The sequence below is a fragment of the Zootoca vivipara genome, chromosome 4 (genome assembly GCF_965207765.1).
Source record: "Zootoca vivipara chromosome 4, rZooViv2.hap1.1, whole genome shotgun sequence".
Lineage (NCBI taxonomy): Eukaryota > Metazoa > Chordata > Lepidosauria > Squamata > Lacertidae > Zootoca > Zootoca vivipara.
In genome coordinates, this window is record NC_142587.1 from 75,587,711 (window position 1) to 75,816,092 (window position 228,382).

The 228,382-nt window shown below is 44.2% G+C and overlaps 2 protein-coding genes and 1 long non-coding RNA gene across 3 annotated transcripts; 2 read left to right on the forward strand and 1 right to left on the reverse strand.

The window, feature by feature from the left end:
- Positions 1-7,566: 7,566 nt before the first annotated feature.
- UPK1B (uroplakin 1B) lies at positions 7,567-34,775 on the forward strand. The gene is made up of 8 exons (XM_035115573.3): positions 7,567-7,792; positions 19,871-19,958; positions 20,375-20,575; positions 22,140-22,214; positions 24,134-24,256; positions 26,955-27,134; positions 30,283-30,366; positions 33,655-34,775. The coding sequence occupies exons 2-8, from the start codon at positions 19,890-19,892 to the stop codon at positions 33,703-33,705; spliced, it is 783 nt and encodes a 260-aa protein (XP_034971464.3). The 5' UTR covers positions 7,567-7,792; positions 19,871-19,889; the 3' UTR covers positions 33,706-34,775.
- Positions 34,776-41,359: 6,584 nt separating this feature from the next.
- Positions 41,360-43,412, forward strand: LOC148686001 (uncharacterized). The gene is made up of 2 exons (XR_015949666.1): positions 41,360-42,888; positions 43,033-43,412. It is a non-coding gene; the product is annotated as an uncharacterized LOC148686001 (long non-coding RNA).
- ARHGAP31 (Rho GTPase activating protein 31) lies at positions 42,603-133,613 on the reverse strand. Its single transcript, XM_035114770.3, has 12 exons — positions 132,884-133,613; positions 73,192-73,294; positions 71,655-71,799; positions 65,481-65,563; positions 63,691-63,798; positions 59,791-59,936; positions 57,916-58,114; positions 56,305-56,429; positions 55,254-55,313; positions 53,220-53,840; positions 51,216-51,505; positions 42,603-47,817 (listed from the first exon to the last, which is right to left on the reverse strand). Exons 1-12 carry the CDS (start codon positions 132,981-132,983, stop codon positions 45,382-45,384), a joined length of 4,416 nt encoding a protein of 1,471 aa, XP_034970661.3. The 5' UTR covers positions 132,984-133,613; the 3' UTR covers positions 42,603-45,381.
- Between the last annotated feature and the right edge of the window lie 94,769 nt (positions 133,614-228,382).

Genomic DNA, 228,382 nt, shown 5'->3' on the forward strand with positions numbered 1-228,382 from the left:
CATCAGCCAGATCCTTAAAAGTTGGTGATTTCACCTGTTTTGCAGGGGAAAGTTTGCATTCAACCAGTTTGTTGAACTGTGGCTATTGAATTCCAAGAGATAAATTCATGGAGAGCTATCAATGGCTACTAGCCATAATAGCTATATTCCTCCTCCACTGTTGAGGCAGCATGCCTCTGAATACCAGTTACTGGGAATTGCAGGTGAGAAAAGTGCTTTTGCGCTCAGGTCCTGCTTTGGGACTTCCTACAGGCATCGAATTGACCACTGTGGGAACTGGATGCTGGGCTAGATGGCCTTTGGCCAGACTCAGCAAGGTCTTTCACTCTCTGCTTCACATAGATGCCAGTAGCTGTACAGCTCAATTTTGCATTAAACAGTATGCGGATGATACCCAGCTCTACCTCTCTTTCAAATCAGAACCAGTGAAGGCAGTGAAGGTCCTGTGTGAGTGCCTGGAGGCGGTTGGAGGATGGATGGCGGCTAACAGATTGAGGTTGAATCCTGACAAGACAGAAGTACTGTTTGTGGGGGACAGGAGGCGGGCAGGAGTGGAGGATTCCCTGGTTCTGAATGGGGTAACTGTGCCCCCTGAAGGACCAGGTGCGCAGCCTGGGAGTCATTTTGGACTCACAGCTGTCCATGGAAGCGCAGGTCAATTCTGTGTCCAGGGCAGCTGTCTATCAGCTCCATCTGGTACGCAGGCTAAGACCCTACCTGTCTGCAGACCGTCTAGCCAGAGTGGTGCATGCTCTAGTTATCTCCCACTTGGACTACTGCAATGCGCTCTACGTGGGGCTACCTTTGAAGGTGACTCAGAAACTACAACTAATCCAGAATGCGGCAGCTAGACTGGTGACTGGGAGCGGCCGCCAAGACCACATAACACCGGTCTTGAAAGATCTACATTGGCTCCCAGTATGTTTCCGAGCACAATTCAAAGTGTTGGTGCTGACCTTTAAAGCCCTAAATGGCCTCAGTCCAGTATACCTGAAGGAACGTCTCCACCCCTATCATTCTGCCCAGACACTGAGGTCCAGCACCGAGGGCTTTCTGGCGGTTCCCTCGTTGTGAGAAGCCAAGTTGCAGGGAACTAGGCAGAGGGCCTTCTCGGTGGTGGCGCCTGCCCTGTGGAACGCCCTCCCAACAGATGTCAAAGAGGAAAACAACTACCAGACTTTTAGAAGACATCTGAAGGCAGCCCTGTTCAGGGAGGCTTTTAATGTTTAATAGATTACTGTGTTTACTTTTCTGTTGGAAGCTGCCCAGAGTGGCTGGGGAAACCCAGCCAGATGGGCGGGGTATAAATAAATTATTATTTATTATTATTATTATTATTATTATTATTATTATTATTATTATTAACCAGGCTTCCTCAACCTTGGCCCTCCAGATGTTTTGAGACTACAATTCCCATCATCCCTGACCACTGGTCCTGCTAACTTGGGATCATGGGAGTTGTAGGCCAAAAACATCTGGAGGGGCAAGGTTGAGGAAGCCTGCATTAAACAAACCAACAAACCTGAAAGGGGAATTGATTAGTTGAAACATTCAACAGGCAGTTATCACTGGTCCCCCACCTATGCTGATCAGAAAGCAATAAAAAGGTTTAACCCGCAAAGAGGATTCTTAACATTTCTGGTAACTTTCTCTGAATGGCATTTAGTATGAGTGAACATTATAAGGGGATCTTAATCTTGTCTGTACTCTGTTTGCTTTAACTTTTATTTCTTAAAGTCAATATTTTAAGCAAACATTATAGGAGGATCTTAGCCATGGGTAAAATGCATTGCTGGTTAATTTAGCACTACATTAAGTGTCAAGACTCTGTTTTAATTCTAGCAGAAAAGAACTCTGATCTGGAAGCAACCTTAGTTTAGCCTCTGGTCTAAAATCATCTTCTTATATGGCTGCCACATGTCACATAGTAGCTGCTTTTAATATTTACTCCTTCATCACAATTTCTCTACAATATATATACACTGGGTGGAGAATCAGAGAAGCATTGCCAACTTTTCCTCCCAGCAGAGGCTGTGAGCCTTTAATTCTTATGCTTCATGGCAAACAGAAATTTAGCAGGTAAAACTTTGCACAGACGACAGTTCCTGCCAGAAAAATGTTGGCAACCCTCCCTTGCCCCATTTACCTTCCTGGCTATCCCTTTCATACAAGGAAAGCATATAGACCAGGCACCCCCAAACTGCGGCCCTCCAGATGTTTTGGCTTGAAACTCCCATGATCCCTAGCTAACAGGACCAGTGGTCAGGGATGATGGGGATTGTAGTCCAAAACATCTGGAGGGCCGAAGTTTGGGGATTGCATCCAACATAGTGTAATGATTTCTGCCTGTACCATCCTCCCCAAATCTGTTCCTTATGGTTCCTCCAACTGTCTGGAGAAAATGGGGGAGCATGGATGTGGGAATAGGGAGAGGAGACCCATGGCATAGATGGAAGTCCTTGCGCCAGCAGGGCAGCTTTGTTAGATATGGGCCTAGATTTTGAGTGTGCAGATGCTCACATAATCTACACAAAGTTTTCTTGCACAGAAATATTAGGGTCACCACTTGTTTTATCAGCCTCTGTATCATGGCTTTTAACAGCCAGTGTGGTAGGAGTCAGTGTGATATAGTGGTTTGACTGTCAGACCTGGGCGTCCGGGGTTCAAATCCCCACATAAAGCTCACCCAATGACCTTGGACCACCATTCACTCACTCTCAGCCTAAACTAACTCACATGTTTTTGCAAGAATGAAATGAGGAAGGAGGAGAACTAGTTACACCATCTCGAACAACTTGGATGAAAGGTGGGATATAAATGTAAGAAGCTAATAAAATAAAATTGATCAGTAGATGTTATTTCTTTTCTTTTTTATTATTTATTAAACTTATTAGTCACTTGTCCCCAAGAAGCTGTCCAAGTGACTTAAAGCAAAATATACAATACATGATACCATGGCAGGGGAAAAGGAGAATCTTATAATACACGAATATTTCATATAACATAGCGTTTATGGAAAAACCAAACCAACGCACCAGCAATATAAATAGCAGCAAACATAATTAACACTACTCAAATAATAAAGCGATACTTCCAACCGCTAACTAGCAAATAAACAAAAACCATTCACATCAAACCAACAATTTCCTCCCTTAACCTCTCCATCCCAGCCAGAAGTGTGGTGCCACAGCCAGCTGTTGCAAATCAGCGGTAGGCAGGTCCAGCGCTGTCCAGGGAAGGTTCAATGTCTCTCTTCTCCTGTCAGCAGGGGAGCAACAGTTAGTAGAATATCCTACTCCCCATGCTGTAAAAAAGCATCATATACCAATTTCTCAGGTGCAGCATCAGACAGCTGGCGCCTCTGTTGTTGTTGTTGTTGTTGTTGTTTATTCGTTTAGTCGTGTCCGACTCTTCGTGACCCCATGGAACATAGCACGCCAGGCACCCCTGTCTTGCACTGCCTCCCGCAGTTTGGTCAAACTCATGTTCGTATTCCCCTTCATTGATCCTCTTCATGGATCAACGCCTTGTCGTGGCGAAGGGGCTTGAATAACTCAGAGAAGCTATGAGCTATGCCATGCAGGGCCACCCAAGATGGACAGGTCGTAGTGGAGAGTTTTGACTAAACGTGATCCACCTGGAGAAGGAACTGGCAAGCCACTCCAGTATCCCTGCCAAGAAAACTCCATGGACAAAGACAACTGGCGCCTCTGAGCAATCGCCAATGGTCTGAGCCTTCAGAAGGGCTTGCCACCAAACTTGCTGCCAATACCAAATGCTACCCAGGTTTCAGTGACCACCCAAGCACCAGAGACCGGGCAGCTGTGAAGAAATTCAGCCTATTAAAACAATCATATGACTCATCTCATAAATAAAGGCATTTGGAGAGAAGGAATTAAGTTCCCCCATTCTCTTGCTGCGTTTTATGGAGAGTCACCATAATGGTTATTTGACATTGGGGGGGGGGCAAGACTCTGTCTCAGGCGCCAACATATCTTGAGCTCCTCCTGAAATTGGATTTGCCCTGTTTTCTCCTCACGCTTCCTAGAACTCCAGCAACACTACTCCATTAAAAAAAAAAAATCATTTCCATTTCTTTTAATTAAAGACAGTTGGACAGGGTTTTTTAAAAATATGTTCCCCCCACCAATAGCACATAGTTGATGTGGAGTCATCGCTGAATTTGCTGTACACTTGTTAGACATATCCAAAGTGTAGGCTGTGTGACCTTTTGCAGAGATTTACTGCAGTACATGTGGAGGAGGTGGCGGGAAAGAAATGTGTTGAGGACATTTTCTGCGCTGGCTTTCAAAGTGCCAGATTCGGCTTCCCTCCTTCCTTCCCCTCATTAATGCATAGCCATGTTAGGAAAGGCTAGACCTGTTGAAGTTCTGCCTGTCGTTTTAAAGATAGTGATATCCGAGGACCTCGTCCACATCCCCCAACCCGCTGCCCCCCCCAAATAGCAACGGATACTCTTCCAGAATGACTAAAGTCCAGAAAACAACTCATTTTAGGAAGTCTTCATTCTGCAGTGCTTCTCCTTTATAAGATGTGAACTGCCCTGCCCTGTGACCCCTCCCCCTTTACCAAAACAGGTAAAGACCTTGCTTGGTCTAAGGCACAGTCCAGGGCCAGCACAGCATCACCTGATCCAGATGTAGCAGAGATAAAAAATGATGCCCCAGACATTTAAAACACCCTTATGCCACTTTGTTGATCCTGGCTTTGATGGTCATAATCTTGGGGAGTATAGTTTGTTAAGGTTGCTGAGAGCTGTTATGAGATCCTCCAGTGAGCTACAAATCCCAGCACCCTTAACAAACTACAATTCCCAGGATTCTTTGGGAGGAGCCACAACAGTTAAAGTGGCACAAGAGTACTTTAAATGTATGGCAAGGATGTGACCATAGAGCTGAGTGCCACTAGTGTACTAATGACATCCCACTCCAAAAACTCACAATGGCTGCTCCCAGTGGCTTCATTGAGATGCTAAGAAGCATCTATATATATAAAAATGTAAATTGGCCATGTCCGTTAGTATCCACGTTTCACCAAAACCGCTTGACCGATTGCGTTCAAATTTTGACACCATGCCGCATGCAAATATGAGACTAACCCCGTACCGTTTTCAGCGGCATCACGGCGCACAACGCAAATGTCACACTACGGAGCGGGTTGCCTCGGATCCAGGCACTGGAGCACCACCGCCAGCAACCCGCTCCGTAGGGCGACGTGTCCTTCTTCCTACTCAGGCGGAGGCGGAGCTGCTCTCTGGCCCGCCCCTTGCCTCCGCCCCACCAGGAAGAAGCGAGGGGCGAGGCCAGGAACACCGGGGCCTCCGCGATGGCGGTCGCGCTGCCACCACAGTAGCGAGGGGGCACTGCGCTGCCCCCTGCAGAGCGGAGCCCGGGGTGCCCCGCCCCCTATTGCGATGCCCCTGACCATTGTCAAAAACAGATGTCACACATGTGCCAGGTAAAACCCCAACCCCCCGTAAACACACCACTCAGACGAAAATGCATGCTGGGAAAAGAACCAGGTTGCAAACCAGCGCCCTCTAGCGGAGGCTACACTGGTACTGCACCTATAAAACCTTCCCTCTCAACAGCACCTCGCCTCTCGTTTACATACTAGGCCAAAGCCTGGGTGGGGGTTGTGGGAAGGAGGGAACAGGATAGGTCAGGACACGGTGGGGCCAGTCACAGGGAAGAGCCGGGGGTGGGGGGAAGAGGGGGCGGGATACGTCATGGGTCGGGACAGGGTGGGGGGGAATCACAGGGATAAGCCAGGGGTGGGGGGGAGGAGGGGGTGGGATACGTTATGGCATAGCTGCCAAGTTTTCCCTTTTCTCACGAGGAAGCCTATTCAGCATAAGGGAAAATCCCTTTAAAAAAGGGATAACTTGGCAGCTATGTCATGGATCGGCACAGGATGAGACACGGATGAGCCAGGGCCAGCTAGTTGGTGATAAAACCATACCATAACATGTGCATCCACTTAATACTGCTTGTTGGACTGGACCTTGGAGGAAGGATCAGAACATCACTGCCACACAGCACAGTCTTTACTAACAAAACTACTATAGGCCTCGTAGGGTTGCTGGTTACTCTGGCCTGTTCCTTTAACAGTTTGGGTATCAAGGAATCAGCAGGTGAAGCTTTTCAAAGCATGGAGAAGAGCATTATGAAAGCTACTGCTTCTTCCTGGATCTGCTGCCTTTTCAGGATAGAAATCTGTAGACCTCTCAGTGCCTTGTATTGCTAGAAAGAGTGAGGCAGATTGACTATTAAACAGGAAGCTTTTCCTACATCTGGAGAACTGGGAATAACATAAGGCTGAGTGGGTAAGGAAACCTTACTCATAATCACATGCTTTCAGACTTGCAATAAAATGTTGCAGTATGTAGCTTTCCTAAAAGGAGTTGTTTTCTGGACTTCAGCCACTCTGGAACTTAAGAAGCCCTTAAGTTCTCTTGGAGATAGGGAGTTTCTACCCCTATCGTTCAGCCCAGACACTGAGGTCCAGCGCCGAGGGCCTTCTGGCAGTTCTCTCAGCCTGAGTTTGCTATTAGACGAAATGATGTTGGAACATACATTATCTCCGTACATTGAGGGGTTAAAGGCAGAAAGGGAAGAAGAGATTGATTGGTGGTGATTGGAAATCCCTGCTCCCTATTCAGGATTCTCTTCACCATAACTTAGTGGTAATTCTTCCTCTTGACCCTGTAGTAAAATAGTAATTGAAAGGTTATCTCCACTATAAAGTATAGTCCTTTTGTGCTGCAAGTGACTTTAAACGCAATTCTTTATATTCTGCATTTATTCCCTACTTCCTTCAACCACCTCTGCTGAATTTCTGACTGACTGCCATTCTCATGGCACATGAGCTTGCCCAGAGGGCCATTTTCAGGCACCCATTTGAATGATTATTAACAAGTTAACAGACTTGTTAACTTGAGAGGTTGTGGACTCTCTTTCCTTGGAAGGTTTTTTTGGCAGAGGTTGGATGGCCACCTGTCATGTACAATCTAGCTGAGATTCCTGCATTGTAGGGGGTTGAACTAGATGACCCTTGGGGTAATTTCCAACTTTACAATTCTATGATTCTGACCTGTTCTTTTGGAACCGCAACAGTCTCACCTCTCCCCAGTTGGACCTTACTGCTCACACTGCAACGACAAATTCAAGGACTTTGTTTATATAAAGCCTCTGAATTGTGTCAGGACACATAGAACTGATTTCAGCTGGAGGGAGAGAGACAGAGAACTTCAGCTGAGATACATGAACATTTTGAAGGAGGTAGGGAGAAGAAATCTTAAACACAATTTTTTAAAATCATCTTGCCTCTAGGCAAAACATATTTTAAAAATTCTGTTTTCTTATCTCTTCCACGAAGATGTGCACTTTTTCCTTCATGTACGCTTAGTAACAATGTTAACATCCCTTTGCGTGTCTTTGTACATTATTTTTATTTGCCTATCCACTTTAAAGATTGCACATGGATGAGTCACCTGGTCACGCTTGACAGAATGCAATAACAGAAACACCACCAGCTTTGGTGAATGGGTTTGTGCGCAACATTTCAGTACAATCGGAGGATCTTGGATCCTCTTGCAATCGAAGAACAGGTCTAGCCAGATCAAGGCCATCTCATGTGATATGTGTGCCCACCAATCATAGGCGATTTTACTTCGCTGCCTTGGGCTCTTTTAAAGAGTGATTGAGAGGGGATTTTCTTCAGTACTGTAGGTGTGTTTGGGGATCCAGCAGTGGAATAAGGAGGGTGCAAGGTGAGTTTTCTGTGTCCATGAATTGCATTCCTTTTATGCCTTTGAATGGTAAGGTCCTTTATTTTAAAAATATTTATTAAGTCAATAGACATTCAGACCTGGTGCTTATTCATCATCTCTTTGCTGCTGTTTTCTGATAAACGCTTACTAAGTTGCAATTCTCTGCATGGTTAGATTGAATTTCATGGGATTTGAGCAGTTTTTGCACAGGGTGGGAGTTTGGAACTTTTCATCTGTTTCCTACAATGATGATATCATTCCGTGTATCGCTGCTTAATGCTGATACCAAGTTAGGCTGCAATCATAACACTACTTACCTGGGAAGAAAACACTGCTGAATTTGATAGGACTGACTTCTGAGTAGAGTTGGTTAGGATTGCACTGTTAAGAGGCAGGAAAGCAGTACAAGTGAAGGATTTGCTATCCCTTCATTTTCTGTGAACAAGCACAAGATAAAAAAAGGATTAGTTTCTCCCGGTTCAGTTCAGTTTATCAAAAATTGGCATACACACACACTGGCTTTCTGCCTAGTTAACTCTCCATAAAGTTCTTGTAAGGATTGTTTCAGTTTTTCCCTTGTAGTATTTTGAAGGGAGCAGCCAACAAAACAGTTTTCAGGAAAGAGTCTTCAGTGCATTGAGAAGCTTTGAGCTATTTAATTAGGTTCATTGCAATCTTCTGACCTGTATGGTGAAACTGTGTTGTCTCGAGATGAGCCTCTTGTTTTGCTTGTGATCTCTGTGTTGATGAATCATAAGGGGAAACCTAGAGTGTAATTTTCCCCCCCAGATACTCATTATCTTTTTTTTTTTTTAAAGTCCCCCTGAATATTATGGGGCTTGCTCCAAGTCAGTGTGTGGCAGGTTAGCAAACTATGCTATGACACAGCTTCGCTCTGATCATACATCCCACCCCAGATGGTTCATTCCTATTTTCTAAAATGTGTTTGAGCACTGTTATTTCTACTATATAATCTGCTTGTCTAGCAAGCCTGTTCTTATTTATCTAATAGCATTGTGTGGATGGATAGCTGTAATTTTATGTTTAAAATAAAATAAAAAAGATGTTCAAAAGCATGGGGGGGGGGGTGTTCAACTAAGTTTCACAAAGAGTAGAACTATTGAAATTAACGGATCTCACTTAGTCATGTTCTTTAATTCCAGTGTGTCTACTCTGTGCAAAACGTGGCTGAATGCCACCCCCACGACTCCACCTATTTAAAAGGGTTGTATTTAAGGGAGTGTTGTTAACTCTTGCAATTACGTTGCAAATGTTCAGGTGTGCTCTCTTAAAATCAAGAAAACCCCACCCTTTTCAAGGCAGTGTCGATGGTCTTTGAAGCACCTCAAAATCTTGTTTGGAGTGTATTTGTGTGTCCCTGTGTTGCTGTGTTGGGGTGTGTGTGTGTATATAAAAAACGAGATAATATGTAATTATAGCACATTGGAGAAGTAGTATAATCACTTCCCCAAAACAGAACTGCCAAACCATCAGGCACAGTGTTTGGGCATCATTTCCAGTTGATGAGGACAGGATAACAACAGGAATGCATTTGACCATGTGCCCTCTGAAACCCCACCCACCCTAGCTGATTGAAGCTGGTCAGAGGAGGGTGGCAAGGTTGCTCCAAGGTGTTGTGAATGCATTTTTGCATTTTTGGTGCCAGCCACCCTCAAGGAGGCAGTGGAGTGCCTGTACCTACTCTTTAAAAAGCGCAACCAGGATCCAACATGGTGCAATGACTACCAACCAGTCTCCAGTAGGGTTGAGGGAGAGACTTGATTCTATTCTCATTTAAACACCAGCCTACCTAAATTTGCATTTTCGGGGGTGGGGAGTGAGAACAGAAACACAGCTATCCTTCCACATTTGCAGTGCTCTGAATTCTGCACACAGTTCTCCAGCCAATAAGCATGCACAAAAATTACATATGCCTATTCTGGTGAAGATAGCATATGAGAATGCATTCTACTGTGGGATATTGCTCTGTAAAAAAAATGCATATAGTAGACAAACTTGCATGCAAATATGCATATTAGGAGAAGTTCATATGGAAATGCTGGTGAATATTCATGACGGTTTTAAAAAAATTATAAACTGCTGTGGAAATGTGAAGAACTGAGCTTAACTGTGGGGGAAAATGAGAAAGCGGGACAACCGAAAATGTACAAAATCACCTACACCTGGTCATACTTCTTTTGGGAAGAAAGTGGTGGTGCAGCAACTGCCTGTGTTCCTGGATAACTCTGATTTCTGGACCCACTTCAATCTGGGTTTTGGCCTGGTTTCAGGACTGAATCAGTCTTGGTTGCCTTGATGTATGACCTTTAGCAAAAGAGGGAGAGGGGGAGTTGTGTTGATCTCTCAGAGGTCATTGACCTCCTAGGTGGGCTGTGTGAAATGAGTTACCAGAGGCACAGTATTACATGCCTACTTGTGCAGTTGAGTCCAGATAGTAACACTGGGGGAGTGCTCCTCATCCTGTGGCACTTGTGCTGTGGTGCTCCATGGGACACCACTTTGTCTCCAGTAAATATTTAACGTATTTATGAAATCATTGGAAGCGGTCGTTGGGAGTTTTGGAGCACGGGGACCTTAGCGTGCTGATGACACACAGCTCTGTTTCTCTGTAACCTCTAAATCAGCTGTGCAAGCCGTGATTAACTGGATGAAGGACAATAAACTGCATCTGAATCCTAGGAAGGTGGAGGCTCTGTGGGTAGGTGGTTTCTGTGTCTGGAAGACAGGCCAGTTGCCTGTTCCGGATGGGGCTGTGTTCCCTCTAAAGGGGCAGGGAATAATGCTTGGGGATACTCTTGGATATGTATTTGTCATTGGAAGCGCAAGAGACCTATGTGGCTAGGAATGCCTTTCGCCAGCTTCCTTGGGAGTACCAGCTACAACCATTTCTGGATCAGGACCATTTGACCACTTTAGTCCATGCACTGGTAACCTCAAGACTGGATTACAGCAATGTACAGTATGTGGTGCTGCTCTTGGGCTCGATATGGAAGCTCCAGTTGGTGCTGAATGCAGTGGCTAGACTGCTGATGTGGACAGGTAGCTGACCACAGGCAACACCTCTGCTAAAATGTCTGCACTGGTTGCCCCTATGCTACCAGGCAGAACCTGCCTGCCTATGAGGCGAGGTGAGGCGTTTGCCTCAGGTGACAGATCCGGCCTCTGAAGAGTATACTACCACTGCTTGTCAGTGCCCGCTTGCCACCACCCACTCCTCCTTAACTTACCTTTATTCCACCACCACCAGCAGCATGGGGGATGGGGGAACAGCGGAGGAGAAACTCATAGTGGGGGTTGTGTTTTGTGTTTTGTCTGAAGCGGCAAAATGTCCTGGGCCAGGTTGGCTAGTGGGCCACATTCAAGGCTCTTGTGATGATATACAAAGCCATGAACAACTTGAGTCCAGGATAAATTAAGTAACGCTTGAGGCCTTAGTCACTAAGATCATCTGGAGGAGAGCTGTTAGTTGTTCCCCATGTCGCAGACTCCTGACAGGATTTGACCAGAAGATAGGCACGTTGTGGAACACACTTTCAGCAGGGAATCAGCAGCCATACTCACTTTTAGCATTTATTGAAAACCTTTTTGCAGCTGCTTAAAACATTACTGTTGAGCCAGTCACTTGGTTGATAATTTTGACACTACTTTTAACAGTATGGTATGTTTTAATGATGCACACTGCCCTGGCACTGCCCTGGTGTTTCATGATGCAGCAATATATAAATACTTTTTTATAAATAAAACCATTGCTGGTATACAGTGCTACTTTTCTAGAAAAAGAGGTACTAGAATTTACCATGAACTCTTAGACTCAAGAACCCTTGTTAGAATGGCAATGGCGCCCACCAGAGAGGTGCCGGAACTGAGTTCCAGCGAGTTTTGGTGGTGGCGGGGGGGCGGGGACGGGGAGCCCTGCTGGTGTATAAGGTCTTAGTGAAGACCTACACCATTGGTACAATTTATGAAGCCATACTTAGAAGCCTATTTTGGCATTAAGATGCATATGTAATCTGAATGATTGACTTTCTCACTGCCACATCCCCACTGCTTTTGTAACAAAAGGTCCACAATGACAAATTCAAAATGACATGTGGAAAGGCTAAATATGACTATGAAATTGATCAATGATGCCATAGATAAAAGTGAAGTGTCTCCCATTTCCCTAGATATAGATATGGCACCTGCGTGTCACGGAGCCTTGGGGCAATGCATTCTCTACCATCAGATTTAAAAATAGCTAGTTAGAAAAATGTATAGGGTTCACTGAAGAAACAGAGGTGTGGTCCTCATGAAATGGCTTGAGGACGTGTTATGGCATGGATGCGTCATGTCTTGGGTGGGTGCTGCTCCTAGAGAGCACTTTGCCAATCTTGAGAAAAATTCTTTTTCTTTTTCTTTTTCTTTTATGCTTCAATTCCACTCAGTATGCATTTTGTATTATCTGGTGTGCCAATGCCCTGCCCTGATAATGGGTTAACAGTGAGGTGAAACGGACAACTTCAGCAAGCACTCTTCTTGAACCAACAATCCTGTGGCAAAAGCTTTGGCAGACTATCTGAGACAGAGTGAAAAGGGAGAAATTCAGCCCCTGACTATGAAACTCCTGTATAGGAACACCAATCGCTGAATACAGTATTATCTCTAAGGCAGCAATACCTACATACTGGGAAGAAAGCATCACTAAATGTAATTGACTTCCTTCTGAGTAAACTTGCACAAGTGTGTGTGCTATAAAAGCGTTTCCAGGACGTGCAAAGGCTATAGAAAAAAGCCTTTTAAAAAATAAAAATAAAAACTTACATTTATTTTGAATGCACTCTTTATGTAAAGCACATAGAATATCCCCAGATGCAACAAAATGTCTCTCTTCCATATTGGTCTCTACAGCCACATTGTAACCTTCAAACACTTTTACTTTACTCCCGAAGGCTCACTCCTCCATTGTCTCCTGAGACAGATGGAATATCTTGGACTCCTGTAGATACCATTACCATATAATAACCTCTTGAAGGGGTGATGTCTGGACCACACATACCATGGCAGCTATTCATTCTTCTAATCTAATATAAACCTGGAACTGTCCTTTAGTGCTATTGCTGTACATAGCAATTAGACTGACATGACACTCAAAAGACAAACCCCTTCCAATAGGAGCTTACAGTCTCTAAATTGTTAATGGAGAATGACACAGGGTGACCTGAGAAAGGGAGAGGCATGAGTAATGAGGACTTGCGTTTTATTTGGATGGCAATGCACCTCTCACCTGCTAGTCTAATATGAGCAAGTATAGCTCTGTGAACTTCCACAAGTGGCGCACATACCGGACACCATTTATTTTTATAAAATTATAAACTGCTGGATCAAAAACTTCTCCATTCTCCAGTCTGCCACCTGGTTCACTTGTTTGCATAGGAATTTTAGACTGTGCACTCCACGAATCCACAGACAAGCAGAAGAGGGTTCAATTTCCCATCTTGCTCATAACAATTCAGGGCAGTTGTCAGTATGGAAGCCGCCTAATGCTGTTTTCTCCTAGATGTGGTTTAATGTGCATCAAGATCATGGCACAGAATTCTCTGTCTCCACACATTATACACACCCACATGCCCAATAAACCCAACTGTTCCTCTTAGAATTTACAAAAATTAAATACAGTGGTACCTCGGATTAAGAACTTAATTCGTTCTGGAGGTCCGTTCTTAACCTGAAACTGTTCTTAACCTGAGGTACCACTTTTGCTAATGGGGCCTCCTGCTCCCACCGCACCGCCACCATGCGATTTCTGTTCTCATCCTGAAGCAAAGTTCTTAACCTGAGGTACTATTTCTGGGTTAGCGGAGTCTGTAACCTGTAGTGTCTGTAACCTGAGGTACCACAATAGATCAGTCTTCCCAGACCTGGTGCCCTCTAAATTTTTCAGACTTTCCTCTCTCGTGATCCATGACCATGACGATGTGAATTGTAATCCAAAATATCTGGATGGTGAGCTTGGTTCGGCAATGCTGGTATAGGCTGTGGTAGGGGATGTCAACCTTCTTGGGCCAGTGGACTCCTTTGGATTTGATATCCCCACTACCCTAAGGAGTCTCAAAGCGGCTCACAATCTCCTTTCCCTTCCTTCCCCATAGCAAACACTCTGTGAGGTGAGTGAGGCTGAGAGACTTCAGAGAAGTGTGGCTAGCTCAAGGTCACCCAGCAGCTTCATGTGGAAGAGTGGGGAATCGAACCCTGTTCACCAGATTACGAGTCCACCGCTCTTAACCACTACACCACACTTTGCGATTCTGAGTAATTTCTGTTGGCGCCAGTCACAAAATGGCTGCCATGGAGGCATGTAAGAGAGACTGAGCAATCCAAACAGCTACTGAGAAGCCAGACAGCTGTCTTTCGTGCTTTGTGGATTTTCAAGGGGATGCGACCTTTCATATGACAGGTGCATTCGGTGCCCATGAGTGCTGTGTAGGTGACACCTGGGCTTTGGCTACCCTTTTCTTCATCATGGCACCCTGTTGTACTTTTACATTCTACCTTTTATTTCATACCATCTGTTTTCTTAATACATGCATGGCTTCATTTCGTCATCTGCACTAGACCTGGGCAAAGAGCTGAGAGCAAGTCAGAACTCTGGTTCTGAAAGCAAGCTTCCTGTGTTTGTTTTTTGAGGACAATAAATACATAAACTAACATGATATTAGTTCTGAGAGAAAGATAAAGAAGCCTGTTCAACTGGCTGAGGAACTGGTCTAAGCAGGGGCATTCCAACCTCTGTGGCACGAAGGAAACTATTATCTGATCTCGAGTTTTAAGGGCAGTGGAGGCGGTGCAGATTTCACTTGTTTAGGGAAGAGTAGGAAGTTAAATATTTTAAAATTAAAGATTACGATCCCATGTATTACTACTACTTGGTAGTAACTGACAGGCCTTTTGTCTATACATTTGTGGATTTGGAGTGAAACCTATGCTAGCCATCATATATAGAAAGCATTCATACATACATAATGGTAAAGCATGGTTTAGCATTTCAAGAAAGAGCCTCAGGTTTGTCTCTCTTCTCTACCCTCTCTTCCTCTAGTATCATAGTGAGGATATTGGAAACTTCCACTTCTGCTTTAGATTCACCACAATGTTGAATTAACTTTAAACTTTAAACCATTGCTGTGTTGAAATAACTTTGAACTATGGTTAATCTTAACTATGGTTTGTGAAAACAAGCTGGCTTCTAAACTATGGTTTGAAGTTGACTTGTTTTCACTAATCATGGTTAAGATTAACCAGTTTATCTGGGTTTAGACAATACATCAAGCTGCTCTTCATCCTGAATGGAACCAAAGCTTCTGGCCACCTCATGGCTAGAAAATAGTTGCTGTGAACAGAAAACTCTAAATATAGTCGAAATATTCAAATCATAGCAATTATTTCTAAATTCACACCTGTAAAATAGCATGTTAAAATTTTGTGCAGATCTCAGTCCTCTTCTACCCTCTTTTCACGTGATGAATTTTCTCTGTTTGGGGGTGGGGGACAGGTGTGAGTGGACACTCTACCTGTAGGTAGAGAACTGGGGACAAATACAATTCACTTCTCATTTAAAGGCAAATCTACCAAATTCAAACTTTCCAAAACAATCTGTGAACCCAGACACAGCCATCTTTCAAAATCTGTACTTCTGCGAATTGTGCAATGGAGTTTTATAGCCATATATTGTGTATAGTCGAGTAATGCATGCATAAATATGTTTGCAAAAGTGAAAATTGTACACAAAACATCATATTGGTGCAAAGGTGTGCATTAGACACAGTTATATACAAATGTGACAATTGGGGGGGGGAATTGTATTAAAATGCTGGTGAACTTTCTTGATAACCTTTTTTAATAAAAAGATTACAAAGTGATGTGGAAATGTGGAGAACTGAACTCAAGACTGGAAACACGAGAAACCGAGAGAAACTGAAATGGACAGATTCTCCCTTCCCTACCTGTGCAGCAACCTTTTAAGGGCATGCCTACTCTTCTTCATTAAAAGTGAGAAGTGAATTGGTAGTGATGAAACAGCCTTTCCCAAATGTCTTCTACACCTTGTCAAAGACTGGCTTGGCTTGGATGCTCTTATGCCAATATCACTTTTTTTGCACTTCCCGTCTTGTTATTCAATGTCTCTGTGGACATTAACCCTACTACAGGGTTTCCCAAACTTGGGTCTCCAGCTGGCCTACTGGACCGTTGAGCCTCTTAGATATATACCCTGCAAAATATTTCATTCACAGTATCCCTACCATTTTAGTAGGCCAGGTGATTAGGATTACAGTGGGAGTTGATGGAACTGGCATTAGGGCTGTTGGTTTTATTTAATGGAAAAAAGGATCTATATCCAACAAAATCAGCGGAAATTTGACAGGGGCAGTCCCCATGCCACCCCTAATTGTGTGTACTGGAATGGCTTCACCTATTGATTACAGCCTGTGGTTCAGTTATTAAAGGTGCAGAGGTTCTGTCCATGAAATAGGTGACTAGCATGATGACACATCATTCTGTCCATAGATGAAGGATGTAAGCCCTATTCAGATGTTTAAACCCATGCATTTCCCATTGCACAAGTGCGGGTGTATGTGTGTGTGATGTGCATCACTGTGCCCATCCTCACAAACCCTCCATGCATGGAAGGGTGAACTTCTAAGGCAGGCAGACTACTGTATCCTGCAGGCTCACAACATGACTTAGAATCCTGATCTGAAAGGGAGCTGACACGAGTGTGCCAGGTTCTTCATTGCAGATGTTCAAACCCTGTACACGAAGGACTGTGGGATCCAGCTGTCCGGAACATGAAGGAGGAGCTTGCCTTGCCCCTGTCTGTAGCGTGTCAGAGTTCCGTGTTGAGGGTATTTGAATTCCGTTAAGAATTCCTGGGGTGCTCAGTCGAGAGGCTCAGAACTTTCAAAAATGCAACTGGAATGTGACTCTCCTGGTCTCTCATGTTCTAGCTACAACTGGCTCTTCACATTACCTTCCTGTGCCTCTTTTGTCACGGATGCTGAAGCATAGTTTTAGTGTCTCACATGGGTGTGACTTTCTCCCTGGGAAGGTTGGGTCAGACTTGCTGCAGACAATCTGCTGTGAAATGGGCAATGACATTTTCAGCTATGCAGCAGAACCCATAGCCCAAGGTAGAAGGCGCCTCCTGGACTTGAAACGGGTGTGACAAGTTTATGGAAACACTTCATGGATGATGCAGCTTTAGACACAGAAGTGGGAGGGTGTATAAGCATTGTATTTTATTTTTATTTTTTAGAAGGTGACTGTAAATTGAAGCAGGGCTATATCGTTCCCTCTTGTTTCTGATGTTTGGGTATGAGTACCAATACTTATTTAGTCAAAATTCCACCATTTATTATTTATTTATTGACTTTATATACCGCCCTCTACCTGGGGGTCTCAGGGCAGTTCACAGAATAATATGCACAAAAGTGCACAATACAGTGGTACCTCGGTTTACAAACACAATTGGTTCCAGAGGTCTGTACTTAACCTGAAGTGTACTTAACCTGAAGCAAACTTTCCCATTGAAAGTAATGAAAAGTGGATTAGTCCATTCCAGACGGTCCGTGGAGTACTTAAACTGAAGCGTACTTAACCTGAAGCGAACTTTCCCATTGAAAGTAATGAAAAGTGAATTAATCCGTTCCAGACAGGTCCACGGAGTACTTAAACTGAAAATACTCAAACCGAGGCATACTTAAACCGAGGTATGACTTTATGCACAAAAGTGGGGTACCGGTTTTGAAGAAGTACAAAAAAGATATTTAGGAAACAAACCTAAACCTACACATGTGGACTTGTTTGGTGGCTACAGAATGCTGACCAGGGTGGGGGAGATGGCAAACCAGATGGAAAGGGTAACAGAATGGAGTATCCCAATGGCCCACTGACTAGAACACTGAACAAGGCTATTCCACAATGCATCCTTTTGTGTATTTGTGATCTTGGATATTTGTGTGTGTGTAATCTTACAAATGTTGTATTGCAGGAAATATAATCAGTCTGAACCTGCATGATCAATAGTATTAGTAAAAAGGCCCACCAGGGGTTGTATTTCTTGCATCAACTAAGAAAATTTAATTTGCCCCAGGAAGTGTTGATCCAATTTTACAGAGGTACCATTGAAACTGTTCTCTGTAATTCTATTACTGCCTAGTATGTCACAGCCTCCAAGATGGACAAGAAAAGGCTCCAACGAGCAGTAAGAATTGCAGAAAGGGTAATTGGTGTCAGTTTGCCTTTCAATAGAGACACTTTATACTATCCGAGCTAGGAAGAGAGCAGAGGGAATTGTTGCAGATCCTTTGCATCCCGGTTATCATCTGTTTGATTTACTTCCATCTGGACTTCACTACAGGACTCTATACACAAAAACGGCTAGGCACAGGAACAGTTTTTCCCCTTGTGCCTTCAAATTGTTAAATTTGTAGTTGTGTAGCGGAAGGAGAGGCCAGTTAGGGGTGGGGTTCCTTTGCTGTGCTATTGTATCGTGAGTGGAACAGTGTTTGTATAAGGTACGTTTACATTGCAATGTAGTCGAAGCAAAATTCCAAGTATGTTGGTACTTGGCCAATAAATTATTCCTCCTCCATTTATAGATCACTACACATTTACATCTGTGCTGCTGACTCTCAAACTTTGGGAATACACCAGGCACCCCCAAACTGCGGCCCTCCAGATGTTTTGGCCTACAACTACCATGATCCCTAGCTAACAGGACCAGTGGTCAGGGATGATGGGAATTGTAGTCCAGAACATCTGGAGGGCCGAAGTTTGGGGATCCCTGAAATACACACACACACAAAAGCAACCAATTTGAGTTGTACAACTCAAATTGGTTGTACTAGACCCAATATTTTAAAGTTGCTTCTGGAGGCCATCTGGGATTAAGGCCTCCAGAAGTTTAAGCTTCATTAGTTCCATAGCAGATCGGCCCCTGACCCCACTGAACAGTTCTACTCAAAGGGCACCTTGTTGATTGCAGCATCAGGTATGTTGTTGTTTAGTCGTTTAGTCGTGTCCGACTCTTTGTGACCCCATGGACCATATCACGCCAGGCACTCCTGTCTTCCACTGCTTCCCGCAGTTTGGTCAAACTCATGTTCGTAGCTTCGAGAACACTGTCCAACCATCTCGTCCTCTGTCATCCCCTTCTCCTAGTGCCCTCAATCTTTCCCAGCATCAGGGTCTTTTCCAAGGATTCTTCTCTTCTCATGAGGTGGCCAAAGTATTGGAGCCTCAGCTTCACAATCTGTTCTTCCAAGGAGCACTCAGGGCTGATTTCCTTAAGAATGGATAGATTTGATCTTCTTGCAGTCCATGGGACTCTCAAGTGTCTCCCCCAGCACCATAATTCAAATTCAGGTATAGCCAGATGCATTTTGTCTATTCTCTTCCTTCTGTGCCTGGCCATTTGGATAATTGAGGATACCTGTGTAATTCATGAAACTTTCTTTTCCTAGGTATAGTTTATACCAGGGATGGGAAAGCTATGGCTCTCCAGGTGTTCTTGGGCTCCAATTCCCATCAGTCCCAGCCAGCATGTCCAATGGTTTTTAATAATCTGGAAGCCCCTCTCATTTCCCATCCCTGGTTTACACTGCGATCAGATTCATGTGTGTTCCGTTTACTCTGCTTGCCCTTCTAGATAACTTTGAACAACCTTTGGTCCAATAAAAGATCTAGCCTCTGTTTGCTCTGTCCTCTACTTTTTTATCAGTTCTCAAATGATCTCTGAGTTACCTTTTAAATTCCACAAATGTATACATATATCATATCTATCTGTGATGAAACTTTCCATTTTCCATGGCTAGGTATTGAAAGAATGTACAAACCTGCTTACAGGTACACCAAATAAAAAGTTATGTGGATAGTTTGTTCTGATGTAATTTCTGAGGCTTCTTTCTCAATATATCATAGTAGTTTGCATGTGCTTGTTCTTGCTGTCAAGGGCAGAGGTGGGAGGGCAGGCGGAATGCTTTTGGGAGAACCTACAGTGCTGATAAATCTGTAATTTGCTTCTAGGTTGCACAGCAAACTGAAAATGGCAAAAGGTGATACTGGTGCACGATGTTTCCAAGGCTTGCTCATCATGGGGAATGTCGTCATGGGGGTAAGTGGACTTGACATCAGGGCCGGCTCTAAAGCAAGGCTGGGTGGCGCAGGGTATATGCCCGGGGGGGGGGATGCTGGCACAAGAGGCATCAAGTAGCATTTAACACAAGCACAAGCAATGGGGAATGCAAGAAAACTATTGCCATGTTAACTATTGCCTAGCTTGTTCGCAAATAAATCTGAAGATGGAGAATTAGCTGCGACAGGTCATGTGGCAGAAGTGTAGATAGCAATGTGTGGTTCTTGCAATCACAAATTTGTACAAGCATTGGACGATGTGGGGTGCCCTTAGTAGCAGGTCAGTGAACCAAACTTTTGAATTGTGTGTTCAATATGGGCTCAAGTTTTTGTCTTCAGGTCAAGCAAACACTCTTGGGTTGACAGTCACATGTCTGTTTGGTTGTGTCTTCTCAGTGTTGTGGCCTTGCACTCATGGCAGAGTGTATATTCTTCGTGTCAGATCAGCAGTCACTTTATCCATTGTTAGAAGCTACTGACAATGATGACATCTATGGTGCTGCCTGGATTGGGATCTTCACTGGCTTCGCTTTCTTTTGTATGGCAGTCCTTGGAATTGTTGGCGTCGTGAAGTCAAATAGGACAATGCTATTGGTGGTAAGTTGGATAGTCACCAAGAGTATTCAGCATTCTCTAAGAGGTTGGTCAGTATATTTCTGACTTTTTGCACACAAAGGAATTTCCTAAACGGTAAAAAGGGTGTTGGAGAGAGTATTTCCCTGGCAACTTAGCCATTACTATGTGTGCAGAGTCCCAGAAAATGGAATAATCATGAGTGCCAGGGACATTGTACACAAAGGAAACTTAATGTTTTGTCTTCCATTCTGTTGCAGTTCTAGCACAGAAGAAGTAGAAACTTATTCAATTATAGATATGTGTGCATAGTTTGCTGTCAATCATTGTGAAAGATATGGCAGAAAAAGTGAGAGGCATATTATTCTGAGTAGATCCCTTGCATTATTATTCCACAAAGCACAACTGCAAAAAAGAAAAGAAAAAAGGATGTCAATGTAGGAATTGTATCCATGAGTCTCTAGTCTGAGAGGAAAAATCTTCCAGTTTACTATGACTGAAATTTTACTGTAGTGTAAAGCAGTTTTCTTCAGCCTTGGCCCCCAGATACTGTCTACCTGCAACACCTGTCCTCCATGCCCATGGCTAAATTGACTTATGATGATGGAGGTTGTCATCAGACAATATCTGGGGACCCCAAGTTGAAGGACACTTGTGTAAGGAAACATCTCTTTTTAAAGGGATGATGTAGCTATTATAATCCATGAATTCATCTTTGTTTAGGAGGAACTGTGTTGTTGTTGTTGTTGTTGTTGTTGTTGTTGTTGTTGTTGTTTGTTTGTTGTTGTTTGTTTGTTGTTGTTGTTGTTGTTGTTGTTGTTAATACCCCAAACAGATCTTCCTATTGGAGATAGAGTGGGCATGAGGTGGAAATTACTTTGCAGTATAGAATCAAGATTTACAACTTTCTGAAGAAAAGAAAGATTTTTCAGAGCAAAGGACCACCTTATATTCCCAAGGGATCACTGGGGTCTTTGTGGGAGTCCCTGTAGGTGATCTCCTATGACTTTGAGGCATGGCTCATTTACACTAGGAATCATGTGTTCAGAATTGGGGGCCCGATTTTATGAAACTTCCTTCCAGCTGAGCTCAAACAGGGTCTCTCCCAGCACCTGCTGAAGTCATATTTATTTCTTTATTTATTCCAGCAGGTGTTTTGGTTTTTACCTTTCCTCTAGTGTATTTTCTGTACACTGCTTGGAAGCAGTTGTAGCTAAGCAGTACTGTATATAAATTGTTTAAGTAAATAAATAATGAGTGTCTCAACTCTTGGAGGCAGTATGCCACTGAATGCCAGTGGGGATTATGCTGGGATATTGGGCTGGTGCTCTTTTGTTCCAGTCCTGCTTTGGGGGTTCCTGTAGTCATTTAGTTGGTTGTTGTGATAAGAGGATGCTGGACTACATGGGTCTCTGGCCTGGTCTGGCAGGCAGCACTTAATCTACCTTTTCAGAAGGAAAAAGTAGAAGCTTAGCAACCTACCCCAAGAACCATGTGCTCCTTTTCATCTCAAGGATCTAAACCTGACGGCTAAGTGTATGTAGCATTCTTTGTTGACATGCTGTTGTGTCTTTGTTTTGCTTTTCAGTATATCATCCTGCTGATGATAGTCTTTGCCTTTGAAGTTGCCTCCAGCATCACAGCAGTTGTGCATCGAGACTTTGTAAGTACTCTGCACCATTGGTTTCTCATTCTCTCAGATGTTCCTAATTTCATCCTTGAAGTGAAAAGGCAAAAATCTTTGGTGGAGGCCCTTCTGATGGTGCTTTCCTTAGCAAAAGTACATCATGAATGTTGGAAGGAGAGGCCATTTTCTGTAGTGGAGCCCCAACTTCGGAAGGACTTCCCCAAAGAGGTTGAACTGGCACCAACATTGCAATCTTTTTTTGCATGAGGACAAGGCATTTTGATCTGCCCAGGCATTTTAAATCAGGCACCCCCAAACTCAGCCCTCCAGATGTTTTGGGATTACAACTCCCATCATCCCTAGCTAACAGCACCAGTGGTCAGGGATGATGGGAATTGTAGTCCCAAAACATTTGGGAGTACTGTTTTAAATGGTTGCGTTTCCTCAGTCTGCCTCACAGATTTTGTTGCTACAGATTTTGCATTTTGTACAAAAGTATTTGGTATGGATGAATTTTATTTATTTATTTCTGTCTGTTTGTACACTGACCCAGAATCTTTCTGGCTGAAGGGTGGTTTAGCAATAAATTAATAAAATTAAAACTGCTTGGGCCTGGGTTGCACAAAGGCATATGGCTCTACATATGGCCAAAGGCATATGGCTCTACAAGAATGAGGCTCTAAGCAGAATGAACATGATGGCTAAGAAGATATATGACGGATGATTTGTTATTTCTTCTCTATGATTTATGCTATACAGTATTTATGATGTTTTATTATGTTCTATCATATTATTTATTGTTTGTAAGCCGCTTTGGGATTCATTTGGGTGAAAAGCAGCATAGAAATATTATCAGTCAATCAGTATGTGGGAGACTTGCAAGTATTTTAAAATGGAAAAGAAAGCTTCCTGCCCACATCTGTGGCCTCAAAGTATTATTAGGTTTTATTAGATTATATAAATTATTAGATTATCAAGTAATTTGGAGATATTTAATTTTAGTATTTTGGCCATTTCCTAACAAAAATTTAGGCAGCAATGAATGGCAAAATTTTCATTATTTATTTCCTTGAACTTTACTCATGAAGTAATTCTCTGTCAAAGTCTGGTCAAGGGTGTCTCTGCATTTACACAGCAGTTTATTCCATTTCCCTACTAATTCATTATATTTGAGCTTTCACAGCATGTAAAAGCCATTCCAGAAATCAGGTGGAAGATAGTGCAAGTTTTGTTCTCATTCCCCTGTTTCTTCTTCTTCTTCTTCTTCTTCTTCTTCTTCTTCTTCTTCTTCTTCTTCTTCTTTCTTCGTCCTCCTCTTCCTCTTCTTTAATAATAAAAAAAACATTTGCAAGCCTGGGAACCTGGAAAATCAGGGGAGTTTTGCAAAGGGCTGTTGACTGGATTCAGCCAAGGCCTTACAGGATCACCCCCTCCCCTCAACAGGTGCTGAAAGGAGGTGGCAATCCCAATTTCTAATGTTCCTTTCACACTGTGGTAACCTACTGGTGTGAATAAGATTTAATGTGACATGGTGTGGTATACAGGTTCTGCAGTGCGAAAGAAATGTTGGAAATTGCGACAAGAAGTGCTACCATTATACTTAGTAAAACAAGCACAATAAATACCATGTTTGGATGATGATGATGATGATGATGATAATTTATTACTTATACCCCGCCCATCTGGGTGGGTTTTCCCAGACACCCTGGGCAGCTTCCAACAGGAGATTAAAAATACGTTAAAACTTCCCTAAACATGGCTGCCTTCAGATGTCTTCTAAACATCAGATACTGTAGTTGTTTATTCCTTTCACATCTGATGGGAGGGCGTTCCACCAGGAATGTAGCCCCTGTTGGTTACTACTGGGGTGGAGGCTTCAGTCCTATTGAGAGTCTTTCTTTCTCCCAAAAGAAATCTGGCTGACATTCAAACGCCCCTCTCTCATTGTCATGCAGCTCACCCCCAATCTCTTCTTGAAGCAAATGTTGGAAAAATACCAGAATCCAGACCCCATCAACAATGACGACAAGTGGAAGAGTGAAGGGGTCACCAGGACATGGGATCGGCTCATGTTGCAGGTAATGATGAGAGGTGCATTTTCGTATGGTAATGCAAATCTTCACTCCAGCCTTAAGAATACAGCTCTAAATGTTGTCAGACTCTCTATTGTGATGCTTCTGCAGGTACATCTTTCCTCTGTCCTGTGAGCAAACAAGCTCTTTCTGGACGGTTCCTATGTTTTGTATGAATATTAATAATGAAATGCTGCTAAATCCCTTCTAAGGCTTCTGTTGGATTTATTAAGTATTTGTTTATTCTTACTTTTATGTTGCTGTGCACACTTCCTTTGGGGAAGGCGAAGGGTTTTTGAGAGTGGTCAGTGTATTAACAATGACTTTCCACATCCTGTTACTGCCCAGTATTAGAAGCACCACCTTTCAACACTTCTTAAACTCATATTATCCAACTTCTGTATGTCAGCCCAACTGTTGTTGTTGTTGTTGTTTAGTCGTTTAGTCGTGTCCGACTCTTCATGACCCCATGGACCATAGCACGCCAGGCACTCCTGTCTTGCCCTGCCTCCCACAGTTTGGTCAAACTCATGTTCGTAGCTTCGAGAACACTGTCCAACCATCTTGTCCTCTGACGTCCCTTTCTCCTAGTGCCCTCAATCTTTCCCAACATCACGGTCTTTTCCAAGGATTCTTCTCTTCTCATGAGGTGGCCAAAGTATTGGAGCCTCAGCTTCACGATCTGTCCTTCCAGGGAGCACTCAGGGCTGATTTCCTTAAGAATTGATAGGTTTGATCTTCTTGCAGTCCATGGGACTCTCAAGAGTCTCCTCCAGCACCACAATTCAAAAGCATCAATTCTTCGGCGATCAGCCTTCTTTATGCTCCAGCTCTCACTTCCATACATCACTACTGGGAAAACCATAGCTTTAACTATACGGACCTTTGTCGGCAAGGTGATGTCTCTGCTTTTTAAGATGCTTGTCTAGGTTTGTCATTGCTTTTCTCCCAAGAAGCAGGCGTCTTTTAATTTCGTGACTGCTGTCACCATCTGCAGTGATCAAGGAGCCCAAGAAGGTGAAATCTCTCACTGCCTCCATTTCTTCCCCTTCTATTTGCCAGGAGGTGATGGGACCAGTGGCCATGATCTTGGTTTTTTTGATGTTGAGCTTCAGACCATATTTTGCGCTCTCCTCTTTCACCCTCATTAAAAGGTTCTTTAATTCCTCCTCGCTTTCTGCCATCAAGGTTGTGTCATCTGCATATCTGAGGTTGTTGATATTTCTTCCGGCAATCTTAATTCCGGCTTGGGATTCATCTAGTCCAGCCTTTCGCATGATGAATTCTGCATATAAGTTAAATAAGCAGGGAGACAATATACAACCTTGTCGTACTCCTTTCCCAATTTTGAACCAATCAGGGTGGTATATAAATTCAATAATAATAATAATAATAAATAATAATAATAATAATAATAATAATAATGCATGTATTGGATTTGAACTGGCCTATATATGGCTTGGAGTAGACACCTCTGTTTAAAACTTTTTTGAGATATTTTACTGCTCTCTCTACTTCTCCTGGATGGATGCACCATCTTTCCACACATGAATGAAATTATCTTAATCCAGATTTAATTATCCTGATCCAGACGGAATAGTTGGGAATAATTTAGGCCAGTTTTATTTTAAGCATGCCTTCCATGTGAATCCCACTCAGACGAATAGAATTATGAAAAGGATTCATCCAAGACCTAAAGGCTTTTGAATGCAATGTATGGTTAGGCTCCTTTTTGTTTGCAACTATGTGATTCCGTTATGTTTTAGGTAAGCCGTTTTAAGATGACATCTGTGCCCTGGAAAGGTGACCTAGAAATAACAAAAATATTTGATATCTACAGGTGAAGTTACAGGATTTACTAGTCAGAGCAAGCTGTAATAAACATAGCCCATTGATGTGGTACTCACACTATGTTCTTATAATTTATATAAATATAATATAATAATATACTACTATACTATACTATTATAATATATTAATAAGTCACATAACATAGGACAGTCTTTAGGTGATGAAGGCTGCAATCCACCCCCCCACTTTTGCGCAATGGCACTGAAGCCAAGGCAGGATCTCAGTGTGGCTCAAGGGATTCCACCAGCGGAAGTCTTGCCCCAACACTCTTGGTAGCCAGCTTAGCTGGGAAAGCTGATGGGAGGGGCATCTCTGTCCACATCAGCTCCACCCACCATCCAACCCAGTGCCATGGGAGGTTGGATTGCTCAGTTACAATCACGTTTTAAAATCGTTAAGAACAACAACCATGGTGGAGGTGGGAAGCAAAATTTCAACAACTTACTATATGAAACATAAAACGCCAGCTTCCACCTGGCTAAGGGGAATGTTCTGGGACTTTTCAGCAGCCTAGTGCAGCACTAACATAAAGCCTTGAATCAGCTGGATGAAATTCCATGAAACACCCAAAGGGAAGGGAAAAGTCTTAAGCTGGTGTTCAGAAGTATGTGTGTGTTGGAGCCAGGCAGGCCTCGCTTGGGAGGGCAGGAGACCACAGCCAAAGATTCCAGCAATATTCTAGTAGTTTCACTATTTGTGGAGCATGGGGTCCCTTACTGAATACCAGCCTATCCTACATTATGTTACATTCCTTTCCTTCTCAGCAAAGTTCTCTCTAGTTTTTGAATGTCGCATTAGGTGCTTTATTGCCTTAACCCTAACGAGCAACTTTCTCTCTCCTTCTTAAACCCAGAATCACTGCTGTGGTGTGGAAGGCCCATCAGACTGGCAAACATATAACTCTGTATTTAGAAAAAGGAATCAAGATGCAGATTTTCCTTGGCCACGCCAGTGTTGCGTAATGGATATTCTAGGAAAATCAACCAACGTGGATGCCTGCAAACTGGGGGTGGATGGCTATTACCATAAAGATGTAAGAATGCCTTCTTTGTCTTACTTTTGGGGTGATTGAAATGCTTATCTCAATTATTTACTTCCCAGAATGCTGGTGAAGGGCTGAAAACCAAAAGTGTTATAAAAGGCTGAAGCCCCGCGGCTGCAAAAAAAATTTTTTAATAAGATTATCTCTTCCTGCTCTCTATTTGGGGTGGGGCAATAGAAAGCACAGGGCCAGGGGGATAGGATGGAGAATCCTGGGAAAGGGACATGGCTGGCCTGATCAGGAGCACTCCACGTGGCAACATTTTGTCCCACTTATACCCTTTTATTACTTGGGAAGTGGCACTTGAACACAAGTTGTTTGCTGAGAGGTGGCAAGATGCCAGGCGAACAAATTGTGATTTTGGAATCAATTTCAATCTGTTACCTCCGAAGGTGAGGACAGGCTGCTTGGACGAATGAAACCAACCGCCTGTCTCCTTGATCCTTGCCCATCCTGGCTCATAAAGCGAGCCGGGAAGGGCTGGGTGATGGGCTCTGTGGGGTGGTGAATACTTCCCTCTGTGAGGGAGCCTTCCCAGACCTGCTGAAAGCGGCAGTCATTAAACCGCTTCTTTTAAAAAAAATCTTTAGACCCGGCCAATATGGCCAACTATCGCCCAGTTTCAAATCTTCCATTCTTGGGCAAGGTGATTGAGCCGGTGGTTGCTGAACAACTCCAAGCACGCCTGGAGGATACAGACCATTTGAATCCCTTCCAATCGGGATTCAGGCCTCATCATGGGACTGAAAATGCCTTGGTCATGCTGGTCGATGATCTCTGGCGGGCTAGGGACAAAAGTGAAAGCTGTTTCCTAATTCTGCTGGATATCTCAGTGGCCTTTGATACCATCGACCATAACATCCTTCTGCAAGGGCGTACCCACCACGGGGCAAGTTAGGGCAGCTGCCCTACTCTAGAAGCAGGGCAGAGGCGGAGCACAGCCCGGCGTAGCGCGAGTTCGCCATTCCCGCCGCGCCGCGCCGCACCCTCCCTCCAGCTCCCCGGCGCGCCCTCTGGCAAGGCCAAGCGCGGCGGGGAACCAGAGAGCGCGGCGCGGCGGTCGGGAACGCTGAACTTGCGCTCCGCTGGGCTGGGCTCCGCCTCCGCCCACCAGCCCTGCTTCTAGGGAGGGGCGGAGGCGCGGAGGAGGCAGCCACAAGCTCGCGCTCCCCACGCGCCTCTGGAGCTTCGTGCCGGGCGGGGGAGCCTGGGGCCGCCTCCTTGAAAGCGCTGGGAGGCGCAGAGGAGGCAGGCACAAGCTCACGCTCCCTGCGCCTCTGGAGCTTCGTGCTGGGCGCGGGATCCTGGGGCCGCCTCCTTGAAACAGCTTGGAGGCGCGGAGGAGGCAGCCACAAGCTTGCGCTTCCCGCACGCCTCTGGAGCTTCGTGCCGGGAGCGGGAGCCTGGGGCCGCCTCCTCGGAAGAACTGGGAGGCGCAGGCCACGTAGCCCCGCCCACATTCCCACTGTGGCCCCTCCCCTCCCGCCCCTTGCCCCCCCTAATTTTGATCCTGGGTACGCCCCTGTCCTTCTGGACTGTCTTGCGGAGCTGGGACCTGGGGACACTGTCATACAGTGGTTCCACTCCTTCCTGCTGGGCCGTGTCCAGAAAGTGGTGTTGGGGGGTGAGTGTTCAGACCCCTGGGCCCTCACTTGTGGGGTGCCTCAGGGCTCTGTCCTCTTCCCCCATGCTTTTTAACATCTACATGAAGCTGCTGGGAGAGATCAGTCAGGGGGGTTGGGCTGGGTGTTCATCAGTATGCGGATGATTCCCAGCTCTACCTCTCTTTTAAATTGGAACCCATGAAGGCGGTGAAGGTCCTTTGTGAGTGCCTGGAGGCGGTTGGAGGATGGATGGTGGCTAATGGATTGAGGTTGAATTCTGATGACAGAAGTACTGTTTTGAGGGGACAGAGGGCGGCCGGGAGCAGGGGACTCCCTGGTCCTCAATGGGGTAACTGTGCCCCTGAAAGAGCAGGTGTGCAGCCTGGGAGTCATTTTGGACTCGCAGCTGTCCATGGAGGTGCAGGTCAATTCTGTATCCAGGGCAACTATTTACCAGCTCCATCTGGTACACAGACTGAGACCCTACCTGCCCGCAGAACCTAAGCAAGAACCTAAGTATTTATTTATTTTTAGGATACATATTCCACTTCTCTGTGTCCAGGGCAGCTGTCTACCAGCTCCATCTGGTATGCTGGCTGAGACCCTACCTGCCCGCGGACTGTCTCACCAGAGTGGTACATGCTCTAGTTATCTCCCACTTGGACTACTGCAACGTGCTCTACATGGGACTACCTTTGAAGGTGACCCGGAAACTACAACTAATCCAGAATGCGGCAACTAGACTGGGACTGGGAGCGGCCACCGAGACCACATAACACTGGTCTTGAAAGACCTACATTGGTTCCCTTTACATTTACGAGCACAATTCAAAGTGTTGGTGCTGACCTTTAAAGCCCTAAACAGCCTCGGCCCAGTATACTTGAAGGAGTGTCTCCACCCCCATTGTTCTGCCCGGACACTGAGGTCCAGCACCAAGGGTCTTCTGGCGGTTCCCTCACCGCGAGAAGCAAAGTTACAGGGAACCAGGCAGAGGGCCTTCTCGGTAGTGGCGCCCGCCCTGTGGAACACCCTCCCATCAGATGTCAAAGAAATAAACTATCTGACATTTAGGAGACATATGAGGGCAGCCCTGTTTAGGGAAGTTTTTAATGACTGATATTTTAATGTATTTTTAATCTCTTGTTGGAAGCCGCCCAGAGTGGCTGGGGAAACCCAGCCAGATGGGCAGGGTATAAGTAATAAATTATTGTTGTTATTATTATTTGTGGCTGGTGCATTCTCATGTGCAGTGATCATTTGTCAACACACTAGTATGTACAGAAGCTGGGAGACATAGCAGCAAAGCTGTGTAAGTGCTCATAAGTTTATTTTTGTGCAAGTGGGGCCTGAAAGCATATTTGGACTTCAGGTTGACGGCTGCAGTCCTTGTTCCAAGGCTTAATACTGGAAACAGTGAGCTAATCTGAGGCTATAGAGTTTCTCGACAACCTCACCAACTCTAAGCCTTTGATGACTGGAATGATGCCTTCGTTGCCTGAAACTGATTCTCTTGTTGGTTTGTTCTGATTACTTAGGGCTGCTATCCAATCATCTCTGGCCCAATGGACAGACATGCTTGGGGTGTTGCCTGGTTTGGTTTCGCCATTCTGTGCTGGACTGTGAGTATCTAATCGTAATGTCTTGCATGTTGGGTAAGATGCCTCTTATTTAGTGAAAGCATGAAACTTGTTCTGTATCTGTTGGGGACTCTCTGAGTTCAGAATGGTACATATTCAGGTGCTATGTCTGAGTTTTCCATTTTTAAAATGTGGTGTCTTAATTGTTTTAACCTGCCCTGGGACCTTGGGGTAAAGGATGCTCAAATCATCATCACTATCATCTTCCTCTCCCCCACCCACTGGCTTTTAAGAATACAGTGGTACCTCGACTTACGAAGACGATCCATTCCACGGCACTCTTCGTAAGTTGAGGTTTTCGGATGTCGAAGCGCTCGTTCTGCACATGCACGAAGCACGATTTTACGCTTCTGCGCAGGCGCAGACCCTGCACGCGTGGCGAAAAGACTTCCGGGGTTGTCGACTTCGTAAGTCGAAACCTTCGGAAGTCGAAGCATTCGTATGTCGAGGTACCACTGTAAATTTCCTGGACTTATTAAAATACACAGTTTTCTTTATTGAAATGACAAAAATTAAGTTATTTTTTTGCTAATTGAGCTTTTGCCTTTGCTTCCAAGTTTCCAATCATACATTCACTTCAGTTTCCTAAGAAAGCTTTAACTGCCATGAATGACATATTTGAACTAATACTGACTTCTGATGGTGTGAGAACCTGATGACTTTTATAATATGTTGAATGTAGCAGTTTATGAAGATGATGATACACAGTTGTTTTAGAATTATAGCTCCTAGTTTTCGCTATTGGTAGAAATCAGTTGGCAGGATTTTTACTTTCAACGACAGTATGTTGGTGATTATTGCCAAAAAGACACAAACACACACCACAAAGCACAGTAAGTCCCTGCTCAAACACAACAGCTAAGAGGAGCATGTTAACTCCTTATCACTCATTCCCCTTTGAAACTAGTTCATCCCTTGTTACTCTTGCTGCTCTTCCACCCTCCTGCCATTTTAGAACTTGATTGTAAGCTACTTGAGGCAGAGACCTGCCTCTTCCTTCATATTATTCTGTACACTAGTGATATATAGCCAATGTCACTTGGTTATCAATGAATTATAGATAAATAATATGGCTTGATTACTTGAAAGACGCTGCTGGAAGAACTCTTAAAAATTTATTCCTGTTTTGGAACCATGCCTATGGGTTGATCAGTACTAAGCTTTTTGAGCCAGCTAAGGTCAAATAAGCCTTTTGCATCCGGGAAAACTTGTTTCAAGTAGCCAGTTTGTTTGCACTATCCTTCCAGGACACTTGCAATACCAACCCATGTTCACATAGTGCCTAAACTGGTGTAACCAGCAGCAGTGTAAATGTGAAATGACCTCTAGGGAGACAGTAAAATGACTGTGAATAAACCCAGGAGACGGGTTATTGCCTAATCACAGGCATGTGGACAGCACAGACTGGTCCGCACGTAATACAAAAACAAGGAGGAGTCACTGCAAACTTTGGGGTGTGTCCCCCCCCTTCTTCTCTCTGCATCCAACACAGCTGAAAGCAAGAGACTGGAAGTTTCTGCTACCAATTTCGAGTAGCTGTTCACTCAAACCGTAAACTGTAGTTCAGCTCAACTATCTTTTGTTAACAGCTCAAAGCGCGCGATCTGATAAGCCCCGGCAGTTTTTGCAATTTGATCTGCTCTACAATTCTCTTTAATTACTAACTCTAACACGGTTGTGTGTGTGGGTTTTTTTCCTTTCTAAACTGCCTTATGGATATTTCTGCTTAAGACATGCTAGACATACAATGAACTCTCTCTCACACACACACATTACACATTCTAGATCATTAGCAGCTAATGACTGCTGTCAAAATCTGGGTGTCCAACTGTTGCTTCTAGAATAGCTATAAATCAGAACACAATCACACCACACTCTCAGCCTAGCATACCAGGTGGGTTTTTTTTGGGGGGGGGGGGACAATGTAAGCAACATTTCTCCTTAAGATCAAAACTGTTGGTTTGTGATTCTGGTTTAAGAAGGAACTTTCATGAAGACGTTTGCCAAATTAAATTGCTGTGGTGTTTTTAAAGATGCAAGAAACAGAGAACATAACCCAGTAATATTGCAGCTACGCTGCCTTTGGAACAGATTCTCCCCTTCTTGTTTTAGCTTAGCTGCAAATCATAAATTGTTCTGCAACATCAGCAGTACAAGGGATTATCTCATAATCCATCCTGATGCTATTCTGCTTCTTTCTTTTTTTAAAAGCAACCTCTTAAAAAAACACCACACACATTCTCAAAAGCAAAGCTTCATTTTCTATAAGGCTGGCTATGCAAATGCTTTCAGATGAGTTTTGCTCTTTTGAGTAACTTCCTTAACAAGTTGAGGTTATTTGCAAAGAGAGAGTGAGTAAGAGTACACAACAGTGGCAGGGTATTGAAATCTTCAGAATGGCACTGTGCCCCAGAGTGACAACTCTATGATGCTGCATGCATACAATGCCTACCGGTAGTTTGCTTTACCATACTTAATTAAAAAATAAGGCATCCCTTGAAAATAAGACATGGTGTGTTTTTTTTGAGAAAAAAATTAATATAAGACATGTCTTATAATATGAGAAACACGGTAGTCTCTCTCTCTCTCTCAAATATTGAAGGATAGGGATCCAGCAGGAATTGGACCAGGGTGTCTGTGTGGTAGAAGGCATCAAGAAAGAAGTACCCTTCCAGCACAATAGCTTCTCTCCCCCGCTCCCCCAAGCTCTAAAAGGAATGGGTCAGTGGGAAGGCACCTCAACCTAATTTCTTCTCCACTTCCAATCTTTTGTTCCCTCCTTTTTGTCTTATCCAATGGGAAATGTCTTGAATGTTCTGGAAATAGATTGTAGCTATGCTGTAGTTTTTCTGCTTTGGATGGAAACAGTACTAAAATGTTAACATTATTAGAAGATGAACAGAATTGTAAAAAAAAGAAAGAAAATAGCCTGGGAGTCTTGGCAGGCCTCCTGTGAAAACCTCTTGTTGCTGCTGCTTTTCAGCATATAGGTCTCCTGCTTTTTAATTCCAGTGCATTGGTTTTCATCTGTATTTCTCCATTGTGGTCAAACATCCCACAGAAACTGGGCCCCAGGGTCAAATATAGCAGATGCAGCCCAGAGCTACTTCCATTCCACATAATTATGTTGTTTGTTCAGACTGACTTCAGGCTGTCCCTCTGGCTGGTGGAGTTTTGGGGTGGGAAATCTGGGCAGGCTGCATAAGTAAGCTGTTGCCATGGCATAAGGTGTGCTCCTTCCTGAGTTGTTCTTTCCTTTTTCCCTTGCAGACTTGGGTCCTTCTTTGTACCATGTTCTACTGGAGCAGAATCGAGTATTAAAGAAGCAGTATCCTACCAACCGGTCCTCCTTGGAGTTGACATTTTTTTTCTTCTTTAAAATGTGATGTCTATGTAATATATTTCTCTCTATGGAAGTTCTGACAATCTTGATCTCTCCTTCTCTTCAGCACAATGCTCCCCACCCACCCCCACCCCCATTTCAAACACAGCAGGTCTAATACCTGCAAGATGAAAAACGGGTAGTTGCCTTTTGATTTGCTCTGTATTCCAAAACTTTGGGTACGTTGAAACATCATTGGATGGGTATGCTACTCCCAGAAAGAGCAAAAGAGGAAGAAATGGCTCCAAATGCGTCAACTAATCTGAAGCCAGTTGTCTGGAACAAGTAGGTTTCAAGATGTAATGCTCCATCAAGTATTATAATTTCCTCTGCTTTGTGTGTCAGATCTCTTTCTTTTGTAATGTTTTGAACTATTTTAATGGACCATTGATCTCCTTACATATATACAGCAAACAACTTTATCCATGAACTGATGTATGTTGAGCTAGTTGGATATCACCCTTTTGCTATAAATATTGAATTGGGTTAGCCTGCTTTGCTGTGGTGATCAGTAAACTACGTGTGCGATGCTCGTTTCATAGCTACCTATTTCAAATGATCACTGATATTCACACCTTTTCCCGTGGTTCTTACATCAACCAGCCCATGTAGTATTTGTTGTCACTTTTGCTTTGGAGAGCTTTATTTTTAAAGCAGCAGAACCTGGCAGTGGAAGAATTTAACATTTTCTTCTCCTCTTGAATGAAATATGTTGTTCATGAAGTTCACTGGAAGGCTAAGCTTACTAACGTGACATGAGGGCAAAACTGGTTTTGCAATGAATATTTGTTAACTGGTCCATTCTGATACTTTGTTCTACATACATCAAGTTTTGCTCCTTTTTGTGATATTTTGTTCCTTGTACAGAATGTTCTAAGATGAAAACTTCCTCTCCCCCCACCACTCCACATGTAAGCTCTAAGAACATACCACCTGCCCTGTTTCATGTATATTTTATTCTTCAAATCTTTAATAATAAAGTGGAGTTAAAATATAAGAAAGACAGAAATGTTTAGGACAAATGGAGCTTTCTTTCACATGTGATCCAAGTATATTGGTTTTGTGTCCAAAAGCTGAAAAATGAGAGCAAATAAAAGTTTATGCTGGAGGAAAACCTTCAAGGACAAAACTGGCTAGTTAATCCCAATGAAACTTCACATTCTTGTGATGAAAATGATAGCATCGTTCCACAGTAGGAGTCTCAAGCAACAGGACCTGACTTTGAATATAATTTTAATGTTGTTATTTCAGCACTCAACACTGCCCACATGAGAAAAGTGAACTGCAGATTTAACAGCTAAATTGGTAACTTACAAATGAAATAGCAGGTCTGTAAGGCAGCCCTGATCTACTACATGAAAACTTAAGCAGCTATCATTACTGGGGACTTATCTAAGATGAGGTTGCTTTAGACCCTCTGTCTACTGCTTGAAAATAATAGGGAAATGTGCCCTTTTTAATAACACACACACACATACAAACTTCCCATCGCTGTGTGAACGCAGATGTTTGCTTCTCAATATCCCACCTTCACAATATCTGATCACCTGATCAACAACACAAGCTGTTTCTCTTCATTGCTGAGTAAAAACAGCTATATTGCATTTTCCCAGCAGCTTATACAAGGTGGTGTGGTATTTAACTAAGCAGCCAAGTATGTGGTTGTCATTCTGCATAACTGGATTTTGTTATAAATCCTCAATGGTCATGTCACTTCTCTGCGAACTTTGTTAAGAACTAAACTGGCAATCTAATGGCATGTTGGCATAATAGAACAAGAATGGGTCAGTGCCCAATCCAGCCTGTATATTGTCACATTCTAATGTGTGCCCCAGTAACGCCTGGACTTTCTAGCTGCAATTAGTTTGGAGTGTTTTTCTTCAGCGTTGCAAGTAGGCAGAGGAGTGCAAGCATTTAGGATCAGATTGCCAATCGTCTTAATCTGAGGCAGGGACCAATGGCTACTTCCTGCCAGAGAATTACTAGGCTTAGTAGTGCTGTTTTTTAACAGTCAAGTTATGTGTACTTTTCCCAAAGAGAGTTGCTGTTTATCACAGAACTGTACTTCCCTTTGATCGCATACCAAAGCACAGTCCATTCTATGGCCGAAGAATGGACTGGTGGCAGAATGCTGCCAGACAGGCTTACCTGGAGTTTGCACTGCTGGTTCTGGTTTTCTGGCCCCTGGAGTTATCACATGTCAGTCTTTATTGTCGTGTAAGCTGCTTCTACTCCTCTGCTGACTGTGGCTGTTGGAGATTCCAACACAGGGTGGGTAAAGGTCAGAGGAACAATTGCAGAAAAAGGAAAGGGAGAAGCAGTAAGGAGATCAACATGCTCATGCGGGATACATGAAGTTTCTCCTGGAAGGCAAATCTGCCATACCTGTGGTGCTTGTTTGGCGACAGAAGCCAGGTCTGAATCAGTCAACGTGACTTCCAGTATGCAGACAGTAATAGTTTTGAAGCAGACTACTACAGTGTCTTTTATGAACACAAGCTTGGCATCAGCTAGCCTTTATTTGGTGATCTGCAGCTCTAGATCTGCTTAGCTTTAGCAAAATTGTGGCATCATGTGCCATTAAACCAGGGTTTCCAAAACTTGAGTGTCCAGTTGTTTTTGGACTACAGTCCCCATCATCCCTGACCACTGGTCCTGCTAGCTAGAAATGATGGGAGTTTTAGTCCAAAAACAAGTTTGGGGAACTCTGTTTTAGCCTAAGGGTGAAGGGAACCTGTAGCTCTCCAGATGTTGTTGGCCTCCAACACCCAACGGCCCCAGCCATCATGGCCAATAGTCAAGGATGATGCAGTCCAGCAACATCTGGAGAGCCATAGGTATGAATGGGGGGAGTTTGATTCAGTTCACATTCAAAACCAAGCCTAATACAAACTTTCTGAAACATCATGCACACTTCTCTGAATTTTGCCGTATGGCTCACCAAACAAAAAATACTTTTTAAAAAATGAATATGCTGAGGGTGTTGGTGAAAATAGCATATAAAATGCATTGTGTTAAAGAAACTTGCTTTGCAAAAATGTGTAGATTGGAAGAAATTTTACACTAAAATGCTGAATGTGCATGATGCTCTTTGAGGGGGGAGCAAACTAATGTGAAAATGTGGAGAACTGAACTTAGTGCTGGGGAAATGATAAGCCGAAAGAAACTGTAACTGACAGGTTCACCCTAGCAACAGGTTCCTGGCATAATCACTCCAACATGCTCACCAAACTGTATTGGTTATAATGCCATGCTTTCCATCACAGAAGCATTTCTGAACAGGTCATCCAGGACATCAGATATTTTCATTAAGTACATGAGATTTGCTGGATTAGACCAAAGGCCCTTCTAGTTCAGCATCCTGTTCTTACAGTGGACTGTCAATATCAGGCGTGAGTCAGCAGGCTCTGACTGTGGAGGAAGAAACAGAGAGTGGGGGGCTGAATTGTTGGAACTGGGGTTGGAGAAGGGGGTTCTCCACTTTCCAACGCAACAGACTCTCTGGAAGGGGTAGCAGGGACCCTGATTCCTTCCCCCAACCTCCCTGTGGAGAGAAGAGCCTCAGTGAAGGCTAGGGAGGGTTTGATCAGCTGGAGGAGGCAGAACCGGAGGCAGAGGCAGCAACTGAATGGGAGCCTGAGCAGAAAGGTGCAGTCTTGTTGCTTAGGATTGGGTGCTACATTTGCAGATGGGAGCAGAACCACCCACCCCAATGGAGCACTTACTTGCAATCATGATACTCCCACAAGGTGAGAGACTCTTGCAGGTGAGCTCGCCATGCCACATCTTTGTTTGGTGAGAAGGGAGGGGAAACTTGTTGGGACATCTTTGGTGCTTCCATCCAGTTTGGAACTTCCTGCCCTGCTCCTGAACTCCTGAACTGTGACCCCTGAACTCTTTGTCTGCTGCTGAGCATACACTGTTACTTGTCTGAATAAAAACAAAATCATTTCTTTCTTTCAAGTACTAGTCTGCGTCTGCATGTGTCCCTTGAAGCTCACTTATTACCTTGACTTGACACTTCATCACTGGGAAATCAGCTGGGACTCCTCTCTTGCTTGTGGATGGAGTCAGAACCTGTAACCTCCCAGATGTTCTGCTCCAACTCCCACCAGCCCTAGCCACCATGGCCAATGGCTAAGGATGATAGGACTCAAAGGCCAGCAACAAGTGGAGAGCACCAGATCCCTAACCTTCCTTTACCCGGAGATTCTGGAGACAGTATGCTTTCTATTCCTGCGTTATGCACTCTCTTCAGAAGCACCATTTCTTCCTTGCCAACTAAGTCTTTCATGGATCAAGCTGCAAACAAGGCCGTGCTTGCTTCAGCCCTGCTCACAAGCATTTGAGCTGGGGCTCTCACAACATCCCCATCTTTGCTCCACCAGCACCTGAGGGTATTAGAAAACCCCAGACTCCTAGTTCACCATAACTTACATCCAGGACATTTCTCAAATGAATTTTGCAGTAGTAGCAGCTGATCCACTGAGGCAAAGCCGAACCCCAAATTTCCCTGTGAGCTCAATCCTACTCAGAAGTCTTATCTTCTGCAACCATTAAGCAAAGCCTTTCTGAAATGTGCAGTATGTGTTCTGTGGAGAAAATCCCTTGCAGAATCTCTGATCTGAAGCATCTTTCTCAACTACCAGAAAGCTGGTTGGAAGATGCTAGGCTAGGTTTCTGAGTGGGGCATGAAGGCTTGTAGAAAGACTGGAAGGGGCTGGGCAGCCTGTAACAGAGGCTCAGGCAGCTGGTTGAAGCTGCGGGCACTCTAGGACACGTTGAAAAACATAAGGGCTCAATTGTGAGCATTTTTCTCATTGCAAAATTCCTAAGAAATGCAGTTGCCTCAGGCAACAGTAATGAGATACATTGAACCTTGAATGCTGTATATGCTTTTAATTCTTTCTTTTTTTAAAGAGCCGCCTTTTCAGGTTCTCTGGATATTTCAGAATGAATTCAGCATCTGCTTTTTGTTTGCTCACTTAAGCTTTGCCTTTCAAAAACGGCTCCTTATTCAGGCAACTTCAGCTACGTTAGTTTATCCCCTCTGCCCCTGCCTTTAATCCCATGGTTTATTCTTAAGAAGCTGCTGTATTTTCTTTGAAGTTCTAAGGTCTTTTCCTATGGACAGAATTAAATATTTCTGGGTCAGAGATTTGCTACAGCCAAGAGAATGTGTTGCAGTCCCTTGGTTTGTCAGCATCACCGCGATTGTATCAGAGAAAATTAGCGTAACTATTGTGGCTAAGCATTAGGGACCTAAAAGCCAAGGCTGAGTTCTGTTTTTCACATTAGTGCTAGTATATATAGGCCCAACTGTTGTTCCCTAGCTGTTGTTTCCATTTTTGCTTTACGAATTCCATACCTGAAACTTTCAACTTAATTTCTTCCTAATCAAATCAGATTGCAACTTAGAATGTGCTGAAGCTTTTGCCCTAAACCATATGACAGCTGATATAATAGCAACGGCAAAGCCAGCACATTTATCTCCTACATCTTGTCATCTTGTCAGGCACTTTCTTTTGCACCTGGAGCTACTGTAAACATGAGATGCTATTTTGAGCAGGAAAATGGTAGACACGCTACAAAACCCTGCATCTGTTTGCCTTTGTGTCTCATGTCAGGATTTCCAAGCACAAGAGAGAGGATTACTTGTGTAAAAAAGGAAGAACATCAGCTGGTATAACCTCTTTCACCAATGCCTTTCTGGCATTTTCCCTTGTATGTACCCAGGAAAGGAGGTGTTGATAGCCTATGCATGACTCTCCATACGTTGTTGGACTACAACTCCCACCAACCCCAGTCAGTACGGGCAAAGGGCAGGGATGATGGGAGTGGGAGTCCAACAACATTTGGAGGGCTACAGGTTTAACACCTCTGATACAGAAGCCCTGGCCCATTTCAAATCTTGGAACTTTAGCAGTGTCCTACATCTGACACCTGGGACTCAGGTGGCGATGTGGTTAAACCACTGAGCCTAGGGCTTGCTGATCAGAAGGTCAGCGGTTCGAATCCCTGTGATGGGGTGAGCTCCCGTTGCTTGGTCCCAGCTCCTGCCAATCAAAATGCAAGTAGATAAATAGGAACCGCTACAGCAGGAAGGTAAACGGCGTTTCCATGTGCTGCTCTGGTTTGCCAGAAGCGGCTTTGTCATGCTGGCCACATGACCTGGAAGCTATACGCCGGCTCCCTCAGCCAATAATGCGAGATGAGCGCGCAACCCCAGAGTTGGTCACGACTGGACCTAATGGTCAGGGGTCCCTTTACCTTTACCTTACATCTGACAAGAGCACAAGAGCAGGCCAGGGGTCCCGTCCCCCCGATCACATGGCAACTCTAAATCCAGTGCTGGCAAGATTTCAGGAAGGAGCTGGAGGTTAAACCAACCCTCCAAGTGTGGTCCCGGAGTTCTGGTGTTTCCCATCCAAACCCCAGGGCAATAGCCTTTGTAGAATTACACTCTCCCCACCCATCCCCACCCCCGTGGCAGCGCTGCATCTCAGCACACAAGCAAGACACCAATGAATGCATTTGTTTTCAGAAAAGTAACAGGCAGCTTCTGAAAGAGAGATTAGAGAGCACTAAATCACTCCTATTCAAAAGCTGGTGTGACAGCAGTCAAGATGGATGCTTTGTATAAAGGTGTGCGGATCAGCTACCACAGAATGTAGCATTCGATTTATTCAGGTTGCTGTGGAAACAGTGACGAATGGCGTGCTGCTAATTTTCCTTCAGGGGACTATACGGAGGGAGCCAGGGTACCACAAGGAGCCTCAGTCCATAAAGGACCGCAGAATTGCCACACAGTGACTTTCCCTTCTCGGACTCCTGCCCACAGGTCCGTCTGAATAAATGAACCGCAATGCATCCCTGTGGCCAAGCATTCTGTTCACTCTTCAGCGCTGATAACTCTGTTCCAAAGTACTCTTCTTCTCACATTCAGAGAGCTCTCTGTTCAGTCCCAAGGAAAATCCCAGCCAATCAGGGGGCATGCAGAGTGATGGCATCACATCAACCAGCATTCTCTTAACTTTGCCTACATGACAATGGCACAAAGCGGAACACAAGTGAGAACAAGAAGCGTTGCCCTCGCTCTGAAAAAGTTTTCTGATGGTGCCACATATATTTGGTTGTGTGAATATAGGAAACGTGAAATGGGGGGGGGGTTGCTTCCTTGCCTTACTTTGCATGACTTTTTCCAAACACCCAAATGAAGCGGAGCTGCATTTCTGGAATGTTACTTTTTCCCAAGATGCAACACACACACACACACACACACACACACACACACACACACACACATTTTAGTTTATTTCTAGGGAGATGATAATTGCTTCAGACTCATTTATTTTATTTACAAATTCCAGGCGCATGCAAACCTTGTCGCCGTCCCCCACCAAAGAAAGCTGGGTTCCTGAACATCTGGAGTCAGTTTTCTTGTATTATATAACTAATGATGGATCAGTTCCAAATCCCATGGTGCTTTGGGCTAGCTAGTCAAATAATAGAGACCACAACAGAAGCAGTTCTTTGCGTTCACCGAGATTGCAACAAATAAGTAATCTTCAAACACCACAAGGACACATTTCATATGTTGTTGTTTTTAATTTAAAAAAAACCCTCCAGTTTAATCTCATGGTTGAGACTTAGCAAAACTCCAAAGCAATAAAAGCGCTGAAACAGCCTACAGGAACAACAATGAACCATGAAAACAATACCCACCAGGGCTACCAATGAAAACACAACACATTCATGCATGTTCCAGGCCTCTTCACACTGTGATGGACTCTCTCTCTCTTTCTTTTCCCCTCCCTACATGGATATAGGAGGAACTATACACTTCTGCTTATTCCTATGCCTAGAAAGCATGGGTCGGACCAGTTTTCCCCTTGCCCTATTCCTTTTCCAGAGAAAACCCACTCTTTAGTGCTAAATCAGAGGAAATGTCAATCCAGATAAACCTAAATTGCCATTTGCTCTGATTGAGCACTAAAGAGCAGGTTTATCCCCCGGGGGAAAACAGTGGGGAAAGAGGAAGTGTGGATAAGCCATAGGTTTGAGCACCCTTTTCCTGGAATAAAGATATATATTTATCTCTTGAGTTTACCCCTCCCCACTCCATTGTGTGTGTGTGTTCAAATATTAGGAAGGCAGTGATGTGAAAGAGCTCTATACCTAGGATCCTAGAAAACTGCTGCCATGCAAGAGTAAACAATACTAAACTGGATGGACATATAGTTTAACATGGTATGAAGCAGCTTCCTGTGTTCCTATAGAGCAAGGAGAACCTTGTGTTCCTATAATGGCAAAGAGAACCCTGAACCATCAAATGTGTTGCAGTGTTGAGCCATCAATAAATATTCATTCTTGAGTACAGAACTTGGCAAGAAATTGCAGCAAAACCTATGCTGCAGGTTTGGGGGGATTGCGACCACTGTCCTGCGATTAAGAAAAAAATATGTTCCCATTTCATTGCAGAGAACCACTGGGAAAGGGAAATGTTGGTGTGCAGACATGTGATAACTTGCACTTCTCCTTCCAGGCTACAGCTCCTGATGATAAACTTCAGTAGATGATAGATGATAGATTCAATAGATGATAAACTTCAATTACTGATCATTTGCTTGGTAGGCTCAAACTGCTATTATGGGCAATGCAGGAGAAAGGACGAGGAGGGGAGGGGATTGAAAGGTTGGTCTTGTGATCCCATTGCTTGCCTTCTTTAGAAAAGTTTTTGAAAACTTGCACATGAGGAGTTTTCAACAAAAAAGTAATTTCTGTACATTGGATCCACCCAAGATTCGCAGGTGTAACGAATGCTGCTCGGAGACAATTTCTTAGTTTTTAATTACACTTTAATATATTTATATACGTTCTGTTTATATATAAATTTAGCACAATATTAATCAATACAGCTATTTCAAAACTCTGAAGAGAGGAAAAGCTAGCTATAACTTTTGGTTGCAACTTTTGTGGGGAAGGGGAGGGGGGATTGGTCAGTGGGAAGCTGCTCAGACCCTTGTGCATTTTCATAACCAAAATACTCAAAAGCATTTTAACATACAGGAACACTGCTTTGGAAAACTTCTCTGCTCTTGGCAAAACAGTCAATGCTCTAGGTCAGGCATCCCCAAACTTTGGCCCTCCAGATGTTTTGGACTACAGTTCCCATCTTCCCCGACCACTGGTCCTGTTACCTAGGGATCATGGGAGTTGTAGGCCAAAACATCTGGAGGGCCGCAGTTTGGGGATGCCTGTTCTAGGTTTTATGCAAGTCCTAGGTTTCGTTTCAACCAAGGGGAAACTAAGGTGGTGCGCTGCAGGTGTTAATGGACTACAACTCCCATCAGCCCCTGTCAGCATGGCCAATAATCAGGAATGATGGGAGTTGATTCCAACAACATAAGGAGGGTACAATGCTGGCTACCTTTGGATTAGCCGAAGGGACGATTCCTTCCAACCAGATGAATTTTGCACTACCTCCCTTCTCATTTAGATAAGTAACTCTTCTGCCACAATTTGAACCAGCGAACTCTTCCCGCTATTCAGATAGTGGAATGATAAATTAACCTACTTCCCTCTGTTCAGACCACCTGTTTCACTCCTACACCGATCCTTCCTTATTTCTAACAAAGAGCACAACCTCATGATACTACTTAAGCTACAAAACCAAGCAATTCCATCTCTTCTTCACCCTCTTTCCCAGATCTTATAAGCAGCATACTGTGGCCCGGCCAAACTGGAGGATACAAAACCCCTAGCAGATGCCCCTCACATTTTTGCTCTATGCACAAACTTGAGTTAACTTGTGGATCGATCTAAAAAGCCATGATACCTAGTATATTGTTTAGCCGAGTTTCTTTATGGCCAAGCCAAGAAGATCATTTTCATTTTAATAAAAATGAGCAAAAAGGAAAGGCAGCACGGACCTTTCCTTCTTTAGAAACAGGCAGACAATGCTCTGGGACTGATGGTGCTCAAATCTACTCTTACCATAATCTTTCAAACGCTCCCACAAAGTTTTTGTTGCAAGGCAAAGTTAGGGTACCCCAAAGGACATCTAGATCTCTGGAGCCTCAGAGAAGAGGTACCCATTGTGTTTCATGAAGCAGCCATCGTGAAATTCAGTTCTTCACCATCAGGGTTGGAAATTCTAGGAAGAAGTACAGGCATCACAGTAGATATTCATGCAGCTCCCTGTCACTACAAAATCTTGGCACAAAGTGCCGCTCTCCAATACAAGCAAGGCTCCTCCATCATGCCGCCCCTTCCATTTTGCATGCCAACACTCACTACAACATAGCTTATCTACATTTTTACTGCCTGTAGCCAAGTCACAGATCCAATCCAAATGCACCCTGAGAAAATGTAACTCGAAAATGCAATGTTGTGACCTGGGCCCTGATCTATGAGAAAACAAAATGTAACGTTTTTAATGTGCCGGGCTTTCGGATGCTTTCAAGGCTCCCAGTTCCAACTTAGTGACTCACAATTGCAAATTAGCACGGGGATTTCTTCGCTAATCAGACCCTACAACTGTTTCTCGCCAGCTACAGTCCTGATCATGCAGACTGAGTGGCAGCTTAAAGAACAAGCTTATTTTGAGCAAGCAGCAGCAACACTTCTTGAAAGAGAGAAGAAAAACCACGCTGTGATGTCTTCAAATAAAGAGCAGCACACTATGAAAATACAAGAAATGCAGTTAGGTTGCAGCTTATTGCGACTGCTCTGTCCACCCCTTGCTTCAGCAGCTACCAAGACCTGCACCTTATACTGAGAAAGACTAGCGGGGGGGGGGGATGCAGTGCTTTTTTGAGAGGGTCATAGAGTCAGCACAGTGGTGGGATCTGTCCCGGCTATTGCATAGCTAACTCTGCCAATCACTGTGTGTCAGCAGGTAGTTTACATGGCTATTTGTACAAATCCTTGTAGACAATTAATATAAGAACTCTGCAGTTAGCTCTACATTATCAAAAATTACGAAGACACGGGTGCTAGGGGAATAGGACTGTAGACACAAGCAGGTGCTTAATAGCAATGGCAGCCTATCGGAAAAAAGCTTTAGCTCGAATTCATCACCATTCCTCTTAAACCACTTAGCTGAGTGCCCATTGAGCACATAACTCTCATCAAAGTAAGTCTGTGCATAAACAAGTACAAAGGGAAGGGAAAGCCTATAAACTTTTAATACAGATGTGGACTGGAACCCCAGGAATACGACAAATCAAGATCAACAAGGAAGCCATTTCAGGAACACGGCGAGGAACGGAACATTAGTTGCTGAGATGATTCTTGTGATTGTTCTCTGTTGAAAGTTGAAAGACAAGGAAGAGTCTGGAAGGGAAAACTTTGGCTAACATAACAAGGATTGATCTCTTATTTTCTTTCCAAATAATATTGCTTTCATTGGCACACCTTTTTGCCAAGGTGGACTCAAGGTCAAATCGACTAAACATTCTATCAATCATCAAAGTGACAATCAGTAAAATAAGGGATTGTTGGAAATGACAAAGGAAGTACTTTTTGAGTAGTATGGGTTTAACAATAATCATAGTTCTCTGTGTGACCACCCCATCTCATCCACCAGGGAAGAGAGGTGAAGGGAATGGGTCTTATTCTATCTGTCTCCCGCTTCTACCATCCAGAATCACAGACCTCCTCTGGGGTTGGTAGAAGCAGCTTGTGGAAGTCTCTAGTCTTTGGCCATTCTTTGGAATGGTCATCTTGTTCCGAAGTGTGACCCCTTCTGAAGCTGTCCCTGACAAATCACTGGAAATGGGGCTTGCAGAAGGGGTCGATAAGGGGCTTCTTATGGGAGAAAGCAACACTCTGGAGTCTGCAGAGGAGGAAGGATGGTCCATGATGGGAAAGGGAGGACTAAATAGTATAAGACTCTGAGGTCTTCCTGGTCTAGATCTGTAAGAAGGCTTTGAAACCCCTGAAGACCTCTCCATTTTTGAGGACTGGGGATTGTCCCCTGTAGATTCCCCTTCAGAGCTGCGTTTCCGACGAAAAACTGGTGCATCCTGGGTGGAATTATGATTGGCAAAGGATGGTTCTGCCTTTCTACTTGCCGTTGAATCTATAAAGGCTGCACTATTATTTTCCTTCCCCTTCCTTTCCACTGGTGGACTCTTTGGAGGTTGCAGCTGACCCTGAGCATTTTCCGTTGACTTGCGTTGACCTACATTGGCTTCCGTTTCTTTATTCTCTGGCGTCCTGCAGTTGGGGTTCTGTGTCTGCAGAGGCTGTGGGACCTGCGTGTATTGAATCTTAGGTGGTATAACCGGCACAGCTCTAGCCTGGCACATCTTAACCATGAAAGAGGTTCTCACTGCCGAGACACTCACCGGAGCAGAGTTGCGGCGACCAGTGGTAGCATGAGCCATCATTATGTAGTCTAGGTCTACATCTTGGGGGTCAAAGTGAGAACCCCAAAGGTCAGCTTTGTTTTTGCTCGGACAGGCCACAGGGAGTGATGGCACAGAGTCACTCGTCTTAACTTCTTTTTGCCCACACAGGAAGTGCCTGGGTGGGGTGGGCACAGAAAGACTCTCAAAATTAAAAAGGTTGGTTGCGGGTAGGACAGAATCCAAATTGAGAGAAGAAGGCCTTGGCCTCCCTTTTCGTGGGATGTCTTCACCTTTACCGGTCTGTGACTCTTTGACAGAACATAGATCTTTTGTGGCAGAAGTTCCAGAACTTTCAGCCTGTTGTATACTGGGTACATCTTTTTCTGGGCTGTTTAAACTCAAGGAACTTTTCTCAGTATTATATTGTGGCAAAGGAGACTCAGGCTTCAAAAATTCTTGGTCTTCTTTGTCCTCGTATGCTTCCTTCTCACCTGACTTTTTGTGAGCAATAGGGTAGACCCTGTCATGACTGGATGACAGTTCTCTGGCTGCAAAGCCTGCTTCGTGGCTCAGAAGTCTCCTGCTTGTCTCATCTGGCTTAGAAAGCTCCTCTGGACGATTCAGCCAGGCTTCTCCTCCGTCACTTTCTCTCCACTCTGTTTGTGAGGGTTGCTTGACTCCTGATCGGATGTCACCACAAAGATGCTCCACATCTGCGCTCTCAAAAGGCAGCTGGATAGCCCGGTGCCTCTTCACAAAGTCTTTACTATCTAAGGAGAAGCTACGATTGAAACATGGCTTCTTGAAAAGGCTCCTGGTCCCTCCTTGGTTCTGTGGCTGAAACTCATGAAGCGCCTTTCCTTGGGTGTCCTTGAAGGTAGGGGAGTGGAGTGGGCTGGTGACCCACTGGTGCTCTTCCCATGGCTCCACCAACTCTAAGCTCTGAACATGGTCCACCCATGTATCTTCCTCTTGGTGGTCAAGAGAGTCTCGAGCTCGATTCTTCAGTTTACATTCCTTGAGCTGGTGGGCTCCAACTCCACTTAAGGTAACTGAACTCTGTAAGCCTCCGCTCCCTAAAAGCACTTGATCCTTTTTTGCTGCCTGGGTCATCACAGCAGCACCTTCCTTCTCTTTGAGAAGAAGCCATTCACTACTTTCCCACTCTGGTTGGTCTAGATGCTTTTCTTCAGGAAACAATGACTCATCTCTCAAAAGAGCCAAGTTTTCTTGTGGATCTGATGGAAGTTTCCAATCATCGGGCTGAGATGGATGGACACACCTGATGTCCTCTGTTTCTAAACAGTCCTTTGGACAAGGTTTCCCACATGGGACATTTTCCAGTTTTAATGAAGCGGAAGAAGCACCATCTTGCTTTGGGGATAGTTCAGAATCACAAACAGGTGAGTCCTTTGATCCTTTGGAGGGAGCACTGAACGGATAAATGTGAGGTGAGACTGGTGGATTTCTCACCGTGCTTTCTTCTTCGGGGGGCGTCACAGGCAGCCCAGAACTGCATGGCAAATTGTTTGATTCCAAGGATGAAATCAGTGAAGCACTGGGTTTAAGGTCTCGCTGTTGCTGGCCTTTCTCCAGGGCAAGTGGCAGCTCCTCTTCAGATTCAACAATTTTCAGCTCTTGTTGAATTTCTGGCCACAGAGGTTCCATTGAGGCACTGGGATGACTGCCATGAACCTGAACAAAAATAAAAATAAAATCAGCATGATCAGAAACTCTCTTTCTTGGCAGTTTGCTCTCCCTTTCTTCACACACAATCACATTCTTCCCTACATGCTGCATCCTGAGTAATAAATAAGTTAATCTACACATATGAGCACATGCACATACAGAAGCACACAAATGTGTGTGTAAGTACACACACACACATACATATACATGTAAACTAGAGAAATCCTTCTTCATGTGCCCCTCAAGATGGGGCTCAGATGAAGTCTGTCTAGTGATAGCGCTGGCTATAGAACTGCCCTCCCTGAGAAACTCACCTGGCTTTCACATTGTTGGCTTTTTGGCACCAACATAAGACTTTTCTGTTTTCCCAGGTCTTTTAAGATCTGGTTTTATGTCCCTGTGACGTGGCTGGTGGTTTTAATGTAAGTATTTGATATAGTTCTGTGCTCCTTAGGGTATTTTCATTCAATGCTGGTTGTCTCTTAAGCTTATTGTGGTTGTCACTGTAGTACAGTTCTGTTGTTTTTAATCATTGTACAAAACCTACCTACCTGACTAAATCACGCATGCAAGACCGGCACAAGGCATTTTGCTGCCTGAGGGGGAAAGCAAGATGGTGCCCATCTTGTGCCTGTTCTATGTACAGAAGCTGACTGGACTGGCAGTTGGATCTTACTTCAACATGCTAGAGCATCTTCTATAGCACCTAATGGAAGCAAGCTAGCTTAAAGAGTGGAGGGTAGGCTGTGTGGCATACACAGCACTGATTTTCAACACCATTCCACATCCCTAGCATCTGTCGCCCTATGGTAGGGCCGGCTCTGAACACACCCCATATTGTTAAAACTAGACGTTCTTTAACATATGGATTTTCAAATGCAATTTACAGCAGCACAGCAGTTAAAGCATGTACCGTACCATGCTGAAAGAAAAACAAATTTCCTTCAGGCTTTACCCTTTTCTATTTTTTAAAAAAATACATGGCACATCAAACATCACATTACGTAAATACAGACAAATTGAAGTTCATCCCCACACTGACGGTAGAAATCTTAATTACTTGCCTATGCTGCTCTATTTGGAACCAAATGTTAAGAACACAAGATGTGTTGAGGAGCTCTGGAGAGGTAGGAATAAGTTTTGCAACCCACACACCCCTGAAATCATTTCCCCCAAAATTATTTCAAAGGGCAGCTGTGACTACCTGCCCCCACAGCCTCCAAAATGCATATATACTGATCCTGGTCTACCTTTTTCTGCAACTTAGGAAAAAAAATTGCACCACAGCCACCTGTTTATGATGTTAAAAACTTTTCACCTGCTTCTTTTCTAAACTAAAAAGTCCCAAACCCTGAAACCTGTCCTCATAAGGGAGTGGCTGGATCATTTTGGTTGCCCATGTTTGAAACTTTTTCAACTCCACAATATCCTTTTTGATGTGAGGCGAACAGAAGTGCACACAGTACCCAAAGCACAGTTGTATTGTAGATGTGTATAATGACATTATGATACTAGCAGTTTTGTTTTCTATTACTTTCCTAATGATCCCTCGGAAGGACAGAAAGCATGCAGTCTGTTATTTCAGGCCATGACTCCAACACAAATCCTGACAGGGCTGACCCTATTATTATTATTATTATTATTATTATTATTATTATTATTCATTATTATTTATTGAATTAATATACCACTCTATACCTGGAGGTCTCAGGGCAGTTCAGAGTCAGACAGTATTGACACATAATTAAACTTTTCAGTGTTAGACTTTCACTGTTAGACTTTCTGGGTTTGAGCTTGCATGGTTTGTCCAATCATATTCAATTTTCCAAACCTGTCCAACTTCAAAATTTAGACAGCAGTTTCCAGACAAACAATAGGCTAGGGCAGTGTGAACCACCTGACAGTTAGCATGCATTGCTAACTAATCTGGATAATTAACTTGCATTGGTTCCCAAATAATAATAAAATGATCAGCTGGAAGCATAAAACCTAAAGACACAATTATTGACAAATGGATTAATTCCATTTATATCCTCCCTTTCTTCCACCATGGAACTCAAAAGTGGCATTCGCAAAATCATAGAATTGTTGAGTTGGAAGGGACGATGAGGGTCATCTAGTCCAACCCGCTGCAATGCAGGAATTTTTTTTTTTACCCAATGTGGGGTTCAAACCCACAACCCTGAGATTAAGAGTTTCATGCTCTACCAAGTGAGCTAGCAGTTTCCAAGCACTGGCCAGACCCATACCTGCTTGGTTCAGCCAGAGGTTTTTCTCAATGGGACTTTAAGCCACATCTGGGGACAATACAGCAATCCAAAGTGGAGGCAGCATCAGATAAGCAAAGTTATTGTAGCAGGGAGCACTGGAGCTAGACTTTAAGTCGAGGAGCCTTATAGAGGCTTTTAACTGAAAGGAGACAAGTCTGGGACTGCTTAGTAAGGGGTACATGCAAAACAATGAACTATAAAGTTGACAGGCGCTTGGTGGAAGGTGGTACAATGCAAAAAAAGAAGGTATTGCCAATGGGAGTTGCAGAGAAAACAAGTTTCTTAGCAAAGTGGTGAAACATTTCCCAACCAGTTCAGATGACCATGCAATCATAGAGTTGGATGGGACCCCGAGGGTCATCTAGTATAAGTCCCTGCAAGGCAGGAATCTCAAACACACAGTCCCTCATCCAATTTGCAACCATACCAGATCCTGCTTAGCTTTGCGAATGTGCAGTCAATTTTATTGCTGCACCACCAGGTGGAGGGGCTGGGGTGGGCTTCAGCAAGGGGAGAGGGAGGGGATTTTGGTTTAGCTTGCAATTTATTGCAAGTCTATCTAATGTACATTTCCCACAAAAATAGATGAGCCAAAACACAGCTATACTTTGAAATTCACAGTTCTCTGAATCTTGCACTGTACAAATTTTGTACATTTTGTTCTCCAACAAAATGTCTATTTAAAATGTGTACAGTGGTACCTCTGGTTACAAACTTAATTCATTCCGGAGGTCCATTCTTTCACTAATGGGGCCTCTCACTGCGCGCCCGCCTCTTGTGCGCGATTTCCACTCACATCCAGGGGCAAAGTTTGCAACCAGGAGCAGCTATTTCTGGGTTAGCTGAGCTCGTAACCCGAAGTGTGTGTAACCAGAAGCGTTCGTAACGACTGTATACTAAGAGGGCACAAAGATGCACATATCAGGGGGAAATGCCTGCAAAAATGTGCATATAACTGGCAAGATGGTATTTAAAATGAGAGAAATGTGCATTAAAATGCTGATGAATTTTGGGGAGGACTTAATCTCCTGCCACAAATGGATGTGAAATGTCAGGAGCTGAATTTAAGAGTGGGAAAATGGGAGACTGAAACTGAAAGCTGCCCCACCCCTAGGTTCAACACCTTCTTCTTACCGGCCCCTTTAAAAATGAGGTGTTCTCTGCTTTATCCCTTGTCTCTTCCTGCGTCCAACAATCTGGCTCTGGCTTGTCCTTCATCCCTGGTTGGTCCTGGCTTGCTTGTCCTGCCTGTGGCTGGCTTGTTGGGATCTTGATTTGCTGCTTTGGTTCCAGTCCCTGTTTATCTTCTGAAACTTGGCTGCAGCTGCTGCCATTGCTCTTTGTCTCCCAAGTTTTCATTGTTGGCTGAGAGGCATTTGTGGACTCCAGCTTGTTGGCTATTGTTGGATCTTCAGTAATAGAATCTGTATCAGAGGCAAAAAGAAGAGCCTTAAAAACTTCATTGGGATGGGGGGGGTGGACCCAGAAATGGTGTAAGTAAAAGGTGAAAATTGTCACAAGGTGGCCGGAGCTTTCAGCATGGGCTTCTCTCAATAGCTCCACATTGACTATCCCCCTCTTTTCTTTATTTTTACTGCAATAAGTTCAAAATAGACAAAAAAAGAAAGAGAGATTTATACAAATTTTGCAATAGCCAAGGCAGCCACATGCCTACATGAGAGCTAACCATGATTTCAATGGGCTTAAGCACACTTATGTCTATTCAGAAATAAATCTCATTAATTTCAATGGGTGAGTGTTCCTAAATAAGTGGGTTAGGTCTATTGCACTTCTTTTAAACTGAATGTTCTGTTCAGTGATGTGTTTCACATGAGACATCTGTACATTTATAGCACGGGGTTCTTCCAGACAGGGGTTTAATTTCCAAGGTGTTTGGGGGGGGGGTGTCACTGCCAATGGCTCAGTTTTCCTTATTGAATTTCTCCTGGAAAGGGTGGATCTGGATTAAATGTGGCAGGGGTGGGAATATGAGCTGACATTTTGATGCCGGCGTTGTGTGGGTGCTGCACAACACTGTAAGCACTAGGGCTGGGCAATGTATCGGTACATCGTCCAAACCCAGTTTGAAGTCCATATTGCGATATCAATTTCATAACTTTTGACCTGGGAATATATCGCTTAATCATGGTGTGTGTGTGTGTGTGTGTGTGTGTGTGTGTGTGCGCGCGTGTGTGTGTGCGTGCTATGCAAAAATCGCAATGTGGGGAAAAGCGTGAAGCCAATCAATGCTTCTCTCAATTCCTGCAGCCCCCGTTAACTCTGCTGGCTAAGCTCTCCCCTGCCTCCTACAGGGGGCAGCAAATCACAAGAACAGGCACCAGCAAAAATCACGGCCCAGGAAAAAACATGAAACCAGTCAATGCCTCTACATACAGTGGTACCTCGACATCTGAATGACTCGACTTCCGGAAGTCTTTTCACCCTGCGCGCGGTCAACGCATGCACAGAAGCGCAAAATCGCGCTTTGCGCATGCGCAAAACAGGCGTTTTGACAACCAAAGACTTTGACTTATGAAGAGCACCGCGGAATGGATCGCCTTCGTAAGTCGAGGTACCACTGTAGCTCCATCCTTATTTCAGAAATTGTGATATATATCAGTCTGTTTAACCATTTCTCTTAGTATGTTCTTGGGAGTGATTCTTTCAGAATCCTTTAATGACTACCGGTATGTGGGAATAATAATAATAATAATAATAATAATAATAATAATAATAATAATAATAATGTATTATTTATACCCTGCACATCTGGCTGGGTTTCCCCAGCCACTCTGGGCAGCTCCCAACAGAATATTAAAAGCATGATAAAACATCAAACATTAAAAACTTCCCTAAACAGGGCTGCCTTCAGATGTCTTCTAAAAGTCAGATAGTTGTTTATTTCCTTGACATCTGATGGGAGGGCGCTCCACAGGGCAGATGCCACTACCGAGAAGGCCCTCTGCCTGGTTCCCTGCAACCTCACTTCTCGCAGGGAGAGAACTGCCAGAAGGCCCTCGGAGCTGGACCTCAGTGGCTGAATGATGGGGGTGGAGACGCTCCTTCAGTCGCATCCAGCCGTTCCTTTCCAGGATCAAGTTCTCTGCTCAATTTGCTTCATCCTTTGTATAAACTTACCTTCTACTGCTTTGGAGTCGGGCTTCTTTTCTTCCTTGACGGTGGTATGCTCTGGCTTGGTGTGGCTGTCTGCTTCTGGGATTGTGGAAGCGGCGCTGTCCAGCCCCAAGAAAGAAGATTCCTGTAGGCTCGAGAAGGCGGGCTTCTCTTTAGCCGGCATGCGGCAAGGGGTGCTGTTGATACTGATAACAGCAGACACCCGAAGGGGCACCGACACAGCAAAGGGCTCTGAAATGTTCAGGGCTTTGCGTTGGTGGCGAGGGGAGGCTTCCAGGGGGAAGAGGGTCCCGTGGAACCCCGATTTAGCCGTCCCATCATTGGAAGTGTAGAACATACGGCACATCTTTGGGGACGTTTGCTCATTCTCCGGGTCTTCTATGGCACGGAACACTTTCAGTTGCTCAGGAAGTGGTCTGACATGAGTAGACCGGGGGGCATCGTTCTGCCCACCATCCTCCAAACCTCCTTCTGCTCCTTTCACAGCACCCTTTGGATCCCATTCGCTCTCCTGTTTGCTGAGGTCCGATGAGCTGCTTGGGCCCCCTGTCCGAGGTTTTATCGCTGGAACGAAGAACCCTCCAGCCATGACGGTGCGCTTGAAGTGGCCCTTCCCATCATCTCCTGCAGAAGGGAGAGAGAGCAAAGCCACAGAGTATTGCCAAAGGTACCCTCTTATTCCAAGCACATCTGGGGAAGACAAGGCAAGAGCCATCAGTCATACAGAGTTCTTCTGCGTGCTTTTTAAAAGGTTTAGTCACTGAAGAAGCCTCTCTTATGAAAAGTTTCCCAAGTTTATAGTGACTGAGAAGATACGGCCCCAGCCAGAACAGATCAAAGGGGTATCAAGGCCAACATTCCCTTTCCTACGATGGCCAATGGCCAGTTGCCCATGGTAGGAAAGGACCTTCCATTATTTGGAAGAGGGAGGACATTTACTTCTGGGTAGTACAGCCCAGAGACCCTGGTTTTGATTGAGGGGATACCTATTTTGAAAGATCTGCATTGACTCTTTATTTCCAAGCCCGAGTTAAGGTGCTGGTAACTACCTTTAAAAGCCCTAAATGGCATATGACCCAGGGAGTGCCTCTTCCCATAGCAGCCTGCCCTGGCCTTAAGACCTTTTGAAGAGGCCTTGCTCATAGTTCCCTTTTTAGTATTATTTAGTATTATTATTATAGTACAGGTACACTACACTTCTATGGGACACGGGTGGCGTTGTGGTCTAAAACCACAAAGCCTAGGGCTTGCCAATCGGAAGGTCGGCGGTTCAAATCCCCGCGACAGGGTGAGCTCCCATTGCTCGGTCCCTGCTCCTGCCAACCTACCAGTAGCAGTTTGAAAGCACATCAAAGTGCAAGTAGATAAATAGGTACTGTTCCGGCGGGAAAGTAAATGGCATTTCCGTGCGCTGCTCTGGTTCGCCATGGTAGGAAAGGACCTTCCACATGACCTGGAAGCTGTACGCTGGCTCCCTCGGCCAGTAAAGCGAGATGAGCGGCGCAACCCCAGAGTCATCAGCGACTGAACCTAATGGTCAGGGGTACCTTTACCTTTACCCTACACTTCTACAGAAGAGAAGGCCTTTTCTGTGTTGGTGCCTTGTTTTTGGAGTACTCTCCCTCTAGGCTCATCTAGCACTGGCATGGCAAACCCTTTAGTGCCTTCCTATTTGCCCAGGCATGTTAGATTGCAGAAGATTTTTTGGAATTGTGTTCTGTCCTGCTTTCTTGTATTTTTATTACACAAATGTGTTGCTTTTTAATTGCTGCAAGCTGGTTGGGTGACGAGCAGGAGGGGAGGCAAGGGGTTGGCCCCACACTGTCCTTGGCTGGGATTGGACTGGCTGTCTTTTGGTGGCCTTCCAAGCCTCTGATTCTGTGAACAGAAACACATTTGCATATACAGGAACATGCAAAACTCTTGGGATATTAAAAAAACAAACCTATTATTGTGAACAAAAACATATACTTTTAAAAAAAATACCCACAAAGGTAGCTGTAACAACCTCTCATGTGCATGCCAACAAAATCTCACCTTCTACTGGAAGTGAACACAAAGAGTCCATGCTTTTAGCTGGCCGAATGGTGACTTTTTCTGTAGAAAAAAAGGTTATAACAGACTTAATTTAGTGCTCTGGGTTTTTGGGAGATTGAAGTGTAACTCCAGAATACAGTGCAATTACATGGAAACTAACTTTCCCAAGTGCAGCAGCAATATAGAAAAGGGTTTATTCTCCAGGGAAAACTCACAGCAGCTTCATCTGTGATTTGAAGCTAAGAATGTCAGACTAGGGAAGTATGAGCTCTTTCCTATTATTTCCACAGTTATTTTCCTACATTGCTGAAAAGGGGCATTACATGTTTGGCGTGTTTATCTGCCCAAATACAAGTGAATTTTTAATAGGGTTTTTCCAAACCACTAAATCACTAACTTGCATAATTGTGCATAGTTCGCCACTCAAAGAGTTTGGCAGCTTCTGTTTGGACACATTTTGTTTATTGAAGACACATATCTGAAACTGCAAACATGCAGATAATATCAGTTGTGTCTCTTTGCTATTTCATCGCAAGGGACAATGTAGGGGACCTAGTATAGCTTGAATGGGATGTTAATTTCCCTGTAAGTAGATCTCTAATCAGGAGCACAAATCAGTACAAAGTGCAGACTCCACCAACCTTTCCCAGTATATTTTGGGACCAATCCTTGCTAAAATGACTGGCAGATACATATTCCTAGTGACAGAGCTCTGGCACAAATATTTGACCTCTCTAGCTGTTTGCATGTAGCTGGTTGAAGAGATGCATGTTCACCCCAGTACTATAATGGGGCGTATTGAGAGCCTTTTGCTATGACTGCTTCTCATTGTCCCACTGAAGTGATACTCCGTATGACGCATGAGGTTAAATATGTGATCTCCCCTCTGCTCCCTTCAAAAGCCTTTCATGCCATCTCTGAAATCCTTCTAGCTTTATTAGCATGAATGCCCCCTTGCAATGTGGTGGAACATTTCTGTACGACACAAAGAAGGCTGAGCTAATGGAGGAAAGACATGTCCCCCCCAGCAAGGCCCACAAACAATCCTTACCAGAGAGCTTCTGTCCTCGGACAAACACACTCCCATTTCGACTCAGTTTGGTCTTGGCTTCCGATCCAGACCTGCCCAGGTTGAATATTGACTTCCACTTCTTGGATTTTGTGGATAACTTTCTCCTGGAAGAGGAATTTAGTATTATTTCTATGAAAAGCAAGTAGGCTCAATGTATTTGTCCTATATAGGGAACAGCAGAGCCCAACTGGCCCCATTGTTTTCAACCACAGTTCAAGAAGGATACTGACAAGCTGGAACGTGTCCAGAAGAGGGCAACCAAAATGGTCAAAGGCCTGGAAACGATGTCTTATGAGGAACGGCTTAGGGAGCTGGGTATGTTTAGCCTGGAGAAGAGAAGGTTAAGGGGTGATATGATAGCCATGTTCAAATATATGAAAGGATGTCATATGGAGGAGGGAGAAAGATTGTTTTCTGCTGCTCCAGAGAAGCGGACACGGAGCAATGGATTCAAACTTCAAGAAAGAAGATTCCACCTAAACATTAGGAAGAACTTCCTGACAGTAAGAGCTGTTCGGCAGTGGAATTTGCTACCAAGGAGTGTGGTGGAGTCTCCTTCTTTGGAGGTCTTTAAGCAGAGGCTTGACAGGCATATGTCAAGAATGCTTTGATGGTGTTTCCTGCTTGGCAGGGGGTTGGACTGGATGGCCCTCGTGGTCTCTTCCAACTCTACGATTCTATGATTCTAGGCATCAACAGCCTTTAAAAATTCAAGCTTTAGTATTACATCAGGGCATCAAGAATGTCTCTCTCACACACATACTGCACATTATTATTATTATTATTATTATTATTATTATTATTATTATTATTATTACCTCAGGCCTCTCAGGACTAAATTCACCACAGCCTCTCATTCAAGCTAATGCTTCTTTGGATTAATAATTTTCCTGCGATGGTCTTACAAAGATGTTGTTATGCAGTGGCTGGTTTGATTGAATACCTTAGGCACAGTAATTTAAGTAACTTGAAAGCAGCGCTGACAACTCCACAGAGGCCAGATGACATAAGACTCATGTTAGCACTTCTGCCATCTTGCAAGAGTCTCCACATTGTGCACCCGGAATGAGAAGTAGGCCTCTCAGCTGCCCTTCACATGCAAGAACAATTGTGAGGTACGGTAAGAAGCGAGCGAGCGAGAGAGAAAAGAGAGAGGCAGAGATGGACGCTGCATGTGTCATGGCGGCAGGTCAACAGCAGGTGGCTCTCTTACGACAGACGTCTCAAGAACCAATTGCCATTCAGCTCACGTTGATCAAAACTTGTAAATGAAGGAAAGTGGGAAAAGCCATTTCTCCAAAACAAGCCTATATTCATCTCTCTCTCTTTCTGACTAGTAAGAGACATTTACACTGGTGGGGAGCCATAGCTCAGTAGTGGCACACATGCTTTGCATCCATAATGTCCCAAGTCTCCACCGATAAGCAACAAAGAATGGAAAACAGCTGGAAGTGCCACGGAGGATCACAGGAAGCAATGCTTGGCTAGAAGAGCCTCTGGTCTCCACTCCCCATGTTCATGTGACAAGGGGAAGCCTAGTCCATCTTTTGAGTCCAGCTTTCAGATAACGAAGAGAATGGAGCCACTTACTTGCTGTCAGGTAGGTCGAGGACGGTGTGGAAGAAGGAGCCTGTGACTGGCATGATTTCTGGCAAACTGTTCTCCCTCCGCTCCTTGCGGGCAGGATGGCAGGCGGACAGGCTCCGGGCCTGTGCTTCTTCCAGACTCACCAGCTTCATCGGCAGAGAGGTGGAGGGCAGTGTCAAGCTCTTCATAATGGGCTTGTTCTCTGGAAAGCGACAGGGATAGGAAATTGCAGAGCCCAGTCTGGTTTGAGGGTTGCAGAGTGGGAGAACAGAAGGTCCTCAGTGGGCCCTCAAGCGTTTTCTGATTGAACCCTTCCAGCGAAAACATCTTTTGGGAGCGCGCTTGTTGGTTGAATTCTCCTCTTACATAGCAATCTAATCCATTGCCCCTTCCTTCCACCCCAGCAGGTCCCTGGTCATGAGCCAGACTCCATAGTGCTTTGGCACGCATCTTCTAAATATGAGGCCTGAAGATCCCTGCTGAGCTGAACTTTAGGATGGCTCAGCTCCAGCTCCGACCTTTGAGATGAATGAACTTTCTCCTCCCCTCCCAATCACTTCAGGAGATTTGTTCTGAAAACTGCTGCCTCTTTTCCTATTTAAGCAATGACAACTCTTGTTAGCAGGAACTGTCAAAGTGCCAGGTCTGGAACCGGGGTGAGGGGTGGGAGGGATCCACACTTCCACTTGTCCTGTGCCTAGAAAGCACTTTCCAAGCATGGTTCCATGTGGTTTTCCCCTTGCCCTACTAATTTTTCAGGGCAAACCTGCTCTTTAGTGCTAAATCAGAGCAAAGGTCAATCCAGAGAAAACCTGAATTGCTGTTTGCTCCGATTAAGGGCTAAAGAACAGTTTTCCTCAGGGAAAAAGCAGTGTGACAAGAGGAAGTGTGAATAAGCCCAAAGTTCTGTGGAGGCCATTTTTCAGAGCTGGTACTTTAGCACTTCTCACTAACAACAATAGTAGTCACTGATAACCAGGAAAAGCAATGGTTAAGCAACCCCCCCCCAACTTTCCTTGCAGAAAAACGGTGTGTGTGTGTGTGTGTGTGTGTGCGCACACACACACACACACACACATTTTTCAGATGCTTATGGGAAGGCTTCTGCGGGTGGTGGCAGGGGCACATGCCAGTGGTTGGTGAGGCCAGAGGCATATGTTGGGGAGGCTTCCCACCCCTGCAGTAAAATAAAGGGTGGAAACAAGCAAAACATAAGGGAACAAAGACCGGTTGGAATTAGGAGGAAAACAGCAGCCTGTACCAGGCCAAGGTTGCGTGAGATGGTCTATAAATTTAGTGATGGGCTAAAAATTGAAAACAACAACTACAGTATACTTAGGGTCTGTTTAGATGCTATTAAGGCCATCACACAAAAGCCATATAAATTGCTACTCAAGGCAACTATTAGTATGGTGGCACCTCGCCTTTGGATGCCACCACACTATGTAATATGTAACATATTAGATGGTGTCATCTCTGTTGTCTTTTTGGTGCCTATCGAACACTTTCCTCTTTCAACAAGTCTTCTAAGTTGAGCTCTTTCTCCTAGTTTGCATCTGCATTGCAACTAAATACAACTCTTTTTATATATAGACTTGCTTTTTAATCACTTTTTACACTTTTCTTATTTCATGACTGTAAAAAACTGTTTCATCTGGTTTTTTAAAAATATTTGTGTATTTTATGGTTCTAACCCACCCTGGGACCAAATGGGAAAGAGGGGGTAAGAAATCTAAATAAAGAAATAAATGCCTGTATTATTTTTTTAATCAAGACTGTTTGCATGCTGCCCCATTAACAAAATGTTCTCTGGGTGGCTTCTTGTGGATGCGGAATTGGTCATTTCTGACATGGAAGGATTAGATCAGAAGGACTCACCTTCATTTTCCTTTGGTTTGGCAGGGACATTGTCACTGAAGATTTCGCCCACATGGTTCAGTATGAACTCAAACACCAGCTGCTGGACTCGCACCTCCAGGAAAGCTGCGTCTCCATTGCAGCCTGCAGCCTCGATCTCCTTGGACCTGTGACACAGTAAAGGAGGAGGTTGGAAAAACAATTCCCAAGCCATTGCTTGTCAGGAACAGAATCGTAGAATCTCAGACTCCTAGAGCTGTAGAGTTGGAAGGGACACCGAGGGTCATCTAGTGAAGTGTCAACCCCATTATGCCTTCTCTGTACCTATTACACACACACACACACACACACATCTCCCACTAACTAGATGTGATGTTAAATACATTCTTTCATTTAACATCCAGGGTTGGTTTTTTTTTAAAAAAAGATGCAAACTCTGTGTGTATGTGAGTGTGTGAGTGAGCGTGCGGCTAATAGTTATCAGGGTGACAATAATTATCACGCTGAGCACCACAGAGGAAAGGTGGGATACAATTACAGTGGTACCTCTACTTACGAATTTAATGCGTTCCAAACGCACATTTGTAAGTAGAAAAAAATTGTAAGTCGAATCCCATAGGAATGCATTGGGAGAAAAAATTCGTAAGTAGAAAAAATCCTATCTAAAAATTTGTAAGTAGAAAAAATCCTATCTAAACCGCATCCAAGATGGCGGACGGAGCTCCATTCGTAAGTAGAAACATTCGTAAGTAGAGTTATTCGTAAGTAGAGGTACCACTGTATATAGTAAATAAATAAAGAAGAGCTGTTCTTTTAAAACATACTAAACAAATAAAATAGTGTAAGATTCCCCCCCCAAAAAAAAACTAATGAAAAAGAACCACCAGCATATCAGCAGAAACAAATGCATAGGCCTAAATCATTTCAGATAACTTCAAAGAGCATTCTGATCAAATGCTTATCTGAACAGCACTCTTTTAACTTGTCGACTGAAGACAGAAATTTATGGCCCAGACTTATCAGCAATGAACCAAAGGAGAGATCTTTAGACTGCAGCACATTTCTTTTATTATTTTATAGATTTTTGTTGTTGTTTGCTTATTTTATCCCACTTTTCTGGAGAATCTCATTGCAAAGCATTGTATATGGGTTTTGGTGGGACAGCAACCCCGGGGGGAAACCAAGAAGGGCAGGGAATGGAAGCCTAGCTGAAAGCATGAGAGATTCTTGCATGGAACACTCTGTCTGGAAACAATACTGCTGCAAGCTGTCTAGGAGGCATTTTACACTCTCAAAAGACCTGATGTTTTCCGAGGCACTGATGCGACATAGGACATTGGGACTAGGGAAGGGCAAATGTGTCCATTTCTTTTTCTAATCTTAGAATCATAGAGTTGGAAGAGACCACAAGGGTCATCCAGTCCAACCCCCTGCCAAGCAGGAAACTAAATTCTGTTCACCACATTTCTGCAACCGTTTGTGCATTTGTTTCGTTTTTTTTAAGTTCATGAATATTCACCAGCATTTTACTGTAACCCCTCTTACTATACATATTTTTGTGTTTAATTTAGCCTGATATTCTGTATTTCTGTATGACAGTTTCACAAATTTATGTGTTTCAATGCATACTTTCTCACAATAAATGCAGTTACGCATGCATTTCTGTCACTGATGAACTGTAACGCAAAATTCAGAGAAGTGCAAATTTCAGAGCATGACTGCATTTCAGTTCATGGATTGATTCATTTGCTTTCTTTAGTTTACTTGTGCCCAACCTTTCCTCCAAGGAACTCAAGGTGGCATGTGTGGTTTTCCCTCTCCCCATTTTATCCTTACAACAACCCTGTGAGGTAGATTAGGCTAAGAGAGAACGACTGGCCCAAACCCACCCTGTGAGCTTCCTAGCAATCCCAGCTCCTAGTCCAGCACTCTAACCACGACACCACACTTAGATATATCTTTGCATTAAAACACAAACTGAACTGCATTCCTCCTCGTCCCTAATTGGCACAAGGGACTTTCAGAGGGGCTGGGTCCACAGGAGCTGCAGATACCCGCTCCCACCATAACTAGCCTACCTTGCCAAGGGATTTCCTGGCAGGCCATTTCACTTTGCAGACCAAGCATGGTGTGATTCAGCTGCAGCAGTGCTAGTTACAGCTGGGGCTGGGGCAGCTTAAGCTAATCCTCAGGATTTAGTTTATCTCTGAGTAGAACCATCATATCAAAACAACATCAAGTGGGGATGGAAGGGAAAGCCTCAACTGTGAGCATCGCAGCTCCTCTTGGCGAATTTTGTGGGCCTTGTGCTTTTCCCAAATGCCTGCTTCTTGTTCTCCATCACCTCGCTGGTATGGACAAACCAATCTCTCCTTCCACCCACATCCCCCCTCCCACCCCCCAAACAGAGTAGCAGACAAACTGTTCCTTATCATGACATGCCAAAGTGTTACTGAAGACATTATCTCTGGGCAGCGAATCCTTTGTAAAGTTAATGGCTGGAGTGTGAGATAAAGCACAGAGGGGGCTTTTGCCAGTGGAATAGCCATGTAAGGAAACTACAGCTGTGCCTCCCACTTCTTTCATGTTCTCCTTGGGACCTATATTTATAAAGGGAATTAGACTCCCATCAAAAAGAAAGAGGACAATAGATAGAATGAAAGATTTTGAGCTGTGGGTGTTCGGTAGATTTAACATCTCTTGCAGTCATCATGGGATCTTTTCTGCCTTGTTTGCAGTTGCAAAGTTTGAGAGAGTTTATCCACCCAGGACCAGCTGTTTTATTTGCTATTTATTTTTATTAACAAAATTTATATACCACTTGATTTTTTAAGAAGCACCTCTAAGCAGTTTACAAAAGCTGTAAACGCTGAGGAAGTTTATCTACGGTTACTCAGCTAGGTGACAATGCTCCTTATTTTTTCTTCTGCTATTCTAGTCGCCAGGCTATCACATAAATGAACCAGGATTCCTCAACTGAGCTGTCTTTAGCAGTAGCTCACAAATATGAAACAAATAGTTGAAACAAATATGACATGTGACTCTCATTTATTGTCTTGGGTTGTTATAAGTAGAAAAACCCATCAGATATTTCTATTTTTCATAAAACATTGCAAAACTTAATTGTGGGAACTGGTTGCGTTCTGATATAATTTCAAACCATAGTTTAGTGCTACCCATCTGGTTCTGTTTTCAACCAATCACACTTTTTCTTCCACCCTAACCAGGACAATCCATGGCCGGTTTAAGCTACAGTTGAATTACAGTTGAACTGCTAACCTAGCAGTTTGAAGGCATGCCAGTGCAAGTAGATAAATAGGTACTGCTGCAGCAGGAAGGTAAATGGCATTTCCATGCGTTCTGACTTCCGTCACGGTGTTCTGTTGCACCACAAGTGGTTTAGTCATGCTGGCCACATGACCTGGAAAGCTGTATGTGGACAAACGCCGGCTCCCTTGGCCTGAAAGTGAGATGAGCACCACATCCCATAGCCTCCTTTGACTGGACTTAACCATCCAGGGGTCCTTTACCTTTTTACCTTACAGTTGAATTAAGCAGTAGCTGAATTAAGCAGAATTAACCAGTAGCCCATGCACAGGGTTGGAGGCAATGGTGTCATCCTGCTGGTGCTGTCTTGTTGGGGTGAGGCGCTGGTGAGGTCAGATGAGTTCTGGGCTGGTGGTAGGTGCCAGCACCTTCATGGCAGATGCCATCAACCCAAGTACCTCTGACCTTCCCCCCTTACTGTCCCAACCAATGCAGCGCTGCTTTCACTGAGAAAACACCACTGCTTCCATACAGCCTTGCAAGCCACCACTGGCTGGATCACTCTAGCCGGTTCTTAAACTTATCGCAAATTCTAATAGACATTCTTAGTGCTCCCCGCTTCGTGATGTGAAAGAATAAGAGTGTCTACCATACCTGAGGAGATTAGGTGCCCACACTAAAGCGAGGTTCCTGGTGTGCATGTTGGTCATGCTGCTGAAGGACGCTAAGTGAGTTAGGTGCTTGCTCAGGTATTCCAGGGTCCTGCAATGATGTGACAAAGATAAAAACAAAACACACCCACATTGAGACTTGCACATGCGGTTATGTCTTGGCCAACTGGTTTTGTTCAGAGAAGATAGGTGCCCAAAATTCCCAAGCACCATATTAAATGTCTGAATTGAGTCAAGAGCTGCAACCCATGACACTCATGCTAGCCCAGTAACCTCTCCCCACTTGCATCCTGATTTCCCCTCTATCATCCCTTGCTTCTCCTCCTACCAACCCACCTGTGCCCCCTTATCTCCCCTCTTCACCCAGTTGCCCAAAGACCATGTTGCTCCTTCTCACAATTCTCGACTCTTTCCATCGTATCACGTTTAAAGGTCAGCATTTCGAATCCCCGCGACGGAATGAGCTCCCGTTGCTCGGTCCCAGCTCCTGCCAACCTAGCAGTTCGAAAGCACGTCAAAGTGCAAGTAGATAAATAGGTACTACTCCGGCGGGAAGGTAAACGGCGTTTCCGTGTGGTGCTCTGGTTCACCAGAAGCAGCATAGTCATGCTGGCCACATGACCCAGAAGCTGTCTGAGGACAAACGCCAGCTCCCTTGGCCTATAGAGCGAGATGAGCGCCGCAACCCCAGAGTCATCCACGACTGAACTTAACGGTCAGGGGTCCCTTTACCTTTTAAGGTCATCTACCCTGAATTGCTTGGGAGTCACGTGGGGCCAGCTGCTAGTACTGCTATCTGCCACAGTGTCTACAGATGTGAAACTTGGAAGCAGGTCTACCAGTGGGGCAAAGCTGCAGCAACAGCCTCCCAGCAGCAGCAGACAGTGAAGGGGTGACAAGGTTGGGGCTGGTGAGAGTGCTGGTCTGGCTCCGCTGATGCACCATGTTCACCACTCCCTCTTCTGGTAAGTGGCAGTGGCATTGCTGTTCAGAGGCTATTGCTGTGGCTCCCCCACCAACACAGCTCCTGATTACAAAGCAGAGTTCTACAATACAAATAAAATAAAAGGGTCCCTGTGACAAAATCCGCAATAGCCTCCCAGCAGGTACAAGGAACTGCTAACACCTGAGTAGCTCTGAAACATAAGATCAGCCTTTATTATACAGGTGAAACCTGGAAAATTAGAATATCGGCGAAAAGTGCATGGATTTCAGTAATGCAACTTTTTATTTTTTTATTTTTGCAAATGCTTTCTTTTGGAAATTCCACAGTAATAAAACAAATAGTTACAATAATACAAAAATAAACATTGCTATTACAGTTCATTAACTCCATTCCATTTATAATTGACCCGCCTAATGGCAAATAATTACAATTACAACAAATAAAGGCTTGACATATCTTGCTTTGCATGTCATGCATCTATCTCATATATTGGTTTCACCTTTTAAGTTGCGATACTGAAGTAAATGCACTTTTCGACGATATTCTAATATTCCGAGTTTCCCCTGTAGGTAAGACCACTGCACATAACTCATTCACAATTTGCCGTATGCATTCTGTGGGTTTCTGGGGAGAAGAAGCTTCAAAGAGAGTCATCTTTCCTTGAACAGGTGAATCAAGTCTGCCTAATGCAAATAATGAAAGGTGAAAATAAAGTGATGGACTCGCCATCTGCATCCCTAGGTAATTCAGGTAACTACCATTAATCATTACTAAGATTGTCCCTAAACCTTAGAAGCCAAGGCTTAGAGGCCAGGTTTCTCTTTTACCTGTAATGAGATGGCGGAAGTTCCTGGATGGCATTTTGAATTTGGGCCAGCTGCTCTTCCCCTGGGAAGCACGATACTGCCTCCTGAATAATATTAATAATAATAAAGTCAAAGACCTGTGGGACTGAAAAAGACTTCAAGGGTTAATTAGAGCATTACTTCCCGAAAGCAAAAACCACAAGTCTAAACCAGGAAATTATGATTAATGCCTTCAGAACACAACAGGATATTAAGCCATCTTCAAACCATGGTTTATTATGCTGGCTTCTAACCATCATTTTGCTGAAATGATAAAATGATAGTTCATGGGAAAACCTCCTAACTTATTTGCTCACTTGTAGCAAGGGAGGAGGGTAGGAATTGGGTACATACCCCAAAGGCCTCTTCAGTTGAGACGTGATTGCCTAAACGTGGCCAACATCAACTTCCCCCACCCACTGCACCTTCCATTTGGAGACCCGCTGAGTACCAAATATTGTTGTTGTTGTTGTTGTTTAGTCGTTTAGTCGTGTCCGACTCTTCGTGACCCCATGGACCATAGCACGCCAGGCACTCCTGTCTTGCACTGCCTCCTGCAGTTTGGTCAAACTCATGTTCGTAGCTTCGAGAACACTGTCCAACCATCTTGTCCTCTGTCGTCCCCTTCTCCTAGTGCCCTCAATCTTTCCCAACATCAGGGTCTTTTCCAAGGAACCAAATATAGGAAACTCAATGGATTATGTGTTCACTTAGCTCACTGTTGTATGCTGCAACTGGCAGAGCTCTCTATAGTCTTAGGCAGAAATCTTTCCAATCAACCTTATGAACTAGAGATGCCATGGACTGCAGCTGAAACCATTTGCTCTACTACTGAGCTATGGCTGTTCTCCAGAGAAGTGGCAAGAACCCCCACCTAGGGTACCAATAGGGGATTTTCATCATCATCATCATCATCATCATCATCATCATCATCATCATCATCATCATTTTCTGCCCTTCACCAATAATTACAACAGGTTACCACAATTTAAAATTAATAACAGTTAAAACAGATTACTCACACGAATGGTGTGGTCCCTGAAAACCCACATCTCAGGTGTCAAAAGCCAGGATAAAGAGGGGCTATGCAAATAGCAGCTCCAGAGGAAGGATTTCCCCCCTTCTCGAGGCATGTTCCCCATACTTACCACTCCCTCCCCTGTGAATGCTGTTTGCATTTAAAGGAATGTGCACGATAAAGTCACAGGTGCCATCTCACACCCTGCCTAGTTTGGTCCTGAATTGCTGTTCTCTGAGCATGTCTCCTGCTAGGAAGAAGGCACACTCAAAGCAGTGACTCATGCAGATCCTCAGGTGGCAGTCGCACCTGAGAGCATGCAATTCTGCTGCTGCTTTGCACCAGTTGTGATTAGAGGTCCATCATATTTGACTCATAGCTGCTCCGCTGTGGGTGGATACTTTGGGTTTCCTAATTAATTTCTCATAGTACATTAGCACGTCCCTTGCAACGCAGTCATGGGAAACGCTGTTTGTGCCAAACCTGACCAATGATTCACCCACCTGGTGCTAATAAGATAATGCTGGTTTCTTAACTGAAGCTCACACTGAACCTTTCACTTTAGTGGGGAAAAAAGAGTTGCCCAGAGATAGTCCCTTATTTGCAAAAATTCAACTCTGTAAATCCTCTCTCTTTTATCAGTTCTTTCTCTCTTTGTTTCCTGTCATTTTCAAAACCAGGTATGTTTGCTAAAATGAGAGGCAGAGAGAAGGGGAAACAACACAAGCAGAGAGCAATGCATCACTTTGTGAGCATTGCAGGAAAGAAAACCCTGCAATGATTTTCTGTATTTTCAATGAGCTCTTTTATAAAGTGTGTCGGGATGAAAGGGAGCAGAAATCTATGCTGCATTAAATATTCACTACCATAATTAGGCAGCTGTATACAGGTAGTGTAATTTGTTTGGCACAAGATTGGAGATACTTGGTGTAATGAGCATCTTAGGAACGTGATTGTATAGTTTGACAGAGGTGGTGATTCTGCTTCCCACACACGTCTTGCAGCATCCCATATTATTCAATATTCCCAGAGTTTAACAAAACTCATAGTTTTCTCTCAAGGCAAGCCCTTAATCCCATTTTATAGAGTGATGGCATAGGATAAACCAGTTGGCCAAGCACAGCAGTGCTGGGAGACTGACAGGAAGATGGGGTCAAAAAAAGAATTACAGTGGTACCTTGGTTTGCAACCGCAATCCGTTCCGCAGAGGCGGTCACTCGCCAAAGCAGTCACTCCCCGAAGGCATGCTTCTGCGCATGCGCGAAGCACCGATAGAGCGCTTCTGCGCACGCGAGAGCTGCGCAGATTGTGTCTGCGCATCCGATGCCACAGAACCCGGATGTAAACACTTCTGGGTCCGCGGCAGTCGCTCGCTGAAGTGAGGTAGACGTAACAGAGGTAGACGTAAACCAAGGTTTGACTGTAGTAGCCTCTGCCTGCCATTGGCTTTGGCTCCGCCCACTGTTGGTTTCCTGCCTCTCATCCTAACAAACTCAATGGGGATCAGCCATCGCTGGTAGAGAGGTAATTCTGCAGACGCAGGTGAACCTGACTGCAACACTGTGAGCCTTAGTTTTCAATCTGCGTTTGACACCTCGTATACATTAGTCACTTTTGCAATGAATAAACAATTATGATAGAAAATCAAGCTACTTAAAGCAGCCTTCACCAACCTGATGCCCTCCACCATGCCCATCACACTCCAGCCTGTTTTTCCTGGGGCTGTTGGGAGTTTTTAACCCAACACATCTGGAGAGCACCAGGTTGGCAAAGGCTGCTCTTATTATGCCTGAAGGTAGGCTGTATGCCTGGGATCCTTCCAAAATCTGGATCCAGCAAGTGTTTAAATCTAAGGAAGGATTCAAGTTGTCGTAACAGCCAGACACGTTTCTTGGTAACAGCCCTCTAAGTATAAGCCATTAAGGAAGTGGCTCTGTTCTAACTGGTGGTTAGAAAGACTAAGTTGGGAGTAGGTGTGTGTAACACAGAAGTTGGAGACAGGCTGCGGCTGAAGCCTGTGAGACAGAGCCATGCCTGATTTCTGCTGGAATGCAAAGCTGTGGCTATGGGAGAAGCAAGACCTTCTTGTGATGTTAATGCTGTGAGTCCCTCCACCATAGGCTCAGGCTGCATATATGTGTAAATAAACCATTCTGAGATTCTGGGACGCCTGGAATTTTGCACCTCTCGGAGATTGAGTTGGTGTGCAACAGCTGCCTTAAGAGTTGGTAGCAGTAAGAAAAGGTGAAGTCCAAAGCGGTATGAGTTTACAGTTCCTTGGTCAATTCAGAAGTGACGAGTGAATGGCAGTGGCGGTTGATCCCCATTAGGAGTGGCAAGGTAGAAAGTGACTAACAGAAGGTGGCAGAGCCAAGTATTTCTAGTTTTGTCCCCATCTTCTACAAGGGCACTACTGAGACTCAGGGGAAGGAAGCAGGTAGGCGGTGCCACTCCCTGGACTGGATGTAAGGAAGAAAGAAAGAAAGAAAGAAAGAAAGAAAGAAAGAAAGAAAGAAAGAAAGAAAGAAAGAAAGAAAGAAAGAAAGAAAGAAAGAAAGAAAGAAAGTAGGAGCTTGCTGAAGGGAAACTAATGTTGCTGGGGTAGTGCCCTATCTGCCCTGTGATGAACCAGCCTCCACTGGGAGAGGGGCCCTTGAAAGGGAAAGGTCACACCAAGGGACTGATGTTATGGCGATGGGCTGCATGCACGGTCAGTCATGACAAGAAGGAATGCTGCTCTCAGGGACAGGATAGTAGAGAATGGAAGGAGGCAGAAGGGTTCAAATCATGTATGCCCTTATCTCTGAGACCTCTTGGAAGGTGGTTATCCAAACTGCATTGGGACTCTACTGAGTGAGTTCCTGGCTGAGAAAACATCTGGTCAAACAACCGTACTGGTGTTAACTATTCAGCTAATTGACATCTTGCCACTGTAATGTTGTTGTTTAGTCGTTTAGTTGTGTCCGACTCTTCGTGACCCCATGGATCATAGCACGCAAGGCACTCCAGTCTTCCACTGCCTCCCGCAGTTTGGTCAAACTCATGTTCGTAGCTTCGAGAACACTGTCCAACCATCTCGTACTCTGTCGTCCCCTTCTCCTAGTGCCCTCAATCTTTCCCAACATCAGGGTCTTTTCCAGGGAGTCTTCTCTTCTCATGAGGTGGCCAAAGTATTGGAGCCTCAGCTTCAGGATCTGTCCTTCCAGTGAGCACTCAGGGCTGATTTCCTTAAGAATAGATAGGTTTGACCTTCTTGCAGTCCATGGGACTCTCAAGAGTCTCCTCCAGCACCATAATTCAAAAGCATCAATTCTTCGGCGATCAGCCTTCTTTATGGTCCAGCTCTCACTTCCATACATCACTACTGGGAAAACCATAGCTTTAACTATACGGACCTTTGTCAGCAAGGTGATGTCTCTGCTTCTGTAATACTTATGATAATTATTACATTTGTTGACCCTATTACAGGACCAAGGAACAGCTGCACAGTGCAGATTTTGACAACAGAACTTCTGGCCTATTGCTATGGCTCCTCCAACCTGCTCACAACTTTGGAGCTAATCTGTACTCATTTCCCCCCTCCTGAATCAAGTCATTACATTTTGCATTAAAGTTGTTTGAAGATTTCTGCTTGGACAGTTTCCACCTACACCCACTCTCTGCATTCATGGCATGACAATTTTGAACCTGATTTTCCACTGCTGTGCACCTTGACTCATTAACTTCAGCCTAAGCAGGGAGGAGAAAGTAGCTCTGGCACCAGAAAATATGCTGCTTTCACCCATTTTGCACTGGATTAAGTGACAGTAAAAGCCCCTGCTGATAAAATTATAATAAGAATCCACTGGTATAAGAATTGTGAAAGAAGGTTTTTTGTTTTTTAAAAAAAGAAAAGTTACCCAAGCCCTGCTTGGAAAATTGTTACGAACAGAAATAGTGTATTATGAATTCCCAGAACTGAAGATGAATCTGGTTGCAAAAAATGTGTGGAGCCCAATTTTTATTTCATTTTTAAATCTTTGATATTGCATCGATCTTGTGACCATTATTGTATGGCCTTTATAAATAACTGAATTTGTTTTTAAAATCTTCCTAAAAACAAATTGCAGGCAGTCTTTTATTATGATTTCAGTGCGCTACTATATTCTAGCAGCCGCCACCTTCTTCACATCCAAGACCCATCGTTAGTCCAAAAACAGCTGGAGACCCAAGTATGGGAAACCTGATCTAGTCCAACCCCCTGCAATGCGGGAATCTTTTGCCCAACGTGGGGCTTGAACCCACGACTTTGAGATTAAGAGTCTTATACTCTGCCAACTGAGCTACTCTTCCTATAGAAGAATCCTGTCCAAAGAATCCTGGGAACTATAGTGTGTTAAAGGTGCCAGGAACTGAGGAATAAACTACAGTTCCCTGGATTCTTTGGAGGAAGTCATGTGCTTTAAATATGCTTTATGTATATGACACGTGTGTAAAGTGATTTAACCATCAATTCCTCTTCCCAAGGAACTCTGGGAATTGTAATTCTGTGAGTGTGGTTGGGGGTCTCCTGACAACTGCCAGCACCTTTAACAAGACCACTTTAACAACCCCTCCACATGCGCAGGGGAGGGGGTAGGGACAGTCCCGTGCGATTGGGGGGTTCCCGGCTGCGTCACTGCCCAGGCGACCAATTGAGTCGCTCAGGAGATGTGGCCTGCTCAGTTTAAGCAGGACGCAGGCGGGACCTCTCCCCTTTTCACGCTTCCAGGACTCCCTGAAGACGGGCAGGAGTCAGATATAGTCGGTTAGGTCCAATGCCTAAGCCAATACCGCTCACAATCTGTAACCAATAAAGTTGTGGCCTTTTTTAGCCCATTAACCTAAAATACTGGTGTCAAGTGTCTTTATTCAACTTCGGGGTGGGACGGGGGGGCGGGACCTTCCCATGCAAACTACAGCGCCCAGAATTCTTTGGGGGAGGCCATGAATGTTTAAAGTGATATCATAGTGTTTTAACTGCATTGCATGAATGTGGCCCTGGACTTCTAAAATGGTAGTACAGGCTATAGGAAAGCCCACAAGTGATAAAAGTGTGGTGTGGGCCAAAGAGTGGAAGAGGCCTCTCAGGAATGGAGACATAGCAGAAAACATCTCACCGTGAATTTCTTGTAGAGCTCATACGTGAGGAGGGGATTCGGTAGCTCCCTGAAGTATAACTTGCAGAGTGAGCCCACACAGTGAATGTCCTGGAGGTAAACTTCCCTGGTCAGGTCTGGGCATTGATCTGATCCAAACTCTTGCCTGAAACAACAGAGATGGAGGAGGTGCAGAGGGTTTAACGAGCTAGAGATGGAATCAATTTGCATCTTGATTTCTGCCCAGACAAAGGCTAAAAAAGGTGTACTGATTGGGCAGCAAAGATCTGATAATGTATTACCTCAGTGACGGGGAACCTGCTCAGCACCGAGGATCACCATGGAAACCTATCATAACCTTGAGGGCTGTATGGATTCTGCATATGCTAGTTAGACATCATTTCCATGTTTTAACTGCCATTTGCATGAAGATTATCTACGATAAGCCACCGCCGAGCTGGTGGCCATCATTCTGCAATGGTTTTAGGGCTGCTTCACAGAAGGCCCAATTACACACGCTGTACAAAAGCGCCTTTGCAGGAACAACCCGTTCAATTTGTGTTCTTTCTCCCCACGCCATTTTTATTTTAAGAGGAATGGAGAGAGACCTAACTGAGTATATTCATAAGCAAGTCATAAGCACCGTCTAGCATCATCCATTCACCCCTTTCCTGCAGCAGGAAACTGACAAGAGTGAGGGTTTGACCTGTAACACACATATATAGGCCTTAGTTATACAGTGGTACCTCGACTTACGAAGACGATTCGTTCCGCAACCGTCTTCATAAGTCAAAGTCTTCGGTTGTCGAGGGGCCCGTTCTGCGCATGTGCAAAGCGCAATCTTGCGCTTGCGCGCGTCGCTTCTGCGCAGGCGCAGAACGTGCGTGCGGGGGGCGCGGGGCGAAAAGACTTCCGGGGTTGTCGACTTCAGAAGTCAAAACCTTTGGAAGTTGAGTCGTTTGGATGTCGAGGTACCACTTTACTATAAGGGGGAAAGGAGTGGGGCAGGGCTTACTCCCATAACCTAATGCAGGCATCCCCAAACTGCGGCCCTCCAGATGTTTTGGCCTACAACTCCCATGATCCCTAGCTAACAGGACCAGTGGTCAGGGATGAAGGGAACTGTAGTCCAAAACATCTGGAGGGCCGAAGTTTGGGGATGCCTGACCTAATGCCTATAGAACACAGAAGCCATGAGGATAAACCTCAGGTAGATCTTAAAAAATAATGAAATGAGCGTTGAAGAAAGGAATGAGTTTTCTCAAAGCCCGTGCTCTATGATCCAGAGTCCATCTGCACAGGAGGGCTTCTCTAAAAGCTGGACACATTGGTAATCTGCATTGCAAATGCCCTGTAAAGTTCAAATGACTTAGCCCTTGTTATGAACTCCTTTATCATGAGCTTTAAGGCTGCTCTGGAGTTGGCTTGCCATCACTGAGTTGCTATCTGTCCACCGAAAGCGAGCCACCCTCGATCCAGGCATGTTCGTATGCTGTTCTAACGCAGTGGATGATTAACACCGGGCCTTTCTTGCATTTGGTTCTCTTATTCACCTCACCTCAGTTTCTGGATGTTGGACGTCACTCCAGAAAGCCGGTAGATTCCGTCCACAATTCCGTGCGTCTCTATGAACTCTGCGCAGCTCCTCAGTACCGGGGGAACTAGAAGGAAAGAAAGAAAGAAAGAAAGAAAGAAAGAAAGAAAGAAAGAAAGAAAGAAAGAAAGGATTAAGCACAAACCTGGGGGTCCTCGTCTTGAATTGCCTTATATGCCATAATATGATCATTTACAGTGGGCAAAAGCTGATGAATAAAGAACATAAAGCTTTATTATTTGTCACATTCGTATGCCACCCAAGAACAGAGCAATCTCTGAGTGGCTTCCAATAAAAGGGGGGGGATTATTTATTTGCAGTATTTATAGCCCACTCTTCATCAAATGTTTTCTTATTGAAGTAATAAAAATAAACCCAGGAAAAAAACCAATATACAAAATAACAAAATCATATAGGCAGGTCCAATAGACAACTAAACAATCATATCATGGGGTAAACAAGCAAAACTATCCTGCAACAAAAATATTGTTTCCTATTTAACCAAATACTGAGGTAAAAATGAAGAAAACGTTCAATTTGAAAAAGATTAACCAACTGAAGGTTCCAACAATATACTTCATTTACAGAAGCCAACTCATTCCCCTGTCAAGAGAATGAGGAATACACTATTCCATACACACATACACATGCATTGAACAACCGTAAAATCTAAGGAGATCTCCACACTTGCACCTGTCCAGCATACATAAATATGAATTAATACCAAAATAAAAACGTGGAAACTTTGCAAAGAGGCTTATGTCTCCAGACACTCATTATGAATTCCCTGTATAATTAACCTGCAGTACAGTGGTACACATGTCCAATCAGAAGTAATTTTGTTTGTGTTTAATAGGGCTTACCACTAGGTGAAGCCACACAGAATGGCAGCCTAGGCTTTGGTTTACGGTTGGCATTTGGGCTTAGCTGCCAAGTATCCCGTTTTTCGCGGGAAACTTCCGGATTTTAATCCGTTTCCCGCTGTTCTCCCGAATGGAGAAAAATCCCGGAAATCCCCCGGATTTCCTACCTGCCACGGAGCCTCCATTTTGGGTGCTGCTCTTCCCATGTGTGGGCACCGGAAATAGGGCAGAGCGGCACCGGAAGTCGCTTCTACGCATGCCTGGCGGCCATCTTGGTGGTGGCTGCATGGCGGCGGCCACCACCAAGATGGCCACTGGGAATGCGTAGAAGCAACTTCCAGTGCCACTCTGCCCTATTTTCGGAGCCCACACATGGTCCGCTGCTGATCCCACATTTTTCAGCGGGAGACTTGGCAGGTATGCATTTGGGAAAAGCATAGCTCTTCAGCCTTTAGCAGCTGTGTGATAGGCAGAAATTCAACAGGCTAAGCCTTTTCTAAAAAGGAAATACAATTATGGGGAAAGCTTCACCCGTTCATATTTCGGCATTCTATTACATGCATGGCTGCTGGTTTATATTTCGACCCTCCACTCCCAAGAGGACACAAACTTGCTTATGTCACAAAGCCTATGCAAATTGTATGTGAGGGGGTAAGAGGGCCCGATCTACAAACAGTGCTGGCACCCTTGCTTTGGCACACAGCAACAAATATGGGATCTAGCATGATGTGAAGTATGGATGGTGCAATATGGATGCTCACATTGTTTCTTCTCACGTGTGGCTTATGCTGTCTGCATAAAATCTGTGTTTTCGCACATCTGTGCCACGGGCAGGACAGAAATGAGTTCAGGTTGTTCATTTGAGTCAAAGGTCTTGGGATATGCTAAATGAACATATCCCGAATGGGGGGGGGGGAACCTCTAGGTAAAATCACCCTTAGATTATATCCTGCTGCTAAACAATAATCTTGCAACTGTAGACCTTAGCTTCTTATTTCAGGCTTCAATGAAACAAATGGGGTAGGACAGCTCCATTGAAGATAAAACAGTTACAGGTTAAGAGCTCAGAAATCCTGAAAAGTACATCTTATAAACTGACAGGATCTACATGCGACAGTTTTCCACTGTCCATAAACCTGTCATCCGAATAATGTGGCTATCAAGAAAGAAAAATAACAGTCACAAATCTGAAATCGTTGCAAATCATTTCTTTCCTTTCAAGACTACTTGGTGAGAGTGTAGATTTGCAGCAGGAAATGGGATTACACTGAATACTGAAACCTCTTCACTTTATCTTATGCAGAACACATATTCTCTTAAGAAGCAACTTAGGTCAACAAGCACTGTGAACGAACCTCGCACAAACCAGTTTAAGGAAGCAATTTTCATCCACCCCACCAGAACCAGAGTAAGAGCCAGGTGGAATATACAAATTGCTTCCTTGAGTTTCCTTTCAGATGCTTGCATTTCCCCCTTTTCCTGTTCCATAAAAACCAGCCAGATTTCCTAACCTGATCTCTGTTAGAGGGACTCACTTAGATATGCCACAAACCCTGGAGCCCTGAACTATCCTGCTGTCTCAGGTACAGTGGAGGAAAGTATTCAGTCATCAACCTTGAAGTAAGATTCAGCTGCCAGTCCCGTTGCCTTCTGTAAATGGAATGAGGAAAGAACATCACCTTGGCTTTTGCAGCAAAATTGCAGGGACTAATCTTGGCATCAAGGGACACAGGAGGTGCCTGGCACAAACTATAGATAACCCTGAGGCTACACTAGGCCTCATTACACAGGCAAGGGTACCGTGGCCACATTCACACCATATATTTAAAATGCTATGATACCTGTCAGGGACTGGGCAGAAGAGGAATGGTGGAGACCGCCTCCCCATCCTGACCCTTCCATGGAGGAGGAAGAGGAAGACTTTACAACAGGGGTTTTGAGGGAGGTCACAGCTCAGAGGCAGATGAGGGGGGAAGTTCACAAATCATGAGAGAGCCGAGCAACACCTGGCTGACACGTCGTCATTAGAAAATATTCCAGACCCGCCAGCTCCCAGAACCCGGCGAGCCTTAAAAGTAGGAGAGCAAAGAGCTCAAAGACAGAGGGCACTTAGAAGCACCCATAAGAGAGATGATGAGATTGACGAATAAGGAAGCGGAAGAGATGGGGGGGGTTGGAGATTCACTTAGGACAACACCATTATCCAAGAGACCAGGTTCTATAGCCTCTCTCTGTAAAGATTGAAATAAAAAAGGACTATAAGAAACTTTTCCTTGTCTTTATACTTTCCTAGGCAACCAGCCGGGAGCTGCTAACAGCATCCTGACAATACCACAAGTTATGGCTTGCCCCCAAAGAATGATCAGAGCTGTCGTTTGTTGAGGGTGCTGAGAGTTGTTTAGAAGATCCCTGTTCTCAAAGAGCTACAATTTCTAGAGCTTTAACAATCAATTCCTTTTCCCAGGGAATCCCGAGAATTGTAGCTACACCTCCCAGAATGCTTTGGGGGGGAGCCATGACCGTTCAAAGTGGCATCATAGCACTTTAAATACCTGATGTGAAAGTGACCCGTCTCTGAAGCATTCTGGAACCACAAGTTTGGGGTGGATTAGAATGGCATCACACACAAAAAAATGTATTCTCCTTTCCCCAATTTCCACATCATGGTTGCTGCTCCCCTTCAACCCGACTAGAGAGATCTTTGTTATTCGGGTTCTTGTGCCAATTTACTTTGCTTTCATCATTCTAGTTTGCCACAGCCTTGACCTGCAATGCCAAATGTGGCATTCCAACTCTACACTTCCCACACCACTGCAGCCAACTCCCTCCCCTAACTCCACACACATCATTTCCTGCTCTCCCAGTCCTTGAACTCTACAGAAAACAGGCTATTTTGTCAGACTGTGGTTTTGTGATGTCAAACAACAACAACAACAACCAGGGACTCGTTTTTGCTTCTGACCAAAAATTACAGCCCTGACCTCAAGTCCCTGGAGATGAAAGGGCTATGCATCAATTTCCTGCAGAGCCCAGCTCCTCAGTGCATTGATTGTACGAACGAAGAATACAAAAAAATGTTCTCTTTCAGGGGAGCCGAAATCCAGAAGTATCTTTGCTCTCTGACACATTAGGTAGTGCTAGCAGGAGGTGGGGTTAAGATGGTTCAGTAATCACTACATGGTAGGTCCTGAGATAATTTATTTCTGATTAGTCTGCAGAGGTTCTGTGCGGAAAGAAAACGAAACTCAGATCCATTTGCAGCAAGATCCGCACATGATACGTGTGGAAATGTAAATGGAAAATTCTTGAACTCTGAATAAGAACTTTTCAGTTGTTTCTTTGGGGGGGAGAGAAGGAGGAGGAAAGCATATGTAGGCAGCGGGGAGGGCAGGGGGTGGAGCTGGATGTCCCAATCTTCTCATGTCTATAATTGAAACCATATTCAAGGCTTGGAAGTTGGAAGAGGCAGCTGGTGTCACACAGTTTCTGCTAGTTGTGCCAGGCAGCCAAAATGTCCTCATTTTACAACTACAATAGAAACCAGATGTAGAAGAAAGAGAGAGTGTGGACCCCCGGCATCCGCTGGGAGGGGAAAAAATGAGTTGCAATGAAAACATTTCTTTCTTTTATTAAAAATAAAATCAAATCAAAAAGTTGACCAAGTGTGATAGAAACACTCCCCCAATCTAGGGTATTGTGTGATATCATTAACATGTCCTGATAAACCCAAACATTTCCCACTCTTGTCAATCTTCTTCCCATCTCCTTTGTGTATGGGTGCATTTTATATTTCACAGTCCCCTGCTTAACAATGTTAGATAGCATTTTTCACTTGTTTCCCTCCTATATCCAAAAAATAAAAGCACTTTCTGTAAGCTGCTCAAATCTGTTTTGAATTGCCAGTTTCTAGAAGCTTGGAGTGCATGGACGTAAGGAGGCTGCAATTTCTGTTCTGAACTGCATTTGTCACCATCGGTGCTGCTTCCGTTCAGCTGCAGTTTGGTTCTTGCCAAATACTACATTATTCCTCTGGCTGTCTGCTATTTAATGCAAGTCATAGAACAGTAGAATTGTAATATTGGAGGTGATCCCAAAGGTCATTTAGTCCAACCCCTGCAATATAGGCATAAGAATAATAATAACAATAATTTCATTATTTATACTCCACCCATCTGGCTGGGTTGCAAGGCTCATATTCCTCTCAGTGTAAAGGAAATGTCAAAACAATGTTTAAAAAAGCAATTTATATCATTTGTGGACTTAGAAACAACAACAACAATGATGAAGCTGTGAATGAATACTGATCGTATTTGCTTGACCAATTTCTATCCTGACTGTACACACACACACACACACACACACACACACACACACACTGCAGCAATTTCCCCTTACTTCCTTTTCAGTTTTCATCAGACTTCTCTGACGTGCCTATTCGAGTTTGCGTTTGATTAGGCCCTGGCTGGGCAGCTGAGCAAAATATTAAGCATATAAACTATGAGCAAAATATTAAGCATCTGAATGATCTCATTAGGAGCCAGGTTTCTTACATTTAATGTTAAGCAATTTCAGGAAAGCATGGAAAATTATACCAGCTAAGCCAGAGCTCGGCAGCATACAGTCGTTCTTGTCTCCTTGGTATTTTGTTGCATATATGTATAAATCAGCTTTTAGTTTCAGAAGAAGTTTCCAGTCTTCATGTCTCACATCTGCAGTATTGCACCTGCTTTGACATTTCAAATTATATTATAATGTGCTCTGAGTCAATGTGGCTTTTGTGCAAAAAAACCAAAAAACCTTTTATTGGTTATGAAGTATACCTCCACTTACTACTACCATTGGTGTGCCATCTTTCAGTAACAAGCCCTGCTCAAGAAATCAGGCCTACGTCCTTGTAGCTCGCTCAACCAAAATCCCAAATCTAAACACACACGCCCAAACTTACAGTAGGACATAAATCAAACCTTTATTGCCCATTGATGATAACCTTGGGACGAGAACCTTGTAGTAGAAACTAGGAAGCAGGCGTCCAAACAAAATGTTATCTCCACATTTTCTTATGCAGTTTACTGCATCCATTTTACTGCACATGTAGCAACTTCCTTGTTATACACGCTACCTTGTAGCTTCTTTCTTTTAGAACAAAACAGGAATTTGTTGCAAGCAATAAATATTGCATCAGCTAGAGCTGGAAACTTCACATATTTATTTCCTAATTTGAAGATCCTTGGACAGTTTAACCGAGAATTGTCATTAAAATTTACCTTTGGTACTAAGACAGCACACCCCACAGTGTGTAATGCATTTTAAAAGTGCAAATTCTATAATGAGGCAAATCAGGTATTTTGCATGAAGCAGGGAACTGGAGACCTATAGACCACTATGCCTTTCTGCACTAGAACAAATTATGTGGAAAGGCCTTCAGAGTTGCCCCATAAAAGGTGGTGCATTTCAGCTATTTGGTATGCCTGTTTATGGTGAATGTTTACCTACTGTAGATTTGCACACACTTCGGAGGAAGATACATAGCAAAGGTCCTTATGGGGCAGATGAGAGACTACTAAGGACTGGATATGTCCCATTTTCCTTTTAGACAGACCTACTGAGATCAGAGGATGAGACATGTCAACAGAACAGTGCGAGCGGATGTCTGCTCCACAGTGCCGTATGTAGACAAAGGCCTTCGTTCTCCACAGCTGTCAAACCAACACCTTTCACCAGCAATGCATTTAATTTCTAAAAGAAAGGGACCATGGACCAGCCCTCCTCTGCTAATGTTTACTTTGGCTAGGGCGGCTGGGCTGCTGGAAGTCCCAGGCACCTGTGTTTGAACAGGGAGATAGCTAACCAACATCAAACAGATTTAAAAATGAATCTCCCTTTTAAAACTTCCACACTCACTTCCACTCTGGTTGCCCCACGCCCGGCTTGGAAGAGGAACAGACATGTCGACACTGCTGTGATCCTGGACTATCTATGTAGCAGGTACTATTGCAATTTCCCACTTCATTTTGTTGGACAAGTTGCTACAACACCGTCTTTCGGTAAAGGAAATTGAGCCGTTTATCTCAATACTTAGATGGCAAGTGTTAGAATTCCTACTGCTCCACCAGCAAAGTTCTTCTGAAGCACAAGTCTAATAATGACAAACAGACATGTTCAAGTACTTTTACTAGCTCTCAGGGCTTGCCCTAGCAATAGGGGAGAAATTCAACGCCGTTCAAATCCAAAGGCAAATCTACCTAATCTGCACTTTCCCAAACAATCTGAGGACCCAGAGGTAGCCATTTTTCGACATTTGCACATCTCCCAATTTTGCCATGCTGTTCTCCATGCAAGCAACGGGTACAAAAATGCATATACAAGGGTGAAGTGTGTAAGAAAGGGCATACATTTGTGAAAAGGGGAAATGGCTTTGCACAAATGTGGGGCTGGACAAAATTGCATACAATCATGTATATATGAGGAGAATTTCATATCAAAATGCTGGTGAATTTTCATGAAGCCTTTTTTTAAAAAAAGCAACGTTATGTGCAAATGTGGAGAACTGAAGACTGGAAAAATGAGAGACCATGTTTGACAGATTCACCCATCTCTTACTTGACCGGAAGATTCAGGGGTTTAACTTCCTTCTCAGAGCCTCCAGCAGAAAGGTCACGGGGGCAGCCATGTCCTCCCCGTCAACTCCCTCTGGGAACGATGGCATGTCATCAAGTCCTCTTGTTCCCAGAGGCACTTGCTATAATGTCGTTTTGAATGTGTGTGCTGGTGGCGGCAGCGCTAGCTAGGCACTTGTAGGCCACTGCATTTGCTTTTGAAGGGAACCAGGAAGACAGAGTTGGAGAAGGATCCCTCGGGTCACCTTGCAACCCATTAATGAATTGCGCACATTTCTCCTGCTATTCTGTATGCAAACAAGGTAAATCTGCTTTTAGCCCTGTCCCATCCTGAAGCAGGATGTGCTGGATTTTGCTCCTGGTGACATCCCACTGGGTTTTTATGGGCGTTTAGTGACAAATCGCTTGTTGTTGTTATTCCGGCTGTATTTTTATTTGCCCTGGCGTTTCTAGTGTTTTATGTAGACGCTCTACATTTTAACTTGACACTTGCTCCGAAATTGTTCACAACGAAGAGTGTGGTTGATGCGCTTTTCGTAAACGAATAATATATAATTGAGCAGAAAATTCTACCACGAACCCCAGGCACGATTCCAAGGGGTTTCAGCTCCATCAAGCTCAGTGGGGCTTACTTTACATGCTGATGACTGCGCTACACATTAGCCTGGATGCTACATTTCGGGTCATCACATCACACTCACACTGGGGTGCATCTGGGGCACATTTCAGATATATCAGAATCAGAATCGGCAGGCTATGAAGCAGGCAGGCCTTAAGGAACTGTGCTGGGGAGAGCTCTATGGACGCTCTCCCCAAAATGTCTGCTTCTGTCCTAATTGATTCCTTTGCCTAAGTTCAGCCTCTACTTACAGCACCTGTTTGTGTCAAGAACTCTTAACAGACCGCTTCCTCTTTTTACCATTGCATGTACATGGCTTCCTTTCAGTTAAGTCGCCATAGTGACCCATCGTTGCTGTACCTCCCTCCCACCAGATCTCCCACACGCATTATCCCATTGATCTACATCATTCTAGAACTTAGGAAGGCTTGCTCTGATAAAATTTCAGAATGATACTTGACGAGTTCATTTTAAACTTCCAAGGCTCTCACAGAAAGAAGCAGCAAAAAATGGAAATGCACACACAAAGCAGCAAAAGTGAACACGGAAAATTATAGTTCCAGAAATTTAAGAAAAGCAGTATTTTCCCATTCAATTACATGCATAGCTAGACCTTTAAATATACCATTCTGAAACATATCTATACTCAAACTTTCCCTGGAGAATTTGAATATCTAATACTTAGAAGTATGAAGCCCAGCTTTTCTCCCACTGAAATCCCTGCTTTCCACTGGACCCTGCTATGTTCTGTGATTTGCTCCTTGTTTTGTTTTCCATTTCGCAGACCGCAGGCACAAAATCTATCATAAGGGAAAACAAGGCCTTTTCTCTCTCCGCTATCTCTGCTCCATGTCAGACCAGGTAGCGCTTATCATTTCCTCTCTACCACACACAGCAGCGTATATTCATTTCCTGCTAGCTAGCTCTAAATTACTGGCAGACATTGTTTCAGAGAGCTCTCTCTCTTTAAAGCAGCAGTAGCTGGGCTGCCCAGGGCTTCCTGTTGATGTCAGGTCCCACTTCCTTTTAAAGCAATGGAACTTCCTGTTAGCATATGTAACCTTTTCCATGAGAGCCATTTGCCTGCAGAGGAGATAAATAAATAATAAAAGAAAATAGTGGAAATAGTAAGTAGGTTTGACTTGCCTTACATTTTTCACAGGAAATCGATGTCTCCCCCCTGTTAAGGGAAAACGATAATATATCCAGAACAGAACAGCTATATCTCTGTGATACCCGTGCTTAAGAGTGATTTCCTGTGATGCAGAGTCTACAACAAAGACTGGTTATAGTTATTGATTTGTCACTATTACAGAATGCAGGAATAACAGAGCTGCTAGTCAAAGGGTTAGTGTTATTTGTATGTAATTTTTTTTCCTAGCATGACTAATTCTCTAGTGGTTCCCAATTAGCTAAGAAGTATGAACCCTTGTTTTTCAAAAGCCAAGCCATAGGCCCCCTGCTTTTGAATATTTTGATATGTCTGTGGTAGTTTTTGTTATGTGAATGGTGCAACAGACACCTAGGAGAGTTACCAATTGGGAACCACTGTTCTAGAGTATTGGCGGGGAATCTGTGCCCCCCCAGTTGCTGTTGGGTTATAGCCCCCATCACTCCTGAGCATTGGTCATACTGACTAAGGGCTGATGGGAGTTGGAGTCCAAGGATATCTGGAAAGCCACAGGTTATCTGACCATTCTAGAGGCTGCCAGTTAATTCTGTGGCTTTAAAAGTACATGCACAGTTCTTCAGGGAGCAATTGCCATGCTATTAGTGTCCATGTTGTCACGTTGAAAAGTGTGCAGAATAACGTTCACCTACACATTTTTGCATCTGCAATAGCAATTTTTCAGAAGTCTCAAAGCATGCAAAATGTGATTCTATGGCTTTACACTTTTGGAACAATTCAGGATTCTCCATTTTTTTTGCTCAGAAGTGGGAAAAGTGGGATGAGTGTATATACACACCATTTTCAAAGTGCCTTCAACCCTTTAAAAAAACTAAGGTCTGCCGCCACCCCAACACGCAACTGTGAATTTAGTTGGTAAAACACCAGAGGAATCCAAAGCCATTACAAAAGCACATATCCAGCATCTAGGTTCCATCAGAATAAAGAGATGGCTTTAAGCTGTTAAAACAATTGACGTGACCTGTTCAAGCAAGCAGGCCCACCAGAAATTCCAAATGACTAATAGTCTATCCCAGTCTGGGGAAAGCGAGAGTATGCAATTACTGGTGATAGGGTGTGACGGATTGGCCTGGTGGGCAAAAGAACTCCAAGGTGCAGAGAGTTAAACCCCAACCTCCTGGATAAATGACGCATTCCATTCCTGAGGGGCGGGACTGCCAGGAGTTTAAAAGGAATGGGAGGGAGTTAATTCGGTTGAGGGAGAGTTGTGGGAGCGAGGGAGAGGTGGTTAGGCAGTTGGCAGTTGGGAGTTAGGGAGTTGGTAGAGACTGGGATGCAGGAGCTGTATGAAGAAAACTGTGTTAAATAAAAAGAAGATTTGTGCTTTTAAGAACCAAAGAAACTCATGTTTAGAAGTTAAATAATAAAGTCAAATGTGCTTAAACGTTCACTGACTCGGCAGTGTCTCAGTACCTTCAGAGGTGTGACAAAGAGGGGAGAACAAAGCTTTCCTGGGGAAGAGGAAACTGTTTGCTGTTTCTCCTGTCATACAAAGGGCTGGTTAGCGAAGCCGAAGGAGCCACATAGTTGCCTAAGGGAGAGGCACACTGTAGCTGTAGGGAACCCAGGGAGGAAGACCCCACTGGTGGCCATAGGTTTCGAACGCAGAGCCTGAGGTACTCTGGAGACAAGTCCAGTTTGGACTCTGGAGGTTTTTTTTTTCTCCCGTTTGTGGAGAAGCACAGGGAGAGCCTCTGAGGTTTAAGCAGTGAGGTGGGGGATCCATCACATTATTGGTGGCAGCGTCGTGATCTGAATCCACAACCAAAGTTGAAGTTTGTGGGAGTTTTAAAACGATATTTTCCAGAGAAGGAAAATGGCACATTTAAGAAAAGCAAGAGAGGCTAAAGGGGATGAGAGGACAGAAGGGGCTGAGGGGAGCCCAAATTCTGAATTAGAGCTTATGAGATTGAGAATTGAGATGTCTAGAATTGAAAGTGAAAAGGAGAAGGCTAGGATTGAAGTTGAAAGGGAAAAGTTAGCGGCTGAGGAGAGAATGCAGTCTGAGAAATTAAAAACACAATTGGAGCAGGAGAGATTGCAAGCAGAAAAGGAGATGCAGCTGGGGAGAATGCGTTTGGAAGAGATTCAATTGAGAGGAGAGGTATCTCCAAATAGAGAAAATGTGGAGGTTACCTCAGCAAACCTCAAGAGATTCCCAAAATATGTAAATGGGGATGATGCCGAAAGCTTTCTATTCAGTTTCGAACGCATTTGTCAGGAATTAAAAATAGCTGAGGCGGACTGGATGATGTATCTGAGGCCTCAAATATGTGGCATCTTGAGTGAAATATACTCAGACTTAAGGGATACTGAACTATCCAGTTATGAGATATTTAAGCAGCGGGTGAGAGTACGCTGTGGGCTAACTGCTGATCAAAGCCGAAAAGCCTTTAGAGAACTAAAAAGAGGTCCCAAAGAGACATTTTCTCAGCTGGCAAGCAAGCTAGATCGTTTGCTGGACAGGTGGATTCAGGGGAGCGGGGTGACCAGCTTCCAAGAATTAAAACAGCTAATTTGTGTGGAGCAGTTTTATAAACATGTCCCTATGAATCTACGCTGGTTTATTAAAGACAAAAGGCTGATGGATGTGTCCAAAATGGCTTTAATATTAGATGAGATTGAAGGAGATTGTCCTGAAATGCTGATTCCAAGGCAGTGGCCAAAGAACAGGCAGATGAAGCCTTATGAAAAAGGGGAGAAAGCTGACCGGGCTCCTGACAAAGTAGACACTCCAGTAGTCAGAAAAATATCTTGCTATTTTTGTGGATTAGAAGGTCACATAAGATCAAGATGCCCGCAATTAGCAAAAAAACAAAATGCCAACACGGCTACCAAGTCAGTAAAGTTGCTAACCCAAGCTGAGGAAAAAAAATCACCTCAGGAAAGTAACCCCGAATCAACTGTCAGTGCCTCAGAGACTGTGGCTAACATAAGGCAGGTCTGGAGAGCTGATCAGGGGATTAATAAAGACTTTATGGAGCCAGTGATTTTAAATAATCAAGAATATTTGGGTTTACGTGACACAGGTGCAGAAGTGAGTCTGGTTAGATCACACTGTGTGACACAGGATCAGTACCTTAAAGACCAAACTTTTAGTCTAAAGGGAATATGGGGACCTGAGTTCGAGGTTCCGGTAGCAGAAGTGGATATAGTTTATAATGGCGTGAGGAGAAAATGGAAAGTGGGCGTCTGGGATAACATTGATACACCATTTCTGATAGGCAATGATGTGATCAAGCCTGAATTTAAGGTTCAAGTTATCACTAGAGCCCAAACCTCCGCAAAAGGGAATCCACTAACTGCCATACCAGAAGCCCAAGCCGATCCTGAGGAGAACGGAATGTTGGGGAAAATGTCAGTTGTAACCACCATAACTGCCAACAGGGCCCAGTTCCTAGCAGAACAGGGGGAGGATGAAACTCTGAAGGGACTGTGTGAAGAAGATAAAGGGCAGTACGGCACAGTGGTGACAGTAGAAAGGCCCAGGGTTTCTTGTATAAAGGAGGAACCACTAATTAGTAAATCTGAGACAGGCAAAACTGCAGCGGAGTGGGAAAGCAAAGAGCAATCAGTGTTGCCAGAGAAGACCAGTCTGCAAGAGCCGCAATTGGCACATGATGCCCCCACAACAGCGCATTTTGAAATAAGCCAAAAGGAGAGAGTCCAAAACCAAATTTACTGGACTGCTATAAACAAAGACACCAGAGGTTCTAAAAGTGAGAACAGTTTTATTTTAGACCTCGGGGATAGAGCCCTAAGATTACCAGAGGAGATTCCTCTGAGGGAAAATGTAAATAAGACTGTGTTAAAAGTCAATGGAAATGATTTAACAAGACAGAGCTTACCTAAGGAGCTCATAGCCGACTTGGGTATGAAGGAGGTGTTGCCACTTGGCGGAGTTAGCTGTGTAGAGACTGCAAATAACTTTCTGCAAACCAAAGAGCTTAGTGAAAAGAATGAGGGAACACCGACCTCGTCTGTAACACCTTATCCTATCCACCAACAGTACAGGGTGTCTGAACGTTGGCAACCATTTGTGTTAAGTTTTGACTTGATTAGTCGGGAAGGCAAATACAGCCCTTCTGAGCTGGTTGATGGGCAGCAAACCAGTGCTCTTTTACAACTATTACTGCCTGAAAGGAAGGAGGAAGAGAGCGTGGCACATCCAGTGATTATATCTACCATACTGGAACTGCTTCGCTATGTGCCAGAGACTAAAAGGCAAGCTGTTAGCGGAGTGCAAAGGGCACAGCAATGTTCGACATCAGGGGTTGTATACCTGATGATGAACGGGAATCCCGTGTGTGGCAAAGGAGCAGCTCGAATATGTAAACATGCTCCTCATTCGTCATCTTGTGATCCTGCTAAGGCTGAGTATGTTCCAGCGAGGAGTCGGAAACAGCGCGAGGCCCACAGGAAAATGATTGCCCGTAAGCGAAAGCGGCTTGAGATTTGCTTGCGCCGGACTATTGCACCGAGAGGCATGTTCCAGTACCATCTGAAACTGTCTGCAGAGTCGTCAGTGCGAGGCAGAAGGTCTACTCAGCGCATGGCCGGTGCAGCGCAAAGAAGGAAAAGCGACGCGGCAGGAGGAGGAAAAAGGACTTGTTAAAGTGCAACAATTTTCTTCCAATGCAGAGTCGTCAGGAGTCCCACTGACTAACACAGCTAAAGACAATCTTATGCACCACTTATCGAGACTTATTCCTTCTAAAGTCATAATTGACTGGTGGGAGGAGGGTTTCTTTTTATTTATTAGGTGTCGCAAGAAGAATTGCTGAGAACAAGTGCCTTCATCATTTGGGGAGAATCTATTGTGCTTTTGTTGAAGGTGACAACTTGATCTTTTTATGACAGCAGTGTATTTCAATGTTGCTAGAATTTTGAAAATGTTTTTGATGGTATGGTATCAATTCTGTTTTGGTTGGGACACATAAATGTTTAGTGTATAATTTTGGGGGAAAACCCTGATTTTTGAATAGAAGGAAAGGTTTAATTTTACACTATATATACATAGGTGGGTATTATTGGGAAAATGCATTCTATTTCTTTTGAAATGTTAAAGTGTATAGTGCATATGTAAGCGTGTATATCTGAAGTCTAGGTTAACTGCAGGTATAGGGGTAAGTTTAGCAGGGGAATTGAGAGTTGCAACACAGGTTTGTGTAAACAGCGCACCTGGGGGGAAGGTAAGCCAGGAAATTCACGACTCTATCTCCCTGCTTCGGCATTACTCTGATATTTTTGAGTATGCCTGCGCAAGGGTTTTCGGGGGAGGGGAGAAAATGTGACGGATTGGCCTGGTGGGCAAAAGAACTCCAGGGTGCAGAGAGTTAAACCCCAACCTCCTGGATAAATGACGCATTCCATTCCTGAGGGGCGGGACTGCCAGGAGTTTAAAAGGAATGGGAGGGAGTTAATTCGGTTGAGGGAGAGTTGTGGGAGCGAGGGAGAGGTGGTTAGGCAGTTGGCAGTTGGGAGTTAGGGAGTTGGTAGAGACTGGGATGCAGGAGCTGTATGAAGAAAACTGTGTTAAATAAAAAGAAGATTTGTGCTTTTAAGAACCAAAGAAACTCATGTTTAGAAGTTAAATAATAAAGTCAAATGTGCTTAAACGTTCACTGACTCGGCAGTGTCTCAGTACCTTCAGAGGTGTGACAAAGAGGGGAGAACAAAGCTTTCCTGGGGAAGAGGAAACTGTTTGCTGTTTCTCCTGTCATACAAAGGGCTGGTTAGCGAAGCCGAAGGAGCCACATAGTTGCCTAAGGGAGAGGCACACTGTAGCTGTAGGGAACCCAGGGAGGAAGACCCCACTGGTGGCCATAGGTTTCGAACGCAGAGCCTGAGGTACTCTGGAGACAAGTCCAGTTTGGACTCTGGAGGTTTTTTTTTTTTCTCCCGTTTGTGGAGAAGCACAGGGAGAGCCTCTGAGGTTTAAGCAGTGAGGTGGGGGAGTTCATGATTTCATGAACAAAAGCGGACAAGGAAATCAATCATGAAGTGCAAGGTAAATTGAGAGAGGCAATTGGGATGCCAAGTGTGGATGCAAACGATACATCAATCTTCACACTAACTGAATTAGAAGTGGTTCTGAAGGCTTCTAAGACTGAAAAGGCACAAGCACTTGATAAAACCCATTGCAAGTTCCTTCATCATCTTCGGCCCCATGTCAAAATGAACCGCATTTCTTTAGCTTCCCTAAAAGGTGCTTGAAGTACTGTATTACTCCTGATATATGGTAGAAAGGTAAAATTGACTGCAGTACTCCAGCCAGGCTAGACTTTAAATGACGCACAAAGTTATTATCCAGTTGTTCTATTACATTGGTTGAAAACTTAAGAGCAGAAGCATTTTCAGAGCTTGCCACACATCTCCACCAACATCTATTTCCCCCCTTACTTTGGTGAGGCTTGGGACACCAGGCATCTAAGCCAGAGGACCTGAAGCTATTTTTATTTATTAATTTTACATACATACATCTAAATCCCACCTCTCCTCCAAGCAACTCAAGGTGATGTACATAGTTCTCCTCCTCCCTTTTTTATCCCCAAAACAATCCTGCCTATCATCTAAGCCAGTGTTTCCCAAACTTGGGTCTCCAGCTGTTTTCGGACTACAATCCCTGACCTTGCTAGCTAGGGATGATGGGAGTTATAGTCCAAAAACAGTTGAAGATCCAAGTTTGGGAAATACTGAATTCTTAAGCTCCTATGGTTATTATAAGCAGGTCCTAAAAAAGATTGATGCCAACGTGGAAGAGTCACCTATTATTTTACCTACTACTGATGTTCAGGCTGTGGGTGCTATATCTTATGCATCCAACATGGCACCACCCAGTAGGGTTGGGGGAGAAACGTGAATCAGTTTGCATTTGCAGGCGAATCTACCTCATTTGCACTTTTCAAAAGAATATGAGAACCGAAACACGGCATCCTTCGAAATTTGGACTTCTCTGAATTTTGCAGAGCAGTTCTCCAGCCAAGTGACATGTACAAACACACACACACACACACACTGGGTTAAACTGTGCATAGATTGCATATATCTGTGAAAGTAATATACGGACCTGCAATATTTTGCTTTGCGAAAATTGCATATTAGGCCAAATTGCACATGAACATATGCATATTAGGAGAATCTGTACAAGAATGCTGATGACTCATAGAAGAGTTGGAAGGGACCCTGAGGATGATGCAGTCCAACCCCCTGCAATACTGGAATATACAGACATCCCATACAGGGACTGAACCTGCAACCTTGGCATTATCAGCACCATGCTCTAACCAACTCAGCTGTCCAGGCTTTTGATGAAAACTTTTTGCTTTAAAAAATGCAAACTGATGTGGAAATATGGAGAACTGAACTAAAGACTGGAAAAATGAGAAACTGAGCAAAACAGAAATAGACAGATTCATCCATCACTGCCCCCTATCCACAAGAGGCTGGGATCAGCAGACTTGGGGGAGCCCCAAGGTTTGCAGATGTATGGCACATCTTTAGAGGGGAAAACCTAAGTGGAGAGGGAACCTCAAAGACTGCCAGTGGTGACTGAGCATACTTAGTAGCCCTGGAATGCTGAATGACTGTTGGGAGAGAAAAGGTGGAGGAAGAACTCAAACAGAGTGGCTGGAAACATGAAGAGCAGTTCCCCATCATGCTGCGGGTTCTATTATTCTTCCATTCCTCAAACCAGACACTGCAAAACAAAGACATGCCTGGTGCCAAACTTCAGTAGGTCCTTGGCATGGTGCTGCAGATGCCTCTCTAGACCTCTGGTGCTCTGCTACGGCTTGTCACACACTTCTTTGAGGTGTATTTATCTGGTTGGCAGCTGTGATGGCGTTGTTTGAATGGGAGCCAGGCCTTTGCTCTGATCTGTTGTGAGCAGTCATCATCTTAGATTGCCCAAACTTGCTGTGCTTGGGGCTGGGCATGGCATTTTGGGTGACCTAAGAAGGAACTGCCTACAGCAGAGCCCACCAGCAGCTCAGTTCACACCCAAAAGTGCTGTGGTTGCCTGTCCAAGAGGATAAGATGAGTGACTGCAACCCTTGAGATCCCCAGGTAGCACTGCTGCTCGCTGTCACTGCCAGTCACTCACCTGCTATGCCTGGAAGTGAGGGGGGGTGGTGCTTTTGGATGGGAGGAAACAAAGCCACCACTCAGCTCCGATGGATGGATGGATGGATGGCTGGTGGTAGCAAGCAGCAGCACATGGTATGGTCCCAATGGCCTTTGCAAGGCCAGATGGTGGTCTACAATGTTTGGGTGAGTGGGGCTGGACTTGACTGCTCAACCACCTCAAGCCCTGGTGTCTTCTTCCAAGTCCCAGGAACACCAACCTGTGCCCAATCATGCCAAGACTGAAGACAAACTTCAGCAAGAGAGAGATCTACTATGTCACGGGTGGCCAACTCCCAAGAGACTATGATCTACTCACAGAGTTAAAAACTGGCAGTGATCTACCCCCTTTTGGGGGGTTCGGGTCAAAGTTGTTGAGTTTTTTCAGGGAGGAGGTAAAATGTTGAGCTTTTTTTTAGGGGAGCCACTGTTGTTCAGCTTCTTTGGGGGAGCCAATGATCTACCAGTGATCTACTGCAGATATCCAGGGATCTACCTGTTGGACTTGCCTGTACTATGTCAATAAATCTATGTACGGTAGGCAGGACTTATGTGTCAACACAACAAAAAAGCAACTAGAGGTAAACAACAGGGAATGGAATCACCTTCATTGCTTTTAAGCTTCCAGGGGCTTTTAAGCTTCTCGTTTGTTGCTATTAGAAACAGAATGCTAAACTTGATGAACTCTGTATGCTCCAGCAAAGCAACTCTTAATTTTTGCCAGGCTGCCAACTCCTCAAGAACCTTTTAAACTATGACATTACAAGCGCTGATTTGCCCTTCTCGGCAGGAGAAGCATTACTATGCTTATCAAGCAAAACTGCGAGACAGAAAGCCCACTAGATGCTGTGCAAAGGGTTTATGAGTTTCTAACTCTACCAATCTGCTAGTAAATTGATCTAACAGACCCGGCATTTGACAACGATGGATTTACATTGGCTCACAGAACTGGATCATTATTTTATGTAACAACCATATTCTCCATCCAGCTTTCCAACCACACCTAATCATAGAATTGTAAAGTTGGAAGGGACCACAAGTACCATCTAGTCCAACCCTATTCAGTGCAGGAATATTTTGCCCAATGTGGGCTCAAACTCACAACCCTGAGATGAAGAGCTTCATGTTCAACCAACTGAAGCTCCTGAAGCTGAGGATCCAATACTTTGGGCCACCTCATGAGAAGAGAAGACTCCCTGGAAAAGACTCTGATGTTGGGAAAGATGGAGGGCACAAGGAGAAGGGGACAACAGAGGACGAGATGGTTGGACAGCAGGGCCGTCTTAAGCATGTCGGGCGCCCGGGCGCCGTGGTACGATGATCTCACCGTGGCGGGCGGGCGCAGCACTACTGCAGCGGGCGCAGCCGCACGGCGCCCCCCTGGCGGCCCGGCGCCATGGCGCCCTGCGCCACCCGGGCTTGCCTTAGAGCTGGCCCTGTTGGACAGTGTTTTCGAAGCTACCAATATGAGTCTGACCAAACTGCGGGAGGCAGTGCAAGACAGGAGTGCCTGGTGTGCTCTGGTCCATGGGGTCACGAAGAGTCGGACACGACTAAACGACTAAACAACAACAACCACTAGCCAGATCAAAATTATTCACTGGAAAAATTGCATTCATAGGCAGCCAGCTATCCATCCCTGTCTTGCTTTTCATTATTTTGAAATTGGCACCTCCAATTATTATTATTTTTAAATTCAGGATGACTATAAAATCTTACTGATATACAGACATAAAAATGATAAATGCTGGAAAAACAAAAAGAATCTGTAACCATTTCGAGGAGGAACATTTTAAAAAAGAAGCTAAATTTGTCTGCTCTCTAACATGATGTCAGCTACTGTAAACAGCCCTATGGTCTCCTAAGTATCACCAAAATACAGTTATATGTGCCTGAGAACCACTTGTGTCTACAAAGCCAGAGAAAAGGGGATGCTGACATCACTAGTTGGTTCTTTAGAAGATATTTCAGATCCAGTGGGCTTAAAGGTCTCCATCCGTTTCCATCCCTGGATATGCTATTTTGTTGTGGGTACACACACAGAATTCCTGCACTGTGTTCCCTCCCACATATGCATACCTCCCTCCTCCTCTGCTATACTGGGAAAGAGGTAGGGCAATTTAATTTTGAACAACTGACAGCCTCCCATTGATATTTTTGTGTTTTGTTCTGCACTTGTATGGTTTCATATTGTTATGAGTTTGCAGTGCTGGCCCCTCTAATCCCTGGATCCAGCAAGTCACCTGGTGAAGTGTAAGGAGAACAAATGAAGGGCTTGGTGGGGCAAACATGAACAAGACAACCCTCTTCCCAGAAGGAATGTGGAGCGAGAACCTTTGGCTCCCCCCCTTTTATGAACATTGTATATAATACATATCATTGGTTCTGAACAGAAACCAAGAATAGATGCAAACAAGTTTGCCCCCGTTCCACTCCTCCCCAATCAAGATTCTTCCCTCCCTCCATTTCATTGGAAGCACTGGTGTGCTGAAAGATAGAGCGCTACTCAGCAGTGTAAGTATCATGTGGAGAAGAGTTCAAATTCTTTCTTTCTTTTAAAACATTATCTGGATACAATCTCAAAGCGTTTCATGTTCAATCACCACTTAACAGGTTCCGTACAGAAAGGAATTCTGCTGGTCAGGGCCCTGACAGCGTCTTCAGATCCTACAGGACAAAACTTCACTCAAGGCGAGCAAGCCATGCGATTCTTGTTCCTTGTTAGAGAAAGTACATATATGCTTTAAAAATGTTCTACAAAAATAGACCAGCAATTACCACAGAAACTCAGTTTTTCCTTTTGCTGGCACTCTCAGATTTTCTCCTTACTTTTCAGTACAGTTCCCTACCCTTGAATGAATTACCTCAATCCCTTCTTAAACAGCATACTGGCCAGGAAACGGGTGTGAGGATTATTAATGGAAAAATCCTTGAATCCTTTAACCCAGTGTTCTGTCTAGTTACAGTTACAGGGAGAAAAACAAAACAGGATACTGAGCTGTTTATGCAGAGGGCTGAAGCTGTGAAGACCTAAAACTTAAGGGAGCAATGAAAGTAAATGCAAAAATAGGTGTGCAATAGAAAAAGGAGGAGAAGGAGACTTAGGTTGCGTATACACCGTACACTGAAAGCATATGGCTTCCTCTAAAGATTCCTGAGAACTATCGTTTACCTATCACAGAGCTGCAATCCCCAGATCCCTTGACAAACTACTGTTCCCAGGATTCTTTAGGGACAGTCATGGGCTTAAAATGTATGGTATGCACACAGGCCTTGTGTTTGTAGGAAATGTTTTGTGTGTGTACTATTTGCATTTTTTGTAGGTGTTTGCCCTGTATCTGCTGGATAGGATTAGTTAAGGAGAAATTTAACTGCTACACAAATATGGACACTTGGGAACAACAACAAAAAACTTTAGATTTTAGTGTGGGACAAGAACTTAGAGCAACCTAGTCTAGTCTCCAAGTGGCCAAACTAGAAGCACACAAGCAAAGCAAAGTGGGGACAGCCATCCCTTTGAGCTGGCCCCCAGCTCTGAGAAATCAGGGGTATACTTCTGCTAAATGCAGACTTGCATTTTAGCTGTCCCATTGCAGAAACCTATCTGCTCGGGCCGCAAAATACTGTGCTCAGACATCCATATTATAAGTTTATTGACCAAATGTCTGGCATAGAGTTTTCCTATAATAGAGAGGAGGCTGATAGGGTGATAATTGCGAAGAAGAAGAAGAAGAAGAAGAAGAAGAAGAAGAAGAAGAAGAAGAAGAAGAAGAAGAAGAAGAAGAAGAGGAGGAGGAGGAGGAGGAGGAGGAGGAGGAGGAGGAGGAGGAGTTTGGATTTGATACCCCACTTTATCATTACCCGAAGGAGTCTCAAAAGCGGCTGACATTCTCCTTTCCCTTCCTCCCCCACAACAAACACTCTGTGAGGTGAGTGGGGCTGAGAGACTTCAAAGTAGTGTGACTAGCCCAAGGTCACTCGGAAGCTGCATGTGGAGGAGCGGAGACGCAAACCCGGTTCACCAGATTACAAGTCTACAAATCTTAACCACTACACCACACTGGCACACTAGTGGGTGGTTGCTTTCTTAAATAAAGGTACCAGCATTGCATTGGTCAAAGAGCCCAGCATTAAGCCAGTTTCATCAATTATTGTAAACAGAGCTGCCAAGAGATGGCTTGCCAGTCCAGAACAGCTATAAGAAACTCCAGTGGAATTGCACCAGGACCCAAAGCCTTCCTAGATACTAACTGGACATTTTAGCTGTCACAGAAAATTGCCACTGATAGGCCTAGCTTCCAAGCATTTGTCTTTCTTTTAAAAAGTCATATTGAATACTGAAGATGAAACTAATTCCACCCAGAACAGGCACCCAAACCTGTGTTGCAGATGTATGTACACACACACACACACACCCTTACTTTTGATGAAAGTATTGTTAATTGCTGTTGGCTATGCAACCAGAGTACCCAATCCACCAGTCTTTTATGTATTTAGTATCTGCTCTCTTTGGGCCGATCAGTTGCCTTGACTGTTTCTTGTCAAGGTTTTATCTGGCTGTTAATCTACTCCAGATCTTCAGTCATTGTTCATAGACCCTGTATCCATCACATGACATCAGCTAAGAAGAAGATCCAGCTGGAAATTTAACTCTTCTAACCGCAGCAAAAAGCAATCAAGGCAACTAGCTGGCCCAACCAGAGAAGATACTCATTGAACAAAGGGCTATTTGTGTCAGGTGGTCTTGATCACCTAGTTCACAGTCTCAGGAAGACACGAAGGAGACCAAAGGCTTGATTACCTAGTTCCTCCCCAGGTCAGGGGAGGTGGACATAGCTAAGCTTAGCAGGACAGCTTACTCTATGGTATTAACCCCTTCATCCATTAATTAGACTTCGGCATGTTTGTTAGATGAGCTGGTTATCCCACAGATATCAGCATTCAATTTGTAAAACGTGTGAGCATTAAAAGCTGAAATGAACCTAAGAAGAGACCCTCTGGATAAGATGAAAGGCTCATCAAGTCCTATATCCTATTATCAGAGTGGCCAACCGCATGCCAACAGGAAGTGTTAATATATTTTATATATGTTTATAGTTTAAATTTTATCAATGTTTATTATTATTATTATTATTATTATTATTATTATTATTATTATTATTTCCACTTTTTAAGCAGTTCTTATTTTCATCAGTAAGCTGCCTTGAGTCATGTCAGGCACCTGACGGCAACAGCAGTCTCCCCACTTGTGTGTCCTAGTAATCGGTAAACCGAATCAAATAACTGCGAAAATCAGGGGACATAACTAAATCTATCCTAGAAGCCATCACAGTATCTTCGAACGAAGCAGTGTTTTCTTTCAGAAGTTGGTACACAAGGTGTCTAAATGTATTTTTAAGACCCCTTTTGCTTTTTTCAAAACAGTCCTCGAAATCCAGGCACGGAATACCAGATGAGGAACTAGAGGATACAGAAGGAAGGAGCTAGCTGATACTATCCATCTGCTCTTCCTGAATCGTCCCTGACAGGTGCAGCTATTGGTGCCGCTTCCCAACTGCTGAATAAATACAACAAATAAGCACAGAAGTGGACCACGAAACAAACCCTGAGATTGTAAAAGACAACACAATAGTTGAGGAAATCCCAGGAATTTATGAATCTGGCATTACTGCCTGTGACGCAAGACTGCACCATAAATCACCTCAAAGAAGCCACGCTGGCTGAGAGAATACAACAGCTAATAAAAACCCAGAGAACATCTATTATATGCTTAGTGGGTGACATTTAAAGCCTGTAAAATTTTACATTTTATACATCAACTTTGTGCATTCAGAACATATGCCCAAATGCAGTGCTCAAGAAGAAAGTACGCCGCGTGTACTTTGGCTCTTAGGGGAAGTTAGGTCAGGAATTTTACAGGCACAGTCGGTGAAGAATTTATTCAATATTCTGGACATCCCTCCCCTCCAAAAACAAAAAACACAACCCCAAACAAGCCTTGCAATTAATCACAGTGCAAAAAAATGGGGGGGGGGGTTGGAACCCACCTGGTTTTACACATAAAGGGTCATTGCTGTCACCTAAACTGCATCCCTGTGATTCCTTCCCTCTCCCCATAAAATCTAATGTTACAACACATCCAACTACTTTTCTATCTGGGCTGACGGTGCCAGTAGTCCTACCGATATTAGTCCCCTTCATATGTTACTCAAATGACGAAGGGCTCATGCGGTCAAGAAACAGTGTGGGTGGCACAGCTTCCCCTGGCCCCAATCCTAACATCCATGCATTAGAATGGGTGTCTACAGCAGCGAAGCATATACTATATGTGTAGATCCCAGGTTCCAGGGAAGACTGTATGTGTAGTGAAGCTACCGAATCAAAATGTTTAGCACTCAGCAAACCACACAGGAGAAGCTCCTTTGAGATTCTCTCTCATGTGTTCCTGTTCTCACAACAACCTTATAAGGCAGGTCAGTATTATTAACCCCTCTTTTAAGAGATGAGATGGGAGTTGATGCTGTGAGACAGCAGCCTGCCTATAGTGATTAGTTCCATTTATAACAGAGTGAGATTTGATCTAAGCACCAGGGTGAACTTTCTGGTGGTAAGAGCTGTTTGACAGCGTGGACTCCCTCAGAAGTGATGGGCTCTCCTTCACTGGAGGTTTTTAAGAAGAGGTTGGATGGCCATCTGCCATGGATGCTTTAGGTGAGATTCCTGCATTGCAGGGGGTTATTATTATTATTTATTAAACTTGCATACCATCCTATACTGCAGGTCTCAGGGCCGTTCACAAGGTAAAATCACAATATAAAAAAACAAAATACATGATCAAAATAAAAACAAAAACAAAAAGATTTTAAAAAGGCATTGGATGTCAATCAATCAAAGGCCTGGTTAAAGAGAAACACTTTTGCCTGGTGCACAGAGTGCGTTGAACTAGATGACCCTCAGAGTCCCTTCCACACAATTCTATGATTCTGTGATATGACCAGGGGCCTTCCTGATTCACAGGTCATTCTGTCATCCATTCTGCTACACGCTAGTCCTCCTCCTCCCTTTTCACCTGTATTGACATTTACGAGGAGTATAAGGGGGAAATCCCTGGTATGGTGAAGTCTTATATGATAACACTTGAGGGTGACCTCTGGCTGAGTACATTTAGAAAAGAAAAGAAAAGAAAAGACTTCAAAGTTCCTCAAAATCTTATTTCAGATGAAATTGGCAGTTGGTTCATTCCAACAGATTGCCAAAGACATCAGGAAACACAGCCAGATGAGGCAGCAGGAGAATCCCAAGACTCTTTCTTTGTTGTCTTTATTTCTGGGAAGGAACGCCAGTGCTTCAGACGCTAAACAAAACTGCGCAAAACTCCAGAAGAGTCCAGATGTGTTGGAAACACCAACACTATGGTACTTTAGAGACTAAGGGCCAGTTTATAAATAACATCCACACAGAAAAAGCTCTTGCAGATGTAGGCTGCCCATATGGCCGGCACTAGGTCTAAAATATTCTTACTCTGTGCACTGGTTTGTATATATGCAGCTATCTGTGGCCCAGGCATGAATCGAGATGCCTTTCATATGTTGGCTAGCCTTTCACACATGATGCCACAATAGAAGTCAGAGCTGGCTCAGGTGAGTGTGTGTTTGTGGTCTCCATGTGTCCATTGTTATATTTAACTGGATCATTCAGGTGATATTAGAGTTGTCACTGCCTGCCATACACAGCTTGTCCCCCCACCCCGGCCCCCATCTACAACAACAACAACAACTTGTTATTTATACTCCCCACCCATCTGGCTGGGTTTCCCCAGCCACTCTGGGCGGCTTCCAACAAAGATTAAACATACATAAAACATCAGTCATTAAAAACCTCCCTAAGCAGGGCTGCCTTCAGATGTCTTCTAAACGTCAGGTAGTTGTTTCTCTCTTTGACATCTGATGGGAGGGCGTTCCACAGGGTGGGCACCACTACCAAGAAGGCCCTCTGCCTGGTTCCCTGTAACTTGGCTCTCTGATACATTTTGGTCCAACTGCCTTTGCCTTTGCCGTGGCACTTACTATAATACCTGAGAAAAGCCAAAATTACCTTCCAGATGTGTAACCACCAGCTTTGCCATACACATGTGTACTGTACAGTGGTACCTCGGGTTACAGACGCTTCAGGTTACAGACTCCGCTAACCCAGAAATAGTACCTCGGGTTAAGAACTTTGCTTCAGGATGAGAACAGAAATCGTGCGGTGGCGGCATGGCGGCAGCAGGAGGCCCCATTAGCTAAAGTGGTACCTCAGGTTAAGAACAGTTTCAGAATAAGAACAGACCACCAGAACAAATTAAGTTCTTAACCCGAGGTAGCACTGTATATTTTAATGTGATAGTTGCAAGCACACATTGGATAATGTCCATGCTAGTAACATGCTCACCTACCATCTGCACATAGAGTACATTTTGATGTTGTTGTGTGGAGTCAGGGTTGCAGCTTTAACAATTTTGTTGTACTATTTTACTGCCTAGTTTGACTGCCTTTTGGGGTTGTCTTTTACAAGAATGGTGGGTTACAAAATTCTCACAAATAATTTTAAAATAATTCATGATGAGAAATGAATAATAACTACAGAGATACCCTAGAGCAGTGGTCCTCAACCCCCGGGCCATGGACCGGTACCGGTCCATGGATCAATTGGTACTGGGCCGCCCAAGGAACATTTAAATACAATTAAATTAAAATTATTAAATCAAAACAATCTAAATAAAATATAAACAATCAACGTTCCCCCCCCCAGCGGGCCGCGGTAAAATTATCAAACGTCGACTGGTCCGCGGCGATAAAAAGGTTGGGGAGCACTGCCCTAGAGGACTGCGTGAAACCTAAATTGAATACACATAGAAAGTCTTGGCCAAATCTTGGTCTTTCCTCCAGTCCTCCAGTCTTGGCCAAATCTTCCTCCAGTCCTCCAGTCTTGGCCAAATCTTGGTTTTTCCTCCAGTCCTCACCAAGTTGAGAGGGAATAATAGGGATCTACCTCTCAAGGTACTCTGATGCCAAACCCAGTAAGATGCTACAGTGCTGTGTGAAAAGTAAAACTGTGGCAGGTTATTTATTTTTTGTTTTACATAGCAGTAGCACTAGTAAGTACTGTAGTATGAAAGTCTGCAGAAACAAACATTTCCAAGGCACTCTTCAAAGCAGTGCTGTTTTGTTTTACAGCAGAGCTTTCCAAACTTTTCACGTTGGTGACACACTTTTTAGACATGCATCATCTCATGACACAGTAATTCAGTTTTGCATCATTTTGTGACACAGTAATTCAGTTTTACTAGCAAACTGGAGGTTAAATTAACCCCTTTCCAGCCCCAGGGGGGAGCGTGGGGAGCGTTCGCACAACACAGCTACATACTGCAGCCGACACGCTAACATGTCGCGACACACAGTTTGGAGAGCTCTGTTGTACAGGGAAGGTTGCATGCTGTCTTAAACACTTCTGAAACCGGATAGATTGCCAACTGCTTCAACATCCACAAATAAACAGTCTCTCTCACATGGCTGCCTCTGTACTTTGGGTCATTATGCTGCCAGCGGAATACAAGAAAACTGCTTTGGTGCAGGCAGATCTGGGCTTGTCCCCTCCATTACAACGTGAAAGGAGCATCTGTTGTGTGTGCTGATTTCTGAACTCTGGAAAGGCCCCAGCTGACAGAGGCTGACTGATGCATTTTCTCTGATTAAAGGCCAACTGTTTGGAGATCTTTTTCCTGTCTCTTATTAAGACCTAAAAATGCACAGACACTTAGGGTAAGGGCGGGATAGCTGCTAAAAGAAAAGAAAAGGTTACGACCTTGAAACCATGCAAATCCTCTGCTAATCCAGAAACACATGGTTTTCTATGCCCTGAAGTGCATGTCGCGGTTGGCGGGGTGGAGGCGGGTGGAGTATATTTTGCCTACTCTAAACAGATCTCTGCTGTGTGTCCTGCAACTGGAAAAAAATCACCTTTTTTATTCGTTTGTCAGCATCATAGACACATTAAAAACGATTGCAGTTGAGAGAGAGAGAGAGAGAGAGAGAGAGAGAGAGAGAGAAGATGTTGCAGAAAAATGCAAAGATCTCGCTTAAGCTTCCTCATATGTTGAAAGATTTATACTTGATGCATTTAATGAAAGAAATTCCACAGCACTGCATACTTCCAGCATTCAAAACAATGTCAAACTTTAAGGAGTCTTGGATCCAGAATCATATTTAAAATTCAACAGCTATTTCAAATGATGGATTTTGCTGCAATAAAAGCTAGGCCTTTACTTCTCTGTTGCATGTAAACAGCAATTTATTATTTTTATCTATTCGTTGGAAAACAGCCATTTTTCTAGAGACAGTCAGTGGGAACAGTACTCATCTGCAGCTTCTAAACAGCAAATGAGGGAAAGGGGCAGCACAGCTCCTCACTGACCAACAGCACTCCCTATGGATTAAGCCTACACCTCAGCTAGGCCTGATGTCAACAACAACAACAACAACAACAACAACAACAAATAAAATTCCATAAGCCCCCTGAAGACAAAAAACCTCACTGAGCATGTGCAACTCAAACTATTACTCCCGTCCATTCTTAAAAGTCCATAACCCAAAATTATACATGCAACGGTCACTAATCTGCCTAGGTGTTCTCCTGGGAAGCAGTCCCACCGAGTGCAAATCATGGTTTTCCAATGCTCAAACAGCTAACAGAATTCCACGGGGAGGGTGCCATTACTGAGAAGGCCCTGTTCCTTGGAACCACTCTTCTGGTTTCTGAAGACTGATATACTTGGAGCAGAGACTGTGCCCATGATCAAAGTGGGGGGGGAGGCAGGGGTGTGGCTGGCGCCCCGGGGTGTGGCGCACTGCCCGCAGGGGCGAGGCGCACATTCTGGGGGCCTGATGCGCCTCCTGTGGGGACGTGGTGCCCGGCATGCGGGGGGTGCATGGCGCGTTTTGAGGGGGGCACCGCAATGCCACTCTACCGGAATAGTGGTGCCAGGGGTGGTTCGCTCCCTCCACACTCCCTTACACCAGTGGGGGTAAGGTTCCTTAAGATATTCCGGACCAAGACCGCTGAGAGCTGAAAACAATAAAAACCAGTGCTTTGAATTGCATGTAGAAATTCACTGGGAGGCAGTGAAACTCTCACAGCACAGATGTAAAGCACATTCTGTGACCAATAACTGGGATGTTGCCTTCGGAACCAAACTTAGTATCTGCATGATCAACAAAGGCAATGCCACATAAAGAGTTTGTCCATGAAATCTGACATTTTCTGAAGTGGGAGGAAAGGTGTGGTGAGGTGATAGTGTGTGTGTTTGTGTGTGTGTGTGTGTGTGTGTGTGTGTGTGTGTGTGTGTGGTAGATGTTTTGTATTTTTCTTTAATGGTACAATGTAACTATGTCTAGTAATGCATTGTAAGTCGCTTGGAGATCTTTGCAACTAAAAAATCTATAATAATAATAATGATGATGATGATGATGATGATGATGATGATGCATAGGGACATGTGTGGTGTGGTTGTTCAATGAGGCCTTTAAAAATATGACAAACTCTATGGACAGTAATAGAACACTATCAGACCATGTATAACAATGGGCTGGCCCTCCCTCTCTCACCCATGTTTATGTTTATGTGTAAGTGGGATGGCTATGATTGAATGGTGATTTTTATATGCTTAGAGGCAGTATAGACCTTTGGGTATAGGGCGGTATAGAAATTAAATTAAATTAAAAATAGTAGTAGTAGTAGTTTATCAGTGCAAGTTCCAGACACAGCACTGCAAAATAGTTGCAGGCAACTAAGCTCTGATCTTCTCCATATTCTTAAACAGATCAGAGCCTATTTTCAGGGACTTGATCTACAAACTTTGCAAATCTAACACAAGGCCTTCCATGCCTTGCTTTAAAACAAGACAAAATCAGGTTCTTCCTCTCCGCCACCGCACAACACCATCTGGTTGATTCGCAACCCTTTCTCTAACATTTTGCCTGGCCAGATTGTTCATGCTCACTTTCTTCCTACTTTCATTTCTTCTTCAACTAGTCTTCAGATTTCTCTCCCCTCTCCATCAGCCCTGCTTGCTTGACTGTTTGGGATTTCATCCGCTTTCGCCACTAATGACTTAACTTGGTCCTAGTGGTTAGGCAGGAGATTTCGAAGAAAAATCCAGGAACTGCTCTGGGTGACTCACCAGCACCAAGCCATCTGGATGAGTCACTGAACCACAGCCCCATGTCACTATGGAGCCCTTAATATTGTAAAGTGGACAAAAACCAGATACTGCTCACTGAAAGCCTTCCCTATTCACAAGATGTGAGGCAAACAGAATGCTGCCTTGACAGTGCTGGTGGATATTTTGGCACATGCTTGTGTTCAGCAGGATCTGTCCTGGTTGCCTAAATGTCATCAGGCCCAATTTATGGTGTTAGTTTAGTACTTGTTGAAGTGCCTTTTTCTATATAGGCCACCCTGAGCAAGCAGGGTCTTAATCACATGCAGGTGTGGCTCCCTATGCAGTGACACAAGGCAGGGCCTTCCCTCCAGTGGCACCCTGGCTGTGGAAGGCACTTTTCCTGGAGGGCTCAGATAGCTACAACTTTATTAAGTGTCTGACACCTGGTTAAAACTTCTCAGGCTTTTGGTTGGTTGGTTGTAAATGGTCAAAGGCTTTGTCTGCTCACCTGTTGTTCGTTTACTGCAATTGTGTGTACTGGTTTTTGGAACTGTGTGGTTGGCTTAGTGTGTTATTTTTTATTTCATTTTTCATTTTTTAAGAAACAAATTCATTGACAGCTTCACAGTATAGAGGCACTTGAGTGGTGTGCATGTTAAAAAGAGAGAGAGGGAGGATAAAGCATAGAAAACGTTGTTGTTGGAAAGTTCAGTGTCATTACTACGTAATGATGGGTGACTTATAAATAGAGTTTAAAATAACAAATAAATAAGCACCTCAACCCAATTTCAGGAATTTCCTTCTGCTATTTCACTTAAGACACTTGGAAGGGTTTTCTTTTTAACATTATGGGCGAGGTTGCTGTGAAGCATCTCGCAGTTTTAACTCAAAGGAGTTAAAATATGCTCTGTCCTTGTCATGCTTCAGAGCAGTCACTGACTGCCAGAAGGTGAAAAAGGGATTCCATTAGGAGGTCTTTATTAAGTCTGCCCCAGTCGGCTTCCCATAAGCTCCTCTACAATGCTGAATGTAAAAGGAGAGTGAATCTGAGAATTCGAGGGGAGAGAGCTAGATGCTACTAGATGCTAGTGATAAGAGCAATCCTGTGTCCAGTTTACCCATCTCTTTTAGCTTTCCGGTCTCCAGCAACTGGTGTTCGGAAGCAGACTGCCTCTGACTGTGGAGGGAGAGTATAGCCATGTAGCCACTGATAGCCCTCTATGAATCCGTCCAATACAGTGGTACCTCGACTTACGAACGACTCAACAACCGAATTTTTTGACTTATGAGTGGGGCAAATGGCCGCACGCTTACGAATTTCTCGACATCCGAACAGAAACCGCGGCGGTTTTAGATAGGGTTTTTCCGACTTACGAATTTTTAGATGGGGTTGCTTCGACTTACGAATTTTTCCATTTCAATGCATTCCTATGGGAAATCGCGTTTCCAATGGCACTTTTCAACTTACGGATTTTTCGACCTACGAAGGTGCCTTCGGAATGGATTAAATTCATCAGTTGAGGCACCACTGTACCCGTAATCTAAATTGGTGGCCATCACTGCCTCCAGTGGGAGTGAGTTCCATAGTTTAACTATGCATTGCATAGAACCATAGAATTGTAGAGTTGGAAGGGATCCCTGAGGATCGCCCAACCCCCGGCGATGCAGGAAAATGCAGCTGTCCCATATGGGGATCGAATTTGCAACCTTAGCATTATCATCACCACACTCTAACCAACAGAGCTATGCAGTATTGGAAGCATTTCCTTGTCTTTGTCCTGAATCTTCAAGCATTCAGTTTCACTGGATGTCTGTGAGTTACCATGTTACGGGAAATGGAGAGAAGATTTTATCCATGCACTTTCTCCATGGCAGGCATAATTTCATAAACGTCTGTCATTTCACCTTTTACTTGTCTTTTCTCTAAATGGAAAAGTCCCAAATGCTTCCAGCCTTTCCTGATAAGGAAGCTGCTCCCTGTGAAAACAGGAGCTGCTTCTTGTGGAAACTCTTCCCAGTTGAATTCACCATTCTAGACTTTGTAGAAACTGCAGCCTTTCTCTGCAGGTTTAATTTTCTTCTTTTCACCCCACTACCTTAGTGGCAACACACAAACATGTGTGGGCATGGATAAAGCACAAGTATAAAAAAGGAATCTGCATGTGCTTGTCTGCCCATCTTAGACTGCATGCCCTTCAGATCGCGCACTTGTGTGACTCTAAATGCTGTCTTATTTACCTATGCAGAGCCTAGAGGGGGCGGAGACAAAAACGGAAGGAAACGGAAGCTGCAACAAACTGCATACACACCAGTTGTACAAGTAATTTTAGAAATTCTCTGCATTAATTCGGAAGGGAGGTGGTATGAAATCCTGTGCCGAGCAAAACCATAGAACAATACAGCCAGTCCCTTGAAATAAATCTAAGGCAACGCTGGTTTGTTGTTGTTTTTTTCATGAAATGTGCATCGAAAGTCCACATACCAAGCTTTTTTTTTAATGACCAGTTGAAGTTAGCTTGTATGCTACTGAGCATTTTTATTTACAAAGAAAGGCACTATTTTAATAGATGTGTTCCAAAGTCATTGGTTCAATTGTCGCAAATTGTACTTTAATGAAAATTCAGCTCTCTCCTCTGAAATGTTTGTGTGTGTGTGTGTGTGTGTGTGTGTGTGTGTGTGTGTGTGTGCCAGGACAGCCATGAGGGCAATGAGGGCCACCAACTTGGACAGCTTTAAAAGAGGACTAGACAATTTATGGCTACGAAACCTGATGGATATGTTCTTCCTGCACTGTTCGAGGCAGTATGTTTCTGAATACCAGTTGCTGGAAACCCCGGGAAGGAGAGAATACTGATGCAAGTCAGCTTGTTCCCCCAGGCATCTGGTTAGCCACTGTGAGAAAAGGATGCTGAACTCGATAGGCTACTGCCCTGATTCAGCAGGCTCTTCTAACATTCTTGAAAACTTTATTTTAAAGCCATGACTGGTCCTTCTTATAAGGCAGGCATCCCCAAACTGCGGCCCTCCAGATGTTTTGGCCTACAACTCCCATGATCCCTAGCTAACAGGACCAGTGGTCAGGGAAGATGGGAATTGTTGTCGAAAACATCTGGAGGGCCGAAATTTGGAGATGCCTGTTATAAGGTATGGTGAGATCCTCCCTGGTCTCAAAGCAACAGTATTTCAGTATATTGTTGAATGGAAGTAAATTCTCAATTATTTACTTTTTAATTAGATGTTTACAGCCATGCTGGGATCCATTAGGACTTTCTGCATCAGCCACGGGCTGCCTTTTGGCTAAGCTGGGCAGTCATGAATTGTGGGGTCGTGGGGACGATCAGCTGCTGGAAGGCCCCGTTGCCAAGCAACAGAGAGGAGGGTGACAGGGACGAGGGGAATGAGGTAGCACTCACACTTGAATTATTTAATTACTTAATTTTTAATCCACTCCCGCCTTCCTGCCAAATTGGCACAAAAATAAACTTTAATATCCATTTGCCCCATTTCAGAATTCCTCTCACATGGAACGGCAGGGTTCACACCATGGTCAGGAAGTTTCTCCACTCCCCCCCCCCCAAGATAAACAGAAGGCCATTTTAAGACGGGGGACACAGGCAGTCCCTGAGGAGGCAGAAAGACTCCCTCCGCCTCAAACAAGTAGCTCCCAAGCCATCAGAGTTGCTGGAGCCCTCGAGTTACTCGAAAAAGCACTTTTCATGTTTACATTATAGATGAATCATCAGCTGGAAATTAAAACAAGACTACGGTTTCCTAAGTGTGCTTGCTTAGTTAACGCAATCCGAATCAACAGGCCTTCATTGAGAGAAATGTATGCTTACGTGGGGAAGTTAATTTGAAAAAAAAACACCCGTTATTTCTCTTTCAGAAAATCTAACACAAGTTTCCCCTCTTGGCTGCCCCATGCTCTTTCTCTCTCTTGTGCCACCACTGGTGTTTTGCAAGAGGTATTCCCTGATGGCAGAAAAAGCTTAGAAAGGGACCAGTTTGAGAGATGTAGGAGTCTGCACAGATAATGGTTTAAAAATTGACTGCATAGAGTTTGCAACTTCCAGGCTGCCACTGTTTTCAGGAGGGATTCAGTTTTCAGGGATACCAGCAAATTCAGATTTGCTACTCCTGTGCAACAAAACCATTTTCCCCTCCCCCCCCATAGCTGCCAAGTTTTCCCTTTTCTCGCGAGGAAGCCTATTCAGCATAAGGGAAAATCCCTTAAAATAAGGGATAACTTGGCAGCTATGCCCCCCCCCCCAAAATCAGGGGAAGTGGGGACTATAGTATGGAAAGTGCCAGGAGAATGCACCATAAAGTATGGCTTAACAGTTGCTTGATGCAACATCATATCAACTCCCTACAAACAAATAAGAATGAATGCTTAGGGCGCCTGGAAGCGACCCGAATGTCAAAACCCCATCCATACCAGTATCAAGAATACATTTAGAGCAGTAAGCAGTATCATACCACTTTAAACAGTCATGGATTCCCCAAAGAATCCTGGGAAGCATAGTTTGTAAAGGGTGCTGAGAGTTGTTGGGAGACACCCCCCCCAAAAAAATCCCCCTCACAGAACTGCCAATCCTGGAGTGGTTTAACAATCAATCTGTCTTTGCAGGGACTCTGGGAATTGTAGTTCTGTGAGGGGGACAAGGATCTTCTAAGAACGCTCAGCACTCTTAACAAACTACAGTTCCCAGGATTCTTTGAGGGAAGCTATGGCTGTTCGAAGTGGCATCATGCTGCTTTAAGTGCATAGTGCAGTTGGGGTCATCTTCTCAAACTTAGCATAGGCTTAAAATCCCAACTGCTGTTGGCTGGAAGCCTGATCCGAGTTTGCTGCTACCCCTTCCATCACTTCGGCTCAGTTCTCAGGAGTAGCTGTGCTTTAGCTGGGAGTGAAGATGCTTCTAACACGTCTGGCAATTCTGCTTTTGGTAGCTTTGTTGGGGGGTGGGGGGGCTTGGCTGAAATTGCTGACATGTCTCAAATTCCCCCCAAGCCAAGCCAAGTGAGTTCAAGGAGCCATTTGGCTGCGTTTGCAGTGTCCACGCGCCAGCAGCCTGCTCCTTGCTCCCTAAGCTGGGATAATTGGACATTGTTTAGTTACTGAATTGACGCTCTGTAGGTCTGCGTGCTCCTGCCGTAGAGCTGAGCTAATTAACATGCAAACCGCTAAAGGAAGGAGCAGGTCAGAGAAGGCCCTATCTCCTCCTGTTTCCAGATAATAAAGAGAGGGATTATACATGTAACCAGAGCTCCTGTTGATGCTGCAGAAGGAATGCCGCTATGAAACATGCTCTATTTCTCTGCTTCAGACGCATCTGATTTGCTAGCTGGAAGCCTGGCACTCAAAATCCACAGCAAATTCACCAAAGGCTGCACCGACTTTTGCTTGACTTATGAGCCAATCATTATATATATTTGTCACCAACTTCTGCAGAAGGGTTGGGTGGGTGGAGGGCTGGCCTCTCACGGTGTGAACTTCGGGAAATGTCAGTAGCAATGCAAGTGCCTCTCACTGCTTTTTTGACCCTCTCTCAATTTCTACTGCAGAAAGACCACTTCCCTCCGTTTCTGCCTTTCCCCAAAACTCAGCATGCAGAGAATCCTTCATCCAGGTTCAGTCCACAAATAAAAGTATCAAACCCCTTGGCAAATCATATTTCAGCAGTTCCATGTTGTAGTTCCTTTGCTCCATTCTGACTACTAACTTATCTTTTGCCCTGCTCTTTCCACACTTTTGATGCTCTGTGTCCAAGCATGGTTTTTTTTTGCCCCGAGCTTTCCCTGTGAAAGGCAGCTCTTTAAAGCTGAATCAAAGCAAATGGAGACATTCACTCCGATTCAGCTTTAAAGGGTGAGTTTTTGCCTTTCTTGGGGCAAAATAAAGGGTGTGCTCAGGCATGGAGCTTTAAATCTGGGCTGCATCAATAGGAGTATAGCATCTAGATCAAGGGAAGTAATAGTACCGCTGTATTCTGCTCTGGTCAGACCTCACCTGGAGTACTGTGTCCAGTTCTGGGCACCACAGTTCAAGAAGGATACAGACAAGCTGGAACATGTCCAGAAGAGGGCAACCAAAATGGTCAAAGGCCTGGAAACGATACCTTATGAGGAACGGCTTAGGGAGCTGGGTATGTTTAGCCTGGAGAAGAGAAGGTTAAGGGGTGATATGATAGCCATGTTCAAATATATAAAAGGATGTCATATAGAGGAGGGAGAAAGATTGTTTTCTGCTGCTCCAGAGAAGCGGACACGGAGCAATGGTTTCAAATTACAAGAAAGAAGATTCCACCTAAACATGAGGAAGAACTTCCTGACAGTAAGAGCTGTTCAGCAGTGGAATTTGCTGCCAAGGAGTGTGGTGGAGTCTCCTTCTTTGGAGATCTTTAAGCAGAGGCTTGACAGGCATATGTCAAGAATGCTTTGATGGTGTTTCCTGCTTGGCAGGGGGTTGGACTGGATGGCCCTTGTGGTCTCTTCTAACTCTATGATTCTATGAAATCACAAGCCATGCCTGGGAAGAGTGGGGAAAAGATAAGTTTGGATAAGCCTGCGAACTTGAAATCTTTCGCCGCTGGCCTTGTGAAAATCGCCATTTCAAATTTCCTGGCAAAGTGAGACTGCGATGTTATAGGGCTGAATTACGAGACATCAAATTCAGTGCTACCAACTGTGAACTGAACCAAGACAAAGTATTTTCACTGTATGTGTTAATTTGCTTACCAGTGCCAGAATGTCTGTGTTACCAAGAACTGTTCTGTGAAGCATAAGAAGAGGGGAGAGGGAAAGGCAGAAGTCCATGGCACAGGCAGAAGTCATTGTGCTAATGGGATGCCTTCATTAGATATAGAACTCTCTGTTAATTACTGTCTGCACTTTTCTGGATTGCATTTCCCTCTGACCTCACTGTGACTATATATTTATAATTCAGTGTAACCCTTCATGCAGCTGATGTGGCTTCATGCATATGATAGCTTATGCCAGAATAAATTGGTTAGTCTTTTAAGGTGCTTCCATGTTCGTTTTGCTGCAGCACAACTATTCCTTTGGAGGGGGAGGGAAGCACAAAGCTCATTCTAAGAGAAGCACAAAGCTCATTCTAATTATTTCTGAACCAAGTCATTATGCCTATCTATGCCAGTATTAATTTCATTTTCAAACTTTTCTTGGCCAATCGATAGCCATGCAGTTTCATCTCCCTCAAAGCATTTCTCATTCATTTAGTCTCGTTGGGCTTGATCTGCTTCCTCACAAAATGGGGCAGGAAACAGCCTAAGCATGTTAACTGGCTCCTACAATCAGAACGTGAGTTTTTGGAAGTGGAGAGCTGGAAAGCACTTCACAGGCCGGGCTACAGAAATTAATAGCTAACGATACAGTACTTCACATTTATGTAGTGCTTTTCTGAGTGTCAAAAATGTTTAGCGCACAGTACCCCAGCAGGCAGCAAACACAGTAAAGGTAGATTGTGGTATTATTATCATCCCCATATTGCAGACAGCGTGGAGACAGGATGCTGAGAGAGGGCCTATTGCAGATATTAATATTGCACAGCTTGAAGCAATCGGATGAATAAAAACTGACTCCTCTTGGAATAAGACATTGTCCAGAACCATAAGTATTGTTCAAAGCTTTACTAACCAGAACTTTTTCACACACAGAAACAGGTACAAAACATCAATGATATATCCAAATAATTCCATACAATCATGTGCATGTCTAGCACAGGCTCAGCTTCTTATAAAATACTCCAAACGGATCTAAAATCAGAGGCCTGCCTTTCCCCATAGCCTCCATTACAGCCTGGAGAGGTTTTCCCTTTAGGAGAGACCACATTATCGCATCCTTTGTCTTAGCTGCTTGAGAAACATTCAACAGGCAACTCCCTTCAAGATGGAGATCTGCAACTGAATACCCTCACACGATCTACTATACAGTGGTACCTCGGTTTACAAACACAATTGGTTCCGGAAGTCTGTACTTAACCTGAAGCGTACTTAACCTGAAGCGAACTTTCCCATTGAAAGTAATGGAAAGTGGATTAATCCGTTCCAGACAGGTCCGCAGAGTACTTAAAGTGAAAATACTCAAACCGAGGCGTACTTAAACCGAGGTATGGCTGTAAGGTGAAACACTCACATGAGTGCTCAGAAAGCAACAACAGTTAAGTATCAACTCAATTAAACACTTAGAGAGCTCTTTTTGCTCTTCTTTAGCTTCAGTGGAAATTTCCAGTTAAACCCCGAGTAATATACAGTGCAAGACAGGAGTGCCTGGCGTGCTATGGTCCATGGGGTCACGAAGAGTCAGACACGACTAAACGACTAAACAACAATATACATACAGGCATTCTCCATTTCAGTGTGCAATTAAACAATTATACTTAACAGTGCCATGGCTAAAGTCACTCTGTAAGCCCATCCCGGAGGTAAGATTTGAATTACGGGGTTCTTAATTTATAGCTGAATCTATTAGCTGCTTCGTTATAATTCCAGCAATATCATTCCCTAATATGAACACTGGGTTCAGTTGCAACAGATGCCTTGGCCAGGATTTTGTCCGTTTTTGCTTTGATAAATAAATACCCATGAAAATGTTGCTTGCTTGCAATGGGCCCAGTGGAGACTGGTCCATTAGGGCACAGGGGGCTCTAAATGCTCTAAGTCACTCCCCGCCTCCCTCCTTCTTACTTGCCACCACCTTAGGGGGTGGCACTGCCTATCAAGTTCCTCCTCATTAGTCAGCTTTTCCCACACTTGGGTCTCCAGCTGTTTTCAAACTACAGTTCCCACCATCCCTGACCACTGGTCCTGGTAGCTCGGGATGATGGGGGTTGTAGTCCAAAAAACAGCTGGGGATCCAAGTGTGGGAAACTCTGGTCTAAGTGTTGCCCTTGTAGAACTCAGCAGGAAAGAGGATAAGGAGAAAATGAACTGGGTGGCTCAACCTATCATTGGCTCTGGCCCCATCTACTGTAGGTCTCCCTGTCTTCCAACCTACCAGATCCCAAGGGCACCAGCTAGCACTGAATGGGCTGGATAACCCTGCATTTCCTTTCAGACTGCTGGGATCACCCATAGTTTTAGAGTATTTCGCTCCCAAATCTTCAGATACAGATCCGCCGAGCAATTTGGAACCTAATTCTTAAGGACTGGTTGCCTGCAGACCTTGCTGTTTTACTTACCACTCTTCCCTTTTCCCATACTGTCATTTTCTTTCCCATTCATTTTATCTCTTTCTCTTTCTATCAGTCTAGATATCACACTATTGATAGCTGTCTTAGAAGGAGGATAAAATGTGTGGCAGAGGGGTGGGTAAGGAAGAGAAAAACATATTAGGACTAATCTCTTTCTTAATTATTTCTGTTCGCCCTTACAAATAATTATAAAGATTTTAAAGCTTAACAGAAGCTTATCAGGAAAAACATTATTGAAAGACATACTTTCAGAGAGTTTGTTTAATTGATTGCAAATGCTTATTAGAGTTTTCCCTCCAGACTACAGCAGAGGGACATTCTCACCTCCGAATGCTCTCATTATGCTAAGGAGAAAGATTCTGAGTCATCAACATCCTATTTCCTGCTTTTCCTTAGAGAACACCCATCCAAGGACCAACCAGCCGTGGCTTGTATAACTAGTGCTGCTCACTTCATAGCCTCCAGATTACGGCGCTGCCATCTTTGTGTGTGCATGTGGGAGAGGGGTCATTAATCTCCCTTATGCTGATTCTTCTGACAGTGTGAGTGGCAGCCCGCTATTTAAGTGGGACAAAATTTAGACCTAATTAGAATTCGCCACCTTCCTGTCTGCAGATTAGATAGCTCCTTCTCCTCCTTTGAAGCTACCTAATTGATAGTGTCAAGGAGGGGGCTGCCTGCCATTTGAAGTTGCTGTTTCCACTGGCGATGCAAAGTGATGCGGCTTTATCCAAAGCAATGTGGCCTGGATGGAAAAAGCCTGCTGCTTGGTCCTAGCTTCAAGAGACCATACTGAAACCTGTCTCTACTGTCTTGAGTCTCCTCATCCAAATCCCATGCCTCATATATCTTGCTCTTTCATCTCCAGACAGCACATACATAAACACTAAAACAGTCTCTGGCAGGCACCTGATTCCTCAGAAAATGACAGCAGCAGACATTGACACAGTCAACCCGTCCCTCTCATTTCTCCTGTTAGATCTGCCCTTGGCACAAGAACCTCACAGAAAGATTTGGCTTGGCCAGTACTGAGATGAAAACAGCAGCCTCAGGAAGGAGAAATTATGTATTAGGGGTGTGTGTGTGTGTTTGTGTATTCTAAAGCATTCAAAAAGATTCCTGTCAGCATTAGCACATTTGGAATTCATGTCTTCTTTTTAAATCTGCCCCCGTGCTCGAAATGACCTCTCGTTTTCTAATGACCAGGCTGATTTTCTATCCCTCTTTCAATGCCTCATCAAACCATTTTGTCTCTCGCTCTGAGTCACTTTACACTCCAATAAATGTTATCTGGCTTCAGTTTCCAACCTGCAGAAGAGGGGGAAAATATTGTGCTCTTGCGATGGCAAAGACATCAAGGTCACCAATCACTGGGTGGATGCGTGGGAATTATGGGCTCCAAGAACTGAGCTGAAGCTCTGTTCCTTGAGCCACTGCCAGGGGCGTACCCAGGATAAAAACTGGGGGGGGGGCAAGGGATGGGGCCAAGGCATGGGAGGGGAGGAGCCACAAAGTGGGAACATGGGCCCTACGGAGCCCAGGTAACTGACTCCGGTCTCACCTAGGCGCCGTGAAGCTTTTTGCAGTCAGAGGCACTGGGGCTCCGCTGACAGCACGCAGCCAGGGCGCTCGCTCTGGCCTGCCGGGCTGCCCCTGGTGCACTATGGCCAGGACCCCGGCGGAGCGCGGAGCCTTGGGCGACAGCGGCGCTGCCGGCGGGGCTGGTGGGCAGAGGTGGAGGCAGAGCACAGCCCAGCGGAGCGTGAGTTCGGCGTTCCCGCCCGCCGCACCACGACTTCCAGCTTCCCGTCACGCTCTCTGGTTCCCCGCCGCGCTTGGCCTTGCTGGAGGGCGTGGCGGGGAGCTGGAGGGAGGGCGCCGAATTCTGCCCACCAGCCCCATCGGCAGTGCTGCTCTCGTCCACAGCTGTGCCAGCCCTGCTTCTGGGGGGGCAGCTGCCCCCCCGCCCCGCACTGGGTACGCCCATGGCCACTGCAATTCTTGGGGAAACTTTGGCTTCTGGTGCTTCCAGACAGGAGTTTAGTTTGGAATCAGGGCAACTCACAGTGTGTTACATCCTCATGATGTCATCATCAAAATAACAACCCGTACTTTTTGAACATTTAACCCAGTTATCCTCATACTGCAGAAAACCCAGTTAAGTAGAACTAGGCTGTTTTGCATCTGCAATCACAGTTGGTTTGTAAGCTCACAAGCACATCTTTTCTGGTTGGTGGTTTGTCATGTGTGGTGGGTGATGTTTCAGTGGGCAGGCTCTGACATCTACTTCCATCATCTCCTTACCAAAGCACAGCCTAGCCATTTTGTTTCTGGCAGCCAAATGCCTGTTTCCAACAGTTGCACACTCAGATTTTAATAACCCAGTTAGGTTAGGGCTTTTAATTATCAGTGTTATTTTGAACAGATGTCTTGCGCAACACCTCTTTATCACTTGCTCAGGTAAATATCACTCTTAGGCAAAACTTCAGTATTTTTTTTAAAAAAATGTTTAAACCATTAAAGTACAAGCCTCCATTTTGCTTTGATAACTAAGGCCACATTCATACAATGCATCTAAAGCATTATGATTCCCTCACTTTAAACAGCCATGGCTTCCCCCAAAGAATTCTGGGAGCTGCGGGTTGTTAAGGGTTCTGATAGTTGTTAGGAAACCCCCTATTTTCCTCAGAAAACTGCAATTTCCAGATGCCTCTTCAGAGGGATCTCTGGGGACAGTAGCTTCCAAGATTCCTTGGGTGTTTCTCTCAAGCAAGAGGTTCCAATTTTCCTTCAGATGTTCACTAAAGGGGTGCTCATTTCAGATCCTCACCACCACCACCCAACATACAGAATGACCAGCATGTTTGTTGTGCTAAGGAATGATAACCTGAAAAGACCCCCAATCCTACTATACAACTACAGTGGTATCTTGGTTCTTGAACTTAATCTATTCCGGGAGTCCGTTCAACTCCCGAAACCATTGGAAAATTAAGGCACGGCTTCCAACTGGATGCAGTGGCTTCCTGCATTCAATTGGAAGCCACGTCAGACATTTGGCTTCCGAAAAGCGTTCGCTTACTTGCGGGTTTGCGGCATCCGGGAGCCGATTTGTTCAACAACTAAGCTGTTCAGGAACCAAGGTACCACTGTACTTTTTGTGGCTGAGTGTCAGCATCCTGCCTAGATTTCCTCTCCAGAACAGGGGTTGGACTAGATGATCCTTGGGGTCCCTTCTATGATTCTATCATAGGGGCAGCCCTGCTCCAAAAACACTTTGACTGACGGAGTCATAATTGGGAGAGCAGAGACTTAGCCCAAGGACTAAAAAGTACTAAAGTACTAAAAGGACTAAAAAGGACTAAAAAGTTGTTGTTGATTTAACGTGCATGCATTATTCAAAGAGAACGGATAAAACTCCCTGATTCCGTTGATAAAGTCCGACAGATGCCTCTGGCCTGTAACACCATATTGGATAAGAGTATCTCCGAAGACAGCTGGAGCTGCTCAGCCTTGAACATGGAAGAGGGCAAGGAGTGAGAGAGGGGAGGAGGGCAGTTGTGTGGTATTGGGGGGCGGGGGGCGGGGGGGCAGCGGAGGATGAATGGAAGTTAACTCTGCTCAGATGCAAAGGCAGAATTCCGAGCCTCAGCAGGCAGCTGAGAATCCAAGAGCAGGACAGACATTCCTCCTGCCTGCCTCCCCTCTCGCCTCTGCAGAGCATGGTGTATAATAACAAAGCATCTCTAAAGCAGCCTCTGAACTCTCTGTATTAGTTGCAGGCATGCCCAGGATCACATTACAGCAGAGAAGAAAACAAATCCAGGACTAATTGGGAGGGGAGGGTGGTGCAGGCATCACACATTGTTTGCCTGAAATTCGTGTGTGTGTGTGTGTGTGTGTGCGCGCTTTGGTGGAAGCCCTGAACAAGTTTGTGAAGCATGACATACTGACCACGGCTCACGTCTTTGAACCCGCGCTGCATTTAAATAGCTGCTGTACCATTTATTTCCCTTAAATTGATAATAAAAGTGAAATATGAGGGCGATGGCCAGCCTCTCCCACCAGGAACACTGGAATTCCCCACTTCACAAATTGCCATTCCTTGTTATTTCATACAGTGGGATGCCCAAGAAAGGAAAACATATTTTAATATTGCTGCTAGTGAAAAGGAACATTTCAATTGTTATTAGAAACAGCTAAGGTCAGTAACTTAAACACCATCATGTGTGTGTGCTGCTGCAGAATTAACAGAGCAGTGGGCTACTCGTCCGTTAGATTTAGCACTCAAGAGCCCCTTATTCAAGAATCCATTGCAAAGTTTCAACACGTTTGGTGACTAAGGGTGTTTTGGGGTGGGATTCAATCACATGCTAGCAAATTCAGGTTGCGCGATTATAGATAATTAGGAGCTTTGATGCAACTAATCCTCTTCCCCCCCAAAAAATAAGAAAAGTGTGTGTCACAAGAAAGTGTGTGATGACACTTGCTTTGACAAAATGCCAACTAACCTCCGCACAAACAAATCAGAATGAACACTCATTGTATAGTCAACATCACCCAATGTCCTTGCAAAGAAAAAAGAAGGACCGCTCAATAAACAGGCCATCTGGAGGTGTCTTAAGAGCAGACTCGTGTCAGCCTTCCTTGATGCATGCAGGGCGCCATGTTGGGGAAGGCTGCTCACTGTGCAAACTGCTCATACAACGCACATGCAAGCAGTAATTTTGGGCATATAATAATGAAAAAAGCAGCTCTTGGCAGCAAAAGATCATAGCACCCACATAACTTGAATTCCCATGCAGCTTGATCCATAACCCAGTCAAGTTGGAATACCTAATTTGTTTTCATTAAATTGGCAAATCCATCCGTCTTGGCAGAGCATTCCGTCTTAACTGGACTGTGGAGACCAACTACTAAATATTTATTTACTGAGCCAAGACATCCATTTAATTGGGGGGGGGGGTTGTATGTTGGCATGATATAATACAAGTTGCTCAGGAACCACAGAATACAGTACCTTCTGAACTGATAAAACGCTTGTTTCATGGAATGGGGAGATCCATTGAAGGTTCTCTTTCATCCCTTTCACTTGGGCCCTTAGATGCCTCTCAGACCAAATCTGCAGATGAGAATCTGCATTCCACTTCATGCTGGACCCTGTTTAAAGAAAACATCTGCAAAGCAATTCCCCAGTGACAGGCTTAGCAGTCTGGAAAATCTGATGCATTTATGCTGAGTTCATTATGGGGAGTTTCAGTCAGTTAAATATGAAAACTAAATGGCTGCTTTTTAAAAAAATGAAGTGCAAAACAGTTTTACAATTTCTTTATGCTAATCCTTTCTAACTTTTGCATCAATAGGCTATTAATTGCCAAGGAAAATGCAAAATATCAAAGAATGGAGAGGGGGGCAGGGGTTGTGGAAGAATAAGGAGATAGCGTGTTTGGCACCCAAACTACTATGACAGTAAAGTGCAGATACCCTGGAGAAGAAAAAGTTACTATGCCAGAAGTACCAGTGAATATTGTATAGATTTGGTTTTTTAAAACAGGTTTCAGCATAACGGGAATATTCACATCACTGGCTGGGTTCCCGACTAAAGCTCATGGCAGAGAACATGGGTACTATACCTGAACAGGAAATATGAACACAAGTAGGAAGCATAGGGCTGCACAAACCACCAGGCGTATCCCTGTCTGCTCAGTCCCCAATCTTCCTGTGTTCAATCTGGGAAGCTACACAGGAGTTTCCATTCATGTTCCTGCTCAGCGCAAGTAGAAGCCTCTCTTTTACCAGGGTTCACAGAAGCACAGGAAGCTGCATTATACTGAGTCAAACCATTGGCCCATCTAGCTTAGTATATTGTCTACCCTGACTTGCAGCAACTCTCTTGGATTTCAGGCAGGGTTATCTCCCAGCCCAACCTGGACATGAGAAGGACAGAGCCTGGATCTTCTGAATGCAAAGCCACTTCTCTATCACTGAGCTACGAACCTTCCTGATTGTGCCAGGCTTCTAGTCATGTTCGAGTGAAGAAGCAGAGGTAGCTATTGACATTTGGGTGCCAGGAGCCATTTTGAATCACGATGGCGGACCAAAACGTGACTTTGGTGTGACTCCACCAGTTTTTAAGCAAAGGTTCTGCTGCCTCTTGAGATATTGTCATCGTACTCAGTATGAGGGATGCTGAACTGGGGGGTGAGGGTGTACATCGCCATGTGGGTTCTGAGAGCCATTTTGAATCAATATGGTAGACCCAGACGTGACTTCGGTGTGATTTCACCTAATTTTTTGGCTCACAAATTACACACTATCCATTTCAAAATCACAATGGTTTTTTCTTCTTGTTGTTGTTTCTAGAAATTCACAGGCAGTGCCGGGCATTCCACGGTGATAATAATAGCGATAAATAAAAATAAGTTGCACTTGCAGGCTCTCCAGGGTAAAACCATGAATCACTTTGAAGTCTAGGCTGGAGAATGAAATCAGGCCACAAAGTATTCCATTACTTCTTTGCCTCATGTATCTGCCTTCACTCATCTACAACGTCTGTAACTTTTTACAGCTGAAATATACTACATGCTCCAGAATACACACCCACCCACCCACCCACCCCATCCCAGCATGTATCTGCTGTAAGAAACTGTTGAAAAGATGGGGGTGGAAATGCCTTCCCTTTGAAAAAAAATATGTATCCTTGTAAAATCTGATTTGGAGAATATGCCGCAGAAAACATGTGATTTGTTTAGCAGCCTGGGAAGAGGAGAAGGGGGCCCAGTGCATTTGAACGAGATGCGTGCCTCACGCAAGGACTGCAGAGGGAAAATGTAAAACAGGATATGCAGCAGAGTGAAACGTTTTGCGTTGTTGTTGCTGTTGTTTCAAGTTTGCTAAAGGAAACGCAGAAACAAAGCCGAGAGCTGTGATAGCACCACGAATGTTCAGCTGCAGCGACAATAAGCCGCAGCTCCCAGGAAACAAGCAGCAGATTGAGGAAATAATGAAAACATAATCTCAGATGAGAACGGACAGCAAAGGAACAAGAGCAAACATATGGCTTCCGCTCCCAGTGATATCAGTGTTAATACATGGCCCTGATTGACAGGGTTTGTCAGTTTTCCCTTTGAGGTAACCAAATTGCTGAATCTCCAGAGGAGATGTTAGCTAAAGACAAGGGGGGGCGGGTAGAGGGGGGGGGAAGAGGCACAGTCTGCTGTTATAGATTCTTGTTCTCTGCCACTCTGCAAAGACTGAAGGATGGATTTCATGCACCTGTGGAGATTGAGAAAAGCGCTGAAGTCCCCACTCCCCAAAACTGAATGCCTGATATCTCTGAATATCGCCAAGCAGTTCTTCTCATGCACTAATTATAGTGGGCCTGTAAATAGCTGTACATCTTTGATTGACTTGGGCCAGTCCTTCCAGGTGACCAGGCATACTGCTCTGTGTACATCAGGAGATAACAGGTGTTCTGATGCGCCAAGAGGGCAGGCAGATGCACATACGGTAATTCTAGCCAGAAGGCTGCTGTGGAAACACAGCCACCGTATTTCAAGCACACGTGCAACCCACAAGGGAAACTCGTCCTTCTAGCTTTCGGCAGCACTGATTGGCTGCTCCTAGTGTGAGTCATAAAGCCACCTCCCCCTTTTTCAGGGCAAGGCTGTGGACAGTGCTAATTGGCTGACCATTGTCAGTTACATGTGCAACCACCACCCACCACCCTGCTGCCACCTTCTCAGCTAAGTAAAGTAGTAGTAGTACAGTAGTAGTAGTAGTAGTAGTAGTAGTAAATGTTGAGTAGGAAAGAAAGGAAGATACTAAAAAACTGAAGACAAAGTGGAAAGGCAGGATGAAGAATGAGAAGATCAGATGGAGGATAGTTTGGGTGGGTGTGAAGGTATAGTGTGTTACAGGAGCAGGGATAAGCAAAGGTCAGTCCACACCATAAATCTGCATTGCTTCTGTTTGAAGGTATGCCTGGATGCTGTCTAACTGGTGTATTTTTTTATGTGTACAGGTTAATTTTTATGAACTTCAGCCTTGCAGATAATTTTCTTTCCAAATAACTTTTTCTCACATTTGCCTTCTGAGAGCTGACTTCAGTACTGTACAAGGCAAATCTAAAGTGGCTGCTTAGGGGCACATTTTTAAAAAGTGGGTGCCTCTTAGTGCAGCAGAAAGTAAAGACCAAATACTGCAAATGAAACTTGTCACTAATTATAATACATTACTTAGTTCACATTCAATCACACCTACGTAGTCATATCAATATTTGTAGCTTTTTAATATGCATATTGTGCACACATTTTGTCCCCTTCCAGGCAAAAGATATGCAAATGGAGCTAGGAGAGAGGGGGGGAGGGAGGGAGGGAGAAATATAATAAAATCTTGTGCATGGGTGCTTTAGTTGAGATGCCTGCATTGCAGGGGGGGTTGGGCCAAATGACCCTCAGGGTTTTTCCAACTCTACAGTTCTATGATTGTATGCTCAGATGCACTCTCTTTATTGGTTTAGCATTGTTCCACAGCACAAATAGTTACCAGGAATGACTGCGGGGAACTCTAGCTCACAGCAAGCCCAGCTTAGAGTGCCAGAATGCCTAAAACTATCCCAAGCCTCCAACTTTTGCAAACACTCAGCTAGACAATTTCAGTTTATTAAAAGCTGAAACAGCCAAGCCAGTTTTTTTTTTTGCCCAGCAAGAGAAAAAGTCACATATATGAATTTGCAGAGCTATTTTGCACATATGCCAGTATCTACTGCAGTATACGCCTACAGACCGTGCTTATTTCAGTATACACCACTATTTGCAGCCTGCTATGTTCTATAAATAAGGACTCATTTGCCTGGACATTTTGCTCATCACACAGCGTTCCCTCTAACAGTGAAGCGGGTGGCACCATGGTGACCAGCGAGGTGGAAAAACTGGTCTCACAAGCATGTGGGTGGAGGGTGTTCTGCATATCTGATAGAAACCCAAATATGCAAGAAAAAAATTCGTTTAAGTATTAAATAAAAGAGAAGCCAAAGAAACCAAGCTACTAGAGCAGGCATCCCCAAACTTTGGCCCTCCAGATGTTTTGGACTACAATTCCCATCATCCCTGACCACTGGTCCTGTTAGCTAGGGATCATGGGAGTTGTAGGCCAAAACATCTGGAGGGCCGCAGTTTGGGGATGCCTGTACTAGAGCAATCATTTGCTGTTTTGGTTAGAGTGTCGGACTAGGACCTGGGAGACCCAAAGTGGACTTGGGCCTATCACTCCTAGAATCACAGAATTGTAAAGCTGAAAGGGCTCAAACTCACGATTAAGAGTCTCATGACCTTTAGGTCCCCTCTAACTCTACAATGCTATGATTCTATGCTCTACTGACTGAGCTACATTCCTTAAACTTTAAAGTATCCGGGAATGAGTGGAGCTGAGATTAGGATCAGGTTATGCACAAATGTAGGTGTGCACCCTCTGCCTTCAATTTCCCCTGAACTCTCACCCATTCTAGCCCCACGTCATGGCCCTCCGGTCGAGGCCTGGCTGGACATTGTGCTGCAGGAGAAGCACCCCTAGCTGAAACACCACCACTGCATGCTACATGTGAAGTTTTAGGGGTGATTGTGCCACATGCTGCATAGCCTGTGTGGAGCCTGGTGCTGTAGCACTATAATGCAAAAACTGAACACTCAGCCCCTATACTGCCCATAGTATGAATTGGGGAGCAGGAGAGGTAATCAGCATGGAATCATACAGGTCATAGACTACTCATAGCTGGCAGGTTCCTCAAAGGTCACCTGGACAAACCACTTCCAGTGCAGGAAATCTGCCACTACTGCATCCCTGCCAGGTGATCATTCAGCCCTTGCCTCATACTGCCATAGGAAGTTTGCTTCTGAATACCAGTTGCTGGAAACTACAGGAGGGAGAGAGTCCTGTTGCACTCGGGTCCTGCTTGCAAGCTTCTCACAGGCATCTGGTTGGTCTCTATGAGAACAGGATGCTGGAATAGCCGGGCCACTGGTCTGATCTGCTGCCAAGGAGTGTGGTGGAGTCTCCTTCTTTGGAGGTCTTTAAGCAGAGGGTTGACAGCCATATGTCAGGAATGCTTTGGTGGTGTTTCCTGCTTGGCAGGGGGGTTGGACTGGATGGCCCTTGTGGTCTCTTCCAACTCTATGATTCTATGATCTGCCAGGGCTTATCTGACATTGTTCTGCTTAAAGGACTCTAACAAAGGAGAAGTAATGACCTTCTGAGGCTGTCTCTTCTGCCGTTGAGGAGCTCATACCATCACAAAGGCCTTTCTGGTGTTTTGTCAGAATCCTCTTTCTTGTCATTTGAACCCGTTGGTTCAGGTTTCATTCTACCATCTATGTGACAGCCCTTCAGATCTCTGGAGATGGTTATCCCATCACCGCTGAATTGCCTCTTCTCATAGGACTCAGCTGCCTCAGCTGTTCCTCATAGGCAGGCATCCCCAAACTTCGGTCCTCCAGATGTTTTGGACTACAATTCCTATCTTCCCCAACCACTGGTCCTGTTAGCTAGGGATCATGGGAGTTGTAGGCCAAAACAACTGGAGGGCCGCAGTTTAGAGGTGCCTGCTCATAGGACTTGGTCTCCAGGTTTTGGGAAGTTATCAATATGCACAGATCAAATTCAGCTTTAAGTCAGCAACAGACTAAGAGAGAAACAGTAGCAGGGGTCTTTACATACCTGGCTCCAGACAGGAAGTTAATTGAAGCACTGTGTGTGAGAGAGGGGCAGAAAAATGTTTGAAGACATGTGGCTTTATTTTGGTGTGTTTCTTTCCTCTTCAGTCGCCTGATTAAAACATTATCGCTACATCTGTTGTAACTGTGCTGAGTGCACTTTGGGCTACCTACTAAATTTAAATCTATCTGTCTTTTTTGTGTAACAAGCCAATACAACGATAAAGTATGTACACAGGGAATTTTTTTCAAAATGCACTCCCTCCCTCGTACACATATGTATCCAGAGAAGAACATATCACACTGCCGAAAAGTTTATAAAAATACAGGCCTGAGCATGCAGTTAGGGGAGGGGGGAGCCACAATAGAGACAACCCAAATTCACATCTGGACAGCAGGTTTAGAGTTTGGCTCAAAGAGAGCTTCTCCTCAAATCAAAATGCAGATGCCACAGAAAGCATGACTGTTCAACAGAACAAAGAACAAAAGTACAAATTATGCAGCAAACAGCATGAAAATCCAGTTTCCTTCTCACGTGTGCCCGATGCCCAGATTTCAAGATCTCTCCTAGGGAATGTTTGCAGAGGAATAGATGGAGACCTGGATATTTTCCTACATTTCTCTGGCACTAAGTGTTTTGCTCTTCATATGTAAATCAAAAACCAAAGGCAGCTTTAACATTTTCATCATGTTATCAGTCGCACAGGGGACTGATGGTGCTGAGCTTTAAAGCCCTAAACGGCCTCAGCCCAGTATACCTGAAGGAGCATCTCCACTCCCATCATTCAGCCCAGACACTGAGGTCCAGCAGCGAGAACCTTCTGGTGGTTACCTTTCAAGTGAGCTTACAAGGAACCAGGCAGAGGGGGCCTTCGCAGTGGTGGCACCCACCCTGTGAAATGCCCTGCCATCAGTTGTCAAGGAGATAAACAACTACATGATTTTGAGAAGACTTCTGAAGGCAGCCCTGTTTTTAAGTTTGATGTCTTATAATTTGTTGGAAGCTGCCCAGAGTGGCTGGGACAACCCAGTTAGATGGACGGCATATAAATAATTTGTGGTGGTACATAGGAAGTTGTTCTATATTGAGTCAGGCCAATTATCCATCCAACTCAATACTGTCTACACTGCCATCATCCCTGGTCATTGGCCATCTTGATGGGAGTTGCAGTCTCAAGCATTTGGAGAGCACCAGATTGGGGAAGGGTGATCTACAGCTCTCCAGGATGTCAGACAGAGGTCTTTCCCAGCCATGCCTGGAGATGCCAGGAATAGAACCTGGAACCTTTTGCATGCAGAATAGATGCTTTACCACTGAACAATGGCCCATTCCCTAAAGTTAAGGGATTTGTAGCACTCGGGAAGAAAAAGCTTGGTGCACCCCCCTCCCCAATACATGTGGCAGTTGACCAATGCCCCTGATTTATCTTGGCGCAGTACTTTATAATTATGCCAACAGAACCTTTGCATTCTTTCTTCTATATACCACGGAGCCACCTGGGATGAACAGAGACATCAGATTCTTATCTCATTATGCATGATCTAGCTTTCTTTTGTGCCTCAGCCCTTGCTCCCCCCCCCCCGCAGGACGAATTGCAGTCATCAGCAGGTTCACCACTACTTTCAGCCCATCACCCATTCCCACCCACCCACCCTCTGAATATACATAAGGGTCTGGTTGATTCTGTTTCAGTGTATCTGACGAAGTGTGCATGCACACGAAAGCTCATACCAAAATAAAAACTTAGTTGGTCTTTAAGGTGCTACTGAAGGAATTTTTTTTATTTTTCTTCTATATGTGAGTGAGTCTGTTCTCAGGATTAGATAATTAATGGTCTTGTCCTCAGTCAGTATGGGGACCACAATGGCCAAAACAGTTCTCCTACGGCATGCTTAGATGGTGCTCAAGACACCTCCTCTGAAACCGTACTGACTGTGGCAGCGAGACTGGGACAGCGTTGAATGAGTTTATCCTCAAACACATTGCAAGTCTGTGAACTGAAGGCTCCTGACTGTCCAGATAATCCCAATTTAGGGCCAGACTTCACCAGCCCACTAACTACTCTAAACAGCTCTGCTTGAGAATGCAATAGTAGCGGAGAGGCAAGCTTTCTCCAGTGCCATCACCACCACACGAGAGGCACAAGTATGTACAGTAAACCCACAATTTACGGGCTTTTGCCACCTTTACATGCTTGCTGGAAAAATGCAACCTGTGCCATTGATAAAGATAGTGCAAGCCATAAAGCACGTTGGCGACAAATATTCACACAGTTGCTCACAAATAATTTTACACCATTTATCAAAATTTGTGAGAAAGAGACAATTACTTACAACGTGCCATGAAAACTTACAAACTACCTAAAATAAAGTGAACTTGCAATATCAGATTTTACTAGGTTCTTACAAAGTCTTGACTCAGTTTTTCGTTGTTTCTTGTTTTTTAAATAAGTTCAAGAAGATTCAAGAAGAAGGTAAGTTCAACGATGTTCCCAGTAGCTGTGAGGTGCAGATGAACCCGCGCATGAAGTTATAAAGAAGACAGGGTAACAGCGTTCTATCTCCTTTTCGCCCTAGCAGTCCATACAGTTGAGAGGCTGCTAAGCTATTCAGTCTTTTATGCTTAAGCCAAGAAATTGTCTCTTCAGCTATATGTAAGTACATAATTATGAACTTTTGCATCAAATGTGATTCTTTGTAGAATCATAGAATCATAGAGTTGGAAGAGACCGCAAAGGCCATCCAGTTCAACCCCCTGCCAAGCAGGAAAGACCATCAAAGCATTCTTGACATATGCCTGTCAAGCTTCTGCTTAAAGACCTCCAAAGAAGGAGACTCCACCACACACCTTGGTAGCAAATTCCAGATAGTGGGAGATTGTATACAGTATTTACTTTATATTTAATTGAACACCTAGAAGTGTATTATGTTAATTCTAATAAGATTCTGTTTTGATTATTATCAGTTAGCACTAGTAGACACATAATGGCTCAAGACTACTGAAGAAGCCCAGAAAACTGTGCCCAGGGAGTGTGCTATCCGCCAACCCCAACAAATTGGCCCCACCGGGGGCAAAACAGCAGCTTCTCTCAACTGTATGGACTGCTAGGGCGAAACAGGGATAGAACGCTGGCCCCCCAAGTCGAGAATTTGTAAGAACCTAGTAAAATCTGATATTGCAAGTTCACTTTATTTTAGGTAGTTCGTAGGTTTTCATGGCACTTTGTAAATTATTGTCTCTTTCTCACAAATTTGATAAATGGTGTAAAATTATTTGAGAACAACTATGTAAATATTTGTTGCCAACGTGCTGTGCAGATTGCACTAGCTTTACATGCTTGGCAAAATATATAGAAACAAATAGAAAGGGGGCCGGAAAAGGGGTGGGCTTCCAAGAAAAAAAAGACATTGGCTGTCCAACCCACCATTGCACCCAGTGTGTTACTATGCACAATTTTGGCTTCTCCCGGAACATAACCCCAGCATAGGTTGTGGGCTTACTGTACTCTAACTTATCTTCCGTTGTGTTTGCTGTGAGCTTTCAACCACTTGCGTCCCAGGCGTTGTTGAACTGGGTTCATTGTCCAAAGTTCTCCAGAAAACCAGGGTGCTCTTTGGGCTCTATAGCACAGGAGAGGATATTTAGGACCAGGGACGAAGGAGAAATTTGGTTTGGTTCAAATGCTAATGCAAAACTGCCCAACTCGCACTTTCTGAAACAATACGAGAACCGAAGCACAGCGATACTTTGAAATTTGCACTTCTGTGAATTTTGTAATGCAATCTGACAACCAAATAATGCGTGCAAAAATATGTATATGAAGAGGAAAGTGTGCCTTAAAAATGTATATATGGTGAAAATAACATAAATGCATACATTGGACTAATTTGTTTGCAAAAATGTGTATTTAATATAATTTTGCACTAAAACGCTGACAAATTTTATTAAGGTTTTTGTTTTGTTTTCTTTTTAAAAAAATGCAAACTGAACTTAAGACTAGAAAAATAAGAAATCCAAAACTGTCAAGCCTACTCAGGAAAGGTTATTGGCAGGAGTAACATTCATGTCAACTGGAAAATTTTCAAGAGAAATAGTTTTTTATAGTATTTTTAAAAAATAAAAATAAAAACTTTAATTGTATGATTTTTCAAAACATAACAAAAACAATTATCTGTCCAGTGCAATAAAGTTCCAATGCAGATTCCAGTACCTTATAAAGGAGTTCATTTATCTAACAAAAAAGCTGATGTGATAAATGCCATTTGCCATTTTATAAGACAGTGTGACCTTGTTGCCTTGCCTTCAGTTTGTGATCCATCAAAGACCCTGGATCCTTTTTGGCAGTGCTAAAATCTGGCTGGTATCCCATTTTCTATTTGTGGCTGTGAATGCTTCTTCCTTCTCTTCCTTGATGTTTCATTAAACTGTTTCAGGCTGAGCTCAGTTTACATTCAGGGTTGGGTTTCAAAACTATACAATGGGAATCTATTAACGTTAGCCAGAAAGAAGACCCCCTGTGTCTAATGAAGTTTACTCTCAAGTAAATGCACACAGAACTCCAGCTGCAGGCTATGCAAAATGAGATTTACTTCTGAGCCAACATGAATAGGATGGGGCTGTGTGTCTGTTTGCTCAGTCATCATCCAACCACCAAATTCTAAAAGCCTGACTTAGCATAAATGCCCAGAGAGTTAAGTAAGTGTTCCCTTTGCTTGAAGAAGAAATTGTGGGCTTGGCTCTGAGCGGACAAGGCAGCCCAAGAAAAAAATGTGCTGTTTCCAGTGTAAGCTGGGGAACAAGGAATTCCAGTTTACATTGCTGATGTCAGGGATTAATAACATTTTGTTTTTGTTTGGTTTTTTTAAAAAAGGAACTGACAAAGTTTCCATCTCCGGTTGCAAAAGAAAGCTTGAGAAAGTATCTGCTACCACAAGGGATGCAAAGGAGCTGAGAAATTTCCTTTTTTCATTTAAAGGAGAAAGCAGTGGGGAAGGAGTGCCAAGGTGTTTTCATCATCATAAAATATTAAGTTGCTGTAAGAAATCCCTAAAATAGTGAGGGGAAACACCTCTGGGAGTTCATGTGGTTTCAAAGAAAATGAGAGAATGGATACACTTGTGGCATAACCAGTATGCCTCCCTTTGACCCTTCTGCTGTTGTGTGTAAGGGGGCGTATTTTAACATTCCTCCATGGGCAAGACGCATGGCTACCGTCTTGCATGTAATTTGCACCAGAAGTGCAAAAAAGAAAAGGCTGGCTTGTGATGAGTTGTGTGCACACTCCTTTTCACACTGCACAACACCCCAAGCTACACTTCAAAGCCAAGCTTAAAAGCCACTTCCTACAGAGAAGGAAAAAGGAGGGGAAAGAAAGCTCATCATGACCTCTTCTCAAGGAGCTCTAGATTTCCCAACCTCTGGCTCTTCCACTTTTGAAACCCTCTCTCACATCCATTAGTTTCTCTTCTTCCTTTTGTAACGCTTACATTTCGTAATGTATGAACAGCCAAGTGAGTGGCTGCTTTCTCTGTTGGTACACGCTGCTAGCAGCCAATATATGGCAGGGCAGAGCTTCATGTAGTAAGACCATGTTTTACAGCAAAGGTGTTGAACCATCAACTCGTAGGCCCATTCTGGCCCAACTAGACTTTTCTGCTGGTCCACCAGATCCTCACCCATTTTACCAGGGCAGGGTGTAGAGGCATCAGCAGTGGCAGAACCTTAAACATAAAGCATTCAGGCTTCTGAACCAATGTGCCAGCTACAGCAGGGTGCATAGCTCCATTTTTTTCCTGGGCACTTGAACATTGCAGATTGGAACACTCCTTCCTGTTTCCTAAGCATTCCAATGTTTCCCACATCCTGGGAATGACTAGACAGTTGCGAGGAGGAGGAGGAGGAGGAGGAGGAGGAGGAGGAGGAGGAGGAGGAGGAGGAGGAGGAGGAGGAGGAGGAGGAGGAGGCTTTCTTTGGCTATTCTTAAGGGTGGGTAACATCATGGTGCAGGGCTGGGTGAAGAGACATTTAATGTTCTGCACCCAGCCCAGCACTGTGATGGCTAGGAAAAAATGCCCTCTCTACTCTTCAGGACAATTATCTGAAGATCAGAGAGGGTATAATTTTGCTTCCCATCTCAATGCTGGGCTTGGCAGCAATGAGGAGGGAATTGCCCCTTTCCCTGCTCCTTGCTGATCTGCACAGATCACATGAGAAATCTCTGTGCACCCCACAGATGCACATGAAAGAGAAAAAAGAAAGGTTGAAAACAAAGGAAAGTGAAATGTGGTGATTGTCTGGATGCGATCCAGGAGGAGCAAACTATTTTGCTATGGGAGGCTCAAATTCCAGGTGAGCAAGTCAGGATAGTGGCTATGCAGGCAGGTAGCTTCATGGGAACCCCAGCTCAGATGACTGTGTGCCATTCAGTTGTTCTGAAAGCGTCCACAAGCCTGCTCGCCGTGCTTCTCCTTCACCTGCCAATCATCAGAGCAGGAGAAACAAGTCTGTGTTTATCCCCCCTTTTGCCTCAAACAGTTTCACCATGGAAAAGCCCATCAGCCTCTGCAACCTTTGTGCTCTTCGGTGGCAGAGCAGACATGAGGTTAGATTGACATCTCAGCCAAAAGTAAGCAGTTCTAGCGACCCAGTCTCCTGCTCACCACCCCGCTCCTTGCCGCTTTACATAAGCCAAGGGTGATTGCTAAGAGATGACCTAGAAGGAAGAAAGCTGTACAGAACTGCCAAACCACTTCCTGTGACTACATCTAGACATTTGTTTTAGTCGGAATCTCTCTCCCAACCATCAAACTAGTAAGTGCCCTTCCCTAAGTCGTAACGAGAGCTGGGAGTATCAGTGCACAATTCAATCAAGTGGAGGAACTGGTTTGAGTGGAAGACGCAGGACAGGCAAAAGAAAGTACCTCTTCAGTGTGAAACTCACTTTCACAAGTAGTAAGGGGGTGACTCTCCATATGTTGCTGGACTCCAGCTTCCACCAGGCTCAGCCAGCAGGGCTAATAGTCAAGGGGGGGTGCCAGTTCAACATCTGGAAGGTCACAGGTTCCCCACCTCTTCCTCACAGAGCCCCACATCTGAATGCTTTACTCTGAATAAGAAGAGGAAACGCTCTAGCTCAGTGGTTCCCAAATGATGGTCCAATTAGTGGGTCCGTGGCACCGTTCACATTAACAAAAACTACCGCAGAGATAAAGTAGGGGGTCCATGGCTTGGCTCTGGAGAAATAGGGGGTTCACAGTACTTAGCTAATTGGGAACCTCTGCTCTAGCCCCATATCATATGTTCAAGCTCCTTGAAGAAACAAAATCTCAAAGGAATCCTAAAACCTTTTTTTACAAACAAAAAACCCCCCAAAAAACAATAGTGGCCAGATCCATCTGTAATGTCCACCCTTTCCACACAGGGTGAACTATAACAGATAGAACGCTTCCGCTTTCAAGGTTATTGCTTGGCTCCCATTTGTGGGGAGGGTCTGAACAAACGCTTTCCCCCGATAGATGGTTGCCCATCACAAATGAGGCCATTTCAACTCAAGGGCTCCAATTAGGGTAATTTGAAGACTTCTAAGTCTCAATACTAGTGATATCTGACCCCCGCCTGCCCTCACAGCTACCTAGAGAGCAGATTTGGCTTTAATATTATTCCACCTCCTTGCCTTGCCGCAGAACAAAGGAATAAAAACTCCCACATCTCTTCTGCTGCTTGTTATCGTTAAGATTTAACCTACACCCTATGATCTAACTCACATCCTTCTAATGGCTCCTGTAACAATGGAGTCTTTCATTACTAGATCACACACTGCTGGCCAATGGGACATGCCATTCAGCAAACATGAAAAGGAATTCACTTTTGCCCATTTTTGCTCCTCACAACAAAGCACGCTGGTAGACCGAGCCATCTTGCAAAAGAAGCTGATGACAAAGTCTGCAGTCACTGGAGAATATACAGGATCCCATCACGCCTTTCTTCAAAATAAATAAAGGCTGCCTTCTTGTTCCTGTTTTCCTGGCTACATTGAATCGAGAACAAGGCAGCTCAACTGGAGACCCACAAAGCTATGTATGGTGTCCCACAAGGGACCAGTAAATCTTCTGTATTTGCTGCCCTTCTGAGACTGCAAAAACCCAGGGCGGGAGAAGGTGGGCGTCACGCAGAAAACAATACATTTATTTATTAAGGCACTTTTCTCCCCGCGTTTAGCCCCAAGGGCAGCTTACAACCATTAAAGAAATGCATTAAAGCAATAAGCAAGCAAACAAAACAACAACGGAGAACTAAAAACCATAGCCAGGTAGAAAATACTCACATAGGAAGCTGCCACATCAAAACAGACCTTTGGCCTATCTAGTTTACTGCTATCCACACACAAAAGGTAGTCAATGTTGAGCTCTCCAGATTTTGCTGGACTACACCTCCCACCATCCCTTGCTGGCTGATGGGGCTGGTGTGTTGCTGTGTGGGTGTTGCTGTTGTTGCTGTCCAGGGACCACAACTGAAAAGACCCTGACTCTAATCCCGAGTTGGAGCAAGGCCTCAGATGAAGAGAGCAGGCAAATCACTAGGGTTGCCAGACTCAATAGAGGACAGGACTTCTGTGCCTTTAATTGCCCTGCTCTCTGTTGAGTTTGGAAACCTTGAAGAGAAGCCAGCAGACCCTTTGTTTAATTTCCAAGCAAAGGGTCTGCTGGTTTCTCTTTAAGGTTTCCAGACTCAAAAGAGAGCAGGGCAATTAAAGGCACAGAAGTCCTGTCCTCTATTGAGTCTGGCAACCTTACAAATCACGTAATTCCACATTTAAAATGACTGGTGGACAAGGCTTGATTTTGTGGTTCCCAAGTTGTTGAGACCTGATTTGGGAAAACTTAGACCTCCCCCTGCAGCTCATCCTTCAGGTTCCTCGATGAAAGGGCCTGAAGCATTGCTATGGACAGCCAAACGAGAAAAACAGCAACCTAAAAGTGGCTGCATTTAGGCACCAGTTGCAATGTATCACAGCGACACAAATGCCATGAACATTTGTCAAATGAATTAAGTTTGATGGACTGATCTGGGGGAAAAACACATGCTCTGTATAATGTGCTTCTGTAACAGAGGAAACATGAGAACAACGTCATGTACTCTGGCAGCCCACAACACTGAGTAACAGCAAAGTCCCTTAGTTTATTATGAATACACTTCCTTTCTGAGGCCTCTGTAATGACTGTCACCCACATTTATTGAATAAACACCCTAATAATGTTGCTCAAGGAGCCGCCTCGCTCGGAAAGTCTGAGTTTTAGGAAACCAAATAAATCTAAACTGTGGGAACGTCATGTGGATGCAGATGGCAGAGGAGGGGAAGAATCCTGAGCGATTTCTCATCAAATATTAGTTTCCAAGAAGAAGGTGGGAGGAATCCTTCTACCTTCCAAAGACCCGGCAATATGTTTCGCGTCACCCAGCCCACTTTTAAGAAATGTTCTCTGCTTCTCTCTCCTATCTCCTATCTCGTCTGCTTGAAAAGAAGATTGGCACTGCCACCTCCCACGGTCTGACACATCATATGCTCGCCTGAGAAAAAGGATTGTAGGCAAGGGGTGTGGGTTTCTAGTAAGAAACACCGGCTGCTGTGCTCCCACTTTGGCGGGTCCTTCTCCCACATCCTTGTCTTACAAGTAAGAAAATTTGGGGAGCCTTGCTTGGGCCTTGGTTACATCTTCATTACAACCTTTATTCTGAGAACTGCTGTCTGTCTCCTGTTTCCATTGATTCGGTGGCATCCTGCCACATCCTCAGGAGCAATCTTGAAGCCTCGTGCTCACACACCCCACCTCTGAGTAACTGAAAAGTATGCTTTCTCTGTGTGCTTCAAGTTAAGAGACTTGGTGGCAAATAGTTAATCTTCCTCTCTCACACACACAGCAAAACATTTCCCTGAACTAAGCATATTGCTAGTTGGTCGCTGACAGAACAAGGCACTAAAGTCCTATCCACACCAGATAATCATTCCCTGCTTTATTTCTGTAGACAATTAATCCTCCCATTCAAAAGGCACTGCAATAGTCCCATCTCTAGACAAAGCAAGAATAAGGCCTTGGTTGTTGTTGTTTTTTAAAAAAATATATTACCATCTTGTCCAGTGCTCTCCAGATAGTCTGTCAGATCACAGCCGAAGACGTTTGTGGCTCCTTTCCTCTTGACTTTCGGCTTTCCTCCCTTGTTCTTCATGAGTTGGTTCCGAAAAGAGCGTTTGCCCCCCTCCTTCTTTCCCCCCCCACCCCCTCACTTTGCACCAGACAAGTGCAAAGCTCCCCCGCTCCCTCAGACCCTCGCCGTCGCCCGTGTCCCGCTTCCGGTCAGCCACATCGAAAGTCCAGAAGAACTTCCAGCTGGACGTCTCCACATTAATCCCCACCAGATGTGAAGCCGCTGCTGTGGCTGCTTCTGTTGCAGAAGGGAGAGGTCAGGACAATGCGGAGATCTCCAGCAGGCAGCAGCAGAGAGACCATAGCCCAAGTTCAGGAGGCTTCTCCAAAGAGGGAGGTGGATGGTGGTGATGAAGCAATGCCTCCAGGGAGACTGGTAGCAACGGGGCAGATGTTAGCTGAAGTTCTCTCTTCCTTCGCTCTCAGGTCCCAGGAACCTCCAGAACCAATCCAAGCCGGCAATCAAAAGTATATCAAGCTGGGTCCTTCAGGCAGTAGAGATTGCAAAATGATTCTTCCATGAGCTTGTAAAAAGACGGAGGAGGAGGGCAAAGAGCAAAATGACAGAGAGAAAGGCAAGTTAACTACTTTTTACACCCCTGGTTGGTTGGTTCCCCCCCTCCCTGCAGCCACTGGACAGTGTTAGGAGAAACAAGGGCTGAGTTTGCTAAGTTAGAGCCCTCACTCTCGCTCTCCCCTTTCCCCTGTTTTTACAAATCCTGGGATTATCCAGCTCAGGAAATGCTGGAAGGAAGTTAGCTGAGGAGGGGGGCGGAGGATGGACTTTTTTGGCAGTGGAGAGAGAGAGAGAGAGAGAGAGAGAGAGAGAGATGTAGGAGTGGGGGAAGAGGCAGAGAGTGAAGGGGGCTGTTCAGAGCAGGGAGAGACGGGGACGTCCTGCCAACTAAAAGGTAACGGGACAGCCTGAAAGGAAATAATTTCACTGAGTCGGGCTGCAGCAGCTCGGAGCTCTGACGTTTCCTGTTCCACAAATGGACAGCTCTGAAAAAGGCCTAGGGAGGGGCTAGAGGAGGGGGGGGGAGAAAGAGCATAACTGATTTCAATAAATGCCCAGCTCTACTTATTGGATTGTTGTTGTTGTTGTTGTTGCTGCTGCTGCTGTTTTGCTACAGCACTGCTCTCAACCCAAATGCATCTTACTTCACACTTGGGACAGAGTGCTCTTCTCTCTCCTGTGTGTGGCAGAGTTGTGTGCAAAAGGGGATCGGGCAAGCAAAAAAGAGTTGTGGCACAAGTAAAGAGAAAGGTAAATGCAGCAAGAAGATTCTCTCTGTCCAGCGCCCGCGCCCCCCGGCCGCCCCCCTTCCTCAACACTCCTTCAGATCAGAAACCAGCCATCAATTACCTCACAGCCTGCCCCTCCGCAGTATGGATGCAGTGTAAAAAAAATTACCAGTTAGCAAGAAGGAATCTGCTACCCTGTAAAAAAAGTATGGATATTACTGCACAGCTTTCATCCTCACTTTTCTAAAGTATGTTCGGCACCCAAACAATAATATTATATTGTTGCACGCCAGCACAATTTCCGAGCGGTGCAAGATTCCAGGGGTTCCTGGTGCTTAACCAGGGTTTGTATTTCCTCTGGGAATGAGGCACAGCAGAAACTGTGGTGTCTTTATGATATATGGTTTATTTACACATGAGCCTATGGTGGAGGGGTTCACAGCATCAACACCCCCAAAAGGTATTATTTATCCCATAGTTGCAGCCTTGGATTCAAACAGAAACCCAACATTGCTCTGACTCTCCAGCTTGCTGCTTTTCAGCCAGCTCACATCACTACTTGCTCTCTGCTCTCAACGCTGGCTAAATGGATAAATGGACATAAATCTGACATCAGAAACCACAAGACAGAGAAACCAGTAGGAGAACACTTCAATCTCCCAGGACATTCTATACAAGATCTCAAAGCAGCTGTTTTACTACAGAAAATTTTCAGGAACAGACTGGAAAGAGAAGTTGCTGAATTGGAACTCATTACCAAGCTTAAAACCATGGAGCCACCTGGGATGAATAAAGACATTGGATTCTTATCTCATTATGCATGATCAAGCTTTCTTTAGCGCCTCAGCCCTTGCTCCCCCCCCCCAGGATCAATTGCAGTCATCGGCAGTCGTTAACAGCCATCTACAGGTTTACCACTCCCATCAGCCCATCACCCATTCCCATCACCCCCATCCCCCACCCTCTGGATATACATAAGGGTTTGGTGGATTCTGTTTCAGTGTATCTGACAAAGTGTGCATGCACACAAAAGCTCATACCAAAATAAAAACTTAGTTGGTCTTTAAGGTGCTACTGAAGGAATTTTTTTATTTAGCTGGCTTTTTCTGTTGAGGAAGGGGGCCCTACCTACAGCAGTACCTTGGTTCTCAAACTTAATCTGTTCCGGAAGTCCGTTCCAAAACCAAAGCATTCCAAAACCAAGGCGTGATTTTCCATAGAAAGTAATGCAAAACGGATTAATTCATTCCAGACTTTTTAAAAACAACCCCTAAAACAGCAATTTAACATGAATTTTACTATCTAATGAGACCATTAATCCATAAAATGAAAGCAACAATCAAGGTTTTGTACTATAAAATAATTAAAAAACAGTATTGTAGATGATGAAAATAAAAAATTAAAAAAAATCTTACCTGCATTGATGATAGCCATTGTTTGGAAGGGGGGGGGGGGCTTTATCCATTTTCACAGTCACACAATCAACCAATCAGTAGCTGAACTGGGTTCCACACAGTCACAAAAACAAATTAACCAAAAAAAGCCTCAAAAACAAAAATACAAAATAAGTTGCAAAAACAAAGCACCAAACTTAATCCGTTCTGTAAGTCCGTTTGACTTCTGAGATATTCAAAAACCAAGGCGCAGCGTCTGATTGGTGCAGGCATCCCGGAAACAATAGCTGACACCCACATCAGATGTTCGGCTTCCAAAAAACATTCGAAAACCGGTACACTTACTTCCAGGTTTTCGGTGTTTGCGAACCAAGGCGTTTGAGTACCAAGGCATTTGAGAACCAAGGTACTACTGTCTTTGCCATCTCACGCTGAGCCCCTTAATCACCCATCACCTTACCAGGAAGCTAGGTTGACTATATCTAGGAATTAGAAGGCTTGGTTATCCTTTAACACTTGCTGGATCCAGGGATCGGAGACATCTGCCATACATCTTAACACTCGCACCCCAAACTCATAACAATGCATTTCTGTATCTTTTTTTTTAAACTGAAAAATGCAGAAAAACATTTCGATAGGTGGGGCAAAGAGTCCTATCTTACAAGCTGTATTTTTTACTACTGGTCCAATTATTTTTCTATCCCATCTTTGTTTATAAATTAAAACCAAGGCAGCTTACAGTGTTCAGATTACAAAGTACCAAATGCTTGAAATGTTATCAGTAAAATATCCAAACCTTTTTTTAAAAAAATAAAAATATATAGAAGATACATGAACCGTCTTCCTATTCATCTTTGCAATCTCCATGCTCACAGACAGGTATGACTCTACTACAGACACATTTTCTTTTCCTGTTCATCACTCCTCAGAAGTCAGAGATAGGATGGCAGTAAAGCACTTTGCAAACTAAACATCTGGCAACATAGAGTTTGGGGGTTTCCGCCATTGCTACCATCTTCCCTGGGATTTTTTTATTTTATTTTTATTTCTTTTTGTGCGAAACATGTCAGAGTCTGGGTATTTTGAGCTTCGTAAGTCAACCACGTTGGGCAATCACATGAGTCCTCGCGGACCTTATGACATACAGTATAATGTCATCACTGAGGGCTGTTTCACCAAAGATGGTGAAACAGCATTCTAGTGGGAAATCTCTCATGTACTGTAACGGATGAGGAACAAACTTCAAAAGGGCCAGACGTCGGATTCAGACAAAAGAGCCCCAAGAAGCAGATATTGCTCAGATATTTTTTTCTTTTTAAAAAGGAATAAATGATAGCAGCCAGACAGAGACTTGCTTTTGTAAGACAGCAAATAAATCTTACTTCCCACCAGAGAGAATATCTCTGTGTGTGTGTGTGTGTGTGTGTGTGTGTGTGTGAGAGAGAGAGAGAGAGAGAGAGAGAGAGAGAGAGAGAGAGAGAGAGAGAGAGAGAGAGAAATTGCTGCTTCTTGGCAAACTAAGAAACCACCAACCATACCCATGCAATGTTTTGCTGAAGGGCTTTATTTGTATATACCAATCGTGTTCCCAGTTGTCCAAATGCTGGTCCTTACTTAGTTAAAACAGCATCACCAAAGGACAAGATGGAAGGGGTAATCTAAGGAGGGACACACAGACACCGAAAGTAGCCCAATGGAGACTTCGTACATGCTCAGCAGCCACACGTAATGCTGATTACTTGTGTGGATGGACATGGAATGGAGTATTTGTGCAAAGAGCAGAGAAAGATGGATGGCATTCTGCAGCGTTTTGCACTGCAACGTTTCACCCCACTTGTTTTTACCTAATATTGGGGTTCTTGCTTTGCCATCTTAAAATTACAGGAGGCAGGAGTTAGGTTTCATTGACAAACCAGGGGAAAGTGAAGCAGAAGAGCAGAAGAGAAGGTTAAGGGGTGATATGATAGCCATGTTCAAATATATAAAAGGATGTCATATAGAGGAGGGAGAAAGATTGTTTTCTGCTGCTCCAGAGAAGCGGACACGGAGCAATGGATTCAAACTACAAGATAGAAGATTCCACCTAAACATTAGGAAGAACTTCCTGACAGTAAGAGCTGTTCGGCAGTGAAATTTGCTACCAAGGAGTGTGGCGGAGTCTCCTTCTTTGGAGGTCTTTAAGCAGAGGCTTGACAGGCATATGTCAAGAATGCTTTGATGGTGTTTCCTGCTTGGCAGGGGGTTGGACTGGATGGCCCTTGTGGTCTCTTCCAACTCTATGATTCTAGAAAAGAGTAGTTCTTTTAAAGCGTTAAGTTTTCCAAAGTAAAGTGCGACAGTTAATAGGGCTCTATGGAAACGGATTGCTCATGCCTCCAAATTGCTAATTTGATATGGGTGTGTGCATGTAAAATCACTAAGGGCTTGCGGGGTTGGTGGGGGCCTAAAAAGGAATGTGCACCCATAGTGGTAAACACAAGAAAGAACAAACAAACTCTTGTTGAATCGCATCACCATAACATTGGAATAGAAGGCTATTCCACAAGGCTGGAGCCATCTTAAGTGTTTGGAAATGGATATAGCTGCTTTTCAGCCCAACCAGTGCTTTTACAAACTGGGTAGTATATGGTGCAATCCTACACTATGACTGAGAGGCCATAGAATCCAACAGAGGGCGAGAAATGTTAGGAACTGAGATATAAAAACTAGGAGCTGAATGGCACCTTAAACCTAGGTTATGGGCACAACAATGGAATGTCTAGGCCCACTTTTTTAATAACAAGAATACAAAGCTGAAAATGAATGAACTGCAGCTAAAATATTATGTTCATTTTTCACATGGCCTAGTCTTTCCCTTGCACACACCCCTAATATTCTTAAGAGGGTCTCTTCTGCAGTCTTCAGAGAGTAGCTGGAAGTGGGGAAGCAGAAAAAAGTCCTCCTTTCCTTCCACTCTGCAGCTTTAATCCAAAATCTTAGGAGCAGTACTGCACCCAGAACTCGGAGACTGCTTGCACTAATGAAATTCCCTGTCGCAAAATGCGACTAGAACAATGGGAGTTTTGAACACTGAGTGCGAGTTACGCTGGAGACACTTGCCTTCTGTATACCATTTTCTGGTTGTGTTTTCCCCCTCCCTTCCTGAGGCGAACAGAGCACACAGAGAATGCAGTAGCTATTCTACAGGCAAAGTGGTGATGTTTTGCCACCTCTACCCCCAGTGTATAGAACTGGAGTAGAAGATTGCTCTACACTCATAAAACACTCATTAGGGAGCCATCCCTTTCAAATACAGCGGAACTTACTGTTGTAATGTTGCTTGCAAGGTTTTGCAATTGTTGGCAATCAGCTGATCATCGGCACTTTGTGCCTTTGCCCACAACAGTTTCATTTCATGCCACATAGACAAAGGAAAACAGATCACCTGACATCACAGTGACATCAGGGGCTTGGCCCCGCCCACCTGCCAAACCAGATCATCAAGAGCTCCGAAAGCTGGTTTGTCAATCTATCAGCATAGTGGTCAAATACCTGACCTGAAAGGTCAAAGGGTTTGATCCAAATCAAGTTAGTCCCACGTGGTACCACTGAAATCAGTGTAAAATTACTCACAACTAATACATGTCACACTAAAAACAATGGGACCTAAAGTACAATTAACTTGACAAACGATGTCTGCCTCTGAATAAAGCTAATAATCACAGTATCGCCTCTTTTTTCAAACCACCCTAAGGTCCAATTTGCAGATAAGAAAGTGTTTTGTTTTCAAATGGCACAAAAAAACCCTCAAGCCAGTTAAAAAAGCATATCTCGGATGATGCCCTTCACATTCATAAACAGCTGAGAGAATGCCTATTTTTATCAAAAGGCTAAATTAATTCATGAATATCAAATGCTAAGGGTCTTTCTGTATGGACCATGGAACTATCCATTATCCAGAATTTATTATTGTTATTGTTAATATGTATTTATTTATGCCCCACCTTTTTTCCTGACAGAGAGTCAAGAAAGCTTACAGATAAATATAAGAACAGCTAAAAACATAGGGAAAAACAATTAAACATTGATAGAATTAAAAGTGTATATACATTAAAAATATATTAACAACATACAAATAATTACAATAAAAAGAGCACAGTGCCAGTCATTTCATTAAAAGCAGTCAGTCCCCCAAAGCCTGTTGGAATAACAAGGTCTTCACTTGCTGACGGAAGAACAGCAAGCAGGGAGCCAGTCTAACTTCTCTAGGGTAGGAATTCAGGAGTCTGGGAGCAGCCACCAAGAAGGCCCTCTCCTGTGTCCCCAGCAAGTATGCCTGTGAGGGTGGCAGAACAGAGAGAAGGCTCCCACCCCAAAGATCTCAGAACCCAGGCAGGTTCACAAGAGGGAATACGATCTTTCAGGTAGCCTGGACCTAAGCCGTATAGAGCTTTATAGGTCATAACCAGCCCTTATTGTGCCCAGAACAGATCAACAGTCACTGGAACTGCTGCAACAAGGAAGCCGCATGCTCCCTGTAAGAATAAAATTAGTGGAGGAGGAGGAGGATTACAATTATTATTACTATCATACCCACATCTGTGGGAATGATGCTTAGCAGAGTAATGACAACAACAATACAAAATACTAACAGCAGCAATACCCTTGCAAGACTCTTTAAAGGTAAGCACACAACTGGAGTACAGCAACGAGGAATGGCCTTGGATTTCACTGAATTTTGTTGTAATTTTCAATACAGTCAAAATAAGCACTTTCTGTGTGGGTGGGTAAGCATGTGGCCCTCCAGATGCTGTTAGACTACAACTCCCATCATCCTTGACCACAGGCCATGCTGGTTGGGGCTGATGGGAGATGGAGTCCAACCGCATCTAGATGGTCACCCTGCTTTAATAGTTTGTGTGCTTACTGTAGGGACATCAAAACCTAATGCTCCATTTGGAGATCAGCAGATCCTCCATGTGTCCCTATTTTCCAGGGATATCCCTGATTTAGAGAAGCTGTCCCAGTTTCTGATTTGATGCCGGAATGTCCCACTTTTCCTTCGGATGTCCCTATTTTCATTGGAGAAATGTTGGAGGTCATAGAGCCGTCTGAAGGCAGTTCTGTATAGAGAAGATTTTTTAATGTTCTATTATGTTTTTTATATATATGTTGGAAGCTGCCCAGAGTGGCTGGGACAACCCAGTAAGACGTGTGGGGTAGAAATAGTAAAATTATCATGATGGAATGAGACATCCCTATTTTCTTCGGAGAAATGTTGGAGGCTTTGGTTCAGTAACTCGCTAAGGTAGAAGCCGAGACTATGGGCTGCAAGGCTGCAGTTTGGAGTGAAGTAGGATTTATCGTAGGAGCACAACCTGGCATCAAGTTACCATAATAATTGCAGCAGCCTGACCCAATAAACCAATCTGCCAACCTAGGCATCTACAGGGAAGCGGGCCTGATGATCTGTTCCAAACAAAACTGAGCATAATCTGGAGCCGAGGGAAGGCACTCTCCCAAACCTATTTTGGGGAAGCGTCATCCTCCGTTCCCCTGTCATTTTCCCTTTACAGCATGATGTGTTTGATGTTTACTCATATCCATCTATGACTTGTTAAGTCTTCGCCTACCTCCCGGGCTGAGGAAAAGAAGTGGGAGGGGCCAGGCTACAGGAAAAAGAAGAGAGAACTCCCCTAAATATAGCTTTGCTGCGAGGATTGTTTTCCTGTCACACACACGGTTCATTGTTAGACCCTTCCCTATGACCTCCCTCTTTCAACCTCGCCCCCAACTTTCTTTTCCGCCTATACACACTCACACACCCCTACACACCTTATTCAGTTTCCTGTCAACATTACAGCTTCTACCACAGGATGACGCGTGTGTGTAAATTAAAATCGGCATTGTCTGTGGGTTCTAAAACGCCTCCTAGGCAACTTGACTTCCTACAAACTAAAGGATTATTTGGGGTTGTGGGGAATATCTGTTGCGCACAAAAGACAAAGAACGACTTATCTTCAGTAACTCCGCAACTTACAAAGGGACCTCACCTAAAGCCAAAATCGCATATAGCCAAAACACATTGGGTTCAATGGCGGGTGGGGTTGTCAACGTCTTTTTACGGGATGCTTGCGCCCTTTTTAGTTATTATTTTTCCCCGTTATTTTGCCAAGCACATAAAGCTGAATGCGCACAAGTTAAATGCACGTAAGTTGTGGGCTTACTGTATAAAATCCAAGTGAAAGTCAACAACAGGTGAAATATTGCCATTCCCAGTAGCAACAAAGCAGTTTAGAACAAAGCAGTTTTCTTCGATATGGCTTCTTGAACTGGCCACATCGCAGTTCAAGGTTAGGCTCATAGTGTAAGGTTACCAGATGTCCTCGTTTCCCGGGAACAGTCCCCGGATCTACAAATCAGTCCCCATACAAAATCCTATCATTCCTACTGAAGTTGAAAAGTGTCCCCAGATTCATTGAAATAAATCTGGTAACCTTATAGTGGAGGATATGACATCGACTGCCAACCTCTAGTCCAGCCCCACACCAGTGAAGGGACCATACTGTGTACATTTAAAGCACATTCTAAACACATTCCCCCGTTCCAAAGAATTCTGGTTACTGTAGCTTGTCAAGGGTTGCTGGGACTTGTAACTCTGTGAGGGGTGAACCTACCGGTCAGAAACCCTCTCAGTGGTTTACAAATAACATTCTAAAGACCCTCCTAATGCTTAATCTAAGCAACTGTCTGCCGTATGCATTCCTCTGGCTGGGGAGCATCCTTGACAGATACTGGGAGGGGATTGAAGCCTGTGTTTTCTGCAATCAAGCCCAAGTCTCTAGCTGAGGGGCAGCCAGATGTTGCTGGGCACCAACTTCCATTGGCTTCAGCGAGCATCACCAGTATTGTAGTTCAGCAGCAGCTGAAGGGCTACCCCTGCTCGAGCTAATATGCCACACTGTCTCTCACTTAAGGAACTGCTTGTATTTTCTCTGTATTGTTGATTAATTCCACCTATGCCTCTAGCTTTACGCAAATGCTTAGTGTTTCAATTAAATGGGCGGTGTGTGCTTTGCACAGTCCAAGTATCTATACCGTGCCAGAATGGATTTTTAAAAACCAGATACAATTTATAACAAGTGCAGTGGTTTTAATCCAAATGTGCACCCTCAGACCCTTTTCATGTTCCAAAGTAGCACAACAATAAAGATTTTAGAGACGCACAACTGTTTCTAAACACCCCTCTTACAGCTTTATAAAGGCTGTTCTTCCCACTACAGTTAATTCCTTTTCACCCCAATTGCTCCCTCTTTGCTTCAGTAAGGCAGCCGCATTAGTCCTTTGGGGGAAATCACCAGACTGATTGTGGCTTTTTTTATTTTTAACATTCCAGTTTTATTCTGAATGCAGCTTGTGGTTTTTGAAAGACCTGAAACGCGCCCATCTTTTATATGCAACTTTCCATAGCCATTTCAGCCAATGCTCATGTCTAAATTGGCAATTCAGGTGTCGAATTCAGATTCACCTGTGATCTCCTCTCCATGACTCCAAGCATTTGCTTGCTCATGCTCAGCCATCGTTCGGCTTAGTGTTGTGTGTGAACATCAAAATACAGGGAACAAATAGGGATAAACAATATTAAGCAAATGCAAAACTCTACATTGTACAAGCACTTAAGAATCCATTAAAAAAGTTCTTATAACGACAAAAATTAAAAAGCAAACGAGCTACCTATAAGCCAGTCTGCAATAAATATACTGTACACAAATTGCTGCATGGAAAGCAAACCGCCATGGACAGCCCTCTAAGGCAAATCAATATGAGTAACTTCCTTCATAACACACTCTCATGTCTAATGTTTCGGCTGCCTTAGTCTTCCTCAGTGGTGCACTGTAGTTTTAATAACCCTCATGAAAAAATGTTACTGTGTCTTAAAAGCATGAACGCAGAGGCAGTTGAAGTTGTTTTTAAGTGATGCATGAAACAGCCTCACTTCTCCTTGCAGGAACAGGCATTTCAGTCCATTCACAGTATGCAACACGTCTCCAATGAAAATAGGGGCGTCCCATTCCATAATGATATTTTTACTATTTATACACCAGACATCTTACTGGGTTGCCCAAGTCACTCTGGGCAACTTCCAACATATATAAAAAACATAACAGAACATTTAAAAAATCTTCTCTATACAGAATTGCCTTCAAACAGCTCTATAACCTCCAACATTTCTCCAATGAAAAGAGGGACATCGTAAGGAAAAGTGGGACATTCCAGGATCAAATCAGAAACTTGGACAGCTTCTCTAAATCAGGGATATCCCTGGAAAATAGGGAACACTTGGAGGGTTTGGAACAGTGAAGAGTAAGCTGCACAGAGGTAGCCATCATGGTGCCCTCTGGTTGGGGCTGGACTACAACTCCCAACATCCTTTGCAACTGGCCATGCTGGCTAAGGTTGATGGGAGTTGAAACATCTGGAGGGGACCGTGTTAGCTACCTTGAGGCTCCACATAAGATGATTATCTTGTTTCTCCTTCCTTTCTGAGACCCCTCCCTTTCCTATCAAAGCCCAGGTGCTCAGCAACAGGAAGGGATACCTCTCTCTGCATTCAAGGGGCATTCTTGTCTTCTCCAGCTGAAACCATTTTCCTGTTTCCCAGAATGATATCAAGTTTGGGGTGAAACCCTCCAGCTGATTTCTTGCACACAAGCTGAGCTGAAGCACTCCCATTTTATTCTGTGGGGAATGTCACCACAATAAACTGCTTGGATCGTGACAAAACAAAACAAATCCACAAAGAGGGCTAATTGCGCCTCGGTTTGGCTGCCCAATAAGTTTTTGAGAGACCTAGAACAGGTTTGCCACCCCTGGCTGGATCATTTCACTCTTCTTCCTGCCTTGGTTATCATACAAAATATTAGCCCTTCCTCCTACATCACAATGGGGCTGTAGTTCAGTGGTAGAGAACATACTTTGCATACCAAAAAAAACCCCCAAGGTTCAATCCCTGGCACCTCCAGGTAGGACTAAGGAAGCTGCTGTCAATCTCTACTCTTAAGTATGATGGGCAGAGCAATACAAATGGGCAGCTGGTATAATGTATGCTGAGGTAAATTATCCCAGTGTAACTCACCCCTATTCCAGCTAAACTGGCCTAAGCCTGAGCCTTTAAAACAGAGCTTGATTTGCACCACCCTTTCGGCCACTGCAACTTCTGCTGAGTTCCTAGATAATGTGACTGAGCTGAGCAGAGTTTGGAATGAGTAAGTCCCATTCTTGCCATGCCCCCTTTTGGGGGACTGAATGGAGGACTTACACCAGTGTCTCTATGGCCGAGATGGCATTTCCACAAAAGAGTGCAAAGAAAATGGTTGGGCAGATCCACACCACACCTTTAAAGAATACCCAATGCACATATAAATCACATGGCATGCCCCCAAAGAATCCTGGGAACTGTAGTTTGTTAAGAATACTGGGGGTTGAAGATCTGCGAGTGGGAAACAACAGTTCCCAGGATTCTTTGGGGGGTAAGGCATGTGCTTTAAATGTGCACTGGGTGGTACTTTAAATGTGCGGTGTGGATATACCCTCTACGTCATGTGTTGCTCTTGTGTTGCTTCACAGTCAACCTCCACAAGATAGCTGGACTGGGTGTGCAGCTGTTTTGGACTCTGCTTGAGCCTGCTTCAGAGCTTCCTTTAGAAAAAAGCAGTGAGGTTTTATCTGTGGAGGAAGCTGCAGCCGAGAAGCTTGGCTCCCTGAAGCTGCCTCTCTATTTTTAGTCCCTCGTATGTGCCCACCCAACGCTGTTCCCCTTGTTTGTTTCCTACCAAACAATGAGACCTGAAAGAATTGCTTGGAAAACAGCCAGCCTTGATGGCGGAGCTGTCAGCTGCCAAACCTCGGACAGCTTTCTGCAACCCCCAAGGTAGTATGAAATAGATGTGAAATGTTAAGTATGCTCTTCTGTTCCACTTGGAACAGTTTTCAGGCCGTAATGCCTTTGTCTGTTTTTATAACTGTATGCTGTGATGTTGTAACCCATCTTGGGACTTCATGGGGGCAAGACCACGGACAGAACCTCCGCAGCATTTCATGTCCCCTCAAACACACGTGTTTTTCTGTGGAAAATGCTCACTCAGGCCATTTGAAACTCTCGTCTCGGAAATACTGCTGAAGAAAGGAAGAAGAATCGGTACAGAAACAGGGGGCAGTGGATAGGAATTCCCTTCACACATAAAAAAATAACACAATTGAGAGTCTTCCCCCTTCTTTTAATATGGTCTTGTTGTTTAGTCGTTTAGTCGTGTCCGACTCTTCGTGACCCCATGGACCAGAGCACGCCAGGCACTCCTGTCTTGCACTGCCTCCCGCAGTTTGGTCAAACTCATGTTCGTAGCTTCGAGAACACTGTCCAACTATCTTGTCCTCTGTCGTCCCCTTCTCCTAGTGCCCTCAATCTTTCCCAACATCAGGGTCTTTTCCAAGGATTCTTCTCTTCTCATGAGGTGGCCAAAGTATTGGAGCCTCAGCTTCACGATCTGTCCTTCCAGGGAGCACTCAGGGCTGATTTCCTTCAGAATGGATAGGTTTGATCTTCTTGCAGTTCATGGGACTCTCAAGAGTCTCCTCCAGCACCATAAATACAAAATTTAGGAGCACAGAAGAAGTCTGAAAGTCTGGTTTTTTTTCTTCAGTACACCCAAGCCTTGAATCCAGGGCTGTCTCTAGCAGGTCGGGCGCCCTGGCGCTGAGGCACAGAGATCGCTCCAGCGCCCTCGCCCTCACAGCGCACAGCACGGCTTCTGCGCGGCTTCGTTGTGCAGCGCCCCCCCCTGCCGGCCCGGCGCCCTGGCGCCCTGCGCCACCGGGACTGCACCTAGAGCCGGGCCTGCTTGAATCATGTCTATGTCTGTGGCGGACCTACAGTTCAGTGCTGTTATGAATAGTTGCTTTTCAATGCTCAGCTACGCACTGTGGGGACACTGCACACTTTTGCCTGTGCCAGAGTGTCTCCTCACCTTTTTCTGATTCAGTGCTTCCAGTGTCTGAACTTTTCTTGTTTTAATATACATTTTTATTAGTTTCTACATATATTTTCCAAACAGAACATATCATCTCATCTCATCTTATCCAACATTCCGGCTATTTTAGCCTGAGACTTCCATCAACAGCGTCTAATGATTTTCAAACCTCATCTCTTAATCTTACATTTATTATACTAACTATGACTTTTAATAATCCATAACTTAAAATCCATTCTTATACTGTAAATTTTTTCTGCAATATTTCATATAGTTCTCCTTGCAAAACTTCTTGTAGTCCTACAAGCATAGGTTACAATTGTCTTTCAGATAACTCGTATATTTACTCCAATCTTTCAAGAATTTCTGGTCCCGCTGGTTTTGAATTCTCCCTGTCATCTTATCCAATTCTGCGTAGTCCATCAATTTCATCTGCCATTCCTCATTCATCGGTAGTTCTTGCTGCTTCCATTTCTGTGCCAAAAATGCTCTTGCTGCAACCAGTGTCTGGACTTTTCAAACTGTCCTTGGGTCTCAAGAGACAATGTATAGAGCACAATAGTGACGACTTACAAAAAAACAACACCCCCTCAAAGCCCCCCCCAAAAAAAAACCCTGAGAGAAAAGCAAACATATTAGCAAAACACTCATACGCATGAGAAATAAGGTGATAAAAATAAGTCATGATTTGTTCCTGACATTCTTAGGCTGAGGGGGGGATGGGGGGGGAACGGGACAAATAGGTTTGTTATTTTTCCCTAGCTTCAGTTCTGAGTTTTCTTGTTGCTTTTCTGGATATTATTTTAGAGCCAAGTAAAGAAAATGTGATAGAGACAGGAAGCTGCCTCATATCATGTCATATATGAACTGACCAGGACTCTGAGACCAAGAGGAGATTTGATAGCAATCTTCAAATACTGCGAGGGCTGTCACATGGAAGAGGGAGCAAGCTTGTTTTCTCCTGCTGCGGAGGGGTAGGGCTTATTTCATGCTGATATCTGCAGGGTTTCTATTAACTAACATGGTTAACTTTATATACAGAACTATCTAATTATATAAAAATATATATGGCATAATATGTATATTAAATGTATAATACACATTAAAGAGTCACACCCCAAGCACTGCTTTATTTCAGCTTCATAAGTAAATAAGTATCCATGCACAGGTATTTTTATACAGTTCTATCCATTATTCTATGTATCTATTTACGTGCTGGCTACTTTAGAAATCCTGGAGTGGATATGCATAAAATATACATATAATAAGAATTATTCAGATTTGGAGAGTCCTTTTGCATCTTATATTGTTTTGTTTGCATTTCTTTTGCCCAAGTTTGTGTACCTTCTGCTAATTTGGGCGACACGTCAGAAGCTTACTTGCCGCTTTTCTTGCCTCTGCCAATTAACCATGCTGGCATCCTCCTGCCTCTCCCTTCCCTGATGTGTGAGATTTCTGCGATAATTGCACTAGTGTGCACTGAATGTGACAGGGCCTTCTCAGTGGTGGCTCTTTATTTATGAAATGCCCTCCCTGTTGAGGGGCATCTGACTTTCTCCTTATGAACATTCAGGAGGAATTTAAAAACAGTCCTGTTCACCAAGGTATTGGATTGCTGAAATATACTTTGACATTATTGGCTATGAGGATATGTGACTGTCTTAAAAATGTTTTTTAAGACATCTTTAATATTTTTAAATCTTAAAAATCCTTTGGGAAGAAGAGCAAGATGGAAATTTGATTGATTAATTAATTAATAACAAATAAAATGGCAAGCAGTATTAGTTCCATACTTTATCGCTCTCTTTCTGCTTCCGAAAAGTCCAGAAAAAAGTTGAATTAATGTGTTGCTTCACCAGTATTGGCATCCTCCTGCTACTGATTATTTGGAATGGGGTTGTGTATGGTTTTCCTTGTGCTTTTTATTTGAAATTACTCACAGGAGCATTTTTTTTTCTGTGTGTGTGTGTGTGTTTGTGCGCATGGGATTGCTGAATGCTGGCCATTTCCTGTTTAAGCTGGCCTCCAGTTAGATTTAACTGGATGTTGTTTTTCTCGATGAATGTACCCTTGTGTGTAACGCTATTAGCTGGTTTCTATAAATCCTCTCAGCATTTAGAAATTCTCTCTCTGAGAAAGTTTGCACTGGCACATTTTTGAGCAGTTGAATATCCGCAGATGATGGCAGTTACCAATTCTAAATGGATCGCTGTTGAAATAATTGGGAGGGACACATCCCCTCCCCATGTCTACTATTATACTTATCAATTTAAATATATCACATCTTTTGACTTCCAAAGCACTCAAGGCAGTTTTGAAACTAATTCATTTAAAGCCTAGTAAAAAGTTAAAACCGGTGCAAAGAGAGAGAGAGAGAGACCTCAAAAAACAACCTAAGGTTATAAATGATAAAGCTAGATGTTAAAAACAAATAAATGTTAAATAAATATTGAAATATAAAAGACCGGGACAGTTTTCTCCTGGCACTCTGGATACCCAAGTCCTGGCCCATTTGGGGTTGTAAAAGTCAATGCTAGAAGGACAGCAAGCCTCTTAACATTGATTTTCTTAAAATTCCACTCTGTTTTCCCTTTGTTTCTTATATCCTTCTCTTTCTTTTTTCTTTTTTGAGTTTTAAATTTATTCATTAATTTACACCCATACACAATCTTACGTACATACGCAGCCTTAAATAAGTATACAGTACCATTAAATATTGATTAAAATATTGATTTAAAGTTGTATTTGTACATGCTCTTTTCTTATAATTTCTAACTAAACAAAAATAAACCAAAGTAAAAAAATCCAATAAACTAAATTCCAATAAACTAAATTATATGAAAACAGACTTCCCGTCATTTCCTGATGTAAGTTACATTTTTGCGTGAATGATTGTTTTGTATTTCCCCTTAATCTATCTGACAATTGAGCCAATTCTGCATATTCTAGTAACTTATTCTGCCATTCCCTTACTGCTGGTACTTTCCCCCCTTTCCAGTTCGATGCAATTAATAACCGGGCAGCGGCTGATGCATATAAAAAGATTTCTCTTATACTTTTATGCCTAAATTCCAAGTAGAAATGCTTCTGGCTTCTTTGCGAATGTTAATTTAAAGATCTTTTTCATCTCGTGATATCCTAATCTTCATTCAGTTTCAAAAATAAAATAAAATTGGAGTTAGGAATGAGTTTGTCACAAGCCCAAGGGATTCTTGTCTCCTTGAAATCTGATGGGAGGGCATTCCACAGGGTGGGCGCCACTACCAAGAAGGCCCTCTGCCTGGTTCCCTGCAACTTTACCTCTCGCTGTGAGAGAACTGCCAGAAGACCCTCAGAGCTGGATCTCACCATCCAGGCTGAATGAGGGGGTGGAGACACTCCTTCAGGTATACTAATTATTATTACAGTACTGTATTATTATCAACAGTGCCTACAGTTTAATAGATGAGACGGGGATGGAAAGAGAGATGAGGGGCAATGTGTGTAGTGGAATGTAAGAGAAGCAGGTGTTTCCTAAGCAACCATTGGGTAAGTGATATTTTCTTGCAGCTTTGAGGACAGGCATCTGGATCCCACAATAACCAAGCAAAAGCTGTGCTGTTGTGCTTTTTTTTGTGTGTGGGGGGGTGTTGCACAAAAAGGTACCCTTTCCAGATGCAAAGGCCACTTGCATCAGTTGTAAGCAGCCACTTGCATAGCCCATCCAGTCTCCTTTCAGGTATCCGTTTCATCCTGTATTTTATGCACTGTGATGAGCCTGCGCTGGGCTCATCCACACCACATTTTGTCCACATGTTAGCACAATATGACACTTGGGGAGAATGCACTCTTGCTGCTTACTGCCACCCTCGCCATTTAGTGGTGACAGTGTGAAGGATTTTGTACATAATACAAAAGTGGCAAGACCCTACCCTGAGGAGATTGTTGTCATCTAAGTAGGACAGATAGGACAAAGGTCAAGCAGGGGCCAGAGTATGAAAATAAGTAGCTATTGCTAGAATACGAGCAAGGAAGGTCGCGGTTGGACTATGTCTCCCAAGTGCTTCTCTCTGACCTCACTGAGGTCACATTCACACCAGCCATACATTTAAAGCACTAACCCTAACACTTGAGCAGCCATGAAGAATACAGTGGGCGCTCGGGTTGCGAACGTGATTGTGCGGGAGGCATGTTCGCAACCCGCAACACTGCATCTGCGCACGCACAGGTTGTGATTTGGCACGTATGCATATGCGCATGCGCAAAGCGCGATTTAGCACTTCTGCACATGCGCAAGCACTGAAACCCAGAAGTAACCCGTTCTGGGACAGAGTTCCCAGCACCCTTCACAAACTACAGCTCCCAGTGTTCTCCATAAAGAGTGCTTCAAATGTATGGAGGTGACATTAATTTGTTACAAAACTGGAAGTACCCATGGTGATTATTATTATTATTATTATTATTATTATTATTATTTATCAGTTATATCCCGCCTATCTGGCTGGGTTTCCCCAGCCACTCTGGGTGGCTTCCAGCGAAATATCAAAATACAATAATTCATCAAATATTGAAAGCTTCCCTAAACAGGGTTGCCTTCAGATGTCTTCTAAAAGTCAGAAAGTTGTTTATTTCTTTGACATCTGGTGGGAGGGTGTTCCACAGGGTGGACACCACCACCAAGAAGGCCCTCTGCCTGGTTCCATCACCAATGCCTTCTTTTACCACCTGTGTGTACACAATTTGGCACACCTAAAGCGTGTGCACATATACGGCTCTTCCAGATGACCTGTTTGTTGAGCACGCATCCGGGTTTCTTTTCACTAAGTTTGCGTGCGGTTATATGACATCAAGCAATTGTTATTCCACGTAGACTAGTGCAGTGTTTCTCAACCAGTGTGCCTCCAGATGTTTTGGGACTACAACTCCCATCATTCCTGACCACTGGTCTTGCTAGCTAGGGATGATGGTAGTCCCAAAACATCTGGAGGCACACTGGTTGAGAAACACTGGACTAGTACATCTCCCTTAAGCAGAAAAGGCCCGTGTTTGTTTTGTTTTGTTGAAGTTCTCCCTGCTCCATCTTCACTATCAAACTACCCTACAATATGTGAATGCCAGCAACATGTGAATGGGGCGAAGTTGTACTTAAGTCACACAGTCCGATGCCAGCTTTTTATTAAATTAATTGCCTAGTGCAATTAATTGCCATTGTATTTAAATTAATTGCCTAGTGCTCAGTCTGCATAGGAACCCCTATGGGCTCACCATCACTGAAGTACCTGCGTTCAGAGACTTACTTAGTAAAGAATCATAGAATTGTAGAGTTGGAAGGGATCCTGAGGATCATCTAGACAAACCCCTTGTGATGCAGAAAAATGCAGCTGTCTCAAATGGGGATCGAACCTGCAACCTTGGCGTTATCAGCACCACAGTCTAACCAACTGAGCTATCTGGGCATTCAATAATATGGTATATAATTATAATATAATGACAATAATAGATGCCACAGATCTGTCCCCTGTCTTTGTCTATTTTTTAAAGTCTCTCTCTCCAAACTCCACTTAGCTCAGAAATTCTCTCAAAACTTAATTATGAGGTGCGAATCTTTTTAAAATGCTCCCAACATCTGTGTGTTTCCAATGCTTGCAGGAGCAGCTGACATTCTGTGTGCTCGTTCTGGGCCAACAACTCTGGACTGCAGACTCTACAATGTCTCCTGCCTCTTATTTTGCTGGAGTAGGGAAGGGAATTTATATGAAGGCATCAACAGACCCCACTGCAGACTGTAATTGAGGAATGGCTGGCTGGGGTGAGTAGGGGCATGATTAAATTTATTATTATTATTATTTTAGCCTGCACAGAAATGGCACTGGCAGCCATAGCTAAAGCCATTTGACCATGCCAAACACTTTCTGCTGGGAGAATATAATGGAATCAGCCCTTTCACTGAAAGGGCAACAACAGGAGCAAGACAAGTCCTCCTAAGATGCTCCTTGAGGGAGGCTGGGAAACTGGGGCAGAGGTTGACACCTAGTGGTAACAAACACTGTAGGGATTGCACATGGAGCATGGGAAATGAGCCACAGAAGATGCTGTGAAACAAACCCTGTGCTACAGCTGTAGACAAATGTCCTTTCCAAATTCCCCACTTTACTCGAGGACAGAGAAATTGGGGGAATCTACGTATTTCACCAGATTTCTTCAAAGAGAGGAGAAATTCTCCATCCTTTTCCATTGGGTTGGGTCCACCAGCAGCAGAGGGTGTAGCATGGCTCCATTCAGGTGGTCTGTGTTTTGTGTGTGTGGATTTGTTGTTGAAGACAGAAGGCTGCACATCAATTGCTCTTGGGTTGTATTTTTTTTTTAAAAAATTCTTCTTTTAGTTCTTACACTGTACTGTCTTTTATCATATTGCACTACTGTTTGAATTCTGCAGAATGCAAACTGCAACACAATGAAAATAAACAAAAGAAGCAATTAAATACAACTGAAACCATCCACTTCCCAGCACAGAACATTGCAATTTGCTTACAACTACCAGAAAAATAATTAAGTGGTCTGTCAGGACCCTCAACAGCTTTAAAGTGCACCATGAGGGGAAAACTCTAAGGACCACTGCTCAGGAGCAAACCTTCTTATGGGGCATTGTGGCAAGGTGGGGGGAGGTACAATGGCTACACTACCAAACAAATGATGAATAATACACTGAGGAAATTCTGCAAAGCAACCTTCTTCTATGAGGAGTAGGGAGGAGAAGAAAAATTTCAGAACTCTTCACAGGAAAAAAATGAATTGTGATAAATTTCAGAGTCAACCTGAACTGGGCCTACCTGCTTTGAACATGAAACAGTTCAGAAACATGGATGAAACCGGCTGAGGCAGTTGCTTCTCAGAACACAATGTTGTTATGAACAGATCGCCTCAGGGATTGCTTTGAGCTGGGCTGGCTTATTATGCAAGAAGTTTCTCTCCTTTAGTTCCCCTTAAGGCTTTGGGTGGCCTGGAGATCACTGGGAAGTAACCAGTAGTCAGAGTTGGTCACAGCAAGAAACACTTCTGGAATGCACGTGTGGGTGGGTGGAGATTCGTTTTGTCTGGTCTGCCAAACTTGCTAAGAAATTTGCGGAGAGAAGCAATGTGTGAATGCAAAGGTTAGCTCCATACCCTCCAACATTTCTCCAATGAAAATAAGGATGTCCTAAGGAAAAGTGGGACATTCCGAGATCATATTAGAAACCGGGACGGCTTCTCTAAATCAGAGACGTCCCTGGAAAATAGGGACACTTGGAGGGTCTGCGGTCCTGCTTGCTTTATTCGCCAACTCCATCTACCTCCCACCAACCACCCCTTGCCCAAATCCCCCTTCCCGGGAGCCCACCAAAAAACCCCTCCCACTCAACTTAGACCTCACTAAAGCATCACCACTCACCTGCCTGCTCACTCTGCCACTTGCCTGGCTCACATAGCTGGTCTCTCACTCTCTTGGTCTGTCCATTTACTTCGGCCACCTGCCCATCTACCCATTAGCCCTCCTACTTGCTTGCTTCCATCTCTGGTTCCCTCCTCTCACACTCCAACCAGTGGTGGAGGAAGGGGTGTGTGGTGGGCGCGGGCCGCCCTGGGTGTCACCACTGAGGGGGTTGACAAAATGCCAGGCACTCACCACGGGGCCTGCAGTGTGCCTGCACTGACTGTCAAAATTGGCTCAGATAATGCAACTTTTGCATCTGGGGCTAGGTTTTCCTAATGACTAGGGAGTTTGCTTTTGGAGTTTTGACAGCGTTTGTCCCTGGCTGAAAATTTGAGGGGTTCCATGCCAGATTTAGATGCTAACTAGTTTGAGACAATGAACTGAATTTTTTTGTCACCCATCTGGTGAAGAAATATGTTAGAGGCACAACTGTCACTGGAGAAATTAAGCGTTAACAAAACTAAACAATAGCAATTCCCTTAGAACCTGTAGCTAGGCTTGTTGTTTAAAACGAATAGGAGAAAGGAAAAAAATGTTTTGATATTTTGAAAGGGGACTCACAATCTGCAAATATTTGATCAGTTCATTACTTCTAAATGTATTATAATGGACTACTGGTTAAATTTTAAACACAGCTTTTCTTGCATACATGTTTATAATTCATGTGATGCATTCATGAATTTGTGATATGTTATTTGGTATTCATGAAGTTGGGGTTATGAACCTTTGTTTAAATAACCTGTGGTTTGCCCAGGCTACACTCAAAACCTTCAAATAATTCAATTTTGTGTGTACGTGTCCATTAAAGACAAAAGGTTCACTTTGATTTTATTAAAGTGGGAGAATCAAATTAAGTGCAGTCAGAGTCACTGACATTTAGTTAAACAGTCTTGAGTTTGCCAAAGTGAATTAATTGAAGTCAGAGTTCTAAAAGGACATACTTTTGAACTCAAAAGTATATTAAAGAAAATGAAGTCTCATGTTTGATTTGCAAATTTTCAAAACACGCCCCCCCCCCCTTCCTGGTATGCTAGTAGTCCAACTCATGAACTCTGTAACAGGAGTGCACTAGAACTGCTTTGGTGATTTGCTGATCAGGTACCTTAACCCAAAACAATCACCTTAGAATTGTTCTCCTTCACCAGCTTTGTAAAGTGCAGCAGCTGGGTGAAAACTAGCTGAACCATATTGTTGCAGACACAATAGGCTATGGAGAAATAAATCAAATTATAGCTTCTGTTGAGAAATTTCTGCTTTGGCCCTGACCTCCTCTCCACCGGTTGGTTTTGAAATAAGTTCAGTTAGGATGAAAACAAATGTAATTTTTTTTACAGAGCAAGGTAGTTTGATAGTGATGCTGGTGGCATTGTACTACAAAAAAACCACATACTGTTTCTGCCATATGACAGAAAATGCCGGCTCTGCAGTCTTTAACACTGTACACTATGAAAAGGAGAAAATCAAGCCAGGGCAAGCACTTATTGGACAATGTCTGTAACATTGTCAACACATCTCAGTACAGGAAGTGCCCTGATCTTGTGTTTAAAACTTTTTTCTTTTCTTTTTTTGGTGCGGCTGCAATATCAGCTGATCAAAGTAGTGTGGGGCTTCTTTTGGCAATACGTTATCTTCCCAAGGGTGGACTTTGGCACAGGATTCCCCACATCTGATGTGACCCCAACCAATAGAATGTGTAAAAAAAAAGGTAAAGGTAATGGACCCCTGGACAGTGAAGTCCAGGCAAAGGCGACTATGGGGCTGAGGTGCTCATCTTGCTTTCAGGCCAAGGGATCCGTTGTTTGTCCACAGACAGCTTTCCGGGTCATGTGGCCTGCATGACTAAACCGCTTCTGATGCAACAGAACACCGTGACAGAAACCAGAGCACACAGAAACGCTGTTTACCTTCCTGCTGCAGCAGTACCTATTTATCTACTTGCACAGGCATGCTTTCGAACTGCTAGGTTGGCAGGAGCTGGGATAGAGCAGCAGGAGCTCACCCTGTCACATGGATTTGAACCGCCAACCTTCCCATCAGTAAGCCCAAGAGGCTCAGTGACTTATACCAGGGGTCCTCAAACTAAGGCCCGGGGGCCAGATGCGGCCCAATTGCCTTCTAAATCCAGCCCGCGGTGGTCCGGGAATCAGCATGTTTTTACATGAGTAGAATGTGTCCTTTTATTTAAAAATGCATCTCTGGGTTATTTGTGGGGCATAGGAATTCATTCATCCCCCCCCAAAAAAAGATATTTTTCGGCCCCCCACAAGGTCTGAGGGACAGTGGACCGCCCCCCTGCTGAAAAAGTTTGCTGACCCCTGGTTTATACCAATAGATTGTGTATAGATGACATGAAGCAGGTAAGCCTTGTATATAAAAATGGGCTCTAAACATGTGATCTGTATTGCAGCTGATACTGCTCCTCTGGGGAGCAATAATGAGGTAGCATTGGGAAAACATCACAGAACAGAAGACACCCACAAAAAAGCAAATCAGCAGTTGGAGGAAACCCCAGAATCTTCACTGCCAGTGGCAGCAATCTTGACTAGAAAACAGAGTGGTGGGAAGCTTTTTTGTTTATTTCAGTTGAATCTCCTTGCTTTTTCCTTGAACCTTAAAAAAACTGAAAACTAGATGGCAACCTTTCTAAATGTATCTATATCATTTATTTACATGCTGCCTTTCCTCGAAGGAACTCCAAATACTCCTGCCCCCTCTTACCTATCCTCAAAACAATCCTGTAAGGTAGGCTAAACTTCGAGATATTGACTAGTCCAAGGTCACCAATGAACATCAGGGTCAAGTGCAAATTATCCTCACGTGTCCCAAATCCTAGTGCAACATTCCAACCACTACCACACTGGCACTTAAAAAAGAAAAAGAAAATGTGGCTTATAATAAAAGATGGGTGGTTTGGATAGTTTTCAATGGCATGAAAGTAAACCCTCTTAAGCGCAGCAGTAGTTAGGGTGCAGGGCATGTCTTTTATGCAAGGGAATCTTTTCTCTCAATGATATCCTATCTGTAAAATTATCAGTGTCCTACATCGTAGAGTTATTGTGGGAATCAGTAAGATGAGGACTTGGGTGGGTGGGCATTGTATTGCTTCTGGGCTTTTTGACCAAGTGCACATGAGCTTTGCAATGCTAGGATTTGCTGCATAAGAAGATGGGCACTTAAGATGGACTGTCCCAGCTGCTGCCACAGCATACACTATATGATGTGCCAACTCAGGTGTTCAAACATGGGATTAAACCTCAAACATGGGATTCAAACCTCAGAGATTTAAAAGAACAATTCTGAGTGGCCCGCAGGTCCACCAGGACGCTGTACTGGTTTTCTAATCTCAGCGCAATAAGAAAGTGTGGGGAATTATCCTGCCCTTGAAATACAGAATAAATTTGAAAGGCCGGTGCAAAAAGCTTCCAATGTAAAATTGGAAACTCCCTACCCAGGCCATGGAATGAGTCACCCTGCTTTACTCAGTCTGTGTGTCAGCGCTGGGCCAACCTGCACACAGTCGTCTTGGGTGAACCAGGACCTGTGAGCCAAGAGCCAACAGTTAGGACTCTTGGGTCCTGGCACAGTGTACCCATTCCTAACCCGTACTCCATGAGCAGTGACCTTTTCCCCTGGTACCCCTGCTGTTGTCCATTTAAAAACAGCCAGCTTTTTCTTCATCCTCTTTCCTTTTGTGAAACGAAAGCTTTTTCTGCCATGAAGCTAAGCACAAAGATTTACTTGTCACATTTATCTGTGTTAGCTACAGCAGCAAGGGCAGTGCAAAGGAGCTTACGTATCCAGAAGGAGACTCAATCCGGGGCTTTTCCCCATCTTTGATTTTGTGTCTATGGAAGACAATATTGAATCGGACATCTGCTTCAGAATCTGATTTCCTTCTCCTTAGTAGGTTCTCTCTATCAAATTACTGTGCTTTCAAAAGGCTCCATCTTTCGCTAACTGGGTCATTGGAAACCTGCAGCTCTCCTTCATGGTCCTCAGCCCTGTGCTGCCTTTCGCTTCCGCAGGCAAGTTCCTCCTCCTCTCACCCCTTTCCTTGGGGGGAAAAAAATCCAACCATCTGCTCAAAGTCAAATGTCAAGCTCAGGGCGGGGGTGAAAATGCAAGCCAAATGACAAAGGAAAGGAAATGCTTGGGCATTTATTGAATTGCCCCAAGACAGGATCCAGGCTGGTAGTTATTAAACGATGAGGTGGATCTCCTCTGCAGCAGCAACTGGGTTTGGGTTATGTTAACTAAGGGACGAGTATTTTCAGACACCAGGAAATTAGCCATGAAGAGTTTCCTGTTTTTAAAATACAAGAAATGAAAAATACAAAGAAATGGAAATCTTCTTCTTCTTTGGCAACCACTCATAGCCGAGTAAGATTGTCTTCCATAAACACGGTTTTAACAATGAGTCCGTAAGTGACTGTGGAGACCAATTCTGAATCCACACCTCTTCCACCGTGGGGACATTGGTTTCCAGGCAGGAGTTGATCATGGTGTGGATTTGCCAAGCACGCCGAAGAAGAAGAAGAAGAAGAAGAAGAAGAAGAAGAAGAAGAAGAAGAAGAAGAAGAAGAAGAAGAAGAAGAAGAAGAAGAGGAGGAGTTTGGATTTGATATCCCGCTCTATCACTACCTGAAGAATTCTCAAAGCAGCTAACATTCTCCTTTCCCTTCCTCCCCCACAACAGACACCCTGTGAGGTGGGTGGGGCTGAGAGACTTCGAAGAAGTGTGACTAGCCCAAGGTCACCCAGCAGCTGCATGTGGAGGAGCGGAGACACGAACCCGGTTCCCCAGATTACGAATCTACCGCTCTTAACCACTACACCACACTGGCTCTCCCTTAGCACGTTTCTCCCTTGCGTCCTGAGTTCGAGTGTCTTCAAAGCCCATGAAACCTTTGGTAAAGGCTGTTCTCCAACTGGAGCGCTCTCAGGCAAGTGTTTCCCAACACTCTGCAGAAGGGGCAAGTCAGCCAGCCTTGTAGCAGTAGCATAGGCGCCAACTATGTGGGGCCCTGGGTGCCCGGGCACCCACAAATTTTAAATGAAGGGGCCAGGCTCTCCCAAAATTCCACTCTGTGGTGCGCACGCACCCTAGGAAAATGTGCAGAACTGAACTTACAATGGGAAAAATGAGAAACTGGGATAAACCAAAATGGACTGATTCACCCATCCCAACTCACATGTTCTTTGAAATAAAAGGTGAATGGGAAAGTCGCCACATCCTCCTTCAGATGGTAATAAAGGATGGCAGAGAAAGAGGCAGTATGTATCACAGAGAGGGAGAGGGAGAGGGAGAGAGGGAACTTCCCATGCCATAGGATCTATGGCAGCATTTCACAAACCACCACCACTTGAAAATTGCTGAGGGTCCTGGTTGACCACTTATAATTGTCAGTGTGTTTGTATTCACTGGACAACACCTCAGCTGGGAGCTTGTCATCATTTCAACCCATTTCAGTGCTTCAGCTATTACAATTTCACATGGTAGTTTTGTACATAAGAAAATGCAAAAAAACAAAACAAAACAACCCACACCCCAAATACAGCTGCTTTATTTTAATGCTTGAAAATAAAGCCCTATTTTCTTCAGGAAAATTCAAAAGGCTTAAGATGCTTTTAAAAGTCTTTAAAGATAGGATTCTTTATATGAATCATTTCAAAGCCGATTTCCATAATTTTAATGTGATTGGTAGTTGAGCTTTTTTTAAATATGTAAAATATAAGGCCAAATCTTCAGAGAGAAACCTACGAAGACCCAGTTTTTTAAAAAATGATTAATTCTTATTCGAAGTTAATGACATGAACTACAGAAAAGTAGAGTTCAATTTCATCTGCTTGGCAGGGGACTACATTTCTGTTCTTTGGATTTCCTTCAACTCCCAGAAGAAGTAGCAGCCAGGGCTGGTGGGAGTCCGCCCAAATTCCGGTGCAAGATGCTGAAATTTCAGGTGTCCCTGCTGTCCTTTCTTAACAACATTAAAACCACCCTTTCATGGTCTTTCACTGCCAGTAGAGCAACATGAACACAAGGCACCATATCACCATCAGTCATGTGCTACGCTGTGATAACAGAAGGGGAGTTTTTGATATATGCATAAGATGCTAAAGTAAGGATGGGGAGATATTGAAAGACATGTTGCGGTTTCTTCTTAATTCTTGGTTGTGTTTGGTTTTCAGTTGAATACAGGTTTTCAGAATACAAGTTTTCAGAATGTAATTGGAGGGGGTGTCTCCGGGGAAATTTAAATAATAAAAATACGTTTTAAAGGATATGTCCTGGAAGAGATACTGAAAGATAGATTTGTGTGTGGTGTTATTTGAGGTTATTAAAATTCAAAAGCAATTCCTGGATGGTGGGTTGACCTGGGATAAAGCTGTAAAGGTGCCAACAGCCATGAAATTCACAGGATTTGCATCTTGACAATAAGGACCCTGAAAGCAAGACTATAAACCAAGTGCACAACTCACAACAGAGACCTGGAGAGATGCTGTTCATCCTCTTGGAGAAGCAGGGATATCTTTGAAACAGAAGGAACTCTTATTTCTTATTAAACTACAAGATTGATAAAGAGGGAGTTCACCCATAGCAGGCAGTGTCTATATTTAACTGCTCTCAGTCTCTGGGGGCTTGTGACCAGGAGATCGTGAGCAGGACTAGTAAACAGGGGCGTTTGCAAGGGATTCTTTGAAGACACAGAACAAGGTGAGCTTTTTGTCTTTGGGATTAAAGCTGATGGTTTGTCAGAGTTGTTAGGAGATTTTGCTGTGCATTTTGCTGTGTGCTCTGCTAGAGCACATGCTCCTAGTGGAAGGGGCTACTGCTGCCTAATGACACCAGGGAGACAAGCAAAGAAAGGCTTTCCAAGAATCTAAGAGGCAAATCCAATTCAAATGAAACTCCAATCCAATTCAAATCCACACAAGGAGTATGAAACGGGGGTATTTGTAATACCTGTACTTGGAGATGATGGAGATGATGATGATGATGATGATGATGATGATGATGATGATGATTTTATTACATATATATACCACCCTTAATCTGTAGACCTCAGGGTGGTTCACAAGATATGCAGGGACAAATCTGTAAATGCTGGTTTTTCTCTGTTCACTACAAATTTTTTGCATCAGTTGGCAATTTTTTTATTTTTTAAAAAAAGTCTTCATGAAAATTCAGTACACATTCCTCCTAATGCACACATTTTTATGTGCAACTGGTCCAATATACACATTTCCATCAATTTTCCACAAAACAACACACTTTTGTATGCTATATTTCTAATATATGAAATCTTGTGTGCACTTTTCTCAAATATACATTCTTTAATTATTATTATTATTATTATTATTATTACTACATTTTGTGGTTGGAGAATGACATTGCAGAATTTGGAGAAGGATACATTTCAAAGGTTGACATCTTGGTATGTGAAATGTGAATTAGATAGGTTTGCATTAAAATAAAAAATCGAAAACATGCTGTCCCGCTAAACTGCAAGTCCACCAGACTTTCTTGCAAGTCTAATATATAAGCTCAGTTGGAAAGAAAGCCCACAAATTCCAACAGAGCTGAAGAAGGTTGATAATGATATATCACCAGCATAAAATGAATTATTATTATTATTATTATTATTAAAATTTGTATACTGCCCTTTATTCGAAGATCTCAGGGCCTTTCACAGCATACAAATACACGATAAAAACACACACGAAATACATAATCAAAACAAGAGGACAAACAAAACAAGCCAATAGCCTCACTCCACCCCACCCCCTCCCATGAACACATCTAAAAGGATATTGGATAAAACATATGTGAGGCAGGATAGAGGCTGAAGCATCAACCCCATATTTAACAAATGTGTTACAAAGAAACAGTGCTAAATGGCATCCTTAGCTGGACTCCTTGAAACAGGAAAACAATCAATACACCCTCCATTAGTCTTTGATCCAACCTGCCATAGATTATGGCAGTAAACAATTCCCAGGATGAACTAAAATCTTAAATCAATGCACAGATCTTTAAACTTTAGCCAAGCCTCTTTGTAGTTTATAGAATCAAAGGCCCCCTCCCAATCAATGAAGGCAGCATAAAGCCTTTTTGCCTTTCAAACGATTGAATTAATAATGGTTCAGGGATTACAATATTTTTTAAAAAAAACAAAAAAAACCAAAACTGGAATTAGTCCAAATCTGCCTGCTCCATCACTGGTAAATTGGTGTCAGTTACCCAGCTTCCCAAATTAATATTTTTTTCTTTTTAAAAAACCCCCCAAACCCTCCTTTCTGTTCTCTCACTGTAGCACTTAGACTAATAAGTCCACATCTGGAGTTTTTCAATTTCTCCCTCCTGCCTTACTTTCCCATGATAGTATTTAAAAAGTAGTGATTTAATGCTGGACACAAGCCTTGGGGCTCACCCACACTTGTCTTGATCCTTATTTTGACTGTGTTGTGTTCTGATTAATTCCCCCAAGGTCCGAGAACTGTTTCCATCGTTGCATGGCTGTGCCTTGCGAAAATCTTGCCTGCTAAATCCGATCTTATCAGATGCATGGAAAATCTGAAGAGAGATTGTGCTTAAGTTAACCAAGCTTCGATTCAGCAAGCAAGATCAGATTTTCGCGAGGCACAGCGAAACATGCTCTCAGACCCAGGAGAATTAATTGGCACACGATGCAATCAGATTACGGGTCAAGAGAAAGCAGGGGTGAGCCCTTAGTCAGGAGAGGGGGAACTGCTATTTCCTTCAGAGCTACAGTTAGAATCAGAACCAGATCAGACCTTTGATCCATCTACAGTGGTACCTCAGTTTTTGAACGTCTCAGAAGTCGACCATTTCGGTATTCGAATGCTGAAAATTCAGAAGTAACTGCTTCGGTTTTCGAATGCTTTTTGGAAGTTGAACGGTCTTCCGGAATGGATTGTGTTCGAAAACCGAGGTACCACTGTACTTCAGTATTATTTGCACTCAATGACAGTGGCATTCCAGGTTTGCAGGTGGGAGACATTCCCAGCTCAGTCGCTAGAGCATGAGACTTTTAATCTCAGGGCTGTGAGTCCGAGCCTCATGTTAGGCAAAAGATTTCTGCATTGCAGGGGGTTGGACGAGAAGATCCTCCTTCCCACTCTACAATTCTGTGATTCCTTCTGCATGCAAAACAGATGCTGCACCACTGAAGATATCACCCTTCCCTGAATTTCCAGAGTTCCCCGAGAAGAGCAACTGATTCTTAAACCATTTTGGGAATTGAAGCTCTGGCATGGAAATAGGGGTGTCCTGGCAACTCTCAGCACCCTTAACAAACAACGGTGTCCAGGATTCTTTGGTGGAACAAGCCATGATTGTTTAAAGTGGTTAGATACTGCTTTAAATGTAGAGTGCAGACGGAACCGTAATCAAGAGGCAGGAGATTTCATGACCTGAGAGGGAATAGCCAACGATAGTTCAGCTGACTGAAGTTTAGATTGTTAGATTTATCACTAGAGATAGAGGTGCAATCCATTTTAAATGGATTGATACATAGAATTTAGCAGGTTCTGACCAAACTGATCTTTATCAAAATCAGACCCTCCTCTTGTACAGGTGAGGACTGTCATGACGAAAGCACAGCTTCTCAGCATATTCAGCCAAATGCCCCTAGAAGCCCACTCAGGGCCGGCCCTAAGGCAAGGCTGGGTGGCGCAGGGCGCCGGGCTGCCAGGGGGGTGCCACACTGCAGTGCCCACGAAAGTCACGCTGTGTGCTACGCCCGCCAGACAGCCACGTGCTCGAAAACCGGGGGGGGGCGCCGGAGGGATAGTTCGCACCACGGTGCCAGGGCACCAGCTACGCTTAAGACGGCCCTGAGCCCACTCCAGCATATCCTCCAAGCGTCCCAATTTCCCAGGGACACTCCTGGAATTGTGAAAGCCATCCTGGCTTCTGATTTGATACTGGAATGTCCTTGTTTCCCACCAGCACTGAGCTCAAGGAGGAGTAGGAGTAGACACTCGTTCTGAGCAAAGGCAGCGGCACCAGTGCCAGCTATGAGAGAACATCCTGTGGCCTCTCCCTGGCCATCACTGCCAGCCTTGGGCTCCCTTGGGCAGCTCATAGCAGCTGGAGGGCTGGCGAGGAGAGGCTACGGCTGCAAAGGTCCAGCCCTGCATGACGGAATGGCTGTGATGTGCAGACAAAGAGCAGGGCTGCCCTGGATGGGAGGAATGGGGGTGTGGAGAGGAGGACAAGGAAACTTGATCTTTTTATTTTAAAAAATGCTTTGTGTGTCCACATCTAATCTTGCCACTTTCTAAAATTAATTTAGGGACAAAAAAATGAAGGGGTTGAGGAGGGTCATTTGGGGGAAAGTGAGAAATGTCCCTGTTTTCATCTGAGTGGTGTTGGAGGGTATTTACTCCAGTGTAGTGGGTGGCAGGAGCACAGGTGAGGATGTATGGGTGCCAAATATGCCCTGCTTCTATTGGGATACACCCATTACTAATTAGCTAAGTGAAAATGTCAAGAGGGTCCTTTTGCAAGTGTTTGTCTAGTGAGTCTTGAGCGCTCTGTCAATAGATAAAAGTTTCCTGGAGTGGGAGGGGAAGTGCAAAGCGCTGCTTGCTCCGATAAAGGAAGTGCCTCCTGTCTTGGGCAGAAAGCAAATAATGGACAAACTACGCATGGCTGGAGAGAGCAAAATAATTGCATCTTCTGCCTACACAACCCCGAGACGCCACATATTATGCTCGAAATGCATCCCTCTTTTTTTATTAAAAAAAAAAAAATCAGCAATACAGTCACAGTATCTGCGCGTCCCTGTTGCTTTGACACACAGCTAAGCTGTAACAATCCTTTTAAATTTCCCACTATGCTTCGGAGCAAAACAATCTTTAGATTGCTGGTTTGAGAGATTCCTTGCAGGAAATGGGTTTCTGAGTTAAAAGGAGATAATTAAAATAGAGAAAATTGCTGAAGTGAGTGCTATACAGCCTGTGTGGGTTGCTTTACGAAGAGAACGGAGTGGTGTTAGTGTCTCTCTGGAAGCAAATGCTTGTTAAGCCCCTTGAAATGAGGGTTGTTTTCCCTTTTTTTGCGGGGGGAGGCTGTAAAAAGCTCGGAGCCTGTTTGGGAAGCTGATTAGCGGGTTCACCCAGTTCTGGCCGCCAGGGGGCAGACATCCCAAAAGGACTCTCAGCATTATTCCCATGATAACCAGAATTAAATATTTTGCTTAGAGAGGAGCATAAAATCCCATCTACATTATGACATAACTACAGTGATGGTATGACTGGAAGGAGTTTTCCCCAAGAGATATGACAGCCATTACAAAAGATCTTATATTTCCCATATCATGGATACTTTAGCTGAGATTCCCACATTGCAAGGGGATGGACTAGATGACCCTTGAGGTCCCTTCCAACTCTCTGATTCTATTATTCTTTGCCAAGAACAAGGGCAAAGGCCGGTGATTTCTGGGTTTTCAATATTCCTAACTTTACATGGAATAGTGTCCAGGCTGCGAATGTAACATAGCATCGCCCTATTAATCTGGTACCCCTGGGCTGGATGGATAAATACTCAATGTGGAAGGATCACAACTCATTGCATATGCTTTGAATGCAAAAGGTTACAGTTTCAATCCAAAACATCTCTGGATTTGGGGCTTCTTCTTCTTCTTTTTAGAAAAAGGGTAACAGGTAATATAAACGAAAACCTCTGCCTGCTGCCAGTCAGAGTAGATTATTCTGGGCAAGATGGACCTGGTATAAAAGCATATTCCTGCGTTGCTGTGACAAACCAGCCTCACCGAACCCTTCTGCTTCTCAGTGAGGTTTCACTTGACAACTTCTCAGGCAGAGTTTAAAGTCTACTTAGGACAGTAGCTGCATATCATTGGATGTGACGTCCCTCACTAAGGAGATGAAGACGGAGCAGAGCTCACCCCCACACTTCCCCATGGGGCCTTGGCCTCCCAATGATGGAGTAGTAAGTAGAAGCATGTGAGGAAGAGAAGTGCTGTTATGCAACAGCATCCGTCCCACCCCACAGCCTCCCTCATGCCCCTTGACCTCTCTGCAAACACACACACACACACACACACACACACACACACAGCCTACCCGTGGTCTTCATTCTGGTATGAAGGAATCTTTGTTTCTTCTTCTGCAGCTAGGAGTCCAGGAAAAGAAGCATTTGTGTAGGGAGATACCATGATCTAGGAGCTCAGTCTTCACGGTGGGTTCTAGAGCCACAGAGGCAAAGGAGGGATCCACCAGGAGCTATCCTCTGATTGGCCGGCATTGTGGTGCCCCGATGCTGAAAATTCAGGGCCTTGTATCTTTCTGTGCTGCTGCTGTTTACCTTTTCCGCAACAAAGAATAACGCCCGTTGCCATCTTTTTCTGACATTTGTAGCACTAAAAGTAGCTGAATATCCCCAAACTGCTGAAAGGTCCTTCCAGGGTAGAAGCATTGTAATGTCCCGACATGGTTTTAAAAAATGACTCATTTTCTCTCCACAGGAACCTTATAATTCTTCCTAATGAAGCTAGTGGCTGCTCTAGTTCCAATTCTCCCTGCTCAGCTTGAAAGCAATGTTAGCATCCCTTTGATCTACACCCAAAGGCCAATGGGAATAATGAAGGCTGTGATCAAAAAGACCAAAATGAGGAAGGAGGGAATCTCGGCACTAAATGAACTCTTTCTCTGTGTGTGTTTGTGTCTGCGTTCTGGGCCTCCACCCAGGTCAACATACTCTCAGGTAATTTCCCGGACACATAATATGTCTCTTTCTGCGATGGCAGGATAATATAGCTCCAACCCTCAAGTGCTTCATTACCTGAGACACAGTAGCCACATCCATGCCATATCTTAAAACACCATTATACCACTTTAACAATCCTGGAATCCTGGAAAGTGTAGTTTGTTAAGGGTTACACCAAGGTTAGTATATTTAGCATAGCTGCCAAGTTTTCCCTTTTCTCGCGAGGAAGCCTATTCAGCATAATGGAAAATCCCTTTAAAAAAGGGATAACTTGGCAGCTATGATATTTAGCTGCCCCAAGCAATAGGAGCAAAAGGTGTGCTCCGCAATCCTCTGCAATGCCTGCTTTGTCTAGTCAAGTTGTGTGGGATCAATTCCAATCTGTTACCTCCAAGGATGTGGACAGGCTGCTTGGACGAGTGAAACCAACCACCTGTCTCCTTGATCCTTGCCCATATATGTTGGAAGCCACCCAGAATGGCTGGGGCAACCCAGTCAGATGGGTAGGGTATAAATGATGATGAGGATGGGTGATTGAATAGGACATTCTTATTTTAATTGGAGAAATGTTGGAAGGTATGATCCTGCCTTTGAATACCAGCTGATGGGAGTCGCAGGTGGGTAGTGTGCTCAGGTTCTGTTTCCCATGGGCACTTGTTTGCTCCTGCAAGCACAGAGTCCTGCACTAGATGGACCACTGGCCTGGTCCAAGATATTGGCTACTCATTTGAGCTGGCCCTGGACAAAGATACACATTCCATTTCAGCCAAAACGGAGCCCAGCCATTGCCACTTCCACTTCCAAAGTCAGTGAGCAGCCTATTAAACTAACATTTGGAAAGATGAAAGTCTGCTGGGTCTTGGAGTGTAGAGCATCGAGCTAAGGGAGGCTGACTCATTCCTTAGCATTATTTTATGAACACTTTAGATCCTTAAAATAAAATAGAAGCTGAAAAAATGTGCAGCAAGACCAACGAGGTGCCGTAAAATCAATTAAAGCCGTCAAATGAATGGAGCCACACATATGAACAAAAAAGCACAAAAGAGACAGCTAAAGGGTGGAGGAAATATATAGGTGGCTTCTATGCAAAAGTTAGATGTCAAAGAGCCAGTGTGGGTGCATTGCAACGCCTGGCATTTAAAGGAGAACATAGGCAATAATAAGCATATCAGAAACCTGTTGAGACAATTAAAATCAATGGGATCCCGGGATCCCAGGGTACACAATTTTAAGGCAAAGGAAGAGTAGGTTTTTTCCGGGGGTGGCTTTATCCTGTATGCTAAAGAAGGCACATAACCAAATAAGAAAAGAATTAGAAATCTGAAACAGTAAAATCACTTTGGGAGGAGATTACTGGATAAAACAGGAGTAAAATGTTAGGGATATAGCAAAAAGGTTACAGGGTTTTTCAGTTAGGATGGGCAACACACACATTTCAGCTACCCAGAGAGATATGGAAACACAGAGTTGTATTAATAAATTATTGCACGAAAATGAATGTTCCATCAGCACAAAGTTTTTTCCCTTGTGCAAGGGAACATTCTCTCCGTCTCCTCCCACTATGCACCCCCTAAATTTGTTCTGGTCTTTCCTCCCAACCCTCAAGAGCAGTTGGGGGGGGGGGCGTTTTGTAGGGGAGAACAGACACAGAATTCCCCTTGTGCACAAAAACGTTGTTGAATATTGCCGTCAGATCACAAAGTACCTACTTCAGATCCCATAAACGTATTAGTTGGCCTGGTGTGTCGGCAGCTGCCTTATACAGAGTCAGACTATTGGCCCATCGAATTTAGCACTATTTACACTGGCCTTTGGCAGCCTCCTGCCCTCTGTGTATTTTGGACTACAGCTTCCATCAGGACCTGTGGACATGGTAGACGTTTACAAAATTATGGCATGGAGAAAGTGGGTAGAGAAATGTTTTTCTCCCTTTCTCATAACACTAGGACTCGTGGACATCCAACAAAGTTGATTGTTAGAAGATTCAGGACAGATAAAAGAAAGTACTTTTTCATGTAGAGCATAGTTAAACTGTGCTCACTTCCACACGAAGCAGTGACGTGGCCACTAGCTGGCTTTAGAGGAGGAATAGACAAATTCATGGAGGAGAGGAGGACTATGGTGGCTACAGTCATAATGGCTTTGCTCTGCCTCCACAACTGGAGGCAGCAATGCTTCTGAATATGTTCAAATCCTGCATCATCTTCTTTTTTTAAATTTTATTTTAAGAGCTTTATTTCTCATTAAAACATTCCAATTCATAACAAACAAACACATAACAAGTCACATGAAATCATATCAAAACATATCAAATCATATCCAACTCCAAATACAAAGGAACAAAAAGAAGTAAAAAAATCAAGAAATCAAGAGGAAAAAACAAAAAGAGGTTCATACCTCTTAGCAAAATATCATCCAATCACAATTGCAGGTACAAAAAAGGAAAGGAAAGGGAAAAAAGGAAAGGGGAAAAAAATCCCCATCCACCTATTCAACCCCCACCCCTACCCTTTGTGACTTCCAGCCTGTTCTCTATTTCGGTTTCGGTTTCCAAATTCTTTTGTATACCTTTTTATATCTTTTATTCCTGGATTTTTTTTATCTTTTTGAGTCATTCACCTGTCTGCTAAGCGGTTGGCGTTTTCCACAATTTTTTTCTTATATTCATTAAAAATTTCCCAATCCTTATCAGTTTTCTGCACTGGAATCCCCGTGGTTTCTCCTATTTTGTTCGCCAAATTTTGATAATTTATTAATTTGATTTGCCAATCCTCTAATTTTGGAATCTCATCACCTTTCTATCTTTTTGCGATAAGAAGCCTAGCAGATGTAGTCGCATACATTATTAAGCATTTGTCTTTTTCCTTGATTTCCTCATTTAACATACTCAGCAGAAACAACTCTGGAGTTTTTTTTGAAAGAGTATTTCAACATTTTTTTCAATTCTCTACAGATCTTCTCCCAATATGTTTTAATCTTTTTACATTGCCACCAAATATGGATATATGAGCCTACCTATTCATGACACCTCCAACAAGTATTGTCACTATATATTTTCGCCAATTTCTCCGGGGTCAGGTGCCATCTGTATTGAACAAACGAAAACTGAAGATGTTCAAATCCTGCTTATGGTTTTCCCACAGGCATCTGGTTGGACACCATAAGGACAAGATGCTGGATTAGATGGACCATTGGCCTGATCCAGTAGGCTCTTGTTATGTTGTTATGTACTACATAGTTCTTATGTAACAGAATCGCCTTCACTTCGCTATAAAATGTTATGTTAAAAAGTAATAATGAAGAGGTTCCTCCCCAAATGCATGTTTGGACTAGAGGTGGGTCCTGGATCTGAAAAGTATGAAGCCCACTGCCACAGAACAAGCATTAGAAAAACTTGTGGAAAACTCCCTTACCCAAAGACTCATAAAGAAAAATGGTGCCCAGTGTGCTACCATGTGATAACTGTAATTATCACATGAATAGTGCATTTTTTTATTTTATTTTTTGCCAAGAAAATGAGTAACAGCAAAAACCTTTGATGGTGCATAAATCTGCTTTGGACCAGATGTTCCGCAAACATTCATATGAAATCAAAAGAAACTTTTGTATGAATGCTCAGAACTAGCAGATAAAAAAAGGATAAAAGGGATGAGCAGAACAGCTGCTATAGAGTTTGAATGAATGAGCTCAGATGCAAATCATATTTTGGCTGGATCATTTCTGTTCTCGTAAAAATTTGTGTATCTGAATGGACCAAGTACAGAAGGGGCCTGTATCAAGAGTGGTAGGCTTTGGGTTCCTCTTCTGGTTTGTTTACATATGGGGTTTGCTTGTTAGACTGGCAGGGTTTTTAATCTATCTACTACAGTTCAAGCTTTTATTTGGCCTAGAAGAAAAAAATGGGCCTGGCAAACCTCCTCCTTTAGGAAAATGTTCATATGCAGAAACCAGCAAGCTTTTAATGGATCATCTGCTAATTGCTCCAGATCAAACTGCTGCTAAAGAGACAGCTGGTTCAAAAAATGGCATATTGTGTCCTCCCTCAAAGAGGGAGGCAACCGAACCCTGTGTTGTGGGTGGGAACGATTGGTTAGCCACAACACCCTATTGGTAGGTCCCTTGATGCTGGGTTTAATCAGGCCAATGGGATGCTAGCCAAACCGATCAAGGGACCTATATATGCCCATGCACGCATGACTCAGAGCTTCCTCTTTTGGTCTGAACACCAGCCCACCTCTCCCTACTTTTAGGGCTTGCACGCTTGACCTTGCTATGCCGTCGTGTGTTGTCTGTCATTGGGACAGGGGCATGGCAGGAATTTCCCCCACTTGGCTGATTGGCTGGTGCCACTTGGGTTTCGCCTGCCATGTAGCAAATCGTCACAACTTGTAAGGTTGTGGATAGGCTCTGGTTCAGGTGATAGGGATGGGGGAACGCTCTTGCCAACCCTATGTGAAGGGTATTCCGTTAAAGGAATCCAGGGACTCAATGGTTTGGTCAACCCTGTGAGGGGTTGTGCTCGTGCCTGAGTCCAGGGGGGACATCTGGGTGGTGGACATAGCATGTCCCCAGCTTTCCACCATTCCAGGTGTTCACCCTAGGCTGACCTATGCTGGTTCCCTGGGTCAGCGCTACCTGCAATGGTACAGGGAGCTAGTCGAACCAGAGCCTATGCAACCACTCACCTGATGTAATCAATAAAGTTGTGGCCTAAATTCTGCCAAAAACCAAACCAAAATGTGAGTCTTGTCTGAATTTATTTAAGGGGGGAGGTTTAAAGGTCTAAACACGCAACTCCGATCATAGGCATGTGCAGCACATTTCATTAGGGTGTGGACCCAGGGATTTCCTCACACACATACACAAATACACACTGCAAAGTAAGGTGGGAGGATGACAAGACAAACAAATAAGGACAAGGAAGTGGTAAAGAAGCAAAAAAAGCTAACAGAACAACAAGAAGAATAGTCAAGAAGCCAATACATGAGATTTTTCCTGCAGAGGAATAAGGCCTATACCAAACTGACCAGAGGTAGAGCACGGTGGCTCCTCGTCCTCCTTGCTTGAACATCACAAAAGCAGCCCCTCACCCCACAGATCTTGCTCCAAAAAAGATGGCCAGTGAAGCTTGGGTGCAGGTAAAGGCATGAGACAGAGACAAACAGAAGCAGAAGAAAAAGGCTGGGATGGATATGCAACTGTAACTTCTCCGTTCCTGCTGCTGCTGGAACCAATCGCCCCACTTCCATTTCCAGAGACAGGCGCAGGCAGAAGCTGCAGATCCATTCCAGATCCAGTCCAGCCTTTTTATTCTGCCTGCATCTCTCTCTGTAAGAGAGTAAGCTCCCTTGGATATACCGTAGCACTGCACGCCTTAAGATGATCCTGTATCTGGATGGTTGAGGGCCTTGTCTTCATGCTGGAGGTGGGGAGTCTGTAGCCTTCTTACTGTGGTCCATTTGGCCATGCTGACTGGGTCTGATTGGATTCAAACGACATTTTTTGGGGGGGGAGGGCACAAGTGCTCTGCCCATACACTGGAGATAGAGGATTGTGAGTGACCTTATAAAATTGGTGTTGCACATCAAAAATTCATATGTCACCTGACCATCTTGGAATCAGATCTAGAGTCAAACCAAGGGAAACCAAATACACAAAGGAACCTAGCTGCACATGGAGTGAGTTCCCACTCCAAGCATTATAGCTGTACAAAGCCTCTCACAAATGTATTGTATAAACATAAAGCTGCCTTATACCAGGTCAGACTATTTGTGTATTTGGTCCTGTATTGTCTACACCATGGAAGCAGTTCTCAAGGCAGGGTCCTTTCCACTCACATGCTCTCTATCCTTTTTTGAACTGGATACACCAGAAATTGAAGCTGGGACCTTCTGCATCCAAGCATGTCTTCTGCCATGGAGCTACCATCCTTCCACAAGTTTGTATACTTATGTACTAGCCTCATACTAAGCATTGCTTGGGAATTATTAACACACACACCCTAAAATTGGTGCAGTTTTGAAATCAGGGGTTAAAATCAGTGCTGTTTTGAAAGGTCCAATCCACTATCTTGATCCAAAATGGTGTCCAATTGTCCAAACACAGACATAAATCTGCTCCTTGATCCCAGGAGAAATTTCATGCAGAAATTTGGTGAAATCAGTGCAGTTTGGAAAGGTCCCGTCTGCCACCTTGGTTCAAAATGGGGTCCAAATGTATCCAAACATAGATGAAAGCCTACTCAGGAACCACCATACCAAATGCGGTTACAGTATCTTAAGAGGTATTTAAATGTATAGCAAACAAAATGCTTTTCAAAATATGGAGTAGAAGATTGTCCTTATTTCCTTGTCTTCCTCTGAGATGCCTCACAGTCCCTTTCATATAGTTCCCAGGAAGAGTTCCCTCCAAGCATCTTATGGGCCCAAGCCCAGACTTACTTACCTTCAGAAGAAGAATTGTGTCAGGCATTTCCAGAATACTCTCCGGCAATCAACAGCACTTCCCACCAAGCCCCCAAAAGGCATGCTAGCAGCATTTTTGAAGCAGAGGCATTTTGCCCCGTCCCTTTCCCACTCCCTGTGGGTGCACGGTGACCATTTAGGGATTCACAGATGGCTTGTCACAAATTGCCACTTGCGGTATGAATTGTTGAATTTAAGCTCTATCTCCACCTGCTCTACCTCCTTTGCTTGTAAATTCTCCATCCGCAGCTGCCACTTCTAATGAATCTGGATATTATGAGTAGAGCGCAGTCAAAAACTTTTAACATTTGGGCATGGTGTTGAACTGCAGACACCAAGGCTCGAGGGGCCCATTCAAACATTACATTTTGATGGCCCTTCTCAGTAGTGTACCCAGAGGAATGCCGATTAGTAATGGGAATCTTTCTCCTCCTACAGGTATTATGCCACATGGTGAAAATGGCTGTGTCTGCTTCGTGATTCAAATTAGATCCTACATTGCTGTGAGCTTGATAGGCAGGGAAAGCGAACGAAGTGAGAGGCTTGGGGACCATAGCAAGAGCACAGAGCAGATGTGCACGTAAATACATAGGCCGGGGATTGCCAATGCAGCACCCATGGGCATCAATGTGCCAACCAGTACCTCCTTTGGCACCTGTGAATGGTCCCAGTGCCCTCAAAAATCCGCAATGCATGAGAGACTCGGTTCCTGTTTGCACTGGCTCACCCTCTCCTGCTTTGAACACACTCCATTAAACATGCCCACATTTCACTGGATGCCAAGAATGGAGGCCTACCCTCCCATCCATCCTGAACAGAAGAGAGGTGCAAAGAGTTCCTCTTTATGGATGAGCATGGCAGTGGCTGATATAGGTGCCTTTTTCCCATTGAAGGGCAGTTTATGGTCGGGGACATGCCCACACCACTTTGTGATCCTGTTTCTTTTTCTGCTCTTTTAGGCAGCCATTTTGCCATACCACACAGCAGCCATTTTGTGATATGTGATGCCCTGTGGGAGCCATTTTGTATCATGTCATTCCTTTGGGCAGCCATTTTGTGTTGTGCCATGCCCTGTGGCTACCGTAGCACCAAAGCCCTTTTTCAAAATTCCAAATATGCCCACTGGCCCAAGAGCTTAGGCCTATTTCCCTACTCTCCCATTGAGAGAGGTTTTTCCCCCTGGTCTTAGGGGGGGGGAGCAGGGCCATCTTAAGCGCCCCTGGCACCGTGGTGCGCCAGATCCCTCCGGCGCCCTCCCGCCCCGTTTCCCAGCGCGGTGGGCGGGTGGGTGCAGTGCGGCTGCCACAGGCGCTGCTGCACATCGGGCGGGCAGGCGCAGCGCGGTTGCCGTGGGCGCAGCTCGCGGCGCCCTCCTGGCAGGCCAGCGCCGTGGTGCCCTGCGCCACCCAGCCTGCATGTAGGGCCGGCCCTGGGGGAGAGTGAATTAATGCAAATTAGGACTTTCCCTCCTGAGCACTTTAATGCTTGCAAGTTTCTCATAGCTATTCTGAGCCGTGTGGGGAGCAACCTGCATTAATGGGTGAGTTCAGACATAAACCTCTCCTTCCCACACATTGACTTTGCAGCAAAAATTGGACTCCTCTATCCCTATAATTAGTTAAGGAAAAACAAGATACATATCTCATTTGGCTCAAATTCTCTATGCCCTGCTTGGATAGGCAAAAGAGGCATTTGCAAGAATAAAGCAGATTTTATTTCCACAAGCTACATGAAGAGGTTGTTTAATTCCTGCTTTGCCCCTTGCTCACCTCTCCCATTATATCTAGACATCTCTCCCAGATGCACAGAAATAATTCACACACACACCATTAAAAAGTGTGTGGAAAATTTATGCAATGTGGTTAGATAATTTAATGGACTCTTTATGACTGACTGACTGCTCCTAACTAAGTGGGCTCCTTTGGTTTCAACAGGACTTTTTCTAGCTACGTGCGCAACCTAAGTCAGTAAAAATCATTATTACGCTGGTTCACTTCTCTTTCATATTTGTCAGAATTGAAAATCCCTGTTCACAACAATATGTTGTGGAGTACTGTATAAGAATAGGCAGTGCTCCTGAAGACAGGGGCGGTGGAAGTGCTGTGACGATCTGCCCAGGGGGGTGGCGCAGTGAGCTGCCCACAGAGTCCGCCTGGTGGGTGGAAGCCCTACACTACCATTTTGGGCAGTGCAGGGCCTGAGCCACTGTGTAACTCCCAGGAGAGACGCGCGGCTCAGGTGCGCTGCAGGCCAGGCCCCACAGTAAGTACCACCTCCCACAGTGCGCCATTTTGTCACCCCCTCAGGGATGACAACTTCTTTACTTACCCCCTCAGGGATGACACACGGGGCGGTCTGCACCCTCCTTCCTACACCCCTGCTTGAAGAGAGGTGTGACGATCGGCCTCTGCCTTTCGCCTTTACAGTGGAACCTCAGTTTACGAATTTTAAGTTTACAAACGCCGCGGACCCATTTGGAACGGATTAATTCACTTTCCATTACTTTCAATGGGAAAGTTCGCTTCAGTTTATGAACACTTCAGTTTAAGTACTCCGCGGACCATCTGGAACAGATTAATCCACTTTCCATTACTTTCAATGGGAAAGTTCGCTTCAGTTTATGAACGCTTCAGTTTATGAACAGACTTCCAGAACCAATTGTGTTCATAAACCGAGGTACCACTGTACTTCTTCAAACCTCTCAAATTAAAAGAAGTACTAACAGGGGTTTGTTATGTAAAATTAAAACCTCCCACACTTCCCTTTAGTCTTACAAAACACCCCTATAACTCTTGGGGTTTTAGAATAATTTGAGAGTAGTATTTCGAGCACATACGTGGCCAGGTACCTTAATGGACCCAGGGCTATAAGTGAGACAGTTCCTTGTGTACACAGATAAGGGCTTCACTTCACTAGAAACTCCCCTACTGAAAAGCTTTCCTCCTTGTAACAACTCAGAACCTGTCTCCTTCCTGTCCCCTCCTCCTGGTGCACTCTCAGACACAAACTAATCCTTCTAGTCCTGAAGGCTGTTTTGTCTTTAAAAAGAGTATTCCCACCAAATGAGTTTCAGGATACCTTTGCTGGCAAAAAATATCACAGACAATGGTTTGTATAACACTTCAACTATGCACATTTATTGTATTGTTTCTTGATGGTTGCTTTCGGGTTTTATTAGTACAAACTTAGTTTCATTGGTATTGTTCCTAATAAGCTAATATCAGATAACCTCACAAATACCACATCTACTCTAATCTACCCTTCTCACAACCTCCCAACTCCCACACCCAATCCCTCTCCCACTGACATAATGGTTCCCCTTCCCATTTAAACCCCAGGCAGACCACGCCTCCCATGGAATGTTGCTGTCAGTTAACCAGGAGTCTGGGTTAACCCTTTGATAGGTCGGTTGTGAAAGAAAAATATAACAGAACAGTTTCACATTCGTCACAAGAGCTTACCTTCCAAGTCCCGGACTGCAGAATCCGGGACCGGCAGCCGTGTGACACCGGAAGTTGCTTCAAAAGTAGCTTCTACGCATGACCAGAAGTGCATCAACGTAACTTCCGGTGTTGCCCCGCCCATCTATGGGCACCAAAAATGGTCGCCACCGACACCGGAAGTCGCGTCTACGCACTTCCGGTCATGCGTAGATGCGACTTTTGAAGCCGTCAGCGGCCATTTTTTGTGCCCATAGAAGGGAAAATCAGAAAGGGGAAAAAATGGCCGCCAGCAGGAAAAAATAATGGAGAAAAACGGGAGACGAAGTGATACGGGGGACCACTGGGAAAAGGAAAGTAAAAACGGGGGTTTCCCGGGGAAAATGGGGTACTTGGCAGCTATGCAAGAGGCGTGAGTACTGTTTCTGACAGTATATCCCCCCCAAAAAAATATTTTGATATTATAGTGTAGTATACTGTACTATACTGACTATACTATACTGAAATGTTTAAATGTATCTTTTCTTTTCCTTGAATCTTCCTGCCACACTTGCCATCCTCTCCTGCCACACTGGTGTGGCATGCCATTTCCTTTGAGAACCACCTGTAACATCTAATTCTATTTGCTACCTAGACTATATATTGGCACTTTGCTTATTTTAGTGTAATTTGAATGATAAATGTTGGCTGATATACTGCAGGAGGAGAGACCAAAGGGGATATTTTAGGCTGCAATCCTACACACACTGAACTCTGAGCAGACACAGCACTGCTAAGTCTACACTCCGATGCCTTGATTCCATCCGTCAAAATCCTGCTTGTTCTTGAAAGATTCTCCTGGGTACAGAGCTCAAAGTAAGCTCACAGCTACAGTTGATAACGGATAGGGCATACATGCATCGACTCCACAGATGAAACAAGCACAGCTAAAGAGAAGTTGCTCTTTATTTGTTTATGTACTTCTGAAGTGTCCAAAACGATCTGAGCACTGTGCAGAATTTAAAAAGACAGTCTCTGCCCACAGGCTTGCAGCCTGAAAGAAGCAAAAGGAGAAGAGAAGAGAAGAGGATACATCTCCTTAGCAATCCATGTTTCTTATAGCCAGGTGAATGGAAGTGAAATTGTAGCATTTCAAAGAATAAGGGGCCTGCTTAAGAACTGACGCAGTAGTGAAAGGGTCAGTAGAGATAACAACAATGGCAGCTTAAACAGTGTAACCACCAGAGCAGGATTTTAGGGGAGACATCCAGGGCCCCACTAAGAAGGATGAACAGGAGCTTCGCCACCAACCCAACACAGCACTAACTGGTGTGCCACATTTTAAAGTGAGTGAAGTAATACACGTTACCATCTAAATCAGAGGTAGGCAACCTCAGGCCCGTGGGCCGGATGTGGCCCAATCGCCTTTTCAATCCGGCCCACGGACGGTCCGGGAATCAGCATGTTTTTACATGAGTAGAATGTGTGCTTTTATTTAAAATGCATCTCTGGGTTATTTGTGGGGCATAGGAATCTGTTCATCCCCCCCAAAAAATATATAGTCCGGCCCACCACATGGTCTGAGGGACAGTAGAGCAGCCCACAGCTGAAAAAGGTTGCTGACCCCTGATCTAAATGTTGGTGGGTGGGAATGGGAACCCCAGCAAAGATTTAAAGTCACAAAACATGCAGCAAAATAGAAGCATGGGGATATAGGCTGTTAGACCTTTACAATATGTTCTTCCAAGTGAGTTCCAAAATTGCCCTCTTCCCCCAGCATAGGAAAAGATCACATGTTTGGTAAATTGTTGTTGTTTTTTAAGGCTTTAGGAAGGAGGCTGGAGGGCTCTAGGACTGTCAGAGCCTCATGTCTCCTCCCCAAAGCTCAATGCCTCGCTTACCGGGCTTTGAGGTGGCACCCCCCTGGGTTCAGCCCCCAGTGTGTGCACACTGCTTGCACAGCCCTAAACCTACTCCTGCTGGAAAGCCAGGTTTCTGATGGGGTTGAAGAACTTCTGGAATTGAACTGGGACTAGGGTTGCCAGACTCAATAGAGGACAGGACTTCTGTGCCTTTAATTGCCCTGCTCTTTTTTGAGTCTGGAAACCTTAAAGAGAAACCAGCAGACCCTTTGTTAAATTTCCAAGCAAAGGGTCTGCTGGTTTCTCTTTAAGGTTTCCAGACTCAAAAGACAGCAGGGCAATTAAAGGCACAGAAGTCCTGTCCACTATTGAGTCTGGCAACCCTATAGACCAGGCACCCCCAAACTGCGGCCCTCCAGATGTTTTGGCCTACAACTCCCATGATCCCTAGCTAACAAGACCAGTGGTCAGGGAAGATGGGAATTGTAGTCCAAAACATTTGGAGGGCCGAAGTTTGGGGATGCCTGCTATAGACCCTACAGACACTTAGACCCGGAGTTTTTCAGCCCAGCTGGCCACAGTATGTCTACTAGAACAATGAAGATGGTATTGTTTTCTAGGAACAGCAGAAATAATCAGAGGGGGCTCTGATTCTTTTTCACTTACTGTAATGCTTTAATTAAAGGATTATTCAGTCAGTCAACCCATCAATCAATCAGTTGGTACTTGTTCTCTCCTTGCATAGCTGTCAGACCCACTTGATACCTTGGCTTGATGCTTCATTCTTGGGTTTTCATCTTGCTTATGGAATAGGCTCCCTTGCCAGGCTGCTCTAAATTGGTAGCTCTGGCTAGCTTCCCTCAGCTGTTGCCAGTTAGATCAGGAAGTTGGGTCCTTATCTGAAGAAAAAGAAGAAGGAGGGATGGCTCAGCTCCTGGGCTCACCCAGTTCCAGTGAAAGTAGATTTTCGATTCTTTCAGTTGCAGTTGTTTGGTCAATGAGCAGTGTGGCTGCCTTTTCTCATGGTGTTGGAATCTGCTCAATACGATTTGAGGAATGGGGGGAGACTCATTATATTTCCAATATGTGCTACGTTCACCTTTTCTACATTGAGCTGTGAGTTTTGTTTTAAAACTTCCTCTCAAAATGCCTTCTCTGGCTTAATTTCAATCCTTTTAAAGACTAAAACATTTTCTAAAAGCCTACTTAGGTCTTAAAACATATTTAATTGGTGCTCTCTCAAAATATGCATTTAAATGTGTCTTTCTGTATGTTTAATGCAGAGCTTCATTAAGTTTTGGGGTTACACATTATTGCAGCTTCTACCATGGTGGAGCAGCACAGCTCAGCTAACCTCCCTCCAGCTGAGTCATTGCTGCATACCAGGACAGAGCAGAGAGAAGGGCAAGGTCAGAGCAGTGCAAACGTGCTGGCAGGGGTGTCAGATTGGTTCTGCCAATGTGTCTCCACTGTGCCAACCTCAGCTCCCCCTTCTCCATTCCCATATGCAGCAGGGACTCTGCCAGAGGGAGATCAGGTGAGCAGCTCGGTCTACTTCTCGTTTAAACAGTGTGAACCACACCTCCACATTTTGAAAAGTGTGAAATTGAATGGCTAGGTAAGATCCAATGGGGATATTAAGTGCAGACCAGAAGTGGCATTTGCCTATGTTTTACTCAGAGTCAATCCATTGAAATGAGTCTAGAATTGCAGAGTTGGAAAGGACCACAAGGGTCATCAAAGGGTTCTTTTGCCCAACATGGGGCTCAAACCAACGACCCTGAGTTTAAGAGTCTCGTGCTCTACCGATAAGTACTCTGGATAAAATTCTGTTAGCTACCACCTCAGGTCACTTCATATGGGAATTTGCAAAGACTAGGTTTCTCCAAATGTCTCTAATTTGGCTTTCTTGCAAAATTGTATTTTCTTTCTGTCTTCTGTGATATTGTGTATCTGACAGAAGCCACTGCCTACTGCTTTAGAGGAGATGACAGGAGGGAATAGAAGCTCCCCATTCTCCTTATGCATTTTCATTTTCAGTAGTTCTACCCTGAGAGGAATTTCCTTAATTCCCATCTGCTGATGAGTTCCATGGCTTGGAGCAGGAGGATGGCAGGAAGTGGCTGAGCTTTTTTTTTTTGCCTTGATGGAATCCTTGTGTGTTCTATTCCTGTTGACAAAGTTATGGTGCTCACCAAAGCTTTGCTGCCCCTTGTTCTCTGTTTTGTACACAACATTTCATCTCTCGGTTTAGTATATGCAATCTATGTTCTCTCTCTCTCTCTCCCTCTCCCTCTCTCTCTCTCTCTCTCTCTCTCTCTCTCTCTCTCTCTCTCTCTCTCTCTTAAAACTACCCTAAACTGGCTAGCATGGATTTCCAGAACTGGTTCATGTGAATGTAATGATTGGGTAGGGAGCAATTTTTTTACAAGTGAAAAATGACCAGGGTGAGGCAGGGAGTTGCTTAACCCTTTCCCATGCCACCAGTCATTTGCTGCATATGCCTTACTCTGGACAAGTTTCTAGCTTCTTCTGGTCTCAGAGCAAGGCAGGGAGATAGGGAACAGTAAAACTAAATACATAAGCATACTTGCAAGGTAGAATCAGGGAAGCAAATGGTGGGCTATAAATGAATTGAAACAAAATGAAATGAAATGAAATGAAATGAAATGAATGGAGGATAGTTCTCGCAATGGCCATGAGCTGTGATAGTTTGACAGAACTTTCGTGTTCAGAGGGGTTATGCTGCTGAATAGCAAATGCTGGAGGCTAGGAAGGAGAAAAGCTGTTGCTTTCATGCTCCCACTTGTGAACTTCCTAGAGGCACCTAGCTCTTCAGGGCTGGAGTCAGAAGACTGGAGGAGACAGTCCTCTATGTCATCCTGCCAGGCTCTCACAACTTCACCTGGGCACGCTTGATGCTTTGTTCTAGTCAGTATTTTCTATTCCACTCAGCCAAAAATATGTGAAAACAGTGGTGCTGCCCTATCCCTCAACCACCATGATTTGAGAGGGTCATCCTGGAATTACAGAAGCCATCCCCCAGATCTTTCAGTGCTTAAATTGAACTTCCATATCCAGAGAAGGATTTGACTATCAAATTTGGGGAACAATTGGGAACGTCTGTCCCTATCATCATGCCCTTTTTGTGACCCTTTCAAAAAACTATCAGCTGGCTCCTAGCTCTGGACCAGATGGACCTTTGGTTGAGTGAAGCACAGCAGCAGCAACAACAACAAATGATGTTGATGATGATGATCTGAAATATCAGCCCTGTCTTGGGAGTTCATCTCAGTGGCTTTCTCCTTGCAACCATATGATGCTCCTAAAAATACACTGGAAGTTCTCCAGCATCCTTAACACCCCTCTCTTAGGAACATTTTCTTCTCCATTGCCTTGTGAGCATGGCAGTCTGATACGGTGCCCTGTAGCCAGGAGACCATATGCACAGGAAAGATGTGAAGCCTGATTAGCATGCCTGCCATGGGGAGAGAAAGGCTGAGTACACTGCAGAAGGGTTATGGTGTCTTTGACTTCTGAAGTCCCGCTTGACTCTGTAATAACAGGAAGCTACTGGATCCTCCGGCTATTTGACAATTGACGTGGAGAGAATGGATTGATCTCTGCAGAGGCCAAAAACCTCCCCCCCCCCCCGCAAGACTAAGCGAGTCTCGAGCTTGGCTTGGGGAGTGCATAATTATCCCATTGTTAGAATCATAGAATCATAGAATCGTAGAGTTGGAAGAGACCACAAGGGCCATCCAGTCCAACCCCCTGCCAAGCAGGAAACACCATCAAAGCATTCTTGACATATGCCTGTCAAGCCTCTGTTTAAAGACCTCCAAAGAAGGAGACTCCACCACACTCCTTGGTAGCAAATTCCACTGCCGAACAGCTCTTACTGTCAGGAAGTTCTTCCTAATGTTTAGGTGGAATCTTCTTTCTTGTAGTTTGAATCCATTGCTCCGTGTCCGCTTCTCTGGAGCAGCAGAAAACAACCTTTCTCCCTCCTCTATATGACATCCTTTTATATATTTGAACATGGCTATCCTATCACCCCTTAACCTTCTCTTCTCCAGGCTAAACATAGCCAGCTCCCTAAGCCGTTCCTCATAAGGCATCGTTTCCAGGCCTTTGACCATTTTGGTTGCCCTCTTCTGGACACGTTCCAGCTTGTCAGTATCCTTCTTGAACTAAACCACAGAGCCTAGCGCTTGCCGATCAGAAGGTTGGCAGTTTGAATCCCCGCGACAGGGTGAGCTCCCGTTGCTTGGTCCCTGCTCCTGCCAACCTCGCAGTTCGAAAGCATGTCAAAAATGCAAGTAGATAAATAGGTACTGCTCCAGCAGGAAGGTAAAGGGCGTTTCCGTGTGCTGCTCTAGTTTGCCAGAAGCGGCTTAGCCATGCTGGCCACATGACCTGGAAGCTGTACGCCGGCTCCCTCGGCCAATAACATGAGATGAGTGCCGCAACCCCAGAGTCGGTCACGACTGGACCTAATGGTCAGGGGTCCCTTTACCTTTACCTTTAGAGCAGGGACTAAACTGGTGGGAACAGGTTACATCAGGCCGGACAGTCCAGCATCCTGTTCTCACAGCGGCCAACCAGATGCCTGAGGGAAACTCCCAAGCAGGACCCATTTTCTTTGAGTTTTTCTTCTTTAAGCTATTTCTCCCAGAGGAAGGTGGGGAGGTCATATGGGCCCAGCCCCTTGCTTCCTTTAACAATCTCAAAATAATATTATAGCATTTTAAAACTGGATCCAAAGTTGCGCCCAACATCCATGGAGGCTATTTCAACAAAACATTTCTGAGTGAGAAATTTCTAGAACATACATAAAAGGAGATGTTGCATTTAAAGGGGGATGAACAGCTTTCGAAAAGCTTGTAGCAAAGAATGACATGAAGACATTTTCAGAAATCTATCAACTTGTCGAGGGCGAAGAATTGTGCTTGGCGAAAAGCTTGTAGGTTGATGCGGGATAAAGATAAGCACAGTGGAAAATTGATGCTGATATTTGGGCATTACTCTTTATAGTTTTCAGTCAGCTTAAATTTAAGAGGGAGCCTTTCTAAGACGACAAATCATTGGTACATATAGCATCATGGAAGATTCATAACATTTATAAAAACTCGCTGTGGAGAAACCTGCTGATGAACCTTTAGGGCTATTTCTTTAATCTTTAGTGGAGATGTAAATGGGCTCAGAAATGCTGGACAAGAGGGAGTTGGAACAATTAATGAAATGATGGATGTCAAGATCTACCGGTGCCTCCATTAAATTTCATTTAAAAATGATGTACAAAGGCAATTAACAAGAAATGGTGCTAACTAACCATATTTGAACATGGCTATCATATCACCCCTTAACCTTCTCTTCTCCAGGCTAAACATACCCAGCTCCCTAAGCCGTTCCCCATAAGGCATCGTTTCCAGGCCTTTGACCATTTTGGTTGCCCTCTTCTGGACACGTTCCAGCTTGTCAGTATCCTACTTGAACTGTAGTGCCCAGAACTGGACACAGTACATCAGGTGAGGTCTGACCAGAGCAGAATACAGTGGTACTATTACTTCCCTTGATCTAGATGCTATACTCCTATTGATGCAGCCCAGAATTGCATTGGCTTTTTTAGCTGCTGCATCACACTGTTGAGTTAATCACAGGTGTCTCCCTCAGATGTCCACCTGATTGTGTCATTTGTGTTTCTGCATTTTTGTGTATTGAAAATTTGTTTAATTAAAAACACTTTCCAAAGAGACGTCATTAACCCTTCCTTGCTCTACAGAAAGACAGATGCCCTATAACAGCCAGACCTGTTTTCGTGGCAGCTCAAAGCAAATGATGACATGCAGAGCTGATCCATAAATGCTTGCTCCCACTTCATTAACTGAGCTGTGAATTAACTATTGCAAACCAAACACAGGACTTTCCTAGCATCTCAATGCCATGTTGTTCAAAGGACTCAGTCCAAGTGTGATTCAGGCCCCACAGAAAAAACCCACGAGTCAGGTTTGAACCATCGGAAACCCAAGACCAGGCATCCCCAAACTTCGGCCCTCCAGATGTTTTGGACTACAATTCCCATCTTCCCCGACCACTGGTCCTGTTAGCTAGGGATCATGGGAGTTGTAGGCCAAAACATCTGGAGGGCCGCAGTTTGGGGATGCCTGCCCAAGACTAACTTGGAGGACTCTTTCTAAAAAGCGTATCGTTTCATCTCTACCGACTATGTTTATTAAGGACAGTGCTTATGTTTAAAAACAACATTATCCCTTGTCAGACTATAGCAGCCAGCTCCATCCTATAGGTGGACAATGTCTTACCCTGTTTCTCATATTTTAACACATACCCATAAAATAAGCCATAGCAGGATTTTTAAGCATTCAAGGAATATAAGCCATACCCCGAAAATAAGACATAGTGATAGGCGCAGCAGCAATGCCGGCCGCGGCAGGAGGAGGAGGAAAAAATTAAGACATCCCTCGAAAATAAGCCATAGTGTGTTTTTTTGAGGAAAAAATAAATATAAGACATGTCTTATAATATGAGAAACACGGTATCTGCCCTGGCATATGCCAAGACGGATAGACTGGAAGCTCCGTTATGTCAAAAACTTCAGCCTCAAGTTCTTATAAGAGCAGAAAAATCCCAGAGTCAGCACCAAGGGACTGCCAGCGGTTGCCCAAGGGTGAACGGAAGGGTGCCCGCCTTGGTGCTGCGGTGAATCATGATGAGCAGAGAAACCGCCCCTGCCCCAGCATCTTAAAGGCTGACAACTCTCTTGTGTTGCTTTGCTTATCTGTTTGCTCTTTCAAAATTTGTCGTGGGGATTCCAGGCATCTTTCCCATTGGAAAAGCATCTAAGGACCAAACTAAGACTGTACGCTAAATGCATGATTGCTTTCCATATGTAGGGTTTGTTTTATTTTAAGTAATACAATCATTCAAATAGGTGCTGGTCAGGATTGTGGTGCACAGCTGCTACTGCTAGTGGTAACTTCCTTCTTGTGATGACTAGTAGCGTGGAGGTGAGCCATTTTTCCAGGCCCATGATAGGGAAAAGGGCTAACTGCCTTCCCTGAGTGTCCTGATCCCAGTCTTGACTCCCCTTGCCATGCTCCCTGACTATTTTTTTTTTAACTAGATACATTAAATGCAATCACGCATTTAATTTTTTCATCTTGCTTGGCCTCAAGCTCCAGTGCTGAGCTAAGCAAAGATGCAAAAATAACTTGTGGGTCCTCGCATGTTAATGGGATGCTCCTCCCAGAAGGTACAAACGAGTCAATTGCAGCAGCATCCAAACTCCATAACCTCAGTCCCCAGAAGCAAACCGCAGTTGGCAAAGGACGGGGTACCTGGCAATGAAAGATCATGCAACTAGCCAGGGGTGGAGCTAGGGGGCGTAGGGGGAGGGCTGCTCCGGGTTCCACTTTTGGGGGGGGTGACAGTCGGCACCCCACCCAGCGACTCCCAAGGCGAGCCCCTCCAGCCTGCCGGTAAAAAGCCCGCTCAGCACCAGTGGGCTATCTACCTGGAGCCTGGACGCTCTGTTTAGGCTCCGTTTAGAAATCGGGGGCGCGATCCCCCTCTACGTAGCATGCATGCGTTGTTACATGGCAGCGACCCCCCCCCCGGATGCATGGCAATTTGCTGCCCCAAGTGTCACGGCGGTTCACTACGCCGCTGCAACTAGCCCTGAACTTTATTGAAGGCTTCCCTGGTCTGCTGAACAGCCAACCTTACTTCTCTTAACTGCATGAAAGAGTTATTGTTTCACTTTTCTTGTGATTAAAATATTTTTTTAAAAAAAAACTTTTCTTTTAAAGATCTCCAAGGATTTAATCCAGTGAAATACAGTAAGAGAGGCAGTGTGATGGCATGGATTAAAAATAAATAAATGCATCCTTGACTGCCCTGCATCAATGTGTGGGTGCATAGCCCCAAAACTCACAAATTCCACTACCATTTAAACATCACAATATTTTGGTTTTGGTTTTTTTTTTTAAAACATACTTTTTATTAATTTTACAAAATACAAAAAAACAAAAAAAACGGTACATACATAAACACCTTTTCCACCTCCTTCCTACCCACCCACATGGGTCCTCCCCTGCCACAGAAGTATCCCATGTATGTGAACAGTCAGAGATGGTCCATTTTATGCTTGGATTTCTGTCCTCCTCCCCCTCCCCTGACCCCAAAGCCCCCCCCCTGCCACCAGGGAGCTCCAGCAAACCAGGGCAGTACGCAGGAGGCCATCCATCCAACCATCTATTGTCATACCAAAAAAAGAGAAAAATAGAAATAGGAAAAAAGAGAAAAAAGAAAGGGCAAAAAAAGAGAAAAAACAATACAAAACAGAAAATTTTTTCTTACATTCATAATTTTAAAACCATATTTTGTGGGCTTCCCCTCCCCCCCCCTTCCCCGGTTTTCATCCCTTTTTTATCATCTGCAACAGTTTCTTACTTTATAAAAATACACCTTTGTATCTTATACAACTTATAAATCAATTGTTAACATTTTCATCTAATATTCAAATCACTGAAAAATCAAATTCCCATTTTATCTTCCCGTGCCTAATTTTTTCTCCCTCTATAAGCCTCCATATTTTCACATTTTCCAAAATCCATTCACTTTTAAAACTATAACTATTCTCAATTTAACCTTACATCCCCGATTACCGGCTCCACCCCCCCAATCCAGCAAATTCCATAATCAGCAGACCAGTTATAAACCTGTTAATCCATCCTTATAATCACAACATCACTTTCCCTTCACCCCACCCCCTGTTTACAGTCTTTTGCCATCCACGCCACCATACAGGACCCCTGAATTTCTTCTCTTCTCTGCATATTTTTTCCTTCTTCCCTGTGGGCGTTCTGGAGTTCCAATAATACCAATCGTGCCCCCCTCAAAGGCAGGGCACTCCATCCAACTTTTTGTAGAGTAAAGTCATCATTTTTTTTCGTGGTGTGCTTCATTTTGTGTTGAATCATCACAGTCCTCATCTTCATCTTTTCCTTCCAAATCACAGTCACCATCATTGTCATTCTCACATTCATCTTTTTCAGTGTCAAAAGCTTCATCTTCTAAAAAATCATATTCTGCCATCACCATCTGAAATTTTTGCTGTAACTCTTGCCGTCGTGTCTCCTCTTGACATAGCTCTATTCTTGTTTCCCACATTAAGGTCAAAACAGACCGCTGGAACTCAGGGGAACACTTTTTTGTTGACATAATTCAATCCTGCCAAGGTCAAAACTTGTCACGTGGGGTGGAATATGATCACAGTTTATTTTCTCGACTCCATTTTAACAAGCTGGCTGCATTCTTCAAGTCTTATTAACAATAAAGTTCGAACTCACATTTCACAAACCTTTAAACCAAAAAAGAAATTCCACAAAGTCCAGAAATACAAAGTGAAATAAAAATTGACTTATAAATCCTGATCAACTCACTGGGTTGTCTGGGCTGCCGGCTCCCGAGGAAAAGAAAGGTTTTTCTTAGTCTTTACCTCTTGCTGCAGGGCAGTCATAAACCACAGTCTCTCTCCCCTTTCACCCTGCATCAAAGGGGAGATTCTCTTTGATGCCTTTGAGGGATCCTTTTGAATTGCAAATCTTCTGTTTACGGCTTCGGGTTTCTATTTACTGTCTCTTTTGTTGCCGTGGGGGGGGGGTGGCTTCCTCTTTTCTCCCCTCTCTCCCAGATCCAAATTGTTTTATAATCCAAATCGTGAGGTTACTTACAGTCTTTTCCAATCGTTTTATTTTCGGAAGAATCCAGCGCTCTCCGCCTTCGTCTTGAAGCTTCTCCCTGCTAGAATAACGTTGCCGCTCAAAATGGCCCCCGTGACTTCTACCCTCCTCACTCCGGAGCTCTTATTAGAGCTAGCCGAAGAGTTGGGGAGTCCGGATTGGGGCTGTGCCGAGCAAATTCGCCCCCGGGACGCCCTTCCCGAGGTTCTAAGGGGCGCAGCGTCGCTCTCGCTGCCCTCCCCACTCCTAGCAGGGACGGGCCGTCTCGGAGACGAGACGAAACCCCGCCGATCGGCGCTGGCGCTGAACCCGGAAGCCTGGTTTTTTTTTTTAGAATTCCTCGGCAGTGCCTGGCACTTTCTTCTAGTTTTCTTCTACAGTATTTCTAAAACATTGTACAAATTACTGTATATTGTAAGCTGCTATTTGGAGGTAATTTGCCTTGGAAAGCAGGGCAGATATACTTAAACAAATTAAACAAAATCAAAGGGTTTTTGAAATGGGCTTTTTATTGTATTGATTTTATGCTCTTCCCCCTCCCCACTGTGCACCACTTTTTAGGTGGAAAAGTGGCTTATAAGTGTTAATGTCAAAATCATTCAAGATGTGCTGAAGCCCTATAATGACAAAATGACGTTCCTTCCTTGCAAATTTCAGCACATGCATACACATATAGGAAAGCTATGAATGTCTGGCTAAGACCCAAAGTTAAGCAAGTTGATTCATGGGTGATTGGCAGTGTGCTAGATGACCCATAGTTCCTTTCATTCCCATGATTTTCTCACAAATTGCTATTCCTTTCCCATGTAAATTAATATTTGTATTTCAACTTTAACTGAATTTTGTTAGGTCCTGATAAAGGAGGCCTTTTCCATTTGAAAAATATAATAATTCTGATTAGGAGATACAAAAGTCTTCTATCAGACAATCACTCAGGTCCCTGGGCCATTGCAATGTATTGATGCATTATCTTTTTGATTGTTCATTGTAGGATAAAGAAAGAGTGAAATGGATTCTGCATTTTTCTTTCTTGTACGGGGAGAAAAGATCATTACTTACTGGTTTTTTTAAAGAATAATAATAATATATTCAATTGCTTCTTCTGCCTTTCTCTCTAGTAATATAGGAATTAATTGGAAATATATTTGAAAGCATTATTTTGCTGTTCCTCTTAACAGGGATATAGGTTTTATTATCATTTCTCTGCTTCAGGTTTTGAATATCTCTTTATGCATATCCATGACTTTTTACTATTTATGGCACCAGTTGAAAAAAGAAATAATCAACTAAATGATAGAATATTCCAGTCCCATTGCAATAAATGTTTAAAAGCCTCGTTGAGATGTGAGAAAGGATATGAAAAACAGGAGGATGCCTGGGTAGCATACAAAACCTTTCACCAGAGCATTGCAGTACATATTTCTCCTATGTATTAATTGACTGTTCTCTTTTCACTTATCCCCCTCAGTCATTTTGGCAATCTATACGAAGCCTCCCTACCTTCAGGCATTTTGTTTCCGTGCCCGAACATGTAGTATCTCTCTCCCTCTCCCCCTCCTTCTCTCTCTCCCCCTCTGTCTCGCTCATCATCGCATACTTCGCCTTCTCAAATACTAACATAGCTATTAGGAAGCTGGCATTTCGCAGTAGGTACGTTTTGACCCACGCTAGAGTTCTCACCTTGATCAGACTGACAGATTCTCAAAGTGTGTGGCTTAAAACAACCAGCCCACCATTGCAAAGCCACCACTCTGGTGAACTGCAGAGATGTTCCTTATCACAGGCTCGATGCACCTTTAACTTGGAATTCTGTGATTCTTCTACCCAGTGCTTCTTTTCTTTAAAAAAAAATGTTTAGGGGTACTCTCATTTTCCTACTCATATTGAGGCCAAACTTAGATTCACGAAATGTTTAGGGGTATGCATACCCCTGCATCCCCCCCAGGAAAAAAAACCACTGCGTCTACCTTTTTTAACCTAGAGCAACCTGGGATAAGGCAGCAGCTGAGCGGAAGCAAGACTGGTGAGGAGAGATTGCATTACCCTTTACCCTCCAGCCATTTCCCACTTCAGACTTACTCCAAGCTGCTTTTTCACTTGTGGGTTGAAAGTCAGGGCACAAGGTAGAGGGACATATATATTTTTTTTCCTTTGTGGGGGAAACCAGCTTAGGAAAGCTGGTTTCAAGCTGGGAGAAAGAGCGGAGGGAAAAGGATTAAGTCTTTCCACACATTCACCTTTTCAGGCATCCCCAGGCTGCTTTGGGTTAGAACATACTGAGGAAAGAATCACAGAACTTCACATAACATTACAGATGGGTGGATCTGCCAGTTTTTGTTTTAATTTTTGTTTTTTTTATTTAAAAAACTACATGAAAATTCAACAGCATTTTAGTGCAAATTTATCTTCATATACATGCTTTTGTACACAATTTTGCCTCACGTGCACATCCTTGCAAAGCCAGTTCCCCATCTGTAATGCTTTTTTTAATGTTCTTTTTCACAAACATATGCATCTTCATGTGCATTATTGGGCTGGAGTACTCTCATGCAAAAGTGGGAGATTTGCAGATTATGAAGGATGGCTATGGTTCAGTTCTCCTGATGTTTCAGAAGGTGTGAAGAATCGCTAGGCTCACCTTTAAATGCAAACTCAAATCAAATTTCTCCTCCGTTCTGACATAACATGCAGGCAGAACTGTCAGCGCCTTGGCTTTTATATTGCTACTATTGTGAGGGAAACTTCCAATTGTAAGTTCTGTCTTCCTGATGGAAAGGCAGATTAAACAGGAAGGAATTAAGGAAGTAAAATTTCTAGTTTTGAGACCTTGGGGGGGGTGTAAGGACACCTTACATTTATAATTACGCTCAACTTTCTATCTGCTCCTGAAATATTTTAACAACTTCTGCCAGTAAGTGAGTGAAGAGCACAGGCATATGTCATTCACTGTCATTAATATTGTTCCATACAGCCCCAAACTCTGAACAGTGCGCGATTCCAGGGGTTTCAGGTTGTCCATGTTTCCTTCAGAATGAGGTACATTAGAGATGGTCTTTATGATATATGGTTTATTCACACATATATACAACCTGAACCTATGATGGAGAGGTTTTAACCTTTAAACCCAAAGAGGCTCTTGCATCAACCACAGCCACAGCCTTGGATGCAAGCAGAAATCAGGCATGGCTCTGTCTCTCACATAGGTTTCAGTTTGCTTCTTCCTCCAGCTTCTAGTTCACACACACACACACACACAACTCAGCTCTAGCCTTTGTCTTTTCTAACTACCAGCGAGTTGAAGGGGTGGGGGGTAGGCATCCATTTGCCATCTGGCACAGAGCTACTTTCTACCTTATTTAGAGGGCCATTATTAAGAAGCTTAGGGACCCAGGTGGCGCTGTGGGTTAAACCACTGAGCCTAGGGCTTGCCGATCAGAAGGTCGGCGGTTCGAATCCCTGTGACGGGGTGAGCTCCCCTTGCTTGGTCCCAGCTCCTGCCAACCTAGCAGTTCGAAAGCACTTCAAAATGCAAGTAGATAAATAGGAACCGCTGCAGCGGGGAGGTAAACGGCGTTTCCATGTGCTGCTCTGGTTTGCCAGATGTGGCTTTGTCATGCTGGCCACATGACCTGGAAGCTGTACACCGGCTCCCTCGGCCAATAATGCGAGATGAGCACGCAACCCCAGAGTCGGTCACGACTGGACCTAATGGTCAGGGGTCCCTTTACCTTTACCTATTAAGAAGCTTATCTGGTTATTCCAACATTTTGAATCCTTCCTTAGATTTTAACACATGCTAGATCCAGGAATTAGAAGGGTCTTGGCACACAACCCCCACCATAGCTGCCACGTTTTCCCTTTTCTCGCGAGGAAGCCTATTCAGCATAAGGGAAAATCCCTTTAAAAAAGGGATAACTTGGCAGCTATGACCCCCACCCCCACAAAAAAAACCCACAAAAAACTCATAACAATGAGAATCCTCTTTGTCACATGTCCTCAGTCAACACATCAGTAGTGCACCAGCATAATCACCCAACCCCACCAGATTTTTTCTCCGCCAGGGAAAGGATGCATTCCCCAGAAATGAAAGATTAGCACAAAGCCAGTTCTGTTCCTCAGTGGATCTTTCCTGCAAGATATTGCAATCTGACATAACTCTAGTAAGGATCCTGCCCCCGTAGGTGTAAGAACGATCTGCACATCTGAGCCACCCTGTCCACTGTGGTCGCTCCAGAAGCAACAGCCAATTTCAGCATCACTCCAGGAACCCCTGGATTCATTAGAGATGTGCTCCTCCTAGACCGCACTGCTGTGCAATGATTTGCCTCTGGTGCTGCTGACAAACTGGCTGCAATTAATGCCATTCAGACGGAGCGGGGCTCTCGCTGAGCCTTAATGAGCAGGCATCACTATGAAATGCCAGGGGAACAGCTGCTGGTGTGTCACTTCCTTTGATAACACAGTTTTTTCTAAGGGCTTGAATCAGCAGAGAGGTGACCAAGTGTGTCCTGGACGAGTTTCACTGGAGCTATTACAACAGTGCGTCAAGCACCAGAGATTGACAGAAAAGATAAGATGCCTTATTCTGAGGCAGAACACTGCTTCATCTCTCACATCTTATGTTACTGATATATAGAAGAGGCTTTACAGCCTGAGAAAAGAGACAACGCATATACTTTTGCAAATCAAGGAAAACTTTAATAATAATAAGTCAATTTAAAAAAACTTTGTTGACAAAGACTTGCAGCAGCTCTTCAGAATTTCAGAAAGGAGTCTATCTCAGCCTAGAGCTGCTGAATTTGAACCTGGGACCTTCGGCACGCAATGCATGGGCTCTGCCGCTGAGCTATGACCCTTTTGTTGTTGCCTTAAGACTTAATAATAAAAATAATGGTTTCATTATTTGTTCCCCACCCATCTGACGCAGTTGCCCCAGCCACTCTGGGAGACTTCCAGCAATACAAAAACATAATTAAACATTAAACATTAAAAACTTCCCTATTCAGGGGTGCCTTCAGATGTCTTCTAAGGGTTGTATAGTAACTTATCTCCTTGACATCTGATGGGAAGGCGTTCCACAGGTGTTCCACTACTGAGAAGGTCCTCTGTAACTTCACTTCTCGCAGTGAGGGAACTATCAGAAGGCCCTCGGCGCTGGATCTCAGTGACTGGACTGAACAATGGGGGGTGGAGGCACTCCTTCAGGTATACTGGACCGAGACCGTTTAGGGCTTTAAAGGTCAGCACCAACACTTTGAGTTGTGCTTGGAAATGTACTGAGAGATTAGACGTTAAGTGAAAAATTGTTTGATATCAAGAGTTACACTTGTTTTAAAGAAATACGTGTCCCCTTGTGTTAGTTTTTTCCCCCTGCCTCATCTCAGATAACTCATAACACCAGAAATGGTGTGAATCCAATGAAGCTATTGTCCCTCATGAGACTTATGATAATTTAGGGGAAGGCTCAGTGGGACCCAAGTTTCACCTCGAGCATCTCATAGTAAGGCTCAGAGTATCCTCTGTCTAAAACAGGCATCCCCAAACTGTGGCCCTCCAGATGTTTTGGCCTACAACTCCCATGATCCCTAGCTACCAGGACCAGTGGTCAGGGGAGATGGGAATTGTAGTCCAAAACATCTGGAGGGCCGAAGTTTGGGGATGCCTGGTCTAAAACCTTGGGCAGCTGCTGCCAGTCAATGTGGACAACCCTGAGGTAGATGGACCAATGGTTTGACTCAGCTGAAGGGAGCTTTCTATGTTCCTAACAAGTACTTAAAATGGTGGCTGCTCCTGCAAACGTCAGGAATTGCTTTTGTTCTCACTTGTGGCTCAGACACAAATGTTTCGCATAGAGCCCACTTGGATCCTTTTCTCCAGATGGAGTGAAAGGGGTGGGAGGAATATCCATCGCTGACAAACAGCATCTGCTTTCCGTTCACAAAGGACTCTCACTTGCAAGACTCAAACTTATGATTCATTCATACCATTCCGACAATGCCAGTCGGGCTCTTAAGAGGGTGAAGCACTGTCAGCGATTCCCACCCTCCTGACAATCTCTGACCTGAAGCACCTCAGTGGAACAGGAGAAACAGCCCGGTGGAAATAAGTACACAGGAAACGGAAGATATTGGTGGCATACAGTGAAGAAGGGGATTTATTTAGAGAGTCAAAAGGATCCTTGGCAATCTGATGACGGTCTACCTCTTATTATACTGAGTCAATCTCATTCTGAATGTTAAAACTTGCAGTGCCGCTCTCGGACTACGATTCAAATGCTTATATCAGTTTTTCACATCCCCTCTTAATGTGTCAGGATAGTCAAATGAAGCAATCTTGATGGGCTTGCAAAATGGCTATGCCTGGGCTAGTTCCGGATACAGTGTAAATATAAGTCACGCTTGTAGGCAGAGATGAACGGCGGAAGTATTAACACCACCAGTGGGGGCCACAAAGTCCAACGTTTCTGAACAATATATGCAGTTCTTCCTCCTTCTTTTTCCTTCATGAAAAACTGACATTAGGTGTGTTGATGAGGAAAGAAAGAAGGGAAGGGATGCTTAGCTTTGTATTTGCCAGTCATTCCTCTTCTCTCAATTGCCCCCCTCCCTTGCTTTTCCCTTCTAGGGAGAAAAATAGCTTGAGGGCAGCAATTCTGAGAGGAGAAATGGTCTTTGGGGAAAGGCTTGAGCATCACATACATGCACCCTCCTGGCCTTCTTCCACTGCCCCTGGGAAATACTTTATTTTAAATGTGTGGGCCAAATAACAGGATTTTTCTGCATCTTGAGGCTTCCACCTCCTTTGTCTCAGACTATTATCACCATGACATTGCAAACACTGCAAAATTGTTTTTTAAAAAGCCACACAGCAACACCCTGAATGCAGAAACTAGTGTATACTAATATAATACAGTAACAAAATTGCTCATTTCCTCCTAAATTGCCCTCCCCCAGAACCCATAACTACAAACGTAACAATATCCAAAAGCTGGAATGGGGTTTCTTTTTTGCTTGCTTGCTTGCTTGTTTTTAAGAAAGATGAAGGGGGTAGAATGTTTTGTAATAGAACCAACAGAAACCTACCCACACAGCATCATCAGACACCTACAGTACCTTGGGGCAAGCTCCACCTAGTGGCCATGGGCTACACTACATGCTGCACTGTTGTGGGCATGTTGGGAGTTACCCATGGCATAGACTACTGTGCCAGCATGTGCCCGGCTGCTGAATTGTACTTTGGGAAGGGTGATGGGATAGCACCCGCCCTGCACCTGAGGCAGCATACTAGTTTTCGGGAGCAAGGCAGGCCATGTAGCGCACACAGTTCAGAATTCCATTCAGACAAGAATTGCCAGGGAGATTCTGCTGCTGCATCCCAGCATCTGATGCCAGGGGCATTTGCCTCCATTTGCCTAAGGGCAGGGCCAGCCCTGCTGAAGCTACCTTACACTGGATGCCAGGTAAGTATGCATTCCTCTGCACAAGGGATGGGGAACCTGCAGCCCTCCAGCTGTTGTTGGGAGTGGAAGAAATATCCCATCACTGGTCACACGGGCTGGGGGCTGATGGGAGTTGTAGTCCAATCCCACCTCAAGAGCTATGGGTTGCTCATCCCTGTTCTATACCTAAAGAAAGGAGAATGTGACGATGTGCAGTACACCTGTTGGAAAGTCAGTGGTTGTGGGACCCTGAAGTGTAGAGTGAGAATGCGGATGCAAACCTGGGTTTGTAGCAATGTAATGTGTGGATGATCCCATAACAGGTGCAGCATTGCACAGTACCAGTGGGAAGTGATTTGAGATACTTTTATTTTGTTTTTATTTTAAAGTTACCTCAGTTGTCTCAGGACTATTTTTCTGCCACCGAAGCATTTGTTGTTCAACGGATGGTTACTTTTTGCAGCTACTTTACTGCAAATATGACATATACATTTCGACAACAACCTCCAAACCCAATCATTTAATTTGGGTTTGGTTTGGTTTTTTAAAAAAAAGCAAACAGAATGTCAGCAACTATTTCAATGGCATCATTTGCAATGTAGGAAGTGATTTTTGTCAAATTGTTTCCCTGAGAATGGCACTATTGTTTATAACCAGCACTCCTCCATCTGCTTGGGGGGGGGGCTGTATCATTGAGGTTAGAATGAATAGATTCTGCTGTAGTGCACCACACTGATCTTAATTTTTTGAAGGAAAAAAGCCAAAGGGGGGAAAGTTTCAACTCAGCTGCTGAATGTAAATCAAATTCAATGTCTCAGCATTTCCATAGCAGTTACAGGGTCTTCTTAGGACTGTGCCTCAATTTAATGAATCAGCAACATGCTTTTATTTTCTTCATCCTATTTTCCTTCCTGCCCTTGTCTTCCTCCATCTTCAGTTTTCTTGCCTTGCTCTCTGATTGCTCAAATACTCTCCCATTTCTTTCTTTCCTCTCCCCCCCTTCTTTGAATAGGTCATTTCACATTATCAGGATCTCGATTCCTTCATTACAAGGGGCTGGAATCCCTACAATTCTATAATCCTATGCTCTCTGCAAAATAAATGCATGATAAGGTTCATTGTAACTCATGCACTGGTAACTGTCAGGAGCTGGTCAGCAAGAAATCGCATGGAGGAAGTGAAGTTATCTCTTTATTAGAATAAACAAGGCCTGCTCGGGAATTCTAGGCCTAATGAGCACAACAACTTGCCCCTATGAGGCGCACAGCTAAGTCTCCTCCTCTCCTAGGTCCTTCCCAAGCAATCTGAGACTATGCCGGTGTGCCTCTTTGTGCTCTTCCCACTTCATACCTCTTCATACCTGGGAGACCAGAAGCGAACGGAGCTGGTCACAGCAGGAGGGGGAGACACCCTGGCTTCTTCAGCAGCCTAACTCATCTCTGCCTTGGGGACTCCTGCTTCTACCTCTGCTTCTGGACTTCTCTCTGCCACAGCCTCTTCCTGCTCACTAAACCCTGTTACCTCTTCAGCTTCCGGCGCTGCCTCCTCCCTCTGACCACTCATCCCACCAGCAGCTCTGAGCCTTCTTCCCCTGGGGGTTTGCCAGCTGGTACCTCCCCCGCCCCCTCTGTCCTGCCCTAGCAGTGCCACTGGCTCTGATGTCTCCATTGGCCTGGAGACCTAATAACATGAAGGGTTAATCATTCATTGGCGCATCCACAAATTTGCTATATGGCATCACCCGCCATTAATAACCATCAGTGGTTTATATATTGTCTAAGCAGCACAATCTCTGTGCAAGGGAATGAATGAGTGCAAATTTGACATTAAAAATAGGAACGCTCTGAAACCTGTAAAGCGGGAAGCACTCCAGCCTTTCCTGTCTCCTATCTTACAGTTGCAACTTAAACAGAAGAATTGTAAAGGTCATTTGGGAAATGAGACTTCAGCCCTGGAATCTGATAGCAAACCAGATAGCGTTTCTCAGGATTTTAATGAGGACTATCTTAGGTCTCTCACTACAAGAAAGTAAATTGCCTTCAATTTGACATTTGATGGAATACATTTTTAGTGCTCCAATAATCAGGGTGGCTTCTTTTGTTAATCCATGTTTCATGAGAGCGAGCACAGTAGATTGTGAGTTTCTGCTGTGAGCTGTGACACCCCAGCTCAGACTTCAACTCAAGGCGTGAATCGACGAGTGGGTCATTAGGCAAGCCCCTAGATCTGCAATATGGGTGTGTGATAATCCTGGTCTACAGGATAAAATGGTTGTAAAAATCACTTTGGCAATGTATGTGAAATCTCTGGACACCCGAAAACACAACATGAATACTTTAAATATTTCATTGTGGTTTAAGCTATCTAATGATGTGGACTCTTGCCCTCTGGCAGCCTTTCTTCCTATATACATTAAAAGGTCGGGCTGTCATCACGCAGCCCCCATTGGAGGATTTGTAAGGCTGCATCACAATCCTGACTTTGCATGAAGAAAAATCCAACTCTAGTGAGTTAACATGGCAGGTGGGTGGCAGAGGGGTTGGCAAACTGAGCGAGCCAGGGTGCAGTCCTTATTACTATAATAAATGTATCAGCCTCTAAAGTGCCACTGTGTAGCACAGAGTCACTACATTACCTTCTAGGCAGGTGATTGTTGCTTACCGGGAAAGGGGGCAGAGTAAGGGCAGCATGGTGCAAATGCCTCAGCGGAGCCAGTCTATCACTCCTGGTAGTGTGTTTGCCCCATGGCAACCTCCCCATTTCCTTGGCCCTCCCAGTAAGCAACAACCCACGTACTGTTGCTAGCTTTGTGGTTCTGCCTCACCCAGCAAGCAGCTTCCGGGCGCTGTGGGACTCTTTTTTGATTTCCAATACACCAGACTAACACAGAGCTCCCTCTGGAATATAACTGCTAAGTGCTATTATGTGCATGGACACAGATGTCTTGTAAGTGCATCATCCCCTGTCTATCGCATCCCTGTGTAGATTTATTAGACTGAGTAGGCTGTTTCTATGAAAGCTCATGCTGCAGAAAGCCAGCCAGGGTCCTTTGACACTACAGCTGCCAAGGCACGGCTGTCCAGGAATCGGACAAACAATCGTTCCAAATGTCACATAATATCATGCTATAATCGGGGAAGGGTCATAGCTCAGTGGTAAAGCATCTTCCTAGAGACTCCTGCCTGAAACCTTGCAGAGCCAGGCAGTGTGGACAGAATTGAGCTAGTTGGACCAATGGTTTGACTGATCATAAGGCAGCTTCCTATGTCCCCACTGTATGTTATACAGCATTGTCCCCTTATGATTTTTCTATCAAGTTCTGCTCATCAAAGGTCCTCTGCAACTTTAATTAAAACCTCCCTTCTGGCTTCTGCCTCTAAATACTTCCTGCTCAGCACTAGTGGATAACTGATCAACCACCTCTTAATTGCCTGTAAATCTGCTAGTTTTTGTTCCCGGGGTAGGGGTGGTTTTCATTATTGGTATCTTGTCCACTTTTTTCATTCATTTAAGTTGTGCTATTTCACTCTCAAAAAAATGAAACAGAAGGATGGTCTGAATGAAAGAGCTCTTTTTCCCCCACTGGCTCCTCTTCGTTTGGGACTCAGCTACCTTGGCAAAGAAAAAGCCCTTTGTATGCATTGTAAATGCATTATAACACCATGACACCTGATGGCGCTGTGGAGTTCCATTTTTGCCAACCCGGTTTCTCGTACAAAGTTTACAATGTGTTTAACTGAAATGCTTCTTTGATGTGTCTGGATCCAGCCCTGGATTCCCCAAAGCGTTTCACCCCTGTACCCTTTGTTTTCTGTTTGCCTGTGTCAGGAGTATGGGCAGGAGTCGGGCTCTGGGGCCTGTAGTGCTTTGCAGGACTGGGGCCTGCCTCAGCTTGTGCTGGAGAAGCAAGGAGTGGCCACTCAGGTGAGGTCACTTGATAACTCACTGCACCTGGTGGCAAGAGCTGGGAGGGATAAAAGCTCAGCATTTTCCTTCAGCTCTTCGCCACAGCAATGCAACCCCTGCCCATAGCTGCCAAGTTCTCCCTTTTTTAAAGGGAAATTCCCTTATGCTGAATAGGCTTCCTCGCGAGAAAAGGGAAAACTTGGCAGCTATGCCCCTGCCTTGTTGCATCTGGCCTCCTGTTCCTTGATCCTTCGCCTTGCTCCTTGGACCTTCACCTTGCTCCTCGACCCTTGGACCTTCGCCTTGCCAACGCCTTGCTCCTTGACCTTCAGACCTTTGCCTTTGTGACACCCTGCTTCCCGACCTTCGGTTCTTCGACCCTGCGACTTCCTGCTGCTTGACCCGCAGCCCCACGCCACCTGGACTCCCGTTCCTGCTTCCACCCTGCCATCTTGCCCCTGGTCCTGACGTCCCGAGTCGGGACTGCTACCTCCCGCTGACCAAACTGTGACAGCCTGCCTCTTTTCTGGGGTGATCTTCTTCCCTTGGCATTTTGGGTTTTTTGAGGTGGCTTTTTAGCTGAGGGTGAGATCCAGCTGCCAAAAGTCAGGCTCCTGGACATTTCTTTTCCTCTCACCCAATGGCCTTCTGCCATGGATGCTTTAGCTAAGATTCCTGCATTGCAGGGGGGTAGGACTAGATGACCCTTGGGTCCCTTCCAACTCTAAGATTATGTGATTCTATGAATTCAGTTCTCAATAAAGCCTATCCAGAAGTTTATCTGTAGAACAGGGGGTTTAGTAGGCTGTTCGGTTGAGTTTACCCCATTGAGTCATAGCTGCCAAGTTCTCCCTTTTTTTAAGGGAGATTCCCTTATGCTGAATAGGCTTCCTCGCGAGAAAAGGGAAAACTTGGCAGCTATGCATTGAGTTCATCCCAGTCTTGCCTAGCTCCAGCCATAGTTGAGACATCAAGTGTCTTCAAGACATACCTGGAGTTTATCAGCTTGCCCCTCACTTCTTTTAACTTCTTCCCCCATTTTTTTGCATCTCTCTTTCCACTGTTCCTTAATCTTCACGCTTCCCTTGCTGCATCTTTCCCTCTTGGCCTATCCCCGCTGCTTTTCCTCTCCTCCCTCCCTCCCTTTCTTCCTTGAGTACTGAGTTCTGACACCGAAAAAAAAAGTAATATCTTGCGAGAAAATAATAGAATCGTAGCCCCAAGCTGTTTAATGGCAACCAGGGGTGCACTCCAAGAATGGCTTGTAAGTCCCCGAGGAAGAGGGAATATTTCGTATTAATATTTGATATCTTATTTAGGTTGTGAAATCAGAAGCATGAAACCAATAGGGAGGCCGTGAAAGCAATTCTCCATTAAATAATACAGTGTTGCAGCTGGCCTCCCCAGCCCGCCACTCGCTTGGAGCCTGACCTCACTGATAGTCTTCCGAGCAGACTCAATCACGTTTCTGCGGCACACAGATTGATGAAAATGCTGCTGGTGGTTACTACAGAGACGTATGCCACTACTTTTATTAAGCACTGACTAGCAAAATGCCTGTCAACATGGCAGGTGGGGTGAAATTGGAGCAGGGGCCTGTATATTGCAGCACCCCTGGGGTGGGTACAAGGCATCTCTTTACTTCCCAGTCCCTTGCAGTGAGAGCCAGGCTCCTCTCCATAAAGGCAGAAAGAGCACAATGGCCACATTCACACCATATGTTGAAAGCACTATGGTGCTCTTCATGGCTTCCCTCAAAGCAGGCATCCCCAAACTGCGGCCCTCCAGATGTTTTGGCCTACAACTCCCATGATTCCTAGCTAACAGGATCAGTGGTCGGGGAAGATGGGAATTGTAGTCCAAAACATCTGGAGGACCGAAGTTTGGGGATGCCTGCCTCAAAGGATCATGGGAACTGTAGTTTGTTAAGGGCCCAGATGAGAGACGTTAAAAGACCCCCTCTCAGAGCTGCAGCTCCCAGAGTTTGCTGTGAAGGGTTGGTTAACAAACGACAGCTCACAAGATTCTGGGGGGTGTACAGACTACTCTTGCTCTGAAGTTCTAGACTGAACCCCCGCAGAGGGCTTTTGCCTCTCCTCCTTCCATCGCTACATCCTTTTCAGCTCCCCCCCCCACCATCCCACCCTGCTCCTTTCCCTCTGCCTCTGGCACAACAGGAAGTAAGGCCGAGGGCCACATGAAATTAGGCTGAGGGCCAGATGGTGGTACGGTAGGTTGTTAAGAATCAGCTTGTATAAAAAGCCAAGGCCAAAACCAAAGGAAGTAGATCCTTAAAAGAAGCTCAATTTTGCCTAGACCCAGTTGACTCTGGCCACAGCTGCTGACCGCCCCCCCTCCCCCAGCTTCCTCCCCCAGCCAAATGGCTGCTGGTCATTTTTATTCAGCCTATAAAGTGTGACAGATGCAACATCCACACAGTGAACAGATGGAGCCGAGCAGCTTAGCACTGCCTATTGCTTTAGTTCTTTCTGTTTTTCTTCAAGGGATATTTGGCTTTCCTGTTTTATCACACTTCTTCCACTGAACTTCCTTTCCTTGAGGGCTGCGGCAAGAAACGATTCCTTAAAAGCCCTGGGGTTGCCATGCCTACCTTAACTCGGGGCCATGAGGAAGACAGAACGAGATCTGGCACAGCTTTGGCAGGAGCTCTGACGTGTTTGCGGACAAGCTTTATTTAGGGTTGCAGAGATTCAGAGTTTGTATGTAGAGCGGGAACGGGGCTTCAGCAGAGGTGATGAGCGCAGAGAAAATTCGTTTCTGTCTGCTGTGATCTCCAGCGGATGGGAAGAGCATTTGTGAGAATGTCCAAAGAAACGAGGCTTTGTTGGCTTCCATGGTGGATTATCGGCCGGCCGACTTTGGGTTGATTTTCCTGAAGGCGACAATGAAAGGACACAGCCTTGGCCAAATATGGTCGCTTCTTGTCAGTTGTCTGATCTTGGGTTTTCAAAGCCTGAAGAATATATATATGCGCTTCTAAAGCTCAAACACATTCTGGAACTATTATTTTGTGGGGGGGATGGCAAACTACTTTATTCTGCCCTTATCCTTCAAAACCAAACCATCAACTTGGTTTTAAGGGAAATTTAAAGAAGTCCAAATCTGAATTGGTGGTCCCTGTTACATTCCCTAATCCCCTGCCAGATAAATGCTGCTGGTGGGGTGGTTTTGAGGGGGGGGGCGGGGAGGAAAATAGTGGGCAAAGGAATTTAAAGAGCCTATTCCCCACTTAAGGCAGCAGATCTATGGAACTGGTCCTGTTACTGGTGCCACATAATAACCATTCCACATTTGTAAGAAATCAGTCTTTTAGTGTGACTTTGGAACTTCTTGCCTATTGACATCAAAAAGGCGCCTTCTGCCATCTGCTAAAAACAAGCCTACCCAGATATGCAGAATATTGGTGTGTGTTTTAATCTCTTTCTAATATATCACTGATTTTTAAGTATTTTAAATAGTTGTTTTTAAACTGTTTTTTTTACCAATAATTCATTGGCGGCGTTTTTTGTAAACCTATTTGATGCGGGTCTTTATTTTTACAATCAAATGGTATATACATTTTAAGAAATAAATAAATAAATAACGAAAACAAATCTAGAGGCCACCAGGTTGGGGAAGACTGATGATGACCTATGGTGGCCTACATAAAGTTTCACTCTGCTGATGGATGCCACTGACACCGATCCTTGTTATCACAGACCCATAGTGATAGTTACTTGAATCAGCCCCCAGTAGGTTCTTAGCTTCTCTGTGAAATTTTCAGACTCTTTTAAAAAGCTGGTGCAATGACTACAACAGACTGCATCTAAAATTTACTTCTGCCATTCTCCTGCATGCTGGCTACTCCAGGGAAACATTTTCACTTCTCCGCCTCCCCTGCGGTTTGCCTCACCGAAGTTTCCTATAATATAGATGGATATTTTTCTTGTTTTTCATTTTCATTTCTGCCACTGGCTGGCCAGAGAGAAAGAGAGACTGTGTTGCAGCACCCTAGAATAATTTTACTTCAGAGTCTTGAACTGGGACACCAGTATTTGTTCATCTGTTTTAGACATTTCTATAGAGCTCTTCACCAAGTCAGATTCTAGAGGGAATCCTTTGACCGGCCAAGTGTTGCTGAACTACAACTCCCATCAGCCTTGGCCATTGGCCATGCTTGCTGAGGCTGATGGGAGTTGTAGTCTAGCAACATCTGGAGGGCCACAGGTTTTCTCTCTCCTGACACAGACCACACATTATCATTTATTATTATTTTTTACAAAAGAAACCTAATACAGTTCAATAAAGCGTGAACATGGATGGTTGGAGTGGCAGAACAGAACTCAAGGCTGGATGAGGAATGGAGTGAAATGAAATTGTCCATGCCTACTCAGAGACAAACATTGTCATGTTACGTCTGCAGTGAAGTGAAGGGTGGGTTTTATACACAAATGGCCAGTGTGGGGGCCCTACTTCAGATCCATAGCTGCCAAGTTATCCCTTTTTTACAGGGATTTTCCCTTATGCTGAATAGGCTTTCTCGCGAGAAAAACAAAAACTTGGCAGCTATGTTCAGATCAGACATCTAGCATTTAGCCCTTTGCCCTGCCTTGCTATGGTCTGAATCCAGACTGTGGGCTCAAGTTGTATAGTGGTGTCGAGGGGAGCTCCCACTGAGGCAAATGTCTACAGACACAGAGGGTCCAATCTGAATAGAGACCACAGCAGGCAGTAAAGGATGAAAGCATCCCAAACCAGAGATGATCCTCTGAGCTGACGATTTGTGTTTTAAAAAATCCCAATCAATTTGCATTAAAAGCTACAACAACATGGTTAAACTTCATGGTTTGGCCCTGAGGATCTCTTTCCACTCATTTCATCTCAATAACCTTTCCTGTTTCTTTATACTGGCACTCACTTTTTCTTGGTGGAATATTTCCTGCTTGATACTGAAAACCGATGTTCTCTTAGAATCATAGAGTTGGAAGGGACCAGAAGGGCCATCCAGCCCAACCCCCTGCCAAGCAGGAAACACCATCAAAGCATTCTTGACATATGCCTGTCAAGCATCTGCTTAAAGACCTCCAAAGAAGGAGACTCCACCACACTCCTTGGTAGCAAATTCCACTGCCGAACAGCTCTTACTGTCAGGAAGTTCTTCCTAATGTTCCCTCTTACCAGGGAACAGGGAAGAGCCTAGGTTTGTTTTATTCATTCATTCCTTCATTCATTCATTCATTTTAATTTTATTTACTTTATTAAATATAATTAACTTAAAACTAAACATATAACACAGAATACAAACTTTGTTTTTCATTCATATCAACACATTACAATTATCTTTGAAATAATGCTAAAGACAAAGGAAAGGAGAAGAAAAGAAAGAAAGAAAGAAAGAAAGAGGAAAGAGAAGAGAAAGAAAAAAAAGAGAGGAAACAAGAAAGAAGACATTGTGTGATAAAAGACTTCCACCGCATTTCACACAGCGTTCGTATGTTTCATACCAAAACATTCTGTCGTTCTTAAACGATTCAGTCTTAATTTTACTCTTTCACATTCTCCTAATAAATTTGTTATCCTTCATACAATTCCTGCAAGGTTAATCTAGACATAGCCAAATTTTAGTTCCCAGACCTTGTTTTCCCAAGTACTCATTCAAACATTCCCACTGTTTGTAGAGCTTATCTTTTGATTTTTGTCAGATCAAATCCATCAACTTCGCTAATTCAAGATATTCACACAATTTATTTAACCATTCAGCTTTAGTTGGAGTTTCCTGTCTTTTCCATTTACTTGCAACTAAAATCCTTGCTGCTGTGGTTGCATACATAAGGATGTTGACTTTGTCACAGGGGATATCATTATATATAATTCCTAATAAATAAATAAATTTCCACTCTTTTAGTAAATGACATTTTTATCAATTTTTTAATCTCTTCATGAATCATCTCCCAATATTTTTTGACCTCTGGGCACGTCCACCACATGTGGTACCATGTACCAGTCGCTGCATTACACCTCCAGCAATTATTATTCATTGATTTATTCATTTTTTGCTATTCTATCTGGAGTCAGATGCCATCTGTGGTGCATCTTCATATGATTTTCTCTTAACAGATAACAAGCCGTAAAATCTATGGTCTTAGTCCAAAATTTTCTCCAATCCTTATATTCTATTTCATAACCTAAATCCCCTTCCCATTTTTGCATATATTTTTCTTTAACTTCTTTGTCCAGATCTACATTGTCTGTCCATCTTTGAGAGTATCTTTTCATTATTCTGGAGGATTTCTCTTTCTAATTCTGTACTTTTCTTTCCAAATCCCCTTATTCTTATATCTTTTTGCATAAGTCGCTTTAAGCTGATGATATTCTAACCAATTTATCCCCATTGTTTTGATTGCCTCATAATCCTTTAATTTATAATTTGTTTTATTTATTTGCTTCTTTTGTTTATATGCCACCTGTCAGGGGATTTCCAGTCTGCACTGTCTTTAAGAGTTTTATTGTGCATACTATTTACAGTGCAGAGATAACGGAAAACATGACCGCCTAGTCCGATTCAGAACCCGGCAATGGTTGCCACCTGCTTTTCGGCCAGCATAAAAGCCTGGGCACCCCAAAACGCCACCCCTTCGCCCTACGTGTGGGCACGCGCCTCAATTCAGGCTCCGGAAGGAGAGGTTTCGCCTCTTGCTGGCTCCGACATCTCGCTGAGTCCCTCATCCGCTGACCCTCGACCAGAGCAGTGCCAGGGCTCTGACCCATCTCTGAGCCCTTCCTGCACATTCTGTTCTCCATAGTATAGCCAGGGCTCAGACACCTCACTGAGCCCTCTCTCCAAACCGCTCCATTCCTCATTCCCTCCTCCCGACTTGCTGCTTGTGCTGTTGCTGGGCAAAGTGCTGGTCAGGATGACCGGGGGAGGGGAGGCTCCCTGTAGGGAGTCCCCCTGACACCACCTTTTCCTCCAAGGAACTTAATCTGATGCACATGGTTCTCCTTTCCCCCATTCAGTCCACACGACAACCCTGAGATGTAGGTTAGACGGAGAGGCAAGGGCTGGATTAAGGTCACCCAGTGAGTTTCATGGCTAAGTGGGAATTGGAACCCGGATCTCCAGGTCATACCCCAACATAGCACACACTAACACAGTTTGGAAGACTGTCCAAAATCCAAGAAATACTTACTAAAACAGCTTCAAGAGACCAGCTTCAAATCCAGATGGGCATCTGAGGGACGAATCCTGTCTGCCCCTTGACGGAAAAAGAAAAATCCAATTTACAGATAAATTTGGCATTGAGTCTTAAACATGATGAGGCTGGGCCGAAACCCTGAATCTGATTTGAACACCTAAAATTGAGGTCAGGTGAAGCAAGACCACGTCTAGGTCATATTTTAACAGAAGCTGCTTGCTCGTCTCCAGCCAAAGCGACAGAATGTAGAAACGGCTGCCAACTTCTGCCACAGACTGTCTCCCCCAAAGGCAATATCATTTGATGCATTTAGTTCATTTACTGCAAAGCCTCATTGAGTGGGAACATGAAACCAATTCATATAAATGAGGCTTTGGAAAATTACAGGGATTGTCAGATACCACGAAGGTGTCTGGCTCCTTTTGCGTGGGTTCCAATTCTGCGAACCTAGCCTTAATATCGCTCTCCTCCTCCAGAGTTTGTTCCGATTACCGTCAGTAACAAAAAAAATCCCATGTGGGCGTGTATGGGGTCACTGGAGTCCCATGCACTATCTCCATTGACCAGGTAACTTCATTTTATTACCTTTTTATCCCCCTTCTCCTTCAAAGAGCTTGGAATTTTGCCCATGTCCCTATCCCTTCTTTGTATGCCAAGGCTGGCCCCATCTTTAGGCAAAATGCAACTGTTGCCTCAGGCAGCAAATACGGCAGCCAACAGCAGTCTATTTCCCCCGAACACCCCATACATTGTCCTGTTTTGTAGATCAGAGCTCTGGTGCTCATTCTGAGCCAGACCATGAGTCCATCAAACTCAGTATTTGTCTATACTGATTGGCAGTAGTTCTCCAGAGCTTCAGGCTGGAATATTTCCCTAGAAACGTCAGGAGGTGAACCCAGGGCCTTCAGTATGTAAAGCAGATGTTCTGCTGCTCTCTCCGTGGACCGGCAGAGACAATGCCTGCTATGCAGGCTTTAGAAGCATCCTTTACTGTTACTTCAGATGCTCCAGCGCTAATGCCTACTGAACCTTAATTCCAATTAAGCCCTGGATCCTCTGCCACAAACAGTCTTCCAGTCCCCAACCAACCCCTGCTCTACACACACACATACACACATTTTCCTGTCTCCCAGCCCATTTATCTTCACTGCGAACTGAACTGGTAATTTGGCATGTCAAACACATCCTCTATTCAGACAAACCAATTTGATGGCTAATTGCAACTCTGGTAATTGAGGTTTTTACTGTTTTAGTGCTTTTATTTAAAGCAGAGCAGGAGATCCTGGGTGGCTTCTAGCCAGGTCACACATTCTGCACCCTGATGTGATGCCAAGCTGCCAAGTGCAGAATCTCCTCCTGTGCCCCACCACCACCACCACCACTTTCCAGGGGTCGGAGGCCCTTGAAAATAAATAGCAATGAGCACATAGGCCTTGCTCTGACATCGAGAAGTACCTCCTTCCCGCAGCTTCACCCAAGACTGCATTTCAGTGAGCAGAAGCCAGCTGCTGTTTATAAAACAGCAAATAGTTGCTTCTTTGATTGTTATTACTGCGGGTTGCTTTAATGAGATGCCATGAAGAATGCAGACATGGGCAGTAGGACCTCAGTGGGTGCTTCTTAGACCAGTGGTTCCCAAACTTTCCGGTTCCATAAACTCATCCTCAGTGCCTGCTACCGTGTGCAATAAAAAGTATTGTTCAGAATAGCCGTTTGCATGGCCCACTAAGGAAGATGAAAACTCAATAAAATGCAAAACAGTAACAACTAATTGCACATTTGTTCAAAATCCAATTCAAACTGGTTTAATTAATTCAACAAAGCTGATGAACTAGATCCAGTGACACCAGCTTTTCAAAGTGATAGCCATTTACCACCTTCCATGCCCCCCTGCTGCCCCTTAGCACCCTGCTAGGTAACCCCCCCGGCAGGGAGCAGTACCACCCCACTTTGGGAACCACTGTACTAGATGGTGTGGGAGGGACTCAAGTACATCCTGAGGTCACAGCCACATATACGTTTAAACCACATGGCTTTCCCCCAAAGAATCTTGGGAACTATAGTTTTTTGAGGGGGCTGGGAATTGTAGCTAAGAGAAGGCTAAACAGGATTCATTTGGGGAGAGCTGTGTGCTTTCAACAATGGCAGCCCATCCCACTTCACCGCCTGAGGCAAAACAGGAAGGAGCCTGGTACCCTGCCAGTACTCCCTCAGAGCAAATTCCCTGGCTCAGAACCTGCTCAGAGACCCCCTGCTCTTTATTTCTATGTTCCTTTTGCAACTGGCTCAGGGGTGGTGGATTTTGAGGTTCTAGGAAAAAAACTAAGTAGATCTGTGTAACCTGAAATCTGCCCGTCCTCCTCTGGGTTGGGCCCATAGCCAAGTGGTGTGGAATATGCTTAGCATGCAGAAAGTTCCAGGTTTGGTCTCCAGTTAAAGGATCAAGTGGTATCCTGGAAAACACCTCTGTTGGAGAGCCACTGACAGCTTGAGTAACTATAACTGGATAGACCAAAAGTCTTGAGGTTACAGCCACACTATACATTTAAAGCACATGGCGCGCACACACCCCTACAAATAATTCTGCGAGCTGTGGTATGTTAAGAATCCTGGGAATTGTAGTTCTATGAGGTAAACTACAATTCCCAGGATTCATTAGGGGCAGCTATGAGTTTTAAATGTTCTCTAAAGACATGGTGAGGATGTGACCTGACTCAGCCCATGTCAGTTTGCATTTCTTAGTGCAGAAAGTATTGATCTGATGTGTAGAGATCTTTCCTATTCCAATTAATTCAAGAGGGTTCTGGAAGCTTTTCTGTGTGAAAGAAGCAAACAGAAGGTTTATGATGTTTGTTTGGGTTATACCTTCAGAGAAGCTGAGTACAGCTGGCTTAAACTGGTTCTCTTATCTCTTTCTGTCAAGGTCATGCTGACTATAATAAGAGGCCGGAAGGTTTCACTTTTTCTCTCTCTTTTCCTTCTGGTGTGGTGTTCTGTACATAGTAAGCTTAGTGTAAAGGTTTAGACTTATTATAAGTTATTGTAAGTTTAAGTTAAGTCTGCTGCAACTTGATTTCTTATGGGTAGTGCTAATCCTGAATGTATTGGGTTTGTGACAATTATGCTCACTTGCCTTCAGTAGCCGTAAAGCTCTGCTGAAGGAAATACAATTGCCACTGGGCTATTTTCTGGGAGTCCTGCAATGTGTTTAAGTTTCTACTCTGCTAGCTATACATTGGAATCTGCTCTGGATCAATATTACAGGTGGTAAGCACAGTCGCGCAGCTCTCTCTGTTTTAGTTGGCCTCGTGCAGCAGCCAGTGACTGTCTTCGTGGATTGAGCCCCATGTTCATTAGTGTCTTGGCAGAGGGGGAGCATGATGCAGACATTCCATTTCAGGCATCAGAAAGTCTTGAGCCAGCTCTTTTAGGGAGATGCGGTGGCCTTTTAACACAGCAACCCTCCCCGTCCCCCGTCCCCAAATCAAATGAATCAGGAGAAAATGGGAAATGAGATTATGTGTGAACTCAGCAAATCACACCCACCTTTCCCTGACCTTGCACAATAGCAGCCCTATTGCAGGGCCTGTGTGGGAAAGATCCTTGCCACTGAAGAAGCAGGGCGAAAACTGAATTGCCGTTTCAGCTGCCTACACAGAGTGGCCTCGTTGGTACCCAAAAGAGGTCACTGGCAGGACAGCCACGGGAGGGGAGTGACAGAAAGCTGGAATTTAGGAACGGATAGTGCTAAGTCATTGTGGCTTTTCATGCAGAATGCCATCCTGTTGCATTTTGAATTATAAGGCATTTCAGTACATAGAATAGGGGAGAGAGAGATGCAGGCAGGCAAGCAGGCAAGCAGATTGATAGAGACTAACTTGCTGTGGGGGGGGGGGGACCTAGTGGAGACACATGCTTTAAATCACTGGTCTTCAACCCACTAGTGGGTCGCAACGGGAGCACTACTGCCATGCAAATATATGGTAAAAGATTAAGGAATGGGTCCCCAAAGGCATGTTTGTGGTAAAAGTGAGCCCTGGGTCAGGAAAAAGTTGGAGATAACCTGCTTTAAATGTATTGTGTAAGATCGGTATCCACTAGTTGGCCACATGGGATATTTAAACTGCAGTCAAAACCAACAACTCATGTTTTGCTAGATAGGCACTTGATAGGAGCTGAAGTTTTCCTGTAAGTTTGCTAGAGAGAACTCTGTGAGAGACACTCCCATTTGGCCCTGACATTGGGATTGTCATACAGTAGCTATATATACATATAGCTTACCTACCTGGGCACATCTTCTTTTTGCTCTTTCTTCTTTCACTTCTCCATCTCATCACCAAGCCAGAAACGTGAAGAACATAGCTGTCAAGTTTTCCCTTTTCTCGCGAGGAAGCCTATTAAGCATAAGGGAATTTCCCTTAAAAAAAGGGAACTTGACAGCTATGGTGAAGAACATTATGTTGTGTCTGAGCTCCAATGCTCAGACACCATTTTAAACTAGACTAAAGTATGCCTTTATAACTTAATTACCATTTTAAACGTGCCTGAACTAAGCTGCTGTATCTGTTTCTCTTCAACAAGTATTCTGAGCGAGTAAATGTCATTTTTAAGCAAGACTTGGTGTGATTATTGCTTTAAGGGGGAGAAAAGGGGAGAAATACCAGGAGACTCCAGTCTGCCTTAAAACTTCCTGGATTCCTTAAACTAAAAGGCTTGGGACCCTCGTACCTACGGGACCGCCTCTCCTGGTATGCCCTGCGGAGGACCTTAAGGTCCACAAACAACAATATTCTGGAGATCCCGAGCCATAAGGTGGCTAGATTGGCCTCTACTAGGGCCAGGGCCTTTTCAGTATTGGCCCCAACTTGGTGGAACGCTCTTTCACAGGAGACCAGGACCCTGCGGGATTTGTCATCTTTCTGCAGGGCCTGCAAGACAGAGCTGTTCCGCCTGGCCTTTGGGTTGGACTTAGTCTGACCCCTGTGTTTTCCTCCCTCGTGGCTTGGATTTATGGACTACTTAAAATGAGGCTGCATTTTAAATTTTAATACTGTATTTTAATCTGTATTTTCATTCATTTCTTTTTATGGTTTATTGTAATTTTATTGGTGTGAGCCGCCCTGAGCCTGGTTTTGACTGGGGAGGGCGGGGTATAAATTATTATTATTATTATTATTATTATTATTATTATTATTATTATAGCAAAGGGGTGCACTCTGGAACTCACAAACATGAGGAAGGAGGGATGATATCTAATAAATTTATCCTTTCCTAGCATCTATTGACATCCCTACAGGCCTGATCAACCAACTACAGTAGCGTGTTTTAGGTTTGCTTAATTAAACTAATATTCCTTATGTGTTAATGCTAGAACTATAGTGTTAGGATGTGTGCCTTAGGAACCTCCATGAGTGTGTCTGCATTGCATTGTATTAGACGTGTGCCTTAATAAAGCACCAAAAAGGCCATTTGATTCTGTTTTCTCCTTGGGTCAGCTAGGAAGTCTCCATGGTCTCTTGGGTTGTTCAAAAGAGACCAGAATTGAGCCAAGTAACACAGCAGTGCTATATAATGGCAGTTTCAGCCTTTCCATGGATATCTGTTTGACCCTTCTTCAGTCTATTCATTCCCACCACACAAAAGGCAGTCTTGTTTAAATCCATTTTGATGAAAGCCATTGAGCAGAAAGGAGCTGGGGAATAGAGGCTACTTTCTCAAACCTCAATGCAACTGGGTGACAAGCGCCCTCTGTTTGGGTGCTTTCCATTCTCACCTCCCCTTTGGAGCTGTACAAAGGATGTGGCATTTTGTAAACGGGGGTGAAAGAAGAATTTGGCATCTGCGCAAAAACAAAATCATGCATGAAAAGCAGCTTAGTTCCCATAATTGCATATATCAAATTAATATTCCCTTTAATAGTTGCTGTGACAGCAATCCGCATAGATTGGATCTGCCAGCATGTGAGCTGGGTCTACACTGCTGGTTCCTAAAGGAGGGGCTGGGGTGTTTTTTTTTTTCCTGGTCTACGACACCCGACTCTTTGTGGTGCTGTGGTTCAAGAGCGTGCGTCAGAATCAAGCTGCATACAAAAATAACCCATTACTCTGGTTTAAAGTTATTTATTTATTTGTTTGTTCACAGTACTGTACTTACAGCCCACTGTTCATTGACAATTTTCAATCCCCGGGTTGGGAATAAGGCAGTAAAAAGTAAGCAAAGGGGAAACAACAATTTACAGAAATTATCATACAAAACAGCTCCAATAAACAACATCTTAAAAATTCTCTCATAAGGTTAACAAGCAAAACTAATAACAATAATAATTCAAATCTAACTGTACACAAGACATTCAAGCCGGCTGAAACAGATTCCGCAACCCAAAGTCTTAGCAACAGTTCCCACCCTGCTTTTCACATATGACAAGTCCCTCCTTTCCTCTCTACCTCTTCCACAAAAAGGGCCCCACTCTGTGCCTATGGGCTCCCTCTTACTCTATGGCAGGCATCCCCAAACTTCAGCCCTCCAGATGTTTTTGGCCTACAACTCCCATGATCCCTAGCTGACAGGACCAGTGGTCAGGGATGATGGGAATTGTAGTCCAAAACATCTGGAGGGCCGAAATTTGGGGATGCCTGCTCTATGGCTTTTGAGTGACAACACCCCCCTCTCTCACACACACATTCAAACCAATTCATGTTATCACCCTGAGTGGTATGAATGAATTGTTGCCCACAAGCATCTACAATAAGTCTCCTGCCCCTTACACAGTAGCAACAGAGCAAAAAGATGATTGGCCTCTCACAACACCTCTGCACAGAGTTTTCAGCACTACATCAGAAGCACACAAAGCGCTCTGGGAGATTTCCTTGACACAGAGAATACTTCTCCCCCAGAATCAGAGTCGTGTTGACATACTTCTGCAATGTGGAGGACTACCAGAAAAGGGCAAGCAGTGCGGGAAAAAATATGGCAGCCTCCCCCAACCTAGTGCCCTTCAGCCCCAGCCAGCATGGCCAGTTGTCAGGGATGATGAGCATTATAGTCCAAAGTGCATGTCTGATTACACTCAGCTTTCCCTTGCCTCTGTATCATGAAACCCAGGAGGACATGAACACTTCCTCCCAAGTTTCCAAGTACTTACCGGTACACTTTGTCAATCAGTTCTTCCCTGTTGGTGAGGACCAGGTCCAATATGGATGATTCCCTTGTTGCTTCTTTCACCTCCTGGGAAATGAAATTGTCAATGAAGCAATGGAGGAATTTGTCAGACCTTACATTCTTGGCAGCATTTGAGTCCCAACAGATATCGGGGAAGCTGAAGTCCCCCATGACCACTATATCTCTCCATCCAAGTCATCAGTCTGTCTTGGAGGTCTATAGCAGATACCCACAGTAAGGTGTCACTGTTGTTTCTCTCTCTTGCAATTTTTACCCATATACTCTCAATGTGCTTTCCATGCTCCAGGTCATGGATTTATTCACAACTGTACACATCCTTTACATATAATGCTACTGCTCCACCCTTCCTGTTTAGTATATTCCTTTTGAACAGGTTTTACCTCTCAATTCCTACATGCCAATCATGAGTCTTCATCCCACCAGGTCATATTTGCCATCCTGTATAAAAAGCTCCAATTTGTCTTGTTTGTTTCCCATACTCTGTGCATTTGTGTAGAGACAACTGAACCACGAATCGTTCCCTCTAGCTGCCTCCTTCTTTTAGTTTCTTGGATCAATTATACAATCTTAAGATTAGATGTCTTAACTCAGTCCCCAACCACAGATTTGGACTACCTCATCTACCAAGCCTTTGTAGGGCCAGTCTATAGCAGGTCTATACAACCTCGAGTTCATAAACTGACCATTTGACTATTTGATACTTCCAAGGGAAATTCCACATACCTATTATATGTGGTCCATTCCTACCTATAACTGACACTGATCTGGTTCACACATAATGCAAAGCCATGGTTAATGTTAACCTCCAGGCTCCAGTAATTCTCTATTTCAATGTATTTCCAAACACATTTTTTCAACCTGTGCATTATTCTGGTTTTTAGGGGGGGGGGTTCCTCCTTCCAATTTTGCCTCATTGTATATATTTATTTGTTGGTTTTAAATTGTATTTATATGTTGCATGAAGCTTATTTGCAGTCTTGTGCACTGCCCTGACATCTTTTGAGGAAGGGCAGCTAATAAATATTGTTAAATGAATAAATTAGGTAGCCTATCCTCCACGTTTTTAGGATAACAGGTGCACAAGCAATCTGTCTCTAGATCATATATGCACCTCCTGCCCCCCCCAACAAAATCTTTGTAGTAATGGAATGCCTCCAAAGCATTTAAAAATAGACAGAACAATAACAATCTCTCCCCATCACTCTCTCTCTCTCTCTCTTTCTTTGTCCCCCCAGGCTGTAGCAAAAATAGCTTGATTGGTGTATAGATCTGTTGCTGCTAGGAGGCAAGGAAAAGAAAATGCAGAGCTTAGCTTGCAGAACTGGCTTTTGAGTTTCTCTTTAAATTGCAGGTGCTAGCTACCTTGGCATAGCCGCTCATACCCTTTGCAGAATGGCAGGCTTGGAAGATCAAGAGCCAAGCAAGTTAGCCAGCAGTGAGAAAGTTAATGTCTCCAGTCAATTAGAAGAGGTGATGGGCAATTAGTATTCCTGCATTCTGTTTCTCTCTCTCTCTCTCTCTCTCTCTCTCTCTCTCTCTCTCTCTCTCTCTCTCTCTCTCTCTCTCCAACTTGACTGTGTGACCTTGACCAGATCTGCGCTCATACTTAACATGCAGTAGTTCCTCCCTTAAAAATTAAAAGGAACAATAGTTCACGACGTGTTGCGTGTTGGTCTGTATTTCACTTCTAGATGGTTGAAGGTGCTTTTTAAAAAAATAAATAAATAAAAAGGTGCGCAACAATGTCATTAATGAAAATACAGTAAAAGAAGTCTGTGAGAAAGAAAAGGAAATGGAACAGTGGGATAGTTGCAGGTGTGGATGCATGCTATTATTGAACGATGGCCTCTTCCCACAAAGGAACCATTCCGCGTTAAAATGCTCAGTTCAGTTCAATGGTTTATTTGAACTACAAGCAACTTGGCCCCTCTGATTATGGCACACTACGAGGCGCCTCAATCAGTGGGTTTAGAGTTTAGACAGTCTTTTAATGGTAATAACCACATCACAGGAGAAGAGTCATCACTACTTGTCAGGGACTGGCTGGATGACAAGGAGTGGTGGGAGGGTCCAGCTGAGGAACACCTTAGGGAAGCCACAAGGAAGAAGGCTCAGACCCAGGGGACTGGTGGTGTGACACAGAAGACAGATCAGAGGAGGGAGAAAGCTGGGAGGTAGAAGACACAGAAGGCTTGAATGAACAAGAAGAACCAGAGGCAGGGAGCCCTCCAAGGACTGAACTGGGCGCATAGGCACACACTTTGAGCTCAGGATCTGAAGGAGAAGACAGGGAGGAGCCAGGTGTTGCAACAGCTTCACAGCAGCTGCCCAGTCCCTCTGCATTGAGCTCCCCTTCCCCTTTGACTCTGAGGTCAGGCGGAGCTTTACACATAGCTGAACAGAAAGCAAGAAAAGCCCAGGAGTCCTCCTCCACTTAAGGAGATATACAATATATAACCATCTCTTGAATTCCTTGCAGTGAGTTTCGCCTCTTGTGCTCTTTCTGATGTTCTCCCGCAAATGTGGTTCCTACCTGGCAAAGCAGAACAGGAAGTTGGCAACAGATAGCTAGGAATGGGAGCTCCACTCCCTGCCTCTCCATCGTAAAATAGTGAAATATGCTATGCAAGCTGCTGTGCAGTAGCCTGGAGAATCCAGAGGAGAAGACAGATGCTGCAAAGGTAAAGGTCGTGCTCAAAATCAGCAAACCATGGGTAGCTCATTGCAGAAATGCAAACAGCAAACCTTTCCATCTCCCCCATCTTTCAGCTCCACAATTTTCCATTTTAGGTTGCAAGAGCTCAAGATACAAGAGTATCAAAGTCAGAACAATCCAGTGGACAGACCATGGCCATTTTTGTATCCATTCATTTGTAACGCCACCCCTTTTCTGCATTAACCTGTGCTTTTCTAAAAAAAAAAAAAAACAATATCCACATGGAAATCCACATTTAAATAATATTTTGCCACAAAATAAATAACGTGCATTTAAAAAAAAAAAACATATCCTAAAGTACAGCTTCTAAACACATTTTGGTACAATTTTTTGTCCCTCGCTGCTGGACAAGGAACTCAAATTCCCAGTTCTGTATCTGCCAAAGGCTTTAATGTATAAATCAGATTGGCACAAGCTACAGGATGAAGCCTGTATAGATACATGGCTAAGACATTGGTCTAGCAAGCAACATGCCCCCCTACATTTCCTTTTGAAGAGCAGAGTCAGGAACATAGCTAGGGGTTAGCTGGTTGGCCCCTGCCAAGGGTCCAGTCCCAGGGGGGTGCAATTGTGCCTCGTCACTCTGGCCTGGAGTGGTTAGCAGCCCGCCTGCCCATTGGACTGATGGACTACAGGGGAGGAGGGGGAGGCAGAGCAGAGCACACCTGACCCTGGCGGCCATTGAGGAAGCCACTGGCAGAGTAGGAAAGGCGACAAAAAATGAACCTTTTGAGTTTCTGGTCCGTGGTGTCTCCCAGCTTCAGAGGCGCCAATACAGCTCCTTCTGAAAGGCACAAGGGAACCTAGGTATGCCTCTGAGTAGGGCGGGCACATCTTTAGCACGGCAAGTGGCCAGAGTCCCATGACTGGGCAAGCAAATGGGCACACTTCCAAGTGGGTTGGGTCTGCTAGAGGATGCTACAGGATGCTTCTATGAAACAGCTACCCAGCCCTATTACATTATTCTTCAGGTAACCCCCAAAACTGCGGCATTTTGTGAACAAAAAATCCCATCTGTGCCCTTGGAGACAAAGGTGGTGCCAGCTCCCCATTTGATTTACTTCTCAGTCACCTCCTTACAAAAAGTAGTCTCTTCACTGACAGGAGGAGGGCCCAGGGAGGCATCTGACTAGAGTGTGTCATGGGGTGGAAGACTCCTCTGCCAACCTGCTTCCCCCCCCCTCCCCGGATCCAACTCTCCATTCCCCAGATTCCTGAGCTCACACCTTTCTTGAGGTCCCAATTTCACCTCCCCTATCCCACTAGGACCCTTCCCATGGTTGTTCAGCTCCAACTCACTGAGCTTCTCTCATTGGGAATCCAGCCATCCCCACCATGGTATCTCCATGAGACTCATGGCACCAGGAAATGAATCACAAGATTCGGAAGAGGTGCAAAATCTGAAGGATTACTTTCCAATCCATGTATTGGCCCAAGAAATAGAATTTGGTTGGTCCAATTAAAAATGTGGATGGAAGGCCGGAATCCTCTGGGCAGCTGAAATGTATACTGTAATTGTAGGGTGTTATCCAGTGCTTTTCTTTTGTGAATGAACGAAGGATTTTTTTTTGGATGCTCTTAATTATTATTAGATAATTCAATAATCACTCAGAACTTTTACGGCAACACCTGGCAACTGATGGTCGACCAGGCCCTTAAAAAAACCAACCTATTACTCGTAGTTTTCTATCTGAAACCGCACAGTGAAAGAATATGTATTTGAAAATATTTGATCCCTAATTCACCCTCCTCCTTTCTCAGCCCATTCAGCCTTTTCTCATAAAACTACCCCTCCCCTTCAAATGCCTTTCCCCTCACCCACCCACCCAAATCTTAATCTCAGAATGCCAAAATCACATAAGACACACTTTAGCTAAATTAACAGATATATAAAAAGAGTGGAGTGAAAGAACAGAGGGGGAAGGGGGGGGAGGGATGTTTTCTGAGCTGCTCTGTCAGCTAATCAGAGGTAATTAGAGGTTCTACACATCCTCTGAACGCCCAGAGACGTTCAAGATATCTGGCAGGGCTTCTTCAAACTCATCCACATTTGTGGGCGTTCCACAAACCTTGTGGTGGCCTGTGCATGTTGGTGACACTTTCTAAGGAATGAGGAAAGGAGTGGAGCAGAAACAGCAGCAAACTCTTCCTGCTGCTACAGCAACATAATGGCAGAGCTCCAGTCCAAAACAAGGCAGTAGAACAACTTGCAGGAGCCTCACACAGAGGAAGATGCGTGATTTGCCCGTCGTTTGCACCTTCTCATCTGATGAACTGGCAGTTTTTAGTTTTTATTTATTGCATTTATATCCCACCCTTTTTTTTTCCTCCAAAAAACATCCTTCACACATGGTTCCCCACTTCTTCCTTTTAATCCCCACAGCAAGGAGAGGCAGTGACCAGCCCAAGGTCACCCAGCGGTTCCCGTTTCCAGGTCCCATCCTGGCAATTCTAACCACTATGCCACACGAGCTACAAAACGAGGAGACAAAACTGGGTTTTGGTTATTTGATCCGTGGTGGCTCACTCCTCCATATGCTACAGGGTGCTTCTATGAAACAGCTACCCAGCCCTATTACATTATTCTTCAGGTAACCCCAAAAACTGTTGCATTGCAAGACAGGGGAGTGCAAGGCAAGGGGCCAAGGCAACCAGAGCCAGTGGTTCTGAAATGTTCCCCCTATGGACCGCTTGAAAATTTTTGAGGGACTTGGTGATTTCCCTGCCTGTTGTAACGTGCTGTGCTAGATGCTGTGTGGTTTTTAATTGCATCTTTGTTGCTGTTTTCATTTCTTATATTGTATTTTACTGTACTGCAATTAGAATTGCACATTAAACTAAATACAAGAAGCAACAGCAAACTGTTTAAATCCATATGAATACAGACACACCACAGACCACCTGAAAGAAGCTTGTGAACCACTTTGGGACCCCTTGTAAAAGGTTTTTAGTACAGTATTCCCTGCTCCAGCACCTGGGTCTAGATGGCCTCAGAAAGTGTTTTGGCAATTCCCTGTTGTTGGTTCAGTTGCATGTGACTAAGGACAGCAGTGTTAAGTCTCTCCCTGTGGATTTTCATAGTATCTCACGATCTGTGATGGAATGTGTATTGCTACAAATATCCACATAAAGACAGCTCTGTGGCACCTTTAAGGCTAGCAAATACCGTGTTTCTCCGAAAATAAGACACCGTCTTATATTTATTTTTCCTTTAAAAACCCCACAGTGGCTTATTTTCAGAGGATGTCTTATTTTTTATTACGCGTCCAGCCTTGCCTCTTCCTTGGGGCCCTCCAGAACTGCGCCTATCACTATGTCTTATTTTCAGGGTATGGCTTATATTGCATAAATGCTTAGAAATCCTGCTATGGCTTATTTTATGGGTATGTCTTATTTTAGGAGAAACATGGTATATGGGGGCATGAATTTTGGGGGGAGATAGCTCACTTCTTCTGATTCATGGCTAGCCTCTACAGCAGGGATAGGCAACCTAAGGCCCGTGGGCCGGATGTGGTCCAATCACCTTCTCAATCTGGCCCACAGACAGTCCGGGAATCAGTGTGTTTTTACATGAGTAGAATGTGTCCTTTTATTTAAAATGCATCTCTGGGTTATTTGTGGGGGATAGGAATTCGTTCATTCCCCCCCCCCCCCAAAAAATATAGTCCGGCCCACCACATGGTCTGAGAGATGGTGAACCGGCCCATGGCTGAAAGAGGTTGCTGACCCCTGGGTCTGCAGCTTCCTCCGTTTGGAACAGGGACTCCAGGTCACAACAACTTACAAGTGACCTCTGGGACCATTTGCAGTCCACCAGTTTCACCTCTCATCCCTGCCAACAGAGATGGGCAGAGGCGATCTCCCACAAGAGGAAGTGTTTTTAGTTCAGTCAAGATCTTGCCTTGTCATAAGCAGCACCAGGCATCTTTGATCTGGCAGGGCTATGTGCCAAGTGAAATCGCACACATGCCATCCAGAGCCGTTGCATCAGACACCCAGCTTCTCTTTGGTGGTTTCCCACTTTCCAAACTCTGCTCCCCCTCTCTCACACACTTATTGGTCTACTCCAGCCTTCAACTTACCTGAAAGGGAAGGAACCTCATGCCCCAAACCTCCCCTGTCTACCGCAGCCTCTTGCTTGCTGACAACAACTGTCTGAATATGGGAAGAATGAGCTCCAAGAATCTGGGCTCCAAATAGCTCTCTAGTTGCTTCTTCTGCCAAAACACAGGCAGCGGCTCCCTTTATCAAAGCCAATGGTATGCAGCCATAAGTTGCTCTGAATCTGGGGGTGTCACAGTCAACACAAAAGATAAAGCCACATTTTTATTTTATTTTATTGGGGGGGGGGAATTGTGTAAATGTGACAAACAGGCATGTTAAGCAGGCATATTTGTCATGGTGCCAGGATTAGTTGGCTTCCTCCCTGAGTGGATGCTTAGTAGCAAGGCTATGCCATGTGCAAGATGGCCCAAGGATATAAGCAGTCAGCAGAAAATGGCATCACGCTTTTTGCTTTGCCAACTGTTAGATATCCTCTATATGTTACAGCTTTATAAATGTCATTTTGCCTATAAAATCCAGTTTGATATCTTTGACAGCGTTCTCAATCTTCTCTTCCAAGCTCCCCAGAATGGCTGATATCGAGATAACCTTCCATGATTTGTGGTGTGTCTATGTGTGGGTGGGTGTGTACTTTTTTTCCTGTGAGTCAAACCCACAACCTATAAAGCCTGTTTGTTCAAGGTCACAGTGAGCAGAATAAACCTAGGCCAGATTTGCCAAAGGATGCATCTCTGTGGGGAGGGCGTTTGGCAACTTAGGGGCTGCCCCAGAGAATGCCGCACCTGCCCTGAACTTCCAAGTGGTTGAACAACCAATAGAGTCCCTTCTGCCAATCTTAACATCCATGGATCTGTAGGGAAAGAGGTGGTCTTGCAGAGATTTTGACCCTAAGTAGTTAAGGGCTTTAAACACTAAGCATACCCTCCAACATTTCTCCGATGAAAATAAGAACAACCTAAGGCAGTGGTGGCAAACCTATGACACGCGTGTCAGATGTGACACGCAGAGTCCTCACTGCTGGCACACACACCCCATCAGCCCATTCGAACTGTTGTTGTTGTTGTTGTTGTTGTTGTTGTTGTTGTTGTTGTTGTTGTTTTTCCCCCATTTGTTCTCCTGCTCCTCCTACAGCTTGTCTCCACTACAGCTTGTCTCCGCTGTTAAAACCTGGATCCTTTGTTGTTGTTGTTGCTGCTGGTAGCCAGAGATTGGTTTTTTAACCCGTTCTGTGCTGGTTTTTTTGGCGCTTTGGCAGACTACGTCGGTGCTGCATGTTAGTTCCAGCGAAGGTATTGTTCACCATTTATTTCTGTTCTCTTTCCCACCCAAAAAGTGCAGCAGCTTTGGGGTATCCCCCCAAAAAAGTAAAGCAACTTTTGCACACACACCCCAAAAAAACCTCCAAAACTTTGGTCAGCAGCTCCCCCCAAAAAGCTCAACAACTCTGGGCACTTTGTGATAAATGAGGGGTTTTTGGTTTGGTTTGGTTAAATAATTAGTTTTTGGTTTATTAAATACAGTTATATATGACAATTATACATTTTTGTTATTTAAACTATAACTATCACAAAATTATGGTGTTTTTCTCTAAGTGACACACCACCCGAGTTATGCTCGGTTTTTTTGGCGAATTTTGACACACCAAGCTCAAAAGGTCCTAAGGAACAGCAGGACGTTCCAGGATCAAATCAGAAACTGGGGTGGCTTCTTTTAATCCTGGACTGCCCCTGGAAAATATGGACCCTTGGAGGGTCTGCTGACGTGAACACCTTGAATTGAGCTGAGGAACCAACTGGCAATGCAGGAGGTGAAACACTCACTCTTGTTTAAGCAAGGAGATGTGTACCTTTGGCATGCGTAGCTTACATGCAGTTCAGTTTAATTGTCGTGGCAGCATGGGTCAGAAATGCAGGAACTCCAGGAAGACCCTCTGGCAGGTTGGCTGGGTGTGAGGACAAAGAACCCTGGACCCAGGCAATATCCCACAGCCCTTTGCTTTGCTTGAAAGCAAGCAAGAGGAACAGGTGGTGTTTCAGGCAGTCAGAGTGGATATACAGTATATACACTGCCGTGTCTTTGCCAGAGCCCAGTCAAGCAAGGCCAGAGGTTAGAGGCAAAGCTCTACCTCTCATTACACTGCCCAGCTGAGGCTAGGATTGGATGGATGAGGGTGTCGAGGAACCTTGCCCCGATGATCCTGTTGGGAGCCGCTTCCTCCAAGCAGAAGTGCAAATGCAGCGGGGAGAAGAGAAGAGGGCACATTGTTGCTGGCAAGGACCAAAATCATCAGAGAAGGGACCAAGCAGAACCAAACCCTGGTTGTTCGGCAGTTCCTCTCTCTGTGTGTCCTTTTCTCCTGTCTAGAGAAAAGACTGGTAAATTACACAGCAGCTTTGGGAAGCATCAACTTCTGTAGGTGTTCTCCTGCAACCAGGATTTCACAGAAATTAATTGCTCATGGCTGCCGCAGAATGCAAGGCATGTGCTGATTAACAGCCCGACCTAACAGAAGCCGGGTCTGTAGCAAGCTCTCTCCTCAGCTACAACATTTAGTTGATTAATCCTTTAGATTAACATTCTAATTGATTAAAAACAAGCACTGCACACATCTAACTGGGGCAACATTTTTTTTTAACCTGGTAAAAATAAAAATAAAAAATTATTCCTGTGCTCTCCACCATGAGCTCTCTTCTAACTTGACAATCAACAGAGCAGTGGGAAGGGGGTTGTTCAGAAGCACATCAGCTAGAAAGCTGCTAAAAAGCTGAATAGAAGAGGGTGAGCCAATAGGCCAAACCTAGGCTCCCCTCCTTAAATATAAAAAAAATACACTCTATCTTTCCACAACTGCAAGTCATTAATTTATTTGAAATCCTGATTGCAGAATGGCACCTAAATCATGTAGCAACATGTCCCTCTCATTTTAAAGGTGATAATGGCTGGCGAATGTTCTAAGAACTAAGTATGCAATTTTTATTCAGATCAATGCTGTATTCATATGCAAATTCATTCAAATTTAATCACATAATTGGCTACAAATCACATTACTAGTCAGAGATTTCTTTAACTGGGAAGCAGCTCTACAGTTTATGCTTTTCGTAGTCTGGCATGCTTGCAAACAGCTGCTTTTACCCAATGCCAGTTAGTAGGGTACTGACCAAGATGCAAGGCAGGCGTGCTCAGCCTGAAGCCCTACAGTTGCTGCTGGGTGAGATCTCCCATCGCTGCTAACCATTGACCATGCTGCCTTAGGTTAATGGGAGTTCTGAGTCCAGCAGCCTCTGGAGAGCCACAGATGCCCAGCCCTGAAGCAGAAAAGGGGGTAATTTTAAGAAAAGGTACTGTTTAACATGGGAGTTTGGCAGTACTGCTGCTGTTTAAATGCAGTGATGGGTCCATCACCTATTTGGGCTAGGAGTGATCAGCACTCTGGTCAGTTTGACACAATTTCAGAACTATTCCATCTGGAAGCACCATTGTTCTCTCTAGAAACAACAACTGTCTACTAATGCTGAAACAAAAGCTGATAGAAACAAAAGATTTAGGATGCTTCCAGGTGGATGTTTATTATGGGATTGATGTTGCTCGGGCATATAATTTTTTTCAGTATCCACATGACATCAATGGCAGCAAAAGGTCAGCCCACATACCCATTTAATCTGGATTTCTCCTTTCTGTGGAGAAGTGTGATAAGATAAACAAGAAAAAAAACACCTGTTGTCAAAGTGATGCCTGAATGATACATGCAATATTAAGCCTCTATCTATCTACCAGGGACCCAGGTGGCGCTGTGGTTAAACCACTGAGCCTAGGGCTTGCTGATCAGAAGGTCGGCGGTTCGAATCCCTGTGACGGGGTGAGCTCCCGTTGCTTGGTCCCAGCTCCTGCCATCCTAGCAGTTCGAAAGCACGTCAAAATGCAAGTAGATAAATAGGAACTGCTACAGCGGGGAGGTAAACGGCGTTTCCATGTGCTGCTCTGGTTTGCCAGATGTGGCTTTGTCATGCTGGCCACATGACCTGGAAGCTGTACACCGGCTCCCTCGGCCAATAATGCGAGATGAGCGCGCAACCCCAGAGCCGGTCACGACTGGACCTAATGGTCAGGGGTCCCTTTACCTTTTTATGTAGAAGTACCCTAATATATGCATGATGCAGCTTGTAAATTGCGAAAGGGATCTTCAGGAGTTGTGAATACAAAAGTAAAACAATAGTCTTGTGTTACCATAAGATGTGACAAATTTTATTATGGCCTCAGCCTTTCTGGACTAATAGATGCATTTAAGATGGAGCTTGTGGTCATACTCTTTGTTGTGTCTGCTGCAATAGACTAACCGTTACAAAATTAAAGGTTGTAGTGTGCATGCGTGCACAGGATTAGTATCTCGTACTAAGATACTAATCTTAGTACGAGAAAAGGGCAACCAAAATTATCAAGAGAAAGAAGCAGCCCTCCTATGAGAAAAGGCTGCAGCATCTGAGAAAAATATGAGTTTGAGGCAATATGACAGAAGTTTATAAAATTGTGCAGGGCATGGAGAAGGTGAATAGAGAAGTTATTCTCCTGCTCTTATAACACTAGAACTTGTGCACATCCAATGAAGCTGAATGTTGGAAGATTTGGGATAGATAAAAAGAAGAGCTTCTTCACACTTAGTTGCTGGCATCCCTCTGTCTCAGGAGACAATGTGCTCCTTTGCAGGTGAAGTCAAACTGTTGGAGAGTTACCAGCACCTGCAGTGGCTGTAGAGACCAATATGGGAGAGACATGTTTTGCTGCAGCTGGGGCATACGAAGGCATCCAGTTGAGCTGCTGCAGATGCACCATGGCATTTCTTCTCACTGTGCTCCTTCCTTCTCTGGTCACTGCTGTGCGCATAGTTAAACAATGGAGCTCCCTCCCATGGGAGGCAGTGATTGCTACCAACTAGGATGGCTTTAAAAGTGAATTAGACCAATTCATGGAAGGATAAGCTACCCATGGCTATGTTCTGCTTCCACTGTCAGTATGCCTCTGTCAGGAATCTCAGGTGAAATGCTGTTGTGCTCTTATGTTCTTATTTGAGCTTTGCAGGACTCACAGTCACTCGCATGTGACCTGAATGCCTGCAGATGTGCAGAATTCATACAATTCCCCACTTCAGCAATTCTGCAATTTCAGCTCTCCTTATACCAGCCTCTTTAAAAAAAAAAAAAACAGATCCCACTGGCAGGTTGCTGGCTCAGTTGCACAGGGATGTGAAAAAATGCAAAGCGCACTTGAAGATCACCTAACGAGGATTAGTATATAACGTTGGATTAATAACAGTGAGAGCTTTAGTCAATTGATTAATTAAATTGCATATATTTGCATATGAATAAACAATAGCTTTGCCAAAAATACTTCCTTTGTTTGTGGATAATGCAACATGTCTAAGATGGCAGGTGTCTTAGGCATGCCGTTATGTATGTGTCTGTGTGAGGGGGGGAAAGGCAAGGTCTCTTTTAAGACAGTATCTGCCACCTACATTTTTGCATTCTATAAAACCCTGTATCTAACTTTTTAGAGTGCCTGATTAAAGTTGTTAAGAACTGGTGATTGAAAAGTTGACCAAATGACCCAACCATTTATTTAATGCATAGCTGCCAAGTTATCCCTTTTTTAAAGGGATTTTCCCTTATGCTGAATAGGCTTCCTCGCGAGAAAAGGGAAAACTTGGCAGCTATGATTTAATGAAATTCCAGCATCAATATAACTGCTAAGGGAAATGCTTTAGTTGGCATCCATCTGTCTCAGAAGACAGAATGGAGGAGTGTACATTTGGGAGTGAGCTCAAGCTGTCAATGGGAAACACTGGCATTGCAACAAACATAAGAGCCTTGCAGGATCAGACCCAAAGCCCATCCAGTTTACCACAGCGGCCAACTGCATGCCTCTGGAAAGCCCACAACCAGGCCATGAGCACAAGAACACTATTCCACTTGCATTCCCCAACAATGGGTTTTTAGAGGCAGACTGCCTTTCATAGTGGAGGTGCCATCCTAATGAATAGCCACTGGCAGCCTTGTTTTCAAATTGCCTAGTCTTCCTTTAAAGCCATTCAAGTTGGTGGCCATCATTACATCTTATCTTAGAGAGTTTGACACAGTTTAACTGAGTGCTGTATTGAGGGGAGGGCTTTCTTTGGCCTGCCCTGAATCTTCCAACGTTTGGGTTCCCTGAATGACCCCAATCATGAGAGAGGGAGAAAAATATTGTCTATATGCTTTCTTATACACTATGCATACTTGTATAATCTCTATCACATCATCCCTCTTTTTTCTAGGCTGAAAAAAAACCTTTCAACTGTTCAACTATTGGGGAGCATGGAAGCTCCCTGGGTAGGAGGGATGGGCAATTCTGTCAATTTCAGTTTCTCATTTTTCCAGTCTTAAGTTCAGTTCTCCACATTTTGACATCAGCTTGCAAATTTTTGTTTCAAGTGCTTATGATACTTCAACAGCATTTTAGTGCAAATGTCTCCTTTTTATAAAAAAAAATTGTGCAGTGCTGCCTAATATATAATGGCTTTTGTAAGCCATTTTTTTCTGATCCAATGAATTTTTGCATTATATGGACTTTTTTGGACACTTCACCCTAGTATATGCATTTTTGTACACAGTGCTTGGCAGGAGAACTGCATTGCAGAATTCAGAGAAGTGCAAATTTCAAAGGATGGTTGTGTTTTTGGCACATGCATTGTTTCCAAAAGTGCAAATAAGATAGACACACATTTGAATGATGAGACTCAGTTTTCTCCCCTCTCCCCTCCAGCCCTACTGGACACACAAACATCTACTAACCATGGTTACAGTTAGGTAGCTGTGTTGGTCTGGGTCGAAGTAAAATAAAAAAATTCCTTCAGTAGCACCTTAAAGACCAACTAAGTTTTTATTTTGGTATGAGCTTTCGTGTGCATGCACACTTCTTCAGATACGATCTACTAACCATGAATGGCCTACCGGTTCCTAGAGAGCACAGACCCGTATGTTGCGCCCACTCGCTGAACATTTGTCATGGGACACGCAGGTGCAATACATACAGGTGTTCTCTTGTAAAGGACAGGGCTGCCTTGCTAAGCTCAGAATCCTTTCAACATGGTTTTCTCCTGCATTTTCTCCTCCGCTCTCAACACTTGGCACCCAAAGCACCCAGGAGTCGCAAAGTCGCTTTCTACGTATTAGGTCCCTTCCATAAGACTAACTGCCGGTCCTGGGATCGGCGCCTATAAGTTTCTTTGCAGCGTCCACAGCACCGCGTTGCCATCAACCTGTCAGCCCGCTCGCCCTCCCCCCCCCCATCTAATCCAGATTCACCCTTTAAAGCCGACCCGTTTGCAACCCAAACCCCAATGAGGAAGCCCCCCTCCCTGAACACGCTTCTTTGCGCATGCCACCCGCATCATTAAACCGTGGTCATTAAGGGGGGGGGAGAGAAGCTTTCCCACCAGCCAGGGTCTCCCCGGTCTCCTCACAGCAGCCCCCGTCTTTCCCCGGATGCGAGTATGTGCGTAGCTTATTCGTTTTCTAACCCGGGATAGCG

Excerpts from the sequence above, each read along its gene's own strand:
- UPK1B (XM_035115573.3), top strand. The coding sequence starts at position 19,890 with ATGGCAAAAGGTGATACTGGTGCACGATGTTTCCAAGGCTTGCTCATC. Across the intron at positions 20,576-22,139 it reads ATAGGACAATGCTATTGGTG|TATATCATCCTGCTGATGAT; the intron begins GTAAGTTGGATA and ends TTTGCTTTTCAG. Across the intron at positions 30,367-33,654 it reads TCGCCATTCTGTGCTGGACT|ACTTGGGTCCTTCTTTGTAC; the intron begins GTGAGTATCTAA and ends TTTCCCTTGCAG.
- ARHGAP31 (XM_035114770.3), bottom strand. The coding sequence starts at position 132,983 with ATGAAGAACAAGGGAGGAAAGCCGAAAGTCAAGAGGAAAGGAGCCACA. Across the intron at positions 73,295-132,883 it reads GGAGAGCACTGGACAAGATG|TTCCCCCGGTACTGAGGAGC; the intron begins GTAATATATTTT and ends CTTTCCTTCTAG. Across the intron at positions 59,937-63,690 it reads TGGGCACCTAATCTCCTCAG|GTCCAAGGAGATCGAGGCTG; the intron begins GTATGGTAGACA and ends ACTGTGTCACAG.